This window comes from Ahaetulla prasina, chromosome 4 (assembly GCF_028640845.1).
Source record: "Ahaetulla prasina isolate Xishuangbanna chromosome 4, ASM2864084v1, whole genome shotgun sequence".
Taxonomy (NCBI): Eukaryota; Metazoa; Chordata; class Lepidosauria; order Squamata; family Colubridae; genus Ahaetulla; species Ahaetulla prasina.
Genome location: NC_080542.1, coordinates 1,554,697 through 1,830,000, shown reverse-complemented (window position 1 = coordinate 1,830,000; position 275,304 = coordinate 1,554,697). Strand labels below are relative to the sequence as shown.

The window sequence follows — 275,304 nt, the reverse complement described above, 5'->3', positions numbered from 1 at the left end:
GGACTCCCGCAGGATAGCAACCGTTCCGGAAATTAATCATAATTCTCCTCCTTCCATTGTTTTGGAGGGTTGGCATTCCTTCTGCCCTGTAAATCTTATTTTTTTGAGGAGGGTGGTAATGCAGGGTGTAGTTTAAAAGTGTGTGTGTGGGGGAGGAATACGATTGTAGCAGGAAGTAGATGATACTCGGACTCCTTCGGCTGCATCTGGCCTCCATCCAGATGTTTTTTTTTATCCGCAAGGAATTCTAAAACCTCGCAAAACGGGGAAGAGCTTGAAGGATTGGGAATTTAAAATACTCAGGGCATCCCCTGTGCCGTGAACGCCTGCCCTGTCTTGCACGAGGGAATGTTGCCGGAGGGGCTGTGCATGATGGGCCTGTGGCTGCATGTTTCCAAATCGGCTGGCCGAGCTGGTTTGCAAGAAGGCGGAGCAACTGGTAGGAGCAGGTACAAACCTGAGCTGTTTGTAAGATGGGTGGACTTCACCTCCCCCCCCCCGGGATGCCCCCCAGCCAGCCGTGATGCCTGGGGAATTGGGGGCGTTGAAGTCCACCCTGTGTTAATCAAGGGTGCCAAAATGCCGGTAAGCCATTTGATTCAGGTGCGGGCATAAGTTTTTCTCGGTGAACGCCGGCTGGGGAATTTGGGAAAATTCTGGGGAATTCAGAGAGTGATAGCCATTTTAAAATGGGTGGACTTCGACTCCCAGAATCCTTCAGCCAACTTTGCTGCCTGGGGTATTCTGGGAGTGGAAGTCCACCCATCTGCACCTTAACCATTGAAAGATCTGGACTTCAACTCCCAGAATCCCTCAGCCACCATTGGAGCCTGGGGTATTCTGGGAGTGGAAGTCCCTCCAGTCGCACCTCAACACATTGAAAGATGACTGACTGGACTTCGATTCCCAGAATCCCTCAGCCGCCATTGCTGCCTGGGGTATTCTGGGAGTTGAGGTCCACCCATCTGCACCTCAGCCTATTGAAAGATGACTGACTGGACTTCGACTCCCAGAATCCCTCAGCCGCCATTGCTGCCTGGGGTATTCTGGGAGTGGAAGTCCACCCATCTGCACCTTAACCATTGAAAGATCTGGACTTCAACTCCCAGAATCCCTCAGCCACCATTGGAGCCTGGGGTATTCTGGGAGTGAAGGCCCCCCCATCTGCACCTCAGCCTATTGAAAGATGACTGACTGGACTTCGATTCCCAGAATCCCTCAGCCGCCATTGCTGCCTGGGGTATTCTGGGAGTTGAGGTCCACCCATCTGCACCTCAGCCTATTGAAAGATGACTGACTGGACTTCGACTCCCAGAATCCCTCAGCCGCCATTGCTGCCTGGGGTATTCTGGGAGTTGAAGTCCACCCATCTGCACCTCAGCCTATTGAAAGATGACTGACTGGACTTCGACTCCCAGAATCCCTCAGCCGCCATTGCTGCCTGGGGTATTCTGGGAGTGGAAGTCCACCCATCTGCACCTCAGCCTATTGAAAGATGACTGACTGGACTTCGATTCCCAGAATCCCTCAGCCGCCATTGCTGCCTGGGGTATTCTGGGAGTGGAAGTCCACCCATCTGCACCTCAGCCTATTGAAAGATGACTGACTGGACTTCGATTCCCAGAATCCCTCAGCCGCCATTGCTGCCTGGGGTATTCTGGGCGTTGAGGTCCATCCATCTGTACCTTAACCACTGAAAGATGACTGGACTTCGACTCCCAGAATCCCTCAGCCGCCATTGCTGCCTTGGGGTATTCTGGGAGTTGGAGTCCCCATACCTTAAAGCGGGTAACATTGTAAACAAAGAAAAGCAAAGCACCAATCTTATCGAAGGGACGTGCTTGGCTTTTTAAACAATTCACCCCAAATGTGCTGGGGTCCCCCGTTTCTCCGTCCTGCGAACTTAACCAGGAATTCTGTTTTTTTTTCAGGGCACAGAGGCGGCTGGGAGTGAAATTACCCCCGTCTTAATCCTGTCTGTCCTCACGGCCGTCTTGGGATCCTTCCAATTCGGATACAACATCGGGGTGATCAATGCACCCCAAAAGGTAAGCCATCAAGGGTTTATGAGAATTCAGCATGTGGCTAGCCCAGGGGTCTCCAACCTTGGCCACTTTAAGCCTGGAGGACTTCAACTCCCAGAATTCCCCAGCCAGCTTTGCTGGCTGGGGTATTCTGGGAGTTGAAGTCCTCCAGGCTTAAAGTGGCCAAGGTTGGAGACCCCTGGGCTAAACTACCTTCATCACATTTGTTTTTTGATGGAGTAACTTTCTTCATAGACGGTGGGAATGCGGTAAATGTAATATACCTTGAGCAGCAAAGTGGAGAAAAATAAAATAACCCATGACAAGCTTAAATTAATAAATGAATTAAAAGTGGGCTAGATGGCGTGACAATTCAATGGGAAACAGATATGCTGGTTGGGGACTACTGGGAGTTGAAGTCCACCCATCTTAAAGTCTCCAAGGTTGAAGGACACTCAGCTATCGGACGTTCTTCATGAAGATCTCTCTCCAGTCTGGTCCCTTCGGGTCTTCTGATGGTGTTTCCCTCACCACTACACCTCAGTCCATCCACCTTCCTGCTCGTTGTCCTCTTCTACTCTTCTCTTCCACCTTTCCTACGCTTATGGACTTCTCCGGAGGTTGTATGGGTTGCCTTAATAGAAATCGATTGATTGAGGATGACCATCAATGTAGTGTCAACTCTTAACACCTCCTGGAAGATGTTCTTCATGAAGATCTGTCTCCACCCTGGTCCTTCGGCTCTTCCAATGGTTCCCCCATCGCCACGCTAACTTTCCCCCCCTTGCTGCTAGTCCTTCTCTTCTTCTCCTTCCTTCCAACTTTATGGACTTCTCAAGACAGCTGGGTCTTCCTGTTGAGTGAGGTTCTGCCATCCGATCAGTTCTAATTGACCACAGAGATGTTTTCCAGCAGGATCTGTCTCCACCCTGGTTCTTCAAGTCTTCTAATGGTGTCTCCCTTACCACTACACCTCAGCCCATCCATCTTCCTGGTGGCTGTCATCTTCTTCTCTTCCCTTCCACCTTTACTGCCATCATCGACTTCTCTGGAGGTCGGATGGGTTGGCTCAATAGAAATCGATTGATTGAGGATGACCATCAAGGCGATGCCAACCTTTAACAACCTCCTAGATGTTCTCCATGAAGGTCTGTTCCCAGTCTGATCCTGTAGCTCTTCCAATGGTGTCTCCATCACCACTATAATCCTCCTCACTTGCTGCTTGTCCTCCTATTTTTCTCCTTCCTTCCAACCACACAATGGACCACTCAAGACAGCGGGGTCTTCCCGTGAGTTGGTATTCTGCCATCTGAAAAGTTCTGACTGACCACAAAGATGTTCTCCAGCGAGATCTGTCACCAACGTGATCCTTCGGGTCTTCTGATGGTGTTTCCCTCACCACTACACCTCAGTCCATCCACCTTCCTGCTCATTGTCCTCTTCTACTCTTCTCTTCCACCTTTCCCACGCTTATGGACTTCTCCGGAGGTTGTATGGGTTGCCTTAACAGAAATTGATTGATTGAGGATGACCATCAAGGTAGCGTCAACTCTTAACAACCTCCTGGAAGATGTTCTTCATGAAGATCTGTCTCCACCCTGGTCCTTCGGCTCTTCCAATGGTTCCCCCATCGCCACGCTAACTTTCCCCCCCTTGCTGCTAGTCCTTCTCTTCTTCTCCTTCCTTCCAACTTTATGGACTTCTCAAGACAGCTGGGTCTTCCTGTTGAGTGAGGTTCTGCCATCCGATCAGTTCTAATTGACCACAGAGATGTTTTCCAGCAGGATCTGTCTCCAACCTGGTTCCTCAAGTCTTCTGATGGTGTCTCCCTTACCACTACACCTCAGCCCATCCATCTTCCTGATGGTTGTCATCTTCTTCTCTTCCCTTCCACCTTTACTGCCATCATGGACTTTTCTGGAGGTCGGATGGGTTGGCTCAATAGAATTTGATTGATGAAGACCATCAAGGCGATGCCAACCTTTAACAACCTCCTAGATGTTCTCCATGAAGGTCTGTTCCCAGTCTGATCCTGTAGCTCTTCCAACCTGGCCTCCATCACCACTATAATCCTCCTCACTTGCTGCTTGTCCTCCTATTTTTCTCCTTCCTTCCAACCTCTCAATGGACCACTCAAGACAGCGGGGTCTTCCCGTGAGTTGGTATTCTGCCATCTGAAAAGTTCTGACTGACCACAAAGATGTTCTCCAGCGAGATCTGTCTCCAACGTGATCCTTCGGGTCTTCCAATGGTGTCTCCATCACCTCAAGACCTCAGTCCATCCACCCTTCCATGGTTGTCCTCTTCTCTTCCCTTCCCTTCTATCTTCTCCCACCATTATGGACTTCTGTGAAGGTTGTGTGGCTTCCCTCAAAAGAAACTGATCCGCTATCAAGTCAAAAGTCCACTCTTGAGAACCTCATGGATGTTCCCAACCTGGTCCTTCTCAACCTGGTCCTTCAGGAGGCCCTTCTTCCAACGGTGCCCCCATCACCACCATCACTGAGTCCTTTCTTCCATACTGCTGGTCCTCGTAATCTTCTCCTTCCTTCCAACTTCATGGACTTCCCGAGAAAGCTGGGGCTTCCCATGGATCGACCTTCTGCCATGCGATCAGTTCCGACTGACCCCCAGCGATGTCCTCCATGAAGATCTGTCTCCAACCAGGTCCTTCAGCTCTTCCAGGGTCCTTCCTGGAGAACTAGGTCAAAAAAGTCAAAATGGCCACTGCAACCGCCTGACCAAAGCTTTGCCCTCCGTGTGTGGAAAAAATGGAATATTCAACTGAACATTTGCAATTATATCAGGATTTATTTATTTTTTCGGGCTTCTGGGTGGGACTTTTGCCCACGTAGTGTCAGAGCCCCAGCTAGAATATCTTACATGTGAGTTGCCGATCTAGTGTACAGGTAGTCCTCGACTTACAACAGTTCATTTAGTGACCGTTCAAAGTTACGACGGCACTGAAAAACAGGGACGTACGACCGTTTTTCATGCTGACGGCCGCTGCAGCATTCTCGTGATGAAAATTCAGACGCTCGGCCACGGACTCGGAGTTATGACGGTCGCAGCATTTTGCGACCTTTTGACAAAGTTCAAGTGCGACTGATTTAACGACTGCAGGGAGTCCCTTAACAGCCGCGGGGAGAAAGCTGGTAAAACTCACTTACCAATTGTCTCTCTTAGCGGCAGAAGTTTTGGGCGCCATTGCGGTCGTAAGTCGAGGACTGCTTTGATCTGGACCTATTTTAGTGAGCTCTTTGTCTGGAGAGTATTTCCCCGTTGCTCAAATCCACACAAAGAAAAAGGAAATATCAGACAATTGAGCTCTTGGGCTGTTCCTGGAAACGAGCGGAAAGCTGCAGGAAATTCTTTCTTGTTGTGGTTGTGTTCCTAAACACACAAGTGTCATAAATTTCTTACGTTTCCTAAAATACATAAATCAACAAACCCCCTAAAAGCCAAACAGAGTGGGAAAAATGCAGTAAGGGCTGAAAATTGGGCGTTTATTTGAATCATCGTCCACTATCCCACCTCCTCCCAGTTTCAGTACAGCTAGTCCTCGACTTACGCCGAGAGTTGGGGGCCTGAATTTTCAACACTAAGCAGGGCAGTTGTTAAGCTAGCCGCGCTCAATTTTAGAACTCTTCTTGGCACGGTTGCTAAGCGAGTCACCTCAGTCATTAAGTGAGTCACATGGTCGTTAAGTAAATCCGGCTTAAACCCCCCCCCCCCATTGACTTGTGGGGAGTGGTCTGGGAAGATCACCAAGAGCGATCCATGTGAGCAGGGGATGAATTAATGATTGGATGAATTTAATTAATTATCATTATATAATTAGTCATAGAATATTATTATATGATATAATGACATCTGGGCAGTCACAGAAACATTCTATCATGCTGCAACCATCCAAGGGAGGGATAGTCCTTGACTTACAACGGTTCATTTACTGACCGTTCGAAGTTAGAACGGCACTGGAAAACGTGACTTATGACCGTTTTTCACACTTACGACTGGGTCAAAATTCAGCTACTTGGCCACTGACTCCTCGTTATGACGGTCGAAGTGTCCTGGGGCCACGTCGTAAGTCAAAAGACTACCTGGATCTGTTGTCAAGGGCCCCAAATTTTGATCGCGTGGCCATGGAGGTCTCGAAGTCTAAGGATCGGTTGGAAGTCATTTTTTTTTTCCCAATCCGGTTGTTAACTTGAAACGGTCGCTAAGTGAATGGCGGTAAGTCAAGTACATTTTATAGGAAGAGGTAATCCGAAGAGGAGGCCCCTACAAGGCCTGGGGTTCTTTGTCAATGAGTTTTGGGGTAGCCCCCACCAGTCACTATGGTTGGCTTGGATAAGAGGCACGTCAGATTTCCAGAGTTGGGGTTCAAATGTCTCCACACCTCACCCTTAGGGAAGCGTGCAAACCGGCGTCGGCATTTCCGGTGTCGGATGAGGAGAGCGCATCTTTCTCCTTCCGTCCTGGCCACTTTTTTTACAGAACACACAATTGGGAGCATTTTAACAAACTGCATCCCTGTTTGGTTCTGTGGCTGCTCAGATAGAAAGTCCCTACAGAGAGTGGTGAGGGCAGCGGAGAAGATTATAGAAAGCTGGCTTCCCGTTATTCAGGAGGCGGTTTATAAGCGTTCTGTGCTCAGAGCTCAAAGTATTATGAGAGGGGGGGTATTTCTAGCAGGACTACCAGATTCTGTAACAGCTTTTGTTCCCTATGTGCCATCCATCCGTTAAGCTCGCAGGATGCGTTTCTCTCGCCATGTGCATGGATACATCCGAGCTAGACTGTGTCGTTTCTCTGGGTCATATAACATATGTGAATATATGCATCATTTCGTATTTATTTGTTTATTTATCTTGTCATGTTTATATGAGTCCTTCGGGAGATAGGGCGGTATATAAATATGATCAATAAATAAATAAAAATAAATATAGTGTATATTGGATGGGGTGACCCTTTGAGAGCTGCGTGCAACGAAATTTCGTTCTAATGTATGTTCATTACTGTACATTCAAAGTGACAAAAGTATTCTATTCTACTCTGCTCTATTCTGTTCTCTGTTCTATTTTATTCGATTCGATTCGATTCCGTTCCGTTCTGTTCTGTTCCGTTCCGTTCCATTCTATTCTCTTCTATTCTCTTCTATTCCATTTCTCTCTTCGCTTCTCTTCTCTTCTCTTCTTTCTTTTTCCTTCCTTCCTCCTTCCCTATCTTTCTTTTTCTTTCTTCCTCCCTCCCTTCCTCCCTCCTTTCTTTCTTTCTTTCCTTCCTTCCTTCCTTCCTTCTTTCCTTCCTTCCTTCTTCCTTCCTTCCTTCCTTCTCTTTCTTTCCTTCTTCCTTTCTCCTTCCTCCCTCCCTCCCCCTTTCCTCTTTCTTTCTTACCCGTCTTCTATTCTTCTTTCTTCGTCCCACTATTCCTTTCCATCCTATTCCATCCCCAGTTTCGTAAAGCCCTCACGCCCAGGGCTTTTACGGAGAGAAAATTCAGAGAAATTATACCCGAATTGATTTCGTTTTAACGATTTTGCCGATTCGCGTACATCCAAAGCGACCGTAAAGCCATTCTGCTTGCCCTCCTCCTTCCTCCCTCCCTCCCCCTTTCCTCTTTCTTTCTTACCCTCTTCTATTCTTCTTTCTTCGTTCCACTATTCCTTTCCATCCTATTCCATCCCCAGTTTCGTAAAGCCCTCACACCCAGGGCTTTTACGGAGAGAAAATTCAGAGAAATTATACCCGAATTGATTTCGTTTTAACGATTTTGCCGATTCGCGTACATCCAAAGCGACCGTAAAGCCATTCTGCTTGCCCCTCCCCTCCCCTCCCTCCTCTCCCCCCCCCCCACATCCCAGATCATCGAGCAGAGCTACAACGCGACCTGGAGGCACCGCCAAGGCGTGGAGAACGCCACGTCCATCGATCCGGCTACGCTCAACATCCTGTGGTCCCTCTCGGTCTCCACATTCTCCCTCGGCGGGATGCTGTCCTCCTTCATGGTGGGCGTGGTCTCCGAATGGCTGGGCAGGTGAGCCCTCCCTCCCTCCCTCCCTCCGTCCCAGGGTGGGCTCCTCCCTAGCAAGGAAGGGCTACGTCCTCTGAGCGTGGGCAGAGCGTGCTACAGAGCGGGCAAGACACCAGGGCCAAGCGGTCGAGAGCCGCTCGCGAATTACCAAAGTCGCCAACGTTACAAGCGGCCCTTGACGTACGTGAGGTTGCATTTGGTCCTAAATCCAGGTGGTCCTCGACTTAACCACCACCATGGAAGTCCAACATTTCTGTTAGTAAGGGAGACATTTGCGTGACCACTGCAACCGTCATAAACGGGAGCCCGTTGCCAAGGGTCCGAGCGTTTTGATCGTGTGTCCCTGGGGAAGCTGTCTCCCCGCCCACACCAAGCGAGCTTCCTTGTCCATGCCGTGTGGTCTCCTTTCCTTCCAGGAAAAGAGCCATGATCATCAACAACGGCCTAGCCTTTCTCGGTGGTGGCTTGATGGGGCTGGCCAAACTCGGCAAATCCTACGAGATGATGATCTTCGGGCGGTTTGTGATCGGGGCTTTTTCAGGTAAGGGGGTGGGCGGGTGGTGGTGGGGTCACCGTTTCATGGGGCTGGAGAATGAGGGGGGAGGTTGGATTTCCTCCTGTCGGGTCTTGGGTACCGGGGGGAGAAAGGGAGCCCAGAGGGGGATATATATGGGGAGACTAGAACTCCCAGTCTCCTGATGATTGGCGCAAAGTCACCCAGCTGGCTTTCATGCCTAAGGCGGGACTAGAACTCACCATCTCCTGGTTATTGGCACAAAGTCATCCAGCTGGCTTTCATGCCTAAGGTGGGATTAGAACTCACCATCTCCTGGTTATTGGCACAAAGTCACCCAACTGGCTTTCATGCCTAAAACGGCACTAGAACTCACTGTCGCCTGGTGATTGGCCCAAAGCCACCCAGCTGGCTTTCATGCCTAAAGCGGGATTAGAACTCACCGTCGCCTGGTGATTGGCCCAAAGCCACCCAGCTGGCTTTCATGCCTAAGGCGGGACTAGAACTCACCGTCACCTGGTGATTGGCCCAAAGTCAGCCAACTGGCTTTTATATGGGGCTAGAACTCACTATCTCAATGGCACTGAATCAGTCTTGATTCGAATGATATCTCAATGTAGCCAAGGCATGAATGAATGAATGAATGAATGAATGAATGAATGAATGAATGAAAATCGACCCAACCAACCAATCTTCCAACTTACGTATCTACAATATGAGAAGGCGGACAAAAATATCCTAGGAGCAGGGCTGTTGATTGGCGGGGGTTGATTGGCAGGGCTTGTTGAACTAACCCAGCATGAGCCTCAGTTTTGCAAATCCGGGGCCTCCTTCCTGTCAAGCCTCCATGTTCAGGAGCAGCATGCCTCCACACTAGCCCTGTGATGGTTTTTCGAAATCGTTTTTTTTTTCCCCAAGAAGGAAGCACTTTGATGGATTTCCCCCTCTAGGGGCAATTGAGGGCTCTCATTCACCCCCCCCACTTCTCCCCCCTCTCCCTCTGTGCCAGGATTTGCCTCCGGACTGGTCCCCATGTATGTGGGGGAGATCTCCCCCACCAAGCTTCGGGGGGCTTTGGGGACCCTGAACCAGCTGGCCATTGTCATTGGGATCCTATTTGCCCAGGTAAGCAGCCCCCTCCCCATGTTAGAGATTTGGAGGGAGGGGTGGATGGAAGGGGTTTGGTCAAAGAGGGATGGGGGGGGCTGGCCTTGACTTGCCCTGACTTGGAACGAAAATATGGGGTTCCCCCTCGTGTGATCAGGGGGTGAGCTTACGTCATGATGGGTTAGCATTTAAATGAGTTACTTGTAAGAAGCACCATTGAAGTCCAGGAAACCATCTGTCAATCTAAGTTCTTGACTTATGACCATAACTGAGACCTCGTTTTCATTGCTGAGTGAGACAATGAAGTGAATTCTGTCCCATTTTGCAACCTTCCTCGGCCAGAGCTGTTACAGGAATCGCTGCCGTCGCTAAGTTACTCCCACGGTCATAAAGTGAATTTGGCTTCCCCATTGACTCGGCGGGTCAGAGGGTCGCAAAAGGAATCACGTGAGCCTGAGACAGGCGACCGTCATAAATATGAGTCGGTTGCCAAGTGTCTGAATTTAGACCATGTGATGCTGCGACGGTGATAAGTGTGAAAAGAGGACGTAAATCGCTTGTTTCACTGCCGTTGTAACTTCGAATGGTCACTAAATGAAGCGCTGTAAGTCAAGGACTGCAACCATGAAGTATTGTGAATTCCAGTCCCAGATATGGAGACTGGGCTCCCTAAAAACAGCCTTAAGTGGAATAGAGAATAGAGCAATTTATTTATTTATTATTTATTTATTTATTATTTAAATTTTTATACCGCCCTTCTCCCGAAGGACTCAGGGCGGTTCACAGCCTGGTAAAAAATACAAAATAATACAATATACATACGATTAAAATATAATTAAAAAACTTATTAAATTGGCCACGGTTAAAATTTAGAATAAAAACCCATTAAAAAACCCATAAGTTTAAAAACTAACCCAGTCCAGCGCAGATGAATAGGTGAGTTTTAAGCTCGCGACGAAAGGTTCGGAGGTCCGGAAGTTGACGGAGTCCTGGGGGGAGTTCGTTCCAGAGGGCGGGAGCCCCCACAGAGAAGGCCCTTCCCCTGGGCGTCGCCAGACGACACTGTCGCGCCGACGGCACCCTGAGGAGTCCCTCTGTGAGAGCGCACGGTCGGTGAGAGGTATTCGGTAGCAGCAGGCGGTCCCAGATAACCCGCCCTATGCCATGGAGCGCTTTGAAGACGTTCACCAACACCTTGAAGCGCACCCGAAGGCCACAGGTAGCCAGTCCAGCTAGCCCAGGATAGGTGTCGCGGGAGAGCCAGGAGGGGCTCCCCCTATCCCCCGGCCAGCTGCATTCTGGACTAACAGAAGCCTCCGGATGCCCCACAAGGGGAGCCCCATGTAGAGAGCATTGCAGTAATCCAGACGAGACGCCACAAGGGCGTGAGTGACTGTGCATAAGGCATCCCGGTTCAGAAAGGGCGAGCTGGCGCACCAGGCGAACCTGGTGGAAAGCTCTCCTGAGACGGCCGCCAGGTGGTCTTCAAAAGACAGCCGCTCATCCAGGAGAACGCCCAAGTTGCGCACCCTTCCATCGGGCCCAATGCCTGCCCCCCAACAGTCAGCCGTGGACTCAGCTGACTGTACCGGGATGCCGGCATCCACAGCCACTCCGTCTTGGAGGGATTGAGCTTGAGCCTGTTTCTCCCCATCCAGACCCGTACGGCTTCCAGACACCGGGACAGCACTTCGATAGCTTCATTGGGGTGGCCCGGTGTGGAAAAGTACAGCTGGGTGTCATCAGCGTACAGCTGGTACCTCACACCGAAGCCACTGATGATCTCACCCAGCGGCTTCATGTAGATGTTGAACAGAAGGGGCGAGAGAATCGACCCCTGCGGCACCCCACAAGTGAGGCGCCGCGGGGTCGGCCTCTGCCCCCCCGCCAACACCGTCTGCGACGGTGTTGTAATTGATTACAAGCTGGTCCGGTTAAGGGAGCTTCCTATTCTGAAACACCGCAAGATGTCGTTTTCCCGAAGTCTTTTCCAGGAAGGCTTTGGGAAGCCTGTGGGGAATGTAAGCGATGCTCTTTCTACCAGTGGAAGAGATCGGTAGCTCCGGGTCGGACTGTGGGGTCCTTGGTGCTCCCTGAGCTGGGTAGTTTTCTTGCCAACATTTCATCACCCAGCTAGGTAACATCATCAGTGCTAGAAGGGAGGGGGGGTTTGCAGAGCGGAGGAGGAGGAGGAGGAGGAGGAAGACGACTGTGGGGTCTTTGATGCTTTCTGAGCTTGGTGGTTTTCTTGCAGACGTTTCATGACCTAGGGAACATCATCAGTGTTAGAAGGGAGTGGGGTTTGCACATTGTAGCACTGATGATGTTCCCTAGTTGGGTCATGAAACGTTTGCAAGAAAACCAACCAAGCTCCGAGACCACCAAGGACCCTCCAACCCTGAGCTACACCTTTTCTCCTTTTCACACCACCGATATTTAGCACGGCATCTTTCAATTGATTGCGCGTCGGTCTTGCATCAACCGCTTTTTCCCACCCCCCTCATGCCATAGGTGTGCGGTCTGGACACCCTGCTGGGCACGGAGACCTACTGGCCCCTCTTGATGGGCATCACCGTGGTGCCCTCGATCCTTCAGCTGCTGCTCTTCCCTTTCTGTCCGGAGAGCCCGCGCTACTTGTATATCGTCCGAAACAAGGAGTCTAAGGCCAAAGAAAGTGAGTACGGGGAATTCCCTCCAGCTTACGACCATAGCGGACGAGCCCTACCTGTCCGTTGCAAAGCAAGACTGTTGTGAAGTGCGTTTTGCCCCCATTTTACAAGCTTTCTGGCCGCCGTTATCAAGTGAATCACAGCCGTTGAGGGAGCAACAGGTTGTGACATTTTATCTGGCTTCCCCATTGACTCTGCTTGGCTGAAGCTGGCTTTGGCGGTCATGTCAGTCCGTGCCGGTGGCTGAGTGTCGGAATTGTGATCGCGCAACTGTAGAGACATTGTAAAAGCGAGGGCCGCTCACAAGTCTCTTTTTTCCCCTTATTTATTTATTTATTTATTTATTTATTCATATTTGTATACCGCCCTATCTCCCGAAGGACTCAGGGCGGTTCACAGGCAAATAAAACATTTATGTACAAATTAAGATAACCATTAAAAAACTTATTCTAATGCCAAATTATTAAAAATATAAATATAAATATTAAAACCAATTTAAAACCCCTATAAATTTAAAATCTAGTCCAGTCCTGCACAGATGAATAAATGTGTCTTGAGCTCGCGACGGAAGGTTCGGAGGTCCGGAAGTTGACGGAGTCCTGGGGGGAGTTCGTTCCAGAGGGTGGGAGCCCCCACAGAGAAGGCCCTTCCCCTGGGCGTCGCCAGACGACACTGCCTAGCTGACGGCACCCTGAGGAGTCCCTCTCTGTGAGAGCGCACGGGTCGGTGAGAGGTATTCGGTAGCAGCAGGCGGTCCCGTAGATAACCCGGCCCTATGCCATGAAGCGCTTTGAAGGTGGTTACCAAAACCTTGAAGCGCACCCGGAAGGCCACAGGTAGCCAGTGCAGTCTGCGCAGGATTGGTGTCATACGGGAGCCACGAGGGGCTCCCTCTATAACCCGCGCAGCCGCATTCTGAACTAACTGCAGCCTCCGGATGCCCTTCAAGGGGAGCCCCATGTAGAGAGCATTGCAGTAATCCAGGCGAGACGTCACGAGGGCGTGAGTGACCGTGCATAGGGCATCCCGGTCTAGGAAGGGGCGCAACTGGCGCACCAGGCGGACCTGGTGGAAAGCTCTCCTGGAGACGGCCGTCAAATGAACTTCAAAAGACAGCCGTTCATCCAGGAGGATGCCCAAGTTGCGCACCCCTTCCATCGGGGCCAATGACTCGCCCCCAACAGTCAGCCGAAGACTCAGCTGACTGAATCGGGGTGCCGGCATCCACAGCCACTCTGTCTTGGAAGGATTGAGCTTGAGCCTGTTTCTCCCCATCCAGACCCGTACGGCTTCCAAACACCGGGACAGCACTTCGACCGCTTCGTTGGGGTGGCCCGGTGTGGAAAAGTACAGCTGGGTGTCATCAGCGTACAGCTGGTACCTCACACCGAAGCCACTGATGTTTCCTTACAAAAGCCTTGCTGTTGTAACTTGGAATAGTCGCTAAACCAGTGGAAGTCAACCTGGTCCCTACCGCCCACTAGTGGGCGTTCCAGCTTTCATGACGGGCGGTAGAGGTTTTGTCCGATACTGAAGCACTTTCCTTTTTTAAAATTGAATTGACTTTTTAAAAACTTTTTATAGCATTATTTAAAAACATTTTCATTAGGCTTTCATAAAATTCCCCCGTGACAATTTAAATTTCTGAAAACATACGATTTATATCACCTGCGGATATGTTTAGTTCACGTTACGTAAGCGAAACTAAACGGCGCTATAGTGCGACCGCAAACAAAAGAGCCTCGTCCCAGAATAGCTCGCGCATCTCCTCCCACACCACCGAGCTGTAACAGACAAGCAGAGCTGGTGCCGACGCCCCCTCAAACCCAATCCACGATGCGCGAGAGGCATGTGCAGACGACGATATACAGCGCATTACTGTGGAACCGGTCGGCGGTTAGAAAATTTTACTACTAATAGAGATACAAAAGTGGGCGGTAGGTATAAAAAGGTTGACTACCGCTGCGCTAAACGAATCATCGTAAGTTGAAGACAACTTGAAATAGAACTTTCCCTAGGAAAGATCTGGGCAGGAGGTGTTGTGACACACACACCCCAACCTCTTTTGAAGCACTGTTTACCTTCTTCTGTTCAGCTAGATCAGGGGTCCCCCCACCTTGGCCACTTTAAGACTTGTGGACTTCAACTCCCAGAATTCCCCAGCTAGCTTTTTCTTCCCCACTTTGCTGAATTCAAGATATATTACGTCTACTTCATGCCCACTGTCTATTAAGAAAGTTACCCAATTCAAAAAAATAAAAAAAAAGTGAGAAAATAGTCTAGTAGTCACAGTTGTTCTTCTCCTACTCACGTTGAATTCTGGGAAACCTTTGCTGGTTGGGGAATTCTGGGAGTTGGAGTCCGCGAGCCTTAAAGGGGCCAGGTATGGAGACACTTCCCCCCCCTCCCCGGTGTAGAAGGTGACAATTTGGCTAGAAAATGAAGATTGTGGACCATATGAAGGAGGAAGGCTGCCAATGGAACCTCCCGAGGGAACAGCAAGGAACTCTGCACGTGCTCTGGGGCACTCTTGTGCGATGTGCACGCGGGACTTAGCATTACACCCAGCCAACCGAGGTACAAAGTGACAAAAAGGCTTAGGAAGAGTTAGTTAGTTGGCAGCCAGTTTGGAGAATCATAAGGCTGGAAGGGGCCTCAGAGGTCTTCTAGTCGTGCCCCTGCTCAAGAAAGAGAGACCTTATGCCCACCTCAGGAAACTGGTTGTCTGGTCTGTTTTTGAAATCCTCTAGGGATAGAGCACTCACAACCTCATGAAACAACCTCAAGTTAAAACATAGGCCTTCTGATCTATTCTTCCCTGCTCTCACCGGATCCACCAATTCATGGATCCACCAATGGAATCCTATTCCCACCCCCAACACACACACACACTCCATTACCATCCAGGTGCATCGAGCCCACAACTCCACAAATCCCGAGCTAACATCCCAAGGGACGCTGGGAATTGCAGTCCTCGTACCTGGAAATAGCCAGGATCGAGATGTTCCTTCAAGCCAACCCAACGGTTGGCCATCCCTCTTCTCCCTTTCCGTCTTTCCCCAAGTTCCTGGGATTCCCCGTTTCCCCTTCCTACCCTAACCCACCCCGTTGGGCGGGGCTCCCCTCTTGCTAACTTCCATGGGTCCTCCCGTCCCCTCCCGCTAGGTCTCAAGCGACTGACCGGCTGCCAGGACGTGAGCGCCGCGTTGACGGAGATGAAAGAGGAGAAACGGCGTATGGACATGGAACACAAGGTCTCCATCCTCCAGCTCTTCCGTTCCCGCATCTACCGCCAGCCGCTACTGATTGCCGTGGTCCTGCAGCTGTCCCAGCAACTGTCGGGCATCAATGCTGTGAGTGGGGCTGCCCGAGGGAGTGGGGCAGGGCAAGGGGTGCCCCCTAAGGACCAGGAAGAGCCTTCACTGTTCCTGTTTAGGTCTTCTATTATTCAACTGACATCTTGACCAAAGCCGGCCTGGAGCAGCCCATTTACGCAACCATCGGGACGGGCGTGGTCAACACCATCTTCACCATCATTTCGGTAAGAGATCCTGCCTCACCCCGATCCCGTGGGGTTCCCCAAGATCGGGGGAAAGGGGAGAGTGTTGTGTGTCTCCAAACCAGGGGTGAAATGCTCCCGGTTTGGACCGGATTGGACGATCCGGTAGCGATGGCGACGGGTGGTTTGGAGAAAAATCCCTGCCCCCCCCACTCCCCGCCCATGTTCACCCAATAGCCTGGTTGCCCACTTCCCCGCTTGCTGCTTCTTTTAAAAAATGCTTTTAAAAGGTAACAAAAGGCTCTGACGATCCCAGCTGAGCCGCGCCTATTTTTTACTTTTAAAAGCATTTTTTACTATTTTTACTATTTTTTACTTTTAAAAGCATTTTTTAAAATAATCTATTTGGCCGAATAGGTTGTAAAAAATGCTTTTAAAAGGTTAAAAAAAGGCTCTGACGATACCAGCTGAGCCGCACGATTAGCCTTTTTTTTACTTTTAAAAGCATTTTTTTAATAACCTATTCGGCCGAATAGGTTGTAAAAAATGCTTTTAAAAGGTAAAAAAAGGCTCTGACAATCCCAGCTGAGCCGCGCGATTAGCCTTTTTTTACTTTTAAAAGCATTTTTTTAATAACCTATTCGGCCGAATAGGTTGTAAAAAATGCTTTTAAAAGGTTAAAAAAAAGGCTCTGATGATACCAGCTCAGCCGCGCGATTAGCCTTTTTTTTACTTTTAAAAGCATTTTTTAAAATAATCTATTCGGCCAAATAGGTTGTAAAAAATGCTTTTAAAAGGTTAAAAAAAAGGCTCTGACGATACCAGCTCAGCCGCACGATTAGCCTTATTTTTACTTTTAAAAGCATTTTTTAAAATAATCTATTCGGCTGAATAGGTTGTAAAAAATGCTTTTAAAAGGTAAAAAAAGGCTCTGACAATCCCAGCTGAGCCGCACGATTAGCCTTTTTTTTTACTTTTAAAAGCATTTTTTATTAACCTATTCGGCTGAATAGGTTGTAAAAATGCTTTTAAAAGGTAAAAAAAGGCTCTGACAATCCCAGCTGAGCCGCACGATTAGCCTTTTTTTTTACTTTTAAAAGCATTTTTTTAAATAATCTATTCGGCTGAATAGGTTGTAAAAATGCTTTTAAAAGGTAAAAAAAGGCTCTGACAATCCCAGCTGAGCCGCACGATTAGCCTTTTTTTTTACTTTTAAAAGCATTTTTTTAATAACCTATTCGGCCGAATAGGTTGTAAAAAAATGGTTTTAAAAGTAAAAAAAAAAGATCGCGCCCCACAGCTGATTCCCTTTCCCGCGCGCGCTGTTCTACTTACCCCATGCCTCCTTTTGGTGTGTACTGTGCACATGTGCCCCTTGCATTTGGTGCGTGGTGTGCATGCCAGCAAACCGATACTAAACCGGTTCAGATTTCACCACTCCTCCAAACCAGTTAACTTGAAAGATTTGTTGACTTCAACTCCCAGAATTTCTTAGCAAGCATGGCTGGTGGACAAGAACAAATGGTGGTTAGACTCCTTGATTGCGTCTTTTGGATGGGATAGCTTTCTTAGTCGATGGCGGGTATGAAGTCAACTTAATGCAACTTGACTCCGACGAAGCGGGAGGGGGGGGGGAAAGAGATGGCAGGGGAATTCTGGGAGTTGAAGTCCACCACAACTTAAAACGGCTGAGAAATGCTGGTCAAGATCCATCCATCCCTTCCTTCCGTTGCCCGCAAAATTTTGCAGTTCCCAAGTACTGTGCAGAGGTTTGCTATCAATCATTTGCTGTAGACATTGAAATAGCAGAATCAAAGAGTTGGAAGGGACCTTGGAAGGTTTTCTAGCCCAACCCCCAGCTCAATTTGCTATAAAAGTAAAAATAAATTGCTGTCAATCATTTGCTATAAAAATCTAAAGTTGCCATCAACCACTTGCCGTAGTCAATTGATACGACAGAATAACAAGAGTTGGAAGAGAACTTGGAGGTCTTCTAGCCCAACCCCCTGCTCAATTTGCTATAAAAGTAAAAAAAAATTGTTATCCATCATTTGCTATAAATATTGAAATTTGCTATCAATCATTTGCTGTAGAAATTGACAGAATAAAAGAATAACAGAATTGGAAGGGACCTTGGAGGTCTTCTAGCCCAACCCCCCTGCTCAATTTGCTGTAAAAATTGAAATTTGCTACCAACCAATCGTTAGCCGTTGCACCTGTTCCTCACCTTGTTCCTCTCTTCCAGGTGTTCCTTGTGGAACGGGCAGGGAGGCGAACGTTACACATGCTGGGCCTGTTCGGGATGGGCATCTGTGCCCTTTTAATGATGACCTCGCTCCTCCTTCTGGTGAGTAGCCGGACACAGGACGCCTTGAGGGCTGCAAAGCCACTCTCCATCCCAATCAGCTGCAACTTGTGGCGGTCAGTTCCGCCGTCCCTTAATCTGAACCAACCAGGTATCCGATTTTCTTTTGCGAGGGAGGAAAATCCATGTGGTCCTCCCCACTCCAGTGGGTCACCAAAAGGGCCCGACTCACCTCAGGCACCCACAGGCAGGTAGTCCTCGACTTCCGACCGCAATTGAGCCTCACATTTCTGGTTGCTAAGCAAAACAGTTGTTCCGAGTTTGGCTCCATTTTGTGACCTTTCTTAACCAAAATCGCTGCAGTTGTTACGTTACTAACACGGTCGTTAAGCGAATCATTGTCCGTACAGGTAGTCCTTGAATTATGGCCGCAATGAAGCCCAAAATTTCTGTCCTTTGTTCAGTGAGTTTTGCTCCATTTTGCGACCTTTCTTGCCTCCGTCGTTAAGTGAATCACGGTGGCTGTTAAATCAGTAACCCAGTTGTTAAGTGAATCTGACTTACCCCGCTGACTTTGCTGGTCGGAAGATCACAAAAGTCACATGCCAAGCGTCTGAATTTTGATCACGGCGGACGTAAGCGTGAAAACAACGGTCGTACGTCCCTTCGTTCAGTGCCATGGTAACTCCGAACGGTCACTAAACGAAGCGTCGTCATTCGAGGACTATCCCCTACATATTTGCGTCGCGTGTCCGGGAATTTTGCCAGCCGGAAAATCCCCTGGAAACTTCTCTCTCTCCACAGAAAAGTGTGTCGTGGATGGGCTACCTGAGCATGGTGGCCATTTTCGCCTTCGTGGCCTTCTTCGAGATCGGGCCGGGCCCCATCCCGTGGTTCATCGTGGCGGAGCTCTTCAGCCAGGGGCCACGTCCGGCCGCTATGGCTGTGGCCGGCTTTGCCAACTGGACTTGCAACTTCATTATCGGCATGAGTTTCCCGGCCATCCAGGTGAGTTCGAGACCCGGATAAGGACGGATGTTTATCCCTGCGCTTCGATGCCGATCGCCGGCCCGTTAAAGAAGCTTTTAGCCATCGGCCGATGATCCGAATGGCACAGCACGAAAGGAGGGAGAGAGAGAGAGAGAGAGAGGAGGAAAACCAACATCCCAGAATTCAACCCATACATTTAGAATAGAATAGAATAGAATAGAATTTTTTATTGGCCAAGTGTGATTGGACACACAAGGAATTTGTCTTGGTGCAGATGCTCTCAGTGTACATAAAAGAAAAGATACCTTCATCAAGGTACAACATTTACAACACAATTGATGGTCAATATATCAATATAAATCATAAGGATTGCCAGCAACAAAGTTACAGTCATACAGTCCTAAGTGGAAAGAGATTGGCGATGGGAACCATGAGAAGATTAATAGTAGTGCAGATTCAGTAAATAGTCTGACAGTGTTGAGGGAATTATTGGTTTAGCAGAGTGATGGCCTTCGGGAAAAAACTGTTCTTGTGTCTAGTTGTTCTGGTGTGCAGGGCTCTATAGCGTCGTTTTGAGGGTAGGAGTTGAAACAGTTTATGTCCAGGATGCGAGGGATCTGCAAATATTTTCACGGCCCTCTTCTTGATTCGTGCAGTATACAGGTCCTCAATGGAAGGCAGGTTGGTAGCCATTATTTTTTCTGCAGTTCTAATGATCCTCTGAAGTCTGTGTTTTTCTTGTTGGGTTGCAGAACCGAACCAGACAGTTCTAGAGGTGCAAATGACAGACTCAATAATTCCTCTGTAGAATTGGAATTAATGTAGAATTAATGGTGGTTGTTACTGAATAGAGTTGGTCCTTGCAAGGATTGAATTGGGCATGGCTAGTTTAATGTGAAGAAGGACATATCTGGTCGTCTTCTGGTATTTGAGGGGCTGCCCCAAAGTGGCGGGTGGGTTTCACCCTATCCTCCAAAGCAGGGATCTCCAACCTTGGCCACTTTAAGACTTGTGGACTTCCGCTCCCAGAATTCAGCCAAAGCTGGCTGAGGGATTCTGGGAGCTGAAGTCCACAAGTCTTAAAGGGGCCAAGGTTGGAGACCCCTGCTCCGAAGCCCCTGAAGGAGGACAGGAAGCAACGGATGGAAACTAAGCAAGGAGAGAAGCGACCTGGAACGAAGGAAGAATTCCCTGAACAGTTGAGGACAATTAACCCGCGGAACTGCTTGCCACCAGAAATTGTGGGTGCTTCATCACTGGATGATCTTTAAGAAAAGATCGGACAGCCACTTGTTTCAAATTGTATAGGGTTTCCTGTTTCAGCAGGGGGCTGGACTAGAAGACCTCAAAGGTCCCTATTTTTCTATGATCTTGGCTGGGGGCTACTTGTTGGACTTAAATACCTCCAAGGTCCCTTCCAGCCCTCTGTTTCTATGATCTTGGGCAGGAGGGTTGGACTAGAAGACCTCCAAGGTCCCTTCCAGCCCTCTGTTTCTATGATCTTGGGCAAGGGGTTGGACTAGAAGACCTCCAAGGTCCCTTCCAGCCCTCTGTTTCTATGATCTTGGGCTGGGGGTTGGACTGGAAGACCTCCAAGGTCCCTTCCAGCCCTCTGTTTCTATGATCTTGGGCAAGGGGTTGGACTAGAAGACCTCCAAGGTCCCTTCCAGCCCTCTGTTTCTATGATCTTGGGCAAGGGGTTGGACTAGAAGACCTCCAAGGTCCCTTCCAGCCCTCTGTTTCTATGATCTTGGGCAAGGGGTTGGACTGGAAGACCTCCAAGGTCCCTTCCAGCCCTCTGTTTCTATGATCTTGGGCTGGGGGGTTGGACTGGAAGACCTCCAAGGTCCCTTCCAGCCCTCTTTTTCTATGAACTTGGGCAAGGGGTTGGACTAGAAGACCTCCAAGGTCCCTTCCAGCCCTCTGTTTCTATGATCTTGGGCAGGAGGGTTGGACTAGAAGACCTCCAAGGTCCCTTCCAGCCCTCTGTTTCTATGATCTTGGGCAGGAGGGTTGGACTAGAAGACCTCCAAGGTCCCTTCCAGCCCTCTGTTTCTATGATCTTGGGCAAGGGGTTGGACTAGAAGACCTCCAAGGTCCCTTCCAGCCCTCTGTTTCTATGATCTTGGGCAGGAGGGTTGGACTAGAAGACCTCCAAGGTCCCTTCCAGCCCTCTTGTTTCTATGATCTTGGGCAAGGGGTTGGACTAGAAGACCTCCAAGGTCCCTTCTAAACCTCTGTTATTCTGTTATCCCTTTGCAGGAGGCGATCGGTCCTTACGTCTTCCTCATCTTCGCCATCCTCCTCTTCATCTTCGCCGCCTTCACCTACCTCAAGGTGCCCGAGACTCGGGGGCGAACTTTTGACGATATTGCCGCCACATTCCGACGCACCCCGTCGTTGTTGGATCGCGAGATCAAGCCTTACACGGAGCTGGACGAGCTGAGTCCGGACGGCCACGAATGAAGAGCGGGGCGGGAGGGCAGGAAAAAGAAATGGCGGAGAGGGAAAGGAGACCACAAGGAGTGGAATCAGGGACGGCGGCATAAGTAGCAGGGTTTGTCTAGCACTTTAGGGCCACGAGGCCTGGCCGGAGCGTCTCGTGGTCTCGGCCAATGGTTTCTTTGGTCCGGTTGCATTTACTTTTCTTTTCTTTTTTTTTATTCATATTTTTAAGAGAAAAGCAATTAAAAGAAGATCGTTTTTATCAAATGGTTCGGGAGGGCAGGCATCACTCTCACTTTGCTGTAAATTAGGCTCTGGAGTAGAAAGATGCCCTTAGGGTAGCCCTATTTTGCCTAGAATCCCCCCCCCCACATTTCCCAGAGCACTTTCTGATGCACAAACCTATTTCTCCCACCCACCCACCCACCCAGGAGAGAGGCTGGCTGCCAAATATGTTGTTGTTTTTTTTCAAAGACTTTTCTGGATTTTGTACCTGGTTGGCTTGGGATAATGCTAGGTCCTGAGTTCATATTGCACAAGAGCATTTATTTATTTATTTATTTATTTATTAAATTTGTATACCGCCCTTCTCCCGAAGGACTCAGGGCGGTTCACAGCCAAGTAAAATAGACAATATATAAATACAGTTTAAAATACACTTAAAAAACTTATTAAAATTGGCCACAATTAAAATTTAAAACTAAAACCCATTTAAAAACCCATAAATTTAAAAACTAACCCAGGCCAGCGCAGATAAATAAGTAAGTTTTAAGCTCGCGGCGAAAGGTTCGGAGGTCCGGAAGTTGACGAAGTCCTGGGGAGGTCGCTCCAGAGGGCGGAGCCCCACAGAGAAGGTCCTCCCCGTGGGCGCCGCCAGACGACACTGTCGCGCCGACGGCACCCTGAGGAGTCCCTCTCTGTGAGAGCGCACGGGTCGGTGAGAGGTATTCGGTAGCAGCAGGCGGTCCCGTAAGTAGCCCGGCCCTATGCCATGGAGCGCTTTAAAGACGTTCACCAAAACCTTGAAGCGCACCCGGAAAGCCACAGGCAGCCAGTGCAGCCTGCGCAGGATAGGTGTCATTCGGGAGCCACGAGGGGCTCCCTCTATCACCCGCGCAGCTGCATTCTGGACTAACTGTAGCCTCCGGATGCCCCTCAAGGGGAGCCCCATGTAGAGAGCATTGCAGTAATCCAGACGAGACGTCACAAGGGCGTGAGTGACCGTGCATAGGGCATCCCGGTCTAGAAAGGGGCGCAACTGGCGCACCAGGCGAACCTGGTGGAAAGCTCTCCTGGAGACGGCCGTCAGGTGTTCATCAAAAGACAGCCGTTCATCCAGGAGAACGCCCAAATTGCGCCCCCCCTCCATCGGGGCCAATGACTCGCCCCCGACAGTCAGCCGTGGACCCAGCTGACTGTACCGGGATGCCGGCATCCACAGCCACTCTGTCTTGGAGGGATTGAGCTTGAGCCTGTTTCTCCCCATCCAGACCCGTACGGCTTCCAAACACCGGGACAGCACTTCGATAGCTTCATTGGGGTGGCCCGGTGGGGAAAAGTACAGCTGAGGGTCATCAGCGTACAGCTGGTACCTCACACCGAAACCACTGATGATCTCACCCAGCGGTTTCATATAGATGTTGAACAGAAGGGCGAGAGATCGACCCCTGCGGCACCCCACAAGTGAGGCGCCGCGGGGTCGACCTCTGCCCCCCCGTCAACACCGTCTGCGGCCGGTCGGAGAGATAGGAGGAGAACCACCGATAAACGGTGCCTCCCACTCCCAATCCCCCCAACCGGCGCAGCAGGATACCATGGTCGATGGTATCAAAAGCCGCTGAGAGGTCTAATAGGACCAGGGCAGAGGAACAACCCCTATCCCTGGCCCTCCAGAGATCATCCACCAACGCGACCAAAGCCGTCTCAGTGCTGTAACCGGGCCGGAAACCGGACTGGAACGGGTCTAGATAGACAGTTTCCTCCAGGTGCAGGGGAAACTGATATGCCACCATACTCTCTACAACCTTCGCCGCGAAGCGTGGCGTGGCATGGACAGAGTTCCTTGCTGCTCCCTCAGGAGGTTCCACAGGCAGCCTTCCTCTCTCACCTGGTTTCGGGATATGCGTTTTCCAGTAAACTTTGACAACTTCTAGACCAGGGGTCTCCAGCCTTGGTCCCTTTAAGACTTGTGGACTTCAACTCCCAGAGTTCCTCAGCCAGGGAACTCTGGGAGCTGAAGTCCACAAGTCTTAAAGGGACCAAGGTTGGAGACCCCTGGTCTAGACCAGGGCTGTTGAAATGTGGCCACTTTTAAGACCTGTGGATCCCCAACTCCCAGAATTCCCCAGCCAGCATTTGTGGGCTTCAACTAACTCCCAGAATTCCCCAGCCAGCATTTGTGGGTTCAAGTAATTCCCAGAATTCCCCAGCCAGCATTTGTGCGCTTCAAGTAACTCCCAGAATTCCCCAGCCAGCATTTGTGGGCTTCAAGTAACTCCCAGAGTTCCCCAGCCAGCATTTGTGGGTTCAAGTAATTCCCAGAATTCCCTAGGCAGCATTTGTGGGCTTCAAGTAATTCCCAGAATTCCCCAGCCAGCATTTGTGGGCTTCAAGTAACTCCCAGAATTCCCCAGCCAGCATTTGTGGGTTCAAGTAATTCCCAGAATTCTCCAGCCAGCATTTGTGGGTTCAACTAACTCCCAGAATTCCCCAGCCAGCATTTGTGGGCTTCAAGAAATTTCCAGAATTCCCCAGCCAGCATTTGTAGGTTCACCTAATTCCCAGAATTCCCCAGCCAGCATTTGTGGGTTCAAGTAATTCCCAGAATTCTCCAGCCAGCATTTGTGGTCTTCAAGAAATTCCCAGAATTCCCCACCCAGCATTTGTAAGTTCACCTAATTCCCAGAATTCCCCAGCCAGCATTTGTGGGCTTCAAATAATTCCCAGAATTCCCCAGCCAGCATTTGTGGGTTCAAGTAATTCCCAGAATTCTCCAGCCAGCATTTGTGGGCTTCAATTAACTCCCAGAATTCCCCAGCCAGCATTTGTGGGCTTCAAGTAATTCCCAGAATTCCCCAGCCAGCATTTGTGGGTTCAAGTAATTCCCAGAATTCCCCAGCCAGCATTTGTGGGCTTCAACTAACTCCCAGAATTCCCCAGCCAGCATTTGTGGGCTTCAAGAAATTCCCAGAATTCCCCAGCCAGCATTTGTGGGCTTCAAGTAATTCCCAGAATTCTCCAGCCAGCATTTGTGGGTTCAAGTAATTCCCAGAATTCCCTAGGCAGCATTTGTGGGCTTCAAGTAATTCCCAGAATTCCCCAGCCAGCATTTGTGGGCTTCAAGTAATTCCCAGAATTCCCCAGCCATCATTTGAGAGCTTCAACTAACTCCCAGAATTCCCCAGCCATCATTTATAGGTTCACCTAATTCCCAGAATTCCCCAGCCAGCATTTGTAGGTTCACCTAATTCCCAGAATTCCCCAGCCAGCATTTGTGGGCTTCAAGAATTTCCCAGAATTCCCCAGCCATCATGGATGTTTTTCAATTACCACTATTGAATTCTGGGATTTGAAGTCCACCCATTTTAAAAAGTCGCTGTGGCTGGGAAACACTGCAAGACGCAACATTCCCTCGGTTGCTTTTCTTGGGTAGGGGGATCCCCTTGTCGACCCCCTATTTCCTGGACCTCCTTCCGAGTCAGGGGTCCGAGTGCGAGAGACGCTGCTTCTGCAGAGAGCCGAATTGATCTCTTGCAAACAGTCAATTCCGGGGGGGGGGAAACTGGGCGGCTGATCAGATAGTTAACCCGCCCCCCCCCGCCTTCTGCCACTCCTGGGTCTCCATGATTACGAGACCACTGCCCCCCACCCCACCCCAAAACCACCACAGATGCCTTGAGATTAAAAATGAAAAACCTAACCGGAGCTGGGTTTTTTTTCAAGCTTGAAAAAGGTTAGCGATTAAAACAAAAGTCTTCCCGTTTTCAAATTGCAAAATTTTTTTTTGCAAAGAAAATATTTTGCTGAGTACGTTCGCCTACCAGTAAAGGAGAATATTGGTAGCTCGGGGTTGAAAGGAGGGGTCTTTGGGGGGGTTTCTGAGCCTGGTGGTTCCCTTGCAAACGTCTCATGACCCAACTAGGGAACATCATCAGTACTAGAAGGAAGTGGGGTCTGTAGAGAGGAGGAGGAAAAGGGCTCTGGGGTCCTCTCTGAGCTTGGTGGTTTTCTTGCAGACGTTTCATGACCCAGCTAACTAACATCATCAGTGCTAGTCAGGAACAGGGTTTGCTCAGGTTGCTGGTTTGAACCCGGTTTAATTCTCTCTCCATCCCCAGTTCAAAGACTCCCCGGCTTTTAAAAGCCAGGGCCGTTAATTCTTAGGAATTCCTTTTTTTTTACGCAGAGAGATCCTGGGTTGGGTCACCGTTTTCTAAAATTGCCTCTCGTGTGAACTCTTTATCTTTTAATTCCTCGGGACTTTTCAACGCCTGCAAGTTTTCAAACCTCTTTGGGTTTTTTTTGGGGGGGGGCATTCTACAAAGAGCGCTTAGAATTTGGTTATTATTTTTATCTTTATTATTTTTCCCTACCAAAAAAAAGCAAGGAACTTTTAAAACGGAAGCCGACAAGACTGGCCGGGAAATTCGACCACCTGTGCGGGAAAGCCGGAACGGAGAACGGGAAAAAAAATGCAAGACTGTAAAAAAAATTTTTTTTAAAAAAAGATTTTTCTCCTCCAACTTTGTCTATTAATGGCGTGGAAGGGTTGCGTTTGCGGCTTTGGGTCACGAGAGAAAATGTCTTAACAGAGGGGTGTTTTTTTTTGTGTGCGCGCGCGTGTATGCATGTTTCCTTTTGTATTTCTAGAAAAAAAGGGGAAAAAACCCAACCAAAACGGTATTTGTATATAAAGAATAGATGGCTAAACTCAGGGGTTTTCTTGCTTGGTTCGCTCAGGAATTTCCTAAAGAAGAGAGGAGTCGCGAAGATGCTACGCCTGAAACCTCGGTTAATCACAATTAAAAGACAAACCGGGAGAATGTTTCCTGGCTAATGGGTGGTTGGGCCGTGCAAAAAGTCATTCCTGAAGGTTTTGGAGGAATTCTGGACTTCCTTTGGCCGATATTTGCCCGGCTTCCTCCACCCCATGAGCAACATTTGATCCCTATAATTTTTATTTTATTTTATTTGGTATTTTTAGGCAAAGCAGCTGAATCAATTCCCCAGCCAGCCAGCATTTTTAAGGGGTTGCAAAAATTTGGCCCCCCGGAACAGGGGGCTCCCGCAACCTGGTCTTCCTCCTCCCGGGGTGGAGGGTTGAGATTTTCTTCCCCACCTCCAAGGGTTCCTAGGACATAGGGTTGGAAGGGACCTCGGAGGTCTTCTAGTCGAACCCCTTGCTCAAGCAGGAGACCCTCCTATACACCATGGTGCTGCAATCTCTTCTTGAAAACCTGCAGGGATGGATGGAGCACCTGCAACTTCTGGTGGCAAGCTGTTCCACAGGCTAATTGTCCTTACTCTTAGGAAGTTTCTCCTTAGTTCCAGGTTGCTAATCTCCTTTTGTTTGTTTGTTTGTTTAAAAAAGTTTTATTTTAACATTCCTATCCAATAACATATCCAATAACATATTTAATGTACCATCATATACAATTAATCGGATCTGCCCGGTCACCACCCCCTTCCTTTTACTCTCCTTCTCTACCTTCTTCTACTTTCCACAACCATCCTCCCCCTCTCTTATCTACATCCTCTCCTCCTTCCTCCCTACTCCTTTCTTCTCCCTCTTCTATCCCTCTTCCTTCCTTCCTTTCCTCTTCCTCCTCTTCTCTTTCCTACCTCCTTCTCTCTTCTACTTCCTTCTTTCCCATCATTCTGAAGTGGTAGCCGGGCAGCTCCGATCTTACATTAATTATACATCTTCAATCATCTTTGTACATTAACTATCAATCCATTTTCTACCCTCATCCCCCCTTCCCCTTCCTCCCCCCCACCCCCCGGGACTTCCGAGAACCGAATACAGGGTATAAAACTAACAACAAAAATTAAAATATAGCACAAATCATAATCCATAATCACTCCTTAAAACCTCCACTCCCCTTCCAGAGACAAAGAAGATACTTTTCTTCCAATCCATTATATATCAGACCATTCCACTCCTAGAGTTCTCAGAAATTTCCGATTGAGTTAGTGTTTGTTCTTGAATAAAGGACATATAATATCCAACCTTCATCAATCAATATCAAAACAACGTTCCATCTTCCAATATTCACCAAGGGTTCTTCTAAAATGTCTTTCTTCCTTAAGCAGTCTCTCAAGAATAGTTCATATTTCCAACTTAATTTCTTTAATTTTTCTGTCCAACCTTCAAGGGTAAACAATAGTCCATCTTTTCACATCTTTAACATTTATATACAGCAAATAATATTACAAATATCCAATATATCAATTGTAATGATTAAAATCTTCACTTTACCTTACTTATGTCAAATAACATTATTAAAATTACACCTATAACTTCTCCAAAATACATCTATTATAACAATTACATTCTAATTAGCCGTATAACAACATTACATCCATCTCTTAAATATAATATTTAATCCAAATTCCTAAATTTTACTATCTATCCTCCAAAGTTAAACAATATTCCATCTTCCTATTATATATGATTATGGTTATGCGCACTACCATTGGGCATGGGGGGAGGGGGGAGGCAGGGATTTTTGCTACCGGTTCTCTGAACCACCCGCCGCCATCGTTACCGGATCAGGCGATCCGGTCCGAACCGGGAGCATTTCACCCCCTGAATAGAATAACAGAGTTAGAAGGGACCTTGGAGGTCTTCTAGTCCAACCCCTTTGCTCAAGCAGGAGACGCTACCGTTTCAGTCTGTCTCTTCGTGAAAACCTCCAGGGATGGAGCGCCCACAACTTCTGGTGGCAAGCTGTTCCACGGGTTAATTTGTCCTCACTGTCAGGAAATTCCTCCTTTGTTCTAGGTTGCTTCTCTCCTTGGATCAGTTTCCACCCGTTGCTTCTTCTCCTGCCTTCGGGTGCTTTGGAGAATAGCTTGGCCCCCCTTCCTCCTCTCTCTGGCAGCCCCCCAAATATTGGAACACTGCTATCATGTCTCCCCTGGTCCTTCTCTTCACTAGACTAGCCATGCCCAGTTCCTGCAACCGTTCATCGTATGTTTTAGCCTCCAGTCCCCGAATCATCTTTGTTGCTCTTCTCTGCACTCTTTCTAGAGTCTCAGCATCTTTTGTGTATTGTGGTGCAGGAACTATGGATAGTAACTACCTGACTTTTGGGGAGAGAGTAACAATCTCACCCAGGTGCCCAGCGTCTCCTGGGGCAGACCTGCGCCTTGGAGAAGACCCAACCATTACTTGTGTCCACATGGCATTTCCTGGACCGTAAGGGGCTCCAACTCAATGGGGGCTGGAAAAAGGACCAAATTCAGAGACTTGAGAGGGGAGCAAAGCTCTAATCACTTAGGAGATTTGTGAGTTTTGAAAGCCAGTTGGGCGATTTGGGGCCAGCAATCCCAAAATCCCCCAAAGTGCTTGGCTCCCTTGTTCTCCCTTCCCAGGGCGGAGAGAAAAAGTGACTGGCCCAAGGTCTGATTCTGGGTGTAAGGCAGGACTCGAACACACATCCTCCCAAGTTTCTATCTAAGCCCAGTGCTGTAACCACTACACCCCCCCCGACTCTCCCTCCCCCCCCCCATAGTTTTAATTTGGAGCTGATGAAGTCCCCCAACACCATGTTGCTCCGACTAGGAAGTTTTTTGGCAGCTTTTTAAGAGCAAAGGATGGCGACGAAAAACCAAACTACCTTTTGAATTTGTCGACGGGGGGGAAAAAAGACACACACAAACTCTGCAAATTTTTTTCTTTTTTTTACTGACGCCCAAACTGCACACAATGGTTTACACACACGGGGTGGTTCTTCAAACAATTGGGGGGAGGGGAAGGAAAAAAAAATTAACTCAAGATTCAGAAACTGCCAGTTTTTTTTTTTCTTTTCCCTTTTAAACTGGCAAAGTTGTGGAAGGAGGCAGACAAAGGCCCCTCTGAAGTTTTCTCTTCTTCTTTTTTTTAAAGCAAAGTGACTTTTCCTTTCTTTGTGGTCAAAAGTGGTCCCGCCCCCCCGGCCTGGTCAGGTTTATTCTTCTTTTTTCTTCTTCTTTCCTTTTCTTTTTTTTAACATTTTAGAACTTCCAACAGCAGCAAAGAGGGTTATTTGGTGAAGTTTGGGGTCTCTTCAAGTGCAGGATGAGGTAACTTGGGTTGGAGGCACATTCTGGATACCTGCGAGGGAAAGGAAAGACGGTGCAATCAGATGCCGGTTTGAGGTTTGCGGGGGGCAGAAGAGACACCCCACCCACCTCCCGAGGGAACCCTGGAAACTGAGGCAGGGGTGAGGCATGCAAACTTCAATCTGGACACCGATAAAAGAGACTTGTTTGCTAAGAATTGAATTGAGGGGTCCTTCGGGCTCTGAGTTGGCCTCTTTTTTTTTTGCAGCATTGATGATGGAACCTAGTTTGGGTAACGAAACGTCTTGTGCGGAAACAGCCCAGCTTAGGGAGCACCAGAAATGGTCTAGGGCAGGAGGGTTGGACTAGATGACCTACAAGGTCCCTTCCAACTCCGTTAATCTGCAAGCACACCAAGGACCTCTTCAATCTGAATTTTCAGCTGGAGAAGCAAAGACCCTCTTGGCCAAAATAATAAAAATTGGCCCGAGCCGGACAGATTAGCAAATACAACTTATTTAGCAGCTTCCCAAGAGTTCCGATGGGTTTGCGCTTTGCAGGAAGTCAGGGTAGCTGAGAAAAAGCTCCCAATTTTCTCCCCCCAAATGTTGGTGCATTTGAGAGGTACCGAGCACAAGGAGGAGTGGGCGAAATCTCCAAATTTCGCTTTGCAAAATTTCCCGTTTGCGTTCAAGACATCCGGCAGCTTTCAACACCCCACCCCTCTTCCCCAAGTTATCAACATTTGAAAGCAAAAACTAAACGTGCAAAATTCATCCGTCTTCATTTTTCGCCCAGCGCCGCTGTTGAAAACAAACCGAGTTTGAATCCACCGCTTGACCCAAACAAGCCGTAAAAAGAAACCCCTTACCAGATCACAGCTCTTGGCATCCCCTCAGTGTGTGCAGGCTCTCTTCATGCCAGTAAAACAGGGGCCAGCTCTCCCCCAGGCTCAGGTGTTGAAATCTGGATTTTTATTTTTATTTTTTAAAAAAAAAAAGGCAAACAGGTTGCAAAATCTGCCCACCGGGGACTTGGAACTGCTGCTGCTGTGGCTCAAGAGAGACCCCCGGTGGCCCACAGAGGCATTGCGGGGCTCTTTCCAGCCCGTGCATCCTGGGGAGAAGGTGGGGGGTGGGTGGGTTTCACCTGGGGGTCCAAGGCCTTTCCCCTGCCCTTGCTTACATCCACAAGCTGTTGCTGGATTTCCGGCAGTGGCTGGGTGGGACTTTCCTGGGCTGGGGAAGCAGGCTTGCTGGCTTCGACCACAGGGTCTTGGGTCATCACAGGAGTGCTGGCGGCTGGGGTGTCTCCCCCGGCAGCTGCGGAGCTGGGGGCCGGCTGCTCCTTAGTATTGGTGGTTGCCTAGGGCAGAAAGAGGGGACAAGTTGCCAGATTGCGCGGGAAGGGGAGTTGTGGGGAGATCAGCACAGAACACGATCCGGTCAGTTTCTGCAACCTCTGCAGAGCCAGGAAGACTTCCCTACCCCCATCCCCTCTTAACGATTGAGCGAAGATAACCTGGGCCGTTAAAAACATTATCTCTGCAGCAATTGAAGCTTCAGAAAAGGAGAAGAAAAAGGAGAAGAAGAAAAAAGAATAAAAAGGCTTAGAATACGCAGATTAACTATAAATTAGTAGAAGGAAAATAGCATAAAAGTTTGCTGGAACTGCCAGCACTAAGTAGCAGAGTCCCTTTTCCCCCCCCTTCTCATTTTCAAAACTGTTTAACGGCAGTCGCCGGTCCCAACTGGCGTCGGTAAACAAGGACGAGACCTTGTACCGCTATGGGAAGCAAAAGAGAATTTCAAGCATATCCAAAGAAAAGCAGACTTTAAAAAAAAAAAAAACGCTTTTCTATCTGTCCTTCCTGCCAGGGATCCCCTTCGAGTCTTTCCAAGAAGGTAAATCGGGGATCCTTGAGATACCCCTAAAATTTGGAAGGGGGTTTTTTCCAAGAGCCATTCTGGAAAAATAAAGACAACGGCGAAGGTTGCGGCTTTAACTTTGCATTGTGTTCCTCGCTTGAATAATAAAAAAAAAAGGATTCAAAATCAAAAATTAGTTGGGCTGGTGAAGGGTTTTGATGCTATTCCTCTTCCTCCTGCACCCCACCCATCATCCACTGCTCCCCACTCCCCACAATTTCCCCGCCGCCCCTCACCTCAGTTGCCGTCTGGCGAGCCGAAGTCGTCTGCTGGCGTCGGCGCTGGAAGTATGGCCGGTTGCGCTGCCGTTGAGGCTCGGGACGGATCCCGTCCGCTGGCGCTTGGGCTGCCTTTGTCTCGCCGTCTCCCCCCTCCGTGGTAGGCTGCTGCGGAGGACGGGGGCGAAAAGGTCTGGGCAGGACACAGAGGGGTTGAATTAACTCTCAGCCTTCTTCCCCCAGGTGTGTGTGGGGGGCAAGAGATGGCTCCCCAAAGCAGAATCACAATCAGAACAGAGTTGAAAGGGACCTTGGAGGTCTTCTAGTCCACCCCCCCCAGCTCAAGCAGGAGACTCCCCTATACCATTTCAGACAGTCTCTTCTTAAAAACCTCCAGGGATGGGAGCACCCACAACTTCTGGTGGCAAGCCGTTCCACTGGTGAATTGTTCTCGCTGTTAGGAAGTTTCTCCCTAATTCCAGGTTGCTTCTGTCCTTGATTAGTTTCCATCCGTCGTTTCTTGTCCTGCCCTCTGAATAAGCTTTCCGCAGAGTATAATAAGCATATTCTACTATACTTCTACTATATTCTACTACAATATACTTATGATACTATCTTCTACTTATTATACTCTGCAGAAAGCTTATTCTATTGTACTAGGTCATAATAAGTAGATTATAGTATAATATACTATTATACCATGCGGAAATATAATATAAAATAGAATAGAATATACTTATCATAACCTAATATAATAGAACATGCTTTCCACATAGTATAGCCACTGCTGGTTTTGCCAGGCCCTTGCAGGAATTACCCAACGCAATTCAACAACCTCGCTAAATAGAATTAGAATTCTTTATTGGCCAAGAGTGACTGGCTACACAAGGCATTTGTCTCTGGTGCATAAGCTCTCAGTGTACATATAGGCAACATATATGCGATAAACCATGATCATGATCCTAAAATGCAATCATCAGTCATAAGATACAACTCCAAATATAAATGTAACATCATATAAAGACAGGGCAGCTGGAGGTAGGCTAGAAAATAGTGCGGTTTGTATAAAAATAAATAAATTAGGGTGCCAGATATAATCTAAACGTTTAACAGTGTTACTCATCCTGGACAAGATGAAAATGGATGGACGTCAACTCCCAGAATTCCCCAGCCATCAAAAAGTTTACCAAAATTCAGCATGGCTAAGACAAAAACAAATGTGATTCTACCTTTATCGCATGTTTTGATCCGGTAACTTTCTTAATAGACGGTGGGAATACAGTAGACGTAATATATCTTGATATATTATATCTCTACTATATTATATCTCAGCAAAGTGAACAAAACAACACATGGCGAGCTTAAAGGGCTAGATGGCATGACAATTAAATGGGGAATTGATACGCTGGGCAGGGGATTCTGGGAGCTGAAGTCCACCCATCGGGTCAGTCGCCCAGGTGGAGAAAGACTGATTCAGCAAATTACTTTCTTAGGGTAGAATTACTCTGCTGAAAGTCGCTTGATTATAAGGAGAAACCTTCTGAATTCTGTTTGTGCCATTCCTCGCACAAACCAACATTGGCAAAGCTTTCTCACAGCTGGGAATCCTGGCTTGTTCCAATCGGTTCACCTGCTCAGCAAGGCCAGCCACGTTTCCTCTCCCTCCCTAAATAAACCCTGAATGATGGTCTCCTGACTCTATTGCTTATATAATCCTGTCCCCCTATCCGGGTGGGCAAATGACTGTGCCAAGGCAGTCTCGTCTTAACCAGGGGAAGGCTAGCTTGGAACCTGGTTAGCTTTCTCTGCAGTGTGTGTGTGTGTGTAAAGAAAGACTTGCCTGCGGTATCTGGGACGAAATCGAGGTGCTGGGGCTCTCTCGCCCGCCTGGATCTGCTGAGGCTGGTCTCCTTCAGGCTGGGTAGCATCTTTGGGGTCTGTGCTGTCAGAGCCCTGGGAAGGAAGAGCAAGATGAGGAGAAGGAGTTAGAAGGGACCTCCTAGAGATCATCTAGTCCACCCCCGCTCAAGCAAGAGCCCCTCTACCATTCCACACGGAACAGAGTTGGAAGGGACCTCGGAGGTCTTCTAGCCCAACCCTATGGGGTCCAGCTGAGAGCAATGTCCAGCCTCTGGCACATCTGGAATTCTGGGAGGGCTGGAAAGGAAGGGGGGATCTTGTCAAAGCCCCCCCCCTCAAAAAAAACAAAAACATCCAGAAGACACATCAGCAAAGCAGGAAGAGAAAAGGCTAAGCCCTGAAACAGCAACAGGGGACAGGAGGGTCCTTTCTCAAGTGCCAGATCTCCCCCTTGTCCCAAAAAGGGGGTGCGTGGATGCAGAGGCCTCCTTTGAGGAGGGGTGTGTGTGTGACAACCTCAGACAATTCCAGGTTAATTCCCCAGAGCAGGACTTGGGGGAACGAGAGAAATAAGGAGGAGAAGAGAGTCTCTTTTTTGACCCCTGGGGTCATGGAGTCACATGGCGGCCGCCAGCTCTGCGGCCCCCAGACTCACTTCCACAGTCTGGGCCTGCTGGGGCTGCTGGGCCTGAGCCCGGGGTCCCCGCACGAATCTCCGGCGGAAGAAAAAGGGCGGGGGGCGCCTCCTGCGTGGGCGCTGCTGTACCGCCTCGTCCACTCTCTCCCCCTCGCTGACCGTCTCGGCGCCCCCTTCAGGCCGGGCAGCATCTGGGGGCAGCTGAGTCTGCCGGGGACGGGGGATAAACCGGCGGAAGCGACGGCGGTTGGGGGCATAGCGGCTGCCTTTCACGGGAACCCCGCCGGGGCCGGTGACGTTGGCTGCTTCGGCCCCCTGCGGAAGACAAAAAAAAAAAAGAAGAGGAGGAGACGGGTCAGTCGCATGGCGGGACCCCAACTCGGCTCCTGATGGACTGAGTGAAGCCACACCGCACGGCCGCACCTTCTCGCCTTCCACCACATCAAACTCCACCGTTTCTCCATCTCCAACACTTCGCAGGAATTTACGAGGATTGTTTCTCTTGATCGCCGTCTAAGGGGGGGAAAAAAACAACCGAGTGAGCTTTGGGGGCAGAAAGGCAGAAGGGGGCGCAGAGATGGCCTTTGGGGCATGGCCATCCGGCTGTCCAACTTCGGCAACTTGGAAGAACTCCCAGAATCCCCCTGCCATCTCTTTTTTCCCCCCTTTGCTGACGTCAAGTTATATTACGTTCACCTCATACCCACCGTCTATTAAGAAAGTTACCCGATCCAAAAAAAACCAACCCCGCAATAAAGGAGTTTAGCCACATTTGTTCTTGTCCACCAGCTGTGCTTGCTGGGGAATGCTGGGAGTTGAAGTCCACAGCTCTTAAAGTGGCCACGGTTGGACACCTGGAATTTACCCGGTGCTAAGTTTCCAAGCACACAAGTGTGCGCTTGTCTGTGTTTTGAAGCAAAAAACCCCCCCCAAAACTTGGCACCCGTGTTCCTAGTATTTATCTAACCAATTAAATAAACCCAAATAATTGTGGGCAAGTTACAATTCTAACACTGTAAAGCAATTAACACAAATTATAGTGACGAATAACATAATTGAGCATTTGCTAAAAAGAATAAAACAGTGTAAGGCATCCAGGAAATAAACAAAAAAAACAGCAGCCGAGATAATTAAACAGTTTAGAGTACAGCTAAATAACGGGGGTCTTTTAATACCTTCTGAGCCCCAGAGGGGGAGGGGAAGCAAGTTTTTAAGTCTTGTGAAAGGCCAAGCAGGGTTGGGACACTATCCGTGATTGTAGGCTTGTTGACAATCCTGGTGACTATTTTTAAGTTAGTCAACCCCACAAAGAAAATCCTTTTCAAAGCTTTTTTTTTTTTTGCAAAGCTGGCAATTAGGAATTGGCGCCAAGGACAGATGCCTAAAGCGTGCAATTAAAGGAGGGAGTTGGTTACTAGCCTGGGGGAGATAAGGCTAGTATCAGGGAAGGCGGCTAAATTGGGCCAAATTGGTGCCGCTATTGGGGCTGGTTTGCCGGGATCCCTCAGAAATTCCCCCCCAAAGTTTTAACACCAACAGTTTCTCACAATTTCCACGGAGGAACAAACCCAACGCTTCCCTTGCTGGCTCAAACTTACTACAGGGAGCAAAGGCAGCAACGGCCAAGGTGAAGGCTGAAGGGAGCAATAACGGAGGGGGGAAAAAAGGAAATTAAAAAGGAATTTAACTTACACACTGCTCAGTTCTTACCTGGTGCACAAACACATCCTCTTTGGTATCATTCCTGCAAGTAGGGAGCAAGATTAAGGAAAGGAAAAATATAAACCTTGAAATCTTTTAATCCCTCAGGCTAACCATGGTTTGCTCTGAATCAGGGCTAAAATTACGAGGGGAAATGGAGAGCGTTAAGGAGACCCATCTCCAAATTCTAGTTCAGTTGTGCTTGGTTAAACTCAATTTAAAAAAAAACAACCAAACTTGGTTTGGGTTGGAAACCAACATCCAAAAAATGTCAAGTTTGTTTGACCAGAAGGTTAGAAAGCCAACTAATTAAAGGAATGAAGGTCGCCCATAAACCTGGTTTCTCTCTCTTTTCAAAGGGAAGGGCATCCAATTAGCCTTTGTCCCTAAATCGATTATAAATTTGTGTGGGTTTTTTTTTTTTGTGTTTGTGTGTGTGTGCAACTTGATGCTTCTTGGACACAGAAGAGCCCAGCGTAAAGTTTTAAACCTTCAAAGCTGCCAAAGGAAAAAAAAACCCCTTTATTTCCAGTGGAGTTCTAACCAGGAAGGAGTGCCAAATAAAAAGAGGCCAGCCGACAGAGAGAGACGGAGAATATTTGTGGCTCAGGGTCAGACTTGAGGATCCTTTGTGCTCTCTGAGCGTGGCGGCTTTTCTTGCAGAGGTTTCATGACCCAACTAGGGAACATCATCCGTGCTAGAAAGGGACTGTATCTAAACAGCAGGCAACCCCCACTTGCTTCTAGCACGGATGATGTTCTCTAGCTGGGTCATGAAACCTCTGCAAGAAAAACGGCCAAGTTTGGAGAGCACCGAGGGCTCCAATCGAAAGAAACATCTTCTCGGTGACTTTGCTGGAAAAGCCAACACCCATCAGCCTCGTCCAAAATGCCACGGCCCCGATACCTGGACACCCATGGGGCACTTCGCCGGCATCGCACATCCCCTAAGCAGGCAGAGCACCCAAGCGGGCATCTGGGTACAAGGACAGACTTCCCAGATAAGGCACTCCGGCTATTCCAACTTGGCTCGGGCTGGGTGTTTGCTCAGGCCACTCCGACAAACACTGGTCTCAACAAACCAACCCAGATTTAAAAAAGAAAAATTAAAAAAAAAACAACCACACCAACAGAAAAGCCGCTGCCAGATTTGTCAGGTAATCTTTGGTCTTCTGGCTTGGTTGGTGTTTTTTCTCTCTCTCTCTCTCTCCAAGAGAAGGAAGTTGGTACAGAGCTTCCGAACTAGCTAAGGGCTGCTCCGGGCTTCCGTCAAGCCACCTTTGGGAGTTAATTTAGGCTTGACCACGAAGTGACCACAGTTTAGGGGTAGAAACGCCAATATCCCAGCGGGATGCAGCCCCATCTTGGATTAAACCTGGAAAGCCAGTCTGTTACAAAGCACAACTTCCCTAGAGAGAATCTTAGCTGAACAGCGAAACATGGCCAACCAACAATTGGCTTAATTAACAACGATTAAACCGAGTTGAGTGGTTTTTTTTTTTATTATTGTTTTTCACCTCCCCAATAGCAAAGGTTCTCCCCGGATTTCAACCCAGCACCTTTGGGGAAGGAAGCCCAAGAGGGAAGTGTGGGGGGGGAGGGCTCTCACCTGTTTATAAATCCATAACCATTGCGGACGTTGAACCACTTCACCGTGCCCTGCACCTGGGTGGCTGGAAGCCAGAGGGTGGGAGGTGGGGAAGAAAGAAAGAAAAGACTGGTGACACTGCTAGAGGGACATCTTTCTTGGCGCCCCCCCCTCCGACTCCCCCAGGAATAGCTGCTGCTTTCAGAGCCGGCGTCTCTCCCCCGCAAAGCCAGCTGGAGCTCATCATCCTGGTCAAGGGCACCAGGAGTGTTGGAGCCGGGAGGTTTGACGTCCTGGCCTCTTGGAAGGTGGGGGAGTTTTAGTGACCTCCGGAGTGACACCCACTCATTATGGACGCCCCCACCCCCCCCCGGCTGGGGAGACGGAGTTTTTCTCCCAAAGCAAGTTAAACGGGGCAATTCGGAAGAAAGACCGCCCCACCCCCGGGCTCCGCGGAGATTAGTTTCCAGCGGGGCTGGGGTCCGGCTGGCAGGGGCGGGGGGCTGCTGACACAAGCGGGACCCCCGGCCTCCCTCCTTCCCCCACCCCCCACAAGCAGAACCGCCCCCACCCCACCCCGGAGTCTTCCTCTCCGCCAGCAACGCGGGACCGTGGTAGGCAGAAAGGACGCCCCCTCCCCAAGTCAGTGAAAGCACTCGCGCTTGGCCCGGGACCCATCATGCTCAGCAGCGCAGTCCCGAAGTCAGCAGAGTTCTCGGCCTTGAGAAAGGCCACCTCCCGCGAGCTTGGGAATGGGAATTGTAGTCCCGCGTCGCCCCCCCCTCACTTTCCAGTCGGGAAAAGCCCCGGAGAAACGCATCCTGCTCGGCCGCCAGAAAGGCCACCTTCCGCGACTCTGGATGATGGGACCTGTAGTGCTGCGCCAACGGCAGCCTACGTGAGGGTCTCCCGCGCCGCCGCCGCCGCCCCCCACCCACCCTCCAGTCCGGAAAAGCCACCGCGACCCAACACGCCCAGCCACGGAGTCCCGAAGACAGCGGCGTTTCCTGGCTGCCATAAAAACCACCTCTCCAGCGAGCCTGGGGATGGGAATTGTAGTCCCGCGCCGCCCTCCCACTCCGAAAAAGCTCCGGAGAAACCCATCCCGCCCAGCCGCGGCATCTCCCGGCGGCCAGAAAGCCCACCTCCCGCGACTCTGGCTGATGGGAACTTTAGTCTCTTTCCCCACCCCCACCCACTCTACTCGGAGAAAAGTCCGGAGAAACCCATCCTGCCCAGCCGCCAGAAAGGTCACCTCCCGCGACTCTGGGTGATGGAACCTGTAGTCCCGCCGCCCCCCCTCTAGTCGGGAAAACTGGAGAAACCCATCTTGCCCACACGCAGAGTCCCCCGGCCGCCAGAAAAAGCCCACCTCCCGCGACTCTGGATGATGGAACCGGTAGTCCGCCTTCCCCCCCTCCCTCCACACACACACACACACACTCAAGTCGGGGGGGGAAAAAACCCTCGGAAAAACCCATCCTGCCCAGCCGCCCCCCCACGACTCTGCATGATGGAACCGGTAGTCCCCCTTCTCCCCACCCTCTTCTTCCTCACGCAAACGCTCAAGTCGGGGGGGGGGAGGAAAAACCCGGAGAAACCCATCCTTCCCAGCCACCCTCACGACTCTGGATGATGGAACCTATAGTCCCCCTTCTTCTCAGCCCCCCCACACAAACACTCAAGTCCGGGGGGAAAAAAAAACCCCTCCCCGGAGAACCCCATCTTGCCCAGCGGCCAGAGAAAGTCCACCTCCCGCGACTCCGGATGATGGGACTTGTAGTGCCAGGCCGGCGTCCGCCCACGCGAGGGTCTCTCTCTCTCTTTCTTCTTCCCCCTCGCCGGCGGCGGCAACGGCTCCTCCCGCGGCCCCGCCCCTCACCTAGGACGCGCTTGGCCGCCTGGCTCCGAGCCGCCAAGCCGCCCGCGGGCGCCGCCGGTTTGGCCCCTCCGGCCGCGGGTTCCCCCGCGGGAATCTCCCCGGTGGCGGGCAGGGCTCCGCCGCTCTCCGCTTCGCTCAGCATCCCCGCGCCGCTCCGGTGCTGCTGCTTCTGCTGCCCGTTGGTGCCGCCGCCGCCGCCTCCGCCTCCTCCGCTGCTTCTCCGGCCGCCGAACCTGCGCCTCGTGCCCCGCGACACACCCTCGCTCCTCGCGGCGCCCACGCCCAATCAGCAACCGCCGCTCCGCCCGGCCCCTCGCCCACGCGCGCTCTCGCCAATCAGCTCTCACCTCCGCCTACCGGCCGCTACCTTGACTTTTATGCCCCGCCCGGACACGCCCCCCCGCGCCCCCATTGGCCCAGGGCCACGCTCAGGTGTGGGTGTGTCACAGGGTGAGGGTGGGGGCTCCGCCCACGTGGGCTCGCGCGCTCCGCTGGAAACCTCTCGCAGGTGTAGCTGCGGCTGCAAGCGAAGATTTGCTGGGTGGGGGGTCGCCTCGTTGCTTCCTGGGCTTGGGGGAGGGGAGGGGGGCTGTTTTCTGGCAGACGTTTCGGGACCCGACTAGGGAACATCATCAGTGCTCGTAGGGAATGATTAGGAGGAGGACTGAGGAGTTCTTTGGTGGTCTCTGAGCTGGGTGGTTTTCTGGGAGACGTTTCGGGACCCGACTGGGGAACACCGTCAGTGCTGGAAAGGGGCGGGGGGGGGTTGATTGGAGGGAGGTGGAGGAGGAAGACTGGGGGGTCGCCTCACCGCTTGCTGGTCTCTGAGGGGGGTGGTTTTCTGGGAGACGTTCCAGGACCGGACTGGGAAACACCGTCAGTGCTGGAAAGGGGCGGGGGGGGGTTGATTGGAGGGAGGTGGAGGAGGAAGACTGTGGGGTCGCCTCACCGCTTGCTGGATTTGGGGAGGGGGCGGCTGTTTTCTGGGAGAGGTTTTAGGACCCGACTAGGGAACATCATCAGTGCTCGTAGGGAATGATTAGGAGGAGGACTGAGGAGTCCTTTGGTGGTCTCTGAGCTGGGTGGTTTTCTGGGAGACGTTTCAGGACCCGACTGGGGAACACCGTCAGTGCTGGAAAGGGGCGGGGGGGTTGATTGGAGGGAGGTGGAGGAGGAAGACTGTGGGGTCGCCTCACCGCTTGCTGGATTTAGGGAGGGGGCGGCTGTTTTCTGGGAGGGGTTTTAGGACCCGACTAGGGAACATCATCAGTGCTGGCAGGGAGTGGGGTTTGCAGAGAGAGAGGAAGGAGGAGGAGGAGGGGGACGGGGAGGGGAGGAGGAGGAGGAGGACTGTGGGGTCCTTGATGGTCTCTGAGCTTGGTAGTTTCTTTCATGACCCGACTAGGGATCATCATCAGTGGTAGAAGGGAGGGGGGGGTTGGAGGAGGAGGAATGGTGTGGGGTCTTCGGTGGTTTCTGAGCTGGGTGGTTTTCTTGCAGACGTTTCATGACCCAGCTAGGGAACATCATCAGTGCAGAAACCTCCTCATCAATCATCCTAGAGATTTTTCCCTCCGGGTGCAGGATCCGCCTGCAAGAACTCCCTCCCCCCACAAGCTCCGAGGGGGCCACCAAGTAGCCCCGCAGTTCAATCCCGAGCTATGAAATACTCTCTACGACGATTTGCATGCCTTTCCTTCCGTTCGCATGCAATTTACGCGCACTTTCCTCGCGGTTGCATCTATTCACGTGCATCTGCGGGGCCGCGTCCTCCCCGTGTGGGGCGGAGCTGGGCTCGATCGGATGGGATCGCGGGGCGCTTTTTTCTTGGTTTGTTCGTTTCCGAAGTTGGCGACGGTCGGTGGAGCTCGTGAGGGCTGGGAACGGGGCTTGGAGTAGACCCAGGTTGCAAGCTGCGTCCCCACGACTCGGTTGCGTGCAAGTACAAGCCGTTCGCGATCCTCGCCTCCCGGCGCTGCGCGGATCCCGTCCCCCGTTTGGGGATTTGGGGATCGGAGGAGGATGGCGCCGGCTCCGAAACATGGGCTGACAGACGGGGTGTCCCGTGGAAGCGTCTCACGTGGAACTCCCTGATTCTCGGCGGGGTTCTTTCTTTCTTCCTTCCTTCCTTCCTTCCTTCCTTCCTTCCTTCCTTCCTTCCTTCCTTCCTTCCTTCCTTCCCATCCTTTCCTCCTTCCTTCCTTCCTCTCTTTCCTTCCTTCCTTCCTTCCCCATTCATTCTTTCATTCATTCTTGCTCTGTAAGCTGAGGACTAGCGCCTTGCTGCCACTTTTGACGGGCTCACATTTGGGATCCTGATCATTGGGTGTTCATCAGGTTTCCCTGTTGTCTTCTGTTTGGTGGATCACTTGCCTCACAATCAGGAGGTCGTGAGTTCGATCCTAGGTAGAGGCAGAGATGTAGGGTCTCCTGCTTGGGCAAGGGGGTTGGACCAGATGACCTTGCAAGGTCCCTTCCAACTCTGTTAAATCTGTAATCTGGTAGTTTCTACTTGTTTGCTCCTCCCTACCTTAAACTGAGAGCAAACCCTGTGAAAGTCGCCAACACCCCTGGATGTTGCATGTGTGTGTGTGCGCGCACATGTGTGTTTGGTTACACAGGTAGTCCTCAACTTACGACCTCAACGGAGCCCAACATTTTTGTCACTAAGTGAGACGGGTGCTAAGTGAATTCTGGCCCATTTTATGACCTTTCTTGCCACAGGGGTTAATGGAATCACTGCAGTCATTAAGGTAGTCACATGGTCGTTAAACGAACCCGGCTACTCTGTGGACTTTGCTTAGCGGAAGGTCACAAAAGGGGATCCTGTCACCCCGGGGACACTGCGACCGTCGTAAATGTGAGTCACTTGCCAAGCGCCTGAGTTTTGATCGGGCGACCACGGGGATGGCTGCAGTGGTCGTAAGTGTGAAAAAAAAGTCCCTTTTTTTCCCCCAGTGCCGTTGTAACTTCAAACGGTCACTAAACAAACGGTTGTAAGTGGAGGACCGCTTGGATTGGAAAATAAACTCCAACCGTCTCTGAGCGAGACGCCTGCCTTAATTCTGAATTCTTCTTTTTAAGGCAGGGGGGTCTCCAACCTTGGCAACTTTAAGACTTGTGGACTTCGACTCCCAGAATTCCCCGGTGGCTGAGGGATTCTGGGAATTGAAGTCCCGCAAGCCTCCACACACACCCCCCTGCTGTAGAAGGCAATTTTGCACCCGGCAATGAGACACCTGCCCCGCGCCCCTCCTCCGAAATACAATCTGATTTCCTATCAATCAAAGGCCCTTCATGGTAGAAAGTTGGGGAGGAGATAAAAAGAAAGAAAGAGAGAAAAATAATAATAATAATAAAAGATTTAAAATATATTTCTTGTTTTCTGTGTTTTTTTTTCTTTTTCTTCCGTCCTTCCCCCCACGGTGTATTGTAATCTCCTTTGGGGTTATTTTGGTCAGGTAAAAGTCCGTGAAACTTGTTTGTCTGGATAACCATTAACCTAAGAGGGTGCGGTGTTCCCTGAGTAGGGAAAACATTTTTTTAAAAAAATCAGCCTGGGTTTGACCCGCTGGTCAGTTGGGGACACGATACTTCCTTAACTCTGGACGTCGGAGTCAAAAATGGCTTGTTTTTATCCCATTCAGACATTCGGCTTCATGGTGCACCATGGCTTCATAGTGGTGTAGTTTTGAAACCCTTACCTGGGCGTTTCAACTCCCTTTCATTTACAAAATGGGGCTTACTTCTGACCAACAGGTGGTCCTCGACTTACGGCCATGGTGGAGGCCAACATTTCCGTCGCTAAACGCGGCGGTCGTTCAGTGAACATGGCCCCATTTTACAAGCCTTTCCTGCCATCGTGGTTCAGTGAATCGCTGCCATTATTAAGGGGCGAAACGAGAGTTGCTAGGTGGATTTTGTGACATCTCTTGCCGTATTTTTGTGAAGTGAACCACTGCATTTATTAAGTGAGTCACACGGTTATTAAGTGAGTCACACGGTTTTTAAGTGAGCCAGGCTCTCCCTTGCTGGTCAACAACGGTTCACATGACTCCGGGGACGCTAAGCCGTCGTAAATATCACTGGAAGCTTTCAAAGAAAGACTGGACAGTCATTTGTCAAAAATGAGATAGGATCTGGCTGCTTGGGCAGGGGGGGTGGACTAGATGACCTACAATGTCCCTTCCAACTCTGTTAATCTGTTAATGAGCCAATTGCCGAGCGTCCCAATTTTGACCAGTTGGACATGTGGAGGCTGCCACGGTTGTTAAGTGTGAAAAAGGGCCGTTAAGTCACATTTTCTGTGCTGTTGTCACCTTGAACCGTCACTAAACAAACCATTGTCAGTCGAGGACTACCTGTAATTATGTTAAACAAGCCCCCCCCATCTAATGATGTGCCCTCCAGGTGTACTTTAGAACCATCATCCACAGCCAGCCAGATTTTATTAGCATCATCATCCAACAGCTGAGTTCTATTAAGCTCTATTAACCACTTTTAACCATGTTACTAGAATTCCCATCTTCTGGCTGGCTGTGGATGATGGTTCTAAAGTGCACCTGGAGGGCACGCCCTTAGCTAATGGTCGATGAGCAGAGTTGGAAGGGACCCTGGAGGTCTTCTAGTCCAACCCGCTGCTCAAGCAGGTGACCCCATGCCGTTTCGGGCCAACGGCTGTCCTCCGGGCTTAAAGTTGCTAAGGTTGGAGACCCCTGTCTTAAAACATTAATAACAATTTTTATTATATTTTATATTATAACTACACTACGAGGCATGCCTCTCCTCCACACACCACCACAACTATGAGTTTGTACGTGTTGGTTGGACCCTGGCTTCCATCCCCAGTGGTTGAAGGAGGAGGAGGAGGAGGAAGGGGAAGGGGCAGGAGGAGGAAGTAGTAGTAGGAAGCGCTACACAGAGGAAACGGTTGACGGTAGGGTTTGTGTAGCCGGGAGGAGAAGGCAGGCTCTTGGGTTGCAGATAAATGTGGAGAGGTGTTTTTTGTTTGGTTTTTTTTTACTCCTGGGTTGCTTTGCTGTTCTACTCTGGAGAGGCTGTGTGCAAGTGGTTTGATCAAGGGATTTGTTTCTGCTACGGTGTGGAGAATTCGCTCCGAACGAGGAACAACAGATGCGCCGGTGCGGTTTTGGTGATGCGAATTGTGTAGATCTGTTCTCGGGCGCATTAAAAGGGGGGTAGCCAAGACCCTGAGGAGGGGATGCAAAGTGCAAACCACCCAGTTCAGATGGCAACTCCATCTCTTCTTCCTCCTCTTCCTCTTCCTCTCCCCCTCTCCTTGCTCCTTCTCCTCCATCAATCCACAACACCCCCCCCCACACTCCCTTCTAGCACTCGTTAGCTCGTTGGGTCGTGAAACATCTGCAAGAAAACAAGCAAGCGGAAGGAGCCCACAATACTACTACTACTAACACTACTACTACTACTATTATTACTACTACTTCCTCCTCCTCCTCCTCCTCCTCCTCACTTCTAGCATTGATGATATTCCCTAGTTGGGTCATGAAACATCTGCAAGAAAACAAGCAAGCTGAAGGAGCTCACAATACTACTATTACTAACACTGCTACTACTACTACTACTACTACTACTTCCTCCTCCTCCTCCTCCTCCTTGCTTCTAGCATTGATGATATTCCCTAGTTGGGTCATGAAACGTCTGCAAGAAAACAACCAAAACAACCCCACCATCACCTCCTCCTCCTCCTCCTCCTCCTCCTCCTCCTCCTCCTCCTCCTCCTCCTCCTCCTCCTCCTCCTCCTCCTCTTCTTCTTCTTCTTCTTCTTCTTCTTCTTCTTCTTCTTCTTCTTCTTCCTCCTCCTCCTCCTCCTCCTCCCCCACTCCTCCTCCTCCTCCTCCTCCACCATAAACCCCATTCCTTTCTAACACTGAAGAAATTACCTATCTGGGTCATGAAATGTTTGCAAAAAAACTACCCAGCTCAGAGACCACACCATTCCTCCTCCCCCTCCCTCTTCTTCCTCCTTCTGCCCCTTCTCCTTCCTCCTCCTCCTCCTCCTTCAACCACTCAGTGAACTCCTTCTCTTTTCTAGCATTGATGGTGTAACCTAGCTAGTTCATGAAATGCCTGCAAGCAAACCATCAATCTTAGCACCAAGGACCTAGAGTATACACCTCCTCCTCCTCCTTTCTCCTGCACCTCGCAAACCTCCCTCCCTTCTAGCACTGATGAGGTCCCCTAGTTGGGTCATGAAACGTCTGCAAGGAAACCACCAAGCTCAGGGATCTCCAAGGACCGCACCCCGATCTACCAATATTCTCTTTAACCCACAAAGTCCCTTCCTGGCTGAGATTCGGGTAGAGAGGTTCAGCGGGCTTTAATGAGAATTGCAGACTGACATAAAACCTGGATGAATTAAATGTGGAGGTGAAAGGAAACAGGGAGGTGGGTTCCTAGCCAAGACCCCTCCCGCCAGATGTGTAGGAATGGACTCGGAGCAGTGTTACTCCCACTTTGGCCTCTGGGAGGTGGGTGGACTTCAATTCCCAGAAGTTGTGAATGCGCCAACACCGGAAGCTTTTTAAGAAGAGATTGGATAAACCGTTTGTCAGGAAGGGTATAATGAAGTCTCCAGCTTGAGCAAGGGGATGGATTAGAAGACCTCTTGAGGGCCCTTCCAGCTCTGAATCTATCATTCTATTACCATCAGCGCCGTGGCTTTCCTCCAGAAGTTCCAGCGACTCCAATCGATGGAAGTTTTCAGGAAAAAGACTAGACAACTATTTGTCCAGAATGGTATAGGGGCTCCTGCAGTGGTAAAATCCAATTTTTTTTACTACCGGTTCTGTGGGTGTGGCTTGGTGAGCGTGGCAGGGGAAGGATACTGCAAAATCCCCATTCCCTCCCCACTCCTGGGGCCAGCCAGAGGTGGTATCTGCCGGTTCTCCGCTACCGGTTCTCCAGAACCTGTCAGAACCTGCTGGATTTCACCCTTGGTCTCCTGCCTTGGCCTGGGGTGGACTAGAGGACCTCCAAAGTTCTTTCCAATCCCATCATTCTACATCCAATGCAACGTCTTTTAATAAAAATGCTTCATGCCAGCTGGCTGGGGAGTTCTGGGAATTGAAGTCGTGGCCAAAGTTGGCAAACCGTGGTTTACAGGATTACATCGCTGGTGAGCCACAGACATGGTGAGAAGGAGCAGGGCCTTCTCTGTGGGGGCACCGACGCTCTGGAACGAACTTCCCCCTGGCTTACGTCAAGTGCCTGATCTTCGGACCTTCCGTCGTGAGCTCAAAACACACCTATTTATTCAAGCGGGACTGGCATAATAGTGTTAAATTTTAATTCGGGGTTTTATTAATATTTCTAAAATTTTACAACTAAATTTTAATTACCAGCCTTTTTGTAATTTGCTAGGTTTTAAATGTTTTAATTTGTATATATTTCGTGTTTTATCTTGGCTGTACACCGCCCTGAGTCCTTCGGGAGAAGGGCGGTATAAAAATTTAATAAAATAAAATAAAATAAATAAATAAAATAATCCACAAATCCAATATTTCTCGTTACACCAAGCAGCTTTGTGAGTTTGTTTTAAAATCCTGGTTTACTAAACCAGGATGGGAGTAGAATCCAAGGCTGGGCGAAGCTGGTAGAGGAAAGCTGGTAGAGGTATACAGGAAGTCCTACACTTATGACCACAGGTGGGACTGGCATTTGTGTCGCTAAGCAAGGCGGGTGCGAAAGTTCCTTCGCTTGATTTTTGCTTGTCTGAATCCAGCCGGCAAGGTTGCAAACGACACTTAAATTTAGCCGGGATGCTTTAACCAGGATAGATATTTGCCGATTGCTGAAATATTGAGATCGCATGACCGGGAGGATGGTGGGATGATCAAGTTGTGAGGATCGGTTGCAAGTCCCGTTTTTGAAAAGTTTGAAAGTTTGAAAAGCCACTAAGCGAATGGTCGCACGTCAAGGACTCTACAACCTTGGCCCAAACCCTGAATGGTGGTCTAAACGTGGTTAATTCAGCAGCAGAGCTGGGATGGCGGGGCTGAGGGTCTCCTGGCGGCTTTTGATACCATCAACGATGGTATCCTTCTGAGCCGGTATCCTCAGTGGGTTGGGGATTATGGGTACCATGTTAGGGCGGTTCTCTTTTAGTGTGATGGTGCTTCTGGTCCTTTCTCTGCGACTGGTTCCACTGGGCGTTGGTTGGTGGGAGAGATTATCTCCCGGCCCCTCATTTGTGGGGGGGTCATTTTTCTTCCCGCAGTTTCAACAGGTGATCCTCAACTTACAACCGTTCATTTAATTCAAACTTACAGAGCATGAAAACAGTGACTTATGGCATTTATGATGGTTATAGCATCCCAGCTGCAAACTTGGCCACTTTAGGACTCGTGGACTTCAACTGCCAGAATTCCTCAGCCCTGCGATTTCCCCCCCTACCCCACACTCTGCTGTGAAAAAGATATATTACATCTACTGCATTCCCACCATCTATTAAGAAACTTACTTTTTCAAAAAAACGTGATAAGTCTATTTACATTCCTTCTTGCTGAATTTTGGTAAATATTTGCTGGCCGGGGGATTCCGGAAGTCCACAAGTCTTAAAGTTGCCAAGTTTGGATACCTCTGCTCTAGTGCAACATACTTTACACGAAAAGTCTCCGGAAGCTTCCGCTGGTGCAGAATGCAACTGCGTGAGCAATTTCGGGCATTTAAAGGGCGCCTGTAATCCCTCTGGTGCCTGGTCATTTTGGGGTTCCAATACAAGAGGAGGCCCATGGCCTTTAGCACCCTGCATTTATTTATTTATTTATTTATTTCGATTTTTATACCGCCCTTCTCCCGAAGGACTCAGGGCGGTGTACAGCCAAGTAAAAATACTACATAAACATTAAAAGAGATTAAAAAACATATTATAATGTGGCCAAAATATTAAAACAATTTAAAATCTTAAAATATAAATAACCCCAATAAAATTTCAATCCAGTCCCGCTTGAATAAATAGGTGCGTTTTCAGCTCACGGCGAAAAGTCTGAAGATCAGGCACTTAATGTAAACCCGGAGGAAGTTCGTTCCAGAGCGTAGGAGCTCCAACAGAGAAGGCCCTTCCCCTGGGGGCCGCCAGCCGACATTGTTTGGCGGACGCACCCTGAGAAGGCCCTCTCTGTGTGAGCGTACGGGTCGGTGGGAGGCAAAAGGTAACAGCAGGCGGTCCCGTAAGTACCCGGGCCCTAAGCCATGGAGCGCTTTGAAGGTGGTAACCAGAATCTTGAAGCGCACCCGAAAGACCACAGGTAGCCAGTGCAGACTGCGCAGGATTGGTGTTACATGGGAGCAACGAGTTGCTCCCACTATTACCCGCGCAGCTGCATTCTGAACTAGCTGCAGCCTCCGGGTGCACTTCAAGGGCAGCCCCATGTAGAGAGCATTGCAATAGTCCAAGCGGGAAGTGACAAGAGCATGAGTGACCGTGCATAAGGCATCCCGGTCAAGGAAGGGGCGCAACTGGCGCACCAAGTGTACTTGGTGGAAGGCCCTCCTGAAGACGGCCGCCAAATGATCGTCAAACGACAGTCGCCCATCCAAGAGGACACCCAAGTTGCGCACCCTTTCCATTGGGGCCACTAACTCGCCCCCAACAGTCAGCTGTGGCTGCAGCTGACTGTACCGGGGTGCCGGCATCCACAGCCACTCCATCTTGGAGGGATTGAGCTTGAGTCTGTTTCTCCCCATCCAGACCCGTACGGCTTCCAGACACCAGGACAACACTTCGACCGCTTCGTTGGGGTGGTCCGGGGTGGAAAAGTACAGCTGGGTATCATCCGCGTACAGATGATAACTCACCCCAAAACCACTGATGACCAGCGGCTTCATGTAGATGTTGAACAGGAGGGGCGAGAGAATCGACCCCTGAGGCACCCCACAAGTAAGGTGCCTCGCAGTCGACCTCTGCCCCCGTCAACACCGTCTGCGACCGGTCGGAGAGATAGGAGGAGAACCACCGATAAACAGTGCCTCCCACTCCCAACCCCCCCAACCGGCGCAGCAGGATACCATGGTCGATGGTATCAAACGCCGCTGAGAGATCTAATAGGACCAGGGCAGAGGAACAACCCCTATCCCTGGCCCTCCAGAGATCATCCACCAATGCGACCAAAGCTGTCTCCGTGCTGTGACCGGACCGGAAGCCGGACTGGAATGGGTCTAGATAGACAGCTTCATCCAGGTACCGGGGAAGCTGCCATGCAACCACACTCTCTACAACCTTTGCCACAAAGCGGCATGGCATGGAACGGAACGGCTGGGGCACCATGTAAATTTAATAAATGCTCTTATCTGTCACATCAAATCCTCGTTAACAGCTGTCCATGTACTCCCATCCAGTAATCATGGCTGGGCCATCTTGGTCCAAACAAATAGGCAAACCCAGGTTAAGCCCTCTCCGGTTTGGGAGTCATGCAAACCTGCTCTGCTGCCCAAAAATATCTCTGATTGGTGGTGAATAGAATAGAATAGAATTTTTTATTGGCCAAGTGTGATTGGACACACAAGGAATTTGTCTCCGGTGCATATGCTCTCAGTAGGTAAGGAGAATAAAATACATTCATCGAGAATCATAAAGTACAACACTTAACGGTAGTCATAGGGAACAAATAAGCAATCAGGAAACGATCAATATCAATATCAATCGTAAGGATATAAGCAACGAAGTTACAGTCATAAGTTGAAGAGGGTCTTTCATTTTCAGCATTGAAAAAAGGGACTTATGACCGTTTTTCACACTTACAACTGTCGCAGCATCCCCGCGGCCACTGATTAGAATTCAAATGCTGGGCAGCTGTCTCATATTTATGACGGTCGCAGCGTCTCGTGATCCCCTGTGGCGACCTTCTTGACAAGCAAAGCCTGTGGTGAAGCCCAATTCATTTAAGAACCATGTTACTAACTTAACTTATTATTTCTTTTATGTGGTGTTTTTATATTCTCGTAAGCCACCTTGAGTCGCCATGTGCAAGTAGGTGGCAATAGGGAGGTTGAATGCCACCACATGTTTACTGGACCCGTGCCCCTCCTGGTTGGTGCTGGCCACACAGGAGGTGACATGAGGCTGGCTCTGGGGGATTATAAATGCTTCTTTGTTGGAGGGGGTCGTCCCTGCCGCCTTGAAAGAGGCAGTAGTGAGACCCCTCCTCAAGAAGCCTTCCCTGGACCCGGCTGTTTTAGGTAATTATCGTCCGGTCTCCAACCTTCGCTTTGTGGCGAAGGTTGTAGAGAGTGTGGTGGCATGTCAACTTCCCCGGTACCTGGATGAAGCTGTCTATCTAGACCCGTTCCAGTCCGGCTTTCGACCCGGTTACAGCACGGAGATGGCTTTGGTCACGTTGGTTGATGATCTCTGGAGGGGCCAGGGACAGGGGTTATTCCTCGGCCCTGGTCCTATTAGACTTCTCAGCGGCTTTCGATACCATCGACCATGGTATCCTGCTGCACCGGTTGGAGGGATTGGGAGTGGGAGGCACCGTTTACCGGTGGTTCTATCTCTCAGATCGGTCGCAGACAGTGTTGACAGGGGGGCAGAGGTCGACCGCGAGGGACCTCACTTGTGGGGTGCCGCAGGGGTCGATTCTCTCGCCCCTCCTGTTCAACATCTATATGAAGCCGCTGGGTGAGGTCATCAGTGGTTTCGGTGTGAGGTACCAACTGTACACTGATGACACCAAGCTGTACTTTTCCACACCGGGCCACCCCAACGAAGCTATCAAAGTGCTGTCCCGGTGTTTGGAAGCCGTACGGGTCTGGATGGGGAGAAACAGGCTCAAACTCAATCCCTCCAAGACGGAGTGGCTGTGGATGCCGGCACCCCGGTACAGTCAGCTGCATCCGCGGCTGGCTGTTGGGGGCGAGTCATTGGCCCCAATGGAGAGGGTGCGCAACTTGGGTGTTCTCCTGGATGGACGGCTGTCTTTTGAAGATCATTTGACGGCCGTCTCCAGGAGAGCTTTTTAGCAGGTCCGCCTGGTCCGCCAGTTGCACCCCTTCCTAGACCGGGATGCCTTATGCATGGTCACTCATGCGCTCGTGACATCTCGCTTGGATTACTGCAACGCTCTCTACATGGGGCTCCCCTTGAAGGGCATCCGGAGGCTTCAGTTGGTTCAGAATGCAGCTGCGCGGGTGATAGAGGGAGCCCCTCGTGGCTCCCGTGTGACACCTCTCCTGCGCAGACTGCACTGGCTACCTGTGGCCTTTTGGGTGCGCTTCAAGGTTTTGGTGACTATCTTCAAAGCGCTCCATGGCTTAGGGCCAGGCTACTTGCGGGACTGTCTGCTGCCACCGATTGCCTCTCACTGACCCGTGCGCTCTCACAGGGAGGGACTCCTCAGGGTGCCGTCCGCCAGGCAGTGCCGACTGGCAACACCCAGGGGAAGGTCTTTCTCTTCGGGGGCCCCCACCCTCTGGAACGAGCTTCCCCCAGGACTCCGCCAACTTCCTGACCTCTGAACCTTCCGTCGCAAGCTTAAGACGCATCTATTTATTTGTGCAGGGCTGGCCTAGGGTTTTAGTTTTAAATTTAGTTTTTAATGGGGTTTTATATTATTTTAGTGATATTTTTAATTTGGCCTAATTAATAAGTTTTTTAACTGTTGTTTTTACTTGTATTATTCTCATGTTTTTATCTGGCTGTAAACCGCCCTGAGTCCTTCGGGAGATAGGGCGGTATAAAAATTTGAATGAATGAATAAATAAATAAATAAATAAATAAATAGGAATGTTTCTAAATAAATGAACACCTGCAGGAATTCACTTAACAACTATGGCCAGAGAGGTCGTAAAGTGGAGCAAACCTCACTTTTAACCATGGCCTCGCTTAGCCATGGAAATTTGGGGGTTAATTGTAAGTCGAGAACTATGATAAGAGAGACTCAGCTAGCTTAGTTTCCATGGCACGGTAATTTGACTGTGGCTTATTCCATTCGGCCAATTCTGCTGGCTACGCACAACATACAATGAATGGCACACAAAATGTTGTTGGCAGAGGGTGCCAATTCCAGGCTGGATTTTGACTGGTGCCCCTTTACCTGGCAGGCGGTGCTGGCTGCAGATTCTGCCCTCTGCTGCCCATGGACACAATCTGCACACTTTGGGCTGGTCCTGATTTTCCATCTGCACTTCTGACATGCTCCATTGTTCGGAGGGGGCAACCGGGTGGAAATGAAAACCGGCACGGACCGTTGAGCCACGGAGCGTCTTCGTATACAGGTAGTCCTCGGGTTGTGACCACAATTGAGCCCAAATTTTACGTTGCTAAGTGAAACATTTGTGAAGCGACTTTGCCCCATTTTGCGATTTTTTTCTTGCCAAGGTTATTAAGCGAATCACTGCCTTTGTGAAGTTAGCCACACGGTTGTTAAGCGGATCCGGCTTCCCCATTGATTTTGCTTGTTCGAAGGTCGCAAAAGAGGGATCGCGTGGTCCCTGGGATGCTGCAGCTGTCATAAATACGATTCATTTGCCGAACGTCTGAATTTTGATTACATGATCATCACACAGAGGCTTGCAACGGGCGTAAGTGTGAAAAACGGTCATAAGTCGCTTTTTTCAGCGCTGTTGTAACTTTGGTCATTAAATGAACAGTCGAGGACTGCCTGTAGAAGCAACGCGTTAAGGGTGCCAAAAGACAAATTTCATTTATTACATTTTTATCCCATCTTATAAAGTAACTAAGACCATATCTAATTTTTTATTCATTTAGATCAGGGGTCTCCAACCTTGGCAACTTTAAGACTTGTGGACTTCAACTCCCAGATTCTGGGAGTTGAAGTCCACAAATCTTAAAGTTGCCTTGGTTGGAGACCCCTGATTTAGATCTATTCTTATTTATTATAAGTAGTCCTCGACTTACAATACTCGTTTAGGGACTGTTCGAAGTTACGGTAGCACTGGAAAAAATTATTTATTATTATTATTATTATTATTTATTATATTTATATACCGCCCTTCTCCCGAAGGACTCAGGCCAATAAAAACAACAGAAAACATATAATATAAAACAGTTAAAACAGTATAGAAAACTTATTCAATTGATGGCCTAAAACTTTTAAATACAAATTTAAAACCCCGTTTAAAACCCCTGATTTAAAACCCCAATTTAAAACTATATTCACGCTAGTCCTGCTCGTCGAAACAACAGCGTCTTCAGCTCGCGGCGGAAGGTCCGGAGGTCGGGGAGTTGACAAAGCCCCAGAGGAAGCTCGTTCCAGAGGGTAGAATTTATGACCGTTTTTCACATTTATGGCAGTTGGAGCAACCCCACGGTCACATGATCAACATTTGGACGCTTGGCAAGTGACTCGTATTTATGACGGTTGTTACGTGATCCTCTTTTGCGACCTTCAGACAAGCAAAGCCAATGGAGAATCCAGATTCACTTAACCACCGTGTGATCAATTTAAGAACCGCAGTGATTCACTGAACAACTTTGGCAAGAAAGATTGTAGAAAGGGGAAAAAACGCACTTTAACAACTGTCTCACTTAGTAACAGCAATTTTGGGCTCGGTTGTGGTCCTAAGTGAAGAACTGCCTGCATTTGGCTGCGAGAAATAAAATAAAAAAATTAGATTTGCAACTTAGATACGACGCGTGTAACCTAACCCATTAAGATTTCAGATTTGACTTCCTGTGTTTTGCGTTTTTACCCCTCCATTCCTTTTTACTGAAATATGATGCCAATGTGCCATACGATAAATATTTATTTAGAGAATTTATAGGGAAGCCCACACCCTTTCAAGTGACTATGGGCAGTTTACATAAAAATAAAAAGCCCAATATACACAGTACACCCGCCCCCTCCCGTAAAATCAAGCAAACAATAGAGTAATCTTTCCATGTATTTTCCCCACAACAACCCTGCGAGGTGGGCAGGGAGAACAAGACCCAAACGTAGCAAGATTTTTGGGGGGTGGGGGAAGAGGAGGGGTGTGGGGAAGGGCGAGACCCCCGAGAAGGTAGACTTGTGAGAGCCAGAGAGGATGGACTTTGTAATACAAGAAAAACCTTGTTAATTACCCCGTGCAAAAGTACTACAAAAACTATGTTCCAAGTATCATTGAAGTCCATCCTCTTGAGAGCCACATGGACTTTGTAATAGTTCCAAGTTGTACAACCTCCAAGTAGCGTTTCAAGTATTACAAAGTCCACCCTCTGGAGAGCCACGGAGTTTGTAATACTGGAAACATGGTTTTTGTAATACTGTTGCACTAGCTCAGGGCTTCTCCAACCTTGGCAACTTTAAGACTTTGTGGACTTCAACTCCCAGAATCCCTCAGCCAGCAAAGCTGGCTGAGGGAATTCTGGGAGCTGAAGTCCACAAGTCTTAAAGCTGCCAAGGTTGGAGACCCCCACACTAGCTAGTTAACATGGGTTTTGTTGTGTTTGAAAGTCCATCCTCTGTGGCTCTCATGGGGGGGGGCAATAGTTGCACCCCAAAAGCCCCCAATTCCCCTCCCTGCCTTAGTTTGTGCTGGTGGGCTCCAACTCCCAGCACCCTAAGGCACCACTTCATGGCCTGGTTGCCGGCCGGGGAGGATGGGTTTTGTAGTCCCAATCCCTTTCACAGGCAGAGTTAGGCCTGAGAGGTTGGCATTGCCTTACGGGGTCTGGCCCCAACCTTCCTGCCTAAATAAACCTAAAAGTATTTTCATTCGATTTTAGAAAGATTTATGGCTTTACGGTGGGTCCGTCAGGGGCTCAATAAAGGACCCCTCGCCATGCCGTAGGCCTCTGCTGCCTCGGCTTTTAAGCATGGGACTTGAAGTCCAGGCCACCGGCAGATACATAGTCAGATAAGGAGGAAAACTTAATTCTTCATTTGGGAAAAGTCCCAATTTTTTCGCTTCGGGAGCGGCCTGGAATGGAGGCCGCCGCCGTTGCCGTGGCAACCATGGAGGCCGCGGCCCGGGCAAGATGGCCGCCGAGGCTCGCGTGGTAGGGAAAAGGCTTTGGCCGCGCCGCTCTGGGCCGCTCGCCACACGCGCACTCGGTGGTACGGGGTCGTTCGGCCTCGCCAGCCGAAGCACGCATGCGCCCTTCTCGACGTCCGCCCGCTGGGTTGGAGAGCGTTCGCCGAGGCCGCCAAACTCGAGGCGTGCGCGGCCTAGGAGCATGCGTGATCTCAAGCAAATGGCCGCGCGGGGGGGGGAGGGAGGGAGGGAGGAGGAAAACCGGTCCACGCGCTTGCGCGCTGCCTCAAACACCAACCCCCCCCCGAGTCGTGAAGCAGGACGTTTCCTAGTTAGGGGCTCCTTTTGGGAGAGAGAGAAAAAAAAAAAAAATCACACATGCGCATTGACCATCGGTGGTCGGCGTTTTTCCCCTTTTTGCCCCCACTCCGCATGCGCGCGCACGCTCAGAACCGGCCGGGCTCCCTCTCGGCGCAGGCGCGAGGGGAGCCGGAAGAGGCTCCTCCTTTCCCACCCCTCCGGGGCGCCGCCTCCAGTGCGCGTGCGGCGACGGGGCGCGAGCGCCAAAGAAGGTGTGTGTGGGGGGGGGGGGGAAGCAGGCGGGAGAGGCGGAGGAGTGCGCGTGCGCACTGCGGGCTGGGTTGCAGCAGGCAGCGGCGGCGGCGGCGCGGCGGCGGTTGAGCTCGCGGGCGGGTGAGTCGCTGAGGGGAGGAGGGTCGCGGGAGGGAGGGGAAGAAAGGCCGGTGTGGGGGCAGGGGCGGCCCCGAGCTCGGGCACGCGCGTCCCCGAGGCCTCACCGCGTGGCGGCCGCCTCGGACCAGCAGGCAGGCGGCGGAGGAGGAGGAGGAAGCCCGCTTGCCGCCTCAGCCTCCGCCTCGCCTGGTGCGGAGCCAGGCCGCCCCTCGGCTGAGTCATGGGGCGGGGCGCCCCTCAGGAGGAAGGGGGCTTCCGGGGAAGCAGGAAAGTTGGAGGAGGGGGGTCCCTCCACGTGTGGTGGCTGAGCGGGCCTCGCCGCGCCTGATGGGCCGTGTAGTCCTTAGGGCTCCCAGGGGAGGAGGGTAAAGGGAGGGGTTCTCGGAAGACACCCCCTCTCCTTGGGGAGGAGGGGGAAAGAGGAGGGCTGCCTCGGGGTCTTCTTGGAGGGGAGAGAGGGGAGGGTCGCCCAAAGTGTCCTGGGGTGAACCCTGAATTGGTGGTGGTGGGGGAGTCCTTGGAGGAGGGGGTGTCATTGGGAGGAGGGGTCTTCCTGGGAGGAGGGTCGCCTGTCCTGGGTTGAAGCCTTTTAGGGGTGCCTGAATTTGTGGAGGGGCGGGTGTCATTGGAAGGAGGGAGGAGGGGCGAGCTTTGGTTTTCTTGGGAGGGGGAGTTCGCCTTTAAAGGGAGAGCCTGGCCTGGGTTGAACTGCTGGAGGAGGAGGTGCCTGAATTTGGGGAGGGATCCTGGGGGAGGGGAGGGAGCCCTAATTGGAGGCATCCCCTCCCAAGATTTCAGAGTTTCGTTGGGGGGAAAAGCGAGGAAGGGAGCTGGGGATCAGTCAGAGCCAAGCCTGCCCCCGCCCCTCCTCCCCAGACCCAAATATTGGGCTGAAGATACACACTGGGGCGGTTTAAACCAGCTTCTCTTCCCCCCCCTCCCTCCCTCCTTCCTTTCCTTCGTGGTTTGGTTGTGGCTTGTGCAAACCCCAAAATAGGCGGAATTTTGTGATTCCGGTTGTGTGACCTCAGTCTCTTTTTGGGGGAGGGGGAAGCCCGTGGTTGCCCTTTAAAGGGAAGGCCTCCCAAGACCCTCCCCCTTAATTTTTTTTTTTTGGGGGGGGGCTAGGGGATCCCAGAGGGATTTGCATGTTTGGGAAGGCGGCTTTCCCCCCCCCACTTTTTTTTCTTTTGCAATTTGGGGGAGTCAAGACCCCCCCCCCGGGGAGGGGGGCGTTGGGGTGAGTCTTTTTTTGTGGGGTGGGGGAGAGGAATGCAGAGGGTGGATGGCAAGGAAAAGTCATTGCAATGGCTTTGCTGACTGGGAAAAAAGAAAGAAAAAGAATGAAAAAAGGGCAACAGCTGGATTTGAACTCCCCCCCCCCATGATGGAGAGCAACCCTTGCAGGGTTTTTTTATGAAGCTTTGCAAGTTTTAAGGCATGTGGACTTCAAATTCCCAGGATTCCCTAGCCAACATGGCCGGCTGGGGATTTCTGGGAGTTGAAGTCCCACAGGTCTTACTTACAAGGAGCCAAGCTTGGCCACCCCTGATTTTAAATCTTGAAAGTAGGCTTGTCTGCTCCCTCCCCCCCCCATGGGATTCCCCCTGGATGGGGGGCTTTGTTCAACATGCACCCTTGGCGGAAGTTCACCTTCCTAATGCCACTTAGCTACCTAGATAAGGGGAGGGGCCTGTTTTTGGCTTGGCTTTTGCTTGCATATGGTAGCCCAGTTTGGAGGTGGGGGGGGAGGTTGGGTACGGCAGCCATGTTAGTGGCTTTCCTTTCTCCCCAGATAGATGGCCTCAGGGGCCATTTGAGGAGGAGGAGGAGGGGGTGGGTGGGAGCAGAGACCTCAGGCTGGATTCAAACTCGGAGCAGACTTTGAGGCATGGGAGAATCTGTTCAGATACCCCCAACCCTGCCGGGACTCTTAGGAGGGGAGCTCCTGCACAGAAGCTTCTCCTGGGGAGACGTTTGTCACCCTCAAGAATTGGGGAGGTAACAGCTGGGGTCAAGATCAAAAGTGGCTGCTCCTCCTCCTCCTCTGCCCCCAGGCTGGTCACGTGGTGTGGAGCCTGTCTCTCCGCAGTGGCAGCTTAGCTGAATCATGCTTGGGGTTGGCAAGAGCCGAGGGGAGGCTCCCTCCCGACATGCGGACCCACCGGAGAGGCTGCCTTGCTCTCTTCTCTCTCTCTCTCTCTCTCTCTCTTTCTGCCTCTTTCCAGCAAAGTGGGTGCAAACTTCCTCCTCCTCCTCCTCCTCCTTTCCCCTTTTGCTCGGCGGCTGCAGCAGCAGCAGCACACACAATCGGAAGCACGTGGTAGCGGAGGTGGCAGCTGGGCCTCCCCGGTGCCACCAGCCTGGCTGCCACCACCGCTGACGGCCTTTCTCGGAGTCACTGTCAGCCCATGACGGTTACTCAATTTCCCCCGGACAGGTTTGCAGCGGGAGAGGAGACTCCGGTTGGCCTCTTGCAAGGGGTGGGTGGGTGGGCTGAAGAAGGAGCCAGCAGCTGTGTCTGCAGCCACCTCCTCATGCCTGGGTCTTGGGCTTTGTCTTTGGGAATTTCCAGCTCCGGTCTAAGGCAGAGGGAGGGCTGAGCTTCCCTGGGAGCCCCCCTGCTGCCCCTCTTTTGTCTGGTTCTCCTGAGAGCAGAGCTCTGCCTTGGAAGAGTGGGTCAGAGAATGGGCCTGGGGTTAAATGCCTTTCCAGAAGGGAAGGTCTGCTTTTATTTTCGCCCCAAACACACATGTGGGTTGGGGTGCTTGGGGGCTTATCTGTACTTAGACCTTTCATGCCTTAAGGGAAGATTGTTTGCTCCACAAAGCAATTATCTGATTTGCATGTTGGCAAGGTGGATTTTTTTTTTCCTTTTCTTTTTTGTGAGTGAGTAAAGCTGGCTCCTTGGGGCGTAAAAAGTCTTTGGGTCTTTGCTAAACCTAAGTTAGAAGTTTCTTTTTAAACAAAACACACACCAAAAATGAGCTTTTCCCCCCCTCTCTTGGCTTATTCCCCCTCCCCTTTCCCCAAGACAGATGGGGAAGGCCAGTCCCAAGTTTTAAAATTGCAAGTTTTGAGTGAAGTTGCTCCTTTGGATTCCACCGGCCCTTGAGAGGGAGAGAATCCGGTGCCTGAAAGCTGCAAACCTTCACACCGCTTTGACTCTGGAGGAGCAGGAGATCCCAAAATAGAGACAGCGGGGAGGGCTCCGTGGGGTTGAAGTAGTCGGGCTTGATCTTGGCTAAATTTTGGGCTCCTGTCGGGCATGGAAAGCTCACTTGCAGGCTTCTTGCTAAGTGAAGGTTACTAAATGTCAGGAGAGGTTCTCGTTTCACCCACGTCTTTTAGCTGGCTCAGAGGTGCTTTTTCAAAAGACAAGCCGGACTTCAGGTAGTCCTTGACTTACAACACTGTGTTTAGTGAACTCTTTAAAATGAAGAACAGACGCTTGGCGACTGATTCATATTTATGACGGTCGCAGTGTCCTGGAGTCGCATGTTAAGATTCGCTTAACAAATGTGTTGCTCGTTTAACAACTGTGGCAAGAAATGTGGTAAAATGGAGCAAAACCTAAGAATGTTTCCACTTTACAGAAATGTTGGGCTCGTAAGTCGAGGAAGGTCGTAAAACAGGGCAAAACTCGCTTAACTACAGAAATTTGGGGTTCCGTGTGGTCATAAGTCGAGGACTACCTGTATGGTTCTTTTAGTAGATTTTTTTTTTTTAAAAAAAAGTATGCAGTAGTAATGAGAAAACGTGGAGGGGGAACCACTGGGAGATCCTGAAAATTATCAGCAGTGCTGGGGGGGGGAAAAAAATGTTTTTAGGAGAAGTTTTTGGGTGCCGGTTCTACTCCACTTAAAAGATGTCCAATTAATTTAGCTGTGGTCTTGGCAGTTTGTCCTTTTTGATGGGTTAAAAATGACAGGCGGTGCTAAAATCTAGCTAGACTCGAATTTGGGTGTTTGCTTTGTCTCTGCCTCCAGAGTTCCCATTCTGAAGCACGCTGGGGCATCTGCTTAATAAGACAATGGACCCCCCCCTGTGCCCCTTAACCCCAAATAGCCCAGCCTCTGGTTCAACTTCAGCTGAGCGGGCAGGATCTCCCGAGACCCAGAGATATCCAACTTGGCCACTTCCTCTCCTGTGGACTTCAACTCCCAGATTTCCCCAGCCAGTAATTTTGAGGGGTGAAGCCCACAGGCCTTAAAAGGGGCCACGGTTGGGTACCCTTTGGATTCAAAGGCTTGTAACCCCAATGTATGGCTTGAACTAGGAAGTAGGTTGGCTGATACGTTACGGTCTAGTACAGGGGTCTCCAACCTGGGTCCCTTTTAAGACTTGTGGACTTCAACTCCCAGAGTTCCTCAGACAGCAAAGCTGGCTGAGGAACTCTGGGAGTTGAAGTCCACAAGTCTTAAAGGGACCAAGGTTGGAGACCCCTGGTCTATTAAAAGTTTTTTGTTGGGTTTTTTTTGGGCAGTGCCTAATTTTGGAGAATTCATGGAGATGTTTTGGTAGAATAGAATAGAATTTTATTGGCCAAGTGTGATTGGACACACAAGGAATTTGTCTTGGTGCAGATGCTCTCAGTGTACATAAAAGAAAAGATACCTTCATCAAGGTACAACATTTACAACACGATGGTCAATATATCAATATAAATCATAAGGATTGCCAGCAACAAAGCTACAGTCATACAGTCATAAGTGGAAGGAGATGGGTGATGGGAACTATGAGAAGATTAATAGTAGTGCAGATTCAGTAAATAGTCTGACAGTGTTGATGGAATTATTTGTTTAGCAGAGTGATGGCCTTCGGGAAAAAACTGTCCTTGTGTCTAGTTGTTCTGGTGTGCAGTGCTCTATAGCGTCGTTTTGAGGGTAGGAGTTGAAACAGTTTATGTCCAGGATATGAGGGGTCTGTAAATATTTTCACGGCCCTCTTCTTGATTCGTGCAGTATACAGGTCCTCAATGGAAGGCAGGTTGGTTGCAATTATTTTTTCTGCAGTTCTAATTATCCTCTGAAGTCTGTGTTTTTCTTGTTGGTGGCCCTTGGCATGGAGCATTTATAAAAGACGTTGCATGGATGTAGAGTAATAGGATTGGAAGGGACTTTGGAGGTCCTCTAGTCCACCCCAGGCCAAGGCAGGAGACCCTCTTAAGCTTCCCTTGCTTGGAGCCCCCACAGCTTCTGGAGAGACGCCACTGCAGTGATTGTAATAGAATCATAGTTGCAGAGCTGGAAGGGTCCTTAAGAGGTCTTCTAACCAACCCCCTGCTCAAGCAGGAGACTTTATACTATCCCAGACAAATCTTTTCTTGGAAACCTCCAGTGGCCGAGCATCTGCGATTTCCGGTGGCAAGCTGTTCCACTGGCTGATCACCCGTGACAACTGTCAGGACATTTCTCCTTCCCTTCCAGGTTGCTTCTCTTCTTGATTAGTTTCCATCCGTTGCTGCTGCTTCTGCCTTCGGGTGCTTTGGAGAACAGGGGGACCCCCCTTCCTCCCTGGAAACGGCCTCTCAATCAGAATAGAGCTGGAAAGGGACCTTGGAGGTCTTCTAGTCCAACCCCTGCTCAAGCAGGAGACCCTGCGCCATTTCAGACAAGTGCCTGTCCAGTCTTTTCTTAAAAGCCTCCAACTTCTGGTGGCAAGCAGTCCCACTGATGAATTGTCCTTCACTTTCAGGAAGTTTCTCCTTCCTTCCAGGTTACTTCTCTCCTTGATCCGGTCCTTCTCTTCTTAGTTAGACTAACCCTCAGCCATTCCTGATACAGTTTAGCCTGCCAGACCCTTGAATCCTGTCTCTTCCCCTTCCAGCTTTGGGAACAACAGGTGTGCTTGCCGTGCGCCAACCAGCAGGTGTGGAAACTTTAAAAGGAAGACAGTGCGCTCTCCTAGGTTGCCGCCTCCGTATCGGCAGGGTTTATTTCCTCCTTCCACCCTTGCCGGACTCGGCCCGTCCAGCAAACGCTCGCGCATTTGCCTTCTGCCCACTTCTGCCCTGACCTTTCTCTCTCCTCCTTCTCCTCCTCCTCCTCTTCCTCTTCCTCCTCCCCCAGCGGTTTCCACAACACCTGATCCACCATGGCTGATGACCTGGACTTCGAGACCGGCGATGCCGGCGCCTCCGCCACCTTCCCCATGCAGTGCTCCGCCCTCCGGAAGAACGGCTTTGTGGTGCTCAAGGGGCGGCCCTGCAAGATTGTGGAGATGTCCACTTCGAAGACGGGCAAGCACGGCCACGCCAAAGTAAGGGGCGGTCGCTCTGTGTGTGTGTGTGTGTGAGATTTGTGGCAGGCGAGTAGCGGTGCGTGGGTTTGCGTGTACCCAACAGGAGTCGAGTGGTGGTTTCCCCTTGTTGCTGTGTGTGTGTGATTCTGCAGCTGGCCAGATGGAGGAGGAGGAGGATGACCAGAATCCTGGGACCTAAGTCTGTTTTCCCTGACCTTAGTTTTTCCTTGGAGACGTTTCGAGGCCCGACTAGGTAACACCATCAGTGCTAGAAGGGAGGAGGAGGAGGAGGTGGTCCATGGGATCCTTGGTGCTCTCTGAGCTGGGTTGTTTTCTTGCAGATGTTTCATGACCCAGCCAGGTAACATCATCCGTCCTAGAAGGAAGGAGGGGAGAGGAAAAAGGACCGTGGGGGGTCCTTGGTGCTCTCTGAGTCTGGTGGTTTTCTTCCAAGCGTTTCATGACCCAACTAGGTAACATCATCAGTGCTAGAATGAAAGGTGGAACTCAACCAGCACTGGTGACGTTATCTAGTTGGGTCATGAAACGCTTGGAAGAAAACCACCAGGCTCCAAGACCACCAAGGAGCCCCAACAGTTCAGCCCTGAGCTACAAATACTCCATTGGTGCCATTTTCCTGCTTGGCATAGGAGACGCCCCCACTGTTTTTTCTACCCCACCACAATGTCAGGTGCCACTTAGGGAGGCCTGGATCTCCCCCCCCTCCTCCCCCCAAATACACACACAATCTTTGTTGGTGTTTTTGACTACAATTGTGGCGGCTCCTTTCCTGAGCTGGAGCTGGCTAGGTAGGCTCAGATCTTCATGCAGTTAGCAAAATAAATAAATAAAGATGCTGCATTCTGCAAGGGAAATTTAAAGAAAAAAATCTTCCCCAGTCCCCCCTCAAGCTCTGACGGTGGAATGTCACGGAAGTTGGGGTACAGGAGTTTGGTACCCCAGAATGGATTAGAATGGAGCCCTTAAAAGTTGCATTCATTATTTTATTTTATTTATTTATTTATTTTATTTTATTAGATTTTTATACCGCCCTTCTCCCGAAGGACTCAGGGCGGTGTACAGCCGAAATAAAATACAGAGTATATACAATTAAAAGAAATTAAAAGAAACTATTAATAAATGGCCGATAATTTAAAAAATTTACAAATATTTAAAATCCCTAAAACCCCAATTTAAAATCAACTATTTATGCCAGTCCTGCTTGAGTGAATAAGTATGTTTTTAGCTCACTTTATCTTCCCGGCCTCGGTGATCCGTGATAGACCTGGACTTAACAATTCATTCCGAGTGACTTACGACCGTTTTTCACACTTAACGACCCCATGGCAGGTTCTCCACGGTCACCTGATCGAAATTGGGATGCTTGGCAGCTGACTTGTAGTTGTGACGGTTGCAGCGTCCCGGGATGGGTGGGTGTTTCGTGATCCTCTCTTGCGACCTTCCGACAAGGAAAGCCGATAGGGGAAGCCGGATTCACTTAACAACCGCGTGATTCCTTTAACAACTGCAGTGACTTGCTTAACAACCGTGGCAAGGAAGGTCGTAAAACAAGGCCAAATTCGACTGTCCTGCATAGCAACAGAAATGTTGGCTTCAACTGTGGTTGTAGGTTTGAGGGCTGTGTGTAATCCAATTGACAACTAATTGGGTGGGGAGTTTCTTGTGACTACAGGGGTGCTACAACAGTCATTAAGTGTGAAAACCAGTTGTAAGTCACTTTTGTCAGCGCTGGGGGGTCATTTCAGACGGTCACTAAACAAAACGGTTGTAAGCCAAGGACTACCTGGAGACCAGAAGTCACATTTTAATTTCTTACCCCACAGCATCCAAGCGTGCCCGGCCCCCTTCAATCTAGAGAGATCCAGGTAGCCCTTGACTTACAACAGTTCATTTAGTGACCGTTCGAAGTTACGACGGCACTGAAAAAAGTCACTTAGGACCTTTTTTCACACTTGCGACCATTCATTGCAGCATCCCCACGGACATAAGATTTACATTCGGATGCTCGACCACTGGTTCGCATTTACGACGGTCACGTGATCCCCTTTTGCGGCCATCTGACGAGGAAAGTCAACGTGGAAAGCCAGATTTGCTTATCGATCGTGCTATTAAATTTAGCAACCGCAGTGATTCGCTTAACAAACGCGGCCAGGAAAGCCGCAAAGCGGGGCGCAAAACTCCCTGCACAAATTTCTCACTGAGCGGCATAAAATTCTGGGCTCGATTAGGGTCGTAAGTCAAGGACGACCTGTATTAAAAAAAAAAACACCCGAGAATTTCTAAGGCTATTTTAAGAGCTCCAGATGGGACCCATCGTAACAATACATAATGAATATTGCTTTTATTCCAACCGGTGCATTTTAAAAATTAAAACTTTTTTTAAAAAAACGAAATCCCATTTTTTAACATACGCCAGGAGCCTTCAGGGTTGCAGCTTCCATTAGAATCCAGTCATTAACGCATTAATTGCTTTAAACATGTTCATCGGAATCACCTTCCCTCTTGAAAACCTCTCCTTCCTCCCGGTGGCTTGTTAGGAGCCAAAAAGTCCTTCCCAGTTTATCCTGCCTGACATACGGACTAAATACACAAATACATCATTTGGGCCTCTGAGCCACACGCTGGAATTCCTTCCGCTGGTGATGCCTGCCTTCATTTTTGTGTGTGTGTGTGTGTGTGTGGAATTTGGACATTTTAAGGTTTGGATAGAACCGAAGCCTCCAATCATTTATTACTATTTTTTGGGGGAGTTGTGAGTGTACTTGGTGTGTGTTGCAAACGCCACCCCCAAAATCTTCCAGGAGATTGAGGATTTTTTTTTTAACAAAACTTTGAAAATGCCCAGAGGCAAAGTGTAAGCCTTCAAAGGCGATTTGAACTCGGTTCCCTCCGTTTTAAGCCTGGCTTTCTTCTCCCCAATGGACCACAGGCTGCAAGATGAGTCTGTCTGCCTGAGCTTCTGCACATATTCCTCCTTCCAAGCCTCTCAAGAACTACTGAGATGGGGAGGGGGCTGCTCTCGAGCCCCTCCATGAGAGAGTTGGGTGGTTAAGTTTAATTAATACATTTATTCCTTTATTCAGTTTCTGTGGCTGCCCCAGCTCAGCGACTCCGGGCCACTGACAATTCGACAAATAAATTACAATGAAAATGCCCGAAACTTCTTAAAACAATTTAGAAACTGTTTTGCCAGGCAGGGCGGCTTCCTCCTCCTCCTCCTCCCCCCTGCAAGCCCCCCCTCCCTCTAGCACTGATGATGTTCCCTTGTTGGGTCATGAAACGTCTGCAAAAAAGCCGCCAGGTTCAGTTCAGAGAGCATCAAGGATACCCATGTATTATTATTATTATTATTAATTATTATTGTTATTCCTCCTCCTCCCCCCTCCAACTCCCCCTACTACTCCTCCTCTCTGCAAACCCCACTCCCTTCTAGCACTGATGATGTTCCCTAGTTGGATCATGAAACATCTGCAAGAAAACCACCAAGCTCAGAGAGCACCAAGGATGCCACAGTCTTCCTCCTCTTCCTCCTCTTTCTTCCTCCTCCCTCCTCCTCCTCCTCCTCCTCCTCCTCTTCCTCTTCCTCCTTCCTCCTTCCTCCTTCCTCCTCCTCCTTCCTCCTTCCTCCTCCTTCCTCCTCCTTCCCCCTTCCTCCTCGTATCTTGCTTTAAAGCCGTTCTCTCCCTCTGCTGCCCTCTTAGGTGCATCTCGTCGGCATCGACATCTTCACTGGCAAAAAATATGAAGATATCTGCCCCTCCACTCACAACATGGACGTGCCCAACATCAAGAGAAATGACTTCCAGGTAAGCCCCGGGGCTTGCGGTCAGCGCACACGGTCTGTTGGTTTGGTGATCCAATTTATAAAGCCGCCCGTTTCACGAAGCACTGTCTCTGGGCAGTGTGGGTAGCGTAACGGCCAAATTGCCTCCATTATTGTATAATGGCTGCGGGTGTGAGGCCACACTGCCCTTCCGTGGGGATGTGCTTCTGCCCTGGTTGGAGGGCTGCTTCAGTATCGTCTCGTGGGGAGGGCGGCAATTGGTCAGAATAACAGAGTTAGAAGGGACCCTGGAGGTCCTCTAGTCCAACCCCCTGCTCAAGCAGGAGAGTCTCTACTTAAAAGCCTCCAGTGATGCAGCACCCACAACTTCTGGTGGCAAGCTGTTCCGCTGGTGAATTGTCCTCCCTGTTAGGAAATTCCTCCTTAATTCCGGGTTGCTTCTCTCCTTGGTTAGTTTCCATCCGTGGCTTCTTGTCCTGCCTTCAGGGGCTTTGGAGAATAGGTTGAGCCCCCTCCTCTTCTTTGGGGCAGCCCCTCCAATATTGGAAGACCACTAGATACGTCCTCCTTTTCATTCAACTAAACCCAATTCCCACAGCCTCCAGCCCCCTAATCAATCATCTGGGTCGCTCTTCTCTGCATTCATTCTAGAACAAGAGTGCAGAGAAGATTGGTCGGTCAAGCCAGACCCCCCATTGGGAGGCCGTCGGCCCTGCAGGGTAGGCCAGGCCAGGCTAAGAAACCAAACTCACCCGTGCCAATGCCACTTTCTTACAATGCTGCTGCAAAAGAACCTGGCGTGTTTGAAAGGCCCTCCCTCCCTTTACCTTCATGAGAACTGGTTACACCTTTCTCAGGTTACACTTCTAGCGCAGACTCCGGTTTTCCTGACCGCTTTTGAAGCTGGCCAGGGTGGGGGCAAGCTGGCTCTTGCAGGTGTTACAGCAGAGAGGGGCCACTCCTGGCCCTATCAGGTGGTCATGGGAGGCAGGTATGGAACCTGTTACATCATCAGCCTTGGCAAGTTGAAGACGGGCGGACATGAACTCACGGAATTCCACAGCCGGCAAAGGTTTAGCAATATTCAGCCTGATGGGACAAGAAATACGTCTAGACCGCATGAATAGAATAGAATATATTTTTTTATTGGCCAAGTGTGATTGGACACACAAGGAATTTGTCTTGGTGCATATATGCTCTCAGTGTACATAAAAGATACCTTCATCAAGGTACAACACTTACAACTTAATGATAGTCATAGGGTACAAATTTAACACTTGATACAACATTTAATGATAGTCATAGGCTACAATTAAGCAATCAGGAAACAATATCAATATAAATCGTAAGGATACAGGCAACAAAGTTGCAGTCATAAGTGGAAAGAGATGGGAATGATGAGAAGATTAATAGTGGTGCAGATTTAGTAAATAGTTTGACAGTGTGGAGGGAATTGTTTGTTTAGCAGAGTGATGGTGTTCGGGGGAAAAAACTGTTGTATTTGTTCTGGTGTGCAGTGCTCTATCACGTATTTTCCATCGGGTAACTTAGACGGTGGGAATGGGGTCGACATATCTTGACTTCAGCAACGCGAAAGAAAAAAATAACCCATGATGAATTAAAGAGGTTAAATCAAGAGGTTAAATATGGGCTAGATGGCGTAGCAATTAAATGGGAAACTCATATCGCTGGCTGGGGGGAATTCTGGGAGTTGAAATCCACCAGGCTTAAAGTCGCCAAGGTTGGAGACCCCTGGTTTAAACAACCATAGGATCTCTCCCTCCCACCCCCTGCCTGACAAGTGTGAGTGGTTCGAAAACTGCTGGGGGAAGTTCCTTCCGGAAAGCCCGGACGGCCACTCTGCTCACCCTCCTCTTCCTCTTCCTCTTGCAGCTTATTGGGATCCAGGATGGCTACCTTTCTCTGCTCCAGGACAGCGGGGATGTCCGGGAGGATCTGCGTCTCCCTGAGGGAGAACTGGGCAAGGAGATCGAACAGAAATACGACAGTGGAGAAGAAATACTGGTGAGGGGGGTGGGGTGGGGGTTGGTTTCATTTTTCTATCAGCGATAGACGGATTGGTTTAAAGAGTGCCTTGGAATGAAATTATGTCTGTCTGGGTGTGTATTTGCATGTGTGTGTTGTGGCTCCAGGCCCTCCCCCGCCCGCTCTGGGCATGGCCCCCTGCCAGAGAGTGACTCAGAGAGTGAGGGGGAAGGGCCGTCAGGGCTCCCTTCTGCAGGGCCGGCCTCTCTGGCTCACCTCCAGGAACCAGAGGCAGGCCAGGCGGAAGAAATAATGAGGCCTCTGTCTTCTGTATCTCCCCCGGCCCAGGCAGTGCTTCCAGACCCAGCTGAGGACAATCAGTCCTGGTTAGATCCTAGGTTTCACAGACAAGGAGATGCGGGAACAACAGAAGCAGGGGTGGGGCAGGCCTAGGAAGTGCTGAGTCACAGAGCCACACCCCACAGGGTATAAAAGCAGCAGGGGCTGCTATACTACTCCGTGGCGAACAAATCAACTGCTTAGAGAGAACTTGAGCTGAAGGACTGTTTGTTCCTGGTTGACTCGCCGGCATCAAGAAAAAGTAACAGAAAAACTTGGCAGACGCTTGCTAGTTTGCTGCCAGAGCTGATAGCTGCCATGGACTGAATTGCCGGCTAATTAAGTCATCGCTCGTGCCTCCCGGACTGAGGTGGGGGCGGGGGGGAGACAGAACAGCGTGTTATCTTTGTACAAATGTATATGTGTATACGTCTGTGTTTGTGGGCGTATACAAAATCCTCGACTTAACAACAGTTTGTTTAGTGACCAGAGTTACAGCCTCACTGAAAAAAATCTGAGTCACGACCATATTTCACACTTACGACTGTTGCAGCGTTCCCGCGGTCATGTGACCAAACTTTGGACGCTTGGCAGGTGGTTCATATTTATGACGGTCGCAGCGTCCTGGGGTGGGTGGGTGGGTGATGGGGTCACGTGATCCTCTTTTGCCGCCACCTGACAAGCAAGGTGAACAGGGAAGCCGGGTTTGCTGAACAACCGTGAGACTCATTGAAAAACTGCCGTGATTCCCTTAACTATGGCCGTAACTCACTCACTCAACAACGGAAAGTTTGTGCTCCGTGGTGGTTGTAAGTCGAGGATTACCTGTGCGGAGGGGCGTGGTTCTTGGCCCACTGCAATTCAGTAACTTACTCAAGATGCTGTTTTTCCCCAACCTCGGCTTGCCTGAAGGTGGGTGGACTTCGACTCCCAGAATTCCCCAGCCAGCCTCCACGGGGGGGGGGGGGGGGAAAGAAAGAGAGATGGCGGCAGGCAGGCAGGCGGATTCTGGGAGTTGTAGTCCTACCCACCACCTTCCAGCTGCCACGGTTGAGAAATGGAGCGGAAGAAATTCCAGCACTGGAAGGCTTCTAACCCTGCGGGTCTCAGTGCTGGCATTTAGGGAGGTCCTTGGGGGTGCAGCAATTTGGGGGGCGGAGGAGGAAAGCAGAGCAAAGATACCCCCCCCCCCCGAGTTTTTCCTCCTTCCGACCTCCTTTCTTCCTCCCCCCCAGATCACCGTTCTGTCCGCAATGACTGAAGAAGCTGCTGTCGCCATCAAAGCCATGGCTAAATAAAGGAACCACAGGTGAGTCCAGGTATGGTTGGGGGAGAGGGGTGGGCGGGCTTTGGAGTCCTATTTTTGTTCGTTTCTTCCTGGGGGGGGGGGCTTTCTTTCTTTTTTATTTATTTAATTTTGTCACACAGTATATCTAAGCATAAGCATGAAAGTAACTATATTATTATTATTATTATTATTATTATTATTATTATTATTATTATTATTATTAATTCAATAAGGACTCAGGGCGGTGTACAGCCAAGATAAAAACAAACAGTACAAAATATACAATTTAAAATACTAATTAAAAAACTGATTATAAAAATGGCCACATATAACTAAAAACCCCATTAAAATTAATAATAAATTTAAAACCAATAAAAAATAAAATTTAGATAAAATTTAGGCCAGCCCCGCGCGAATAAATAGATGAGCTTTCAATTCGCGGCGGAAGGTCCGAAGGTCAGGTATTTGGTGTAAACCCGGGGGAAGTTCGTTCCAGAGGAACATATATATATATATAAGCATATATATATATATAAGCGTAAGAATGCAATAACGATATTAATTGGATTTAATGAAAGAAAACATTAGGACAGGAACGGTAGGCAGGTTTGTGCTCTTACAGACCTCTTAGGAATGGGGTGAGGTCAGTAGTAGAAAGTTTTTGGTTAAAGCTTTGGGGATTATGGGAAGAGACCACAGAGTCAGGTAAAGTATTCCAAACACTGATGATTCTGTTACAGAAGTCATATTTTCTGCAATCTAGATTGGAGCGGTTGACATTAAGTTTAAATCTATTGGTTGCTCTTGTATTATTGCAATTGAAGCTGAAGTGCTCTTCGACAGGAAGGACATTACAATAGATGATTCTGTGAGTTAAACTTAGGTCTTGTCGAAGGCGACGGAGTTCTAAGTTTTCTAAATCCAGGATTTTTCTCTCTCTCCCCCCCCCCCTTTGCAGGCAACAACCGCAGCCGCAACAAACTTGTAATGAACCAGAGAGGAATCGCAACCCGCAGACTGTCAGATTGGGCTCCAAACCACCCAAAATCTTGGTTTCTCCCCCCCCCCTCCTGCTTTTTTTTTCTTCATCCGTCATCTTCTCTCTTTCCCTTCCTTTGAAACACAACAAACACACCAAACACACAACACACACACCCTCTCCCACCCACCCACCCCTCTTCGAATCCTCCCGTTGCTCCCCTTTTTGAATTAAAAGGAAAGGAAACCAAGCTTTTCATTTTGTGGTCTTTTTAAAAAAAAAAGAACGAGGCAAGAAAATAATAAAAATTAAAAAAAATCTCTCCCCTCCCTCCCTTCCTTCCCTAAGAGCTGGATGCTGATGTAATCATTATTATTATTTTCCTCCTCCTCCTCCTCCTCCTCTTCCTCCTCCTCCTCTCTCGGGTGCTAGTCACACTACAACCCTTATTGTCTTTTTTTTTTTTAATCCTGGCAAAGAGAAGTTGAGAAAATTTGCACTTAAAAACAAAAAAAGGAGAAATATTTAAAACTGCTGGAAGGGAGGAAGGTGGGAAGGGACGGAAAGAAAACCATCAAGGACAGATGGATTCACTCTTCTTCGGTTCTCCCCTTTCTCCCCCCCCCCCGCCATTTTCATCCTCCTTTCGCGAGGAGAGGGCAGAGAATTTGGGGAGGGGGTGTGTGAGGAGCTCTCCCCTTTTTTCCTCGCCCCCCCAGCCAAACAAGTTGCCCAGTGGGCTTTCTTCCCCCCCCCCCCATCCCATTTCTGAGCGTTTCTGTTGAGGGTTGTTGACCGGGGAGGGGTGGGCTGTTTGGTTTTTATTTTTGTGTCGTCCCCCCCCCCAAACCTGTCTGCTGGGTGGGTTGCAGAGGTCGTGGTCACTTCTTTCGTGCTTGGAGGTTACCCACGGATTTTTTTTTTTGGGAGGGGGGGTCTCCACTCTGGTTGCTGAGCTTGGCTTAAACCCTCTTCCTCCTCCTCCTCCTCGCTGGAGCCCCCTTTTGTCTGCAACAGTGGGGCAGGAAGACCCCTGCCGGGCCTGGAACGACGGGGACCTGCCCTCTGCGGAGTATAGGGGCAGGGTTACTCTGGTCCCTGTCAATCATGTTTGATTTCCTTTCCTCGCCCCCCCCCCGCCCCTCCTGTGCTTGTAGCTGCCTCCGAGCCCCTCCCTCGTTCTTGGGAGTTAGCATCCCACCCCACCCCACCCCAGGAGCCCCCTCATGCTGGGTATCTCGCCACCCAAGAAGCTGTTTTCAGGTTCGGGAATCTTTTGGGGGAGAAGGGGGGGGGAGGTTTAACCAACTAGCACCCCCCCCCAAAGTGTCTCCTTGGTTCATATTTACTCTCCTCTGCTGTTCACAGGTCAAGCTGTGCCCTCCCTCCCCCCCCGCCCTCCCCTCCCTCTCGCCCTGTTAATGCAACCCATTTGTTAATCAACCTCAATAAAAACAAGTTTAATATGAAAACCTGGCTGTGGTTATGTGTCATTGGCGGGGGCGGGTCGGGGGTCACGTGTGGGGAAAGCCTTGCCCTGGCCAGGGGAGGGGTCTTCTCAGAGACCCAAGGAGGGCGTGTGGGGAAAACAGAGGGAAGAAGGAGGTCGATGGGGAATGGTGGCGTCCGTCCATCGGCGCATTGGTGCGCCTCCAAAGGGTGGTGGTGGGAAAATTGCAGATTTCTTCGGCAAAAGAGGGTCAGCGGTCCTTGGCGCAAGAAGAGGTGAAGGTGTAGCAGGAACATGGTGGGGGAAACAGGGAGTCCTCGGTTTACGGCCACAATATACGTAGCTGTAAGCCACCCAGGGTTGCCCTATGGTGGTAAGATGGGGAGGGGGGGCAATATATTTTATAAACAAAACAGTGGAGCCCAAAATCTCCGTTGCCAAGCAAGACGGTTAAGCGAGCTTCGTCCCAGTTTACGGGCTATCTTGCCACGGTTGTGAATCGCTGCCGTTGTTTTTAAGTTAGTGACACGGTCGTTAAGCCGAATCTTGCTTCCTCCCCCCTCCCATTGCTAGTCAGAAGATTGCAAAAGGGGATCGCATGACGACCCCCCACCCCCCGCCCTGGGACAAATGCAACGATAGGAGTCGGTTGTCCCAGGCGGTTTGAATTTTCGGTCACTAAACGAATGGTCGTTAAGTGGGGAACTTGCCCTATGTGGAGCATGGCGGCTTTCTATCCAGAACTCAACTTCACTGACTTTGCAATGGGTCTGAAAGGATCCGTGTTGGAATCGCACACAAAACCCATCAGCCATGTGGAATATAGCGGCCTGGTTGCCTTTGGATGTCTGGGCACCTTCAGGAGAATCTACCTGTCCCCACAGGTGCATCCTGGCACAACTTCTGGATAATCCCAGACCTTTATGATCTCTGGACTTCAACTCCCAGAATGCCTGAGGCGGCCATGTTTCAATGACCTCTGGACTTCAACTCCCAGAATTCCTCAGGCGGCCATGTTTCAATGACCTCTGGACCTCAACTCCCAGAATTCCTCAGGCGGCCATGTTTCAATGACTTCTGGATTTATATTCCCAGAATTCCTGAGGCGGCCATGTTTCAATGACTTCTGGATTTATATTCCCAGAATTCCTGAGGCGGCCATGTTTCAATGACTTCTGGATTTATATTCCCAGAATTCCTGAGGCGGCCATGTTTCAATGACCTCTGGACTTCAACTCCCTGAGGCGGCCATGTTTCAATGACCTCTGCACTTCAACTCCCAGAATTCCTCAGGCGGCCATGTTTCAATGACCTCTGGATTTATATTCCCAGAATTCCTGAGGCGGCCATGTTTCAATGACCTCTGGACTTCAACTCCCTGAGGCGGCCATGTTTCAATGACCTCTGGACTTCAACTCCCAGAATTCCTGAGGTGGCCATGTTTCAATGACCTCTGGATTTATATTCCCAGAATTCCTGAGGCGGCCATGTTTCAATGACCTCTGGACTTCAACTCCCAGAATTCCTCAGGCGGCCATGTTTCAATGACCTCTGGACTTCAACTCCCAGAATTCCCTTGCTGGCTGGGGAATTCTGGGAGCTGAAGTCCACCTATATTTTATGTCGATGTATTACATTAAATAGACAGATGACAGTACTTGTTACAAATCGCTCCCCCGCCCCCAGCAGGGCAGTTTTATGATGTTCAACAGGTACAGTGTTCAAATCACACACACACAAAAAAAACCAAAAGCTACCGTAATATTCCACTTTATTCAGGCTTGGTTACACCACCTTGTGTTGAGTTCCAGGCACAACCTTTTAAAAACAACTTAAGACATAACGGAACAAGCTCACAGAGGAGCAGTGAAGATATTCTGAGGACTAGAACCTTAGGATAATATATTAAGTACGGAGAATGTTTAATCTGAAGAAGATCTAACCCAGTGGGCTTAGGATAGAATTCTTCAAGTACATGAAGAAAATGTCTTGTTTCTCAATCACGTCCCCTTGAAGATGGGTGGACTTCAGCTCCCAGAATTCCCCAGCCAGCAAAGATTTAACAACAAACGTGTCTAGACTACTTTGAATTTTTTTTTTTAAAAAAAATAAACTTTCTGAATAGATGGTGGGAATGCAGTAATAATATATCTGGACTTCAGCGAAGTGAAAAGAAAGAAAAACCCACGACAAGCTAAATTAATAAGCGGGTTAGAAGGTGGGATAGATGGCACGACAATTAAATGGGAAACTGATCTGCTGGCTGGGGGATTCTGGGAGTTGAAGTCCGCCCATTTTTAAAGAGTCCGAAGTCGAGAATTGCTGGGTGGTTCTGTGGAGGAATTGCCAGCAGAGCCAGAAATTCGACGAGAAAAGAGAAATTTGAACTCCTGAGTGGATCCCACGTAATCCCGCTCATCCCATCCATGGCAGGAAAAGTGTCCAATTCGGTTTTTCTTTTTAGCACCCAAGATGCCAAGATCTCGAAGGAAAATTTGATGCCATGCCATTATGCCCGATTGCACACCTGCTTTCGCTTCATTTGCTGCGGCATAATTTGCACGCACGACACCACCCTCCCCCTCCCCACCCCAAAAAAAACCCCCCACTCCCACCATCCTGGCTAAATGGGAGGTTGGCGCAAACCACGCCACGCTCACCCTCCTTGAAAACGAAAAGCCGCAGAATGGGTTTTTGAGACCGCCCTTTTTGCAAAAATTCACGACATGTCTGGAGGACGGCAGGAAGGAAACGAAAAGGACCTTCCGTCTTCATGCCGGGCACGGGGGATTGGGGAAGGACGCCGAAGCCGCCAATTTGGGGGCGGGGATCCGCCAGGCTCACTTGTGGTAGAAACGCTGACCTTGCGGGTGTTGTATGAACGGGTGTCGGGGTGCGGTCTGGGGAGAAGCCTGGAAGCCAGACTGCAAGAGAGAAGCCGTTGAGAAGGAAGAGGTTTAATTTTAACACACACACATCCATCACAAGCACATTCGGTGTTAACTTGTTAAGGTGCTGATCCAGAAACCAGGAGACGGTGAATTCCAGTCCTGCCTTAGGCATGAAAACTGGCGGGTGACTTTTAGGTCAATGACCAGGGGAGTTCTAGTCCTCATTTAAGGCATGAAAGCTATCTGGGCGACGTCGGCCAAAAACCGGGAGACATTGGGAGTTCTAGTCCCATCTTACGCATGAAAGCCAAGAGGGGTGATCTCGGGACAATCGTTAGGAGATGGTGAGTTCTAGTCCTCATTCAGGTAGGAAAGCCGGCTGGGTCGCTTTGGGCCAATCACCAGGAGACAGGGAGTTCTAGTCCTGCCTTAGGCATGAAAGCGGTGGGGTGACTTTGGAGACTGAGAGTTCCGGTCCCACATTAGGCGTGAAAAACAGCTTTGTGAATTTATTGGGCCAATCAACAGGAGACGGCGAGTTTTAGTCCCACCTTATGAAAGACAGCTGGGTGATTTTGGAGAAGTCACCAGGAGGTGGGGAGTTCTAGTTCTCATTTAGGCACAAAAGCCAGCTAGATGACTTTGGGCCAAACACCAGGAGACGGCGAGTTCTAGTCCCGTCTTAGGCATGAAAGCCAGCTGGATGACATTGGGAGAAGTCACCGGGCGACGTGGGTTCTAGTCTCACGGTGGCCTTTGCTTTAATTTCAACACCCACCCCCCAGAGGAAAACGTACCGTGTGAGGCTGCTGTGGGAAGCTCCCTGGAGAGGCAGGCCGGGCCGTGTGAGTGTAGGCCAAAGTCGGCTGCAGCGCATTTGAAAAGGAGACAGGAAAAAGAAAAAGCATATTTAAGAGATCACTTTTCGCAATAGTCATCTGCTTTTTCATCTTTGTCATTATTTCTACATTTCTGAGTGGTGCGGTGGCCTAGAGGTGGAGCTCTCGCCTCACAATCGGGAGGCTGCGAGTTCGATCCTAGGTCGAGGCAGATATTTCTCTCACTGGGCACCATGAGAATATATCTGCTGAGCAAAACTCCGTACTGGCAACAGGAAAGGCATCTGGCCAGTAAAACACTCAGTTCCATTCATGTCGTGTCCCACTCCTCCTCTGACGGCCGGGTCGGGGAAGTCCGTATCAAGCGTGGCCACAGAGCCTCTGCAGCTTTGCCAAAGTTCTGTCAGAGTCCTCAGGGCAGGCAGGAGACCAGGATGTGACTTCAGCAATCCAAGTTAGACTTTGCCTGACTCAGAGAATGCCAGAAAGCAGATCCTTTATATAGGCCATGGGGTGTGGCTCCATGACTCAGCACTTATCCAGGCCTGCCCCTCCCTTCCTTTTGCTGACGTCGCCTCTCTATTCTCCATTCTCTGGAAGCAGGATCTCCAGCCTCCAGCTGTTGGTAATCTTAGCTCATGACTGGCTTCACATTCTTCAGGCTCAGATGCTGTGAGGGAGGGGTCTAGTTGCTCCGTTTGTCTGGGCATGGTGCCAGGACTGGGGGCTGGAGGCACGTCAGGCCATTCGTCTTGCTCGGCCTGTCCGGGCATGGTGCCAGGGCTGGGGGCTGGAGGCATGCCAGGACATTCTCCTGTACTATCAGCGTCCGGCAGGAGATAAGAGGGGTCCGGCTGCGGCGGGGGGAGCGAGCGAGGCACAACAATTCAGCTGTGCAGACGCTACCCCACAAGGGATTATGGGCTCATTAAAAGAAGACGATGATTGTTTCTACATCTCTATTGCGTTTATATTGAGGGAGGGAGGGCAGATCCATTTGTTGTGGCCCGGCTCCCGAACATGTCCTCATGGAGGAGAGTGACTCGAAGAGTGAGGGAAAGGAGCCAGCAAGGCCTCCCTCGCCAGGACCCTCCTCGCTGGCACCGCCCCAAGTTCCAGCTGCAGGCCAGGAGGAGGAGCTGACAAGGCCTCCCTCTCCCGCACCCTCCTCCTCCTCCCTGGCAACACCTCAAATCCCAGCTGCTGACGATCAATCCTGGATTGATCCGAGGCAGCGACAAAAAATAAGTGTGCACAGCAGAGGAAAAGGTGTGGCAGGCTCAGAGATTGCTGAGTCACTGAGCCACACCCCACAGGGTATAAAAGTGGGTGGAACTGCCATGTGGCCCTTGTGATGGACAAAAATGCTACCAAGGGTGCACTGCAGCTCGGTTGTTGGAGGGTTAAGGGACTTTGTCAGTGAGTTTTGGCAACGAGATAACGGACTCAGAACGTGGCAGGCCTTTGCACGGCCACTGCCAAGTATTTCCTCAACTGAAGAAAATCAGGTCTGTAGCAAATAAAAAGACTGGGAGACACGCATCTTTGAGTTTGCTCTGTGAAGTGGGGACGGGGACAGAACACCATTTAATAAATAAGTAATAATAATAAACCACCATCAGCCAGCAGGACGAGAAAGGAAAGGACTCGCCCACAGAAGGGGCACACCGACGGGCGCCGGCTCTGCCAACTCCGGCCTTACCTTGGCGGTGGTCTGCATCTGGACGGGGAGCTGCGAGGCTTGTAGGAGTCCCGGGTTCGGATGAAGGGCCTGGGGGTGCATCGGACGAAGGGTCGACTGAAAGACACAAGGGTGGAGCCACAAAGGGTCAGCCCACCCACCCCTCTCTCTCTCTCAAAGGGATCCCCTCCACTTGAGAGCGGGGAGAAGGGGCCCACTCAGCCCATCTAGATACCTTTGGGTGGCCCCAAAAGATTTTTTTATCTGATAGACACCTTTCTACCTTCCAGATTTCAACAGGAAAAAAATGACTTTGGATCGTGTAGGATAACAATGAGGACTAGAACTCCTAGTGATTGGCCCAAAGTCACCTAGCTGGCTTTCATGGATAAAATGGGAACTAGAACTCACTGTCTCCTGATCATTGGCCCAAAGTCACCCAGCCAGCTTTCATTCCTAAAGCGGAACTAGAACTCCCAGTTTCCTAGTGATTAGCCCAAAGTCACCCAGCTGGCTTTCATGGATAAAATGGGAACTAGAATTCATTCTCTCCAGATGATTTCCCCAGTCACCCAGTCGACTTCCATGCTGAAGGTGGAACTAGAATTCACTGTCTCCTGGTTTCTAGCCTGATCTCTCAACCCTTAGCCCAAACTGGCCAGCTTCAACGGCCTCCTCCTCTTGAAATGCCTGCACCGGACCTGGCCGAGCCAAGAAATGCTCAGGATTCGAACTCACCGAATCGGAAAATCCGGACTGCTGATTGGCGTGTTCCAGCTGCTTCTGGAGAGGGATCGTGGTGCTCGGCGGGATGAAACCTTAAGCGGACATAAAAGGGCTCAGCCATCATCCGAAAAAGGGTGGAGAGAAGTAAGGAAGGAGGGAGGGAGAAGTGGGGAATGGAGGAGGAAGGATGGAAGGAAGGAAGGAGGGGGAAGGGATGGAGGGATGAAAGAAGAAAGGTGGGAGAGGAAGGAGAGGGAAGGAGGAAGGTGGAAAGAAGAAAGGAGGGAGGAGAGAGGGAGAAAGGGGAATGGAGGAGGGGATGGATGGAGGAAGAAAGGATGGAGGGAGGGAGGGATGAAAGAAGAAAGAAAGGTGAGAGAGGAAGGAGGTGGAAAGAAGAAAGGAGGGAGGAAGGGATGGAAGGAGAGAGGATGGGATGGATGGAGGAAGGGAGGGAGGGAGGGATAGAGGAGGAAGGGAGGGATAAGGGAGGGAAGAAAGAAAGGAAAGAAGGAAGGAAGGAAGGAGAAAGGGGAATGGAGGAAGGGAGGGAGGGAGGACTGAGGGAAAGATGGATGGAGGAGAAGGAACATCCTTGAGGCGTCTCGTATTTTGGAAAAAGGTGCAAAGGAGCAGGGGATGGAATGGATGGCCTCAGGAGGGACCCCTCCCCATCCTTGGTACCAGAACTTACCCGCCTGGGCAGCAGGGAAGTGACCGTGGATGGCATAACCAGGTTGTTGCTGGGGCAAATACTGCATCGTGGAGAAAGCCGACGGGCCTGGGGGGGCGGGGGGGGGGGGGGAAAGGAGGAAGAGAAGTGGGTGGGATGTTGGTTTAATCCTGGCTTGTTCTGCCCCACAAGTGTCTTCCGGAGGCTCCCCGGACTGACCCGCCCCTCTCAACCCTCTTGTCCGGCTCACCTCGGATGGACTGGCTGCTGGCGTAGCTGACGGGCACCGTGTGCTGGCCCTGCCCTACGGCGTAGGGGCTGTGCCCAGTTTGGCTGCCCTGGTATTGCCCGTGTTCTGGGGTGCCGGCCGGGAAAGCTGGCTGGGTAGCAAAATGTCGTGTCTGTCAGGGAGAAGACCCCCCCCAAAAAAGTGGGGATCAGAAGACGACTCTGGATTTTTTTCTGGATGTTCCAGTCCTGAAAGCCGCCCCCCCCCCCCCCCCCCGAGTTGTAAATCTCCATGCAGGTAATCCTTGATTTCCAACGGTCCGTTTAATGACCGAAGTTACAACGCCCCTGAAAAAAATAGGGCGGTTTTTCACCCGCTTAGCAACCGGCTCAGATTTATGACGGTCCCGGGATCACGGGATCCCCTTTGCCGACTTTCTCACAAGAGCCAATTCAACGGGGAAGCCGAGTTCACTTAACAACCCCTGTGATTCACTTAAAAACGCACCTATTTATTCAAGCGGGACTGGCTTAAAAGTTTTATTAAACTTTAATTGGGGTTATTTATATTTTAAGGTTTGTTAAATTGTTTTAAATTTCGGCCACCCTGTAATGTGTTTTGCTTTAATCTTGTTTTAATGTGTATATGGTGGATTTTTATTTGGCTGTACACCGCCCTGAGTCCTTCGGGAGAAGGGCGGTATAAAAATCGAATAAAATAAAATAAATAAATAAATAAATGGGAGGGATTCATTTACACCGGCAAGAAAAAAAGTCCTAAAATGGGAGCAAAACCCGCTGAACAATTTTTTTTTCCACTTAGCGACATAAAATTCTCGGTTCAGTTGTGGTCGTAAATCGAAGACACCGAGCCTGTCGGCAGTTTGAATCCCTAGTGAGCAGACAGGCCCAGGAGTCTCCAACCTTGGTCCCTTTAAGACTTGTGGACTTCAACTCCCAGGGCCCCTTTAAGACTTGTGGACTTCCAACAACAGCCAAGAACAACAACAGCCAAGCCTCCTACAACTGACCCCATTTCATTGGGTTCACAACCCCTAGTGATCACAGAAAAGGAAGTGCAGGACCTATTTCACAGACAAAAGCCAGGAAAAGCTCCAGGCCCAGACAAGATAACTCCTTCTTGCTTAAAAGTCTGTGCTGACCAATTGGCCCCCATCTTCACCCATATTTTCAATAAATCACTAGAGATGTGCTATGTTCCTTCTTGCTTCAAACGCTCTACCATCATCCCAGTGCCGAAGAAGCCCACCATCAAGGAACTGAATGACTACAGACCAGTTGCTCTAACATCTGTAGTCATGAAAACCTTTGAAAGGCTAGTGCTTTCCTACCTGAAATCCATCACGGATCCGCTGTTAGACCCCTTGCAATTTGCATACCGAGCAAATAGATCAACAGATGATGCTGTTAATATGGCTCTGCACTACATCCTACAACATCTTGAGTCTCCAAAGACCTATGCAAGGGTCCTTTTTGTAGACTTTAGTTCAGCATTCAATACCATCATTCCAGACATTCTTCTAACTAAGCTAAACCAGCTACAGGTACCGGAACAGACTTGTAAGTGGATCACAAGCTTCCTAACAAACAGGAAGCAGCAGGTGAAGCTAAGCAAGATCACATCAAATACCTGTACAATTAGCACAGGGGCCCCCAAGGCTGTGTGCTCTCCCCACTTCTCTTCTCTCTGTATACCAATGACTGCATCTCCAATGATCCATTTGTTAAGCTACTGAAGTTCGCAGATGACACAACAGTGATTGGTCTCATTCGAGACAATGACGAATCCGCATATAGACGAGAGGTCGAACGACTAGCCTTGTGGTGCAACCAAAACAATCTGGAACTGAACACACTCAAAACCGTAGAAATGGTGGTAGACTTTAGGAAAAACCCTTCCATACTTCCACCTCTCACAATACTTGACAACACAGTATCAACAGTAGAAACCTTTAAATTTCTAGGTTCTATCATATCGCAAGATCTCAAATGGACAGCTAACATCAAAAACACCATCAAAAAAGGACAACAAAGAATGTTCTTTCTGCGCCAACTCAGTAAGCTCAAACTGCCCAAGGAGCTGCTGATCCAATTCTACAGAGGAATTATTGAGTCTGTCATTTGCACCTCTATAACTGTCTGGTTCGGTTCTGCAACCCAACAAGAAAAACACAGACTTCAGAGGATAATTAGAACTGCAGAAAAAATAATGGCTACCAACCTGCCTTCCATTGAGGACCTGTATGCTGCACGAATCAAGAAGAGGCCGTGAAAATATTTACAGACCCCTCGCATCCTGGACATAAACTGTTTCAACTCCTACCCTCAAAACGACGCTATAGAGCACTGCACACCAGAACAACTAGACACAAGAACAGTTTTTCCCCGAAGGCCATCACTCTGCTAAACAAATAATTCCCTCAACACTGTCAGACTATTTACTGAATCTGCACTACTATTAATCGTTTCATAGTTCCCATCACCAATCTCTTTCCACTTATGACTGTATGACTATAACTTGTTGCTGGCAATCCTTATGATTTATATTGATATATTGATCATCAATTGTGTTGTAAATGTTGTACCTTGATGAACGTATCTTTTCTTTTATGTACACTGAGAGCATCTGCACCAAGACAAATTCCTTGTGTGTCCAATCACACTTGGCCAATTAAAAAAAAAAAAAAAATTCTATTCTATTCTATTCTATTCAACTCCCAGAGCCCCTTTAAGACTTGTGGACTTCAACTCCCAGGGCCCCTTTAAGACTTGTGGACTTCAACTCCCAGGGCCCCTTTAAGACTTGTGGACTTCAACTCCCAGGGCCCCTTTAAGACTTGTGGACTTCAACTCCCAGGGCCCCTTTAAGACTTGTGGACTTCAACTCCCAGGGCCCCTTTAAGACTTGTGGACTTCAACTCCCAGGGCCCCTTTAAGACTTGTGGACTTCAACTCCCAGGGTCCCTTTAAGACTTGTGGACTTCAACTCCCAGGGCCCCTTTAAGACTTGTGGACTTCAACTCCCAGGGCCCCTTTAAGACTTGTGGACTTCAACTCCCAGGGCCCCTTTAAGACTTGTGGACTGCAACTCCCAGGGCCCCTTTAAGACTTGTGGACTTCAACTCCCAGGGCCCCTTTAAGACTTGTGGACTTCAACTCCCAGGGCCCCTCAAGACTCTGGGAGTTGAAGTCCACAAGTCTTAAAGGGACCAAGGTTGGAGACCCCTGGACTAGATGACCTCCAAGGTCCCTTCCCATTATTCTGGATTCAAATGGGCTGTTATGACGTTCCCCCCCCCCACCTCCAGCTTTTGAGTGAACCCTCGAGGGTCTCCCCGTTGGGGGTCTTTACCGTGATCACCGGCGGCCCGAACATCTGCTTGGCCCGGTCAGCTGGGATAAGGGTGGCAGCCCTGTTGTGCCCGCCCGGACTCCCTGCGGAGAGAGACCATCAACTTACAGCGGTCCGTTTAGTGACCGATGGGGTCACTATCTATCAAATTGATGGGGAAGCCAGATTCACATAACGACCGGGTTACTGAGTGAACTGCGACGATGCGTTTTAGCAAATCGAGGCAAGAAACGGCTGTTAAAACGGGGCAAAATTCGCACAACAAATGCGTCTCACTTAACAACAGAAATGTGGGGGGAGGGGGCTCGGCTGTGGTCGTAAGTCGAGGACTATACCTGTAGAGGTAGTCTTCGACTTACAGCAGTTCTTTTTAGTGACCGTTGGAAGTTATGATGGCACTGAAAATAAGGGACTTATCCCTCCCCCCCTTTAACAAAATTCAGACGCTTCGCAACGGACTCGTATTTATGACGGTCGCAGCATTCTGGGGGGGCGTATCACGTGATCCTCTTCTGTGACCTTCTGCCGAGCGAAGTCCACGGGCTTCGCTTAACGACCGTGTGACTAACTGAACTCTCGCCGCGATTCACTTAAGAACCGTGGCAAGAAAGGTCGCACAAATGAGGCCAAATTCACTTAACCGCCGTCTCTCGTTTAGCAGCGGAAATTTGGGGGCTCAATTGCGGTCATAAGCCAAGGACTCCCCCGTTAAGAAAATTTTTCGGGAGAAAAAGGAATAGTTTGATCCTGGGGCTTCAACCCCCCCCCCTGATGCCCTGGGTCACCCGCCCCCCCCCCTGAAGCCTGGATCTCAGCCCCCTCGACCGAGTCCTGACCCACTGCCAAAGCCACCCACCTTGCATGTTGAGGATATGGGTCCCAGCGTGCACAGCCATCCCCTGCTGGTAGGCAGCCGCCGCCAAGGTGGTCATATCACTGGGGAGGAGGGAGGGGAGGAAGCAAGGAAAGATGTCAGTGCCCCCAAAGCGGCCTGGAGCCCCCGCTCAGTGGCTGCCAGCGAACCCCTCTTCCCTGCATTGGAAACACATTAGGAGTCCTTGACCCCTGACCCCCGCCCCCCCCCCAGAAAGCACCCTCTTAACCTCACCACCCTTCTAACATTGATGACGTTCCCTAGTTCGTCTGCAAGGAAACCCCCAAACTCAGAGACCAACCAGGACCCCCACAGTCCTTTTCTTCCTCCTCCTCCTCCTCCTCCTTTCTGCGAACCCCCAGTCCCTTCCACCACTGATGCTGTAACTTAGTTAGGTCATGAAACGCCTGCAAGAAAACCTCCGAACTCCCCACAGTCCTTTTCTTCTTCTTCCTCCTCCCCACTCCTCTTCCTCCCTGCCAAACTCCACTCCCTTCTAACACTGACGATGTAACCTAGTTGGGTCCTGAAACGTCTGTGAGGAAACCCCCACAAATATCGTTTTGTTAGTGACTGGATCTCACCCGTTTGGGGCCAAGAGGCGCGAGAACCCAGAAAGCCAAATGGTGTCTGTGTGGCCTGACATCCATCAATGCCCTGGAAGCTCCTGGCTTAGTCCCCAAGACAGCCTGGACTCTGCTGGACCCAATGCCAGGACCACCCTGCCCAAACCGGAAGGGGCTACCGAAGGCTGGGCAATGGCCTCTCCACCCCACCTGACCCATGGGGGGTGGAGGGTGGGGGAGGAGGGAGGGTGAAGGTGTGGGGAGAGGCCCCCCCCCACCCTCTCTGCCCACCTTTGTTCCTTGCGACGGCGTTTCTCCTCTTCGTGCAGGACTTTCTTGAGTTGGAGGAAGAGTTGATGCTTCTCCTCCTGCAACGCTTGGAGTTTCTCCTGCAGCTTCTGGATCTGAGGAGGGGTGGAGAGCAAGGGAGGGTCAGTCAAGGGGGTCCCCCAGGCAGGGAGGGTGTTTTTTTGTTTTTGTTTTTTTGAGGTTCCTCCCTCCTTCCCCCCCAGCCTGGAGACCCACCTGCTCCTTGGTCTCCTCCAGGGACATGCGCTCCTCCATCTCCTTCTTCCTCCTCCGCTCCTGCTCCTCCTTCATCTTCTGCTCCATCATCTTGTCTACCTCTTCTTCTTCTGCAGGACAGAGGGAGGGGCTGCTACCAAGTGGGGCAGCGCCTGCTCCCCTCCCTTCACAAAGGGGCAGGCGTTGACCCATCTGCCAGCTCCTTGAAGGTAAGGGTGGGCGCCCCCCTGTGCCTTTATTTTTTTTTTCTCTCTCTCTCTCCACGCCCTCTGGACTTCCAATCCCCAGGCAACAATGAGAGACGGTGCCCAGTCTCTCCGCGCCTCCCCTTCCCCTTCAGAGCTCTGGGACCCCTCCCAAGGTTGGGGGGACCGTCCAAGGCTGCTGAATGTGAGGATTAGCCTCCCCCCCCCATGGGCTTCCTCATTTTAGGACGTGAAAGCTGCAGAGGAAGACCGCAAAACAGGGTAAGAATCCCAATCAGGGCCGCTTTATGGCTTGTGGGACATCAATTCCCAGGATTCCCCAGCCTGGCAAGGCCAACCACCTTCCCTCCATGGCCACAGAGCCTGCCACGCCCTTGGCACGGCCAGCCGTGCCCCACCGGATGCCGTGAGATGGTCAAGGGAGGCTCCCAAAGCCCGTTATCCACGGGGGAGTGTCATTTTTTCGTGTCGGTGTCTCCCTTGCTTAGATCAGGGCTCTCCAACCTTGGCAACTTTTAAGACTTGTGGACTTCAACTCCCAGAATCCCTCAGCCAGTTTAGCTGGGAGTTGAAGTCCACAAGTCTTAAAAGTTGCCAAGGTTGGAGACCCCTGGTTTAGAGGACAAGGGTCCCCTTTGAAGGTTGTGGGGGGTGGGGGAAAGTTGACTGCTTGGGGTCAAGCCCTGCCTGGCATGGTTGGATCCATGAAGTTGGGGTGGCCAAGCTTGGTGACTTTGATGCCTCGGGGACTTCAACGCCCAGAATTCCCCATTCTGCCATGTCGGTTGGGGAATTCTGGGAGTCGGGAGTCCACAGGGCTTAAAAGGAGCCAAGGTCGCCATGGGCTCAGGGCACCATCCTCCTTCCAAGGAGCTGGCCGAGACCCTCCAAGGGAGGCTCCCCCAGCCAGGCTTGGCATCCAGGAGGCTCAGGGCTGGGAGGAGACCCCGGGAAAGCCCTCGGACCCTCCCCATCCACTGCGGGGCTGGGGGTGGGTGGGTCTGGAAGCGGAGGGGAATCTGGAAATAGGGGTGTCTGGAAGTGTGTGTGTGGGGGAACCTGAAGTGGGGGATCTGGGGATCGAAGTGGGGTATCTATAAGTTGTGAAATGTAGGGGCGGGGCTGGAAGTTGGGGTGTGTGTCAGGAAATACGGTAGGGGTCTGCAAGGGCTAGAATTGGGGAATCGAAAGTGGAAATGTGGGTGGGAGAGATTCAAATGGGGAGGGGCTGGAAGTGGGAGAATTTGGAAGTGTGTGTAAGTGTGGGGGCTCTGGAAATGTAGGGGAAGTAGGTGGGGGATTTGAAAGTGTAAGGGCTGTCTGCAAGTGTGTGTGTGGGGGCCCTGAAATGGGGGCTGTGTCCGTGAGTGGGAGGGGTGTGGAGGTGGGAGCCATCTGAAAATAAGGAGGATCTGTTCCATGGGGAGGATGCGGAGGTTGAGGGGCTGGAAATGCAGGGGTGCCTGAAATGGGAGGGTCTCAAATGCCCCAGGAAATATAAATGCTAGAAGTGGGGAGGAGGAGGCCTGTGAGTGCAGGCTGGAAATGTGGGGGCCTGGAAACGGGGGTGGTGCCTATCATGGGGGTGGGGGGGTCTCCAATGGGGGAGGGGGCTGTTAATATGGGTGCTGGAAGGAAGGAATGTGGAAGGGGGTCTGCAAGTGGGGGATTTGAAAGTGGGGGCTATAAGTGGCTGAAGTGGGGGTGTCTGGAAGTCTGGGTGTGTGTTTGGGGGCGTCTGAAGTGGGAGGGGCTGAAAATATGGGGATAGCTGCAAGTGGGGGGTGGAAATGCGGGAGGGGTTGAACTGGGGGTGCTTCCACGTGCGGGGGCTGGAAGTCGGTGTGTGTGTGGGGGGTCTGCAAGTGTGTGTGTGGGAGGGGCTGAAAATATGGGTGCTGGAAGGAAGGAATGGAAGTGTGGGGGCTGAAAATATGGGTGCTGGAAGGAAGGAATGTGAAGTGGGGGAGTCTGCAAGTGGGGGATTTGAAAGTGGGGGCTATGTAGCTGAAGTGGGGGTGTCTGGAAGTGTGTGTGGGGGCGTCTGAAGTGGGAGGCTGAAAATATGGGGATAGCTGCAAGTGTGTGGGGGTGGAAATGTGGGAGGGGTTGAACTGGGGGTTCTTCCACGTGCGGGGGCTGGAAGTCGGTGTGTGTGTGCCAGGAAATATTGGGGGTCTCCAATGGGGAGGCTGGAAGGAAGAAATGGGGGCACCTGCAAGGGGAGGGTCTGTCGCGGGTCTCACCCTGCCGCTTCCTCTCCCTCTCCACCATGACGTGCCGGTGGAGGGCGCGGGCCATGGCCGAGCTCAGCTTCGGGCGCTCCAGCAGGGCCGGCATGGCGGCGGTCGCAATCCTCGCGGCGCCCGGAGACCCCCCCGCCCCCCCCCCGGCAGCGGCGACAGCAACACGGCGGAAAGACCCCCTCTTCTCCCCAGGCCTCACTTCCGCTCCGGCGCTTCCGCTTCCGGGTCGCCTCGCCCCGCCCCTCGGCCCTGCGCGTAGAACCCGCCGGGCGTCGTCTTAGGAGTGGGCGGGGCCTGCATGCAAATAGAAGGAGCGGTGGGCGTGGCTTCCTCCTGCCTCTTTATTCTCTCCTCCTCTGCTGCAGGGAAGGGGGAGAAATTGGGGAAACCCCCCCCCTCCCCACCTGTGGGGAGCCCCAAACCCCCAGGCTGGGAAGAAGCTCCGCCCACCACATTCCACCCTGCTTGCCACTTTTTCCTGCCCCAACAACACTCTTGCGAGGTAGGACAGGGGGCAGAACAGCCAGTCTGCCTTATTGGGGGTGGGGCTTAGGAACAGGCAAGCTGGAGCCCCTTCCCATCAAAGCTGGAGATGCTTTGTGGGGGGTGGTCTAGATGCTTTCTTTTGGGGGGGGGAACCCTAATTTGGGTGGGTGTTAATTGTGTGTTAATTGTGCAACTTGGTTTGGCTTTGATGATTTAATAAATAAATAAATAAATAATTTTATTTATTTATTTTTACTAAATAAAATTTACTAAATAAATAAAGAAAAATGATTTAACACCATGCTAGTTTCCAGTCTTGAGCCCTTTAAGAGAGATGGACTTCAATTCCCAGAAGGCCCCAGCCAGCTTTGCTGTCTCAAGAGGGGAGGGGCTTTGCTGCCTGCAGCATTCTGGGAATTGAAGTCCGTCACTTAAAGGGGTCAAAGTTGGGAACCATTGTCCTAAAAAGGGATGAAACACCCCTCCCCCTCAAAAAAAAAATAAAAAAATCCAGACAGCTTTTAAAGGGAAGCAAAACCCCACATTGATGGATAAGAGGTGATCAGACGCATCTTGGAATTCGGAGGGGTTCCTTAGGTCATCTAGTCCAGCCCCCTTTTGCTTGCTGTAGGCACCCCAATAAAATGGGCCCACCCCTCTGCTTGCAGCTGGTCCATGAATAGGGGTCTCTCTTTCCTCTCCGAGTCACCCACCTTTTTGTACCTGGACTCTTCGCCTAAAAAAAATGTTGGCTGGCTGTTTAGCACTGGGATGGGGGACCACCAGGAGATCTCCGGACCGAGGAGAAATTATGGGCAAACGGAATGTTTTCCGATGTTTGGAAAACTTGGAATTTTTACTAGCCTTTTCTGTAGCCGGTTCACGCTCACCGACTTGCACGCAAGCTTGCAATCTCAAAGGTCTTTTTCACAGCAATAATGCAGGTAGCCCTTCACTTACGACAATCCGTTTAGTGACCGTTCCCAAAGTTATGACAGCACTGAAGAAAAGGGACCTGGGACCAGTATTTTTCGCGCGTACGACTGCGGCATCCCTGCGGCCGCGTGATCCAAACTCAAGACGCTTGGCAACTGACTCACATGTACGACGGTTGTGATGTTCCGGAGTCACGCGATCGATCCCCTTTTGTGACCTTCGGGAAAAGCCGGATTCGCTTAATGACCATGTTGCTGCAGGGAATCACTTAACAACGGTGGCAAGAAAAGTCGCAAGGCGGGGCAAAGCTCAAGAAATGTCGTGCTTAACGACGGGAAGGTCGGGCTCAATGGGGGTCCTAAGTCGAGGGCTACCTGCATTGGATTTCTGGGTTCTCTGCAGGACCTGTTCCTCCTCCTGGCCTACCTTGGAGGGCTGACGTGAAGAGCCCCTTTCCTGTGGAGCTGATGAGAAAGATGGAAGCCTCCATTCGTCAGCCAGCCAGCTTGTCGAAGCTCAATTATTTGGACAATTACCAATCACTTGCAGCCCAGGCGTCCAGGGGTTGTGATCTCACACACGTGTGCACACACGACGACAGGAGAAGTGTGATGCTCCTTACCCACCCTTGCAGATCTGACGATTGTGGCTTGTCTAGCAAGGTGTGCTGGTCCCTATCTCCGTAGCCTGGGTCTCTCTGGGTGGCCTCTTTTTCTTAGGAACCTCCCACCATTTATTATTTAATTTATTATTTAATTTATTATTTATTCAGATTTGAGGTCAATACCGGGAATCCTCCATTTGCAACCAGACCTTTAGCAACCGTTCCAAGTTACAATGCTGCTGGAAAAAGTGACTTATGACCCGATCCTCGCACTTACGACCATTACGATTACGGTCACAGGATCAAAATTTAGGTGCTGGGTGTGCATTTACAACGGGGGGGTTGTCATTTGCGATGGCACAGCCAGCTTTGTGCAAGCAAAGTCAACGAGAGAGGCCAGATTCACTTAAGGACTGCCATGATTCGCTTAACAACCCTGGCAAAGAAAGGGTTGTAAAACCGAGCACGGTTCACTTAAACTGCTTGGCTCTGGAATGAAAATTCTGAGGTCAATTGTGGCCGTAAGTCGAAGATGACCTCTAGTCCTCGACCTACGGCCACAACCGAGCCTAAGATTTCTTCTTGTTAAGTGAGACATTAAGCGGGTTTTGCCCCCTTTTAAACTTTCTTGCTGCCGTTTGTTCAGCGAGTAACACAGTCGTTAGGCGGATTGTCTGTTTGATCACGGGGATGCTGCAAAAACGGTTAAAAGTCCGTAGGGTAGGTGTGGCTCAGGCTGTAAGATAGCCTGTTATTAAAACACAGCTGCCTGCAATTACTGCAGGTTCGAGTCCCACCAGGCCCAAGGTTGACTCAGCCTTCCATCCTTTATAAGGTAGGTAAAATGAGGACCCAGATTGTTGGGGGGGCAATAAGTTGACTTTGTAAATATACAAATAGAACGAGACTATTGCCTTACACACTATAAGCTGCCCTGAGTCTTCGGAGAAGGGCGGGATATAAATGTAAATTTTAAAAAAAAAGTCACTTTTTTTTCAGCGCCGTCATCACTCCGGACGGACACTAAACAAACGGTTGTAAGTCCAGGACCGCGCAGTAAAAAAAAAATAATGCACAAACATCGCAGAAATCTCCTCCATCATTTTGCCTTTGCGCTCTGCTGTTTTCTGGACGCTCAGATACAAATTCTTTTTTTTCCTCTTTGTTTTATTTTCTCACTTTATTCGAAAGCCGCTCGGGGTGGGTGGGGTGGGGTGGAATTCTGAAACGTGTGTCATAAATAAGAGGAGAGGAAAATTGTATAGGGGGGGGCGACTCTTAAAACGACATTTGGGGTGGGGTGGGGATGTCGGGGAGTCACGAAGGACACAAACCCAAAACAGGTTGAACTGTGGTTTATAAACCCTCAGAAGGGGTGGGGGAGAAGGAAACAATTTTGTCCAAAAAAAAAAAAAGGGGGGCATACAAATAATACATCCAGAGAAACAACCCCCCTCCTCCCACAGCTTCCAACAGATGTAAAAAAAAAAAAAAGACAATTCTTGTCCCCCCCACCCAACAAATAAAGTGAAGAAGCAGCATAAATAGCATTTAAAATACAAATTGAAGGAGGGGGGGGGACGAAGACCACCGGTTCGCATCCTTTCCGCCCCCTTCAACCCTGAAAAAAAAATTCACATTTGTTTTTTTCTTTTTCTGACGATGTACACATCAATAAATAAGGGGAGGGGGGGAACAGGAGGAGGAGGAGGAGGGGTGTGTGTCTTTGCACACGTATCCCACGAGACCCCCCCACCCCACTGGGAAATTTGGGGTTGGGGGGTGGAGGGCGGAGGGGAGCACTCGTCAGACCGGGAGAATTAAGAGCGAACGAAAGAAATCGGAGTAAGGTGTGCTTAGTTTGCTTTTCTTTTTTTTATGGGGAGGGGGCAGCACGGTCGGCCTTGAGAGGCGTCGGAGGAAAATCCGCCGCAAAACGAGGAAATGGGCATTTTCTCGCCCTCTCCTCCCCCCTTAAGACCTGCAGGCCGCTTCTGTCAATCAATCTGGGCTGCTGACCTCCTGGCAGCCCCCCCACCCACCCTAAGAATGAACCAAGCAGGGTGGGGAGGGGGCGACCCGAGGGGGTCTCAACGCCGCATCGTGTAGAAAGAAGATGCCAAAAAAGTCTCGGAAATCCAGAACTCTGGATTAAGGGGAGGGGGTTGAGATGAGGCCGCCGCCCCCCCCCTCCCGATCCCTCAGGAGCTCCGTCCATGTGTCTTAAGTGCCTGCCTGGGGGAGTGGGTCTCCCTCGAGGAAGATGATCCCCCCCCCACCCCAAAAAGACCCTTCCCCAGGGAATGAGGCATCGGGGCAAGGAAACATCCAAACCGTGGTGGTCAGTTTGTAGAAATCCAGAGGGGGGGGGAGAAAGGGGGGGTTTCAGAAAGACCCTTCCCCAAGTCCTTTTGTGGCAACTAAAGACCCCCACTTTTCCCACCCACCCACCCCTTCATGCTCTTAACAGTCTCCCAGCCCCCTCCTGTTAGCTTGTCTCGTCTCTGTGCAAAAGAAAATAAAAGGAGGCGGACAGCCCCCTCCCCAAGAGGCAGCCCCCTCCCACAATAGAGTTCTCTCCCGAAGGGAGTCCTTCGTCTGGCCGTAAAAGTTGACCCCCCCCACACTCCTCGCTTGGATGTGCCGTTTCCAGCCGGTTCTGTGCCGCCGTCGGACCCCCGGGGAGATGGGGGGGTAGGTTTTGGCAAAAGCTGCGGCGTGCACCCCCCCCCACCGCAGAGGGCAAGGGGGGGGGTGCGTGTCCTCACTCCACGCGGATCAGCAGGCCGAAGAGGACCGTAGCACCTTTCTCCTTGGTGACCCACTCGATCTCGGCGCTGCTAAAACGGGGATCCACGGGCTCGGGGGCCGCCTGGGTGGGAGGGCAGAGCTTGTAGGAGCCGGGACGGACGCACACCTGCAAAGCCACCTGGGCCGAGTGCCGTCGGTGAGACTTTGGGTCTTTGAATCTGGGAAGAGAAAAAAACAAAACAAAAACAAAATGCGGCTGGGCTTACTTAACACGCCGAGATCGCCAGGCCGAAGTGCTGAAGGTGACCGCCGGTTGGTCAAATGGACACAAATTTTGAAGGAGCGAAGGAAGAAGGAAGGCCGGAGGGCAGGATGGATAAAAATTGAGGATTTAAAAATAATTTTTGGAAAAAAAAAATCTATTTTTTTTATTTAAATTGGATTTTTTTTATTTAAATTGGATGCTTTTTTTTGATTTAAATCGAATTATTTTAATAAAATGCTTTTGGAGTACAAACCTATCTAAAAGTAGTTTTCTATTTAAGATACATTAATGATTTAGTTTGTTCAGCGTGAAATGGAGCATGAAGGAGGCTGTATATTTTTTACATTTTTACTGTGGACGCACCACATGAATCTCATGCAGAGGTTCGGATTACGGGCGGTCCTCGAGTTACGACGGGAATCGAGCCTGGCCATTACGGCCGTAAAGCAGATCGCCGTGTAAGCCGGATCCAATGACCATTTTTTGGGTTAAACAAACCCACCGGCTCAGGGGGAAAAAACAACCGGCAAAATTGTTTAAATTGTGGTCACGTGATCGCAGGATGGTACGAACCGTCATAAATGTGGAGCGATTGCCGAGCGTTTAAAATACGGTCGCATGGTCAAGGGGGGGTGGGGGTGGGGTGACGTCGTAACTTTGAAATGGGGTCGTAAGTCGCTTTTTTTGGGGGACGGTAGTAACTTTAAGCGACCGTCGTACATCAAGGACTTACCCATATTTTGTACTGGTTGTATTATAGCAGCGTAATTACTAAGCTATAATATGAAGCACATTATTGCAACGCTTCTAAACCTTGGGAGACTTTTAAGGTGGGTGGGCTTCAACTCCCAGAATTCTCTGATCAGGGGTCTCCAACCTTGGCAACTTTAAGCCTGGAGGACTTCAACTCCCAGAATACCCCAGCCAGCAAAATTCTGGGAGTTGAAGTCCACCAGGCTTAAAGTTGCCAAGGTTGGAGACCCCTGATCTAACCCATCTTTTTTTTTTTTTAAATAATCATTTAGCTTGTCGGGTTATTGTTTTCTCATTTTGTTGAAATCAAGATATATTACATCTGCTGCATTCCCACTGTCTATTAAGAAAGTTACCCGATTAAAAAAAATAATACAAAATATTCTGGCCCCATTTATTCTTGCATGCTGAATCCTGGGAAATCGTTGCTGGCTAGGGGATGCTGGGAGTTGAAGTCCACACGCCTTAAAAGTCACCAACTTTTTAAGTACCTCAGATCGTATTTCCCCTCCCTTTGAATTTTTTTTTTTTAAAAAAAATCCTTTTTTTTTTTAGCTTGTCTTTCGCTTTCCTACTTTAAACGCCGTTTCCACCCAGCGGGCATGCGAAGAAAGCATAAAACAGACATTAAAAAATACATATTTACAAAAAATGCATATTATGTATGTAAAAAATACATATAAAAATACATTTTTTTTTTAGCCACGCTCGATTTTTTTTCTACGCCCCCAATGTTCTGTCTGTTATTAACAGCAGCTGCTTGCAATTACTGCAGGTTCAAGTCCCACCAGGCCCAAGGTTGACTCAGCCTTCCATCCTTTATAAGGGAGGTAAAATGAGGACCCAGATTGTTGGGGGGGTCAATAAGTTCACTTTGTATATAAATATACAAATAGGATGAAGACTATTGCTTAACACAGTGTAAGCCGCCCTGAGTCTTCGGAGAAGGGCGGGATATAAATGCAGATAAGAAAGAAGAAGAAAGAAGAAGTAGATAGATAGATATGTAGATAGATAGATAGATAGATAGATAGACAGACAGATATGTAAGATAGATAGATAGATAGATAGATAGATAAATAATAGATAGATAGAGAGATAATGGATGGATGGATTGATTAGATGTAAGGTAGATAGATAAATAGAGATAGATATGTAGATAGATAGATAGACAGATAGATAGACAGACAGATAGACAGGGCCTCTGGTGGCTCAGACTGCTAAGACTGTTATTAACACAGCTGCTTGCAATTACTGCAGGTTCAAGCCCCACCAGGCCCAAGGTTGACTCAGCCTTCCATCCTTTATAAGGTAGGTAAAATGAGGACCCAGATTGTTGGGGGGGGGCAATAGAAGTTGACTTTGTATATAAATATACAAATAGGATGAAGACTATTGCTTGACACAGTGTAAGCCGCCCTGAGTCTTCGGAGAAGGGCGGGATATAAATGTAAATTAAAAAAAAAAAAATCAACGTTCCGTTCATTTGTATAAGTGCATGAAAAATAAATAAATAAATTGGTTTGCACTTCGATCGTACCGCTTTTCGCTGTCGTTTTTACCCCACCCCTGCAGGTTTGCCCCTCCCCGGAACCCGATCGGACATCTTCCGCCAGCCCCCCCGTCCGTCCGTCCGTCTGTCCGAGCGCGACACCTACTGCACTTTGGTGGCAAAAGGCTCCAGTCCCGCGTAGCGCAGGGTGGGCGACAGGAGGATGTGGTGGGCTTCCTCGCGCCCCTGGACGCTGTTCTCCTCCGCCTCCAGGTAGACCCCGTTGGTGCTGCTGCCGCTGCCCCCACCCTGCGGGTCGGCCTTCAACGGGCGGCAGCTCAGAATCGACGTGCTCCCTGCGGGGGGCAAGGAAGGAGGGTGTTTTTGGGGAGGGGACCCACGTTAGGAGCAGGTACCCCGAATGGTTGAAGAGTGGGGAGTGGGGGGGGGCACAGCCAGGCACAAAAACAGAGCAAATGGGCAAGGGTGCCCCCTAGCACCCCATTAAGCCCCCCCTCAAGTCTTCTACCTCAACCCCCTTTTCGGGGGACCCCAAATATAATATGAGGCAATTTTTGGGGGGGTAGGGGTGGGGAAGGTCCGGGTTTTTTTGTGTGTGTGTTGGAGTCGGTCTTAACTCCTGGACTGTCCCTGCAGCTTTCGCCACAAGATTTTTGGAAGGCATTTGCCATTGCATCCTTTTGAGGGCTGAGAGAGACCGGCCGGCTCAAGATCACCTGGCTGGCTTCGTGCCGAAGGGCAATACTAGAACTCCCAGCCTCCCGGTTTTCAGAAGGGTTTTGCCATTACATCCTTTTGAGGGCTGAGAGAGACCGGCCGGCTCAAGATCACCCGGCTGGCTTCGTGCCGAAGGGCAATACTAGAACTCCCAGCCTCTCGGTTTTCAGAAGGGATTTGCCATTACATCCTTTTGAGGGCTGAGAGAGACCGGCCGGCTCAAGATCACCCGGCTGGCTTCGTGCCGAAGGGCAATACTAGAACTCCCAGCCTCTCGGTTTTCAGAAGGGATTTGCCATTACATCCTTTTGAGGGATGAGAGAGACCGGCGGCCCAAAACCACCTGGCTGGCAATACTAGAACTCCCAACCTCCCGGTTCCTAGGCTGGTCGCTTTGCTTACCAGGCACCAGTTCCCCTTGATCCAACATGCGGCGCACGGCTCCAATGCTCGTCCCGTGATAGGCCATGTGCCACTTTTTTGAGGTGCTGGCCACGTCCAGACGAGGGTTTATTCTACAAGAGATGGGTGGGAGGAAGCCCGCATGGTCCAGGAACTGGGGGGGTGGGTGGGAGGGAAGGAGACCCCTCCCTGAACGAGACCTGCAACAGCCTCATCTTCATACAGGCAGTCCTCGACTTATGACCACAACAGAGCCCAACGTTTCCGTCACTAAGCGAGACCGTTGTTAAGTTTTGTCCCATTTTACGACCTCCCTTGCCTTGGCCGTGAAGCGAATCACGGCAGGCGAGGGGCCTGTGGGACTCCTGGTAACTCCCCTCGCCCCACGTCACGGCTTCCCTTGCCACTGTGGTTAAGCGGATCACTGCGGTTTCTAAGCGGGTCGCACGGTCGTTAAAGCGAACCTGGCTTCCCCCGCTGCTTGTCAGAAGGTTGCCCAAAGGTACCTGAGGCTGAAGTGGCACCAGCCGAAAGGCAAGGCGTAGTCCCGGGGGGGCTCCCCCCTCTTGTAGTAGGCCTCGTCCCCTCGCAGCTTGTGGCAGGACTCGCAGTAGCAAAGGCTCAGCTTGGGGTCTTCAGCAAAGTAGGCATCTGGGGAGGGGGCAGATTTCGGGGGGAAGGGGGGGGAGAAAAGAACACGGTTAAGAAGGCGGCCCAGAGGCTCTGCACATGGAAACGAGGGTCCTGGAGGGTCTTAAGACCCAAATTAATTCGTATTTGTTTGTGTGGGATCCGTGTGTGTCTATCGTTTATTAAAGGACTTTTTTTCGTTTCATTTTATGATTGCATGTCATATTTTTAATGATTAGTTTAGACAGCCCACCAAATTCCTCTCAATGACTTCAGGCAAGTTACCAAGATAAAAGCCCAACACTAGAATAATCAAAAACACAATAACCTCACACCACCTTTTTATCTCTCTCTCTCTCTCTCTCCCCCCTTCCATCAACCATCCATTTATTGTCTGTCTATCTAGCCATCCATCCATCCATTTATCGTCTATCCATCCATCATCCATACATTTATTGTCTATTTATCTGTCTATCCATCCATCCATCCATCCATCGTCTATCTATCCATCCATTTATCTTCTGTCTATCCATCATCCATCCATCCATCCATCATCCATCCATCATCCACTGCACACCAGAACAACTAGACACAAGAACAGTTTTTCCCCGAAGGCCATCACTCTGCTAAACAAATAATTCCCTCAACACTGTCAAACTATTTACTGAATCTGCACTACTATTAATCGCCTCATAGTTCCCATCACCAATCTCTTTCCACTTATGACTGTATGACTATTATTATTATTATTATTATTATTATTATTATTATTATTATTATTATTATTATTATTATTATTATTATTATTATTATTATTATTATTATTATCAGCCAGAATAAAAACCCAAACAATACAATATACAATTAAAACAAAATTAAAAAACTTATTATACAATTGGCCGAAAACTTAAAACATTTAAAATTCTAAAAAACAAGACTATCAACTTGTTGCTGGAAATCCTTATGATTTATATTGATATATTGACCATCAATTGTGTTGTAAATGTTGTACCTCGATGAAGGTATCTTTTCTTTTATGTACACTGAGACCATATGCACCAAGACAAATTCCTTGTGTATCCAATCACACTTGGCCAATAAAAATTCTATTCTATTCTATTCTATTCTATCCATCCATTTATCATCTATCCATCCATCCATCCATCCATTATCCATTTATCGTCTTTCTATCTATCCATCCATCATCCATCCATTTATTGTCTATCTATCCATCTATCCATCTATCCATTTATCGTCGGTCTGTCTGTCTATCCATCTATCCATCCATTTATTGTCTGTCTGTCTGTCTGTCTGTCTGTCTGTCTGTCTGTCTGTCTATCTATCTATCTATCTATCATCTATCTATCCATCCATCCATCCATCATCCATCCATTTATTGTCTCTCTCTCTCTCAAAGATCCATCCATCCTCATCATGATATACATCTATTTAGAAAACTCCCTTGGGGTGACCTTGGTAGTTTACCGAAATAAAACTCAGATAAAACCCCCCAACGAACCACTCCCCCCACCAGCCCCTCTGGGTGACAGCGATCCAACCAACTCTTCCATGGGCTCCGTGCCCTGCTTGGGGTCCCCAGGCCTGTTGGCAAAATTGTGTCTTCGGGGGCTTTCAAGAGACGGTCAAAGTGGGGTGCAATTGGGAGCCACCACGGAGAAGGCCCTTCTTCTCCTGGGTCCCACCCGATGGATCTTAGGATCCCTAACATCCTCTGCCTCCCTGCTCTGGGGATGGGGGGGGAGGGGGTCGCACGGATATCACTAGGAAAAGATTAATTCATACTATTTAATTTGTACACAGGCAGTTCTCGATTTACAACCATTCGCTGAGTGACCGTTCGGAGTTACCGCTGCAGTGGGAAAAAGGGGCTTCCTCCCCCTTTTCACGCTTAGCCCCACTGCAGCGTCCCTGAGCTCAGTTATCAAAATTTGGGCACTTGGCAACTGGCCTGCACTTACGACGGCTGGAGTGCCCCGGGGTCACACGATCCCCTTTGGCGGCCCTCCCAACCAGCCAGATTTGCTGAACGACCGCACGACCGACTTAACAACGGCAAGTCATTTGCTTAAGAGCCGTGACAAGGGACGGGGCAAAACGAGGCAACCACCGTCTCGCTTAGCAACGGAAGCGTGGGGGAGGGGGGGAAAAAATCCAGGGTGGTCGTAAGTCGAGGACTGCCTGAAACGGCGCAGGACGGTCTCACCTGGCAAGAGCAGCAGGTCCTTGAAACGCGCGCAGAGGGAGTGATACTCGCAGATCTTGGTCAGGTTGAGGTCCACGGGAGGCGTCCAGCACACGCTCTCCTTGATGCCTGGCGTGGATGGAGGAAAGCAAGTGGCCGGTGGGCTTCGGGGAAGCTCAAGGACCCTGTTTACAGACCTGCCCCCACCCAAAAAACCCAGTGAAACCACCCCCACCCCCACAAATGACAGAACCGCAAGACGACTGTGGAAGTGGGAGCCACAAACCGAGTTTGTTCAAAGCCAAGAAATGAGAGCTGTCCAAGCCCTGGAACAGAAGCTACCTTCGGAAGTGCTGGCCCTAGAAGCTTTCAAGGGGAGACCGGACTGCCCATCGGTCAGAAATGGGGTAGGGTCTCCTGCTTGGGTGGCGGATGGGGGGGGGTTGGACTGGATGACATCCAGGATCCCTTCCTACTGTTCTTTCTTTCTTTTCCTTCCTTCCTTTCAGAAATGGGGTAGGGTCTCCTGCTTGGGGTGGGGGATTGGACTAGATGACCTCCAGATTCCCTTCAAATTGTTTTCTTTCTTTCTTTCTTTCTTTCTTTCTTTCTTTCTTTCTTTCTTTCTTTCTTTCTTTCTTTCTTTCCTTCCTTCCTTCCTTCCTTCCTTCCTTCCTTCCTTTCTTTCTTTTCCTTCCTTCCCTCCCTCCCATGGGGTAGGGTCTCCTGCTTGGGGTGTGGGTTGGACTAGATGACCTCCAGATTCCCTTCAAATTGTTTTCTTTCTTTCTTTCTTTCTTTCTTTCTTTCTTTCTTTCTTTCTTTCTTTCTTTCTTTCTTTCTTTCTTTCTTTCTTTCTTTCTTTCTTTCTTCCTTCCTTCCTTCCTTCCTTTCTCTTCCTTCCTTCCCTCCCTCCCTCCCATGGGGTAGGGTCTCCTGCTTGGGTGGGGGATTGGACTAGATGACCTCCAGATTCCCTTCAAATTGTTTTCTTTCTTTCTTTCTTTCTTTCTTTCTTTCTTTCTTTCTTTCTTTCTTTCTTTCTTTCTTTCTTTCTTTCTTTCTTTCCTTCCTTCCTTCCTTCCTTCCTTCCTTCCTTCCTTTCTCTTCCTTCCTTCCTTCCCTCCCTCCCATGGGGTAGGGTCTCCTGCTTGGGTGGGGGATTGGACTAGATGACCTCCAGGGTCCCTTCTGTGTCATTCTCTTCCTTCCTTCCTTCCTCCCTCCCTCCCTCGGGATAGGGCCTCCTGCTTGGGGGGGGGGAGATTGGACTAGATGATGGTCCCTTCTGTGTTATTTTGTTCTTCCTTCCTTCCTTCCTTCCTTCCCTCCCTCCCATGGGGTAGGGCCTCCTGCTTAGGTGGGTGGGGGTTGGACTAGATGACCTCCAGGGTCCCTTCTGTGTCATTCTATTCCTTCCTTCCTTCCCTCCCTCCCTCCCTTGGGATAGGGCCTCCTGCTTGGGTGGCTGGGTGGATGTTGGACTACGTGACCTTCAAGGTCCCTTCCAATCGTAAAAGGGGCAAACGGAAGAGCTCCCGGAAGCCCCACCCCACCCCCCATTGCCCTCCCCCGGCTCACCATCCACCATGTCGGCCTTCTCCATGTCCCCCTGTCCTTGGGGGTCCGTGCCCTCCGCTCCCACCGCGGGCGTTTCGTTGGTCATGATGGTGACCTAGCAAAAAACAGGGTTCGACTCACCGAACGACGCGTCGCTCTAACGACCGCGGCAAGCAAGGTGGTTAACAACCGGGGCCAAAACTCACTCAACGAACGACTCCCTTAGCCAATTTGCGGCGCCATTGGGAGGGGTGTGTGTGTGTGTCGTAAAGTCCCGGTTTACCTGCGCTCCGGGTGCTGCTGCGTGCCCGTCTCAAGCCCCCTCCTCTCTCCCCCTCCCTCCCTCCCTCCTGGCCGGAGCCTCACCTGCTCGCACTGGCCGTAGAGATCGAGCAGGACGTAACAAGGGCTGGGGATGTCTTGAGCCGCCACCCCCTGGTCGACGCCGTTGATGTAGAGGTGAAGGCAGCCGCCGGCGTCCACCAAGACCCCCAGCACCGTCCCCTCGGGGCAGGTGTCCAGGTTGGGCCCGTAGTTCTCGCAGATCTGCAGAGGGGAGGGAGAAACCCCGGGGAGGGGGGGGGGCCTCAGCTCCCCACCTTCAGGACGGTTTGCCCCCTCCCACCACTGAAACAGCCCCCCCCCCGGGCCACCCGGCCTCTCCCGGCGCACCTTGAGGGAGTTCTGGAAGACGGAGTCGCGCTGCAGGAGCCAGGTGGAGCGCTTGAGGGAGCAGGCCGTGGCCGGGAAGTTGAGCCGCTCCGGGGAGCTGCCGATGACCCCCACCGAGAGGGAGGAGGTCCACTGGGGGTTGAGGGAGTCGATCTGGAACTGGAAGGGGGGGGGCAGAGGGGGCAGGAGGTCAGAAGGGGGTCCCGGGGAGGGGAGGGAGGAGAAAGCCATGGAGAGCCCCCTCCGGCTTTGGTCGCTCTCCTGTGAGCAGAGCCCTGAGCACTGGACGGAGGGAGGAAGGAATAGAAGAGAGGGAGGGAGAAGGAAGGAAGGAAGGAAAGGGAGAGAAAAAGAAGGAAGGAAGGAAGCAAGAAAAGAAGGGAAAGAGGGAGGGAAAGAGGAGGAAGGAAGAAAAGAAAGGAAGGAAGGAAGAAGGAATGAAAGGATGAAATGAAGGAAGGAAGAAAAGAACGAAGGAAGAAAGGGAGAGAGAGGAAGGAAGGAAGAAGGAATGAATGAAATGAAGGAAGGAAAAAGAAGGAGGAATGAAGGAAGAAGGAAGGAGGAAGAAAAGAAGGAAGGAGAGGAGGAAAGAAGAAGAGAGAAAAGAAGGAATGGAAGAAGGAGGAAAGGATGAAATGAAGGAAGGAAGAAAAGAAGGAAGGGAGGAACAAGGAATGAAAGGATGAAATGAAGGAAGAAAAGAAGGAAGGAAGGAAGGAAGAAAAGAAGGAAGGGAGAGGGAGAGAGGAAGGAACGAAGAAAAGGAATGAAAGGATGAAATGAAGGAAGAAAAGAAAGAAGGAAGGAAGGAAGGAAGAAAAGGAAGGGAGAGAGGAAGGAATGAAGAAGGAATGAATGAAATGAAGGAAGGAAGAAAGAAAAGAAGGAAGGGAGAGAGGGAGAGAGAGGAAGGAACGAAGAAAAGGAATGATAGGATGAAATGGAGGAAGGAAGGAAGAAAAGAAAGAATGAAGGGAGGAAGAAAAGAAGGGAGAGAGAGAGAGGAAGGAAGCAAGAAAAGGAATGAAAGAAGAAGAAGGAGGAAGGAAGGGAGGGAGGAACCAGCCCAGGGCGAACAACTGATTCGCTTAACGACGAGGGTCTTCCCTTCCCGACTGCCTCAAAAAAGGCTCCTCAAATCCGATCGCTCACATGGGTTGACCCTGATTTAGGACCGTCTCGACTTACAACCGGGATGGGGGGGGTGTGGGAGAAGAAAGGCTCCGTCACGGTCGTTAAGTCGAGGACTACCCGTCAGGCTGGAAACTAAAACGCGAGGCAGGAGCCTCTGTGGCCTCCCTGGTGCAGGCCACTCCCGGTCAGGGCGCCCCGGAGGGCACTCTGCACATGCCCCGTCTGTCTCCTTGCGCCCCCCCCCCACCTGGAAGAGCTGCTGCGGGGGCAAAGGCTGGCCCACCACCACGATGCCCTGGTTGTAGCTGGAGACCCGCGTGGCCGTCAGGTTGCCGTTGGAGAGGAGGATGTTCTTCCCGTGGTTCTCCAGGAACTCCATGGGGGGCGTCACGGAGGGCAGCTCGTTCTCACACTGAAGGACAACAAGCACCAGAGTCGGAAAGGGACCTCGGAGGCCTTCTAGTCCACCCCTGCCTCTCCCCTGCCCCCCCCCACTCCCCCCCCCGAGGCAAGGGGAGACCCTAAAACCCTGCCAGACAAAAACGCCTGTCCGATCTCCTCTTAAAAAGCTTCCAGCGGTGGAGCACCCACAAACTTCTGGTGGCAAGGAGTTCCCCTGGTTAATGAGATCAACAGAATAACACAGAGTCGGAAGGGACCTCGGAGGTCTTCCGGTCCAGCCACCCCCCACCCCACCCCCCCGCTCGAGGAGGAGACCCTAAACCATGCCAGACAAATACGGCTGTCCGGTCCTCTCTTCTTTAAAAACTTCCAGTGATTTGAGCAGCCACAACATCTAGTGGCAAGCAGTTCCATTGGTTAATTGTCCTCACTATTAGGAAATTTCTCATTAATTCTAGAGAATAGGTGGACCCCCCCCCTCTTTCTTTGGGGCAGCCCCACAAATACTGGAAGACTGCCATCATGTCCCCCCTAATTCTTCTTTTCTCTAGACCGGCCAAACCCAAATCCAGGAGTCTTCAGGCCTTTGATCCTCTGAGTTGCTCTTCTCTGCACTTTCCCCAAAAGTCTCAACATCTTTTTTTGTAACGTGGGGACCAAAACTGGATGCAGAATATTCCAGGCGCGGCCTTACTATGGCTTTACAAACCTGGTACTAATCCTTCACGTGATGAACTAATCCTTCATGTGATTGGTGAGTTGGAAGGGAGCTCGGAGGCCATCTAGCCCAACCCCCGGCTCAAGCAGGGGGACCCTCGACCCGTGACGGTGAACCTATGGCACGTGTACCGCAGGTGGCACGCGCAGCCATATCGGTGGGCACGCGAGCTCAGCTGATTTTCTGGGCCCACCAGAAGTAGGGAAACCGGCTGTTTCCTGCCTCCGGAGGACCTCGCGGGTGGTGGTGGGAAAGGCCCGTTTTTTCCTCTCTCCCCAGACTCTAGAGCCTTTCTAGGAGTCTGGGGAGGGCGAAAACGGTCTTCCCCACCTCCCCGGAGGCCGGAAACGGCCCGTTTGCCAACTTCGGGTCCCACCGGAAGTTGGCTAACGGGCTGTTTCCAGCCTCCGGAGGGGTGGGGAAGGCGGTTTTCGCCCTCCCCAGACTCCTAGAAAGGCTCTAGAGGCTTAGGAGAGGAAAAAATGGGCCTACCATGCCATCGCGTGCCAGGAGTGGGTGTGTCTGTGTGCATGTGTGGCGGCAAGGTGCATGGAATTACGGGTGTGGGCACGTGCGCGTGACACCCCCCCCCCTTGCTCCTGGCACGCAATGGCAAAAAACCATCACTGCCCTAGTCCGTTTTAGACAAATGGCTGTCCAGTCTCTTCTTCAAAACCTCTAGGGATGGAGCTCCCGCAACTTCCGGTGGCCAGCTGTTCCCCTGGCTAATTGCCCTGACTGTTGAAGAAGGTTCTACCTCTCCTGGATGAGTTTCCATCCGTCGCTTCTTCTCCTGCCTTCAGGGGCTTTGGAGAATAAGTAGGACCCCCCCTCCTCTTCTTTGGGGCAGCCCCTCAAATCCTAGAATAATGCTATCATGTCCCCCCCCCCGCCCCGCTTCCTTCTTTCCTCTAGACTGGCCAAACCCAGTTCCTGCAACCGTTCTTCATATGTTTTTAATCCTCTTTTTTTTGCTCTTTTCTGCATGATGGTGAGCAGAAGCAGGAAGGGGGGGGGGTTTCCCCTAGCCATAGCTGGGCCCTTCCCTTTCCTAATCCTCCCCCCCCCCTATTTTCTGTCTCAGCAGATGTCCCCCCCACCACCCTGGCAGGGGTTTTCCTAAGCTTCTTAGCCTCTTGGTGGGTGGGTGGGTGGGTGGGGGGCATGTGAAGAGAACCTAGGATGCCGTCCGCCAGGCAATGCCGACTGGCGACACCCAGGGGGAAGGGCCTTCTCTGTGGGGGCTCCCACCCTCTGGAATGAATTTCCCCCAGGACTCCGTCAACTTCCTGACCTTCGAACCTTCCGCCGCGAGCTTAAAACACATCTAGTCATCTGTGCGGGACTGGACGAGAATTTTAATTTTAAATTTAACTTTAATGGGGTTTATATTATTTGAATTGTAATTTTAAATTTTGGCCTATCTCAGTAAGTTTTTTTTAATGTAGTGTTTTACTTGGTATTATATTTGTATTTTTTTACCGGCCTGTAAACTGCCCTGAGTCCTCTGGGGGATAGGGCGGTATAAAAATTTGAATGAATGAATGAATGAATGAATGAATAAATAAATAAATAAATAAATAAACCTGCTCAGAGGTTGCACGGACCGGGGTGGGCTCTTCCTCCTCTTCGCTGTAAGGCTCCGAGGCGACCGAGGGCGGGTGGGTGCCCTCCGCCTCTTCCAGCACGGTGGAGCTGACGATGGAGACCGAAGTGACCCGGCCGTAGAGATCCAGGACCACAAAGACATTCTGGGAGACGGGAGAGAAACCGTCAGGGTGGCTTTTGAGTTTGTCCTCTCCTATCCCTCCGGTTCCTTCCTCCCTTCCCTTCCCTTCCCTCTCTCTCCTCCTTTCTCTTCTTCCCCCCCTCTTTATTTCTTTCCATCCTTTATCCATTTTCTGGACACGGAGAGAAACAAACAGGCAGGGAATCCACTTTAAGCCTTGTTCATCCCCCTGTAACCATCGATTAACTTCCTTCCATCTTTCTTTTCCTTTTCTTTTCTTCCTTCCTTCTTTCCTTTCTCTTTCTTTCTAGCTTCATCTTCTTTCTTTTCCTTCCTTCCTTCCTTTCTATCTTCATTTGCTTTATTTCCTTCCTTCCATCTCTTTTCCTTCCTTCCTTTTCTTTCTATCTTCCTTTTCTTTCTTTCCTTCCTTCCATCTCTTTCGTTTTCGTTTCTTCCTTCTTTCCTTTCATTTTCTTTCCGTCTCTCTTTCTCTCTTTTCATTCCTTCCTTTTCTTTCTTTCTTTCCTTTCTCTTTCTTTCTAGCTTCATCTTCTTTCCTTCCATCTCTTTCTTTCCTTCCTTCCTTCCTTCTTCATTTTATTTCCTTCCTTCCATCTCTTTTCCTTCCTTCCTTTTCTTTCTATCTTCCTTTTCTTTCTTTCCTTCCTTCCATCTCTTTCGTTTCTTTTCTTCCTTCTTTCCTTTCATTTTCTTTCCGTCCTCTCTTTCTCTCTTTTCATTCCTTCCTTCTTTCCTTTCTCTTTCTTTCTAGCTTCATCTTTCTTTCCTTCCATCTCTTTCTTTTCCTTCCTTCCTTCATTTTATTTATTTCCTTCCTTCCGTCTCTTTTCCTTCCTTCCTTTTCTTTCTATCTTCCTTTTCTTTCTTTCTTTCCTTCCTTCCATCTCTTTCGTTTTCTTTTTCTTCCTGCCTTCCTTCCATTTTCTTTCCGTCCTCTCTTTCTCTCTTTTCCTTCCTTCCTTCTCTTTCCTTATATTTCTTCCCTTCCCTCCTTCCTCTTTCCCACCCTTCCTTCTTCTCATTCCCATCGCCTTGCTTTCTTGTTTATCTTCCTTCCTTCCTCGCTTTCCTTTTGTCAATTTCCTTCTTCTTTTCCTCCCTTCTCCTTCCCTGTTTTCTTTTTTTCCTTTCCTCTCCCTCCTTCTCTTCCATTTCCTCCCGCCCAGCCGTCTTTTCTTCCTTCTTAGGCAGCGGCTCCCTCCACTTGCAGATGGCACAGCCCGATGGGATTGGATGCCCCCAGTTTTGCAGCCCCTCCTCACCCACAGCCCCCTCCAGGGCCCTGAGAGGCAGCCCCGCCGGGGGCTCCTTTACCTTGGCCACGCCAGTGGCGGCCGGCCCCATGTCCTCCCCATCGATCAGCACATGCATGGTGTCGTCAGTGCAACGCTTCACCCCCACGCGGCTCCCCACCTGGAGGAAAAATACAGGCGGCCCTCGATTTAACAACCGTTCATTTAGTGACCGTTCGAAGTTACGACGTCACTGGGGAAAAAATGACTTAGAACTGCTTTTAACGCTTACGACTACTGCAGCATTCCCGTGATCATCGTCTTATTTTAACGCCCCCAGAATCCCTTGCAATGGGGTGGAGTCTGGGCAACGGAACGGAGCTAGCAGAGTGTTTGAATGGCCGGATGCCCTTCCCTGTCGCCAATGAGGAGTTTCGTTCGGCAGATATATTGTCAGTGTGGCCAGAGAGAGAAATATTTGCCTCTACCTAGGATCGAACTCACAGCCGCCTGGTTGTGAGGCGAGAGCTCCGCCTCTAGGCCACCGCACCACTCAGAATTTAGGCTTATATCATCATCTTCTTTTAAGGACCCCTTAATCCTTTGCAATGGGGTGGAGTCTGGGCAATGGAATGGAGCTGAGTGTTTACTGGCCGGATGCCCTTCCCTGTCGCCAATGAGGAGTTTCGTTCGGCAGATATATTGTCAGTGTGGCCAGAGAGAGAAATATTTGCCTCTACCTAGGATCAAACTCACAGCCGCCTGGTTGTGAGGCGAGAGCTCCGCCTCTAGGCCACCGCACCACTCAGAATTTAGGCTTATATCATCATCTTCTTTTAAGGACCCCTTAATCCTTTGCAATGGGGTGGAGTCTGGGCAACGGAATGGAGCTGAGTGTTTACTGGCCGGATGCCCTTCCCTGTCGCCAGTGCGGAGTTTTGTTCAGCAGAGATATTCTCATTGTGCTCATCGTGCCTCTACCTAGGATCGAACTCACAGCCTCCTGATTGTGAGGCGAGAGCTCCATCTCTAGGCCTCATGTGATCACCTGAGGTCACCTGATCAAAACTCAAGAGGCCTGGCAACTGACTCATCTTTACGACGGTCGCAGTGTCCCGGGTGTGTGTGTGTGTGTGTCACATAATCCCCTTGTGTGACCTTCTGACCAGCAAAGTTCAACGGGGAAGCCAGGTTCGCTTTTGCAACCCTGTTACTGACTTAGTAACTGCAGTGATTCACTTAATAACCGTGGCAGGAAAGGTCGCAAATGGACGTTGCTTCTCCCAAGTCACAAAGACCAATCAGTGGCAGTCATTCACGAGGATCCCGCTGTATCGCCCAGGGCGGGGGGGGCGGGGACGGGGGTGCGTGTCTCTAACCACGGCCACTTTTAAGACTTGTGGACTTCAACTCCCAGAATTCCCCAGCCAGCTGGAATTCACCAGAATTCAGATAGACAAAAGGACGAGAAGAAATATGGCTAAAATTACCTCGGTCGCATTTTCTGATAGTGCTGAATAACTTCCTTCATAGACGGTGGGAATGCAGCAAGGCGTACTATATCTTGACTTCAGCAAAGTAAAATTATAAAAACAAAAAACAAAAAACAGCTGGCTGGGGAATTCTGGGAGTTGAAGTCCACAGGTCTTAAAGTTGCCAAGTTTGGAGACCCCTGCCCAATCGGGCACCTTGATAGCTTGGGTTGAAGGGTGGTCATAGTTAAGAAGAGACTCAACACCCAGCATCCCTTGTCACTGACATTCTGGGAACTCGTAGCCGTCACCATCTGGTTTCAGATTGTTGATTTTGCTAGTCCGAAGCCATCTGGCTTTAACCCGGTGGAGGTTTTGTGTGCCTTAAAAGCAGGGTTGTGTGCAGTTAGCTCCCACGATTCAACAAACAGCTTTTGAGGTATGTGGACTTCAACTCCCAGAATTCCCCAGCCAGCAGCATAGCTGCTGGCTGGGGAATTCTGGGAATTAAAATCCATAAGGCTGGAGACTCTGAATATAGAAATATGGCTAATTACCTTGGTCACATTTTTTTTTTTATCATATAACTTTCTTAATGGACGGTGGGAATGCAGTAAGATGTAATATATCTTGATTTCAGCAAAATGATAGAGATAAAAAAAAAAACCAGCTGGCTGGGGAATTCTGGGAGTTGGTGTCCACAGATCTTCTAGTTCAGGGGTCTCCAACTTTGGCCACTTTAAGCCTGGAGGATTTCAACTCCCAGAATTCTGGGAGTTGAAGTCCTCCAGGCTTAAAGTGGCCAAGGTTGGAGACCCCTGTTCTAGTTACTAAGGCTGTAGACCTCCTGCTCTAACAAGACTGGTTGACCTTCACCCAACCTTGCCCTGCAGACCCCTCACCCCCTACTCACCCCGAGACGCTCCAGAGAGCAGCCGTAATTCTGCTTCTGCAGGATGCCGTTCCGTCGGACCTCCGAGCCCGTCACTAGCCAGGTCACTTTGGAACGCAGCTCTAGGAGAGAAGAGGGCAGCCCCGTGGCCATGCAGGAGGCATCCGAGGGCAGCAGCGTGGTCAAGCCCACGTGGACCGAGCCGGACCACTTCTTGTCCACCTCATCAATCTTCACCTGAGGAGACAAAAGGAGAAAGATGGGACTTAAAAACCGGGGCGCGTGCGACAGTCAAAACCCTCCCCCTTCCCCCGCTGCCATGTATTCAAATCCTTTTTTTAATGTGCTTTTGAGGTACGGTGGGTTCCGTCAAGACGGCGTTAGAAGTGGGCCTCAACTTACGACCAGGCACCGTTTGAAGTTTTGACGGACCAAGTTATGACCGGGTTCCAAAATTCCTCGAGAGAATCAGGCCTTGCCGGGCCCCCCCCTCCCTTTGAGTGGGTGCCAGGTAGGGAGAGGGCCCAAGAGAAGCAGGGCTTGCCAGGTCTTCTCCCTCACTTTCTGAATCATCCGAGTCCAGGAGTCCGGGTCCAGGAACCTGGGTCACAACACTTCCTCTCTCTGCTCCAGGTTGCAGAGGCAGGCCAGGTGGAGGGGGAGGAGCAGCTGACATGGCATCTTTCCCCCGACCCCTCCTTCTCCCTGGCAATGCCCCAAGAGCCAGCTGAGGAGGATCAATCTTGGCTAGATGCAAGGTAACGCCGAGGGAAACGTGCGCAGCAAAGGAAAGGGAGGGGGCCGGCCCAGGGAGTGCTGAATCACGGAGCCACACCCCACAGGGTATAAAAGTGGGTGGAGCTGCCATTGGGCTTTGTGACGGACAAAAAACTGACTTTTGGAAACTTTGGCAGCTTTATTGCGAGACTAAGGAATTGGCTTCTGGATTTCTGTTTATTTCTGAACTCTGGGTTGCTCCAGCAACGGACTGCAGTTTATTTATTTATTTATTTATTTTTCGTATTTTTATACCGCCCTATCTCCCTAGGGACTCAGGGCGGTTCACAGCCAGATAAAAATATACATATAAATACAAATAAAACATCCATTAAAAAACTTATTACAAATGGCCGAATAATTAAAATGATGATAATAAAATCCCCATTAAAACCAATTCGAATTTAAAATCTAGCCCAGTCCTGCGCAAATAAATAGATGTGTCTTAAGCTCGCGGCGAAAGGTTCGAAGGTCGGAAAGTTGGCGAAGTCCTGGGGGAAGCTCGTTCCAGAGGGTGGGGGCCTCCACAGAGAAGGCCCTTCCCCTGGGTGTCGCCAGCCGGCACTGTCTGGCCGACGGCACCCTGAGGAGTCCCTCTCTATGAGAGCGCACGGGTCGGTGAGAGGTATTCGGTAGCAGCAGACGGTCCCGTAAGTATCCCGGCCCTATGCCATGGAGCACTTTGAAGATAGTCACCAAAACCTTGAAGCGCACCCGGAAGGCCACAGGTAGCCAGTGCAGTCTGCGCAGGAGAGGTGTCACATAGGAGCCACGAGGGGTTCCCTCTATCACCCGCGCAGCCACATTCTGAACTAACTGGAGCCTCCGGGTGCTCCTCAAGGGGAGCCCCATGTAGAGAACATTGCAGTAATCCAGACGAGACGTCACGAGAGGATGAGTGACCGTGCATAGGGCATCCCGGTCTAGGAAGGGGCGCAACTGGTGAACCTGGTAAAAAGCTCTCCTGAAGACGGCCGCCAAATGATCTTCAAAGGACAGCCGTTCCATCCAGGAGGACGCCCAAGTTGCGCACCCTCTCCATCGGGGCCAATGACTCGCCCCCAACAGTCAGCCGCGGCTGCAGCTGACTGTACCGGGATGCCGGCACCCACAGCCACTGTTGCACTGAAGAGATAGGAGGACTTGGCAGGCAATCGCAGGTTCGTTGCCAGAACTGATATCTGTAGTAGGAATAAACTGCTGGCAAATATAGTCAGCTCGCGTGTCTTTTGGGTTGTGGTTGAGGGGGACAGAACATCGGTCACGTGACTGAGCCATTGTATCACCATTCACAACTTACAAATATACGAACGTAACAACAGGCTCTCTGACGGTCGTATGTCGAGAACCTTCTGACCGCCATCTTGATGGAAGTTGGGCTCCATCCCGTCACATGACTGAGGTTTGGCTTCTGGGCAACATGGTTGCATTTAGTGTCTCTTTTGTGTTTTACGACAATGTCGCTGAAAACTGGTTACTTACTTCTTGTTTTCAGCAAAACCATACCCCTACCGACCAAGTAGTTCACTTAATGACTGCACTGTTTGCTTAACGACCGTTGCAGAAAAAGCCATCAAACTATGTCAGCCATACGACCAATCAGTTTTACGACTGTCGCAACATTTTGACTAACAAGAAGTTCTCAGTTTAGGACCGCAATTCAGCCCAAAACAGTCCGTTGCTAAGCAAGACATTTGGTAAGTGAGTTTTGCTCCATTTTATGACTTGCCTTGCAAACGCTTGTTACGCGAATTGCTGCCGTTTGTTAGGCTAGTCACACTTTTGTTAAGTGAACCTGGTTTTTTTCCCCAGTTGACTTTGCATCTCAGAATGTTGCCAAAGAGATTAGGTGACCCCGGGACTCTGCGACCGTCATAAATACGAGAGCTTTGATCACGTCACCATGGGGATGCCGCGACAGTCGTAAGCGTGACAAACGGTCGTAAGTCACATTTTTCTGCGCTGTTGTAACTTGGAACGAACTGCTTAAGTGAAGGGCTACTTGCTACGATGGTCGTAAGCGTGCAACACGGTCCTATGTCTCTTTTTTCAGCCCCGATGTCGCTTCGAAGGGTCGCTAAATGAACTGTTGACCTGCAGCGCGCAGGTGATATTACGGTAATCGGTTGGGAACCACCGGCAATCCAGCGTAGCTTCCTGTTGTGACTCGTCCTCCCTCCTCTCCTCAGCCTAACCCCTCCCGTCTCCAACCGGGCCTCTTATCAGACTCCGAGTCTGATAATGAAGATGAACGGCCTGTCATTTCTCCAGCCCCCGGCCCTGGCCCCATGCCCGGGGAGGATTCAAGGAGTGAAAGGAGAAGCCCAATAAACCTCACTCATACAGCGTGTGTTCCTTTGGCTCAGCCTTCAGAGCAGGAAGCCAGCCAGGTGGTGGAATTACTCGGCCCTACTCCCTCTGACCCCTCCCTTTCCCAGACGCTGACAGCAGATCCAGCTGAAGACAATTCAAAGTGGGAGGACCCTCGCTTCCGGAGATCTGGGAGGCGACGCCAGCAGAAGGAAGGGTGGGGCAGGCCTGGATAAATGCTGACTCATGGAGCCACACCCCACAGCCTATATAAAGGACCTGCTTTTGGCATTCCAACCTTGAGTCAAGCAAAGTCTTATCGAGTTTGCTGATATCGGACTCTATTGCTGAAGTCACAACTTGGACTCCTGCCTGTCCTGATAAACTTCGAAGGGACTTGGCAAGCTGCAGTGGCTTCGTTGCCAAGTTGGTCATGGACTTCCTTGACTCGTTCGTCGGAGTGGGACACGACACTTCCTCTCTACTCCCCAGTGGTCCACGAAGCACCCCCCTCGGGAGGCATGTGGACGGCCACACCAGCAAGCCCTCACCTCAAAAATTTCGTCCGTCTTCAGTTCCTTCATGCTGAAAACGATGCCGTGGCAGAAACCGGACACCCGGACGGCCCGGCAGCCGTCGTCTTGAAAGGCCACGTTCTTGCCACAGGAGCTGTGGAAACGGTGGGCCACGCCGGGAACTGGAGGACAGGCGAGGGTGTCAACGGGGCATCGAGTCGCGAGGGGAGGGGGACCCCAAGGGCCCCAACCCAAAACCCCCGGGGAGGAAGCTCACCTGGCGAGTGGATGGGGAAGGATTTCTCCGTGATGTTGCTGGTGGAGAGACTGTTGTCCAGCGGCCCTGTGGAGCTGGTGATGGACACCTGGACACACTGGCCGTAGAGATCCACCACGGCGTAGACCTCTGAGTGATGGGAGAAAGAGAGGAAGGAGGCAAGAAATCAGATCAGGCGCCATTCAACCCAGCCAGTCAAGGGAAGGGAAGGGAAAGGAAGGGAAGAAAAGAAATAAGAGAGGAGGAGGAGAGGGAAGGGGAGGGGAGAAGAGAGGAGAAGAGAATAGATGAGGAGAGGAGAAGAAAAAAGAGAAGAGAAAAGAAGAAGAATAGAGGAGGGGAGGAGAGGAGAGGAGAAAAGAAGAGGGATAGTGATAGGGATAGAATGGAATAGAATAGAATGGAATTAATAGAGAATAGAATCGAAAATAGAATAAAATTAATAGAAAAGAACAGAACAGAACGAATAAGGGAAGAATAGAAAATAGAATGGAATTAACAGAAAATAGAATAGAATAAAATAGAACAGAATTAATGGACTGGGCTGGACTGGAATAGAATAGAACAGAATAAAACACAGAATAGAATGGAATAACAAAAATTGGAAGGGGTTCCTGGAGGTCTTCTAGTCCAACCCGCTGCCTAGGCAGGAAACCAGTGATGGGAACCTTTTCGGCACCGAGTGCTCATCCTCACCCACCATGCCCTCCTCCTCCTCCTCCTCCCCAGATGCCATCTCACCCACCCCTTTAAGAGAGCCCGCATCTTCCCTTTAAGCAGCCTTCTGGGTTTTTTGTAACCGTCTCTGTCTGGAACCAAGCCAGTACAGGTAGTCCCCGACTTACGACCACAATTCAACCCCAATGTTTCTGTTGTTGAGTGAGGCCTCCGTTAAACAAATTCTTTCTTGCCACTGTGAAGTGGATCCCTGCCGTTGTTCCGTTACCTAACAGGATTTATAGGTGAGGTTTGCCCCGTTTTGGGACCTTTCTTGCCACGGTTGTTAAGTGAATTAAGTCAAACGGTCGTTAAGTGAATCATGGCTTTCCCACTGGCGTTTTCTTGTTGGAAGATCATGTGAGCCCGGCACGTTTGCAACCGTCATGAATATGAGGGCCTGAATTTGGATCATGTCACCACCGCGGTGCCACCACGGTCGTGAGTGTGGAAAACGGTCGTAAGTCACATTTTTCTGTGCTCTTGTCACTTGGAACGGACTGTTGTAAGTCAAGGACTAGCTGTATTTGAACCTCAGCTAATTTAACATGGGTGGACTTCAACTCCCAGAATTCCCCAGCCAGCTTTCTTGTTTTTAAGTTTTACTTTGCTGAAGTAAATTCTAAATTTAAAATTTAAAATTTTTAATGGTAATTTTACTGGGTATTTTATATGGTCAATTGGACGGTTTTAATTTCGGCCTTTTATTGAATAAGCTTTTTAATTGTTATTTTAATATGTATAGTAACTGTTTTAAATGAAGGCTGTACACCGCCCTGAGTCCTTCGGGAGAAGGGCGGTATAAAAGTTTAATAAATAAATAAATAAATAAATAAATAAATAAAGTCAAGATATATTACGTCTGATGGCATTCCCACCATCTATTAAGAAAGTTAATACAGCACTATCAAAAAAAAATAATAAAGTTCTGGGAATTGAAATCCACTGATTTTGAGAAGGTCTGTCCAAGCCACAATTCCCCCACCGTTGACCGTCACTGGTGGGCTCACCCTTCCCTGGGGGCAGCCCGGAGCAGGCCACCCCCTGGTCCACGCTGTTGATGAAGTAATGCAGGTCCCCCTTGACCGTACGCATCATGCCGATGCGCGAGCCGGTGGTCAGGGAGTCCAAGTCGCAGCCGTAATTGTTACGCAGGGTGTTTCCGTCCTGCATAATGGCGGTGCCGCTGAGAGACAGAGAGAGAGAGAGAGAGAGAGAGATGGAGGAGAAAAAGCTATGCCAATGTTTGTTGCAACGCTGCGCATGGGGAAAGGAGGTTGGGATTTTAAGGGATGCGGCTGTCATCTTGACTTTTTTGCCCTCCTGGGAGTGAAGAAGAGGACGGGAGCGAAGGCATTCGGTTTCCCAGGGGCCAAGTGAGATGGGAAGATTTGATTCGGGTTCCCCAAAAGCTGAGATTGAAGAGTTCTAGGGTGAAAGTCACCCAGTTGGCTTTCATGCCTAAGGTGGAACTAGAACTCAACATCTCCTGGTGATTGGCCTAAAGTCACCCAGCTAGCTTTCATGCCTAGGGTGGAACTATAACTCATCATCTCCTGGTGATTGGCCCAAAGTGTTCCAGAGCCAAGTTGGATACCTAAAATGGGACTAGAACTCCCAGTCTCCTGGTGATTGGGCCCAAAGTCACCCAGCATGCTTTCCTGCCTAAGGCGGGACTAGAACTCCCAGTCTCCTGGTGATTGGCCCAAAGTCACCCAGCTGGCTTTCATGCCTAGGGTGGAACTAGAACTCCCAGTCTCCTGGTGATTGGCCTAAAGTCACCTAGCTGGCTTTCATGCCTAGGGTGGAATTATAACTCCCAGTCTCCTGGTGACTGGCCTAAAGTCACCCAGCTGGCTTTCATGCCTAAGGCGGGACTAGAACTCCCAGTCTCCTGGTGATTGGCCTAAAGTCACCTAGCTGGCTTTCATGCCTAAGGCGGGACTAGAACTCCCAGTCTCCTGGTGATTGGCCTAAAGTCACCTAGCTGGCTTTCATGCCTAAGGCGGGACTAGAACTCCCAGTCTCCTGGTGATTGGCCCAAAGTCACCTAGCTGGTTTTCATGCCTAAGGCGGGACTAGAACTCCCAGTCTCCTGGTGATTGGCCCAAAGTCACCCAGCTGGCTTTCATGCCTAGGGTGGAACTAGAACTCCCAGTCTCCTGGTGATTGACCTAAAGTCACCTAGCTGGCTTTCATGCCTAAGGCGGGACTACAACTCCCAGTCTCCTGGTGATTGGCCCAAAGTCACCCAGCTAGCTTTCATGCCTAAGGTAGAACTATAACTCATCATTTCCTGGTGATTGGCCTAAAGTCACCTAGCTGGCTTTCATGCCTAAGGCGGGACTAGAACTCCCAGTCTCCTGGTGATCGGCCTAAAGTCACCTTGCTGGTTTTCATGCCTAAGGCGGGACTAGAACTCCCAGTCTCCTGGTGATTGACCTAAAGTCACCTAGCTGGCTTTCATGCCTAAGGCGGGACTAGAACTCCCAGTCTCCTGGTGATTGGCCCAAAGTCACCCAGCTGCCTTTCATGGCTAAATCAGAACTTGAACTCCCAGTCTCCTGCTTTCTAGCCTGTTGCCTTTACCTCTAGACCAAACTGGGTCTCATTGTTAGATTGGTTCTCATTTTTTGCCCCCCCCCACCTCACCCCCCCTTACTTACCTGAGCATCCAGGTATCGTAGTCTATGTCTGTCATTGTGTTGGGGAATTCCAGGTCCTCTGGACGGATGGCGGTGACTCCTGCACGGAAGAAGAAGGCCAAAAGCACTAAGGGGAGGGGGGGGAGAAACGACACGACACGTCTCACTGCCCCCCTCCTTCCGCCCCCCATCTCTTCCGCCCCCTCACCTGCTTCAATGGAGCCGGACCAACGATCCACCATCTTCTGGATAATGATTTCGAACAGTTCGCCGTCCCTGAGAGGCCTGCAGGATCAAAGCTTGTGAGAACAGCCGTCACCAACGTTGAGCCTATTCATCCCTCCCGTTCAGACTCACGCCGGTGGTCCTCGACTTACAGCAGATCCATTTTAGTGACCCTCTGAAGTTGCAACAGCGCTCGAGATATGTGAAATAGGACCGTTTTTCACAATTACGACCGCTGCGGCATCCCCAGGGCCAGGTGTATCAAAATTCGGACGCCTGGCAACTGGCATGTACAACTCGCTGTGTCCCGGGGTCCTGTGACCCTCTTTTGGGACCTTCTGACAAGCCAAGGCAAGGGGGGGGGGGAGGGGGGAAAGCCGGATTCAATTAACAATTGTTTTGACTAACTTAACAAATGCAGTGACTCACTTAATAACCATGCCAAGAAAGGTCGGAAAACGGGGCGAAACTCAAATGTCTCGCTTGGAAACGTGAAATTTCGGCTCCATTGCGGTCGTAAGTTGAGGAGTACCTGTAGGAGGTATTTTTTCCCCTCCAAGCCACCCGGCGTCACAAGAGTCTGGGGTGGGTGACTTTGTAACTCGCTTTCACAAATAAGTACACGCGGTCCTCGACTTACAACAGTTCCTTTAGTGACTGTTGGAAGTTGCGATGGCACTAAAAAAAGAGACTTTTCACACTCATGACTGTTGCAGCATCCCCATGAACAAAAATCAGACGCTCGGCGACTGATTCCTATTTATGACGGTTGAGGTGTCCCGGGCCCCCTTTTGTGACCCTCCGACAAGCCAAGTCAATGGGAGGAAGCCCCAATTCACTTAACGACCGTGTGGCTCACTTAAAACGACGGCATTGATTCCCTTAACAACCATGGCCAGAAAGGTCGCAAAACGGGGCAAAACTTAACCCTCGTGTTCAATAACTTTACAGCCGCTGCGGCAGGCAAGAACCCAGAGCCGGGTGGCGGTCGTAAGGCGAGGACTAGCCGCAAACCCATCCAAGCTCCGAAACTCTCCCTTTCACTGACCGGTTGGAGATGACGATGGCGTCGTTGAATTCGCTGCGGCAGTTCTGGCGCAGGGCGGTACGCCCGCCGTTGGTGATGACGGCGTTGTTCCCGTGGAGGTGGTGGAAGCGCAGGTCGCTGCCCGAAGCCACGGAAGAGGGGCTGCTGGGGGAGAGCTGGTTGTTCCCCTCCGAGAGGTCGTCGGGAAGAGGAAGGAGATCTGGGAAGGAAGGAAGGAGGGAGGGAGGGAGAGAGGGTGTGACCCAGGCTCGAGGGGACCCCCTGGGAAAAGGCCGTCCCATCCACGCCCCACGAAGGTCACCCGGAACCGGAGGGGGGGAAGACACATAATTTATCTACCAGTTCGCCCAGCATCGAAATTGTGGGCCTTCCGCGCATGTGCCTGGCCTCAGAAATACGCCTAAATAGGACAGAATTGCAAAACCCACGATTTCCGCTACCGGTTCGTCTGAACCGGGTGGATACCTTCTCTGCCCTGAACCGGTCGTGAAATCTAAATGTCTTTCCTACCGGTTCTGTGGGCGTGGCTTGGTGGGGTGTGTGTGTCATGTGACTGGGTGGGCGTGGCTATGTGACGGGGGGGGGGGGATCAAAAGACAGAAACTCACTAACGATGTCCTGCTGGACCAGGGTTGGACTAGATGACCTTCAGGTCCCTTCCAGCCCTGGATTATCCTCTGAAGCTGCGTCTAGTGCCAGGTTTGTAGTCCTTCCCTCCTCTCCTTTTTCTTTCCTCCCTCCCTCCCTCCCTCTCTCTCTCTTTCTTTCTTTTTCTACTTCTTTCTTTCTTTCTCTCTCTCTTCTTTCCTTTCTCTCTCTCTCTCTTTCCTTCCTTCCTTTCTCTCTTTCTTTCTTAATTTATTTCTCTCTCTCTCCTTCCTCTCTCTTTCTTTCTTTCTGTCTCTCTCTCTCCCTTCCTTCCTTCCTCTTTCTTTCCCTTTCTCTTTCTTTTTCTTTCTTTCTTTCTTTCTCATTCTTTCTTTCTTAATTTCTTTCTTCTCTCTCTCTTCCTTCCTTTCTCTGTCTTTCTTTCTTTTCTTTCTTTCTCTCTCTCTCTTTCCTTCCTTCCTCTTTCTTTCTTAATTTTTTTCTCTCTCTCTCCTTCCTTCCTTTCTCTCTTTCTTTCTTAATTTCTTTCTGTCTCTCTCTTTCTTTCCTTCCTTCCTCTCTCTTTCTTAATTTTTCTTTCTCTCTCTCCTTCCTTTCTCTCTCGCTTTCTTTCTTAATTTATTTATTTCTCTCTCTCTCTCTTCCCTTCCCTTCCTTCCTTCCTTCCTTCCGTCCTTCCTTCCTTTCTCTCTCTCTCTCTCTCTCTCTCTCTCAAACGAACCCCCCCCATTTTCTGTCTAGCAGGTTTCAGCCTTTTTACCTTTTAAAAAATGCTTTTAAAAGTAAAAAAAAAAAAAAGAGGCTCTGACGATCGCGCGGCTCAGCTGGGCATGGTGGTGGGGGGGGGAGGAGGGATTTTTGCTACCGGTTCTCCGAACCACCCAGCGCCATCGCTACCGGATCGGACGATCCGGTGTGAACCGGGAGCATTTCACCCTTGCCCTGAACCTACCAGAGGCACAACCTGTGCAGGAATTTCACTGCAAATCTCAAAAGCTTGTGAGAAACAGACCAACCTGATCGAGCTGATCAATATACCAAGAAGAAATCTGAAGGAGGGGGGGGTGTTTGTGTGTCCCCATATAACCCTATTCCCTACCTATCTGGATAGGCCTCCCCACCCCCACCCGGCCCGTTTTTCTGAATGGGGATATCTTCCTGTCTTTTGAGCTTCAGAGTTGGAAGGGACCTTGGAGGCCTTCTAGTCCAACCTCCCTGCTCAAGGAGGAGACCCTAACCCATTCCAGACAAATGGCCGTCCAATCTCTTCCAGTGATGGAGCACCTACATCTTCTGGTGGCGAGCTGTTCCACTGGTTAATGGCTCTCTATGTTAGGAAGTTTTCCCTTAATTCCAGATGGCTTCTCTCCTTGTTTCTTGTCCTGCCTTTGGGTGCTTTGGAGACCAGCTTGACCCCGGCTTCTTTCTGGAAGCCCTTCAAATATGCTAACACTCTGATCATATCACTCTAAGTCCTCCTTTTCTCTAGATGAGCCATGCCCAATTCCTGCAACCGTTCTTCCTATGTTTTATCGGGGCCCTCATCCTCTTGGTCGCTCTTCTCTGCACTCTTTCCAGAGTCTCAACATCTTTTTTTATAACGTGGTGGCCAAAACTGGAGGCAGGATTCTCGGTGTGGTCTTACCAGGGCGTTATAAAGCAGTGGTAGCACTTCAAATGACATCAACAGAATAACAGAGCTGGAAGGGACCTTGGAGGTCATCTAGTCCAGCCCTCTTCTTAAACAGGAGACCTTATACCATTTCAGACAAACGGTTGTCTGTTTGCTCTTCTTAAAAACCTCCAGTGGCGATGGAGCACCCGTGACTTCTGGTGGCCAGCTGTTCCACTGGTGAATTGTTCTCACTGTCAGGAATTTTTTTCTTTCCTGACTTCTAAAGCAACCCCTCACTTTCCTCTCCTCAAAATAAGCCATGTTTCTTGTTTCTGTCTCAACCCCTTTCCGGTCCCGTGTACGTCCGTGTCCACTACCTGTGTCGTCCACGATCGTGGCTTGAGCAGCTTGACCGTAGAGATCGGCCACGGCGTAGATGTTTGGCGGGACGTTCCAGGCGGCTGGGCCTTGGGCCACGCCGTTGACGAAGAAATGCAGGGTCCCGTCTTCCTTCCGCACGACGCCCACTGTGTCACCAGCCTGGGGAGGGGAGGAGGAGGAGAAGGGAACAGCCTGAGAGAGGGCAGGGGAAGGCCCCAACAACCAGATCCACAGGTGAAGAATACAACAGAACAGAACAGAACAAGTAGGATGGGATGGGATAGAACAGAACAGAACAGAAAATAAAATATGGAGTGGAATAGAATGGAATGGAATAGAATGGAATAGAAAATATGGAATGGAATAGAATGGAATAGAATAGAATAGAATAAGTAGAATGGGATAGAATAGAACAGAATTCAGAATTAGAATAGAATATAGAATAAAAATAATAGAAAATAGAATAGAATAGAATAAATATTGGAGTGAAGAATAGGATAGGATAGGATAGAACAGAACAGAACAGAACAGAGTAAATAGAATGGGATGGGATGGAATAAAATTCAGAATTACAATAGAATATAGAATAAAAATAATAGAAAATAGAATAGAATAGAATAAATATTGAAGAATAGAATAGAATACAAAATATCGAATGGAATGGAATAGAATAGAATACAATAAGTAGGATAGGATGGGATAGAATAGAATAGAATAGAATTCAGAATTAGAATAAAGAATAAAAATAATAGAAAATAGAATAGAATATTGGAGAATAGAATAAAATAGAGTAGAGTAGAGTAAGTAGAATGGGATGGGATGGAATAGAATAGAATTCAGAATTAGAAAAGAATATAGAATGAAAATAATAGAAAACAGAATAGAATAGAATATTGGAGTGAAGAATAATAGAATAGAATAGAATAGAATAGAATAGAATAGAATAGAATAGAATAGAATAAATATTGAAGAATAGAATAGAATACAAAATATCGAATGGAATGGAATAGAATAGAATACAATAAGTAGGATAGGATGGGATAGAATAGAATAGAATAGAATTCAGAATTAGAATAAAGAATAAAGAATGGGATGGGATGGAATAGAATAGAATTCAGAATTAGAAAAGAATATAGAATAAAAATAATAGAAAATAGAATAGAATAGAATAGAATAGAATAGAATAGAATAAACAGAGTTGGAAGGGACCTTGGAGGTCTTCTAGTCCAACCCCCTGCTTAGGCAGGAAATCCTACACCACTTCAGACAAATGGTTATGCAATTTCAACTTTAAAACTTCCAGCGTTGAAGAGTTCGATTGGCGACTTCATTGCTTAATGCCTCTTGCGCAGGAGTCTTCCCAGGCGGGCGGTTTGCGCCTGAGCGGCTAATCCTCAACTTACGACCCCGACTGAGCCCAACGTTTATGTTACTCAACTGAGACAGTTGCTCAGTGGAGTTTCGCCCCATTTTACGACTCCTCTGGCCACCGTGGTTAAGCGAAGCAACGGCGGTTGTTCAAATTAGTCCCACGGTTGTTGAGTGACTCTGGCTTCCTCACTGATTTGGCTTCTCGGAAGGTCCCAAAAGAGGAAGGTTGCATGACTCCCCCCACTCCACCCCGGGACGCTGCGACCGTCATTAAGGGTGAAAAAAAACGGTCCAAAAAGTCCCCTTATTTCCACGCCGTGGTAACTTTGGTTGCTCAACGGAAGGACGAACCCTGTCTCCCCCCAAAATAAGACTCAACCGGAAAATAAGCCCTAGCGTGGATTTTTCAGGATGCTCGTAATATAAGCCCTACCCCAAAAATAAGCCCCAGTTCAGATTGTCAGCCAGATGGATGCATTTAGTACCGTATTTCCCCCAAAATAAGACATAGCTGGAAAATAAGCCCTAATGCATCTTTTGGAGCAAAAAATAATATAAGACCCGGTCTTATTTTCGGGGAAACACGGGTAAGTCGAGGACGACTTGTATTGCTCTATCTGGAAGACAGTTTTGTGATCCCGCATTCAATGCCACCTCCCCTTTTCCTCTGCCCCATAAACTCTGTTCGTCCCTCTCTCTTTCTCTGGCTTGCCTTCAAGCGATCCAGGTTGTGGCCGTATTCATCCAGGATGGTGGTCCCGTTGTGCATCACTCCGTTTCCGGTCATCATCCAGGTGCCTGCAAAAGAAAGGCCCAAAGACACACACACACACACCTCCATCAGCCAGGTGAGGCAGGACAGCAGCTTTTTTTTTTTTAAACAAGACTACCCAATTGCTCCTTCCTGTTGCGGCCCCTCCGGCAGCTGAATCGGATGAGGAGGCGTGAGAGTCAGGGTCAGGGCAACCTGGGAGCTCCCAGGGAATGGAGCTGTCAGAGACGGGGGTGGGACCCTGGAGAGTGAACAGCCCCCAGGTCTGGAGGTGGCTGATGAGGAAGAGGAGGAACAGCTGGGTCCAGTGCCTGACACACGGATGCACAGAAGGCAAAGGAGAGGAGAACACTGGAAATCTATGAGCCGGTCCTCGGGACGGAAGAGCTACTGCTGCTAGCGAAGCCCCACCCCTAACTCTGGGGGATAAAAGGCAGGGGGCGGAGATGAATATGTGTGGCAGACAACTCTTCATCTTCTCCCGGCCGGACAGACTTGTTAGCCTGCGTTGAGAGAGAAACCTTTTTTGCCGGAGCTCCTAATAAAGGAATCTTTGAATTCAAGGGTTTGTCATGTTTGGGGAGCTGGGTCAGAACACTTCCTCTCTCAAGCCAGTTGTTCTTGTTTACTGCCCCCCACCTCGAAACATGATAGCAGCCTCCCAGTATTTGAGGGGCTGCCCCAAAGAAGAGGGGGGATCAAATTACTCTCCAAAGCACCAGAAGGCAGGAGAAGAAGCAATGGATGGAAACTCATCGAGGAGAGAAACAACCTGGAATTGACAGGTGAATCTGTCAATGTCACTGATTAAAGCTGCCTTCTGAATTGACAGGTGGGGAATTTGTCAATGTCACCTGATTAAAGCTGCCTTGTGCAATTGACAGGTGGAATCTGTCAATGTCACTGATTAAAGCTGCCTGCAATTGACAGGTGGAATCTGTCAATGTCACTGATTAAAGCTGCCTTCTGAATTGACAGGTGTGGAATCTGTCAATGTCACCTGATTAAAGCTGCCTTGTGCAATTGACAGGTGGAATCTGTCAATGTCACCTGATTAAAGCTGCCTTCTGAATTGACAGGTGGAATCTGTCAATGCTACTCTGATTAAAGCTGCCTTCTGAATTGACAGGTGTGAATCTGTCAATGTCACTGATTAAAGCTGCCTGCAATTGACAGGTGGAATCTGTCAATGCCACTCTGATTAAAGCTGCCTCTGCAATTGACAGGTGGAATCTGTCAATGCTACTCTGATTAAAGCTGCCTTCTGGAATTGACAGGTGGAATCTGTCAATGCCACTCTGATTAAAGCTGCCTCTGCAATTGACAGGTGGAATCTGTCAATGTCACCTGATTAAAGCTGCCTCCTGCAATTGACAGGTGGGGAATCTGTCAATGTCACTGATTAAAGCTGCCTTGTGCAATTGACAGGTGGAATCTGTCAATGTCACTGATTAAAGCTGCCTGCAATTGACAGGTGGAATCTGTCAATGTCACTGATTAAAGCTGCCTTCTGCAATTGACAGGTGGGGAATCTGTCAATGTCACTCTGATTAAAGCTGCCTCCTGCAATTGACAGCTGGGGAATTTGTCAATGCTACTCTGATTAAAGCTGCCTTCTACAATTGACTGATGCCAATTCTATCAATGCTACTCTGATTAAAGGTGCCTTCTGCAATTGACAGGTGTGGAATCTGTCAATGCCACTCTGAGTCAAGCTGCCTTCTGCAATTGACAGGTGGGGAATCTGTCAATGTCACTCTGATTAAAGGTGCCTTCTGCAATTGACAGGTGTGGAATCTGTCAATGCTACTCTGATTAAAGCTGCCTTCTGCAATTGACAGGTGGGGAATCTGTCAATGTCACTCTGATTAAAGCTGCCTTCTGCAATTGACAGGTGGGGAATCTGTCAATGTCACTCTGATTAAAGCTGCCTTGTGCAATTGACAGGTGGGGAATCTGTCAATGTCACTCTGATTAAAGCTGCCTTCTGGAATTGACAGGTGGGGAATCTGTCAATGTCACTCTGATTAAAGCTGCCTTCTGCAATTGAAAGGTGGTGAATCTGTCAATGCTACTCTGATTAAAGCTGCCTTCTGCAATTGACAGGTGGGGAATCTGTCAATGTCACTCTGATTAAAGCTGCCTTCTGCAATTGAAAGGTGGTGAATCTGTCAATGCTACTCTGATTAAAGCTGCCTTCTGCAATTGACAGGTGTGGAATCTGTCAATGCCACTCTGATTAAAGCTGCCTTCTGCAATTGACAGGTGGGGAATCTGTCAATGTCACTCTGATTAAAGCTGCCTTGTGCAATTGACAGGTGGGGAATCTGTCAATGTCACTCTGATTAAAGCTGCCTTCTGCAATTGACAGGTGTGGAATCTGTCAATGCCACTCTGATTAAAGCTGCCTCCTGCAATTGACAGGTGTGGAATCTGTCAATGTCACTCTGATTAAAGCTGCCTTCTGCAATTGACAGGTGTGGAATCTGTCAATGCCACTCTGATTAAAGCTGCCTTCTGCAATTGACAGGTGGGGAATCTGTCAATGTCACTCTGATTAAAGCTGCCTTGTGCAATTGACAGGTGGGGAATCTGTCAATGTCACTCTGATTAAAGCTGCCTTCTGCAATTGACAGGTGTGGAATCTGTCAATGCTACTCTGATTAAAGCTGCCTTCTGCAATTGACAGGTGGGGAATCTGTCAATGTCACTCTGATTAAAGCTGCCTTCTGCAATTGACAGGTGTGGAATCTGTCAATGTCACTCTGATTAAAGCTGCCTTCTGCAATTGACAGGTGGGGAATCTGTCAATGTCACTCTGATTAAAGCTGCCTCCTGCAATTGACAGGTGTGGAATCTGTCAATGCCACTCTGATTAAAGCTGCCTTCTGCAATTGACAGGTGGGGAATCTGTCAATGTCACTCTGATTAAAGCTGCCTCCTGCAATTGACAGGTGTGGAATCTGTCAATGTCACTCTGATTAAAGCTGCCTCCTGCAATTGACAGGTGGGGAATTTGTCAATGTCACTCTGATTAAAGCTGCCTCCTGCAATTGACAGGTGGGGAATCTGTCAATGTCACTCTGATTAAAGCTGCCTCCTGCAATTGACAGGTGTGGAATCTGTCAATGCCACTCTGATTAAAGCTGCCTTCTGCAATTGACAGGTGGGGAATCTGTCAATGTCACTCTGATTAAAGCTGCCTCCTGCAATTGACAGGTGTGGAATCTGTCAATGCCACTCTGATTAAAGCTGCCTCCTGCAATTGACAGGTGGGGAATCTGTCAATGTCACTCTGATTAAAGCTGCCTTCTGGAATTGACAGGTGGGGAATCTGTCAATGCCACTCTGATTAAAGCTGCCTCCTGCAATTGACAGGTGTGGAATCTGTCAATGTCACTCTGATTAAAGCTGCCTTGTGCAATTGACAGGTGTGGAATCTGTCAATGCCACTCTGATTAAAGCTGCCTCCTGCAATTGACAGGTGGGGAATCTGTCAATGTCACTCTGATTAAAGCTGCCTTCTGGAATTGACAGGTGGGGAATCTGTCAATGTCACTCTGATTAAAGCTGCCTCCTGCAATTGACAGGTGTGGAATCTGTCAATGTCACTCTGATTAAAGCTGCCTTGTGCAATTGACAGGTGTGGAATCTGTCAATGTCACTCTGATTAAAGCTGCCTCCTGCAATTGACAGGTGTGGAATCTGTCAATGCCACTCTGATTAAAGCTGCCTTCTGCAATTGACAGGTGGGGAATCTGTCAATGTCACTCTGATTAAAGCTGCCTTGTGCAATTGACAGGTGGGGAATCTGTCAATGTCACTCTGATTAAAGCTGCCTTCTGCAATTGACAGGTGTGGAATCTGTCAATGCTACTCTGATTAAAGCTGCCTTCTGCAATTGACAGGTGTGGAATCTGTCAATGTCACTCTGATTAAAGCTGCCTTCTGCAATTGACAGGTGGGGAATCTGTCAATGTCACTCTGATTAAAGCTGCCTCCTGCAATTGACAGGTGTGGAATCTGTCAATGCCACTCTGATTAAAGCTGCCTTCTGCAATTGACAGGTGGGGAATCTGTCAATGTCACTCTGATTAAAGCTGCCTCCTGCAATTGACAGGTGTGGAATCTGTCAATGTCACTCTGATTAAAGCTGCCTCCTGCAATTGACAGGTGGGGAATTTGTCAATGTCACTCTGATTAAAGCTGCCTCCTGCAATTGACAGGTGGGGAATCTGTCAATGTCACTCTGATTAAAGCTGCCTTCTGGAATTGACAGGTGGGGAATCTGTCAATGTCACTCTGATTAAAGCTGCCTCCTGCAATTGACAGGTGTGGAATCTGTCAATGTCACTCTGATTAAAGCTGCCTCCTGCAATTGACAGGTGTGGAATCTGTCAATGCCACTCTGATTAAAGCTGCCTCCTGCAATTGACAGGTGGGGAATCTGTCAATGTCACTCTGATTAAAGCTGCCTCCTGCAATTGACAGGTGGGGAATCTGTCAATGTCACTCTGATTAAAGCTGCCTCCTGCAATTGACAGGTGGGGAATCTGTCAATGCCACTCTGATTAAAGCTGCCTCCTGCAATTGACAGGTGTGGAATCTGTCAATGCCACTCTGATTAAAGCTGCCTTCTGCAATTGACAGGTGTGGAATCTGTCAATGTCACTCTGATTAAAGCTGCCTCCTGCAATTGACAGGTGGGGAATCTGTCAATGCCACTCTGATTAAAGCTGCCTCCTGCAATTGACAGGTGTGGAATCTGTCAATGCCACTCTGATTAAAGCTGCCTTCTGCAATTGACAGGTGTGGAATCTGTCAATGTCACTCTGATTAAAGCTGCCTTCTGCAATTGACAGGTGTGGAATCTGTCAATGTCACTCTGATTAAAGCTGCCTTGTGCAATTGACAGGTGGGGAATCTGTCAATGTCACTCTGATTAAAGCTGCCTCCTGCAATTGACAGGTGTGGAATCTGTCAATGCCACTCTGATTAAAGCTGCCTTCTGCAATTGACAGGTGGGGAATCTGTCAATGTCACTCTGATTAAAGCTGCCTTGTGCAATTGACAGGTGTGGAATCTGTCAATGTCACTCTGATTAAAGCTGCCTCCTGCAATTGACAGGTGTGGAATCTGTCAATGCCACTCTGATTAAAGCTGCCTTCTGGAATTGACAGGTGGGGAATTTGTCAATGTCACTCTGATTAAAGCTGCCTTCTGGAATTGACAGGTGTGGAATCTGTCAATGCCACTCTGATTAACGCTGCCTTCTGCAATTGACAGGTGTGGAATCTGTCAATGCCACTCTGATTAAAGCTGCCTTCTGCAATTGACAGGTGTGGAATCTGTCAATGTCACTCTGATTAAAGCTGCCTTGTGCAATTGACAGGTGGGGAATCTGTCAATGTCACTCTGATTAAAGCTGCCTCCTGCAATTGACAGGTGGGGAATCTGTCAATGTCACTCTGATTAAAGCTGCCTCCTGCAATTGACAGGTGGGGAATCTGTCAATGTCACTCTGATTAAAGCTGCCTCCTGCAATTGACAGGTGGGGAATCTGTCAATGTCACTCTGATTAAAGCTGCCTTCTGGAATTGACAGGTGGGGAATCTGTCAATGTCACTCTGATTAAAGCTGCCTTCTGCAATTGAAAGGTGGTGAATCTGTCAATGCTACTCTGATTAAAGCTGCCTTCTGCAATTGACAGGTGGTGAATCTGTCAATGCTACTCTGATTAAAGCTGCCTTCTGCAATTGACAGGTGGGGAATCTGTCAATGTCACTCTGATTAAAGCTGCCTTGTGCAATTGACAGGTGGGGAATCTGTCAATGTCACTCTGATTAAAGCTGCCTTCTGCAATTGACAGGTGGGGAATCTGTCAATGTCACTCTGATTAAAGCTGCCTTGTGCAATTGACAGGTGGGGAATCTGTCAATGTCACTCTGATTAAAGCTGCCTTCTGGAATTGACAGGTGGGGAATCTGTCAATGTCACTCTGATTAAAGCTGCCTTCTGCAATTGACAGGTGGTGAATCTGTCAATGCTACTCTGATTAAAGCTGCCTTCTGCAATTGACAGGTGGGGAATCTGTCAATGTCACTCTGATTAAAGCTGCCTTCTGCAATTGACAGGTGGGGAATCTGTCAATGTCACTCTGATTAAAGCTGCCTCCTGCAATTGACAGGTGGGGAATCTGTCAATGTCACTCTGATTAAAGCTGCCTCCTGCAATTGACAGGTGGGGAATCTGTCAATGTCACTCTGATTAAAGCTGCCTCCTGCAATTGACAGGTGTGGAATCTGTCAATGCCACTCTGATTAAAGCTGCCTTCTGCAATTGACAGGTGGGGAATCTGTCAATGTCACTCTGATTAAAGCTGCCTCCTGCAATTGACAGGTGTGGAATCTGTCAATGCCACTCTGATTAAAGCTGCCTCCTGCAATTGACAGGTGGGGAATCTGTCAATGTCACTCTGATTAAAGCTGCCTTCTGGAATTGACAGGTGGGGAATCTGTCAATGCCACTCTGATTAAAGCTGCCTCCTGCAATTGACAGGTGTGGAATCTGTCAATGTCACTCTGATTAAAGCTGCCTTGTGCAATTGACAGGTGTGGAATCTGTCAATGCCACTCTGATTAAAGCTGCCTCCTGCAATTGACAGGTGGGGAATCTGTCAATGTCACTCTGATTAAAGCTGCCTTCTGGAATTGACAGGTGTGGAATCTGTCAATGTCACTCTGATTAAAGCTGCCTTGTGCAATTGACAGGTGTGGAATCTGTCAATGTCACTCTGATTAAAGCTGCCTCCTGCAATTGACAGGTGGGGAATCTGTCAATGTCACTCTGATTAAAGCTGCCTTCTGGAATTGACAGGTGTGGAATCTGTCAATGTCACTCTGATTAAAGCTGCCTTCTGGAATTGACAGGTGTGGAATCTGTCAATGTCACTCTGATTAAAGCTGCCTTCTGGAATTGACAGGTGTGGAATCTGTCAATGTCACTCTGATTAAAGCTGCCTCCTGCAATTGACAGGTGGGGAATCTGTCAATGTCACTCTGATTAAAGCTGCCTCCTGCAATTGACAGGTGGGGAATCTGTCAATGTCACTCTGATTAAAGCTGCCTCCTGCAATTGACAGGTGGGGAATCTGTCAATGCCACTCTGATTAAAGCTGCCTCCTGCAATTGACAGGTGTGGAATCTGTCAATGCCACTCTGATTAAAGCTGCCTTCTGCAATTGACAGGTGTGGAATCTGTCAATGTCACTCTGATTAAAGCTGCCTTCTGCAATTGACAGGTGTGGAATCTGTCAATGTCACTCTGATTAAAGCTGCCTTGTGCAATTGACAGGTGGGGAATCTGTCAATGTCACTCTGATTAAAGCTGCCTCCTGCAATTGACAGGTGTGGAATCTGTCAATGTCACTCTGATTAAAGCTGCCTCCTGCAATTGACAGGTGTGGAATCTGTCAATGTCACTCTGATTAAAGCTGCCTTGTGCAATTGACAGGTGTGGAATCTGTCAATGTCACTCTGATTAAAGCTGCCTCCTGCAATTGACAGGTGGGGAATCTGTCAATGTCACTCTGATTAAAGCTGCCTTCTGGAATTGACAGGTGGGGAATTTGTCAATGCTACTCTGATTAAAGCTGCCTTCTACAATTGACTGATGGCAATTCTGTTAATGCCACTGATTAAAGCTGCCTTCTGCAATTGACAGGTGTGGAATCTGTCAATGCTACTCTGATTAAAGCTGCCTTCTGCAATTGACAGGTGTGGAATCTGTCAATGTCACTCTGATTAAAGCTGCCTTGTGCAATTGACAGGTGGGGAATCTGTCAATGCTACTCTGATTAAAGCTGCCTTGTGCAATTGACAGGTGTGGGATCTGTCAATGCCACTCTGAGTCAAGCTGCCTTCTGCAATTGACAGGTGTGGAATCTGTCAATGCCACTCTGATTAAAGCTGCCTTCTGCAATTGACAGGTGGGGAATCTGTCAATGTCACTCTGATTAAAGCTGCCTTGTGCAATTGACAGGTGGGGAATCTGTCAATGTCACTCTGATTAAAGCTGCCTTCTGGAATTGACAGGTGGGGAATCTGTCAATGTCACTCTGATTAAAGCTGCCTCCTGCAATTGACAGGTGTGGAATCTGTCAATGTCACTCTGATTAAAGCTGCCTCCTGCAATTGACAGGTGTGGAATCTGTCAATGTCACTCTGATTAAAGCTGCCTTGTGCAATTGACAGGTGTGGAATCTGTCAATGTCACTCTGATTAAAGCTGCCTCCTGCAATTGACAGGTGGGGAATCTGTCAATGTCACTCTGATTAAAGCTGCCTTCTGGAATTGACAGGTGTGGAATCTGTCAATGTCACTCTGATTAAAGCTGCCTTCTGGAATTGACAGGTGTGGAATCTGTCAATGTCACTCTGATTAAAGCTGCCTCCTGCAATTGACAGGTGTGGAATCTGTCAATGTCACTCTGATTAAAGCTGCCTCCTGCAATTGACAGGTGTGGAATCTGTCAATGCCACTCTGATTAAAGCTGCCTCCTGCAATTGACAGGTGGGGAATCTGTCAATGTCACTCTGATTAAAGCTGCCTCCTGCAATTGACAGGTGGGGAATCTGTCAATGTCACTCTGATTAAAGCTGCCTCCTGCAATTGACAGGTGGGGAATCTGTCAATGCCACTCTGATTAAAGCTGCCTCCTGCAATTGACAGGTGTGGAATCTGTCAATGCCACTCTGATTAAAGCTGCCTTCTGCAATTGACAGGTGTGGAATCTGTCAATGTCACTCTGATTAAAGCTGCCTTCTGCAATTGACAGGTGTGGAATCTGTCAATGTCACTCTGATTAAAGCTGCCTCCTGCAATTGACAGGTGTGGAATCTGTCAATGCCACTCTGATTAAAGCTGCCTCCTGCAATTGACAGGTGGGGAATCTGTCAATGTCACTCTGATTAAAGCTGCCTTGTGCAATTGACAGGTGTGGAATCTGTCAATGTCACTCTGATTAAAGCTGCCTCCTGCAATTGACAGGTGGGGAATCTGTCAATGTCACTCTGATTAAAGCTGCCTTCTGGAATTGACAGGTGGGGAATTTGTCAATGTCACTCTGATTAAAGCTGCCTTCTGGAATTGACAGGTGTGGAATCTGTCAATGCCACTCTGATTAACGCTGCCTTCTGCAATTGACAGGTGTGGAATCTGTCAATGCCACTCTGATTAAAGCTGCCTTCTGCAATTGACAGGTGTGGAATCTGTCAATGTCACTCTGATTAAAGCTGCCTTGTGCAATTGACAGGTGGGGAATCTGTCAATGTCACTCTGATTAAAGCTGCCTCCTGCAATTGACAGGTGTGGAATTTGTCAATGCCACTCTGATTAAAGCTGCCTTCTGGAATTGATAGGTGTGGAATCTGTCAATGCCACTCTGATTAAAGCTGCCTTCTGCAATTGACAGGTGTGGAATCTGTCAATGTCACTCTGATTAAAGCTGCCTTGTGCAATTGACAGGTGGGGAATCTGTCAATGCCACTCTGATTAAAGCTGCCTTGTGCAATTGACAGGTGTGGAATCTGTCAATGTCACTCTGATTAAAGCTGCCTTGTGCAATTGACAGGTGGGGAATCTGTCAATGTCACTCTGATTAAAGCTGCCTCCTGCAATTGACAGGTGTGGAATCTGTCAATGCCACTCTGATTAAAGCTGCCTCCTGCAATTGACAGGTGTGGAATCTGTCAATGTCACTCTGATTAAAGCTGCCTTCTGGAATTGACAGGTGGGGAATCTGTCAATGTCACTCTGATTAAAGCTGCCTTCTGGAATTGACAGGTGGGGAATCTGTCAATGTCACTCTGATTAAAGCTGCCTTCTGCAATTGACAGGTGTGGAATCTGTCAATGTCACTCTGATTAAAGCTGCCTTCTGCAATTGACAGGTGTGGAATCTGTCAATGTCACTCTGATTAAAGCTGCCTTGTGCAATTGACAGGTGTGGAATCTGTCAATGTCACTCTGATTAAAGCTGCCTTCTGGAATTGACAGGTGGGGAATTTGTCAATGTCACTCTGATTAAAGCTGCCTCCTGCAATTGACAGGTGGGGAATCTGTCAATGTCACTCTGATTAAAGCTGCCTTCTGCAATTGACAGGTGTGGAATCTGTCAATGTCACTCTGATTAAAGCTGCCTTCTGCAATTGACAGGTGGGGAATCTGTCAATGCCACTCTGATTAAAGCTGCCTTCTGGAATTGACAGGTGGGGAATCTGTCAATGTCACTCTGATTAAAGCTGCCTTCTGGAATTGACAGGTGGGGAATCTGTCAATGTCACTCTGATTAAAGCTGCCTCCTGCAATTGACAGGTGTGGAATCTGTCAATGTCACTCTGATTAAAGCTGCCTTCTGGAATTCCTTCCTGTCAATGCCAATGGTATCTGAGTGGTGCTCCAGATGTTTTGGGTTTATTATGGCTGGTTGCACAGCTAGCCAGATGCTCAGACTGGATTCGACATTTTTATTCACCTATCGTGTCCATCACAAAGACCTGGGATATTATCATCATCATCATAATTGAACAGATTTATATACCTGCCCAATTCACCCAGAGTGACACCTGGGTGGTGGTGTACCATATTCAAAATCCACAAAAAAAAACCTAGCTTAATCTCCACTCCGCCCCCACAAAATGTCCCCACCCTGTGACAGCAACCACACAGTCAGCAAAGCCACTCGATCGGCTCCAGGTAAGGGGACCCCGCAGAATATCAAGTACGGATTCAGGCGACCCCGTTTTGTGAAGGGCCCTTTAGCATTGTATTACAAAACCCCCAAGGATGATGGGGTTTGAGCAACACCTCTGAAAGGAGCCGCAACTCATTTTTTCTTTAGTCTAGAAAAATCAGCAGCCAAAAGGGGATGTCCAAGGGACATCATGGCTGGCTAGGGAATTCTGGGAGTTGGAGTCCACAAGTTTGAAAGTGGTTGGCTGGGGAATTCTGGGAGTTGACGTCCACAGGTCTTAAAAAGTTGGATTCAATTCCCTCAAGGGGGAATCAGTCCCGGCTTTTCCTGCAGCAACGTAGAGATTCCAGACTAATTTCTTGCTTGACTCCTCCCCCTCTCTTGGCAAGTCAGGTGAAAAAAAGAAGAGAGGATGTAAACCACTTTTATTTCCATGCATTAAGCCCTGAATGTTGGTTTGGCCACATTTTTAGCCCCTTTTACATAAGCTAACCCTAAACTCTACTCTGTGGGGGGGGGGGGGAAGAGTTTTTTTGAAGATTAAGGTTAATTAAGATTAATCCACAGGTTTTAAAACTGCCAAGCTTGGGCCCGCCTGTCTAAGATATTGAGGTCGCAGTTCTCACCTGACCGCAGGTTGGTCATCGTGGAGGGCAGCTGCAGGTAGGTGGGGTTGTGGGTGGTGACGCCAATCTCGATGGAGCCGGCCCATTTGTCCACCATCTTGTCAATCCGCACCTGGAAGACTTCGCCGTTCCGCAGCGGTCGGTTGCTAAGGACCACGCCGTGGTTAAAGTCGTCGGTGGCACTGTACGGACAGAGAAGGGAGGGCAGAGTTCTCCTTTAAGAGCTCCTCGCGGGACAATGTCCCTGGTTAGCCATTACGAGGTGGACCAGATGGGAAACACAGGCCAGGTTAAGTCCCAAAGGTGCTTTTTTCAGGAGGCAACTGGACTGGACGTTTTTTTTCTTTCTTTGAAGACGTTTCACTTCTTCTCCAAGAAGCTTCTTCAGCTCTAACCGGATGGTGGGGAATGGAAGGGATTTATATTCCTTGCAGACCGCTGGTCATTTGCATCCCTTTTAGAGGGTCGTTGAGGCCACTTGGAAGTTTGGCTGTGTCCTCAGGGTCACCTGAGTGGTACAAATGGGTGGTAGCCTTCTTGGAACTGCTGAAAGGATCTGTGTTGTGGACCCCACACCCGTTTGCACCAGTCAGGTGACCCTGAAAACACACACACACCTCCAAGTGGCCTCAATGACCCTCTAAAACAGGGGTCTCCAACCTTGGCAACTTTAAGACTTGTGGACTTCAACTCCCAGAGTTCCTCAGCCAGCTTCTGGGAGTTGAAGTCCACAAGTCTTAAAGTTGCCAAGGTTGGAGACCTCTGCTCTAAAACAAAGGTCTTCTGAAAAAAAAGTAGAAAGTCCAGTTGCCTCTAGAAAAAGCGCCGTTGGGAGAAATAGAATAGAATAGAATTTTTATTAGCCAAGTGTGATGGGACACATAAGGAATTTGTCTTTGGTGCATATGCTCTCAGTGTACATAAAAGAAAAGATACCTTCATCAAGAATGCTAAGAAAGAAAGAGAGAGGGAGAGAGAGAGAGAGGGAGGAAGGACTTTGTAGATCATGTAGTCCACCCCCCCCCCAAGTAGAAGACCCTACACCACTTCTGAAAGGAAGGGAAGAAAAAGAAGATAGGAAGGAAGGAAGGAAGGAGGGAGGGAGGTAAGTTCATGCTGGCTGAGGGATTCTGGGAGTTGAAGTCCACAAGTCTTAAAAGTTAAAAGTTATAGACTCCTGCAATAGAGCAAGGGCTGAAGAGGGGCTGCCCCAAAGAAGAGGGGAGCCCATCTATCCTCCAAAGCACCAGAAGGCAGGAGAAACAGCAACGGATGGAAACTAACCAAGGAGAGAAGCAACCTAGAATTAGGGAGAAACTTCCTAACAGTGAGGACAATTCGCCAGTGGAACAGCTTGCCACCAGAAGCTGCGGGGGCTCCACCATCGCTGGAGGTTGTTAAGAAGAGACCGGACAGCCCCCTTGTCTGAAATGGAGGTTGGACTAGAAGACCTCCAAGGGTCCCTTCCCCCTCTATGCCGACTGAAGAGACGTACTGAGGCCGCAGGGCCGTCCGTCCTTCATTGATAATGGCAGCTTTCTGACCGCAGTTCGGGTGGAACAGGAGGCGTTCCGGTTCGGGCTCGTTGCCCCCGGCGTCGATGGCTCGCCGCCCCACATCGGGCGAGAGGGCCCTCATGATGGCGTTGTTGCGCCGAAGCCGGTCGCTGTGGTTGTGATTGTGCACGATGGTGACTTTGACGGCCATGCCGTAGAGATCCACCACCCCGTAGACCACCAAGGGAGTGAGGGTGGTCGCCACGCCTGGAAAGGGAAAGGAAGACATCAGGGTCACGCGGCTCCCCCAAAGCTTAAGTCCACTTCTCACTTTTGCGTCCTGACCGGCTTAGGAGGGAATTAATTGGTGGTGGTATTCTACAGGCAGTCCTTGACTTGTGACCTTCCTGCCATTTGCCCATTGTGGTCATAAAGTGAGTCACCCACACGACTGACCTGATTTCACCATCTTTTTTTCCCTTTATTATTATTATTATTTCTTTTATTCATTAAACATGAAAGTCAACTGTACGCTGATGATACTCAGCTGTACTTTTCCACCCCGGACCACCCCAACGAAGCTGTCCAAGTGCTGTCCCGGTGCCTGGAAGCCGTACGGGTCTGGATGGGGAGAAACAGACTCAAGCTCAATCCCTCCAAGACGGAGTGGCTGTGGATGCCGGCACCCCGGTACAGTTGGGGGCAAGTTAGTGGCCCCAAAGGAGGTGGTTTGCAACTTGGGCGTCCTCCTGGATGGACGGCTGTCCTTTGATGAACATCTGGCGGCCGTCTCCAGGAGGGCCTTTTACCAAGTTCGCTTGGTCCGCCAGTTGCGTCCCTTCCTTGACCGGGATGCCTTATGCACGGTCACTCACGCTCTGGTTACGTCTCGGTTGGATTATTGCAATGCTCTCTACATGGGGCTGCCCTTGAGGTGCACCCGGAGGCTACAGTTAGTCCAGAATGCGGCTGCGCGAATAGTAATGGGAGCCGCTCGTGGCTCCCATGTAACACCACTGCTCCGTAGTCTGCACTGGCTTCCTGTGGTCTTTCGGGTGCGCTTCAAGATTTTGGTTACCACCTTTAAAGCGCTCCATGGCTTGGGATCCGGGTACTTACGAGACCGCCTGCTGTTACCCTATGCCTCCCACCGACCCGTACACTCTCACAGAGAGGGTCTCCTCAGGGTGCCGTCCGCCAAACAGTGTCGGCTGGCGGCCCCCAGGGGCAGGGCCTTCTCTGTGGGAGCAGCGACGCTCTGGAATGAACTCCCCCCTGGCCTACGTCAAGTGCCTGATCTTCGGACCTTCCGTCGTGAGTTAAAAACATACTTATTTATTCAAGCGGGACTGGCATAATAGTTTGATTTTAAATTGGGGTTTTATTAATATTCTTAAATATTTTAAATTTAATTTTAATTATTAGCCGTTTTTGTAATTTTGATATGTTTTAATTTGTTTTAATTGTACATATTTTGTATTTTATCTCCGGCTGTACACCGCCCTGAGTCCTTTGGGAGAAGGGCGGTATAAAAATTCAATAAATAATAATAATAATAATAATAACTGAACATTCAAAAATGCATCACAAATACCACTGACTGGTACTAATGGTTGATATGGGTTGCTGCCAGTGTCCGAGGTATTAACACTATTATTATTGTTATTATTATACACTTTTATTCCTTAAACGTTAAATTTAATCAACTGAACATTCAAAAATGTATCACAAATATTATTGACTAGCACTGATGGTTGATATGTTATTATTACTATTATTATTATTATTATTTCTTTTATTCATTAAACATGAAAGTTAACTGAACATTTAAAAATGTAACAAATATTGACTGGTGCTGATGGTTGATACGGGTTATTATTATTATACACTTTTATTCATTAAAACATGAAATTCAGTCAACTGAACATTTAAAAATGTATCAGAAATATTGACGGGTGCTGGTGGTTGATACAAGTTGTTATTATTATTACTATTACTATTACTATTACTACTACTATTATTATTGTTGTTGTTGTTGCAATTTGCCATCCAATGACACCGGGCAGCTTACAGCATTAAAAACATTAAAGCATTAAGAAACATTAAAATCTACAATCGAAGTAACTCAGTGGATAAAATCATTAAGAAATAAAATTAACCCCAGATGGGAAAGGAAGAATCTTCTTCATTGCAGCCATTTGGCAGAACCCGGTCGTTAAGTCCAGGCAGTCCTCGACTTAAACGACCAAAATGGGAGCCCAAAATTTCAGTCGCCGAGCGAGACAGTTCAGTGAATTTTACGACCATTCTTGCCAGAGTTACTAAATAACAACCCGGTCGTTAAGCGAATTTGGCTCTGCCTGTGGGCCTGGCTCGCCGGAAGGTCACAAAAGGGATAATCACGTGACACCCCAATCTCCACGGGACACTGCGACCGTCATAAATCGGTTGCCAGGCGCCTGAATTTTGATCACTGAGACCGCTGGGACTCCCGCGACGGTTCTTAAGCGCGAAAAACGGTCCTAAGTTTGTTTTTTTCAGAGCCGTTCTAACTACGGTCACTAAATGAACCGTGTTAAATCGAGGTTCACCTGTAAATGCAGCCCTATTTAAGCCAATGTGTTCAACTCTGTTGAACAATTGTTCGCTCTGGGTGTTTTTTTTTAATTTTTTACCAAACACTGGAAGTAAACACAGATTCGGGGCCAAACCGTTGTGCGTTGTGGTCATAAGTCGAAGGACATCCCCCACTTTTCCCCCCTCTCTCCGCCCCGGTTTGGGGAAGGGAGGGGGTCTCCGGATCCCGAAAAGGCCTGCGTGGTTCCATCCACGAGACGATGGTGCCAGTGACCGGTTGCTACCGGTTCGGGCGAACTGGTGGCAGAGAATCAGCCCACCTTAAGTGAAACCCAGCCCTGGTTGGTGCCCACCTTGGTCGATGCCGTTGATGTAGAAGTGAAGAGCGTTGTTTGACTTCCGGGTCAGGCCGATGTGGTCGCCTTCCTGCAGGGGGGGGAAGACAGAAAGCAGGGTGGGAAGTTCCTGCGAGGGGAGGAGGGGGAGCCCCAGGTGGCGGGGTGGTGGAGGATGGAGGCGGGGACGCATTGCGGGCTCACCTGCAACTCATCCAAACTGAATTCGCAATATTCCCGCCGGGTGCCTTTCCCGTTGGTGAGAATCCCGCAGCCGCTCATCATGATGGTTCCTTCGTGAGTTGAGTGGAGCATGACAAGAAGAACTGAGTGGGGACAAGGGCCGGCTGATGTGACTCCCCTCCCCCGGGGTCCTCTCTCCCCCTCCACCCCGACGGAGACCCCCCCCTCCCGGCCCACCACCCACCGAAGGCGTCGGGGGGGAAATCCACCGTCCCACCCCCCTCGCCTCCCCCTCTCCCCCGCCCTGGATACGCACGAGTCGGGAAGTCACCTGAGCGCAGGTTCGTCATGGTGGCCGGGTACTCCAGGTTGTTGGGGTTGTGGGTGGTGACCCCGATTTCGATGGAGCCCGACCACTTATCCACCAGCTTGTCGATGCGGATCTGAGGGAGGAGACAAAGCGGCGCCTTGAACTCCCTGGCGCCTGCTTCGAAATCTCTTCTTGCCCTCGGTTTTTTTTTTTTCTTCTCAATCTGGGCGACGTTTAAGCGTCGGGGGCTACAACTCCCAGAACACCCTGTCCAGGCCTCGCTCAATTCGCTGATTCTATTCAGCGGAGTCCAGTTTGGTCTAGTGGTTAAGACAGCAGGCTGGAAAGCGGGAGATGGCGAGTTCTAGTCCTGCCTTAGGCATGAAAGCGGACTGGGTGACTTTGAGCCAATCGCCAGAAGACGGTGAGTTCTAGTTTCAGCTTAGAAAAGCCAGCTAGGTGACTTTGGGCAATCACCAGGAGACGGGGAATTCTAGTCCTGCCTCAGGCAGGAAAGCTGCTTGGGTGACTGTGAGCATCAGGAGATGACGAGTTCAGGCCAGCCTCCCTCTCTCAGCCCACCCCACCCCACCCCACAGGGTCGTTGTTGTGGGGAAAGGAGGAGGAGGAGGAAGATGTGTTGGACACGTTCGCAGCTTGGATTCGTTTGTAAAAGTAATAAAGGAATTGCTGGGGAGACCAAGAGGAAGCAGCGATCAAGAGAACGACCGATTCAGCAGCGCCTGTCCTCCACAGCGACGGGAGAAGATGGATAGGAAGGTCAGAGGGAACGGACTACAAATCCCAGATGCATCTTCCTTGCTGAGCCACCCCCCACATGTGCCCACTGAGAGCATTACGTCGTACTTGAGATGCCCCAAGCAGCACCTAAAATTTTCTATACAACCTACCGCAACGTTTCTCAACCTTTGTGGCTTTTTAAGACCTGTGGACTTCAACTCCCAGAATCCCCCAGCCAGCAGATCAGTTTCCCATTTAATGATCATGCCATCTAACCCACCTTTAAAAAAAAATAATAATTTGGCTTGTCTGGGGTTATTTTTTCCCCCCCTCGTTTTGTTGAAACCAAGATACATTACGTCTCCCGCATTCCCACTATCTATTAAGAAAATTACCCAATCAAAAAATACAAAATAGTTTGGCCACATTTATTTTTGCTCTGGGAGGTGAAGTCCACAAGTCTTAAGAGTCGCAAAGGTTGAGAAAAATGGCTCCCCAGGGGCTCCTGTTCTGGGCCGCTGGAGATTTGGGACCCCCAAACCCCCCCCCTTACCTCAAACATCTCGTTGTCGCGTAGCGGGCGGTTGGTCATGACCACGCCGTTGTTGAACTCGTCCAGCGGCCGGCGCCTCTCGGCCGTCTTGTTGTTGTTGCTAAGCTTGATGAGGGTACCGCACTTCTCGTGGAAGAGTAAGGCGTCGTTGGAGGTCATGGGGGGCGCTCCGCTGGGGGGAGAGTCCGAGGGGGGGCTGCCCAGGTTGACGTTTAACAGGCTCCCGTTGTAGGCCGACAGGATGGCGTTGCTCACTACCTCCGACAGCTCCATGCTGGAGAAGCCTAGGAGGGACGGGGTGATGGTATGAGTGTCAACGGGCCAATTATCAGGAGACGGTGAGTTCTAGTCCCGCCTTAGGCACGAAAGCCTGCTGGGTGACTTTGGGCCAATCACCAGGAGACGGTGAGTTCTAGTCCCACTTTAGGCATGAAAGCCAGCTGGGTGACTTTGGGCCAATCACTAGGAGACGGTGAGTTCTAGTCTCACCTTAGGCATGAAAGCCAGTTGGGTGACTTTGGGCCAATCACCAGGAGACGGTGAGTCCTAGTCCCGCCTTAGGCATGAAAGCCAGCTGAGTGACTTTGGGCCAATCACTAGGAGACGGTGAGTTCTAGTCTCACCTTAGGCATGAAAGCCAGTTGGGTGACTTTGGGCCAATCACCAGGAGACTGGGAGTTCTAGTCCTGCCTTAGGCATGAAAGCCAGCTGGATGACTTTGGGCCAATCACCAGGAGACGGTGAGTCCTAGTCCCGCCTTAGGCATGAAAGCCAGTTGGGTGACTTTGGGCCAATCACCAGGAGACGGTGAGTCCTAGTCCCGCCTTAGGCATGAAAGCCAGTTGGGTGACTTTGGGCCAATCACCAGGAGACTGGGAGTTCTAGTCCTGCCTTAGGCATGAAAGCCAGCTGGATGACTTTGGGCCAATCACCAGGAGACGGTGAGTTCTAGTCCCACTTTAGGCATGAAAGCCAGCTGGGTGACTTTGGGCCAATCACCAGGAGATGGTGAGTTTTAGTCCCGCCTTAGGCGTGAAAACCAGCTGGGTGACTTTGGGCCAATCACCAGGAGACGGTGAGTTTTAGTCCCGCCTTAGGCAGGAAAACCAGCTGGGTGACTTTGGGCCAATCACCAGGAGACGGTGAGTTCTAGTCCCGCCTTAGGCACGAAAACCATCTGGGTGACTTTGGGCCAATCACCAGGAGACGGTGAGTTCTAGTCCCGCCTTAGGCATGAAAGCCAGCTGGGTGACTTTGGGCCAATGGGTGACAGATATCTAGGTAATGTTGGGCTCTCAGTCCAACCGACCTCACAGGGTTGTTGTTAAGGCGGGGAAGGAACAGGGAGGAGCACTAGATAGATTCGCTATTTTGAGTTAGAATAGAAGAACAGCGTTGGAAGGGACCTTGGAGGTCTTCTAGTCCAACCCTCTGCTCAATCAGGAGATCCTATACTATTTCAGACAAGTGACTGGCTAGTCTCTTTTAAAGAACCTCCAGTGTTGGAGCATTCACGACTTCTGGAGGCAAGTTGTTCCACCGATTAATTGTTCTAACTGTCAGGAAATTTCTCCTTAGTTCTTGATTTCAGTTATTTATATGAATAAAGGCAGGAGAGAGAAAAATGTAAACATGATGACAAAAATCAGTCTTTAAGATCATAAGGGAAGCGGGCTGGTGAAACCTTCAAATTATTATTATATTTTTCCCCCCTTATTTCAAGTGACTCACCGTTCTCTGATTCCAGGCTGCTGGGAAATTTATCCGGCCGCGTCTGGTTGCAAGGTGCTTCCAGGGCTAGAAAGAAGAGGAAGAGGAGGAAGAGAAGAAGAAGAGGAAGGAAAGGCTGTCAGCGGAGTTTCTGAGAGCAGCCACAGGCCGTGTTGGCTGGGAACAAGCCAAGAATCATGGCTTACGGTCCTGAAGGGGCAGCTAAGAACAGAGGTTGGGTGCCAGGAGAGCAAGCTTGTGGTCCAGCATGGCTTGTGCCCGCTGGCCATGGTCAGTTCCTACCCTTAAAATGTAAACTATGCCCTTCAGACTCTTCTCCACTCTCGTTTCCCAACACCTGATACAGGCAGTCCTCGACTTCCGACCGCAACTGAGCCCAACATCCCTGTTTCTAAGTGAGACAGCTGTTAAGTGAGCTTTTGCCGCATCTTACAAAACCTTTCTTGTTAAGCGAATCCGGCTTCCCCATTTGAGTTTGTTGCCCAGAAGGATCACGTGACTCCCCGGGACACTGCGGCCGTCGTAAATACGAGTCATATAACTGTGGGGAACGCTACAAGGGTCGTTAAGTGTGAAAAACAGACATAAGTCTGTTAAATTTTAAAAAAAAAAAGGTAATTTTTTCCAGTACTGTTGTAACTTCGGTCGCTAAACGGTTGTAAGTCGACGGCTGCCTGTGTTTAGAGAGGCAACAAAGCGGCGGAGAGTCATATTCACTCCACAAAGAAACACAATTACCTCACAGCTTAATCAGCGCCATTTTTTCTCCACGTCGGCAGAGAGAAAAAAAAAACAAACCAGCTTGAACTTCAAAACAAAGTCCTTTTTTTGTTTTCTGTAATATAAACAAGCTATTAATTTCCTCTCAAAAGAAAAATAATGAAAAAATTATCCACCTAATAAAATCTTCTTCAGCCAATCAGCCAGTCAGTCCAGCACAAAAGATCGATCTCTTCAATTAAAATTCTTCTCATTAACAAATTCAGTCTTTGATATTCCTTAGCCTCAGCATTTAACACAGAACACGATAATTATAATAAGGAAAGCAAAAGACAGCAGTTTATTCCAAACTCCTTGTGTCTGCCAGTTCGGTCATCCCACGCAGTAAAAACTCCTTAATTCAAGCAGTTTCAGATGACCTACCAGTTTTAAATTCAGTCTGCTGGGCTATTAACACTTCCACTTCATCTTAATATTGAAATACCAGAATCAGATTGGAATGTGAATTGGAAGAGTAGAATTATGAGAACTTTATCTATAAGGATTAAAGAGCACAATTATAAAGTTGTTTGGAAATGGTATTTGACTCCAGTTAGATTGTCACAAATGGATAAAAACTAGTAAAAATGTTGGAGATGTGAGTTGGAATTGGGGACTTATGAACATATGTGGTATAATTGTGATAAGGTTAAAAAGTTTTGGCAACAATTGGAGAAAATGATATTTGAAATGATGGGGAAAGTAATAACATTGAGAGTGGAAACTATATTATTGTTGGTAATTAAGGAAATAGAATTAACAAAATATGAAAAGAATTGATTAGAATTATGAGAACTTTATCTATAAGGATTAAAGAGCACAATTATAAAGTTGTTTGGAAATGGTATTTGACTCCAGTAAGATTGTCACAAATGGATAAAAACTAGTAAAAATGTTGGAGATGTGAGATGGAATTGGGGACTTATGAACATATGTGGTATAATTGTGATAAGGTTAAAAGTTTTGGCAACAATTGGAGAAAATGATATTTGAAATGATGGGGAAAGTAATAACATTGAGAGTGGAAACTATATTATTGTTGGTAATTAAGGAAATAGAATTAACAAAATATGAAAAGAATTGATTAGAATTATGATTATAATAGGTAGAATTATAATAGCTAGATATTGGAAACTAGATGTGATTTTTAGAATAGAATAACAGCGTTGGAAGGACCTTGGAGGTCTTCTAGTCCAACCTCTGCTCAATCAGGAGATCCTATACTATTTCAGACAAGTGACTGGCTAGTCTCTTTTAAAGAACCTCCAGTGTTGGAGCATTCACGACTTCTGGAGGCAAGTTGTTCCACCGATTAATTGTTCTAACTGTCAGGAAATTTCTCCTTAGTTCTTGATTTCAGTTATTTATATGAATAAAGGCAGGAGAGAAAAAAACAAACCAGCTTGAACTTCAAAACAAAGTCCTTTTTTTGTTTTCTGTAATATAAACAAGCTATTAATTTCCTCTCAAAAGAAAAATAATGAAAAAATTATCCACCTAATAAAATCTTCTTCAGCCAATCAGCCAGTCAGTCCAGCACAAAAGATCGATCTCTTCAATTAAAATTCTTCTCATTAACAAATTCAGTCTTTGATATTCCTTAGCCTCAGCATTTAACACAGAACACGATAATTATGATAAGGAAAGCAAAAGACAGCAGTTTATTCCAAACTCCTTGTGTCTGCCAGTTCGGTCATCCCACGCAGTAAAAACTCCTTAATTCAAGCAGTTTCAGATGACCTACCAGTTTTAAATTCAGTCTGCTGGGCTATTAACACTTCCACTTCATCTTAATATTGAAATACCAGAATCAGATTGGAATGTGAATTGGAAGAGTAGAATTATGAGAACTTTATCTATAAGGATTAAAGAGCACAATTATAAAGTTGTTTGGAAATGGTATTTGACTCCAGTAAGATTGTCACAAATGGATAAAATGGATAAAAAAACTAGTAAAAAATGTTGGAGATGTGAGTTGGAATTGGGGACTTATGAACATATGTGGTATAATTGTGATAAGGTTAAAAAGTTTTGGCAACAATTGGAGAAAATGATATTTGAAATGATGGGGAAAGTAATAACATTGAGAGTGGAAACTATATTATTGTTGGTAATTAAGGAAATAGAATTAACAAAATATGAAAAAGAATTGATTAGAATTATGATTATAATAGGTAGAATTATAATAGCTAGATATTGGAAACTAGATGTGATTTTTAGAATAGAAGAGTGGAATTCTGAAATGTGGAAATTAGCTTTAAATGATAAAATGACATGTGATATTAAAATTAGAAGTGGTGTGTATAAAGAAGATATTTTCTGGAAGACTTGGAAACCATTTGTGGACTTTGCGCTTGGAACATTGGACGCTTCAGTACCTGTACCTCGAGAACGTGGATTTTGGCAATCATGAGGATATATCCGAAGACCCAAATCTTCCTTTTATGTATAGCACAAGGGTGTAATAATGTATTTTCTTTTTATTTGTTTGTTGCAAAAAAAAATAATAATAAAAAATTAAAAAAAAAAAAACAAAAAAAAACAAAGCGGCGGAGAGGCGGGTAGCCGTAGTGCATGAATCGCCCCGCACATCTGTCCAGTGACAGCTGCCCGAAGTGGTCTCCTTGCCAAACCAGGGCAGCAAAATCCACACCTTCACTTCAGAGGTGGAATTTTGCCGGTTCGCGCCGGTTCAGGCGAACCGGCAGCGGCAATCGTGGGTGGGCCTGTCCACCCGCCTTGGCTGCAAGTCATGCTATTTAGGCATGTCTTCGAAGCCGGCCGTACGCGTGGACAGCGCGCGCAAACCACCGTTATAGAAATTGGCGCAAACCACTGGCATAGAAATTTTTTAAATAAATTTTTAGCAGTTTTAATATTTTGATTTAATTTGGGGTTTTTATGTTCTTAATAGTTTTAATCTGGCCTGTTGTTTAATAAGATTTTTATAATTGTTTTTACTATGTACATTGTATTATTTTTTATTATGGCTGTGAAACCGCCCTGAGTCCTTCGGGAGAAGGACGGAATAAAAATCTAAACTAAACTAAACTAAACTGGTAAAGATAAGTGAAACCCACTCCTGATTCATGGAGTGAATCAATTAAAATAGAGCTGGATGGGACCTTTGAGGACTTCTAGTCCAGCCCCCGGCTCAAGGAGACCCTATAGCGTTTCCTGCCTCCAACCTTGGCAACTTTAAGCCTGGCGGACTTCAACTCCCAGAATCCTGGCTGGGGAATTCTGGGAGTTGAAGTCCTCCAGGCTTAAAGTTGCCAAGGTTGGAGACCCCAGAACTAGAGGACCTCCAGGATCCGTTCCAACTCTGTTATTCTATTCTCTTCTTCAACGCTCTGCCCCAGCATTTATCCGCTTTTTTGGGGGGTACCTTCATCGTGGGAAGCTCCCTCTTCCGCTTCCTCGGCGTTTCTGGGCACCACGGTGATCTGGGTACACTTGCCGTAGAGGTCGACCACAGCCCAGACGCGGGGCGGGATGCCAGTGGCCGCCACGCCGCAGTCCTGGCCGTTGACCCAGAGGCGCAGCTCCCCGTTGGCCGTCCGCTGGATGCCGACCCGGTCGCCTTCGCCCAGCTGATCCAGGTCCTGCCCGTACTCTTCCAGAATGGAGCGCCCATCGCGCAGGACGGAGCAGCCGGATATGATCCAGGAGCCCCCCTTGAGGCCGGTGGCGCTGCTGGGGAAGTCCAGGTGGTTGGGGTCTAGGGCGGTCACCCCGATCTCCAAGGAGCCGCTCCAGGAGTTGACCTGCGGGTGGACAAGAAGGAAAAGACAATTTAAGAGTGGGGGGTGATAGGTGTTTGGGGGGGTTGTCAACATTTCTGAAAGTCTAATTCTGAGTGTGGGGGGGAGGTCTCAGAAAGCCAGGCTGGGTCCTGGAAGTGTTTTCTGAGTGGGAGGGGGCATCCCTGGTGGTCTCTTTCTTTGGGGTCTATCGCCCCCATTTTGCACCCACCCCCCCGGAGAGAGGCAGTGGGGGAAGTGGTTGAGAGAAAGGGAGGGAGGGGTCCGCTCTGCACCTCCAGCTCTCTCCCCTGCCCACCCTGAGGCTCTGCCGAGGGGTAGAGGGAGGGCAGCTGCCCGGCTCCATCCCCCAAGACCGCCCTGTTGCCTCCTCTCAAGCCCCCTCCCACATGACCCACCAGGCTCTGCCCCCTACCGAGGGGAGGGGGCAGCTGCCCACTTCCATCCCCAACAACCTGTTGGCTGGTCCTTCATTTGGGGAGCCCCTGCCCTCCTCCTGCAGCCCCCTCCCCTGCGCCCCCCACCACTCGTTTGGGACTCCCCCGCCCCTGATCTGATCCTCTGGCCCCTCCCCATGACCCTTGAGGGTCTTCCCCCACATAGCATCTTCCTCCCCAAGACCACCTCCCATTGCCTTGGCCTTCTTTGGGGGACCCCTTCCTTCCTGGCTCTCTTCCTGCAGCCCCCTCCCCTGAAACCGAGGCTCTGCCCCCTGAGAAAGGGGAGGAAGAGGAGGACAGCTGCCCAGCTCCATCCGCAAGACAACTCCCCCTTCTTCTTCTTCTGGAGACCCCTCCCCTGCCCCTCCTCAGCACCATTGCCTCAGCCTTCCTGTGGCCGCTGTTCCTCTGGCCCCTTCCTCTGAGACCCCCCCCCCAGGGTCTCTCCTCCCGCCACACAGAGGAAGGGGCAGCCACCTACCTCCATTGCCTGCAGCCCCCTCTCCTGTGACTCCCCCTCAAGGCTCTATCCCCCCTCCCACAGCACATCTCCCCATCCCCAAGACCCCTGCAATTCCTTCTCCCTTGACCCCTCCTCCCTGGGACCCCGAGGCTTCCACCCTCCCACAGCTGCCTCTGTGTCACCAAGATCCCTCCCAAATTGCTCCCAGCCTTCCTTTGTGGACCCTCACCTGTCCTGCCCCTCCTGGGACCCCAAGTTTTCCCCTCCCACAGCGCATGTCCATCCCCAACACCCCTCCCTCAACTGCCTGGGTCTTACTTCATCAGGGACCCTCCTCCCTGAGACCCCGAGGCTTCCCCCACAGTGCATCTCTATCCCCAAGACCCTTCCCCAAATCGCTTCAAGCCTTCATTTCTGGACCCTCCTGTCCTCTCCCTCCCTGGGACCCCAAGCTTTCCCCTCCCACAGCGCATGTCCATCCCCAACACCCCTACTTCATCAGGGACCCTTCCTCCCGTCCCCTCCCTCTTGCAGCCCCGCTCCTCCTGCACCCCTTCCCTGGGACCCCGAGGCTTCCTCCCCCACAATGCGTCTCTTCATCCCCAAGACCCTCCCAAATTGCTCCCAGACTTCATTTGTGGACCCTCCCTGTCCCGTCCCCTCCTGCAGCCCCTCCCTGGGACCCCAAAGCTCTCCTCCCACAGCGCATGCCCACCCCCAACATCCCTCCCTCAATTGCCTGGGCCTTACTTCATCAGGGACCCTCCTCCTGCAGCCCCTCCCCGGGACCCTGAGGCTTTTCCCCCAGCCTCCCACAGCGCATCTCTTCATCCCCAAGACCCCTCCCAAATTGTTCCTACCCTTCATTTGTAGACCCTCACCTGTCCCCTCCTGCAGCCCCCTTCCCTGGGACCCCCCTCCCACAGCGCATCTCCATCCCCAACACCTCAACTGCCTGGGTCTTACTTCATCAGAGGACCCTCCTCCTGCAGCCCCTCCCTGGGACCCTGAGGCTTCCCCGCCTCCCACAGCGTCTCTTCATCCCCAAGACCCCTCCCAAATTGTTCCCAGCCTTCATTTGTGGACCCTCCCTGTCCTGCCCTCCCTGGGAGCCTTCCTCCCTCAACTGCCTGGGCTTTACTTCATCAGGGACCCTCCCTCCCTGGGACCCCCAGGTCCTCCCCTCCCACAGCGCTCGCCCATCCCCAGGAGACCCCTCCCTCCTCTGTCCCCTCCCTCCTGCAGCCCCTCCCTGGGACCCTGAGGCTTTTCCTCCCACAGGGCGCCTCTCCATCCCCAAGACCCCTCCCAAATTGTTCCCAGCCTTCATTTGTGGACCCTCCCTGTCCTGCCCCCCTCCCTGGGAGCCTTCCCTCCCTCAACTGCCTGGGCTTTACTTCATCAGGGACCCTCCTCCCTGGGACCCCCAGGTCCTCCCCTCCCACAGCGCTCGCCCATCCCCAGGAGACCCCTCCTCTCCCCCACCCAATTGCCGGGGCCTGCCCTGCGCTGACCTTGCGGTCGATGCGGACGGTGAAGAGGGCTCCGGGGGCGAGGGGCTCCCTGCTCAGCACCAGCCCGTGGTTGAACTCCTGGCCGGGCTGCGAGCGAGCCGCGCTCCGCCCGCCCCGCGACACCGTCACCAGCCGGCCCGTCCGCGGGTGCAGCAGCGGCAGCGGAGAGCCGCCCCCGCCGCCCGCCGCCGCCCCCCCGCCGCCGCCGCCGCCGCCCAGCATCCCGCCCCGACCAGGCCCCCGCAGCAGCAGGGCGCCCGGCCGCGCTTTACGGCAGAGGGGCATGGCGCCGCCGCCCCGCTTGGCGGCAGGAGGGCGCCCGGCCGCGCTCGACGGCCGCGCTTGACGACCCGCCGGCTCTGCCCTAGCAACGGCGCCGCGCTCGACGGCCGCGCTTGACGACCCGCCGGCTCTGCCCTAGCAACGGCGCCGCGCTCGACGGCCGCGCTTGACGACCCGCCGGCTCTGCCCTAGCAACGGCGCCGCGCTTGACGGCCGCGCTTGGCGACCAGCCCTCCCTGCCTGACAACGGGGTTTCTGTTGAGGCCCGTCTTTCACGATCGGACCGCGCTTGACGGCCGCGCTTGACGACCCGCCGACTCTGCCCTAGCAACGGCGCCGCGCTCGACGGCCGCGCTTGGCGACTGGCCCTCCCTGCCTGACAACGGGGTTTCTGTTGATGCCCGTGTTTCACGACCGGACCGCGCTTGACGGACGCGCTTGACGACCGGCCCTCCCTGCCTAGCAACGGAGCTTCTTTCGACGGCCGTTTCACGACCGGCCCGCGCTTGACGGCCGCGCTTGACGACCGGCTTCCCTTGCTTAGCAACGTAGCCGCGCTTGACGACCGGCCTTCTCTGCCTAGCGATATCTTCGCGCTCGGCGGCCGCCTTGTTAGTTACGGCGCCGCGCTCGACGGCCGTCCTTGACAACAGGCCCGGCTGAGCTTAGCAACGGCGTCGCGCTTGACGGCCGAGGGGGTTTGCGACCCTTTTGTCGCCGTTTGGGCTTCCCTCAGAGGAGTCTTACGGGGTTTATGGCCGCCCCGTGGGGTGCAACAGGGAGAGCCGTTCCCGCCTGGCGCTTCTCCCACCCCCCCACCCACCCGCGCGTGAACCATGGGCTTTGTAGTGGCTTCTCTGGGTCCAAGCGGACCCGATCTGAAGTGGCTTTGAGTCGTGTTTAACCGGGCAAATATGGCGCTGAAACCTCTTTTCTCCCCTCCCCCAACTCTTTTTAAACAAGAAAGTCCAAAAAGCTCAAAGGGAGACCCGGGGAAGGGGTGGGGGGGGGCTTCTTCCTTTTTCCCCCCCCCCTTCCAATCAGGCGCTCCGTTAGCCACCTATGGCCTCAGAGGCGATGGCGGCGCCCACCGGCAGGGGGCGCTGAGGAGGCGCTGCGGCCTTTTTCGCCTGTAGTTTTTTTTTGCCCCCCTCAGGCGCGCTCTGACGTCATCAGGGCGCGCGGGCGACGCCAGAGGAGGCGGAAGAGCGGCGAAAGAGATGCTGGAGACGCTGCTGTCCGGGGCCGCCGAGGGGCTGATCCTCATCCAGGGTGAGGGGCTGGGAAGGGCCCTGCTGGGCCTCCCCGGCTGCTGCGGAGGGCTGCCCCCTTTACGGAGTGGAGGGAGGCTTGCCTTGGCCGAAATACGAGCGGGGATTGCTACTGGTGTCTAGCTTGGAGCTTGTGGGATCTCCTGGTGGCCTCCCATCCCCTTCGGGGGATCTCCTGGCGGCCTATCAATGCGGGGGAATCTCCTGGTGGCCTCCCATCCCCTTCTGGGAATCTCCTGGCGGCCTATCAATGCGGGGGAATCTCCTGGTGGCCTCCCATCCCTCCTGTGAAAGACCTGGTGGTCTTATCGCGTGCAGAGGCTCCCCTGATGGGCTTCCATCCCTTTCAGGGGATCTCCTGGTGTTCTATTTATTTATTTATTTATTTTATTAGATTTTTATACCGCCCTTCTCCCGAAGGACTCAGGGCGGTGTACAGCCAGATAATAAAAAACCCACAATATACACATTAAAACAGAAACTTAAAACCAAGCATATTACAAAGATGGCCGAAATTTAAAAATTTAAAACCCTAAAATAATAACCCCAATTAAAATTTAATAAAACTTTTAAGCCAGTCCCGCTTGAATAAATAAATGCGTTTTCAGCTCAGGGCGAAAAGTCCGAAGATCAGGCAATTGGCGTAAACCGGGGGGGGGGGGGAAGTTCGTTCCAAAGCGTAGGAGCCCCCACAGAGAAGGACCTTCCCCTGGGGGCCGCCAGCCGACATTGTTTGGCGGACGGCACCCTGAGAAGGCCCTCTCTGTGTGAGCGTACGGGTCGGTGGGAGGCATAAGGTAACAGCAGGCGGTCCCGTAAGTACCCAGGCCCTAAGCCATGGAGCGCTTTAAAGGTGGTAACCAAGATCTTAAAGTGCACTCGAAAGGCCACAGGTAGCCAGTGCAGTCTGCGCAGTAATGGTATTACATGGGAGCAACGAGTGGCTCCCTCTATCACCCGCGCAGCTGCATTCTGGACTAACTGAAGCCTCCGGGTGCACTTCAAGGGCAGCCCCATGTAGAGAGCATTGCAATAATCCAAACGAGAAGTGACAAGAGCGTGAGTGACCGTGCATAAGGCATCCCGGTCAAGGAAGGGGCGCAACTGGCGAACCAAGCGTACTTGGTGAAAGACCCTCCTGGAGATGGCCGCCACATGATCGTCAAACGACAGCCGCCCATCCAGGAGGACACCCAAGTTGCGTACCCCTTCCATTGGGGCCACTAACTCGCCCCCAACAGTCAGCCGCGGTTGCAGCTGACTACTGGGGTACCGGCATCCACAGCCACTCCGTCTTGGAGGGATTGAGCATGCAGGGGATCACCTGGTGGCCACTCGTCCCTTCAGAGATCTGGCCGATCGCCTGAAGAGAATCTCCTGATGGCCTCCCATCCCATACAGGGGATCTCTTGATGGTCTATTGCATGTGGGGGATCACCCGGTGGCCTCCCATCCCCCCCCCACATTGTATCCTATAGTGGCCTATCACATGCAGGGCTTCTACTGGTGGCCTCCCATCCCCCCTGCAGGGGATCTCCTAGTGGCCTTGCATCCTCTGCAGAGTTTCTTTCCCCTCCCCCCCCCCACACCCCCAGGAATGCCAGCTGAGGAAGGCAGAGAGTGTCCAGGAGGAAGCAGCTGCTCGTGAGGGGTCAAGAGAGAAGCTATGGCTGACCAGTCAGTTTCCCTGGTCGGTCGGTCGGTCTGTCGCAAAGTTTTATGCCACCCATCTCCCTCACTCTGAGCAGCTGGCAGGTTGTAAAACAAGTAAAAGAAAATAGTTAAAAGGTGAAAAGGACACAGAATTAAAATATTATTAAGAACGATAGTCAAACCGAACTAAGGGACTGAATCCAAACGACTCCCCTTCGCTTTTTCCCTCTGGCAGATGCAGTTGCTTGCGAAGGCCGCTCCCTGCTGAAGAGCTTCATCACAGCTGCCGCCCAGCGGTGAGTGGGAGACTCCCGGAGGCTTTGAATTTATCGCGGTATCAAATTTATAGGCCCCCCTGTGGCTGGGCAAAACCGACCTCGAATGCTTGATGCCAGCCCACAGATGGGCTGCTCCCCTAGCTGAGAGTCCCCCTGTCCAAGGAAGGCGCAGGCGCCTTCTCCAGCACCCCAGCTCAAACGAGTGGATGTTCTTCCTGTCTTGCTTCTTAAGGTCCAATGTTCACAACCTACATCTGGGGGACATAGGAAGTTTTGTCCCCCATTGGCTGCACCTTATTGTACAGATATACGAATTAAAATGCACAGAAGCCTATCCTACCATAATGGCTTTCTCTGGTGAATTCCCCCCCACCCTATCCCGCATGACTTGGTCAAACTAAGTGAGACACAAGCTTTGTGATTTTGCTTGTGAAGGGACATGTTGTCATGCCCTCCTTGGAGCCTGAATCTTCGGAGGAAGAGGAGATCAAGGGGGCAGCTTCCTTGGCTTGGGAGGAAAATGGGGAGGAGCAGGCCGAGTCAGGATTGGGACAGCTTGTAGGCAGGGAGGAAGTGGGGCGGGATTACCAAGAGAGGTTAAACAAGTGAACATGAGAGACAGAGCAGAATGCAGTATTGCAGGCTAACTCACTGCTCACTGCCAGGAATTTGATCCTGACCAGCTCAAAGTTGACTCAGCCTTCTATCCTTCCTTCCGAGGTCGGTAAAATGAGGACCCAGATTGTTGGGGGAAAGAGGCTGACCCTGTAAACCAGTTAGAGGGCTGTAAACTACTGTGAAGCGTTATATAAGTTATATAAGGGCTATCTTGCTTTTCTTCTCTAGGGCAGAGTATATCCATGTTCTCAGCTTTGATCTCCCAGAATTGGAATTCAAGGCTGGGCTGAGCACTGAAGTGACCGCCCGGTAAATCCTAAATTTCTATTTTGTGTGTGTATGTTTGTGTGTATGTGCGTGCGTGAAATTTGAAGGCAGGGAACTGCCCTGTGACCAATCCAAAATTTAGGCCAACACTGTACACATTTGGCTGCAGCTGTTGGGAAAAGACTTCTGGCTCTCATGGATGTGAGCTGTGCTTCCCTCCACTCAGCTTTCTGGATTTGTGTGAGTCGCTTACTTTGTAGTTCAGTGTGTGGCGCACAACCAGCAGGCTATACAATAGTCCTCAACTTCCACTCATTTAACATTGATGATGTTCTCTAGCTGGGTCATGAAACGTCTGCAAGAAAACAACCCAGCTCAGAGAGCACCAAGGACCCCCCCAGTTCAACCCCGAGCGACAAATATTCTCCTTTATTGGTTGCAACCATTTCTTTAGCGACAGTTCAAAGTTAAAACAGCACTTATGACCAGTTTTTCACACTTGCGACCGTTTTAGCATCCTAATCAGAAATGGGCCAGCCACTGGCTTGTTTTTATGACGGTCACAGCGTCCCTAGGCTCAAGTGATCCTCTTTTGCAACTTTCTGACGAGAATCGAAGTGGATGGGGAGTCCCGATCCACTTAACAACTGCATTCCCAACTTAAAAAGCGCCATGATTCACTTAACGTGGCCAGAAAGCGTGTAAAATGGGGCAAAACCTCACTTCACGAATGTCTCAGTTGGCAGCAGAAATTTTGGGCTCAATTGAGGACTTATCTGTAACTCGCTTCCTTCCAGGATATCGTTTCATGATGCTTTTCCAGATCCCCTGTGCTGGTGCGGGAGGGGCAACGGCCTGATCCTGGGAGAATTCTCCGCTTCGGAATTAGCATCCCGCCTGGCCACAACCTCACAGGGATCTACCACGATCGTGCTGGATTCCCTCAGCTGGCTGCTACTCCGCCTTCCCTTTCCCTCCGTCTGCCAAGTGCTGGCACAGCTGCCCAGGACAGCGAATGCTGCTGGTGAGCAGAGAGGAGGGGGGGGGCATTGGGAGGGGGAGAGGGGTGCAGATTGAGCTGCGGTGGTGCAGTGGTTAGAGTGGAGTACTGCAGGCTACTCCTGCTGACTGCAAATTTGGCAAGTTCGAATCTCACCAGGCTCCAGGTTGACTCAGCCTTCCGTCCTTCCGAGGTCAGTAAAATGAGGACCCAAAATTGTTAGGGGCAATATGCCGACCCTGTAAACCGCTAAGAGAGGGCTGTAAGCACTATAAAACGGGATATAAGTGCTATTGCTAGGTAGGTAGGTAACTAAGTAAGTAGATAGATATAGATACATATGTGATAGATACATAGGTAGAAAAAAGAGATAAAAATATACATAGATACATAGATCTATGATAGATAGATAGATAGATAGATAGATAGTAGCAGGTAGGTAGAAAGAAAAAGAAAAGGAAGGAAGGAAGGAAAGAAGGAAGGAAGGAAAGAAAAAAGGAAAAGAAAGAAAGAAAAAGAAAGGTAGGTAGGTAAATACATAGAGAGAAGTAGATATAGATTTATATAGATACATAGATCTAAGATAGATAGATAGATAGATAGATAGATAGATAGATAGATAGATACTGATAGATCGATCAGTCAATTGATTGATTGATAGCTAGAGTTTACTCCACAAGGAAACTCAGTTTTTGGACTTCACCCGCATCAGGATTCAATCGCTACCCAGTTCTGTTCCTCTCTTCTCAGGGAATCTCATCAAGGTCTGAGGGAATCCTGATGTTGGTTGAAGGGATGAGCAGCGTTGGGGTTCCCTCAAAATCTCCTTTTCTCCGCAGGGCTGAAAATTGTCCGGACCGTGGTGCTCATCCACGGGGATTTGCACCTGCCTGCCCAGCTGAACGTGCTGAAGATGTTGGCCCGCCTGGTGGTGACCCTGCAGCCGGGACCGGGGAGCGGTCGAGGTGGGGATGGGACCCCTCAAACCGCTATCGTCGTCCGTAGAGAGAGGGGGAAGAGGCTTCTGCAGAAGGTGAGGAAGGCCAGAGAGGGCTTCCTTTGACTCACGGCTACAAAAGCTCAGCTCTGGGGGTCCCTCTGCAGGGAACTGTCTTTTCATCCGGCGTTAAATGAGGATGTATGTGGAAGAAATGGAATTTCACCTAGCACCCTGTTTTTTACTTCCTGGCTGATAGATGTTAGGTAGGTAGGTAGGTAGCTAGGGAGGAAGGAAGGAAGGGAGGGAGGAAGGAAGGGAGGGAGGAGAGGTAGATATACATAGATACATAGATTTATCATCGACGATAGATCCTGAGATTAATTGCTTAAGGCCATTAATTGCTTGAGATGCCATATCATAAAAAAATAAAAATAAAATGCAATCTGGGCATTTGGGAAGGCGCTCGAGGCAAGCCCTCCTTGAACGGAGGCTGAATGGCGGTTCGTTCACAATTTAATTGTTAAATTTATTTGCCCCCCCCCTTTGCTTGGAAACACCTCAGTTGTAACCATGAGGACTAGCATTCCAGTTTGCCACCCCGCCCCCTGACAAGATGGCTGCCATGCTGGCTGAGGAATTCTGGGAGTTGAAGTCCACAGGTCTCAAAAGCTCCCAGGGTTGGATACCCCCACCTCCCCCACCCCCGCCTAAAAGAGTTCTTTAAACGGAAATACAGGTAGTCCTCAAGTTACAACAGTTCATTTAGTGACCGTTCAAACTTACAACGGCACTGAAAAAAGTGAATTACGGCCATTTTTTCCACACTCGGTCATGTGGTCGACACTCGGACGCTTGGCAACCGGTTCACGTTTATGACGGTCGCAAGTGTTCACGCGCTCCTGAAGAACTGCAGGGATTCACTTAGCGACTGCCAAATGGATCCCAATTCACTTAAGAACTGTCTCACTTAACTGACGGAAATGTTGGGCTCCGCTGTGGTCGTACGTCGAGGACTACCTGCGAGTCGAAAGAGCTGTGCTTGCCAAGGAAAGCCGAGGCAGGTTCTTCGTATCCCCTCTAACCCCCCCCTCCCTCATTCTGCCCTACCCTCCCCAGACAGAACTCTTCAGCATCCTCCCGGGCTTTGGGTTCAAATTCCTCCACGAGCTGCCCCCGAAAGGCGTTTCCAGAGAGGAGGAGGCAGAGGAAGGCCGGGACAACGCAGCGGTACGTACCTCGGGCTTGTGACAGATGAATTGGGAGGAGGGTTTGGGTTTGGGGAGGGGGGGTTCAGGTGGGCTCTTTGTCTGGAAGAAAGAAATCCAGGAAAGGTGGGGGGGGGCAGGTTGCTTGAGAACCCGAGCTGATATTTTAGAAATCATGCAATATAAGCAGATTAAAATTTTAGAAGCAATGCAATATGGTCGACTTAACAGCCACAGTATGGGACCAGAATTTGGCCCCGATTCTGCCGGGCCCCCAAAGTTTGTCCTCATGGCTGTGAGGAATGCTTTGACGGTCGTAAGTGCAAGGAGTGGTCACAAGTCCCCTTTTTAAGGTGCCCTTGTAACCTGTAAGGAATCATTGTAAGATGAGGATTGCTTATAAATGAACACTTTAATGAGTTCCTGTCTCTGTTTGGACAGGACCGGCGAGTAATCCATCTCTTGACATATCCAAGGGACCCTGGAGGTCTTCTAGTTCAATCCCTAGGCCCCAAGTCAGGAGATTTTACACCGTCTCTGACAAATGGCTGTCCAAACTTTGCTTGAAATCTTCCATTTATGGAGCACCCACAACTCCCGGAGGGAAGTTCTTCCAGTGCTTCCATGCTCTCACAGCCAGGAAATTTCTCCTCATTTCACATTTGGACCCCAAAATCTATCCACCTGTTGGTTGTTGTCCTACCCTTGAGACCTTTGGAGAATGACTCCATCTGGTCTTCCCTGGGATCGCCCTTCAATCGTCCCTCTTCCTTCTCTTCTTTAGAGTAAATCAGGGTTTTCCAGAGTTAGCTACTTTAAAATGGGTGGACTTCAACTCCCAGAATTCCCTGGCACTAACGTGCTCCTTTTGATATGTACACCCCTTGTGGCCTGCTTACTCTCTTATAATCCCTTCCTCTGCAATCTCCCGGCTTTAAAGGGACAGGAGAAAAAAGAAAAGGAAAAAAAACCAGGCATGGCTGACTGGGGAATTCTGGGAGTTGAAGCCCATCCATCTTAAAAGTTGCCAGGTTTGAAAAAAAAAACTGGGCTAAACTAAACCTACCAAGTTGGCTGCTTCAGCACTGGGAGATCTTTTTCCCCCCCTTTTCCTTTGATCCGTGAACGCCGTTGATCTCGGAGATCTTTCCAGGTTGATCCAGCGGCCCATCTGACCTTCAACCTGCGTCTCACGGAGGCCGAGCGCCAAGCCAGGGAGTCGGTGCCTCTCCCGTACCACTTCAGCGAAGAAAAGTAAGGACTTTGGTCTCTTTGGGGTTTCCTCTCACCTATTTCATTTATCCACCGATTAAATTTATATGCTGCCCAACTCGCTCCACAAAACGGCTCCGGGTAGCTTAGGGTCTTTGGCAAGGAGAGAAGCTCCTGTTGAGAGACAGAAGAAATCCAGAAACGTGAAGTCTTAAGAGGGGAAAACTCAGTTAAATGGAGGCCATTTAGCAAGCTTGAGGGTGGAATGAATGTTTTTAAGGAACGTTATATTAAAAAAACCGTACTATAATTCAGTTGACACATTGCATAAGGGCCTAGTGGGGAAGGCAGTAGGTTAGAAATCAGGAGAAGGTGAGTTCTAGTTCCACCTTAGGCTTGAAGGCTGGGTGCCTTTGGGCCAATCACCAGGAGACTGGGAGTTCTAGTCCTGCCTTTAGCATAAAAGCCGGCTGGGTGACTTTGATCCCATCACCAGGGGGCAGTGAGTCTCAGTCCCACTTTAGAATAGAATAGAATAGAATAGAATAGAATTTTTTATTGGCCAAGTGTGATTGGACACACAAGGAATTTGTCTTGGTGCAGATGCTCTCAGTGAACATAAAAGAAAAGATACATTCATCAAAGTACAACATTTACAACACAATTGATGATCAATATATCAATATAAATCATAAGGATTGCCAGCAACAAGTTATAGTCATACTATATATACATACATACTTTAGGCATGAAAGCCAGCTGAGTGACTTTGGGCTAGTCCCTCTCTCAGCCCAACCTGTGGGAAAAAGAGGAGGAAGGTATATTGGATACGTTTCCACCTGAAGCTATTTGTAAAACGAATGAAGGCGGGATGTAAATAAAAAATAAAGGAACTTCGTATACCTCTGTGGGGTTCTGTTGAACGCATCTTGGTTCCTTGCTCGGATAATGAGATAAGACAGCCCATCAATTTCATAAATAAGTAGAATAGCAGACCTGGAAGAAACCTTGAAGGTCATCTAGTCCAACCCCCTGCTCAAGCAGGAGGCACCGAGTGCTGAAAAGGGAGCGCTTTGTGTGTGCGCATCAGGGCCACGGCCAGGAACAGGAGCTGCCCAGGGGGCATGTGCTTAGTGGATATGGTGCTTCCGGTTTCCGGCACGTGCATGGGAGCCAGCCAGCGAGTCTTGCGGTTACTGCCGCGCATGCCAATCAGCTGGCCGGAGCGCATGCTTGTGTGGGAAAACAGAAGACCAGCTCTTCCTGTTTCGGGCACTTACCGCACGTACAAAGGCCAGCCGATCGCGGCAGAAACCCGGGAGAGGAGCGGGTGACGCCACATGTGCCAGGAGACATGGTTCCACATGCCACTTCGGGCACGCGTGACATAGGTTCACCATCACGGCCCTATAACATCTCAGACAAATGGCTGCTTCTTAAGAACCTCAAGATTAGATAGATAGATAGATAGATAGATAGATAGATAGATAGATAGATGACAGATGATAAAAATAAATAGAGATTGAGATGATAGCTAGCTAGCTAGCTAGATAAGATAAAGATAGATAGATGACAGATGATAAAAATAAATAGAGATTGAGATGATAGCTAGCTAGCTAGATAAGATAGATGATAAAGATAGGTAGGTAGGTAGGTAGATAGATAGATAGATAGATAGATAGATAGATAGATAAAGATAGAGATGATAGATAGGTAAGATAGATGATATAGATAGATAAGATAGATAGGATAAATGAGAGAGAGAGAGAGAGAGATGATAGCTAGCTAGCTAGATAAGATAGATGATATAAGATAGATAGATCGATAAAGATAGATAGATGATAGATCGATAAGATAGATGAGATTGATAATATAGATAAACATAATAGAGATAGAAATAGATGATAGAGATAGATGATATAGATGATATATATACATACATACTTTAGGCATGAAAGCCAGCTGAGTGACTTTGGGCTAGTCCCTCTCTCAGCCCAACCTGTGGGAAAAAGAGGAGGAAGGTATATTGGATACGTTTCCACCTGAAGCTATTTGTAAAACGAATGAAGGCGGGATGTAAATAAAAAATAAAGGAACTTCGTACCTCTGTGTGGTTCTGTCGAACGCATCTTGGTTCCTCGCTCGGATAATGAGATAAGACAGCACATCAATTTCATAAATAAGTAGAATAGCAGAGCTGGAAGAAACCTTGAAGGTCATCTACTCCAACCCCCTACTCAAGCAGGAGGCACCGAGTGCTGAAAAGGGAGCGCTTTGTGTGTGCGCATCAGGGCCACGGCCAGGAACAGGAGCTGCCCAGGGGGCATGTGCTTAGTGGATATGGTGCTTCCGGTTTCCGGCATGTGCATGGGAGCCAGCCAGCGAGTCTTGCGGTTACTGCCGCGCATGCCAATCAGCTGGCCGGAGCGCATGCTTGTGTGGGAAAACAGAAGACCAGCTCTTCCTGTTTCGGGCACTTACCGCACGTACAAAGGCCAGCCGATCGCGGCAGAAACCCGGAAGAGGAGCGGGTGACACCACATGTGCCAGGAGACATGGTTCCACATGCCACTTCGGGCACGCGTGACATAGGTTCACCATCACAGCCCTATAATATCTCAGACAAATGGCTGCTTCTTAAGAACCTCAAGATTAGATAGATAGATAGATAGATAGATAGATAGATAGATAGATAGATAGATAGATAGATAGATAGATAGATAGATGACAGATGATAAAAGATAAATAGAGATTGAGATGATAGCTAGCTAGCTAGCTAGATAAGATAAAGATAGATAGATGACAGATGATATAGATAGAGATTGAGATGATAGCTAGCTAGCTAGATAAGATAGATGATAAAGATAGGTAGGTAGATAGATAGATAGATAGATAGATAGATAGATAGATAGATAAAGATAGAGATAGATAGGTAAGATAGATGATATAGATAGATAAGATAGATAGGATAAATGAGAGAGAGAGAGAGATGATAGCTAGCTAGCTAGATAAGATAGATGATATAAGATAGATAGATAAAGATAGATGATAGATCGATAAGATAGATGAGACTGATAATAGAGATAAACATAATAGAGATAGAAATAGATGATAGAGATAGATGATAGATATAGATAGATAAATAAGATAGATGATAAAGGTAGATAGATAGAGATGATAGATAATAAAGATAGATAAGATAGGTAAGATAGATGATAAAGATAGATATAGATAAATAGGATAGATGATAAAGATAGATAGAGATTGTAGAGATTATAGATAGATAAGATAGATAGATAGATAGATATAGACAGACAGACATAGATTATAGATACCATAGATATGACAGAGAATGTATATAGATAAGAGAGACAGACGTACCTAGATGATAGATAGAAAGAGACAGACAGACACATAGATGATAGAGGGAGGGAGGGAGGGGTTAGCTAGACAGACCATAGAATCAAAGGATTGGAAGGGACCCTGGAGGTCGTCTAGTCCCAACTCCCTGCTCAAGCAGGAGACCTTATACCGGAAGCATTTCAGACAAATGGCTGTCCAAGCTCTTCATGAAAACCTCCAGTGATGGAACACCCACAACTTCTAGAGGATGGATGGATGGATAGAGATGTGTGAAAGAGAGAGATGATAGACAGACAGACAAATATTTTTTCCTCTCTGCTTTTTTCCTCCCTCCCTCCCTCCCTCCCTCCCTCCCTCCCTCCCAGGAAGTCCTCTCTGCTACAGACATCAACCGAGGAAGGGAAAATCTACTATGAACCGGACGCTGCCGATGACTTTGACGAGGAAGATCCCGATGACGACTTGGACGTGTGAAGGAGAATCGGGGGAGCCGGCTGTTTTTTTTTTTTCAGATCTGGATCTTTTTCCAGATCCTTTCACGTCTTCCTGGAGACCTGCTTTTCTTGGCAACTTGGGAACCAGTCAGCCTTTGGGAATGGTCTGGCGGGGCAAATCGGAACCCGGGGCCATCCGAAGAAGGGAAACAGTCCAGATTTGCTGCTTCATTCGTCCGGGAAAGGACAGGAGTGAAAAAAAAAAAAGTGACTTTCAGGAAATCGATTTGGATCCCAGATGCTGACGGTGGAGGAGTGATTTGGTAACTCCCATCCTTTTGAGGAAGGAGAGGTTCACAGGCAGGCAGACAATAAACTATCTGAATGCTGACTGGACTGGCTCCATGCGACTCTTTATGCAATGGAATAGAATCACAGAGCTGGAAGGGACCTTGGAGGTCTTCTAGTCCAGCCCCCTGCTCAAGCAGGAGAACCTATACTGTTTTAGACAAACGGCTGGCCAGTCTCTTCTTAAAAACCTCAAGATTAGATAGACAGATAGACAGACATAGATTTACAGGTAGCTAGATGGCGAGAGAGAGGGAGAGAGAGAGAGAAAGAAAGAAAAAAGAAAAAAAGAAAGAAAGGGGGGGAGAGAGTGAAAGGGGGGGGGAGAAGAGAGAGAATCCGGGCTGGAAGGGAATTCTAAAGATCTTCTAGTCCAGCCCCCTGCTCAAGCAGGAGACCCTATACTATTTCAGACCAATGGTTGACCAATCTCATCTGAAAACCTGCAGGGATGGTGGCAAGCTGTTCCACGGGTTAATTCCCTTCCTCACTGTTAAGAAGTTTCTCCTTCGTTCCAGTTTGCTTCTCTCTTTGATTGGTTTTCATCCATTGTTTCTTATCCTGCCCTTCAAGGGGGGCTTTGGAGAACAGCTTGACCCGCTCTTTCTTTGGGGCAGCCCCTCAAATACTGGAAGGCTGCTATCATGTCCCCCCCTAATTCTTCTTTTCTCTCGACTGGCCAAACCCAACTCCTGCAGTCTTTCAGGCCTTTGATCATCTCTGAACATAAACACAACGAACCATCACCTTGCTGGTATCTTTTCGTGCATTTAAAATGTTGATTTTGTATTTTTACAAAGTTACGGGTGTGGGGTGACTTAAATGACTGCATCTTTGGGGCTGGGGGAATACAAACACCTTCGAAGAGTCTTTTCTCAGGCTTTGACAACTCTTTAAGATGGGTGGACTTCAACTCCCAGAATTCCCCGGCCACCTGGCCGGGGAATTCTGGGAGTTGATGTCCACCCATCTTAAAAGTGAGACGGTTGAGAAACACGGTCGTAAGAGCCTGCGTGCTTCACTTTAAGGCAAATCTAAGCCTCTTTTTTCTTTTTAATACACAAAGGAAAACAATTCTTTTTTTTTTAAACGGACAACAGCCCTGCAGTGTTGCCCACTGCCTCCCTTTTCCAATAGCTGGTTCTTTGCGAGGCTCCTCTGCGAAAGAAGCAGGAAAACACAAATTGGCGCTAATGCTTTTGACATAATTTTTCGTGGGTTTTTGTTTTGTTTTGTTTTATTTTGTTTTTTTGCACTTCAACTTTTGAGCGGGAGAAAAAGCGGGAACTCTCCGCGCATGCGCCTCCGCTGGTGTGTGGTGGGGGTCATGACGGCGCATGCGCGTCTGAGCCGCGCCGCTGACTGGCCGGCTCCCATGTCCTCTCGCTTTCAAATTCCTCGACGGGCTCCCCCACTTTTTTTTTTTTAATAAAAGAGGAGGCGCGCATGCGCGGCGCTCTCCCGGCCCCGCCTCCTCCTCCTCTTCCCTCGCCTTCTAATTGGACGCGCTTCGCCCTTCCTCCCACCCTCCCTCTCCGGCGCCCCGGAAGCAGTCGCTGGGCGCTCGGTCGGTTGCCCCGGAAGTGGTCCCTCTGGAAGCGGAGGCGAGCGTCGGCGGGGGAGGGGGGGCAGCGCTTCCCCCTCAGGCGGGAGAGCGGAGCGAGCGAGCGAGGGAAGGAAGGAGGCGGCGGGGGGGGGAGCCGGGATGGCGGGGCCCGCGGGCACGGGCTGACCGGAGGGCCCTGCCGTCCTCCCTCCTCTTCCTCCTCTTCCGTCCCCCGCTGGAAACTGGCGGAGCTGGGCCGGGCCGGGGGCGCGGCGGGCCCCGCCGGCGGGATGATGCGCTCGCAGTGCCTGCTCGGCCTCCGGGCCTTCCTGGCCTTCGCCGCCAAGCTCTGGAGTTTCCTGCTCTACCTCCTGCGACGGCAAGCCCGCACCGTGAGTAGAAGAGAGAGGCCGGCAAGGGCGCCTCTGAGGACGTGCAGAGTGCGGGAGGGAGGGACGTTTCCCTGTGGGCTTTTCTAGGCAGCAAGTCCTCCACCTCCCCCCACTTCATTTGAGGGGCTCTGCGTGGTTTTCTTGGGAGACGTCTCAGGACCCCACTAGGGAACCTCCTCAGGGCTGGGAGGGAGGGGGAGGAGGGGGGAAGGGGAGTTGGAGGATTAGGAGGAGGAACTGTGGGGGTCCTTGGTGGTCTCTGGGCTGGTTTTCCTGGCAGACGTCTCACGACCCGACTAGGGAACATCATCAGTTCTAGAAGGGAAGGGGGGTTGTAGAGAGGAGGAGGAGAAAGAAGAAGGAGGAAGACTGTGGGGGTCCTTGGTGGTCTCTGAGCTTGGCTATTTTTCTTGCAGACATTCCATAACCCAACTAGGGAACGTCATCAGTGCTCGAAGGGAGGAGGATTTGTGAGAAGGACAGGGGTGGGGGAGGACTGTGGGGTCCTTGGTGGTCTCTGGGCTGGGTGGTTTTCCTGGCAGACGTCTCACGACCCAACTAGGGAACATCATCAGTTCTAGAAGGGAGGGGGGTTTGTAGAGAGGAGGAGGAGGAGAAAGGGGTAGAGGAGGAAAAAGAAGAAGGAGGAAGACTATGGGGGTCCTTGGTGGTCTCTGAGCTTGGTGGTTTTCCTGGCAGACATGACTCGACTTGATAACATTATCAGTGGGGGGGGGGTTTGTGGAGAGGAAGAAGAGGAGGACTGCGAGGTCCTCCGTGCTCTCGGAGCTGAGTGGGGTGTTTTTTATTTTGAGACGTCTCATGACCTGATTAGGGAACATCATCAGGGGCTGAATTGGAGTAGGGTTTGTGGCAAGGAAGAGGAAGAGGAAGAAAAGGGCTGGAGGGTTCTGGGTGCTTGGTTGTTTTCCTGGCAGACGTCTCATGACCCGACTAAGGAACATCATCAGAGCTGGAAGGGAGGGAGACTGGGAGGAGGGTTGTGGGGATATTCTCTGAGCTGGGTTGTTTTCTTACAGACCTTTCACGACCCAACTAGGGAACATCATCAGCGCTATGAACGGTTTCCCCTTTGTTTATATCAAAGTTGGTTTGCCCTGTCGGTGTTAGAAGCGGGTTTTGGTGCTTCCTTAATTAAGCTGTTTTTACTATTTGACTTGTTTCCTCAAGTCAGTAGCTCCGTGATCAGCATCTTGTTTATTTATTTATTTATTTATTTATTTATTTATTTATTTAATCAAATTTGTATACCGCCCTATCTCCTGAGGGACTCAGGGCGGTTCACAGGCCAATAAAAACATATAAATACAAATTAAATACAAGTTTACTGCTTGGTAGTTGCCCTTGGTAGTTGTCCGAGGAGCTGAGGGGGATGAAACGCCGGAGAAGACGCCTAGAGAGTTCCTGGAGGTCCAGCCGTTCAGAGGCTGATCGGACACTAGTTAGATCCTATACCAGGACCTACCTAGTGGCACTGAGGGAAGCGAGGCGTTCCTACGCCTCCTCCCTCATTGCGTCGGCAGATAACCGCCCAGCTGCCCTGTTCCGGGTGACCCGCTCCCTCCTTCACCAGGGGGAGCGGGATGACCCGTTGCGGGGACGTGCTGAGGAGTTTAACGGTTATCTATACGATAAAATCGTTCAGCTTAGGGACGGTCTGGACCAAAATTGTGGTGATTCAGACGGGGTATCTGAGGGCGGTCTTGGTGATGTTGTTTGGGATGAGTTTGACCCTGTGACTCCCGAGGACATGGACAGGTTGCTGGGTAGATTGAATGCCACCACGTGTTTACTGGACCCGTGCCTCCTGGCTGGTGCTGGCCACTCAGGAGGTGACACGAGGCTGGCTCCAGGGGCTTACGAGTGCTTCCTTGTTGGAGGGAGTCTTTCCGGCCGCCTTGAAAGAGGCGGTGGTGAGGCCCCTCCTCAAGAAGCCTTCCCTGGACCCGGCTGTTTTAGGTAACTATCGTCCGGTCTCCAACCTTCGCTTCGCGGCGAAGGTTGTAGAGAGTATGGTGGCATATCAGTTTCCCCTGCACCTGGAGGAAACTGTCTATCTGGACCCGTTCCAGTCCGGCTTCCGACCCGGTTACAGCACTGAGACGGCTTTGGTCGCGTTGGTGGATGATCTCTGGAGGGCCAGGGATAGGGGTTATTCCTCTGCCCTGGTCCTATTAGACCTCTCAGCGGCTTTCGATACCATCGACCATGGTATCCTGCTGCGCCGGTTGGAGGGATTGGGAGTGGGAGGCACCGTTTATCGGTGGTTCTCCTCCTATCTCTCCGCCCGGCCGCAGACGGTGTTGACGGGGGGGCAGAGGTCGACCCCGCGGCACCTCACTTGTGGGGTGCCGCAGGGGTCGATTCTCTCGCCCCTTCTGTTCAACATCTATATGAAGCCGCTGGGTGAGATCATCAGTGGCTTCGGTGTGAGGTACCAGCTGTACGCTGATGACACCCAGCTGTACTTTTCCACACCGGGCCACCCCAATGAAGCTATCAAGTGCTGTCCCGGTGTTAGAAGCCGACGGGTCTGGATGGGGAGAAACAGGCTCAAGCTCAATCCTCCAAGACGGAGTGGCTGTGGATGCCGGCATCCCGCACAGTCAGCTGAGTCCGCGGCTGACTGTCGGGAGCGAGTCATTGGCCCCGATGGAGAGGGTGCGCAATTTGGGCGTTCTCCTGGATGCACGGCTGTCTTTGAAGATCATTTGACGGCCGCTCCAGGAGAGCTTTCCACCAGGTTCGCCTGGTGCGCCAGTTGCGCCTTTCTAGACCGGGATGCCTTGTGCACAGTCACTCACGCCCTTGTGACGCCTCGCCTGACTACTGCAATGCTCTCTACATGGGGCTCCCTTGAAGGGCATCCGAGGCTGCAGTTGGTCCAGAATGCAGCTGCGCTGGTGATAGAGGGAGCCCTCGTGGCTCCCGAGTGACACCTATCCTGCGAGGCTGCACTGGCTACCTGTGGCCTTCCGGTGCGCTTCAAGGTATTGGTGAACGCCTTTAAAGCGCCCATGGCATAGGGCCGGGTTACTTACGGGACCGCCTGCTGCTACCGAATACCTCTCACCGACCCGTGCGCTCTCACAGAGAGGGACTCCTCGGGTGCCGTCGGTAGCGACAGTGTCGCCTGGCGACACCCAGGGAAGGGCCTTCTGTGGGGCTCCCGCCCTCTGGAACGAACTCCCCCCAGGACTTCGTCAACTTCCGGACCTCCGAACCTTTCGCCGCGAGCTCAAAACTCACTTATTTATTTGCGCTGGACTGGGTTAGCTTTTTATGGGTTTTTAATTGGGTTTTATCGATGGGTTTTTAATGGGTTTTTAATGGGTTTTATTATTTGCTAAATTTTAATTGCGGCCAAATTGAATAAGTTTTTTAGTGGTATTTTAATAGTATTTATTTTGTAATAGGAATGTTTATTTTATCTGGCTGTAAACCGCCCTGAGTCCTTCGGGAGAAGGGCGGTATAAAAATTTAAATAATAAATAAATAAATAAATAAATAACTAATTCCGGGTTTTAATCTCTGCTTATCGGGGTGCTGATTACTGCTGCTCAGCACCTCCTAATTGAGGGGTAGGGTAGTCCCACCTCCTAATTGAGGGGTAGGGTAGTTGGTGGAGTTCAGGAATTCCCACCAACACTTGATGGGGGGGGAGAGCCACTACAGTAGCGTATAAACAGAGAGCACACCTCCTTCCTTTGTGAGTACTGACGACGTTCCCTAGATGGGTCATGAAATGTCTTCAAGAAAACAACCCAGCTCAGAGAGCACCAAGGACCCCACAGTCGTCCTCCTCCTCCTCCTCTTCCTCCTCCTCTCCCCACATGTTTGCAAGAAGGCCATCCAGCTCAGAGAGTACCAAGGAGCCCACAACCTTCCTCCTTCTCCTCCTCCCTTCTTCTCTGCAAACCTTCCCTTCCAGCACTGATGATGTTCCCTAGTTGGGTCATGAAACGTCTGCAAGAAAAACGACCCAGCTCCCCACAGTTCAACCCCGAGGTACAATCATTCTCTTCTTATCGCAACCCCACATATCTTTTCTTTTATGTACACTGAGCGTCTATGCACCAAGACAAATTCCTTATATGTCCAATAACACTTGGCCAATAAAACATTCTATTCTATTCCATTCCATTCCATATTTTCTATTCTATTCCATTCCATTCCATTCTATTCCATTCCATATTTTCTATTCTATTCTATTCTATTCCATTCCATTCTATTCCATTCCATATTTTCTATTCTATTCTATTCCATTCCATTCCATATTTTCTATTCTATTCTATTCTATTCCATTCCATTCTATTCCATTCCATATTTTCCATTCTATTCTATTCCATTCCATTCCATATTTTCTATTCTATTCTATTCCATTCCATTCCATTCCATATTTTCCATTCTATTCCATTCCATTCCATTCCATATTTTCTATTCCATTCTATTCCATTCCATATTTTCTATTCTATTCTATTCTATTCTATTCCATTCCATTCCATTCCATATTTTCCATTCTATTCTATTCCATTCCATTCCATATTTTCTATTCCATTCCATTCCATTCCATATTTTCTATTCTATTCTATTCTATTTTATTCTATTCCATTCCATTCCATTCCATTCCATATTTTCCATTCTATTCTATTCCATTCCATTCCATATTTTCTATTCTATTCCATTCCATTCCATTCTATTCCATTCCATATTTTCTATTCTATTCTATTCTATTCCATTCCATTCTATTCCATTCCATTCCATTCCATATTTTCCATTCTATTCTATTCCATTCCATTCCATATTTTCTATTCTATTCTATTCCATTCCACTCCATTCCATATTTTCCATTCTATTCTATTCCATTCCATTCCATATTTTCTATTCCATTCCATTCCATATTTTCTATTCTATTCTATTCTATTCTATTTTATTCTATTCCATTCCATTCCATTCCATATTTTCCATTCTATTCTATTCTATTCTATTCTATTCTATTCTATTCTATTCTATTCTATTCTATTCTATTCTATTCCATTCCATTCCATTCCATTCCATATTTTCTATTCTATTCTATTCCATTCCATTCCATTCTTTCTGTTCTGTTCCAATTCTTCTATTCTATTCTATTCTATTCCATTCCATTCCATATTTTCTATTCTATTCTATTCTATTCTATTCTATTCTATTCTATTCTATTCTATTCTATTCTATTCCATTCCATTCCATCCCATTCCATTCCATATTTTCCATTCTATTCTATTCCATTCCATTCCATTCCATTCCATTCTTTCTGTTCTGTTCCAATTCTTCTATTCTATTCTATTCCATTCCATTCCATATTTTCTATTCTATTCTATTCTATTCTATTCTATATTATGTAAAGAGGATGCTTAGAATAGAATAGAATAACAGAGTTGGAAGGGACCTTGGAGGCCTTCTAGTCCAACCCCCTGCCCAGGCAGGAAACCCTACACCATTTCAGACAAATGGCTATCCAACATTGTCTTAAAAATTTCCAGTGTTGGAGCGTTCACAACTTCTGCGGGCAAGTCGTTCCACTGCTTAATTGTTCTAAACTGTCAGGAAATTTCTCCTTAGTTCTAAGTTGCTTCTCTCCTTGATGAGTTTCCACCCACTGCTTCTTACGTCCTTCCGAGATCAGATGAGCTCGCAAGAGCTCAGTTTGGATTCATGCAGCAGATACAGGACTGTAATAACAGGCAGAGCATTGAGTAGATTCAAGGCAGAGGGAAATAAGGGATCCCATCCCCGAACCTCAGCCGTCCGATATACTAAACCTGTCTTCCGGACGACGTGCGTTCACGATACGTTCCCACAAAGGATGGGTGTTGTGAGTTACCTAGGAGTGAAACCACCTTGTGATGGGCTGGCGGATCTGATAAACTATTGTCTATGATCCCTTAAAGGAATTCAGTGGCGGGAAACATAACTTGATTTGTGAAGCGCCGTCCCCAAAAAACAGACGTGGCCATTAAAAAAAGGCTTGTTTTGATTTCAGTAAATGCTGCAGCCTTAGTTTTAAGATACTATATAGGCCAGGGGTCTCCAACCTGGGTCCCTTTAAGACTTGTGGACTTCAACTCCCAGAGTCCCTCAGCCAGCAAAGGTTGGAGACCCCTGCTATAGGCAGCATCTTCCAAGATTATTGGCTGCTTTCTCCCAGCATGGCTGAGGCTATGGAGAAGGGATAGCAAATCGTCTGGATGTCATTAAAATTCATCCCCCTCCTCTCCCTCCGTGGAGAATTCAGCAGAGGACAAGAGCGTCTCTAGCAGGCCAGATTAGTGGCCCCCTCAATTTGCAAGTACAGGTAGTCCTCGACTTACGACCACAATGGCTAAAGCGAGCCAGTTCGGTGAATTTTGACCCATTTTGCAACCTTTCCCGCCACGGAAAGTTGAATCCCAGCAATTTTTAAGTTCGCCACGTACGGCCGTTACGTGAATCCGGCTTCCCCTTTTGCGGCGTTTCTCGCGGCCAGCGGGCTCGCCACGAGAGGGTCCGGGCAGCTGACCGGAAGCTCGCAAAAGGGGATCACGTCACACACCCCCAACCCCCGGGATGCTGCGACCGTCATAAATACCGACTGACTAGGCGGCTCGGTGGCTAAGACACTGAGCTTGTCGATCAGAACGGTCGGCTGTTCGGCGGTTCGAATCCCCAGTACAGGTCTCCTGCGTGAGGAGGGAGTTGGACTAGATGACCTCCAAGGTCCCTTCCAACTCTGTTACTGTTACTGGACCAGCATCTGAATTTTAATCAGGTGACCACAGTGGTTCTAAGTGTGAAAAACGGTCCTAACTTAGTGACTTTAATGGTTATAAGTCGAGGACTGACTGTGTGCAACACTTCTCCGTTCTTTCTCTGAGAGTTGAAAGTAGCTAGGCTCAAGTTTGATGTCTCTTGATTGCAACCGGAGAGTAAAAAAAAAGGGAATTTTAGGGGACTTTTAAAGCGACAAAGAGAAAGAAGGAAGAGTACGGAGCTGTGTTAAGACAAGGCAGGTAGTCCTCGACTTACGACCTCAGCTGAACCCGGCATTTCTGTGTGGCTGAGCAAGGCACTTAAGGGAGTTCTGCCCCGTTTTACGACTTTTTGTGTCACAATTCCGAAGTGATTCGCGACAGGTGTTAAGTGGGTCACCCGGTTCTTAAGTGAACCTGGCTTCCCCATTGTCATCGCTTGTCAGAAGGTCACAAAAGGGGGTCACGTCACACACACACACACACACACCCCGGGACACTGCACTACGACCCTCGTGGATAGGAATCCATTGCCAAGCCCCCCCGGATTTTGATCACCTGACCGCAGGGGGTGCTGCACATGGTCGTAAGTGTGAAAAACGGTCAAAAGTCGTTTTTTCCGGGGCGGTTGTAACTTTGAACAGTCACTAAAGGAACTGTCGTAGGTCGAGGACTACCTGTACATGAATCTTGCCTGTTCAGCTTGATATTTGTTGTGAACTGCGTGCCATCAGTCCATGTCTGTTTGTTCTCTATTATGTGATATTCCTTGAGTCACAAGTTTGTCGGATTTTCTCTCTCTCTCTCTCTCTCGGTATATATAATCTCGCTCTGTCTCTGCCTCTCTCATTCTCATCTCTCTCTCTCTCAGTATATATAATCTCTCTCTCTCTCATTCTCCTATCTATATCTATCTATCTATCTATCTATCTGTCTATCTATCTGTATATATGATATCTATCAGTATATATAATCTCTCTCTCTCTCTCATTCTGTCTATATCTATTCGTATATAAGGTTTCTCTCATTCTCATCTATGTATCTTATATATCAGTATATATAATATCTATTGGTATATAGAATCTCTCTCTCTCCTATCTATATCTATTGGTATATATAATATCTATCTGTCTCTATCATCTATCTATATGAGTATATGATATATATCAGTATATATAATCTCTCTCTCATTCATTCTATCTATATTTATTGGTATATAAAATCTCTCTCGTTCTCATCTATCTATGTATCAGTATATATAATATCTATTGGTATATAAAATCTCTCTCTTCTATCTATATCTATCTATTGGTATATGTAATATCTGTTTCTCTCTCTCATTCTCATCTATCTACCTACCTACCTACCTACCTACCTACCTATCTATCTATCTATCTATCTATCTATCTATCTATCTATCTATCTATCTATCTATCTATCATCTCTGTCTCTCATTCTCTTTTATCTCTATCAGTATATATAATCTCTCTGTGTCTCTCTCTCTCATTCTTATCTATCAATTATCTATCTGTATATATCCCTCTGTCTCTCTCCTTCTCCTTATAAAGCAATCAACCATTAATCAATTATGTTGGATAATTAATGTGCTCTTTCTGCCTTCTGTCATCCCAAGCTTTGGAGATGGGTTTTCCCATTTTCCGGCTTACAGGAAATTAGAGGAGACAAATTGGAACCCAAATTTGAAGGGGGGGGGAATAAATAAATAAACCTCAGAGGTCTTGAAGAAGAGACCGCTGTGTGTCTGAAATGGCATAGGACTTCCTGCTTGAGCAGACGGGGGGGAGGTTGGGGGGGTTGGACTAGAAGACCTCCAAGGTCCCTTCTTCCAACTCTTTTTTTTAAATTTGCATTTATATCCCGCCCTTCTCCAAAGACTCAGGGCGGCTTACACTGTGTCAAGCAATAGTCTTCATCCATTTGTATATTATATACAAAGTCAACTTATTGCCCCCGAACAATCTGGGTCCTCATTTTACCTACCTTATAAAGGATGGAAGGCTGAGTCAACCTTGGGCCTGGTGGGACTAGAACCTGCAGTAATTGCAAGCAGCTGTGTTAATAACAGACTGTCTTAGCAGTCTGAGCCACAGAGGCCCTGTCTGTCTGTCTATCTGTCTGTCTGTCTATCAATCTATCTATCTATCTACATATCTATCTCTATTTATCTATCTACCTTATATCTAATCAATCCATCCATCCATCCATTATCTATCTATCTATCTATCTATCTATCTATCTATCTATCTATCTATCTATCTATCTATCTGTCTATCTTATATCTAATCCATCCATCCATTATCTATCTATCTATCTATCTATCTAACTACATATCTATCTATCTTCTTCCTTCTTCTTTCTTACCTGCATTTATATCCCGCCCTTCTCCGAAGACTCAGGGCGGCTTACACTGTGTCAAGCAATAGTCTTCCTCCATTTGTATATTATATACAAAGTCAACTTATTGCCCCCAAAAATCTGGGTCCTCATTTTACCTACCTTAAAAAGGATGGAAGGCTGAGTCAACCTTGGGCCTGGTGGGACTTGAACCTGCAGTAACTGCAGGCAGCTGCTGTTAATAACAGACTGTCTTACCAGTCTGAGCCACAGAAGCCCTGTGTTAACTCTGTTATTCTGCTAACTTAAAACACATCTATTCATTTGCGCAGGACTGGACTAGATTTTAAATTTAGGTTTTAATGGGGTTTTATTATATATACTGCTCTTTTTAATTTATTTGGCTATGTGGAATAAGTTTTTTAATTGTTATTTTATTCTGTATTTATATGTACCTTTTTATTTGCCTGTGAACCGCCCTGAGTCCCTAGGGAGATCGGGCGGTATACAAATACGAAAAATAAATAAATAAAATAAATAAATAAAGCCAACAACAGCAGCTGGGACTCAGCCCCTAATGCCATGCTTCTCTTTTCTCCCCGGCCCCATTCAGAGGGGCCAAGAGGCTTGTTATACCGCGGTGGCTGAACTTAGTAGGATAATGCCTTTGTTTGGGCCAGCCCTGTCTTTTCGGGACTTCCCTATTTTGATGTCACTTTAGAAGTGATGGGTGGGTGAGGGCTGAAGGATTTGAAAGTGAAAGGCAGGGTGCCTGCTGACCGCAGCGATGAACAAGGGCGCTCTGTGTGTGGTTGTGTGTTGAGCTACTGAGGACTTCAGTGTCACACCCCAAGCTCGCTCGCTCTTGTTCTCCCCCCTCCCCTATTAAAAACGCTTTTGTGGGCTCCATTCTAGACAGTTGCTGCTATTGGAGGGGGGGTAGATTGGAGAGGGGGGGGGTTTATGGGACGGATGAAGGCCTGCCATTGAGTTGCGGGGGTGGGGAAGGGTGGCCCCTTTATGACTTGGGGACATCAACTCCCAGAATTCCTCAGTGGGCATCTAGAATAGAATAGAATAGAATAGAATAGAATAGAATAGAATAGAATAGAATAGAATAGAATAGAATAGAATAGAATAGAATAGAATAGAATAGAATAGAATTTTTATTGGCCAAGTGTGATTGGACACACAAGGAATTTGTCTTGGTGCAGATGCTCTCAGTGTACATAAAAGAAAAGATACGTTCATCAAGAATTCTAAGAACAGAATAGAATAGAATAGAATAGAATAGAATAGAATAGAATAGAATAGAATAGAATAGAATATAAAATAGAATTTTTTATTGGCCAAGTGTGATTGGACACACAAGGAATTTGTCTTGGTGCATATGCTCTCAGTGTACATAAAAGAAAAGATACGTTCATCAAGGTACAACATTTACAACACAATTGATGGTCAATATATCAATATAAATCATAAGGATTGCCAGCAACAAAGTTATAGTCATACAGTCATAAGTGGAAAGAGATTGTTGATGGGAACGATGAGAAGATTAATAGTAGTGCAGATTCAGTAAATAGTCTGTAAATCTATGCGGCCATCGTTTCCCTTCACCCTTGCTCTCTCGTGCCACGTGGAATCCTTCCCTTCCCTTCCCTTTTTCTGTCACCCTGTTTGGGTAGCAAGGCGTAGGTATTGTGTTCAGCTGTGATATTGGGCTGGAAGGGACCTTGGGGGGTCATCTAGCCCAACCCCTTGCCCGAGCAGGAGACCCTATATATACCATTCCAGACAAATGGGTGTGCAATCTCTTCTTAAAAACCTCCACCGTTGGAAGACCCGCAACTTCTGGTGGCCAGTCGTTCCGCTGATGAATTGCGGAAATTAGGAAATTTCTCCTTAGTTCTAGCTTGCTTCTCTCCTTGGTTAAAATTTCCACCCGTTGCTTCTTGTCCTGCCCTCAGGTGCTTTGGAGAATAGGGGGACACCCCCCCCTCTTCTCTGTGGCAGCCCCTCAAATATTAGGACACTGTCCTGTCGCCCCTAGTCCTTCTCTTTGTTAGACTAACAGAACAGCAGAGTTGAAAGAGACCTTGGAGGTCTTCTAGACCAACCCCTTGCTCCAGCAGGAGACCCTATACCAGAGGGTCTGCAAACTTGGCTCTTTTAAGACTTGTGGACTTCAACTCCCAGAGTTCCTCAACTCCTCTGGGAGTTGAAGTCCAGAAGTCTTGAAAGGAGAAATTTCATAGCTGTGAGGACAATTCGCCAGTGGAACTACTTGCCACCAGAAGACGTGGGTGCTTCATCACTGGAGAGATTGGACAGTCATTTGTCTGGAATGCTATAGAATAGAATAGAATAGAATAGAATAGAATTTTATTGGCCAAGTGTGATTGGACACACAAGGAATTTGTCTTGGTGCATATGCTCTCAGTGTACATAAAAGAAAAGATACGTTCATCAAGGTACGACATTTACAACACAATTGATGGTCAATATATCAATATAAATCATAAGGATTGCCAGCAACAAGTTATAGTCATACAGTCATAAGTGGAAAGAGATTGGTGATGGGAACTATGAGAAGATTAATAGTAGTGCAGATTCAGTAAATAGTCTGACAGTGTTGAGGGAATTATTTGTTTAGCAGAGTGATGGCCTTCGGGAAAAAACTCTTCTTGTGTCTAGTTGTTCTGGTGTGCAGTGCTCTATAGCGTCGTTTTGAGGGTAGGAGTTGAAACAGTTTATGTCCAGGATGCGAGGGATCTGCAAATATTTTCACGGCCCTCTTCTTGATTCGTGCAGTATACAGGTCCTCAAATGGAAGGCAGGTTGGGTCTCATGAATAAAGGCAAATATACCTATTCCAGGATAATGTTGCAGGGTCCAATCCGAGTCGGTCTCCAAGACCAGAAGTTTTGTCTTCCGAGCTTTCGGATTCGTGCTGGGACCCATCTTCAAGGAATGTCTCTCTAGCAGAGTCTGTGTGCTTCTTCTGCGTGTGGTATTTATATGGTGCCTCTTGTGTGGCAGCGTAGGGTATAGGTGCTCTGCTCAAACGTGTGTGTGTGTGTATAGGGTCTCCTGCTCGAATTAGAGATTGGACTAAATGACCTCCAAGGCCCCTCCCAGCTCTGTTGTTCTGTTATTCCGTGATAATCCAGCTGAGCAGCCTCATCGGAAGTTTTAGTCTCACTCTGGGTTCAGCGGGGATTGTTGAAGCAATCCTAAGAACAATGAATTGTATAAACTAAACTAAACTAAACTAAACCTAAAACAAACTAAACTCAATTAAACTCAAGAAGCAACTGGTGGAAACTGATCAAGGAAAGAAGCAACTTAGAACTAAGGAGAAATTTCCTGACAGTTAGAACAATCAATAAGTGGAACGACTTGCCTGCAGAAGTTGTGAATGCTCCAACACTGGAAATTTTAAAGAAAATATTGGATAACCATCTGACTGAGATGGTGTAGGGTTTCCTGCCTGGGCAGGGGGTTGGACTAAAAGGCCTCCAAGGTCCCTTCCAACTCTTGTTGTTGTTGTTGTTATTAAATTAAATTAAAACTAAAACTACAACTAAAAGTAAAACTAAAACTAAAACTAAAGCTAAAACTAACCAGTGGAACAGCTTGCCACCAGAAGTTGTGACTGCTTCACCACTGGAGGCTTTTTAAATGTTTTAAAGTTTTTCGGCCAATTGTATAATAAGTTTTTTAATTTTGTTTTAATTGTATATTGTATTGTTTGGGTTTTTATTCTGGCTGTACACCGCCCTGAGTCCTTCGGGAGAAGGGCTGTATAGAAATCTAAATAATAATAATAATAATAATAATAATAATAATAATAATAATAATAATAATAATAATAATAATAACAACAACAACAACAACAACAACAACAACAACAACAACAATAATAATAATAATAATAATAATAGATTGGACAGCCTCTTGTCTAAAATGGTATAGGACTGGACTAGAAGACCTCCAAGGTCCCTTCCAGGTCTGCTCTATTCTACATTTAACCTGTGTAATGGAACATTTGTCCCTTTGCGCATGTACGTGAGTGTTTGTGTGTGTGTTACCACAACACTTGTGGGGGTGGGGGGTGTTCGGGAGCAAGTAAGACGCCTAAACCGTGGTTCCATTTTCACTGGAATCCCAGTTCCTCCTTTCTCAAAGCCTCAAAGTGGCCAAAGCTGCTATTTATGGGCCCTCACGGAAAGGGGCCGCCACACCACACCACACCACACCACACCACACCCAGGCCTGTCGCTTGGACGGGAGCTTGACTGCCACGCTCCGCCTGGCATCGCCGGAGCATCGCGTTCCTCCCTTGCGCCCGGTGCACCTAGGTCTTTCTCTGAAGCGGATCCGGGGGGGGGGGGGCGAGGCTTCAGTCTCTCAGGGTCGGCTGTGGAATTGTGAATTGTTCTCCAGTTGCGGCCACTTTTGAGACTTGTGGGCTTTGATTCCCAGAAATTCCCCCAACCACGCAGAGGTTTGCCGGAAATTCAGCAGCGATAGGACCACAGATGTGGCCGGACTACCTGTATTTGATAGGATTCATTTTTTTTTTGTTAATAGATGGTGGGAATGTGGCGGATGTAATATTCCCGGACTTTGGTGAAGTGGGGGAGAAGAAAAAACTGGGAAGGTGATCAAAAGGGGGAGAACTCCGCCTTGCTTAGTGGACGTTTTGGCTGAGTTGTGGTCGTAGGCCGGGAACGACCTCTCCCTGGTCCTGCTTGCTTAATGCTCCCGGCATTAACCGTGTATAACAACCCAAATTTAAAAAAAACAAAACCAAACCAGCATTTGAGAGCCAAAACAAGGAAATGCAGCGGGTGGGGGGGGGGATAGTTTTTCTCCTGTGGGGGGGGGTGCAGTTGTTGTATTCTCCCCCCCCCCCCAAGGATTACAGAACAGAATAACAGTTGGACGGTACCTCAGAGGTCACCTAGTCCAACCCCCGGCTCAAGGAGGAGACTGTAGATCCTTCCAGACAAGGTGGCTGTCCGGTCTCTTCTTAAAAGCCTCCAGTGATGAAGCACCCACGGTTTCTGGAGACAGAGTCGGAAGGGACCCTAGAGGGCATCTAGTCCAATCCCCAGCTCAACCCATCAGGCAAACAAACAGCCGGCCAACCGCTTCTTAAAAACCTCCAGTTTTATTTTCTTTTGCTTTGACTTCTATTTATTTTCTCCTCCAATTTGAGTTCAAGTATGGGGAGTGGGGGGGGGGATGTAAATAGGATAGGAAGTCCCCCCCCCTCCTCCTCCTCCACTCATTGGCATCCTTTACTCCTACGTGGGTTATTCCCCAGGGCAGGGTCTCCATGGTGGTATCCCCACATCCTGCCACCCTCGGGAAGGGGCCGGTTGGGGGGGCATCACCCTCCTTGGATAAGGGTTGAGAGCAGGAGTCTCCTTCCTCCACTCCCCAAAACCCCTGTTCCTTCTTTCTCCCCTCCCTCCCTCCCTCTTTCTTTCTTTCTTTCTTTCTTTCTTTCTTTCTTTCTTTCTTTCTTTCTCTCTGTCTGTCTCTCTACCTTTCCTTCCTTTCTCTTCCTTCCTTCCTTCCTTCCTTCCTTTCTTTCTTTCTTTCTCTTTCTTTCTCTCTCTCTCTCCCCTTTCTTTCTTTCTTTCTCTCTCTCTGTCTGTCTGTCTCTCTACCTTTACTTCCTTTCTCTTCCTTCCTTCCTTCCTTCCTTCCTTCCTTCCTTCCTTTCTTTCTTTCTTTCTCTTTCTCTCTCTCTCTCTCTCCCCTTTCTTTCTTTCTTTCTCTCTCTCTGTCTGTCTGTCTCTCCACCTTTCCTTCCTTTCTCTTCCTTCCTTCCTTCCTTCCTTCCTTTCTTTCTTTCTTTCTTTCTCTTTCTCTCTCTCTCTCTCCCCTTTCTTTCTTTCTCTCTCTCTGTCTGTCTGTCTCTCTACCTTTCCTTCCTTTCTCTTCCTTCCTTCCTTTCTTCCTTCCTTCCTTCCTTTCTTTCTTTCTTTCTCTTTCTTTCTCTCTCTCTCTCCCCTTTCTTTCTTTCTTTCTCTCTGTCTGTCTGTCTGTCTCTCTACCTTTCCTTCCTTTCTCTTCCTTCCTTCCTTCCTTTCTTTCTTTCTTTCTTTCTTTCTTTCTTTCTTTCTTTCTCTTTCTTTCTCTCTCTCTCTCCCCTTTCTTTCTTTCTCTCTCTCTGTCTGTCTGTCTCTCTACCTTTCCTTCCTTCCTTCCTTCCTTCCTTCCTTCCTTTCTTTCTTTCTCTTTCTTTTTCTTTCTCTTTCTTTTTCTTTCTTTCTTTCTTTCTTTCTTTCTCTCTCTCTCTCTCTCCCCTTCCTTCCTTTCTCTTCTTTCTTTCTTTCTTTCTTTCTTTCTTTCTTTCTTTCTTTCTTTCTTTCTTCCTTCCTTCCTTCCTTCCTTCCTTCCTTCCTTCCTTCCTTCCTTCCTTCCTTCCTTTCTTTCCCAAATACAGGCACCATTCCTCGGTGTAATAGCTTGTGCCCACTCCCCCTTTTTGCCAAGTCAGGGAGCCTCTTGCCACCGCCTCCCCCCCCCCCAAGAAGGTCTTGAAGTGGTCTTGCTGTCCAGCTCCCCCCCCCTTACAATCCTCTCTTCCCCTTGGCCTTCTCCACTCTTCCCCTTCTGCTGGGCTGGGAGAACTGGAGACCCTGGCCGGCTTCCTAACTGCAGGAAGCTAATTTTGGAAGAAGAGCTGGTGGGTGGAAGGGGGCCAGCCGGAGGCACCAGGGGCTGGAGGACCCTGAAGCAAGGGGAGTTGGGGGGGGGCCTGTTGGCAAGACAGAAGTGGAGAGGCGAGGGCTGGGTCGGTGCCCGTCCTGGTGCCCTTGCGAAGGAGGACCTGAGTCTTTGGCCAACAAGCAGCTGGTACGGAGAGGCAAAAATAGACTTGGCAGAGCTACTAAATGTTAAGGTGCCCTGTTGGCCTTCCGGCCGTGTTGCCACCTGTGATTGATGGCCTGCCTAGGTGGTAGGAGGTCCTTTGGGTGGTTCCTCCCTCCCTTCCTCTACTTTCTTCCTTCTCTTTCTCATATTTCTCCTTCCCACTTTTCTCCCCTTCCTTCCTTCCTTCCCCTTCTCTCCCTCCTTCCTTCCCCTTCTTTCCTCCCTCCTTCCCTTCCTTCCTTTCCTCCCTCTCTTCTCATTTCCCTTCTCTCTTTTCTTTCTTCCTTCCTTCCCCTTCTTTCCTCCCTCCCTTCTTTTCCTCCCTCCCTTCTCATTTCCCTTCTCTCCTTCCTTCCTTTCTTTCTTTCCCTTCTCTCCCTTCCTTCCTTTCTCTTTCCTTCCTTCCTTCCCCTTCTCTCCTTCCTCTTTTTTCCTTCCCTTCTCTTTCCTTCCTTCCTTCCTTCCTTCCCACCCTTCTCTCCTTCCTTTCCTCCCTCCCTTCTCTTTTTCCTTCCTTCCCCCCTTTCCTTCCCTTTCTTCCGTCCCCTTCTCTCTCTCTTTCCCCTCTTCCTTCCCCCGTGTGACCCAACAGTGGCCCTTCCCTTTGCCCCTTACAGGTAACTCCACCTGTCCTTTCCTCTCTTGCGCCTGTCCGTAAAGCCAGGAAGCCTCCGTGGCCACTTACTTAGCAAGCCTCCGTCTAGGAGTCCCAGCCTCGCGGCCCTTTAACCGCCATCTTTGCGTCGGGCTTTACGGCGCCTGCATTCCCCCGTGGAGCCGCCGCCCGCCCTGCGCCTGGGTGCTCCCTGGGCCTGTCAGGCGCTGGGATGTCTAGCTTGCTTTCACCCTCCCGACCCTGATGTTGTGGCCGTTGTGTGTGTGTTCTGCCGGCAGGTGATCCAGTATCAGACGGTGCGGTACGATATTCTCCCTCTTTCCCGGGTTTCGCGAGAACGGCTGAGTAAGTATGTCCTTCCCCCCCCACGTTTATACAGCTGCCCAACTCCTTCCAAACTTTTTTTTTTTTAAAAAAAACCCCACCCTATGCGGACGATTCATTTAGTGGCCGTTCTCGGTTGCAACGACCGTTTTTCACGTGATCAAAACGGAGACGCCTGCCAACCGGCTCGTATTTACGACGGCCGCAGCAGCCACGTAGTCACGGGGTCAAAGTTCGGACGCTTGGCAATGGTCTCCTGTTTATGACGGTCGCAGTGTTCTGGGTGGGTGGGGGGTTTTCCACGTGATTCCCTTTTGCGACCTTCCGACCAGCAAAGTCGATGGGGGAAGCCGGATTCGACTATGTAACTCGCTCGACAACGGCAGGGATTTCCTTCTCGACCGAAAGGGCGTTAAACGGGGCAAAACTCCCGTCACGCTTAGCGGCGGAAATTTTGAGCTCAATTGCGGCCGTATGTCGAGGACTACCTGTAGTCTTGGCGGGAGAGGTGTCCTTTCTCCCTGTAAGGGCCTCTTCCCCCAAACAGAGGAGAAGGGAAGATGCTACAGGCAGTGCTTGACTTCCGACAGTTCATTTAGTGACAGTTCAAAGTTACAACAGTGCTGCAAAATGTGACTTAGGACCACTTTTCACACTTAATGACCATGGCAGCCCTCCCCGTGGTCGAGTGAGTTACATTTGAATACATGGCAACCGGCTCCTATTTTATGATGGTCACACGATCCCCTTTTGCGACCGTCTGACCAGCGCAGTCCACTTGGGGGGTGGGGGGAAGCTGGGTTCACTTAACGACCGTGTGACTAACTTCACAGCTGCGGCGATTCCCTTCACGGCCCTGGCGAGAACGGTCGTAAAACAGGACAAAGCTCGCTTAACAAATGTCCTGCTTAGCCACCGAAACTGCGGTCGTAAGTTGAGGAGCCCCTGCCATAAAAAAGCCATTAAGAAAAAGACCCCCGCCCCCCTTTTTTTCCCCCCCTCTCTCCGGCAGATCAGGTGAAAAGGAAGATTCTTGTCCTGGACCTGGATGAGACCCTCATCCACTCCCATCACGACGGGGTCCTGAGGCCCACCGTGAGGCCCGGAACCCCCCCGGACTTCATCCTGAAGGTGAGCCTCTTCTGGAAGGGTGGGGCAGAGATGATGGGGGCACGAGAGCTGGGTCGCTCTGGGTGATAAACATGGAGGGGGCCCCGAAGTGCTCTTGACCTGGAGACCTGCCCCATCACCTGGGCCGGCCAAAGGCCTCCCTCGGATGCTGATGGGGTCCAGCTGCTCCATCAACTTTTGAGGAGTGGTTTGGGATGCGGGGAGGGGGCTGGGGTGGGGCAGGCACTTAATCTCGCCTTGTCCGGGAGGGCCCAGGAATTTGCCCTGACGTGAAAAAAATGTCTCCAGGAGTCTAATTATCTAATCTATATATCATCAATCAGTTGTCTGATCATCTAGGTCTATTTCTATATTGGTCTATCTATCATCTATATCTACTTATCCAATATCTATCTATTTGTCTGTCTGTCATCTCTCTCTATCTGTTATCTCTCTTGTCTATCTCTCATCGATTAGATCTATCTAATCTATGGATCTATCAATCATCTAGCTATCTAGCTATATGTCTGTCATCTATCTATCTATCTATCTATCTATCTATCTATCTATCTATCTATCTATCATCTAACATCTATCATCTAGCTATCTAGCTCTGTGTCTAGCTGTCATCTATCATCTATGTATCTATCTATCTATGTATCTATCTATCTATCTATCAGCTATCTATCATCTATCTCTCCTATCATCCATCTATCATCTATGTATCTATATCTTATCTATCTATCTATCTATCTATCTATCTATCTATCTATCTATCTATCTAACATCTATGTATCTATCAATCAATCAATCATCTAGCTATCTAGCTATATGTCTGTCTAGCTGTCATCTATAATCTATGTATCTATCCTATATCTATCTATCTATCTATCTATCTATCTATCTATCTATCTATCTATCTATCTCTATCTCTATGTCTTTTCTGCCTATTATTTATCTTTCTATATGTGTTATCATCTATCTCTATTCATCATCATCTCTCTCTCTCCATCTATTGTACGATAAAATATTAAAAGCATCCAAACCATCTTATCAAATTTAAAAGAGGGAAGGAATGTTAAAAAACGGATGGAAAGGCAGAAGGCTTTCCGAGCGTTGACCATCCCCAGGGCTGCGCGCAGGGCCGTGTTTTTAACGCCTTTTTACGGAAGGCCAGGAGAGGGGGAGGGGGAGCGGCTGTCTGCCACACATCTGGGAAAAGTCTTCCACAGGGTGGGGCCAATGGCAGGGAAGGCTCTCTTCCTGCACCCCACCCCACTCCCCAAGCGGGAATTCTTTGGTTGACGGGGCCAGAAGAGCCCTGGTGGCCCAGCCCTGAGGAGGCTCAAGGTTGACTCAGCCTTCCGTCCTTCCAAGGTCGGTCAAACGAGAACCCAGCCAGAGGCTGACTCCAAACCAGGGGTCTCCAACCTTGGCCACTTTAAGACTTGTGGACTTCAACTCCCAGAGTTCCTCAGCCAGCTTTGCTGGCTGAGGAACTCTGGGAGTTGAAGGCCACAAGTCTTAAAGTGGCCAAGGTTGGAGACCCCTCCTCAAAACCCCTTAGAGAGGGCTGTAAGGCACCGTGAAGCTGTATACAAGTCTAAGGACTATTGCTATACCTTCCCTGCCTACCCAGTGGGATGGGCAGAAGTCATGGCGTTGGGTGACTCCAGTTCTATAGGTCACTTGGGACCCTCAGTCGTTTGGTTCTGGGAAATGGGCATCATCGGTTGCACGATTTCCTGATTATTATCATTTTTTTGGTCAGTGTTGATTGTCGGTGCCCTTCATGGCTCTTCGACCTTTTTCCTTTTTCTAATGACTGTTCCTTTCCCCAGGTCGTCATAGATAAGCATCCGGTCCGTTTTTTTGTACATAAGAGGCCGCACGTGGATTTTTTTCTAGAAGTGGTAAGCATGCAGTATGTGTGTGTGTGTGTGTGTGGTTGCATGTGTGTTTCTGACGATGGTGCCTTGGCTAGCTTCCCCTCGAACACACAAGTGAACTCAAAGATTGCTTTATTAGGAGCGCCGGCAGCCCCTGCAAAAAGTTTTTCTCACACTGCAGGCTAACAAGTCCGTCTGTCCGGAAGAGGAATAGTTGTCTGCCACACCTATTCATCTCCACCCCCTTTTTCATCTTCACCTTTTATCCAGAGGTGGGGCTTCACTAGCATCCGTGGCTCTTCTGTCCCGAGGACCGGCCCGTAGATTTCCACTGTTCTCCTCTCCTCTGCCTTCTGCGCATCAGGCACTGGACCCAGCTGTTCCTCCTCTTCCTCATCAGCCACCTCCAGACCTGTTGGCTGTTGACTCTCCATCTGAGGGCTGATGGACAGCCCAGGGTCCATCCCCCCCCCCCCCCGTGCCAGCTCCATTCCCTCTTCCCCCTCAGAGCTCTCAGTTTGCCTTGATGCTGATCCTGACTCCCACGCCGCCGCCTCCTCCTCCTCCGATTCGGCTGCTGGAGGGGCCGGCAGCCGACCAGCCAGACCGTGAAGGTGCCCCCCCCATCCAGGGTCCAGTACCCGAACAGTCAGGAAGGAGTCATTCCTGGGAAGACTCCCCTGTTGATCCCTGAAGATCCTTCATGAGTGTCTGCTATACTATTAAATCCATGTATTTGCCAGACGCTAAAGAAATAAATAAATAATCAGGGCCTGCTTTTCATGCCTTAACAGTACACATGGTCCTCATTTAGTGACCATCCGACACCGAAAAAAAGAGACTTTAGGACCTTTTTCCACGCTTACCACCATTGCAGATTCTCCGGGGGTGACGGGATTTACCGTCAGATGCCTGACAACCAACTCACATTTATGACGGTCGCAGTGTTTGGATAAGTAAAGTGAAGAGGGAAGCTAGAGTAACACTTAACGGCCGGGTTACAGGTAGTCCTCGATTTACGACAGTTCATGTAGTGACTGTTGTGACCCAGGCCCAAGTAGGTATTAATAAACTTAGTCCGTGGAAAAACAAACTTTATTCGAACAGCTGGGAATTACTTCATTCCCAGCGTCTTCGTTCAGCTCAAAGTAAAACAAAAGCCTCCCAACACAAATTCCTCAGTTATCTCACAAACCTTAGTCCAATTAGGCAAACTGCCAAAGGCCCTTCCTGGCAAACGTCCAGAAGCCACAAAATCAAAGATGTAGACGAAGCAGAAGACGCAACTACAACATTGTTTTCCGGCAAAGCTGAAATGCCGTTGCTGGTCTTTTAAGCCTTATGGGAAGGGCCAATCATCTCCTGGCCTTACTCCTGAGTCGTCCTCTCTGCTTGAGCTGCTCTTGCCTTCTGGCAGCTCTTCTCCTGCGTGCATTAGGAACAGGCTCCTCCATTTCCTCTGCCTCACTACTATCAGGCTCTGGAGGCTCTGGAGTCCTCACCTCGCTTCCCGATGGCCCTGGCCTCACCTCAGCCTCATCGCTGTCCGACTCCGTTGCCAGCTCGGCAGGCTGCTGACGGACCACAACAGTGACCGAAGCGACTGAGAAAAGTGACTTGGGATCATTTTTCACACTTAACGACCATTGTGGCATCCCGGTGGCCACACGATCAAAGTTCGGACGCTTGGCGACCGACGGTATTTATGACGGTCGCAGGCTCCCTCTTGCGAACCTTCCGGCGAGCAAAGTCGAGGGGAGAAGCCGGATTCAATTCCCAGCCGCCTTACCAGTTTCACAACCGCTGCGATTCGCTTAACAACCGTTGTAAAACGGGACGGGACTCCTTTCCCCAAACTTCTCACTTAGCCACATAAAATTCTGGGCCTCAGTTGGGGTCGTAAGTCGAGGACTACCTGCGTTGTGAGAGTCCAGCATGCTGGCTGGGGAATTCTGGGAGTTGACGTCCACAAGTCTTAAAAAGTTTCCGAGATGGAGAAACTCTGTTGTGGAGCCTGTGTGTGTGTGTGGCCCCTTTAAGACTTGAGGACTTCAGCAAGAGGAATTCTGGGAGTTGAAGTCCAGCCCCCCCATTTTAAAGTTGCCCCCTCCTCCTCTTTCTCCCCCCCCCCCCCCGGCCTTGGGAGCCTCTGGGAATGAATCTCTGGAAGAAAAGCTCTCTCAACTTTTTTCCTCTTCCTCCTCCCCACTCTTCCTCCTCTTTTCCCCTCGTCCTCTTCCTCCTCCTCCTCCTCTTCCTCCCCCCTTCTTCCCTCGTTCCTCCTCCTCTTCCTCCCCCTCCTCCTCTTCTTCCTCCTCCCTTCCTCTTCTTCTTCCCCCACCTCTTCTTCCTCCTCCTCCTCCCCTCCTTTTCTTCCCACTCCTTACTCCTCTTCCTCCCCTCCTCCTTCCCCCTCCCCTCCTCCTCTTCCTCCCCCCTCCTCCCTCCCACAGGTGAGCCAGTGGTACGAGCTCGTGGTCTTCACAGCCAGCATGGAAATCTATGGCTCGGCTGTAGCCGACAAGCTAGATAATAACAGGAGCATCCTCAGGCGGAGATACTACAGGCAGGTGAGTGGCCACGTGGGGCACACCTTCACCTCACCTGGATCCCACTCCCCTCCACCACCCCACCACCCCCATTCCAGGCTCCTGAGCTGCCCTCCTTCCCGCTCGGCGTGTGCCCCATGCCTGGCCTTTGGAGGGGGCTGACGCGTTCCTCCCTCTCTCTCTCTTTTTGTTCCCCAGCACTGCACTTTGGAGCTGGGCAGTTACATCAAAGACCTTTCGGTGGTCCACGGTGACCTGTCAAGCATTGTCATCTTGGACAACTCCCCAGGAGCTTACAGGAGCCATCCAGGCAAGACCCTCGGAGGGGTGTTATCATCTTTTTAAATTCAGGGTTTTTTTGTGGGGAGGTGGGTCTCCGATGTTCTCTGAGCTGGGTGGTTTCCTCGCAGGACCTTTCTAGGGAACGTCAGCAGGGTTTGAACGGAGAGGACTTTGCAGAGTGGAGGAGGATTGTGGGGTCCGTGGCGCCCTCAGAGCTGGGTGGTTTCTTTGCAGACGTTTCCCGACCCGACTAGGGAACATCGTCAGGGTGAGGAGGAGGACGGAGGGAGACCTTGGCGCTCTCTGAGCCGGCTGGTTTCCTTGCAAACCTTTGGAGAGAAGAGGAGCATGAGGGGAGGACGACTATGGGGTCCTTGGCGCCCTCAAAGCTGGGCTTCATGGCTGACGTTTCATGGCCCAACTAGGGAACATCTTCAGTGTTAAAAGGGAGTGGAGTTTGTGGAGGGGAAGAAGGAGGAGGAGGAGGAGGAGGAGGAAAAGAACAGGACTGTGGGGCCGGGGGTGGGCCGGGGGTGTCCTTGGCTGTTTTTGTTTTTTTTTAATTACATTTATATCCCGCCCTTCTCCGAAGACTCAGGGCGGCTTACAGTGTGTAAGGCAATAGTCTCATTCTATTTGTATATTTTTACAAAGTCAGCTTATTGCCCCCCCAACAATCTGGGTCCTCATTTTACCTACCTTATAAAGGATGGAAGGCTGAGTCAACCTTGGGCCTGGTGGGACTAGAACCTGCAGTAATTGCAGGCAGCTGTGTTTTAATAACAGGCTTTCTTGCAGGCGTTTCACGACCCAACTAGGGAACATCACCCGTTCTAGAAGGGAGTGGGGATTGCAGAGAGAAGGAAGAGGAGGCGGATTTTGCAAGGGAAACCCAACCTGCAAGTCATTTCCTCTTGCGCCCGTTATGAGAAGCATCTTAAGTTCGACATGGTCCTCTTGGCCTTTGTGGAAATGGGCAGCATGAATTTGCAAGATTGGGCAAAAACGAGAAGCTGGAGACCCAGCAGCCTTCCGGCTTCCCAGGCAGAGGCGGAGCCAAAGGAAGCCCTCCTCCTCCTCCTCCTCCTCCTCCTCCTCCTCCTCCTCCTGGATCGAAATGACAGCAGTAGTGGCCAAAATTGTGGAAACCTTTTGGGAAAAGTTGTATTTTCTTAAAACTAGCTCGTGACACCACCACCCCCTTTTTTTTTTTTCTCCAAGTAGTACCCTAAAATTATATATCAATGGAAAGATAATTTAATCGAGAATGTAATGCAATAACTTTAATGAAGGATTTGCCATTAGAATAGCCGTTACAGTAGAAAGAAGAAAAATGAAACGGGTAGAAAAAAACGAGATGTACAAAAATTATCACCATGTCAGTTAATCCTTTGTTGGGCAACCTTGCGCATGAATTACGGCCTTACAATGGAGTGAACCAAGTCTTTGAGTTCTGCAGCTGTTCTCATGTGAAACCAAGATTGAATGATGGCTTCGATTAACTGGGTTTTATTGCTGGGTCGCTTCTGACTAACCAGTTTCTTGAGTGGGCTCCCTAGATTTTCCATTGGGTGAAGGTCTGGGCTATTCCCAGGCCATTCCAGCAGTGGAATAGGAATATCCTGAAACTCCCCCCAAAAAAGTGGTGTTATTAGCCATCAAACCTCAAAAAGACACTTTTCCCCCCAAAAGGTTTCCACAATTTTGTCCACTGCTGTAGGTTAGACCTAGGGAAGAGATCCGAGAAATGGAGAAGATCTCCAGAAGGCCAAATAAATTATTATGATTATTCTCGAGTAGACCCTGAGGGCTTTTGAGTTTGGAGGGAAGACTGAGAGGGGAGATGACTGAGGTTTTAAGAAGTGTGGAGCAGTTTGGTATAGTAGTGGTTTTTTTTAATTTGCATTTATATCCCGCCCTTCTCCGAAGACTCAGGGCGGCTTACACTATGTCAAGCAATAGTCTTCATCCATTTGTATATTATATACAAAGTCAACTTATTGCCCCCAACAATCTGGGTCCTCATTTTACCTACCTTATAAAGGATGGAAGGCTGAGTCAACCTTGGGCCTGGTGGGACTTGAACCTGCAGTAATTGCAAGCAGCTGCTGTTAATAACAGACTGTCTTAGCAGTCTGAGCCACCAGAGGCCCTTAACCAGAGTTAAGACATCGGGTTAGAAATCAGGAGACGGTGAATTCTAGTCCCATTTTAGACATCAAAGCCGGCTGGGTGACTATTTTGGGCCAATCACTAGGAGACGGAGAGTTCTAGTTCTCCTTATCCTTGAAAACTGGGTGACTTTGGACCAGTCACTTTCTCAATCCAAGGCGATCTCACTGGGTGGTGGTTATGTGTGGGGAGGGCAAGCTGGCTGGGTGGGCAAAATCACTAGGCGATGGGGAATTCTAGTCCCGCTTTAGCCATCAAAACTGACTGGGTGACTTTGGACCAGTCACTTTCTCAATCCAAGGCGACCTCACTGAGTGGTGGTTATGTGTGGGGAGGGGAAGCTGGCCGGGTAATCACTAGGCGATGGGGAGTTCTAGTTCTGCTTCATGAAAACTGGGTGACTTCGGACCACTCACTTTCTCAGCCCAGACTACCTCACTGGGTTGTTGCTAGGTGGAAGCTGGCTATGTGACTTTGTGCCGGCTGGGTGGCTTTGGGCCAATCACTAGGAGACGGAGAGTTCTAGTTCACCTTACCCATGAAAACTGACTGGGTGACTTTGGACCGGTCATTTTCTCAACCCCTTCCTGGGTGGTGGTTCTGTGTGGGGAGGAGCTGGCTGGTTGAAATTTGGGGCAGCCCGCCCCCCCCCGGAGACGGTGAGTTCTAGTCTCGCCTTAGGGATGGAAAGCCAGCTGGGTGCCTTTGGGCCAGTCTCTTTCAGTCTCAGCCGAACCCAATTATTGGTAATTATTTTGGGGGGGGAAATAAGAGGAAGGAGGAGTGTTAGATAGGTTTCCCGCTTTCTGAGTTGGTCATAAAACTAATAATAAAAGCAGGAGATAAATAAAAATAACAAAGCAGGCGTGGTCGGGAAAATGGGGATGGCGTTTTGATCGTCTTGTCTTTGGCACAACACTGAGCCTGGTACCTTCGGATGGAGAAAGTTTACAGCGCTTCAGAGGTGGGATTTGGGGTGGGGAAGGGTGTCCATAAACAATTGTTTTCGTGGGTGGGTGGGCATGTGGTCTCCTTGGTCCCAGGGAGGGGACCTTAAACATTGCTCCTAGAGCAGAGGGTCTGCAAACTTGGCTCTTTTAAGCTTTGCTGGCTGAGGAACTCTGGGAGTTGAAGTCCACAAGTCTTAAAAGAGCCAAGTTTGCAGACCCCTGTCTTAGAGCAAGGGTGGGGGGTGGGATCTGCAAACCTGGCCACTTTGAAGACCTGTGGACTTCAACTCCCAGAATTCCCTCAGCCATTTCCGCTTCCCACTTTGCTGAAGTCAAGATATATGACGTCTCCTCCATTCCCACCGTCTATTAAGAAAGTTACTGGGAGTTGAAAGTCCGCAAATCTTAAAAGTGGCCATGCTTGCAGACCCCTTCTGCTGGAGCTTTGGTGGGAGACGGCTGATGCCCACCCACCCCTTTTTCCCACGCGCGGGACCCATCAACATGGCCTCTGGAGAGCCCAGAACGTGGGTCTGTCTGGTGGGGTTTTCTGCTCTGGCGGGTTTTCCTGCCTCCAACGCCCCTCCTTAGTGGGGTGAACTAAGTGCCTGCTTTTCTCTCCGGCAGATAACGCCATCCCCATCAAGTCGTGGTTCAGCGACCCCAGTGACACGGCTCTCCTCAACCTCCTCCCCATGCTGGATGCCTTGAGGTAAAAGCCCTGGCGAGGGAGGGGGTCTCCGCCTTCGAGGTGGGGTGGGGCTTCGTACAGAAAAAGAGGGGGTGGTCTTCGCCCCAAGTCCGTACCTTGGCAGCATGTCTCCTGGGCTGGGCTTGCAGGTTAGGGTTAGGGTTGGGAGTTCTAGTTCCACCTTATCATGAAAGCCAGCTGGGTGACTTGGACAGTCACCAGGAGACGGTGAGTTCTAGTCCCACCTTATCCATGAAAGCCAGCTGGGTGACTTTGGCCCACTCACCAGGGGATTGGGAGTTCTAGTCCCACCTTATCCATGAAAGCCAGCTGGGTGACTTTGGCCCGCTCACTAGGGGACTGGGAGTTCTAGTCCCACCTTATCCATGAAAGCCGGCTGGGTGACTTTGGCCCGCTCACTAGGGGACTGGGAGTTCTAGTCCCACCTTATCCATAAAAGCTGGATGGGTGACTTTGGCCCACTCACCAGGGGACTGGGAGTTCTAGTCCCACCTTATCCATGAAAGCCAGCTGGGTGACATTTGGACAGTCACCAGGAGACGGTGAGTTCTAGTCCCACCTTATCCATGAAAGCTGGATGGGTGACTTTGGCCCACTCACCAGGGGCTGGGAGTTCTAGTCCCCCCTCATCCATGCTACATGGAGGAAGGTGTCTTGGAGATGTCCACCACCTTGAATTTATTTGTAAAATAACGAAGATGGGAAATTTGAAAAAGAAAGATTTTGGAGGGCTGGCCGGCCGGCCGGCCGAAGCGACCCTGATTTGCTCTCCTTCCGTCCAGGTTCACAGCGGACGTCCGGTCGGTGCTCAGCCGCAACCTGCATCAACATCGCCTTTGGTGACGGCGGCTCCTCCTTTCTTCAGGGTTTGGCCACAACCTCTGCCTTATCCCGCCATCGTGACCCGCCCCTCTCGCCAGGCGCCGCGGCCGACAAAGCGCCTTCAGACTCAGCCGGCAGGGGACGTGGCCCCTCGAGGGAGGGGGACGGCTCCCATTTTGGCCTCGCCCTATGGCCGTCGGCCGCCCTCTCGCTCCCCCCCCCTCCCCCGTGGACTGGCAGTGACTCAGCCGGGCAGAGGCGGGGCGAGGGCCGCGTTGCGGTGGCACGACACCCCGGCGGTCCCGGGATGCACAAGAAAGGGGGTGAAAAACCGGGCCAGCCGCCGAGAGCAACGCTTGGACAGACTTTTCCCGGGAAAGGAGGCTGTGTTTCCTCAGCGGGAAGAGCAGCTCGTCTCCCTCCCCAGCTTTCCTGTGGTTTTCGTTTCTTCCCCCCCACCTTGCAATCCTCGGATAAAATGTGGGGAGGGGGCCGCTTCATCGGAGAAGGAGCTTTCGAATATACTGGCAAAGTCTGGCTTTCTTTCCGAGGCTCCTTCCTCTCCTCCAGGCCCCTTCCGCTCGGATCGGTGTGGCGGACAGGCCCCCCCTTCCCTCCCCTCCGTCGTCCCCCCCTCATGCCAGGATGGCTTGGTTTTTATTTTATTTCTCGGACTTCTGGGACGGGCGGGGGTCTCGAAGGAGGAGATACGATACAGGCTTGAACTGAGGTGGGAAAAGGAAAAAAAAGAAAGAAAAACATTGAAACCGTCTCGTAGCCGTTCTTCTTGCCCGGGGAGGGAGTTGACGGCATGTGGGCAGGGCGGCGGCGGTTTCCCTATACAGGCGGTCCTCGACTGAACGGCCGTTTCGTTTAGGGACCAAAGGTCACTGGAAGAAGAAAAGAAAAAGAAAAAAAAAAGATCCCCTTTTGCGACCGGCTTCGCTTTTAACAACCACGCCACCGACTTGATAACGTTCGTTTCACAACGTTGGCGAGGGCGGTCGTAAAACGGGGCGGCAAAGCGGCAACTGTCTCGCTTTAGCGACAGAAATGTCGGGCTCTGTTGGGGTTGTAAGTCAAGGACGAGCCATGTTCCTCTCCCTTAGGGGTGTGTGTGTGTGTGTGTGTGTTTTGCACCAGGAGCCGGTGTGTTAGTTCCCCCAAATCCTTGATGTTTCTAAACCACAATCTGTGGTTTGTTGTGACCCCAGATTGTGGTCTACACACATTGCAAAAGGGGGGGGGGAGCTGCTCATGCCTGGGGACACCCCCCCTCCCCCTTTATTATCCCCAATAGCGGCCCTTCCCTTTGCCCCAGCAGCCCCTGGGGACTACAATGCCCATCCCCAAAGCGAGCATGGGCGTTGTAGTCCGCCTGGGGTGCTCAGCCGCACCACGTGACCCGCGCCCGGGCCGGGCGAGACAGCCCAGAGCCACGTGACCATTCCTCTCCGGTGACGTCAGTCACATGATGGGACGCTGCACCGCCCCTCTCCCTTTCGCCGTGTCCTTCCGCGCCTCAGCGGAAGCCGCCTTCGAAAAGAGAAGAGGTCCTTTTTTTACGTGGGAGGGGGCCGCTCCCTTCATACCCCCCGCCTCTTTTGCCTTCGGCCCCCCCCCCGTTTTCCGTCCCGTTCGAGGCCTCGTTTCCCCCGCGGCGGGGTCGGCGCACTACTTTGTTTTGGTATCACGCAAGCCACGCACGGCGGGTGACGTCACGCGTCCAAGAGGAGGCGGGGCCTCGTCAAAGTGGAAGGCAAAACGGCTTTCCTCCCGAGGAGAACCCCGGCCGGCGTCGACGCCAACAGCCCCTCCAAGCAAGGATCCCTCGCGGCCATCCGAACCACCAAACGGCGCCGGCGCCGCCCGCGGGGAACCGGGAGAAGCCTTCGGTGGGCGTGGCCGCGGCCGCGGCCGGGACTCCTTTTTTCTCCGCCCTCGGATCGCTGCGCCGAGTCGGCCCCCGCGCATGCGCGCTTCCTGGGTGCAGCGGCCCTTCCTCGGTCCGCCGCGTCGCCTCCTCCGCCCGTCGCCGCCGCCGCCATGAAGTTCGTCTACAAGGAGGAGCACCCGTTCGAGAAGCGCCGCTCCGAGGGGGAGAAGATCCGCAAGAAGTACCCGGACAGGGTCCCGGTGAGTCTCTAGAGCCGCCGCTCCCCCCCCCCCCGCGGCGCCTCATTTGGGGGCGTCCGGACTTTCCCGGACGGGGCTTTCCTGCCCCCCCCCCCCCAGCGTCCTTCTCTCTTTCTCTCTCTCCCCGGCAGGTCATCGTGGAAAAAGCCCCCAAGGCCCGAATAGGGGACCTGGATAAGAAGAAATACCTGGTGCCTCCGACCTCACAGGTGAGACCCCAGAGGGGAGGAGGAGGAGGAGGGGAGGGGCTCATGGATGATGGGGGAGGGGAGCTTATTCATGGGGATTCCCCCACCAGGCCATGGGAGACCCCCTTTAAGGGTCTCTTCCCCATTTTGGCGCTTCCTTTTTTTGTGACTGGATCTCCTCTTGGTGCCCTTTCCCCAGTGGGCCAGTTTTACTTCCTCATCCGGAAAAGGATCCACCTGCGGGCCGAGGACGCCCTTTTCTTCTTCGTCAACAACGTCATCCCCCCCACCAGTGCCACCATGGGGCAGCTCTACCAGGTGGGTCTTTCCCTTCCCTTTCTCCTAAAAAAAAAAACCCCATCATATATATATATATGTAATATATATATATATTCAGCCTCAAATAGATTCGTCAACCTCAGTAAACAACAAATTGGCACAAGGTTTCAAAGGCCAAACACACAAAAAGAAAAAAGAAAAATTGGAGACAAACGAAAAGCCTTCGGAAAGGAGCCTTTTGACCTCCTTACCTGAGCTGGAATCCTGTCCTCCCGTCAAATCTTCCTGCTAAAATTTATTCCGATTTATACTTTTATTTGTCTGGCCGAGGATGTTTAGTAGATACCGCAAGGGCCTCTGGTGGCTCAACGGACTAAGTCTGTTATTAACAGCAGCTGCTTGCAATTACTGCAAGTTCAAGTCCCACCAGGCCCGAGGTTGACTCAGCCTTCCATCCTTTATAAGGGAGGTAAAATGAGGACCCAGATTGTTGGAGGGGGCAATAAAAGTATATAATATACAAATGGATGAAGACTATTGCTAACATAGTGTAATCCGCCCTGAGTCTTCGGAGAAGGGCGGGATATAAATGCAAATTTAAAAAAAAAAGGAATTTGTCGCCGGTATGCAAGCAACTCTATACTTTCAAAACAGCACAATAATCATAGAAAAAAATAAGGAAAACTGAGTGTATTTCCAAAACTACTACTAATTATATTATTCATTATTCATGAAACAAAACTCAAGTCAACCGAACATTTAAAAATGCATCAGAAATACCATTGACTGTTCCTAAGGGTTGGTACAGGTTGCACCAGTCAGTGGTACTTATGATACATTTTTAAATGTTCAAGTTGACCGAGTTTCATGTTTAATGATGATGATGATGAACACTAAAGAGTGCGGCCAGTAAAAGAAGGTGATAGTAAATTGTGATATTTTACTGTTTTGTTCTGCTGTTTTTGACTTGCTGGGTCGCTTTTGCAGAGACTCATAAATTTCCCCAGTAAAATAAAATCTAACGCTGGCTGGGAGAAGGGCTGATGGGACTTGTAGTCTTTGGGACTGAGAGAGTAGGGTGGCAGGTATGTTTGTAGAGGGGGGGGCCTTCACACCACCCCTCAGCCCTGCTATTCACGCAGGTTGTTTGGTGGGTGGGGCCGCCTTTGACTGCCTAAAGATTAAGACTGTGTAGATTTTACAACTCTGTGCCTTGAACTATGGTAGTTGGGTGGCTTGAGCTGAGATCTGCCCCCACCCCTTAAAGTGCTTTGATCTAACAGCATCTCCCCCCCCTCCCCTATTACAGGAACACCATGAGGAAGATTTTTTCCTTTATATTGCCTACAGCGACGAGAGCGTCTATGGCGGCATGTAAGACCCCCGAGTCCGCTGGCTGCCGCCGAGGGGCACCTGCCCCTGAAGGGACCTGCACTTTCTGTTGTTACTTGTTGTTGATTTTATGTTAAAAAGGTTTTTTGTTTTTGTTTTTTTTGCTCCAGGAAAATGGAGGGTTCTCTTTCTCCCCCCCAACCCCCACCCCAACCCCTTTAATTTCTGGCTGTGAATCTTTAAACTCTTCTTCCTCTTTTAGTTCCTCCCTCCCTCCTTTGGCTTCGCTCTGGGTTTTCTTTTGTGGTGGTTGTGGCTAAAATTAAATACCTCTCCCTTGCATTTTCTCCCTCCCTGCTTTCTTTCCATTTTTTTTTTCTGTTGAAAAGGTAGATCTGGAATTTCTCTCCCAAAGCAACAAACAAACCCTCCCCTTTTCAGTTTTTCTGATTATTTTTCCCTCCCTTTGCCGCGCACCCTGAGTTTGCTTTCATCAGGGAGGTGCGTCGTCTGGCAGACTTCTTGTAACCGGAGTTTCGGGGATGGGATGGGAAACGAATGCTAATTAAAAAAAAAAAGGTATATAAGGAAACCATGTCAGACTCTGGAGAATTTTTATTGTCGTGGTTTTTAATTCATGCGTCGGGGACATTGCAAAAAATCTGGGGCCTGAATCTGGGACAGCAGAGTTGAATAACGGGTGTGTGGAGGGGGGGGGGGGGCAGAAGAATCTCTGGTCCAGCGTTTCTCAACCATTGTGACTCTCGGAATTTCCCCCACATTCTCTTCCACCCTAGAGGGGATGTGGTGGTGGGCTCAATCCTTAACTCCCCCCAAGGAATAACAACCTTCCAGAAATCAGAAGGTGCCCACTCACACCTTTTGCGAGTGGCGGCTTTTAATAAAAGTGTGAGTTAGCGCAATCAGGTTCCCTCCTGAGCTACCCTGGATAAGTGTTGCGCTCTCTTCTGCTCCCTGTAGTAGCAGATGGAACAAAGAGGGTGAAAACCAGCCAGCCATTTTAGCGGGTGGGGTGGGGGGCTTTCAGTGCAGAAGGAAACACCCCCCCAAGGCACGCAAGGTTTGATTGGCAGCTAAAGGACCCTCAGGACTTGCATTGCTGTGGGGGGGGGCTATCCAAACTTGGTAACATTGTGGACTTGCAAACTCTTTGCTTACTCTCTTGTGATCCCTTCCTCTGTAATCTCGCCACACTAGGAGCTAGGAGGGGAAAAAACAAACCAGGCATGTTTTGAATGGGGGATTCCTGAAGTCCACAAGTCTTGGAAGTTGTCAAGTTTAGAGACCCCCCCCTAATCTGGGTCAAGGAGCCGTAATGGCCCCTTAGCAAGTTTGATCCCCGTTTGTGGCCCTTCGTGCCATCCTTGTTTGGCCGGAGACCTACGTGGGTCTCTTGTGCCCATTCTCTCCATCAGAAACCTCAACCTAGCCAGTTTGGCCAAGGCTGGCAATCTCCCAGCCAGGCGTAAAACGGTCCTTTTGTCTTAACGAAGCGAATCCTAATTGTTTCCTGCATTCACACGACACGCGTGTCCTGGATTTTTTAATCCCCACTCGCCATCAAGTCTCCGCCCCCCTCGCCAGACCTCCCATCAGAGGCAGCTCCTGAGCACGTCAAGAGAGCCGCTCGCCGCCAAAACCGGGGGAGCGCCGGAGTTTTGTTTTGTTTCCCTTCGCCAAAGAAAAGCCCAGCCCAGCCCGGCCATCGCGTGGCTCCTCCTCTCCTCGGGACTACAGCCCCCAAGATCCTCTCTTCCCGCGCCTCCCTCAAGGGGCCCCCAAGACCACATTCCCCGGCGTGCCTCGCGACAGTGGCGCGAGCCGAGTGGGGCGGGCGGCGGGGTTTGGCGGCCCCGCGCAGGCGCGGCCGCGCGGCCCGCCGGGAGCCGTAGTGCCGAGCCGCCCTGCCGGCGGGACAGCGTTGCGGCTGGCGAGACTCCACCTCCCGAGATGCACCGCGGCGGGGCATGAGCGAGGGGAGGGGCGGCCGCTCCGAGCTTGCGGGAGGGAGGGAGGGAGGGGAGGAGGAGGAGGGCGGCGGCGGCACCGGGCGAGGCGGCGAGAGCAGCGGCGGCTTTGCGAGTCCCCGGGGCGGGCAGGGCAGGGGCCGGCCATGGCGGAGCCGAGCCCCGAAGGTAGGCGAGAGGCCAGCCAGGCGGGGGGGGCGGGAAACGAAAGGGGGTCTGGGGGCGGGAAGACCCCCTCTCCGGTATAGGGCACCGGAGGGAGGGGCCCCGTTGGAGCCAGGAAGGGCAAAGTTGGGAGTGGGGGGTCGGAAAACCCGCTTCTCACCCGGGGTGTGTGTGTGTGGGGGTTTCTAAAGGGCGGGAGGGGGCTCTGAAGGCCTGGAAGCCCCTCCCTCTTTAACCGGGGAAAGGGGAGGGTTAGGGTCTCCAGCCAGCCAGCCAGCCTCCCTTCCCTCCCCCCCCTCCAGAGCCCGCGGGGATCAGCGCCCTCCCGCAATGCTGGGGGCGGCTGAGTGGGTGGGTGGTCCCGGATGGCTGTAGGGGGAGGGAGGAGGAGGAGGAGGAGGAAGGAGCCGGGGGTCTCTTCTTCTCCTCCGCTTTGTGCGGCGCTTCCTCCTCGCGGTGGGGTGGAGGAGGAGGAGGAGGGGCGTCGAGAGGCCTCTCCTTTCAAACGGCCCCCTCCTCCCGCCTAACAAGCCCCTCCTCTCTCTCTCTCTCTCTTTTTTGTTCCCTCTCTTCCCTCCCCCCCCCCATCATCCCCTTTTCCAGATCCCCCTCCGAGCCTCAAAGCCGAGACGCAGGTAAGGGAAGAAGAAGAAGAAGAAACGGGGGGAAGTTTCTGGGAGGGGAGGCTCTCTTCCGCGGGAGGGGCGTCTTCTACTCTCGGCCTGTGGGGGGGGGGGGCTTCCTCCTCCTCTCCAGCCCCCACCAACAGGCGATGCTTTTGCAACATCGGCCCATGTGCTCCGGATGGGAAGCTCCCCCCCCCCCACCCGCCTTGAGAAACCCTATTTGGGGGGGTGGGGGTGGAGGAGGGGGGGAAACTTGGATGGAAGGAGCAAAATGGGGAGGGGGAGGTCTCTGTCTCTCTCTCTCCAGGGTGTGCATGCCGAGACCTCCCCCCCCCCAAAGGAAGCGAGGGGAGAGGAGGAGGAGGGGGGGGCGGACGCCTTTCCCTGCACGCAAGTCTCCGTTTAACGTCCGTTTCTCCCTCCCCCGCCCCCCCCCCCAATAAAATCCTTACCAGCCTCCGGAGAAGCGACAACGCACCATCGAGGACTTCAACAAATTCTGCAGCTTCGTCCTGGCTTATGCCGGCTACATCCCTTCCTCCAAAGAGGTGAGCGATGGGAAGGTGGGTGGGTGGGTGGGGGCTTTTGGGGAGGGAAGGAAAGAAAGAAAGATCGCCCCTTCCCCCTAAATCACCTCCCTCCCCCCCCCCCAAGTCTGCACGCATGGAAGCAATGCAATGCCTCCCCACCACCCCCCCAATTCCCGCATGGCAAGTTTCTATGGGGAGGGGAGGGGAGGGAGGGAGGGATAAAATGGGGGGGAGGTCTTCTTAGCGGGGGGATCTTGAGCCCCTCCTTTTGCATTGGCAGCCCCCCTCTTGCCCTTCCCGGCTCCTCTTCCATGCTGTTTTTCCCCAGCTTTGCCCTTCCCAGCTCCTCTTCCATGCTCCTTTTCCCCAGCCTTTGAAAGCTCCGGCGAGGAACTGCAACTCCCAGCCTCCTCGGAGGCCATTTCGGGCCGACGCGGCGAGGCGGTGCACGCTGGGAAATGTAGGCAGCTTCCCCCCCCCTCCCTTGCCAAAGCCAGCCCGGACACGCGCCTCTCTCTCTCTCTCTCTCTGCTGCTTGGTTCGGGTGGGCAGGGCTTGGAAGCGCGGTGCATCTTGGGAAGGGTAGTTCTTGGGCTCCCTGGGAGCTTGGGCTAAACATTACAGCTGGTTTGGAAGCTGACCCTGGATTGGGATTAGCGGCTTGTTTCCTGACCCCTTCCACTCAACCTTAGATGTGGCTAAGCCGGGCTGTTTCCCGGAACGTGGCTTAACCTTCTGCGTCTCCCGGGGAGCAGATGGCGAGCAACCCGGCTTGCAACACCTTGGTTACTTCTACTACGGGTTGTTTTAATCCCAGTTACATATTGGAGAGTTTACGTACCCACCGGAGCTGCCCATATAAACCATAATTTTTTTAAGCCGTGGTTTGTGGGCTACTGGTTTTGAAAGCGTCGTGGTCCGGATGTGATCATCAAATTTTATTTTGGTTTATCGAACGTGGCCCCTTTAAGACGGGTGGACTTCAGCAATTTGGGGGAATTCTGGGAGCTGATGTCCACCCGTCTTAAAGGGGCCACCACGTTTGGAAAGCCCTGCTGTGTTATAACTCACAACTGGGCCCAGCAGCTGTTTTTGTTTTGCGTTGTTGTTGTATAAACCGTATAAAGATTTTGAAAGGGTTGCGAACGTGAATGCCAACGAGTTACGGGACACGGGGGGGGGGGAATAATGTGGGATCGCCTTCACAAAGCCCACCGCTTTTGCATCCTTATCGCAGTTCGCCTCGCTGAAGTGAAATCACTTGTGGCATTGCAGAGCGACAACAGTTGTGATGCAAGAGAAACTAAAGGGAAGCCCGCACATCTGGGCTGGGGGTCCCCAGAAATATTGCACTAGAAGGGGCCACGGGAGAAACTGGAAGAGAGATGGAGAGAGGGCCAAACTGACATACACACGCATAGAATATAAATTGGAAAAAAAAAAAGAAAGCCAGACAGGGACAGCCAAAAGGGGCTCTATATCAGGGGTCTCCAAGCTTGGTCCCTTTAAGACTTGTGGACTTCAACTCCCAGCTTTGCTGGCTGAGGGGCTCTGGGAGTTGAAGTCCACAAGTCTTAAAGGGACCAAGCTTGGAGACCCCTGCTCTATATAGCCTGAGGGAGGAGGCGGCGGCATAAAATCCGGATTCAGGAGCGTCAGAGAAGGAACGAACTCAAAACTTTCTCCCAAGTTGGTGATTAGAGCTTTAATTATATAACTATAAAGAATATGGCACTAAGGCACATGCCTAAAATAATAATAATAATAGGGCATGCGGAGGATGGAAGGATGCGATCGGTTGTCCAAGGAGGGAGGAACTGAGTGAGTTGCAGGTTGCGTTTTGAAATAACGTTGCTTCTTGAGATTGAAATCGGGGTTCTATGTATTAATATCGTCTTTTAACAACCCCATAATCCCTTGCAATGGGGGGCAACTGAATGGAGCTAGCAGCTTACTGGCCGGATGCCCTTCCCTGTCGCCAATGCGGAGTTTTGTTCAGCAGATATAATTTCATTGTGCCCAGAGAGAGAGAAATATTGGCCTCTACCTAGGATCGAACTCACAGCCTCCTGATTGTGAGGCGAGAGCTCCATCTCTAAGCCACTGCACCACTCCGGTCCTATGTATTAATAGCTAGGCCATTTATCCAATTAAGTGCAGCGTTCGTTAGTTGGAGAAAAATCTGCTTTTTCTCCCAGTTGTCCTCAATTTCCAAACTGAGCCCAAAATTTCTGCTGCTGAGGGAGACGCTTGTGCAGGAAGCGTTGTTCCCATTTTACGACCTAGTTGTTAAGCGAATCACGGCAATTGTTAAGTTAGTAGCAGGGCTGCAAAGAGAATCCATCTTCTCCATTGACTTTGTTCATCAGAAGGTCAAAAATGGGGATCATGTGACACACACACACACCCCTGACGTTGTGACCGTCATAAGGATGAGTCATCGGCCAAGCATCTGAATTTCGATCCGGGGACGCTGCGACCATCATAAATAGGAGTTGGTTGCCAAATACTTGAATTGAACTGAAGTGGTCATAAGTGTGAAAAATGGTCCTCTTTTTTTCCCCCAGCGTGTTGTAACTTTGAACAGTCACTAAACGAACTTTTGTAAGTCAAGGCCTGCCTGTCCTGGCATTGAAACCTGGTAATATTTGTGTCAGGTCACATCTTTTCTTTCCAGGAATCTGGATGTCCGTTAATCGGGGTGGATTAGGGTTAATCTGTCTTGTCTTCCCGGCAGGAGAATGACTGGACGCCGTCCGGCTCCAACTCCCCGCTCCGTCCGGAGAGCGTGGTGGACAGCGACGGCTGGGAATCCACGCAGTCGGACCTACACACCATCGAGACCTTCGTCAAGAAGGCCAAATCGTCGAAGAAGAAAGCGGCTTTCCGCCGCCTGAAATCCGACAGCTCCTTGCTGGAGAAGATGAAGCTCAAGGACTCCCTTTTCGACTTAGACCCGGTGGGGAAGCAGCCGCCCCCGTTAGCCGGGCCCAAAGTCGCCACCGACAAGAAGAAGGACAAGCGGAACCGGAAAGCCGCCTTGGAAGCCGGGGCCGCCAAGCGGAACCGGAGCGACTCGGTGGGCGAGAAACGCTCGCGCATCAAAAAGAGCAAGAAGCGGAAGTTGAAACGGTCGGAGCGGGGCGAGAAGCAGAAGCACAAAGCCTCCGTGAGCGAGACGGACTCGGAAGAGGAGGAGGAGGAGGAGGAGGAAGAGGAAGAGGAGGACGGGGCGGGCCCGCTGCGGCCGGGCGGGGAGGACGGGGCGGGGGCGGCCACGGCACGGGTCTCGGTCCAGGCGCCGCCGGAGCTGCTGGCCACCACTTTCCCTATTAAGTTGGAGGACACAGAAGGGAAGGAGGGCATCAGTACAGAGACCAGCCAGGACGGGGAAGGGAGCTCCAGCGAAGGCGAGATGAGGGTCATGGACGAGGACATCATGGTAGAATCAGGTGAGACGAGAGACACCCACCCCCCCCACCCGCCTCTCTCGAGGGTTAGGATTCGCCTGTCGGGGGGCCGTCTCCTGATCTCTCTTACATTGGCCGAACGATCATTTTTGGGACCAAGTTAGAAACTGGGAGACCGGGAGTCCTAGTCCTGCCGTAGCGATGAAAGCCGGCTGGGTGACTTTGGGCCAATGACCAGGAGATGGTGAGTTCTAGTCCCAGTTTAGGCATGAAAACCAGGTGAGCGACTTTGGGCCAATCGCATGGAAACTGGGAGTTCTAGTCCTGATTTGGTCATGAAAGCCAATCCCTCCCTCTCTCTCAGCCCAACCCACCTTACAAGGGTGGTTGTGGAGAGAATAGAAGGAGGAAGAAGGATTAGGTTTATTTGCCATCTTAAATTATTTATAAAGTAATGAAGGCAAGACAAAATTCTAATTCAATAAATAGTTACGGGCGCAATTACCAACCTCTGGAGCCAGGCTGAACTCTAGCCTAGGCCGTGTGAGTTTCAGTGTGGGTTTAGATTCATACGTGCCGAATGACAGATGAAAGATTCTAAGCTGGTTGAATCCAAACTTTGTGGAAACTGGGTTAGTTCCCAGCCTCACACGGACACGAGACAGGACCCTGGGTTGAACAATCCCCCGATGATGTAGCAGCCAAGTCTGTTTCCCGCCTGGAGGCCCATTCATTCAAGATCCAGTTGCTTAAATCCTGCGATATTTGAGATTTTTGTTTAATTCGGTTCCTTTACCCCAAGGGTCGTGGGGAATTGCAACCTCTTTATTTCTTTGTGGACTTCAACTCCCAGGCTGGTTCAAGAATTCTGGGAATTGAAGTCCACAAGTCACGAAGGGGTCATCTTTCCCCACCTTTTACCTGACCCCTTCCAAGATCGGTACGACTTTGATTTAGTTATTCGTTAAATTTATATACTGCTTCAGGATATCAAGCAACTCTGGGCAGTTTACAGCAGTTTTCCTTACTATTTCTTGTCAGATTTGTGGGAGATTTTGAATCAATTATGGGCCAATTCCGAGTCTGTTCCTTAGAACCTGCAAATCTCTCAACGTCATCATTCCAAATTATGCTGGTAGATTTAAGTTGCGTACAACAGAGCCCCAAATTACTGTTGGTCAGCAAGACTGCTGTTAAGTTAATTTTGGCCCATTTTACGACCTTTCCTGCCGCCGCCGTTAATTGAATCACTACAGTTGTTAAATTACCCACGTGGTTGTTAAGTGAATCCGGCTCCCCGGTGTCAGAAGTTCGCAAAATGGGATCAATCGACCCTGCGACAGTCATAAGTACACGCCAGTTGCCAAGCCTCTGAATTTTAAATTACCTGACCACAGGGGATGGTATAAGAGTAAGTCCCTTTTTCCAGTGAAATGTCGTAAGTCAAGGACTGTACTTGTTCAAGAGTGATAGGATAGGAGGGGGGCTATTCTGTTTTACTGTTTCTATATTGGGTTTCTTTCCTGTAAGCCGCCCATAAGGGACCTTGGAGGTCTTCTAGTCCAATCCTCCGGCTCAAGCAGGAAACTCTATATAGCAGGGGTCTCCAACCTTGGCAACTTTAAGCCTGGAGGACTTCAACTCCCAGAATACCCCAACTGGGGAATTCTGGGAGTTGAAGTCCACCAGGCTTAAAGTTGCCAAGGTTGGAGACCCCTGCTATATTTATTTATTTATTTATTTATTTATTTTATTTTATTCGATTTTTATACCGCCCTTCTCCCGAAGGGCTCAGGGCGGTGTACAGCCAAATAAAAACCCACAATATACACCTTTAAAACAAGACTAAAACAAAACATATTACAAGATGGCCAAAATTTAAAACCCTAAAATATAAATAGCCCCAATTAAAATTTAATAAAACTTCTAAGCCAGTCCCGCTTGAATAAATAGGTGCGTTTTCAGCTCACGGCGAAATATATACCATTTCACACAAACGGTTGTGAACTGAGAGCGAGTTGGCCGGGCAAATATACATTTTCTTGAATGTGTCTCTGTGCTCCTTTCTCAACGTCCGCCTTTGCTTTTCCAGGTGACGACTCGTGGGACCTCATCACCTGCTACTGCCAGAAGCCGTTCGCGGGGCGGCCCATGATCGAATGCAACCAGTGCGGCACCTGGATCCACCTCTCCTGCGCCAAGATCAAGAAGACCAACGTCCCCGACATTTTCTTTTGCCAGAAGTGCAAAGAAAGCTCGCGGAAGCAGGCGCTGCTGGCCCCACAGCCGCCCACGGCTCTCGGCGCAACGGTCCCTCCGGCGTCGCGGGCAGGCGGAGGGGACCCCTAGCACAGGAGGTGGGGGGGCCGTGGCTCTCGGTCGGGCTTTCGTCCCGCAGAGGAAACAAAGCAACAACAACCACCAACCACCCAAGACTGTGGACGGAGCAGAGAGAGGGGAGGGGGGGCTCGCTTTGGATTGGGGTCCCCTTTGAACGTCGGGGCCCGAAGACGAGGCGCCGGGCCAGCAGAAGTGGCGATGACGATGACTCCAGCATTTATTCAAAATTGGCCGATCCCGGCCAGGCTGCAGCGGGCCCTTCTGGCCTCAGACCCCACTTTCTCTCCCGCTCGTGGGCTCGATCAGGCGTTCAGGCGATCGGGAAGGTCCCTTTGTCCACTCTTGGGCCGCCGGCCGTAAGGACAGCCGGGGGACGACGGCGACGACGGATGGTTTCCTTTTGGACTCTTCTCCTCTTCCTCTCCTCTTTTGTCCTGCTCCATCTTTTTCTTCTTCTTCTCTGTAAATAGAAGACAAAAAGGGTTTGTTGTTTTTTTTGTTCTCCCCCCCCGCCCCCGCCCCCTCCCCATCTTTCCTTCCTTTTCCTGGTTTCATTTCCCCCCGGCTCAGTTGGTGTTTCTCGGTTGGGAAGGTTTTTAAGGAACCCCAGTTTGTGCTCCTGATGTTTTGGGACACGTCCGAACTTCGGTTGATTTGGGCCCAGGGGTCTGAGAGGCAAAAAGGACATTGCACCCCGATTTCTTTGGTTGTGCTTCGAAGAGGGGTGCAGTTTGACTTTGTCCCCATTCATACGGAGGCTTCTGGAGTGGGAGCCTCCAAATGGGGCCCCTTTGGAGACTTGTGGACTCCGACTCCCAGAATTCCCCAGCTGGGAGTCCTCAAGTCTTCCAAGGCAGGGGTCTCCAAGCTTGGTCCCTTTAAGACTTGTGGACTACAACTCCCAGAGTCCCTCAGCCAGCAAAGCTCTGGGAGTTGAAGTCCACAAGTCTTAAAGGGACCATGGTTGGAGACCCCTGTTCCAAGGGGCCCCATTTGGAGACCCTCCTGGTTTAAACCAATGAAGAACAGGAGGAGGGGGGGGTTTCTTTTGTCCCCTCAACCAACCATGTTGACCCCCTTTGGACCTTCTGAGGCCGGGCAGGGATGAGAGGCGCCTGACCAGTTGTGTGTGGGGGGGGGGAGAGGCTGGGACAGGCCCCTCTCTTCCCTCCACTTTTGTTTTAATATTTGCAGAGGTGTACATGGCAGAGTTTTCGACTGTAAATAAAGAGACGTAGACCCTTTGGCAGTTTCTACAGAGGCCTCGGCTTTTCATTGATAGTTTTGTTTTGGGTTTTTTTGGGTGGGGGGGCAGAAGCAGGTAGACTGCCCCCGCGAGGGAGGCTTACTTCCGCTCGCGCAAGCGCCCGGGGAGTGCATGACGCGCGTACCTTCCGCCCACGTGACGCCGAACCCGGCGACCACTTCCGGCAGTGGCACCCGCCCACCACTGTCTCGGCCACGTGACGCTCCTCGAGCGAGAGGGCGGTTGGACGTCCATGGTGGGCGTGGTCCTGCGTGATGACGCAGAAGGGGTGCAGCGGGTGGGATGGCGCTTGCGCGCTAGAGGGGAAAGGGAGGCTCTCGAGGGCGGAGTCGATGTGACTCATCCGCGCCGAAGGGAGGGCGAAGAGATTCTTGTGGAGGGGGCGGAGTCGTGTATTTCACGCATGCGCGCCGAGAGATGGATGTAGGGCGACTCTCCGGGGCGGAGCGTTGCTCGTGACGCATGCGCGCGGGAAGGGCGGAAGACGAAAGCGACGCCTTTGACGCATGCGCGCTATAGGTGGGGCGTCAGAGGGCGGGCGCCGGGAGGATCCTCGGGGGGCGGAGTTCCGAATGGGACGCGTGCGCGCTAGAAGGAGGGAAAAGCCGTCCTCGCGGCGGCGCGGCGCGGCGCATGCGCTCCGCTCGTTGGGCGGAGTCTCGCGCGATGAGGGAGCGGAAGGCCAGCCGTGCGCCGTTCGGCGGGGGGGCGGGGCCGTGCGTGATGACGTCGTGACGCACGGGAGGGAGGCGCGTTACCGCCGCCGTCGTTTCGCCGCCGCCGCCGCCGCCGCGCGACCCGAGAGTCTCCCCCCCCCCCCCCTCCCCCCCCACAGGGTCCCCATGGCGACGGCGGGCGGCCCCCCCGCGGCGGCGGCGGCCGAGACGAAGGTGATCTACCACCTGGACGAGGAGGAGACGCCCTACCTGGTCAAGATCGCCGTGCCGGCCGAGCGCCTCACCCTCGGCCACGTCAAGGCCGCCCTGGCCCGGCCCGGCGCCAAGTATTTCTTCAAGAGCATGGACCAGGACTTCGGGTAGGCCCGTCCCCCCCCCCCCGTCCCCACGCCTGGACCCGTCTGCTGGACCTCCAGGGGTCCCTCGGGGGGGGGGAAGGAGGATCCCTTTCTCTCTCGAGGAGGGAGGGGCCCGTGCTCCCTCCTCTCTCTTCGGGGGGGGGAGGCCAGAGAGCCGTGGGCCCGTCTGCTGGACCTCCAGGGGTCCCCTTGTGGCGGGGGGGGGAGGAGGAGGAGGAGGCCCTGCTTTCCTAAGTGGGGAGGGGAGGGGTCGGGTCGTGGGCGCCGTTCCCCCACCACCCCCACGCGTGGGCCTGAAAGACCGCTTGGGCCCGTCTTTTAGACCTCGAGGGGGTCCCTCTGGGGGAGGAAAGGAGACTCCCTTCTCTCTCCCTCTCCCTCCCTCTCTCTCTCTCTCTCTCTCTCTCTCTCCCCCCAAGAACACAGGGGGGAGGCCCGAGAGCCATGGGCCCGTCTACTGCACCTCGAGGGGTCCCTTACGGGGAAGGAGCCTCCCTTTTCTGCTGGACCCCAAAGGGGGAAGAAGGATGGTTCTGCTTTCTCCCACTTTCTCTCTCTCTCTCTCTCTCATTTCCTGGGTGCATCTGAGTTGCTGTGGGGGGGTCTGTGCATCCCCCCCCCAAGGAGGGAAGTGGGGGGCATGAGACCTCAGGGCCCCCCTTTCTCTGGAGAGGAGGGGCTTGGCGGGGGGTCGTGGGCTCCTGAGGGGTTAGGGGGGGGGCATGGACCCCTCCCCCAAGGAGAGCATGGAGTGGTTAAGAGGCCCCTCCTGGGCCCGTCTCCTGGACCTCGAGAGGACCCTCATGGCAGGATGAGGCCCTCTTTACGAAGTGAGGGGGGGGCCATAGGCGCTCCAAAGCAGCTGTGGGTCCTATTTACATTTGAGGGGGAAAGCCCACCCCACACCCATGGGCCCGTCTCCTGGACCTCAAGGGGACCCCATGGGGGGAGGAGGGGGTCATGGGCTCCTGAGAGGTTGGGGCCCATGGACCCCTCCCCAAGGAGAGCATGGAGAGATTAAAGCCCCCCCCATGGGCACCGTCACCTGGACCTCGAAGGGATCCCCAGGGGGGGCGGAGGTGAGACCCTCTTTTCTGCCTCTCAAACGATGGGGGATTTATGAGAAGCAATGAGGACCCATGGACCCTCCCCCGCCCCCAAAGAGAGCATTGTGTGGGCCCATTTTCTGGACCTCCAGGTGCCCCAACATCCTTTTCCTTGTCCGGACAGCGAGGGAGGGGCTTCTCCACCCCCCACCACCACTCTCACTGATCCCCTCTCTCTGCAGGGTGGTGAAGGAGGAGATCACGGACGACAGCGCCCCCCTGCCCTGCTTCAACGGAAGAGTCGTCTCCTGGGTACGCAAGCCCCCTGCCCTTCCCTTCGGCCGGGGACGATGGCCCCAGGGACTCCGCAGCAGGGAGCCTTCTGGGGGTCTGGGATTGCAGTCCTGGGGGGGTGGTATTGGGGGCGGGGGTGGGGGGTTCTTGTTTGTTCTGGGAAGAAGAATAGATGGGGAGGGGCTCAGCCTGACCCAGCAAGGCCCCACTCAGCTCCGAGGGAGGGAGGGGAAGGGGAAGGGCCAGATTGAAGCCTTCACTCCCCTCTTTCTCTTCCCCCCCCCTCGCCACCCAGCTGGTGTCTTCCGAGGTCCCCCCACCTGAGCCGCCGCCGCCCCCTCCTCCCGCTCCCGTAGAGGTCCACCCGGAGCCCTCCCCCCCTCCTCCTCCCCTCCCTCCGTTGCCCGTGGAGAGGACCAGCGGCATTGGCGACTCTCGCCCTCCTTCCTTCCAGTGAGTAGACATGGCTCTTTGTGTGTGTGTGTCTTTCTTCCTTCTTACCTTGTGGGGTTAAAAAGGGGGCTTAAGACTGGGATGAAGTTCAGTAGTAATTTCGCGGGGGTGGGGGTGGGGGGCTCTTTAAGGTAATGGAAGGAAAGCTCGAGCTAACTTTTTTTCGGAAGCAGCTTTGATTGTATTTATTTACTAATTAGATTTTTATCCTGCATATATTACTTTATAAAGAACTCCAGGTACGGCAATCATATTGAATGCTCCTCCTTCCTTCTATTTTCTCCCCCCAAAAAAAGCCCAAGGCAGGACTAGTGATTGGCCCAAAGACACCCAGCTGCCTTTCATGTCTAAGGCGGGACTAGAACTCACCATCTCCTGGTCATTGGCCCAAAGCCACCCAGCTGCCTTTCATGCCTAAAGTGGGATTAGAACTCACCATCTCCTGGTCATTGTCCCAAAGCCACCCAGCTGCCTTTCATGTCTAAGGCGGGATTAGAACTCACCATCTCCTGGTCATTGGCCCAAAGACACCCAGCTGCCTTTCATGTCTAAGGCGGGATTAGAACTCACCATCTCCTGGTCATTGGCCCAAAGACACCCAGCTGCCTTTCATGTCTAAGGCGGGATTAGAACTCACCATCTCCTGGTCATTGGCCCAAAGACACCCAGCTGCCTTTCATGTCTAAGGCGGGATTAGAACTCACCATCTCCTGGTCATTGGCCCAAAGACACCCAGCTGCCTTTCATGTCTAAGGCGGGATTAGAACTCACCATCTCCTGGTCATTGGCCCAAAGACACCCAGCTGCCTTTCATGTCTAAGGCGGGATTAGAACTCACCATCTCCTGGTCATTGGCCCAAAGACACCTAGCTGCCTTTCATGTCTAAGGCGGGATTAGAACTCACCATCTCCTGGTCATTGGCCCAAAGACACCCAGCTGCCTTTCATGTCTAAGGCGGGACTAGAACTCACCATCTCCTGGTCATTGGCCCAAAGACACCCAGCTGCCTTTCATGCCTAAGATGGGACTAGAACTCACCATCTCCTGGTGATTGGCCCAAAGACACCAAAATGGCTTTCATGCCTCATTTCGGACTAGAACTCGCCGTCTCCTGGTGATTGGTTCAAAGTCACCTAGTCGGCTTTCATGCCTAAGGAGGGACTAGAACTCCCTGGCATCTGCCCCAAAGTCACCCAGCTGCCTTTCCTCCCTAAAGCAGGACTAGAACTCATGGCCTCCTGGTTTCCGCACCAGCACCTTCACCCCTATAACCCACCTGCTTTTCTTCGCAGCCCAAACCTCTCAGGCAGCTGCGAGAACCTGGACCACGAAACCGAGACGGAGTCCGTCGTGTCGCTGCGGAGAGACCGGCCACGTCGCAGGGAGAGCACGGAGCACGGAGGTAACCGTGGGCCTTTCCCGGCGGGGAAGGGACGGGAAGGCCGGCGACCCCAATCCTGGCGGGTGAATCCCTTCTGACACCCTCTCCCCTTTCCGACTCAGGCGGGCACCGGATAAACGGACAATCCCGGCTGGAGCGCCACTTGGCCGGCTACGAGAGCTCCTCCACGCTGCTGACGAGCGAGCTGGACACTACCAGCCTCTGCGACTCGGACGACGACGACGCGATGAGCCGGTGAGAGGCGGGAAGCAGGCGGGACGGGAGGAAAGCCTGCCAGCCCTCCTTGCTCTGGGGTGGAGTGGAGGGATGCACGGAGGTGGGACTCGCATGGAGGGTCCAGAGCTGTTTCCTTCCTGCCTTGGCTCTCTTGTCTTCCCATTCGGATTGGTCCACCCAACCCAAGGGCCATAGCCCGGGCCCCATCGGGCAGGATATTCCAGCTGTTGCTCCTGCCCTCCCCCACCCCCATGCGAGGTGGGCCCCAACCCTGCCAACCTTGCGTGAGAACCTAAAACCTTGGCTTGTGCCTTCAAGCGGAGGGATTTCGCATGAAGGGATGGTTAGACTATAGCAGGGGTCTCCAACCGTGGCAGCTTTAAGCCTGGAGGGCTTCAACTCCCAGAATTCCCCAGCCAACTTTAAGCCTGGAGGGCTTCAACTCCCAGAATTCCCCAGCCAACTTTAAGCCTGGAGGGCTTCAACTCCCAGAATTCCCCAGCCAACTTTAAGCCTGGAGGGCTTCAACTCCCAGAATTCCCCAGCCAACTTTAAGCCTGGAGGGCTTCAACTCCCAAATTCCCCAGCCAACTTTAAGCCTGGAGGACTTCAACTCCCAGAATTCCCAGCCAACTTTAAGCCTGGAGGGCTTCAACTCCCAGAATTCCCCAGCCAACTTTAAGCCTGGAGGGCTTCAACTCCCAGAATTCCCCAGCCAACTTTAAGCCTGGAGGGCTTCAACTCCCAGAATTCCCCAGCCAACTTTAAGCCTGGAGGGCTTCAACTCCCAGAATTCCCCAGCCAACTTTAAGCCTGGAGGACTTCAACTCCCAGAATTCCCCAGCCAACTTTAAGCCTGGAGGGCTTCAACTCCCAGAATTCCCCAGCCAACTTTAAGCCTGGAGGGCTTCAACTCCCAGAATTCCCCAGCCAACTTTAAGCCTGGAGGGCTTCAACTCCCAGAATTCCCCAGCCAACTTTAAGCCTGGAGGGCTTCAACTCCCAGAATTCCCCAGCCAACTTTAAGCCTGGAGGGCTTCAACTCCCAGAATTCCCCAGCCAGCTTTGCTGGCTGGGGGATTCTGGGAGTTGAAGTCCTCCAGTCTTAAAGTTGCCACGGTTGGAGACCCCTGCACTATAGAACAGTGGAGGTCTTCGACCCCTCCTCAAGCAGGAGAACTCTCTATATCATCCCAGGCAAACGGTCGTCAAATCTCTCCGCTGTTGAAGAAGCGCCCACAATTTCTGGTGGCCGGCAGTTCCGCTGGTTGACAGTTCTTCCACTGTCAGGAACTTTTTCCTGAATTCCAGGTTGCTTCTCTCCTTCCTTAGTTTCCATCCGTTGCTTCTCGTCCTGCCTTCGGGGGGGGCTTTGGAGAATAATTGGACCTCCCTCTTCTCTGGGGCAGCAGCCCCTCAAATACTGGGAGGCTGCTATCGTGTCTCCCACAGGTTGATAGATTAATAACAAAGCCCACCTCCCCACTCCCCACCCCCCGCTCATCCTACTCCCTCCCTCCCCAACTTTTACTTAGAGCCGTTCATATCTTTACAGTACTTTGTTTATAGCTTTTGTTTACAAGCAGCCCTTAATTTAGGACCATTTCTTTAGCGACAGTTTGAATTTACGATGGCCCTGAAAACAGGATCTTAGGACTTACACACTTAGAATGGTCGCAGCATCGCATAAGCAAAATTCAGACAGTTCGCAACTGACTCTTCTTGATGACCTTGGCAGTGTCCCGTGTGTGTGTGTGACACAATCCCCTTTTGCAACCTTCTGCCAAAACATCGTGACATATAGCGTAAGCCGCCCGGGATATAAATGCAAATAAATAAAAACAAATCCAAGGGGAAGCCAAATTCACTTAACCCCTGTGGCCAGAAAGGTCCTTCAAACAGGGCAGATAAAAACCAGTGTCTCGCTCAGCGACGGAAATGTGAGGCTCATTTGCGGTCGTCAGTGCCGAGGGCCGCCTGCAGTGGCGTCGGGTGGGTTGCGGGAAGCGTCGCCGGGCGGTGCCCTTTCCAGACGGTGCTTCCGTCGTGCCTTCGCTCCTGTTAACAGCCGCTCGCCCGTTTCCTCGGCAGGTTTAGCAGTTCCACGGAGCAGAGCAGCGCCTCCCGCCTTCTCAAGCGGCACCGTCGGAGGAGGAAGCAGCGCCCGCCGCGCCTCGAACGGGTAGGTCCCACGGTGGGGTGGGGTGGGGTGGGGCCAAGGGCCAGGTCTCAGCATCTGGGGCCCAGGCGGTCTCCTCTCACCGGGCAGCCAAAGGACCAGGATTGTAGCTGGGGTGGGGGGGACGCAGATGGCCTCATCCTGCATCTGCCCCTCCCTTCTCCTGTCTTCCAGACGTCGTCCTTCAGCAGCGTCACCGACTCCACCATGTCGCTCAATATCATCACCGTCACCCTAAACATGGGTAAAGACCCCCGAGAGGGCTGAAAACTGATCCTCACGTTGCAAAAGTTGCAAAATAAAAGACTGTTCGGACCCAGCTCCCCAAACACGACAAACCCTCTGGGGTGAATTCAAAGATTCCTTTATTAGGAGCTCCGGCGAAAAAGTTTCTCAACGCAGGCTAAGAAGTCTGTCCGGCAGAGAGATGAATAATTGTCTGCCACATCTATTCATCTCCGCCCCCTGCCTTTGATTCCCCCAGAGTTAGGGGTGGGGCTTCGCTAGCATCCGTGGCTCTTCTGTCCCGAGGACCGGCCCATAGATTTCCAGTGTTCTCCTCTCCTCTGCCTTCTGCGCATCAGGCACTGGACCCAGCTGTTCCTCCTCTTCCTCATCAGCCACCTCCAGACCTGTTGGCTGTTGACTCTCCATCTGAGGACTGATCCAGGGTCCTCCCCCCCCCCCCCCCCGGCCGCCAGCTCCATTCCCTCTTCCCCCTCGGAGCTTTAAGGTTGCCTTGATGCTGATCCTGACTCCCACGCCCCCTCCTCCTCCTCCTCCTCTGATTTGGCTGCGACCAACAGGCCACAACAAAGACCCCCCCCCCAAGGGTGAAGGGATCGTCATCGAGCTTGAGCGGGTACCCTCCATGGCCTCTCTTCTGCCTCCCACACCACTCCCATAGTGGGCAGAAGACCCGTTTTTAACATGGCAGAGATTTAAGGCATCTGGTTTGCGTCTTGACTTCCTCGGAAAACCCATCAAGATCATTTTTTAAAATATATATATATATATATATATATATATATATCCCCTTTTGGGAATGAGGATAGACTGCCCCTCTCCACTCTGCTCACTCATTTCAGAAGAAATTCGGAGACATTTAGATCCGGTCTTATTTTGTTCCTGGTCTTGTTTTGATAGAAAAATACAACTTCCTGGGCATCTCCATCGTGGGGCAAAGCAACGAGCGGGGAGACGGGGGGATCTACATCGGCTCCATCATGAAAGGCGGGGCCGTGGCCGCCGACGGCCGGATTGAGCCCGGAGACATGTTGCTTCAGGTGAGATGCGCCCTCCCCCCGTTTCCTTTGCACAACGCAGCATGAAGCCGATAGTATATCTTGTGGCTCAGGGTTCAACTCTGGGCTCCTTGGTGCTCTGTGAGCTGGGCAGTTTCCTTGCAGATGTTTCCTGACTCAAATCCAATGCACTGATGATGTTACTTAGTTTGGTCATGAAACGTCTGCAAGAAAACCACCCAGCTCAGAGAGCACCAAAAATCCCACAGTCCACTTCCTCTTCCTCTCCTCCTCCTCGTCAGCAAACCCCACTTCCTTCTAGCACTGATGATGTTCCCTACTTGGGTCATGAAATGCCTGCAAGAAAACAACTCAGCTGAGTGACCTCCCAGGACCCCACAGTCCTTCTCCCCTCTAGCCCTGATAATGTTCCCTAGTTGGCTCATGAAACGTCTACAAGAAAACAACCAAGTTCAGGGAACACACCAACATAAACGTTTTCAGCTCCTTTCTCGGGAGTCTCTCAATTCCTGCCAGGGCTGAATTTCAGACTCCTTCCCCATCCATTGGAGGAAAGTGAGGGAGAACTCCAGGTGGCTCAAAGCAGCCCCCCGCCCTCCCTTTTTAATCTCAGGTGAACGACATCAACTTCGAGAACATGAGCAACGACGACGCCGTGCGAGTTCTGCGGGAGATCGTCCACAAGCCGGGGTGAGTCCCGCCAAAAATCCCCCTCTCTCCCCTGATGGGGTGGGGGAGGCCTCCCGTCGTTGTCAAAAAAAACGATCCCTCCCTTTCCTTCCTTTGCAGCCCCATTGTGCTGACGGTGGCCAAGTGCTGGGACCCTTCCCCACAAGGGTATTTCACTCTGCCCAGAAGTAAGTCGTCCGGGCCAATCCTTCGCCGCAAAGGGGAGCTCGGTGCTTGTGGGACAAATCCGTTGGGGTTTTCCCACCACGAAGCAATCGGTGGGGAACGGGAGGAGGCGATGGGGTGGGGTGGGGGGCTGTCTCCCAGCGAACTCACCGTATCCTCCTCCTGGTCCCGTCCAGACGAGCCCATCCAACCCATCGATCCGGCAGCTTGGGTGTCCCACTCGGCCGCTCTGACGGGGGCCTTCGTCCCCTACCCGGGCAGCAGCTCCATGAGCACCATCACCTCGGGGACGTCCGTCACTGAGACCGAACGTGAGTCGGACACACGCCCCCTCCCTCCCTCCCTCCTCCATCAGCCACCTCCCGGAAGGGGAAGAGGGGGGATTGTACACCCGGAAGGAGAGAAGGACTTCCGGTTGGAAACCGCTAGCGACCCACTCGGGGACTCCCGGGGACGGTCACCGATTCCGTTCTGTTTCTCGTTAGGCTTTGACGACTTCAACCTCTCGATCCACACGGACATGGCTTCGGTCACCAAGGCCATGGCGTCCCCCGAGTCCGGCCTGGAAGTCCGCGACCGCATGTGGCTGAAGATCACCATCCCGGATGCTTTTCTAGGTATCGGGGGAGCGCTCAGAAGTGGAGAGCTGATCCCCCAAACTGAGCAGCCAGCAGGGAGTGAACCAGCGTCCCCAAAAATAGGCCCCCTAATGTAGCGCCCTGCCAGGCTCCAAAACTAAGAACGACACAGGGAGAATCTTCCGAGCTGAGCAATCTGTGCTTTCACGCCTATGTAGGTTATTCTTGCCTTGCGACCGCAGTCGGCACCGTTGCCAAGCCAAGGCACTCATTCATATTGTTGTTAGTTGCGAAGTCGTGTCCGACCCATCGCGACCCCATGGACAACGTTCCTCCAGGCCTTCCTGTCCTCTACCATCCTCTGGAGTCCATTTAAACTCATGCCTACTGCTTCAGTGACTCCATCCAGCCACCTCGTTCTCTGTCGTCCCCTTCTTCTTTTGCCCTCCATCGTTCCCAGCATTCGGCTCTTCTCCAGGGAGTCCTTCCTTCTCATTAGGTGGCCAAAGGATTTGAGTTTCATCTTCAGGATCTGTCCTTCTAAAGAGCAGTCAGGGTTGATCTCCTCTAGGACTGACCGGTTGGATGGCCTTGCAAATCCAAGGGACTCGCAGGAGTCTTCTCCAGCACCAGAGTTCAAAGGCCTCCATTCTTTGGCGCTCAGCCTTTCTTATGGTCCAGCCTTCACGGCCATACATTGCAACTGGGAAAACCAGAGCCTTGACTATACACACTTTTGTTGGCAGGGTGATGTCTCTGCTTTTTAGTAAGCTGTCTAGATTTGCCATGGCTTTCCTCCCCAGGAGCAAGCGTCTTTTAATTTCTTGGCTGCAGTCCCCATCCTGGAGCCCAGGAAAATAAAATCTGTCACTACCTCCATTTCTTCCCCGTTTATCGGCCAGGAATCGAGAGGGACAGATACCATGATCTTAGTTTTCTTAATGTTGAGTTTCAAGCCAATTTTTGCACTCTCCTCCTTCACCCTCATCAAGAGGCTCTTTAGTTCCTCTTCACTTTCTGCCATTAGAGTGGTCTCATCTGCATATCTGAGGTCACAAATATGAGTCCATTGCCAAGCGTCTGAATTTTGGTCACGTAACCGCGGGGAAGGTTGTAACAGTCATTAAGTGTGAAAAACGGTCCAAAGTCACTTTTTTCAGTGCCGTTTTAAGTTCGGTCACTAAACAAACTGTTGTAAGTTGAGGACTACCTCTATATCAGGGGTCTCCAACCTTGGCAACTTTAAGCCTGGAGGACTTCAACTTCCAGAACCCCCTCATCACCCGATCGTCTTCTCGTTATCCCGCCAGGTTCGGATGTGGTGGATTGGCTCTATCACCACGTGGAAGGCTTCCAGGACCGTCGCGAAGCCCGCAAGTACGCCAGCAACCTCCTGAAGGCCGGCTTCATCCGCCACACCGTGAACAAGATCACCTTCTCCGAGCAGTGCTACTACATCTTCGGCGACTTCAGCAGCTGCGAGAACTGTAAGTGTCTCGTCTCGTCTGGATAGGACGAGAAAAAAATGTGACCCTTCCCCCCCCCCTTCCCGCTACTTTATTTTCTTGATTGCTCTAACGTCCTTAATAGAAGGCGGGAATGAAGGAGACGTAATATATCTTGACTTTTTGAACAAAGTGGGATTCTGGGAGTTGAAGTCCACCGGTCTTAAAGTTGCCAAGTTTGGAGACCTCCTGTTTTACAGCATTATTTTGTGTACCACAGGAATAGAATAGGAATAGGAATAGATTAGAATAAAATGGAAATAGATTAAAATAGGAATAGAAATAATATTTATTTATTATTTATTTATTTATTTATTCGAATTTTTATACCGCCCTATCTGCCGAAGGACTCAGGGCGGTTCACAGCCAGATAAAAACATGCAAATAATACAGGTAAAAACAACAATTAAAAAATAGGCCGAATTAAAAATATCACTAGAATAAAATAATATAAAACCCCATTAAAAAACTAAATTTAAAAACTAAAACCCTAGGCTTTAATAGAAGTAGAAATGAGCTGGAAGGGACCTTGGAGATCTTCTAGTCCACCCCCCTGCTCGAGCAGGAGAACCTATAACCAATCTCAGACAAACGGCTGTCCAGCCTCTTCTTAAAAACCTGCAGTGATGGCGTGGCTACGACTTCTCTGGTGGCAAGCCGTTCCACTGGTTCATTGTCCTCACTATCAGGAAGTTTCTCCTTAATTCCAGGGGACGGAGGTCGTTCTGTAGGACCTATGGACATTCGTATAAAATCAATCCCTGTCAACGTTCGTTGATTTTCTGCCAGTTAATCCATTGTCTCCCAATTTATTTATTTGTTTGTTTCTTACGAAGTCAATAAATATTTCCAGTTTTCCAATATTAAAACGTTTGCGGAAGGGCTCCTCCCCGTCCTCCGTTTTCTCTGCACTCGGGCGGGGGCCCAATCTCACGCCCGGGAATTTTGGGAAAGCCTTGTTTGTGATCGGCCTTACAAGCAAGACAGAGTTAAATGAAGGAAAGAACAGACAGAGATAAAACGACTATTACGAAACGCGTCACCCATTCAAACAATCCCAGGTGATGACCGAACTGGGATTGTTTGAATGGGTGACGCATTTCGTAATAGTTGCAAAATGGCGACCACCGAGGCTCCTGGCTTTGCCTGTGATCCGAGCCCAACTTAAGCTAGTCTTGGTTTATTTTGGATTCTCTGCCGGTCCGAGTGGGTGAAAGAAATGAAAAGTTCTGCATTTTTAAAATAAAAATGCTCATTTGGGTTTTTCTCTAATACTTTAATTATATTTAGTTACCTGGACCTGGATTGTTCCGGTGTCTTTCCAGCCCCTCCTGCATTTTCCCAACCCTTTATTTTTCCCACCGTTTCTTCTGAGGGTCTCCCCTTTGCTCCAAAAGCTGGCAGGTAGTCCTCGTTGAGTGACTGCCTCATTTAGCGGCCATCCGCCATTGTTGCGGGGATAAAAACGTGACTTTGGAACCAAATCTTGCTTTCGTCCCCATTGTAAATCGAAGGAAAAATTGGAAGTTAGATTATAAGCACGGTTACGGTTTTGCTGAGTGGCCGCTTAATACAGCTAATCCTCAACTTATGACAGTCCATTTAGTGACTGTTCAAAGTTAACAACAGCACTGGAAACAGTGATTTAGGACTGTGTTTCCCACTTAATGACCGTCGTAGCATCCCCGCAGTCACGTGATCAAAATTTGGATGCTTTGGCAACTGACTCACATTTACGACGGTCATAGTGTCCCGGGGTCATGTGATCCCCTTTTGACAAGCAGTGGGCAAGCCAGCTTCACTTGTGACTAACTTAACAATTTCCACGATTCACTTAAGAACTCGGCAGCATAAATTTGGGGCTCCGTTGCGGTCGTAACTCAAGGACTGCCTGTAACTGCTTTGTGGTCGCTCAGTGAGGACTACCTGAAATTGTGGAGGAAAATCCCTATGATTGACAGCTGACAGGTGTGCTCCCCATTCTCTAGATATGGCCAATCTCTCGCTGAACGACAACGACGGATCCAGCGGGGCCTCTGACCAGGACACCCTGGCACCTCTGCCTCTGCCAGGGGCCACTCCTTGGCCGCTAATGCCAACTTTTCCCTACCAGTATACGGCCCCCCACCCGTACAGCCCCCAGCCTCCGCCCTACCACGAGCTCTCCTCGTACAGCTACGGGGTGGGAAGTGCTGGCAGCCAGCAGAGTGAAGGTAGGTGGGGCACTCTGGGGGAGGGAATTCAAGCCGGCTGGGGAGAATGGGCTCTGGGATCCAGTGGACAAGAGAGGCTGGGAGGTGGGGGTCAGCTCAGGACCCGGTCCTTGCCTGTTCGGAATTGGGGAGGGGTTTCCAGGAATGCCTTCTTTCCCTAGCGCTAATTTTTATATCCTTTTTAAAATGTTTGTGTTGTGTTATTTGTGTTTTTCCTCTTTGTGAGCCTTGGGGAGATGGGCGGCCTATGATTGTCAACATAAATTTTGGACTCAGTTGCGGCCGTCCCTGTATAAATCTTAATTCACTGAATTGTTCAATGTGGTTTCCTTGTTTTGCAGGCAGCCGCAGCAGCGGCTCGAACCGCAGCGACGGGGGAGGCCGGGGGGCCGGGCGACCCAAAGAGGAGAAGCCGGGGGCGGATTCGAAATCCGGCAGCGGCAGCGAGTCGGAATATTCCATCCGCAGCGGCAGCCAGCGCGGGGGGCCGGCGTTGGTGCCAGGCGGAGAGAGCTCTTCGCAGCGCAGCCAGCACAGCCTGGGGGGCGTCAGCGTGCGCTCCCACCCATCCCTCCACGGCGCCTACGCGGCCCCCGGGGGGGTGCCCTTGGCCTACAAACCGATGATGGTGATGATGGTGCCGCCTCCTCCTCCGCCTCTTCCTCCTCCCGCCATACAGCCTCCGGGCGCCCCTCCGGTGCGTGACCTGGGCTCGGTGCCCCCCGAGCTGACCGCCAGCCGCCAGTCCTTCCACATGGCCATGGGGAACCCAAGCGAGTTCTTTGTAGACGTGATGTGATGGGGGGGAACACGACGCGGCCTCCGCTTTCCCCCCCACACCCCCGTACCAGCCATTCCCACCCAAAACCAGCCATCTTGAGGGGGGGTCCCTCGCCCCAAAGGATGGGGCCAAACCCTCTCCATCCCGGATTCACCAGCTGACAATTTGCCCCAAACGAGCCGCTCACGGCCACGAGTCGATCCCTCCGGAGCCGCGACATCCTTTTTCTACCCATCGCTCTTGCCTTTCGCTCCGAGGCTCGCTGGCCAAGCTGCTTTTCAGGACTGGCCCTGACTCAGGTCTTCCTCCGATGTTCGTGCCTTGCTGTGCTGAGACAGGGAGGCTCAGCGTTCTCCGACCAGCCTTGGAAAAAAAATTCACCTCGTCTTCCCGGGTACCGAATCTGCTGCCTCTGTCCTTCATCCGAGTTATCTTTTTTTTCCTCTCTCTCTCTCTCCCCCCGATATTTGGCCACTGGGGTGGGAGGCTGCTTCCTTTTTCCTTCCCTTCCTTTGGGTGGTTTGCAGGGGGAGGGGGGGGGCTTCCTGCTTCTCTGTGGGGCGTGGTCAAAAAAGTCAAAATGGACGAAGCAAAGGTACGCTCCCAATTCCAACCTCAGCCCTGCAGTGGCGGCCGCAGCCGCCTCATCTCAACGGTACTTTCCAGGCCTTCTTTCTCGAGAGGGTCTCCGAGCCGGTAACAATGAAGGGGTCTTTTATTTTTATTTTTTGTTCTGTGTTTGTTTTGTTTGTTTTTTTATTAAGAAAATGTTTTTTATAGGTCGTTTTTAATTCACATTTTTGGGGGGAGTTAATTCCTCTTCTTTTAAACTTGTATAGGGTATCTTGTCCCCAGTTGTATTTTAACACTACAGCCCGGCCTGTTTTTGAAGAGTGGGGGGGGCCCTTTATTTCTTTCCTAACTTCATTTTGATCCCCTCTTTGTATCTTTGTGGTGGGGGTGTTGAACCCCAAATACCACCTCCGGGGGCCTGCTTTTCTAGGGTGCCTTGCCATTGATGTCCCTCCTCGCCTTCTCTCCTGGGGGGGCGGGGTTGTGGTGAAGGAAGAACCCCAGAAGTTACAGATAAGTGAACTGGGGGTATACTATGGGGGGGGGGCTTTAAGCAGCACCCCCTATTTTACCAGCATAATTCCCCCTTGTTGCGAAAAAGCTGCAAATTTTCAAGTTACTTTGTCCCCAAATTGTCTCCATGGAGAGGGGGGGGATATTAGGGTACCTGCCCCACTTCCTTCTTCAAAATTTTGAATTGGGGTCCCTCGCCCCAAAGAACGGACCGAACTCTCCCGGTCCCGGTTTATGGCTTGATAGGACATAATTGGGGGCAATGCAAATAAGAGGAGGTGGGGTTGATTTTGTGCCTGTCCCTTCCCCTCCTCCTCCCCCCACCAAAAAAACCTGCCTCAATTCCTTTCTCTCTCCCCCTCCCCAAACAGGGTACAGACCCTGTCTACCATGGTGCTACTTTGCCACGAACCCACCAGGATGTTTTGTCTCCAGCTTGGAAGACGGGTGGACTTCAACTCCCAGAATTCCCCAGCCAGCGAAGGTCTCCCAGCATTCCCCATGGAAAGACTAAGATGTAGCTAGAAAGTCTTAATAGACGGTGGGAATGCGGTAGATGCAACATATCTTGACTTCGGCAAAGTGGGGAAAAATACGCTAAATGAATAAGACGGCTGAATGTGGGCTCGATGGCAGAACAATTCAACGGAAGATTGCTATGCAATATATTGATATACTGATATTAGGGCAAAGGGTCTCCACTTTAAGCCTTAAAAGGTTTGGAGACCCCTTGCTCTAACCCAACATTTCTCAACCTTGTCTCCTGGAAGATGGGTGGGCTTCAACTCCCAGAATTCTCCCGCCAGTATATCAATCTTCCGTTGAATTGCCCTGTCATCAAGCCCACGTTTAATTGGTTATTCATTTAGCTCGTCGTGGGTTTATTTTTTTTTCACTTTGCCGAAATCAAGATATATTACGTCTACCGCATTCCCACCGTCTATTAAGAAACTTACCTATTAAGAAAGTTACAAAAGGAGTTGAAATCCACCCACCTTCAAGTGCCAAAACTGAGAGACACGGTTTTTAGAAGCATCCTATTGAGGCGGGCCACCAATCTGGGACCCACCGGATATGGAGGACTACAAGCTCCATCGTCCCCTCGCTTGTGGAGGGGGTGGTGGTGTCACAGTCCTGATGGGTCTGGGAAGTCTCAGGTTGAGGACGGCCATCCTCCGCACCGGACCCCGACTATTTAGCCTTCCTGTATCACGCGGGGGTCTGTGCGCACACGTGTGGCAGGGCGTGTTTTGTGTGATTTTTAGCAGAACACTTTTTTTTGTAATGACATATTTATTTTTTAGCTCTTTTGTGTACAAAAAGCCTTCAATTAAAAAAAAATAAAAACTTAAAAAAGAAAGCCAAAGTCTGCGCAGCTGTGTGTTTTGTTAAAAGTCGGGGTGGGGGTGTGTGAGTGTAAGATGGTGTAAAATATGTGTGGGGAGATAGTTTCGGGTTCATGCGAATGTGCTAACCCTGCCAGTTTTGTGACTCTTTAATATTTATTTAAATTTAAAATGTAGATTTAAATTGTTTAAAAATTTGGATTTTTTTAAAAAAAAGGTTTTATATAGAGGTGGTCCTTGACTTACGGCCGCCGTTGCCCCTCCCCCCCCCAACATTTCAATTGCTAAAACAAGACAGTTCATTTTTGCCCCGTTTTATGACCTTTCTGGCCACGGTTGTTAAGTGAATCGCTGCAGTTGTTCGGTTAGTGACACGGTCGTTAAGGGAATCCGGCTTCCTCATTGACTTTGCTCGCCAGAAGGGGATCACGTGACCCCGGGGACACCGCAACTGACGTAAGTACCTGCCAGTGGCCAAGCATCTGAATTCTGATCGCGGCGATGACAATGGTCATAGTGTGAAGAATGGTCGTAAGTCACTTTTTCAGTGCCCTTAGTACTTTGGACACTAAACGGAATGGTTGTACGTTGAGAATGACCTATAAATTAAGATACTAAGAGGAGGTCTTGTGTAAGTGAGGATTTTTTTTTTTCAATCTTGGGTCACCTGAAGATGGGTGGACTTCAATTCCCAGAATTCCAGAGAATAGAATAGAATAGAATAGAATAGAATAGAATAGAATAGAATAGAATAGAATAGAATAGAATAGAATTCTTTATTGGCCAAGTGTGATTGGACACACAAGGAATTTGTCTTTGGTGCATATGCTCTCAGTGTACGTAAAAGAAAAGATACGTTCATCAAGGTACAAGGTACAACATTTACAACACAAATGATGATCAATATATCAATATAAATCATAAGGATTGCCAGCAACAAGTTATAGTCATACGGTCATAAGTGGAAAGAGATTGGTGATGGGAACGATGAGAAGAATAATAGTAGTGCAGATTCAGTAAATAGTTTGACAGTGTTGAGGGAATTATTTGTTTAGCAGAGTGATGGCCTTCGGGAAAAAACTGTTCTTGTGTCTAGTTGTTCTGGTGTGCAGTGCTCTATAGCGTCGTTTTGAGGGTAGGAGTTGAAACAGTTTATGTCCAGGATGCGAGGGGTCTGTAAATATTTTCACAGCCCTCTTCTTGATTCGTGCAGTATACAGGTCCCCAATGGAAGGCAGGTTGGTAGCAATTATTTTTTCTGCAGTTCTAATTATCCTCTGAAGTCTGTGTTTTTCTTGTTGGGTTGCAGAACCGAACCAGACAGTTATAGAGGTGCAAATGACAGACTCAATAATTCCTGGCTGGGGGGAATTCTGGGAGTTGAAGTCCACCCATCTTCAAGTGGGAAAAAAAACACACCCCGCATGCAATCAACAATGGCAGAATTAACCGGACATTTAAATAGGCAGAGATTGTGTAGTTTGTGTTGTCCAGTCCTCAAAAGTTTTCATGTTTTAACTTTTAAAATCCAAACAATGGGAGTTTTGGGGAGGGGAGCTCCCAGTTTTGCTAGGGAGGTTCAAAAGAGGTTGCAAAGTCAAGGACAAAAGGATCACTGGGGGGGGGAGGGTTGCGCCCCCCCCTCCCCCCAGGAATCCGAGTTGGGAGGAAAACAAAGTTTAAAAATAGCGTCCCAAGAATCCGGTTGAAGTGATTCTGTGCCTGTCCCCTTCCTCCTCTATCTCACTGGGGTGGGGGGGGGAGAGGAAGGGGCGCTCTGTGCATGCTTAGGAGCACAAGCTTTGCAAGCCCCAAGAAAGGGATCGTTCTTCGGAAAGTGGGGGCGCTCTGTAGATGCTCAGGAGCACCGCCTTCCTCTTTGCAAGCCACCCCTCTTTGCAACCTTTAATAAGAAGGGGATCGCTGCCCAGAACGGGAGCACTCTGTACATGCTCAAGGGCAGAAGCCCTAATGGGGGGGAAAAAGGATCGTTCTCTGGAAGGTGGTGCGCTCTGTACATGCTCAGGGGCCACCGCCTTTCTCTTTGCAACCCGCCCCTCTCTTGCAAGTTCTAATAGGAAAAGGATCGCTGGCCGGAAAGGGGTGGGTTGGGGGAGGGTGCTCTGTACATGCTCAGGGTTACCGCCACCATGCAAGCCCCACAGGGAAACGGCATCGTTCTCCTGAAGGGGAGTGCTCTGTACATGCTCAAGGGCACGAACGTTGCAAGCCCCGAAGAGAAGAAACGCATCGTTCTCCGGAAGTGGGGGGGGCACTCTGTACATGCTCAGGGGCACCGCCTTGCAAGCGGCAATTCCGTAGGAAGGGGATCGCTGCCCGGAAGGTGTGGGACGGGGGCGCTCTGTACACGCTCAAGGGTACCACCACCTTGTCAAGCCCCAAGGGGAAAGGCATCGTTCTCAAGGGGAGCGCTCTGTAGATGCTCAGGAGCCATCGCTTACCTCTTTGCAACCCGCCCCTCTCTTGCAAGTTCTAATAGGAATAGGATCGTTGGCCGGAAAGGCGGGGAGGCGGATGCTCTGTACTGCGGTGGCCTCTCATGATAGTAAGAAAGTCATTTCTCGGGATGAGAGCCCAGAACAAATTCCGGAATCCTCTTTTATTACGTTTAGGATAAGGTGGGTGGTTACAGAAGACAAGCAGGGGCGGTTACACTCTTGCAAGGTATCTGAAGTTGTGGCAAGCAGAATATGGGAGGATACATATCATATGCTGCATGCTACTTTTTAAATGGTATTTTAATCTGTATATTGTGTTGTTTTTACTTTTGCCTGTACACCGCCCTGAGTCCTTCGGGAGAAGGGCGGTATAAAAATTAAATAAAATAAATAAATAAATAAATAAATGTGGCAGATGCAGCTGCTGTTCTATGTGACTACGTGCGAAAACAAGCTAGCTAGATAAAGAAGCGGTTTGTGGTCACTCATATTTTGCACAATACGTATCGAGGACTGCACAAAACATTCAGAGCACGGGATGATATCTCTCGTTCCGTGTGCATGTTTCAGCAGGGCGAGCCTGCCTGCACGCGCACACAGTATGGTCAATAATTCCTACATCATCTCTGTTTTTGTTTAATCAAAATAGTCCTGCTCGGTATAGCAGAATTCGCGAGCTGTGTCTGCACTCAGGTGACTGATGTTATCCCTCGCCGGTTCCAGGCTTTCCGGCGGGAGGGAGATGAGATCTTCGCTGTTGTTGTCCGACTCTTTTGCTTGTTTTGTAGCTTCGCCCCTTTGAGGGGTAGCCATGATAAAACCTGAGTAGGTATCAATAGAAACATGGAGGTATTTCCACGGGGCAAAGGATGGATACTGAGTGACATCCATTTGCCAAATTTGACAGCATTCAGTGCCTCTGAGGTTCACTCCCATGGGCAGGGAGTGAGCTTGTACACTACAAGAGGGGTGTGGCGTTTCTCGCGGCCAGCGGGCTCGCCACGAGAGGGTCCGGGCAGTCCCCGCGCCGGACGGAGTGAGAATGAAGACACGGAGTCCAATTCTCTTCGGGGTGAGCGAGCCCCGAGCTAGCTCGAGACAAACTCTTTTATTGAGGTTTGTTAGGGGTGGGTTACAGAGATTCAGAAGGCAAGCATGTGATCCTGATCAACCACACATAAATTGACACATTGGGTTGGATATGCATATTGTGGCAATATGGTTATAAGCACAGCTGAGCAAGATGAATATTTTATGTGTGCAAAGCAGTTTTCTTATCATGTCCGGTGTTACCCGGACAGGCTCTGTAGTTAGCGTTTCTGAGCAGTTTGCAACAGCAGGTGTGGATACATTTCTACAGAATTCTCAAATGTAGCGAGACATGGAAACATCACAGTTATGGTTAGGTGGTTGGAACAGGGTATGCAGAAATACACATACAATGGAGACTTTGTCTGCTTGCTACTTTTGCTTGTACATGATCCAATTCTGAGAAGAATCTACATCTACAAGTTTATATTGCTTATCTAAGAGATTATATGGCTAATGCAAAGCAGAATTATCTGACCATTGCCATAATGATTCCCAACAGAGGGGCATTGCTGAATGATGGCAGTGGCTTCTGAAGCTGAGATGCCAAATTGTTTAATGAGCGCTTTTTTGTTTTTATGAAAATAGGAGTGACAATCCTAGGGAGAGACAGGTGAAAGAGGAGGAGGCAGAGGCCGCAGCGTCTGCGGCATTTTTCCCTTCCTGGAGAAAGCCGGGGAAAAGTTTGTGGCTTCTTATGTGTGTAACAAAATAGGGATGTGTCCGTTGGTGAATGAGAGATTGCAAGGTGGTGAAGAGAGAAACGAGATCAGGATCAAGAGAGGGGGACAAATAAGATTGAAAAATAGTTTTCACAACTTGCGTGACATATAGACTGTCAAGAATGAGGTTAAAAGGTTCAGCAGAGAATTGTTGGAAGGCGAGGATGGCCGCGGCCAGTTCAAAGCGTTGAGCAGAGGTTTGAGGTGGGGTGTTCTTTGTGTTCCATTGATTGTTGAGGTACCATGCACAGGCACCTAAGGTTTTGCTACCCTTTGCGAAGACAGTGATAGCCTGGGGAATGGGTCCTGGTTTTTGCTGTGTATCCCACTGCACCGGGATTTGTCGTAGGAGTTGAAAGCGGGGGTCTGGTGGAGGGTGGCAGGAAATGACCCCAGGCCATCCAGTGAGCGCAAATTCAAGAAGCTCAGAGTTGGTATACATGACCTCCCACGTGGACAAGGCACAGGGAATGTAGAGTGTGGAAGGCTCAGTTCCAGCCAAGGTTTTGGATCTGAGTCTCCCTTTGGTAATGAGAGATGCAAATAGAGAGGGTGTTTGATTAATGGTGTTTCTAGGGGTATGTGGTAGATGTAGCCATTCCAGGATGCGCACAGAGCCTGGATTTTGGGCAATGACTGCTGTTGGAAGGTGCGGAGTATTAATGATTATGATCGAAAGAGGCTCATTGGGGACACAGCGGTCCACCCATTGAGCGTGCATGGCTTGTTCTATTTGTGAAACGGTTTCAATCTGTGCTGATGTAAGAACAATAGGATCAGAAGGAGATTTGCCCTGCGCCAGGGCAGAAAATAGAGGTGTCAATTGGGCTGTGGTTATGCCAAAATATGGACGAACCCGATTGATAGTTCCCAGATATTGCTGAAGTTTTACTAAGGTAGTTTTGTGAGGAAGATGTAATGATGGGAATGTCGGTGCTGCATGGGAAGAAAGCAACTTGTAGCCAAGGTATGAGAATGGCTCTTCGTGTTGTATTTTTTCAGGAGCTACTTCAAGTCCTCCTTGTGAGAGCAGGGAGGTGAGTGCGGGTAAGGTAGAACTAACAGTGCCCGCAGGCCCTGGTGCAGCGATGAGAATGTCATCCATGTAATGATAGACAAGAAAATGAGGAAACATGGTGCGATAGGGTTTCAGAATTGCATTGACATAGAACTGACACATGGTGGGGCTATTTAGCATGCCCAGAGGAAGGACACGCCATTGATAGCGAGTAGGCTTTTGCATATTTATCGCAGGAACAGAAAAGGCGAACAGAGGCATATCATCGGGGTGCAGTGGTATGGAAAAGAAACAATCTTTGAGGTTTATAATCATGAGGTCATAGTCCTTTGGAATGAGATTAAGATTTGGAAGGCCGCATTGTAGCGCCCCCATGGGTTGAATAACGGCATTGACGGCACGAAGATCTTGTAGGAGGCGCCATTTGCCAGATTTCTTTTTTGTCACAAAGACTGGAGTGTTGTAAGGACTCAAAGAAGGTTCAATATGTTGTAAAGCAAGTTGTTCAGACACAAGAGAGTGTAGAGTGGAAAGTTTTTCAGAGGTTAGAGGCCATTGGTCAATCCAGACCGGAATATCAGACTTAAGAGAAAGGCGGAGAGGAGTGGGAAGAGACATTATTCCAAACTAAGCTTAGCACCAAATTGGTGCGTGAGATCACGTCCCCACAAGTTGATACGGAGGGGGAGGACGACTGGTTTGATATGCGCAATCGTCGACGTCTGCGGGGAAGTCACAGATAGCCAATAGTTACTGATTTGTGCAGCTTGGGTTCCGCCCACCCTTCGGACTGCTGAAGCCGATTCAAGCGGTCACTGCGCGGGCCGGATTACGGACACATCAGCTCCGGTATCTAGAATGCCAGAAAAACAGAGGCCTTTAATAATGGAACTCCATGGCTGGGCGGCTATGTTGCATTGTTTTTGTTATAGTTAATAATTCAGTGGGAGGTGGTAATGGATTTGTAGGGGGAAGAAGTAGTACTTTACCAAGTACTTCCCCTTTTTGATTGACATCAATAGCACTTGTGATAGTATCAGAGCATGTTAAGAGCGCCGGGGGGAAGGAACCAGGGGTGAAATGCTACCGGATCGGAGGGGATCGCGCGATCAGGTAGCGATGGCGGCTGCTGGTTCGGAGGACCGGTAGCAAAAATCCCTGGCCCCGCCCTCCCTGCCTCTGCTGAGCCGCACCATCTGCAGAGGTTTGTTTTTTTTACTTTTAAAAGCCGGTTTTGCTTCAGCAGAAACAGGCCTTTAAAAGTAAAAAACAGCAGAACCTTACTTGTACTCTTACTTGTAGAAAACATGTTTTCTACAAGTAAAAGTAGAGATTTTAAGGCACTTACCTGATTACTGATGAACGCATGGCTCTCTTTCCAGCCCGAAAGCAGTTTCAGTTTCAGCCAGACAGAATCAATCGCTCAGCTAATCTATTTCCTCAGTGATCAACTGGCTGGCTTTGCTAGCTGAGGAACTCTGGGATTTGAAGTCCACAATAAAATAAAATAAAATAAAATATTTGTGCAGCTTTCTGAGATTTGGTGTGTTTCTGTAGTGTTTCACTCTAACTACACAAACACACAAAATCTCAAAAAGCTTTATGTGGCATATTGTGTGTGTTGTGTGTGTGTAAAATGCGAAAGTTGGTTTTTGAGCTTTTGGGGGCTATGTGAAGTGTGAAGTTGGGTTTTGGTACCTCTTACTGTTTTTTATACTTATTATTATTATTTATTATTATTATTATTATTTATTGAATTTCTAGACCGCCCTTCTCCCGAAGGACTCAGGGCGGTGTACAGCCAGGCTAAAAAAACATACACAATATACAATTTAAAAACTAGATTAAGAAACTTATTACACAATTGGCCGAGAAATTAAAATATTTAAAATCTAAAAACCCCAATTTAAAACATAGATAGAATTTAAAATTTAAAAACTAAACAATTTAAAACTAAACAATTTAAAAGCTTGTTGGCTGAATAAACAAATATGTTTTCAATTCGCGGCGAAAGGTCCGAAGGTCAGGTATTTGGCGTAAACCAGGGGGAAGTTCATTCCAAAGAGTAGGAGCCCCCACAGAGAAGGACCTTCCCCTGGGGGGCCGCCAGCCATACTTTGTTTATTATTTTTATTATTTATTGTTATTGGCCACGCCCACCCAGTCATCTGACCACCAAGCCACGGCCACCAATTAAGCCACGGCCACCAATTAAGCCACGGCCACCAATTAAGCCACGCCCACAGAACCAGTAGAAGGAACCACCCCCGGAGGGTGAACGACTCATGAGTCATAACCAGAGCGGATGTGGGAGAGGAGAGTGGTTGCGGCAGGTAGACAGAGATGGAGTAAGGCGTCATAGGAAACTCTGCGTCGAGGGACGCGTCAGCGACGAGAAAGACTGAAGCCGGAAACGAAGCAGGAAACGGCGGCGATTGTCGCGCAGCCTTTGAGGCAGGGCTGGCTGTGGGCCCCTCAACTAGTTTTCCGGCTGGGCAGGGGGGTTGGCAGCGGATCGGCATTGGTTGGCCCAATGAAAACCCTCCCTGCATTTTGGGCAGACCGTTTTGGGTTTCACGCCAGAACCGTTATTTTGGCGCGACGCGCCCCCCACCCGGGGCGCGGCATTGAGCTTTGAAATGGCCAGGTTTTCCACAGTTAAAGCAATTTCCGCCCTGTTGTATAGCTATGGCAAGGGCATCCATCGAGAAAGCACTAGTTCCTACTATGCGACAAGCTTTCAAAAAGTCAGCGAGGGTAGCATCTGCTTTAGCAGCAAGAGGTTGTAGGATGCGCTGGCGATCAGCATTGGCGTTTTTTTTTAATTTATTTATTTACATTTATATCCCGCCCTTCTCCGAAGACTCAGGGCGGCTTACAGTGTATAAGGCAATAGTCTCATTCTGTTTGTATATTTTTACAAAGTCAACTTATTATATATTTACAAAGTCAACTTATCAAAGCGTTCTTATAAGCAAGCTTCAAAAGTAACTCTGCGCGAGCAGTGGCGTTAGTAATTTGTCTATTTTATAGCTTTTTGCAAGTCATCGATAAAATCAGGAAAAGGTTGGTTGGGACCTTGGTGAATTTTTGAAAATGAGGCAGAGGGAAAGCCTCATTTGAATCACCTGCCTTGTCAAGGGCTCTGAGAGCAGCCAGACTAACAAGCGGAAAGACCGCTTGTGGAAATTGCATCTGCGCCATGACCCGTGTCAAAAGCGCCAGAGCCTGAAATGTGATCTGGTGTGATGCCAGCACCAGCCGCGAGTTGGGCTTCACGACGACATACTGAGGGCCCGTTAGGAGCATCCTCAAAATGTCTTTCCAATCCTGCGGGAGTCGTGACAAAGGACCCTGCGAGGGCACTAAAAAAGTCCTTTTACATATGGGGCTTGAACGCCGTACATGGAAACAGCGGTTTTCAAATCTCTAATGGTCTTTAAAATCATATTGCGGAGTAGGGGCGTTTTGGGTCGGCCTTGGTGTTGTAGCAGCAATCAAGGCTTCTTGGGGTACTGGCGGAGCCAATTTGGGCGAGTTATCATTTTAGTAAGGAGGTGGTTCTGTTAAGGGTTTGAGCGGTGCCTGTTCTTGGGCAGCAATGCACTCGGTAACAACCTTCCAGGTGGTCAAAACTCCTGTTGGGGCTCGGAGAGTCGCATGAAGATACTGACCAATTTTCTGCCAGGTGGCAAATTTTAGGGATCCCGCTGTAGGAAGGGAACTTCACCTAGGCAGTTTTGGGCAAAGGGAGACCAAGCCAAGGAGCATCATAATAACAAAAGGCTCAGAATTAAATCCGGCCAGGGAAAACCCCACAAAATACAGAAACATCAAGACTACTTAAGAGCAATTTACTGAAGACGATACCAAGGCATACAGGAAAGGAAATAATCAGGTCACACAGACATAGCAGATCGAAAAGAGCTCAAGTAAAAGACAAGATTCAATCACAAAACTAACAAACAGATTAACTCAGTGGTGGGATTACAGCCAGTTCGCACCACTTCGGGAGAACCGGTTGTTAACTTTCTGAGCAGTTTGGTGAACTGGTTGTTGGAAGAAACCATTAGGGCAGAGAACCGGTTGTTTAAATTATTTGAATCCCACCACTGGATTAACTCCAGGTAAAGCATATGAAAAATAACCGGAGGGAAAACACTTGAGGAAATCAAATCGTTAGAATGGACAGATTAAACCGGAACACACACCCGAACACGAAACCCACCCACATTGAAATAATCAGCAAGACAAAACGCAGAAAACTTTAGCAAGCACATACACAAAAGGGAAACCCATCAAGTGCTCCCGAAACAAAGAAATGTAAAGGGAAAAAGGGAATAAAAAGTGTACACTTACTGTATTTGGTTGTCAGCTCACCCAGGAATGCTGGTCCATGCCACTTGTTGGATTCGTCTTTCTGAAAAATAAAGAAACTTCGCTTTCACGCAGCTCGCTTCGATCTCAATTCTTCTAACACATCGGCAACGCTCCAATCTGCCGGAGAGGCTCTCCCAGCCGGGAAATTCGAACCCATTCAGGGAAAGATCTATCACCGTTTTTTGGATAAGACGGGCAATGATGCCAAATATAAATTAGTAACGTTTTGAGGTTGGCTTTTTTGACGGCGGGATGTAAAGAGCCGTCTTTCTTAAAAAATATGACAATTTGACCTGGTCAATTCTCGTCGTTCCTGCAAAATGATTTGCCTGGGGTTCCGAGAATCCTCCTCCCATACTTACGAGAGATCCGCGTCGCCAGCGATCGTCCGGATGAGGTGCACCGAGCCTATTCCAGGCGATAAAAGTATAGGAGGTCCAGGACACGTATCGTTTGCGCGATCACCAGTTGCGGTGGTTTCTCATGATAGTAAGACACACAAAGTTTCTCGGGATGTGTGGGAGTGATGTCTTTGTAGCCCCGGGTAGGCTGGCATGCAGTTGTACCACGCGGGCAAAGGCAAAGAACAAAGAAGAAATTTGAGTAGCCACCTTGTGGCAAAACTCCTCCCCAAAATTACAGGCTTCCTCCCAAAATCATAGGCTTGCAGATGTGCTTGCAGTCATATGTTGATTATATGCTAATATGTCACCTCCCCTACTTACCTTTTGTAACCACCCACTTTTACCTAAACACAATAAAAGGGGGCTTTGGAATTTGCTCTGGACTTTTTTCTCATCCCAGACATGCTCGAGGCTCTCACCCTGAGAAGTCCTTGCGTTTGTCCTTCATGAGCGGCCTTCATGACTACCTGCGAAAACAAGCCAGCTAGATAAGGAAGCGGTTTGTGGTCACTCATATTGTGCACAATACGTATCGAGGACTACACAAAACTTTCAGAGCGCGGGATGATATCTCTTGTTCCGTGCGCATGTTTCAGCAGGGCGAGCCTGCCCGCGCGCGCACACAGTATGGTCAATAATTCCTACACTGTACATGCTCAGGGGTCCCACTTTGCAAGCGCCAAAGGGGAAAAAAAGGCATCGTTCTCCTGGAAGGGGAGCGCTCTGCACATGCTCAAAGGCACGAGCCTTGCAAAGCCCCGAAGAGAAACGCATCGTTCTCCGGAAAGTGAGGGGGGGGGTCGCTCTGTACATGCTCAGGGGCCATCGCCTACCTCTTTGCAACCCGCCCCTCTCTTGCAAGTTCTAATAGGAATAGGATCGTTGGCCGGAAAGAGGGGGAGGTGGGCGCTCTGTACATGCTCAGGGGGTCCCACTTTGCAAGCCGCCAAAGCCGGTAAAAAAAAAGGCATCGTTCTCCTGGAAGGGGAGCGCTCTGCACATGCTCAAAGGCACGAGCCTTGCAAGCCCCGAAGAGAAACCCATCGTTCTCCGGAAAATGGGGGGCACTCTGTACATGCTCAGGGGTCCCACTTTGCAAGCCATCAAAGCCGGTAAAAAAAAACGCATCGTTCTCCTGGAAGGGGAGCGCTCTGCACATGCTCAAAGGCACGAGCCTTGCATGCCCCGAAGAGAAAGATATCGTTCTCCAGAAAGGGGGGGCACTCTGCACATGCTCAGGGGCCATCGGCTACCTCTTTGCAACCTCTTGCAAGTTCTAATAGGAATAGGATCACTGGCCAGAAAGGGGGAGGTGGGCGCTCTGTACATGCTCAGGGGGTCCCACTTTGCAAGCCGCCAAAGCCGATAAAAAAAAAGGCATCGTTCTCCTGGAAGGGGAGCGCTCTGCACATGCTCAAAGGCACGAGCCTTGCAAGCCCCGAAGAGAAACGTATCGTTCTCCTGGAAAGTGGGGGTGAGTTGTCGCTCTGTACATGCTCAGGGGCCACCGCCTACCTCTTTGCAACCCGCCCCTCTCTTGCAAGTTCTAATAGGAATAGGATCACTGGCCAGAAAGGGGGAGGTGTGTTGCGATATTATGCCATATGAACCCCTTTATGAAATTGTTTATAAAAATACTTACGTGCAAATATAAGCATGAGCAAGTTTTGAGAAATTGCTTATGTGCAAAAATATCAGCATAGGTAAGTCTGGCTAATTGTTATCATGTAAGCAGAAATCTGTTTGATGCCAAGGTTGCCAAGATGTTTGGCCTGTAAATGTATCAATGTACCTTTGAGATAGCCACAGAACATTCTTTCTCCGATAAGGCTCACTTCACAGAACTTCAAAAGAAATTGCTCCTACACACAATTATATGAGATTTATTAGTATGTAGGGTTGGGATGGCAGGAGATGAAATTATGTTTGTTACTGTAATTTTGCTATACAATTTTCTTGGTGTTTTAGAATGTGCCTCTGTTACTATGTGATCTAAGCATGCAAGCCTGCCTTTGATGTAGATGCCTTCTGATAAGATTCCTAATAAAAAGAGAGGCTAGGATGTTGTTCGATGTTCTCTCATCTTGAGAAAAATCTTGCGTGTTTGTCTCATTTCCCTCATGAGAGGCCCACCAAATGCCTGATGCGTCGGCAGAGGTGGGCGCTCTGTACATGCTCAGGGGGTCCCACTTTGCAAGCCGCCAAAGCCGGTAAAAAAAAAGGCATCGTTCTCCTGGAAGGGGAGCGCTCTGCACATGCTCAAAGGCAGAGAGCCTTGTAAGCCCCGAAAAGAAACGCATCGTTCTCTGGAAAATGGGGAGGTGGGCGCTCTGTACATGCTCAGGGGTCCCACTTTGCAAGCCGCCAAAGCCAGTAAAAAAAAGGCATCCTTATCCTGGAAGGGGAGCGCTCTGCACATGCTCAAAGGCACGAGCCTTGCATGCCCCGAAGAGAAAGATATCGTTCTCCGGAAAGGGGGGGCACTCTGCACATGCTCAGGGGCCATCGCCTACCTCTTTGCAATCCGCCCCTCTCTTGCAAGTTCTAATAGGAATAGGATCACTGGCCAGAAAGGGGGAGGTGGGCGCTCTGTACATGCTCAGGGGTCCCACTTTGCAAGCCGCCAAAGCCGGTAAAAAAAAGGCATCGTTCTCCTGGAAGGGGAGTGCTCTGCACATGCTCAAAGGCACGAGCCTTGCAAGCCCCGAAGAGAAGCCCATCGTTCTCCGGAAAATGGGGGGCGCTCTGTACATGCTCAGAGGCCATCGCCTATCTCTTTGCAACCCGCCCCTCTCTTGCAAGTTCTAATAGGAATAGGCTCGCTGCCCGGAAAGAGGGGGAGGTGGGCGCTCTGTACATGCTCAGGGGGTCCCACTTTGCAAGCCGCCAAAGCCGGTTTTAAAAAAAAAAGGCATCGTTCTCCAGGAAAGGGAGCGCTCTGCACATGCTCAAAGGCACGAGCCTTGCAGGCCCCGAAGAGAAACGCATCGTTCTCCGGAAAATGGGGGGGGCGCTCTGCACATGCTCAGGGGCCATCGCCTACCTCTTTGCAACCCGCCCCTCTCTTGCAAGTTCTAATAGGAATAAGATCGCTGCCCGGAAAGAGGGGGAGGTGGGCGCTCTGTACATGCTCAGGGGTCCCACTTTGCAAGCCGTCAAAGCCGGTAAAAAAAAAGGCATCGTTCTCCTGGAAGGGGAGTGCTCTGCACATGCTCAAAGGCACGAGCCTTGCAAGCCCCGAAGAGAAACCCATCGTTCTCCGGAAAATGGGGGGCGCTCTGTACATGCTCAGAGGCCATCGCCTATCTCTTTGCAACCCGCTCCTCTCTTGCAAGTTCTAATAGGAATAGGCTCGCTGCCCGGAAAGAGGGGGAGGTGGGCGCTCTGTACATGCTCAGGGGGTCCCACTTTGCAAGCTGCCAAAGCCGGTTTAAAAAAAAGGCATCGTTCTCCTGGAAGGGGAGCGCTCTGCACATGCTCAAAGGCACGAGCCTTGCAAGCCCCGAAGAGAAACCCATCGTTCTCCTGGAAAGTGTGTGTGTGGGGGGGGTGTCGCTCTGTACATGCTCAGGGGCCATCGCCTACCTCTTTGCAACCCGCCCCTCTCTTGCAAGTTCTAATAGGAATAGGTCACTGGCCAGAAAGGGGGAGGTGGGCGCTCTGTACATGCTCAGGGGGTCCCACTTTGCAAGCCGCCAAAGCCGGTTTAAAAAAAAAAGGCATCGTTCTCCTGGAAGGGGAGCGCTCTGCACATGCTCAAAGGCACGAGCCTTGCAAGCCCCGAAGAGAAACGCATCGTTCTCCTGGAAAGTGTGTGTGTGGGGGTGTCGCTCTGTACATGCTCAGAGGCCATCACCTATCCCTTTGCAACCCGCCCCTCTCTTGCAAGTTCTAATAGGAATAGGCTCGCTGCCCGGAAAGAGGGGGAGGTGGGCGCTCTGTACATGCTCAGGGGTCCCACTTTGCAAGCCGTCAAAGCCGGTAAAAAAAAAAGGCATCGTTCTCCTGGAAGGGGAGTGCTCTGCACATGCTCAAAGGCACGAGCCTTGCAAGCCCCGAAGAGAAGCCCATCGTTCTCCGGAAAATGGGGAGCGCTCTGTACATGCTCAGAGGCCATCGCCTATCTCTTTGCAACCCGCCCCTCTCTTGCAAGTTCTAATAGGAATAGGCTCGCTGCCCGGAAAGAGGGGAAGGTGGGCGCTCTGTACATGCTCAGGGGGTCCCACTTTGCAAGCCGCCAAAGCCGGTTTAAAAAAAAAGGCATCGTTCTCCTGGAAGGGGAGCGCTCTGCACATGCTCAAAGGCACGAGCCTTGCAAGCCCCGAAGAGAAACCCATCGTTCTCCTGGAAAGTGTGTGTGTGGGGGGGTGTCGCTCTGTACATGCTCAGGGGCCACCGCCTACCTCTTTGCAACCCGCCCCTCTCTTGCAAGTTCTAATAGGAATAGGCTCGCTGCCCGGAAAGAGGGGGAGGTGGGCGCTCTGTACATGCTCAAAGGCACGAGCCTTGCATGCCCCGAAGAGAAAGATATCGTTCTCCGGAAAGGGGGGGCACTCTGTACATGCTCAGGGGCCACCGCCTACCTCTTTGCAACCTGCCCCTCTCTTGCAAGTTCTAATAGGAATAGGCTCGGTGCCCGGAAAGAGGGGGAGGTGGGCGCTCTGCACATGCTCAAAGGCACGAGCCTTGCATGCCCCGAAGAGAAAGATATCGTTCTCCGGAAAGGGGGGGCACTCTGCACATGCTCAGGGGCCATCGCCACCTCTTGCAACCCGCCCCTCTCTTGCAAGTTCTAATAGGAATAGGATCACTGGCCAGAAAGGGGAGGTGGGCGCTCTGTACATGCTCAGGGGTCCCACTTTGCAAGCCGCCAGCCGGTTTAAAAAAAGGCATCGTTCTCCTGGAAGGGAGCGCTCTGCACATGCTCAAAGGCACGAGCCTTGCAAGCCCCGAAGAGAAGCCCATCGTTCTCCGGAAAATGGGGAGCGCTCTGTACATGCTCAGAGGCCATCGCCTATCTCTTTGCAACCCGCCCCTCTCTTGCAAGTTCTAATAGGAATAGGCTCGCTGCCCGGAAAGAGGGGGAGGTGGGCGCTCTGTACATGCTCAGGGGGTCCCACTTTGCAAGCCGCCAAAGCCGGTTTTAAAAAAAAAAGGCACCGTTCTCCTGGAAGGGGAGCGCTCTGCACATGCTCAAAGGCACGAGCCTTGCAAGCCCCGAAGAGAAACGCATCGTTCTCCTGGAAAGTGGGGGGGGGTTGTCGCTCTGTACATGCTCAGAGGCCACCGCCTACCTCTTTGCAACCCGCCCCTCTCTTGCAAGTTCTAATAGGAATAGGCTCGCTGCCCGGAAAGAGGGGGAGGTGGGCGCTCTGTACATGCTCAAAGGCACGAGCCTTGCATGCCCCGAAGAGAAAGATATCGTTCTCCGGAAAGGGGGGGCACTCTGTACATGCTCAGGGGCCACCGCCTACCTCTTTGCAACCTGCCCCTCTCTTGCAAGTTCTAATAGGAATAGGCTCGGTGCCCGGAAAGAGGGGGAGGTGGGCGCTCTGCACATGCTCAAAGGCACGAGCCTTGCATGCCCCGAAGAGAAAGATATCGTTCTCCGGAAAGGGGGGGCACTCTGCACATGCTCAGGGGCCATCGCCTACCTCTTTGCAACCCGCCCCTCTCTTGCAAGTTCTAATAGGAATAGGATCACTGGCCAGAAAGGGGGAGGTGGGCGCTCTGTACATGCTCAGGGGGTCCCACTTTGCAAGCCGCCAAAGCCGGTTTAAAAAAAAAGGCATCGTTCTCCTGGAAGGGGAGCGCTCTGCACATGCTCAAAGGCACGAGCCTTGCAAGCCCCGAAGAGAAGCCCATCGTTCTCCGGAAAATGGGGAGCGCTCTGTACATGCTCAGAGGCCATCGCCTATCTCTTTGCAACCCGCCCCTCTCTTGCAAGTTCTAATAGGAATAGGCTCGCTGCCCGGAAAGAGGGGGAGGTGGGCGCTCTGTACATGCTCAGGGGGTCCCACTTTGCAAGCCGCCAAAGCCGGTTTTAAAAAAAAAAGGCATCGTTCTCCTGGAAGGGGAGCGCTCTGCACATGCTCAAAGGCACGAGCCTTGCAAGCCCCGAAGAGAAACGCATCGTTCTCCTGGAAAGTGGGGGGGGGTTGTCGCTCTGTACATGCTCAGAGGCCACCGCCTACCTCTTTGCAACCCGCCCCTCTCTTGCAAGTTCTAATAGGAATAGGCTCGCTGCCCGGAAAGAGGGGGAGGTGGGCGCTCTGTACATGCTCTGGGGTCCCACTTTGCAAGCCGCCAAAGCCGGTTTAAAAAAAAAAAGGCATCGTTCTCCTGGAAGGGGAGCGCTCTGCACACGCTCTTCCTCTTTTGCAAGCCCCGCTGGCAAAGAAGCAACCCCCCAACCCACCCAACCCACCCCCCATGAGCAGCAGCCACGTCCCCAACCCGAGCAAACTCCAACTCCCAGCATGCTCCGCCTTTCCTCCTCCTCCTCCTCCTCCTCCCCCTTTTTGAGTTGGGAGGGGACAGAGCGAGCCAGGAGCGGAACCAAGGCAGGAGCTGCAGCAGCAGAAGCGGCGCCTCCAGCTTGCAAAAGGCAGATCGCGAAGCCCCTCTGGGCCCCCTCCCCATTTGGAGCCCCCTCCCCAGGCATGGCAGCCCTCCGCCTGCCCCCCCGCCTCTTCCTGGGGCTGGGCGCCCTGCGGGGGTGAGTAGAGGCTGGGAGGGGGTCTGGAAGGGAGGGGAGGGAGGGGGCATCTTTCCCGAGACCCCCGCCCCCAATTCATTGCAACCCCCCTCCCCACTTTGGCAGGCCCGGCTGCCCCCCGGTCGTGGCGCCCCCCGGCCGCCCTGGGAGACTCTACGCCGCTCAAGCCGCCGCCCAGGTAAAAGTGGGGAAGGGGCTTTTCCTCCTTCCTGGGGTTGGAAGAGGGAATGTGGGTGAGGGGAGCTTGGAAGGGGGGGGCCTCGGTGAGGACTAGAAGCTTGAAAACCGGCCCCCTCCCCGGCCGCCCTGGGAGACTCTACGCCGCTCAAGCCGCCGCCCAGGTAAAAGTGGGAAGGGCTTTTCCTCCTGGGGTTGGAAGAGGGAATGTGGGTGAGGGGAGCTTGGAAGGGGGGGGCCTCGGTGAGGACTAGAAGCTTGAAAACCGGCCCCCTCCCCGGCCGCCCTGGGAGACTCTACGCCGCTCAAGCCGCCGCCCAGGTAAAAGTGGGGAAGGGGCTTTTCCTCCTTCCTGGGGTTGGAAGAGTAAATGTGGGTGAGGGGAGCTTGGAAGGGGGGGGCCTCGGTGAGGACTAGAAGCTTGAAAACCGGCCCCCTTCTCCCCCGCCCCCGCCCTCCTCGAGCCAACGGGAACGTCTTGCTTTTGCACCCCCGAAGATTCCCCCTCCCCAAAGCCGGGCTTTGCAATCTGGGTCTGGGGTCCTCCTTGCAACGCCCGAGAGAAAGAGAGACCCGGCTTGACCCAGCCCGTCCGAACGGAGCCCGGGGAAGGGCAGCCCGCGTCATCCCGGGAATATTTAGGCGCTGGAACTGGGGGAAAGGGCAGCTGGAGGAGGCTGGAGCTGGGTGGGTGGGTGGGTGGGCGAGGCGGTGCCAGCCCTGCCCTCCCCTCCCCTTCGGCCGGGATGCCACGGAAGAGAGAGAGCCCCCCAAGCACCCCCCCCCCACCAAAAAAAAAAAATTGGAAGGAAGGAAGAAAAGGACCCCCGGACTGCCCCTTCTTCCCTCCTTTCTTTTTACCTTCCTTCCTTTTTTCCCCCCTCTTTCATTTTCCTTCCTTCGTTTTCTCTCTCGCCTGCCCGCCTTTCTTGTCTTCCTTGCCTTCTTCCCTCCTTTTCTTGTCCGACCTACCTTCCTACCCTCTTTCTCTCTCTCCCCTCCCTTCTTTTTTCCTTCGTGCCTTTTCCTCTTCCTTTCCTCCCTCCCACCCTCTTTTCCTTCCTTCCTTCCTTCCTCTGGCTTCCTTTTTGATTCCTCTCTCCCTCTTTTCCTTCCGCCTTCCCTCTCTTTTCGTTCCTTCCTTTTTCCTTCTTGCCTTTTTCTGTCTTCCTCCCTCCCACCCTCTTTTTCTTCCTTCCTCTCTCCCTCTTTTCCTTCCTTCCTCCCTCCCTCTCTTTTCCTTCCTTCTTTCCTTCCTTCCTCTGGCTTCCTCTGGCTTCCTTCGATTCCTCTCACCCTCTTTTCCTTCCTCCCTCCCTCTCTTTTCCTTCCTTCTTTCCTTCCTTTCTCTGTCTTCCTTCGATTCCTCTCTCCCTCTTTTCCTTCGCCTTCCCTCTCTTTTCGCTCCTTCCTTTCCTTCTTGCCTTTTCTGTCTTCCTCCCTCCCACCCTCTTTTTCTTACTTCCTCTCTCCCTCTTTTCCTTCCTCCCTCCCTCCCTCTCTTTTCCTTCCTTCTTTCCTTCCTTTCTCTGTCTTCCTTTGATTCCTCTCTCCCTCTTTTCCTTCCTCCCTCCCTCTCTTTTCCTTCCTTCCTTCCTTCCTTCCTTCCTTCCTTCCTTCCTTCCTTCCTTCCTTCCTTCCTTTGAATAGAATAGAATAGAATAGAATTTTATTGGCCAAGTGTGATTGGACACACAAGGAATTTGTCTTGGTGCATATGCTCTCAGTGTACATAAAAGATACGTTCATCAAGGTACAACATTTACAACACAATTGTAAATTTGCTACCTCTTTTCCTCCCTCCCTCTCTTTTCCTTCCTTCCTTCCTTCCTTCCTTCCTTCCTTCCTTCCTTCCTTCCTTCCTTCCCTCCCTCCCTCCCTCCCTCCCTCCCTCCTTCCTTCATCTCCTTCCCTGTTTTTTCTCCCTTCTCCTCCCTTCCCCCTTCCCTTCCTCTCTTCTTATTTCTATCTTCCTTCCTTCCTTCCTTCCCCAACCAATCCTGGGTGGCTCCCAGACTCAGGAGACCAGTTGGTTGGCAAAGTGGGAGCCTTGCAAATTGCCAGCCTGTTTACTGCTTTGCTCCTTTGGGAAGTGTTCCTGCCCCTCCCTCCTCCCACAAGTGGCTCTGGGTGGTTTACAAACAAAGCGTGTAACACAACCCCACAAACAAACAGCTGGCCCAACGCCCAGAGTGGAAAACAAGAGTTCAAAACAAGGTAGTTGCCCGAAGAACTTCAGAAGGCTAAACAGGTGGAGGAGAGACCCCCAAGGAGCCGCTTAACGACGGAGAGTTTGTTTAACAACCACCAGAAAAAGGGGTGTAAGAGCTACACATTTTATGACAGTGAAGACATATGACTGTAGGCTTCATTGATGGCCGTAAGTCGAGGACTGCCTCTGAAGGTGAAATAATTGAAATAAGCAGAAGGTTTTACAGCCTATTTATGGGGCCCTGGAATCTGTCAACCTGAGTGTGGCTGGACCGTATTTCACCCGGATTAAAAGCTGATCATGCCGGACCACATGCTAGAGCTACCCAAGCATTTACCCCCTGTCCCGGCTGTGACCTGCCTCCATCCCTACCTTCTCCAGCTCCTTAAACAAAACAAAAAAACCCCCAGAAACTAAATCCTACTTTCCTGCAGCGTTGGATTTAAATTCCACTTTTATGCGGTGTTGCATTTAAATTCCACTTTTATGCAGGATTGCATTTAAATTCCACTTTTATGCAGCATTGCATTTAAATTCCACTTCTGCAGCGTTGCATTTAAATCCCACTTTTATTAAACGTTGCATTTAAATCCCACTTTTATTAAATGTTGCATTTAAATTCCATTTCTGCAGCGTTGCATTTAAATTCCACTTTCATTCAACGTTGCATTTAAATTCCACTTTTATTAAACGTTGCATTTAAAAATGTTGCATTTAAATCCCGCTTTTCTGCAGCGTGGGCGTTTAAACCCCGCTTCTGTAGTATTGCATTTCAATCCCACTTCGCTGCAGCGTTGCATTTAAACCCCGCTTTTATTAAGTGTTGCATTTCAATCCCACTTTTCTGCAGTGTGGCATTTAAATTCCTCTCTTCGGTAGCTTTGCATCCAAATTCCACTTTCCTTAAACGGTCGCACCCAGTTTCCACTCCTGTGCATCCTTGCAGCCAAACCCCTGGGACGCAGGAGCACCCCATGAATTCCAATGAAGGTCACGCTCCGTGCCCCCCTCTTTTGCAGGCCGCCCCGGAAAAGCAGAGGTTAAAGGCAGAGTCATTGTCCCAAGAAGAAGTGGGGAAAAAGCATCTACCTACGGTATGTGGCCATTTTTCCCCCTCTCCCTTCTTGAGGGGGGGGTCTCTGGAGTAATATTTGGGGGATCAAGAGCAAGTAAATTTCCTTCTTGCTATTTCAGCTGCTCTTTTCCTACTGGCTGCCTGTATGTGATGTCATAGAAGTGTTTGTGGCCAATTGAGGAAGAGGGGAGGGACTAGAGCAGGGGGTCTCCAACCTTGGCCACTTTAAGCCTGGAGGACTTCAACTCCCAGAATTCCCCAGCCAGCTTTGCTGGGAGTTGAAATCCTCCAGGCTTAAAGTGGCCAAAGTTGGAGACCCCTGGACTAGAGGTCCCATGTTTCTCAACCTTGGCAACTTGAAGATGGGGTGGATTCCAACTCCCAGAATTCCCTAGCCAGCATATCGCTTTCCCCTTTAACGGCCATGCCTTCTAACTCATTTTTAAGTTGTTTTATTGATTTAGCTTCTGTTATTTTTTTTTTACCCCACTTTGCTAAATTCGAGACATATTACGTCTTCCGCATTCCCACCGTCTATTAAGAAAGTTACCCGATTCAAAAAAGGGGGAAAAAACACAGCAATTTTTGGAAAAGTCTATTTCTAATTCTGCTGGGGGATTCTGGGAGTCGAAGTCCACAAGTCTTAATCGTTGGGAAACACTCGGAATAGACGAACCACAACTCCCATCAACCGTTTAATGAGCCCTCGCCTCCCATCTTCCACCCTCAATCTTATTATTATTAATTTCACACCTCCTCCCTTTTGGGTGTCGTCCCTTTCTGAGGTCAAGGAAATAGTCACCCCGAAACTCCTTTCAGGCTTGGCAAGTTGTTGTAGTCCTCAACGATTACAACAATTCACTTAGTGACCTTTCAAAGTTATGGCACTAAAAAAAAAGTGACTTACAACTGTTTTTCACACTTAACGACAGACCATAGAAAGTAGATACAGGTAGTTATTGACTTGACGCCTGGTTACCGACTCGTATTTATGACGGCCGCGAGGTCCCGGGTTTCACGTGATCCCTTTTGCGACCTTCCAAGTCAACGGGGAAGCTGGATTCACTTAAGGACCGTGTGACTTGCTTTACAGCTGCGGAGATTCGCTTAATAGCCGTGAGCGGAAAGACTGTACAAATGAGTCAAAACTCACTTAACTGTCTCACTTAGCCGCAGAAATGTGCTCCCTTGTAGTCGTAAGTCAAAAACAGGGATTTGTCACAGGACTCGAACCCAGGACCCAGGAGCAGGAAGTGACTGACTGAGTTTACTTTCATCAACTTTTTTTTCCTCCCCCCCGCCAGGAAACCAAATCTTTCGCAGTGGGGATTTTCAAAGGCCAGATCATCACGGACCAAGTCTTCCCTTATCCTTCAGGTAAAATGAAGGGGAGGGGGGCAGGATGGGAGGGAGGGGCAGGTGTGTTTGTGGGTCTCTGGGTTTTGTTTGTGTGTGGGGGGGATTGGCTGGTTCAGCGCGTGGACATATGTGTGAAACGGCCCCTTGTTTGCTTGCTGGCAGCTGAGGCCTGTTTGCAGAAGACTTGGGGGCTCCGAGGGGCACAGGCGCCCCTCCCCATGGGGTGGGGGTTTCCCAGGGCGATGCTGGCGCGATGGTAGTCCTCGACCTACGACCGCAATTGCTAGCAGCAATTTCCATCGCTCAGCAAGGTTTGAGCGAACCACGCTCGATTTTACAACCTATTTTCCCGTGGGCATTCATTGAATGGCTAAGGTTGTTGAGGGAGTCATATGGCCGTTAAGTGAATCTGGCTTTTCCCCCATTGACTTTGCTGGGTGGAAGCCAGTGGGACGGGTTGCAAATGGGGGATCCCTTGACCCCCAAAATACTGCAACTGACATAAAAAACATGCCCAATTTTTCATCATGTGACCATGGGAAATGCTGCAACGGTCGTAACTCTGAGGACTGGGCGTAAGTCGCTTTTCTCAGTTCCTTGAAACTTCGAATGGTCATTAAGCGAATTGTTGCAAGTCAAGAACCACCTGTTTTTGTTGTTGTTTTTTTGAAACGGATTCCTCATCTCTGGGTTTTTGCAATGCTGCAACGGTCGTATGTTGAGGACTGGACATAAATCTCTTTTTTTCAGTGCTGTTGTAGCTTCGCATGATCGCTAAACGAATGGACGTAAGTGGAGGGACTGGTCCTAAATCCCTTTTTTTAAGTTGGAATGGTCACTAAACAAATGGACATAAGTCGAGGACTTGTCCTAAGTCCTTTTTTTAAAAGTTGCAATGGTCACTAAATGAATGGACGTAAGTCGAGGACTGGTCCTAAATCCCCTTTTTAAGTTGGAATGGTCACTAAACAAATGGACATAAGTCGAGGACTTGTCCTAAGTCCCTTTTTTAAGTTGGAATGGTCACTAAATGAATGGACGTAAGTCGAGGACTGGTCCTAAGTCCCTTTTTTAAGTTGGAATGGTCACTAAACAAATGGACATAAGTCGAGGACTTGTCCTAAGTCCCTTTTTTAAGTTGGAATGGTCACTAAACGAATGGACGTAAGTTGAGGACTGGTCCTAAGTCCTTTTTTTTAAAGTTTGAGTGGCCACTAAACGAATGGATGTAAGTCGAGAACTCGTCCTAAGTTACTTTTTACGATGTCATCGTGACGTCGTCGAACGGTTGCGGACACAAACTGACGTAAGTCAAGGACTGGAAAGCCACTTTTTAAAACTTTGTCGCTAAAGGAACGGGCGTAAGTCCGAGGACTGCCCCGCCCCGAATAATGCCCCATTCTGGTTTTTGTCCCAGTCCTCAACGAAGAACAGACGCAAACTTTGCAGGAGCTGGTGGGTCCCGTTGCCCGCTTCTTTGAGGTGAGGGGGTGAAGAGTGGCGGGTGGGGGGCGTTGGGTTGGGTTGGGGGGGGCAGGTGGCCCCCCCCTTTCAGCAACGCCCTCTGTCGGTGTCCCCTCCCCACTGTTTCCGCAGGAGGTCAATAACCCGTCACGGAATGACGAGCTGGCGCAGGTGCAGGAGAAGTCGATGAAGGGGCTGAAGGAGATGGGGGCCTTCGGGCTGCAGATCCCCACCACATTTGGGGGTCTGGGGCTCACCAACACCCAGGTCAGTCCTGCCTCCCACCCACCCCCCCAAAGGAGGGGGCACCCTCTTTCCTCCCCTGCAGGTGGGGCTCCGATCTTCGGAGGCTGAACTCTGCGCGTGCTTTGAAGCGTCCGGTTACCGGTCCTTGCACACAGCTTCTCTCTCTCTCCTCCCGTCCCCGTCCCCCCGCAGTATGCCCGCATGGTGGAAATCGTGGGGATGCACGACCTGGGGGTGGGCATCACCCTGGGCGCCCACCAGTCCATCGGATTCAAGGGTATCCTGCTATTCGGCACCCAGGACCAGAAGAAAAAGTACCTGCCCAAGCTGGCCACCGGTAAGGGGGGGGAGGGGAGGGGAGGGGGTGGCACTGCCAGGGCGTGGGGAGGGGAACGGGTCAACTCCCCCCACCCCAGAATGGGAATCCCACCCACCCCAAATGGAATCTTTGTCCCTGGCTGCGTTTGCAAGGAAGGAAGTTCATCTGGTGCCACGACAGACCAGATTTTATTTCTTTTTCATTCATTTTATTTAGGGTTTATTAATTTTTTTTTAAATTTTATTTAACTTTCGTTTTATTGATGCTATGTTTATTTTATGTTTATTTTATGAATTTTATGTTTTGTTTATGTTTTTGTTTTGTGTTTTATTATTATTATTATTATTATTATTATTATTATTATTATTATTATTATTATTATTATTATTATTATTTATTTGATTTTTATACCGCCCTTCTCCCGAAGGACTCAGGGCGGTGTACCAGCCAAGATAAAAACAAACAGTACAAAATATACAATTTAAAATACGAATTAAAAAACTTATTATAAAAATGGCCATATATAACTAAAAACCCCATTAAAATTAATAATAAATTTAAAAGCAATAAAAAAATTTAGATAAAATTTAGGCCAGCCCCGCGTGAATAAATAGATGAAACAATAAAATACAAACACCACAGTATACAATTTAAAATGCAAGTTAAAAAACTTATTATAATTGGCCTAGAACTTTAAAATTTATAAAACCAAACCCCGTTTAAAATTGGTAGAAAATTTAAAATCGATAAAATTTATGTAATTTAAAATTTAAAATTTAAAATTTTACTTTTTTATTTTATATATTTGTATTATATATTGTTTTGATTGATTTGGTTGATTGATTATATTTGTGCTTATTTATTTTTTTTATTTTTTTTAAGTTTATTTTTATATGTTTATTTTATTTACCAGTATATTTATTTTAATAATAATAATAATAATAATAATAATAATAATAATAATAATAATAATAATAATAATAATATTTTAATTTATAGACCGCCCTTCTCCCGAGGGACCCCAGGGCGGTGAACAGCCAGTTAAAATACAGGAAAACAGACAATATTAAAAACAACCCTTAAAAAACTCATTCAGTTGGCCAAAACTAAAACACAATTACACCCTATAAATTACTAAAAATTTAAAACCCCAATTAATCAAACTAAAAAAATTTTTTTTTAAAAAAAAATCAAGCCAGTCCATGTTATGTTTGTTTTATTTAGTTTATTTGTTTATTTTATTTTATTTTTGTTTGTTTATTTTATTTTTATTTATGTTTATTTTATTTTTCTTTATTTTTGTTTGGTTTGTTTCATTTTTCTTTATGTTTGTTTATGTTATGTTTTATTTGTGTTTTTTTTTGTATTATTTCTTATATTTTTATTGACTTTTTAATTTATTATTTATATCTATTTATGCTTATTTTATTATTTGATTTTTGTCCCAGCTTTGGTTGCGCAACGTATCTCCAATTCTCCCGCAACAGCCCTGCGAGGTGGGTTGGGCTGAGAGAGAGCGAGGGGAACTGGCCCAAAGTCACCCAGCTGGCTTTTCTAAGGTGGAACTAGAACTCACCATCGCCTGGTGATTGTCCCAAAGTTATGCAGCCAGCTTTATGGCTAAGGCGGGACTAGAACTCACCATCTCCTGGTGATTGACACAGCCAGCCAGCTATTCCAAGGTGAAACTAGAACTCACCGTCTCCTGGTGACTGGTCCAAAGTCACCCAGCTGGCTTTCACGGCTCAGCCGGGACTAGAATTCCCAGTCTCTTGCTGATTGGCCGAAGTCACCCAGCCTGCTTTCATTTCTAAGGCAGAACTAGAACTCACGCCCCCTGGTGATTGTCCCAAAGTCACCCCGCTCGCTGCCTTTCCTACATAAGGCAGGACTAGTAACTCATGTTTCCTTGCGATTGGGACTAGAACTCCCGGTCTCCCGCTTTCTCGCCCAGCACTTTCAACTCAACACCAAACGTTCTCTTCTGATCCGGCTCCCCAAACACAACAAACCCTCTGAGGTGAACTCAAAAGATTCCTTGATTAGGAGCGCCGGCAAAAAAGTTTCTCTCACCACAGTGTGTCCGGCAGGAAGACGAATAATTGTCTACCATACCTATTCATCTCCATCCCCTGCCTTTTATCCCCCAGGGTTAGGGGTGGGGCTTCTGTGGCAGCGGTGGCTCTTCTGTCCCGAGGACCGGCTCATAGATTTCCGCTGTTCTCCTCTCCTCTCCTCTGCCTTCTGTTCCTTCTCTTCTACATCAGCCACCTCCAGACCTGGGGGCTGTGGACTCTCTACCTGAGGGCTGACGGACGGCCCAGGGTCCCGCCCCCCCGCCAGCTCCATTCCCTCTTCCCCCTTGGGTTGCCCTGACGTTGACCTTGACTCCCACGCCGCCTCCTCCTCCTCCCCTGATTCGGCTGGTGGCTCATTTCCTTTGTCGCTTGGGCTTTGGGGTGTGCTGGAGGCGGGGTGGGGGTGGCCATAGAGGAACACCTTTTGTGTCACTTTCCCCCCCCTCCCCCGCCCAGGTGAGCACATCGCCGCCTTCTGCCTGACCGAGACCACCAGCGGCTCCGACGCGGCCTCGATCCGGAGCAGAGCCGAACTCAGCCCTTGCGGTACCTACTACACTCTCAACGGGAGCAAACTGTGGATCAGGTGAGGCGGCCTCTGGAGGGACGGGGTGGGGGACAACGATGACAACACACAGGTGAGGTGCCCCCCCCTCCCATTATCCAGAGAATGTCTTTACGAGGCCTTGAAATACAGGCCGTCCTCGACTTACGACCGTTCGTTCAGTGACTGCTCGAAGTTACTTAAGACCGTGTTTCAGACTTATGACCATTGCCGCATCCTCACGGTCAATGTGGTCATAATCCAGACTCTGGACAAGTGTCTTTAAATTGTATTTATGACGATTGTAGTGTCCTGCAGTGGGGGAGGAATGTCACATTTTTGCAACCTTCTGCCAAGCAGAGATTTTCTGCTCCATGCGAGGTGAACATCTTTGTTCACCTGCAGTTTCCCCCAGATCAATTCCTGCTGCTCCGATGCTGCGTTCAATTCCGATTTGATTGATTAATTCAGAATTGATTAGTTCTGATTCCGATTGATCGGGACTGAGTCCAAGTTCTGCAGACAAGATTGAAATTTTAAACTTTTTGCATACCAATATTGCCGATGAAGGAGGTCGTTCCGGATTTACGACCAGAATGGGGAGCAGAATTTCCATCGCTTAGCTAGACAATTGTCCTAGGAATCGTGCCTGCTTTCTCTGACCTTCTTTCCCACGGTTATTAAATGAATCACAGCGGTCGTTAAGTGAATCCAGTGGTACATAAGCAAATCGGGCTTCCCTGCTAACTTTGCTCCCCCAAAAGTGCGGTCACCTGACCGCTCATTCTGCGGCCGTCGTAAATATTTGCCAGTTGCCAAGGGTTTGGGTTTTGCGATACCGAGGATGCCACGACGGTCGTAAGTGCGAGGATAGCGCCCAAAACTCTTGTTTTTCCTTGCCGTGGTAACTTCGAACGGTCGCTAAACGAAAAAAGACAAACAAGCCAGAAGGCAAAAGAGGGAAATAAATAAGAAGAATTCAATTCGGGGAGGGTCTTTTGTGCAGGGAGGCGGGGGGGGGGCAGGAACAAGGGTCTTAAAACTGCGTTTTTTTCCTCACCCAGCAATGGCGGCATCGCCGAAATATTCACCGTTTTTGCCAAAACGCCACAGCAAGACGAGACGGGGAAGATGAAGGACAAAGTCACGGCCTTCATTGTGGAGCGCGGTTTTGGGGGGGTCACCAGGTAAGCCGTCGAGGGACACACACACCCCCATCCCCACTATCCAGGCATTGGAGTTTTTCAGTTCCTTTTGGAGCAGGGGTCTCCAACCTTGGTCCCTTTAAGACTTGTGGACTTCAACTCCCAGAGTTCCTCCGCCAGCTTTGCTGGACTTCAGCTCTGTGCCTGCTTACTCTCTTATAATCCCTTCCGCTGCAATCTATAGGGAGTAGGAGGGAACACACACCCCTCCCGGCATCATTGAATGGGGAATTCGGTGAGTTCCAAGGCCACAAGTCTTAAAAGTTGCCAAGGTTGGAGGCTCCTGTTCTGGGGTGTCTAATTTCCCCTCTTGCTTCCCTCCCCAGCGGCCCCCCCGAGAAGAAGATGGGCATCAAGGCATCCAATACGGCCGAAGTCCACTTTGATAACGTCCGAGTGCCGGTGGAGAATGTTCTAGGCGTGCCAGGCGCCGGGTTCAAGGTGGCCATGAACATCCTGAACAACGGGCGCTTCGGCATGGCGGCCGCGATGGCGGGCACCATGCGGGCGCTCATTCAGAAGGCGGTGAGTGACTTTCGGGCCCCCACTTCCTACTCAGGCACCCCCATTGAAGTTATCATCCAGAGCCTATTCCCTTCCATCCCCTTATGCAGACAGTCCTCGAATTACGACAGCAAATTTCCTGTGGTTACGTGAGACATTTGTTCAGTGAGCTTTGCCCTGTTTTACGACCTTTTGGGCCAAGGTTGTTAAGCGGTTGTGTGGTAACTCTAATGCAGGCAGTCGTTAACTTACGACCGCGGTTGAGCCTAACTTTTCTGTTGCTAAGCGAGACAGTAGTTTTGCCCCGTTTTACGACCTTGCTTGCCAAAGTTGTTCAGTGAATCACCGCGGTCGTTCAGTGAGTCCCACGGTCATTAAGCAAATCCAGCTTCCCTGTTGACTTTGCTTCACGTGGGAAGGTCGCCAAATCATATGACACACCCACCCACCCCGAGGACGCTGACACCGTCATAAATATGAGTCAGTTGCCAAGCATCTGGGTTTTGATCACGTGACTGCAGTGGTCGTAAGTATGAAAAATGGTCCTCTAGTCACTTATTTCAGTGCCCTTGTACCTTTGAACGGTCGCTGAATGGACGGTTGCAAGTCGAGGACTAGCTGTTTCCCCTTCTAAGCCCTACTCTCTTTTTTTCCCTTTCTCTCCCAAAGGTGGACTTTGCCGCCAACCGCACTCAGTTTGGGGAAAAAATCCATACTTTTGGAGCCATCCAGGAAAAACTCGCCCGCATGGCGTTGCTCCACTATGTGACGGAGGTACGGGCGTTCAAAACGGGTTTTTCACTTGCGTGTACATTCAACAAGTGTCATTTCTCAGGTCTGTGGGTGGTTCCTGGCTAACTGGGTTGCCTTGAGGACTAGAAACTTAGTCCTTCTGAAAGCAAATCTCTGACAAAATTAAAAAAATTAGCATAGGATAACATTAAAAACCCATTCTGTGATACTTGTAGTCCTCGCCATAACGACTGGAATTGAGCCCTGGATTCAAGTCGTAATTCGTGCCGGGCGTTAAGTGGCTCACTACGGAATGGCATCCATTTTTACGACCTCTTTTGCCGCGGTCTTTAAGTGAATTCATTGTCTCAATGAGTTTTGTTTTGTTTTTTTGCCAAAAACAGGAATTAGACACGTTTGTGGGAAAATCTTTTGAGGATTTATATTTTTATTATATTTTATTTGATTGTCTACAAGTTTCGCATTGTATTCTTTTATTATAGTAATATTTCATATTTAATCATTCATATAATTAGTATTAATTAATATTGAATCGTTGTGTCCTTTTAATATACAGTAAGACGTCCAGATTTGTCCTGTGGCGAGATGGACAACCAATAAATTGAATAATTGAATAATAAATATAGTTTAAAAACCCATAAATTGTGGTCACCTGACTGCAGGATGCTACATTTACGGCCGTAAATTCAACCCAATTTTCTAGACACTGTGATATAAGAATATAATAAAAAGCTTAAAAATGCTAAAAGAAATTATTGTCATTAAACAATATTTTAAAATTTTAGTCAATGGCATACATGATTAGCGCCAACATGGACCGGGGAGCTTCTGACTTCCAGATTGAGGCGGCCATCAGCAAAGTTTTTGGCTCGGTCAGTGGCAATCCGATTATGGTTTCTGCCCCCGCCCCTGTGGCTCTGTGGCCTGGATTTGGGGGTGGGGGTCTCTACAGGCCCGGAAGGGGGACGAGGCTGACCCACAGGATGTAGTTTGCATCAGTCACGAACCTTGTCCCCTCACCAGTTGTGGGTGGTGAAAGGGATGGAGGGAAGGAAGGAAGTTGAAAGAAAAAAGGAAAAGAAAGAAAATAAAAGAGAAAAACGAAGAAGGAAGGAAGGAAGGAGAGAGAAAAGGAAGGAAGGAAAACGAAAGAGAAAAAATGGAGGAAAGAGGAAGGAAGGAAAATGAAAGAAAAAAGGAAGGAAGGAGAGAAAGGAAGGAAGGAAAATGAAAGAAACATGAGAAAGGAAGGTAGGAGAGAGAAAAAGAAGGAAGGAAAATGAAAAAAGCGGAGGAGGGAGGAAAAGAAGGCAGGAAAATGAAAGAAAAGAAAGGAGAAAGAAGGGAAGAAAATGGAAGAAAAAAGGGAAGGAAGGAAAATGAAAGAAAAAAGAGAAGGCAGGAAAATGAAAGAAAAATGAGGAAGGAAGGAAGGAGAGAGAAAAGGAAGGACGGAAAATGAAATTAAAAATGGAGGGAGGAAAAGGAAGGAAGGAAGGAAGGAAAATGAAAGAAAAAAGGAAGGAAGGAAGAAAGGAAGGAAAATGAAAGAAAAATGAGAAAGGAAGATAGGAGAGAGAAAAAGAAGGAAGGAAAATGAAAAAAAATGGAGGGTGGGAGGAAAAGGAGGAAGGAAGGAAGGAAAACGAAGAAGGAAGGAGAAAAGAAGGAAGAAAGCGGAAGGAAGGAAAATGAAAGAAAAAGGAAGGAAGGAGATAAAAAGAAGGAAAATGAAAGAAAATGAGGAAGGTAGAGAGAAAAGATGGAAGGAAGATGAAAGAGAAAAATGAGGGAGGAGAAAAGAAGAAAAGAGAGAAAAGAAGGAAGAAAAAGGGAAGAAAAAAGGAAGGAAGGAAAATGAAAGAAAAAAGGAAGGAAGGAGATAAAAAGAAGGAAAACGAAGAGAAAAATGGAGGAAGGAAGGAAAATGAAAGAAAAAAGGAAGGAAGGAGAGAAAGGAAGGAAGGAAAATGAAAGAAACATGAGAAAGGAAGGTAGGAGAGAGAAAAAGAAGGAAGGAAAATGAAAAAAAACGGAGGGAGGGAGGAAAAAGAAGGCAGGAAAATGAAAGAAAAGAAGAAAGGAGAAAGAAGGGAAGAAAATGGAAGAAAAAGGGGAGGGAAGGAAAATGAAAGAAAAAAGAGAAGGCAGGAAAATGAAAGAAAAATGAGGAAGGAAGGAAGGAGAGAGAAAAGGAAGGACGGAAAATGAAATTAAAAATGGAGGGAGGAAAAGGAAGGAAGGAAGGAAGGAAAATGAAAGAAAAAAGGAAGGAAGGAAGAAAGGAAGGAAAATGAAAGAAAAATGAGAAAGGAAGATAGGAGAGAGAAAAAGAAGGAAGGGAAATGAAAAAAAATGGAGGGTGGGAGGAAAAAGGAGGAAGGAAAATGAAACAAAAGAAGGAAGGAAGGAGAAAGAAGGGAAGAAAACGGAAGGAAGGAAAATGAAAGAAAAAAGGAAGGAAGGAGATAAAAAAGAAGGAAAATGAAAGAAAAATGAGGAAGGTAGAGAGAAAAAGATGGAAGGAAGATGAAAGAGAAAAAATGAGGGAGGAGAGAAAAAGAAGAAAAGAGAGAAAGAAGGAAAGAAAAGGGAAGAAAAAAGGGAAGGAAGGAAAATGAAAGAAAAAGGGAAGGAAGGAGAAAAAAAAGAAGGAAAAGGAAAGAAAGGAAAGAAGGAAGGAGGGAGGGAGAAAAAAAGGGAAGGAAGGAAGGAGAAAGAAGGGAAGAAAATGGAAGAAAAAAAGGAAGGAAGGAAAATGAAAGAAAAAAGGAAGGAGATAAAAAGAAGGAAAATGAAAGAAAATGAGGAAGGTAGAGAGAAAAGATGGAAGGAAGATGAAAGAGAAAAATGAGGAAGGAAGGAGAAAGAAGGAAGGAGATAAAAAGAAGGAAGAAAGAAAGGAAGAAAAAGGAAGGAAGGAAAATGAAAGAAAAAGGAAGGAAGGAGATAAAAAGAAGGAAAACGAAAGAAAGGAAAGAAGGAAGGAGGAGGGAGAAAAAGGGAAGGAAGGAAGGAGAAAGAAGGAAGAAAATGGAAGAAAAAAGGAAGGAAGGAAAATGAAAGAAAAAGGAAGGAGATAAAAAGAAGGAAAATGAAAGAAAATGAGGAAGGTAGAGAGAAAAGATGGAAGGAAGATGAAAGAGAAAAATGAGGAGGAGAGAAAAGAAGAAAGGAAAGAAGGAAAGAAAAGGGAAGAAAAAGGAAGGAAAATGAAAGAAAAAGGAAGGAAGGAGATAAAAAGAAGGAAAACGAAAGAAAGAAGGAAGGAAGGAAGGAAGGAGAAAGAAGGAAAACGAAGAAAGAAGGAAGGAAGGAAGAAAACGGAAGAAAAAAGGAAGGAAGGAAAATGAAAGAAAAAAGGAAGGAAGGAGATAAAAAAGAAGGAAAATGAAAGAAAGAAGGAAGGAGGGAGGGACGGAGAAAAAGGAAGTAAGGAAGGAGAAAGAAGAGAAGAAAACGGAAGAAAAAAGGAAGAAAGGAAAATGAAAGAAAAAAGGAAGGAAGGAGATAAAAAAGAAGGAAAATGAAAGAAAAATGAGGAAGGTAGAGAGAAAAAGATGGAAGGAAGATGAAAGAGAAAAAATGAGGGAGGCGAGAAAAAGAAGAAAGGCGAGAAAGAAGGAAAGAAAAGGGAAGAAAAAAGGGAAGGAAGGAAAATGAAAGAAAAAAGGAAGGAAGGAGATAAAAAAAGAAGGAAAACGAAAGAAAGGAAAGAAGGAAGGAGGGAGGGAGGGAGAAAAAAAGGGAAGGAAGGAAAATGAAAGAGAAAAAATGTGGAAGGAAGGAAAGGAGGAGGGAAGCAGACCGGTCTGTCGTGCAGACAAGAACCCTCCATTCAGCATTGGTTTTATCTTGTCTTTTTCCCGCACCTGCAGGAAGCTGCCTGGAACGTGTCAGACGAGTGCATCCAGACCATGGGAGGGATGGGCTTCATGAAGGTCAGTTTTTCGGGCGGGGGGGGGGCAGGGGTGGGGTGGGGGGGCTAATATCCAGGGTTCAAGTTAGCTTCGTTTATTTAGGGGGACTGTGGAAAACGACCGCTTCAACAAGCCTGGTCCTTACCTGTTCAGCAACTTCTCCAAGAAGTTATTTTTTTTAAACAGGGCGATGAAAAATTCCAGCGCTCGAACCTTGAGAACCAGAGCTGGTATTCAGCCGGTTCGAGAAAACCGGTAGCGGAGATCATGGGTGGAACCGCCCAAGCTCTGTGCTGTTCCTATTTAGGCACGTTTTTGAGGCCAGGCGCGTGCATGTAAGGTGTGTGTGTGCAAGCAAAGCACACGTGTGGAAGGCGTGCACAGTGAACCGCAAAGCGCATGCGCAGAAGGCACGCACGCAAAGCAAGTGTGCGTGTGTGCGGTGAACCGGCGGTACCAAAATGTGAAACCCACTACTGTTTAGCACCTATTAAATCTGGTTTTTTTTTAAAAGCCAGGCTTGAATTTTCGTTCTTTCTAAATCAGGGGTCTCCAACCTTGGCAACTTTAAGCCTGGCGGACCTCAACTCACAGCACGGCTGGCTGGGGCATTCTGGGAGTTGAAGTCCGCCAGGCTTAAAGTTACCAAGGTTGGAGACTCCTGTTCTAAATGGTTTCCCGTTGAACGGTGAGGAGGCTGGTCTTCTTCACCGATAACGAGGAAATTATCATTCGTTAATGTCTGTTTATATCGGCGTTTCTCAACCTTGGTGGGCTTTAAGCTGGGTGGACTTCAACTCCCAGAATTCCCCAGCCAGCCATGCCTGTTTTTATTCTCCTACCTCCTAGAACGGAGAGATTGCAGAGGAAGGGATTATAAGAGAGTAAGCAGGGCCACAAAGGGTGTGTACCTCTTTGAATGGAGAGATTGCAGAGGAAGGGATAAGAGAGTAAGCAGGGCCACAATGGGTGTGTACCTCTTTAATGGAGAGATTGCAGAGGAAGGGATTATAAGAGAGTAAGCAGGGCCACAATGGGTGTGTACCTCTTTGAACGGAGAGATTGCAGAGGAAGGGATTATAAGAGAGTAAGCAGGGCCATAAAGGGTGTGTAAACCTCAGAAGGAATGCATTAGTGCCAGGCTAGGGAATTCTGGGAGTTGAAGTCCACCCAGTTGAAAGCTGCCGAAGTTGGGAACCACTGGTTGGTTTCCTGAAGCTTTATCAGTCCGAGAACCAAAGACTGTATTAGCTTGTTCGTTTCTCTTCTTTCTTTCTCTCTTTTTCTTTCCCTTTCTCCTTTTTTCTGTTTATCCTTTTCTTTCTCCTTTCTTTCTCCTCTTTCTCCTTCCCATTCTCCTTCTCTTCTTCTTTCTCTTTCTCACTCTCCTTCCCTTTTCTCTTTCTCCTTCTCTTTCTCCTCCTCCTCCTCCTTCCTGCCATCCGATTTCCCCGCCTGCAGGAGAGCGGCGCGGAACGAGTCATGCGGGATTTGCGCATCTTCCGGATCTTTGAAGGCACCAACGATATCTTGCGGCTTTTCATTGCCCTTTACGGGTTCCAGGTGGGTGGCTTTTAGGGACGGGCGAGATTTGGGGGACCCGCACTAAGCCTCCGGGTGGGGGGTGGGGGAGAGAATGGGGACGGACAGTCCTGACCCGTTAGCCGCTGGAGCAGCGGAACCAGAAGGGTTACGGAGTAAGGAAATCCAGCTTTGATCTTCTCCGCTGTCTGTCCGCTTTTCCTTCCGGTCCAGAATGCCGGGAACCAGCTTCGTGGTTTGCAACAAGCCGTCAAGAACCCCTTTGGCAATGCTGGGTTGTTGGTCAGCGAGGCGGGGAAACGGGTCCGCAGGTAGGCGTCTTTCCTCCGCGACCAGGTGTGGGCGGATTCCGCTTCCCAAACCCGGGAAAATATGGTGGAGGAGACATGAGAGGGCGTGGGGAGAATCCTGCCGGCTGTGGCGTGACCGGAGGGCAGTTATTCGTGGCTACTGCTAAGCCAGGATGTTCAACAAGCCAACATGGCTTCCCGATTGCCCTAAAAAGATCGCAGGACGTGGGGATCTTAGCAAATCTGGCCTCTCGCTATGTTAGACGAACTTATTCTCCAGAAATTTCTCTCTTAACCACCTAGAGGTAGCAAATGCCTTCCATTCTCAGAGTTGAACTGCTCCTGACATTGGAGGCTCTCTATCTACGGGTTTGTCCTCCTCTTAACGACCACGATTGAGCCCCGAATTTACGTTGCTAAGCGAGACATAGGTTAAGTGAACTGTGAGCTTCCTTGCCACGCTTGTGAAGGGAATCCCTGCCGTCGCTAAGTGGGTCACACGGTTGTTAAGCCAATCTGGCTCTTTTCCCCCATTGAATTTTTCCTCATCAGAAGGTTGCAAAAGTGGATCTGGGTCGTAAATACGACTCCGTTGCCAAGTGTCTGAATTCCGATCACGTGACCAACGGTCAGGAGTGTGAGAAACAACCTTAAGTCACTTTTTCCAGTGCCTAAACAAACGGTTGTTAAGTGAGGACTACCTGCCATTTGTGCCTTAACAAATCCAGCCTTTTTCCAGCGAGACTGTCTCCTTTTTTTATTATTATTATTGTTATTTTTAAAGCTACCAGGAAGATCAGCTTCCGTTTTGCAGCAGTGAGTTCCTCTCCGTTATTTTTTTTATTTTTTGGGGGGGTTCTCCATCTGTCCGTCATTTTTTTTCCCATCGAACCCTGAACTCCCATCGACGTCCCCCACCCCCACCCCCCAAAAAAACCCCCACCATCGTTTCCGCTTCGTTTTGTGAGCCGAGGGCTGTGTGAATGGATCCGTCTCTCGCTCCCGGAGGGTCATCCGTGGCTCTGCACGTTTTAAACCTCACTTTGTGACCGTTCGTGGCCGCTCTGGTGTTTTTAGGGTGGGCTTGGTGGGAAGGGGGGGAGGGTTGAGAAGAGTAGAGAAGCTGCTCCTCGCCCCCTTTAACTCTCCTCCCCCCCCACCCCACATCTCTGCAGGAGGGCAGGCTTGGGGACAGGAATCACCTTAAAAGGTGTGATACATCCAAATTTGGAGTCCAGCAGCGAGCAGGTAAGTCTTGTGTATCTTTGTGTCTTTTGCTCATTGTTGCTTGTTGGTACCAACAACCCTGGGATAGGTATTACCTCCGACAGCCAGCCATATAGTTAGTCCTCGACTGAACGGCCGCGCAACGGAGCCCAAAATCCCTGTTGCTAAGCCAGGCAGTCGTTAAGTGAGTTTTGCCCCATTTTACGACCGTCCTTGCCGAGGTGGGTTAAGGGAATCGCGACTGAACCTCACATTGCCGCCGCGAAACGAGACAGTCGTGAGGGCGAGGTTTGCCCCGTTTTGGCGACCTTTGGTGCCGTAGTTGCCACGTGCATCGTCGCAGTTGGAGTCACACGGTCCTTAAGTGAATCCGGCTCCCCCCCATTGATTCTGCTTGTCAGAAGGTTGCAAGAGGGCATCACGCGACCCCGGGATGCTACAACTGTCGTAAATTTGAGTTAGTTGCCAAATGCCTGAATTTTGACCATGCGACCATGAGGTTGCTGCGACGAGTGAAAAATGGTCATAAGTCACTTTTTTTCAGTGTTGTTATAACTTTGAGCGGTCACTAAATGAACTGTTTGTAAGTCGAGGACTACTTCTATAAGGCTTGAGCCTGTTTTAACCATGAAAACCAGCTGGGTTTTGGGACAATCACCAGGCAGCTATGAGTTCTAGTCCCGCCTTAGCCGTGAAAGAAATCTGGGTAACTTTGGGCCAATCACCAGGAGACGGGGAGTTCTAGTCCCGCCTTAGGCATGAAAGCCAACTGGGTGACTTTGATCCAGTCCCTCCCTCTCAACCCAGCCCACCTCACAGGGTTGTTGTTGTTGTGGAGAAAATAAGAGAGGAAAAGTTGCGTTGGATATGTTCACCGTCTTGAATTACTTCTAAAAATAACAATAAAAGCAGGGTATAAAAAGAAGCAAATATATTATTTACGGTCGTGACCTGGGCTATTTTGAAGCAAAAGTCAGTTGGGGATGGAATTGGGGGTCTCGGGGATCTCCCCCCCCCACGCCGGGTGGGTTTCAGACGGGGTTCGACTACAACCCCCAGGCTGCTTAAGCACCATGGGAAGTGTAGTTCTCCCATCTCGAAGGATGGAGGTGCAGAAAGGCTGGCTCAGGGCAGCTTCATCCCCCAGAGCAGGGGTCTCCAACCTTCATAAGGACTTCAACTTTATGCCCGCTTACTCTCTTGCAATCCCTTCCTCTTCAATCTCTCCGCTCTAGGGAGTAGGAAGAGAAAAAACCAGGCATGGTTGAATGGGGAATTCTGAGAGTTGAAGTCCACAAGTCTTAAAGTTGCCAAGGTTGGAGACCCCTGCCCTAGAGTAAAGGATTGTACACCCCTGGGGGGGGTCTTCCTTCCCCTGCCCCCCCCCCTTGCATTTTTTGCATCACCCCCCCTCTCTCCCCCTTTTCCAGGCGGTCCAAGCCATTGATCTCTTTGCGGGCGTGATAGAGAACCAACTTCTCAAACATGGAAAGAAAGTTGTCGGTGAGTTTTTGGTGGGGGGGGGGCTGAGGTGGGGGGGACCCCCATGGATTACTTCCCAGGAGGGCCTGGCTGGAGGGACAAACCCCTGCTTGCCCCCCAATACAGGTAGTCCTCGAGTTAACGACCGCAGTGGAGCCCCCAGCATTTCTGTTGCTAAACAAAACATTTTGTTATGCGAGTTTTACCTCATCGTACCACCTTTCTTGCCACCGTTGTTAAGCAAGTCACTGCGGTTGTTAAGTTAGTCACTCCGGTTGTTAAGTGAGCCCGGCTCTCCCCATTGATTCTGCTTGTCAGAAGGTTGCAAGAGGGCATCACGCGACCCCGGGATGCTACAACTGTCGTAAATTTGAGTTAGTTGCCAAATGCCTGAATTTTGACCACGCGACCATGAGGTTGCTGCGACGTGTGAAAAATGGTCATAAGTCACTTTTTTTCAGTGTTGTTATAACTTTGAGCGGTCACTAAATGAACTGTTTGTAAGTCGAGGACTACTTCTATAAGGCTTGAGCCTGTTTTAACCATGAAAACCAGCTGGGTTTTGGGACAATCACCAGGCAGCTATGAGTTCTAGTCCCGCCTTAGCCGTGAAAGAAATCTGGGTAACTTTGGGCCAATCACCAGGAGACGGGGAGTTCTAGTTCCACCTTAGGTATGAAAGCCGGCTGGGTGACTTTGATCCAGTCCCTCCCTCTCAACCCAGCCCACCTCACAGGGTTGTTGTTGTTGTGGAGAAAATAAGAGAGGAAAAGTTGCGTTGGATATGTTCACCGTCTTGAATTACTTCTAAAAATAACAATAAAAGCAGGGTATAAAAAGAAGCAAATATATTTTTTACGGTCGTGACCTGGGCTATTTTGAAGCAAAAAGTCAGTTGGGGATGGAATTGGGGGTCTCGGGGATCTTCCCCCCCCCCCCTGCCCCACGCCGGGTGGGTTTCAGACGGGGTTCGACTACAACCCCCAGGATGCTTAAGCACCATGGGAAGGGTAGTTCTCCCATCTCGAAGGATGGAGGTGCAGAAAGGCTGGCTCAGGGCAGCTTCATCCCCCAGAGCAGGGGTCTCCAACCTTCATAGAGACTTCAACTTTATGCCCGCTTACTCTCTTGTAATCCCTTCCTCTCCGCTCTAGGGAGTAGGAAGGGGAAAAAACAGGCATGGTTGAATGGGGAATTCTGGGAGTCGAAGTCCACAAGTCTTAAAGTTGCCAAGGTTGGAGACCCCTGCCCTAGAGTAAAGGATTGTACACCCCTGGGGGGGGGTCTTCCTTCCCCTGCCCCCCCCCTTGCATTTTTTGCATCACCCCCCCCTCTCTCCCCCTTTTCCAGGCGGTCCAAGCCATTGACCTCTTTGCGGGCGTGATAGAGAACCAACTTCTCAAACATGGAAAGAAAGTTGTCGGTGAGTTTTTGGTGGGGGGGGGGCTGAGGTGGGGGGGACCCCCATGGATTACTTCCCAGGAGGGCCTGGCTGGAGGGACAAACCCCTGCTTGCCCCCCAATACAGGTAGTCCTCGAGTTAACGACCGCAGTGGAGCCCCCAGCATTTCTGTTGCTAAACAAAACATTTTGTTATGCGAGTTTTACCTCATCGTACCACCTTTCTTGCCACCGTTGTTAAGCAAGTCACTGCGGTTGTTAAGTTAGTCACTCCGGTTGTTAAGTGAGCCCGGCTCTCCCCCGTGGACTCTGCTCGTCACAAAAGGGGATCACCCGACCTTCCTAAAATGTGGGTCAGCTGCCGAGCGTCCGGATTTCGGTTCAGTTGACCACAGGGGATCCTGCAACGGTCGTAAGTGTGAAACACGGTGCTGAGTCGCCTTTTTTTTTCCCCCAGGGCCGTTGAAATTTGCGCGGTCACTAAATGAACGGTTGTAACTCGAGGACTGTATGCAGAAAGGTAGCTGGTGGTGTGAACAACTCACACAGTTGCGCTGTTGTGTTATCTAAAGTAAACCACCTCCTTCATTCGCAGCCCAAAACATTGCGAAAGGGGTTCCAGGAGACCATAGTTAGAAACCCAGGTGGTCCTCGACGTAACAACCATTCGCTTAGTGACTGTTTGAAGTGGCAACGGCCATGAAGAAAGTGAGTTAGAACCACTCCTCGCAGTTACAACTGTCTCAGGGTCACGGGATCAAAATTCCAACGCTCGGCAGCTGACTTGTACTTATGACGGCCGCAGGGTCACGTGATGATGCTCTTTGGCGAGCTTCCCAGCCGGCTTCAGGCAAGCAACAGTCAACGGGAGAAGCCAGATTTGCTTAATGACCACCCGACTCGCTTAAGAACTGCGGCAATCGGCTACACAGCGGTGACAAAAAAGGTTTCACAGCTGTGACCAAAAAAAAAGTTGCGTGAGTCCAGAACTGCCTGGCTTAGCAACGGGCAGTTTGATTGCCGCTGCGGTCATAAGTCGAGGACTGCTTGTATCGATCCGGCGTCTCTCTGCCTTTCGCGAGACTTCAGCCTCGGTTCCCGTGACTCTTCTTTTTTCCCTTTCTCTCCAAAATTCCAGAAGAGCAATTTATGCTGAAACAGATTGCAGAGAGTGCAATTGATATCTATGCCATGGTGGTCGTTCTCTCCAGGTGAGCTTTCGCTGCCCCCCCCCCAAGAGCCCCTCCCCACAGGTCCCATGCCCAGGGAAATGTCGTATTTCGTATTGAGGGCAAGGAACAGCCAACACCCCAGAAGATCGGCTTGAGATACAGAAGGATCTCGGCGGACTTGAACCCTGGGCCCTATCTCACAAAATGAAATTCAGCGTAGAGAAAACTACAAATTCAGTGTAGAGAAGATTTTGGCAAGAAAAAACAGAGGCGCAGGTACAGGATAGGTGGTACCTGGCTCAATAAGTAGTAACTGTGAGCGGGATCTTGGAGTCCTAGTGAGCAGTCACTTAAATATGAGCCAGCAGTGTGCCAGTGCAATCCTTGGCTGCATTAACAGAGGGGTAGAATCACGTGAAGTATTAGTACCGCTTTATAAACCTTATAGTAAGTCCCCGGAATTCCCCACGCCTGCTCCTTTTTTCTCCTACCTCCTAGAGTGGAGAGATCGCAGAGGAAGGGATTAGACGAGAGTAAGCAAACCCCCAAGGGGGGGATACATATCACGTGACGTGTTCATATCACTCTATAATGCCTTGTTAAGACCGCCCTTGGAATCCTGCGTCCAGTTTTGGTCACCGAGATGTAAAAAAAGTATGTGGAGGCTCTAGAAAGAGTGCAGAGAAGAGCAGCAAAGAGGATTAGGGGACCGGAAGCTAAAATATAATGAAGAATAGTTGCAGGAATTGGGTAGGTCTAGTTTAATGGAAAGAAGGACCAGGGGTGACATGATAGCATCTCCCAATATTTGAGGGGCTGCCCCAAAGAAGAGGGAGTCAAGCTATTCTCCAAAGTAGGGGTCTCCAATCTTGGCAACTTTAAGCCTGGAGGACTTCAACGGATTCTGGGAATTGAAGTCCTCCAGGCTTAAAGTTGCCAAGGTTGGAGACCCCTGCTCTAAAGCCCCCGAAGGCAGGACAAGAAGCAACGGATGGAAACCAAGCAAGGAGAGAAGCCACTTGGAATTAAGGAGAAACTTCCTAACAGTGAGGACAATTAACCAGTGGAACAGCTCGCCACCAGACGTTGTGGGTGCTCCGATAACTGGAGGTTTTTAAGAAGAGATTGGACAGAAATTTTCTGGAATGGTCAAGGGTCTCCTGCTTTGGCAGGGGGCTGGACTAGAAGACCTTCAAGGTCCCTTTCCATATTCTGTTAGTAATTCATGTACGAATCTTGCCTTCTCTTTGATTTGACTCTCCTCCTTGGTCTGTGTCAATAGAGCATCGAGGGCGCTGGAGCAAGGACAGGCCACGGCTCAGCATGAGAAGGTGCTGTGCGAGACCTGGTGCATGGAGGTAGGCCTTTTTTGGGGGGGGTCAGTATCTGTGGAGGGCTGCCCCTGGCCCCAGGACTCAGCCTGATGGGAGGTGGAGGGAGGAAGAGATGGGGAGGGGGCCGGGCTGGTTCAGGAAAGTAGCCGAGTCACAGATTCACCCCAGCTGTTCAGCAGTCTTACGGTAAAGGAGGGAGGCAGGGAGGAGAAAAAGAGAGAGATGGGAAAAAGGAGAGAGAGAGAGAGAGAGAGAGAAGTAGAAAAAATAAAGAGGAAGGAAGGGAGAGAAAGAGAAAAAAAAGAAAGGGAGAGATAGAAAGAGAGAAAAAAAGACAGAAGGAAAGAGAAAAAGAGAAAGAACGAAGTAAAGAAAAAAAGGAAGGGAAAGGAATGGCGAGAGGAGAAAGAAAAAGAAAGACAAAGGGAGGAAGACAGAAAGAAAAAAGGGAAGGAAAGGAAAGGAAAGGAATGAAGGGAGGGAAGCGGGGAAGGAGAGAAAGAAGGAAGAGAGGGAGGAAAAGGAAGAAGAAAAAGAAATTTAAGGATGGGCGAAAGTCAGAAAAAGGAAAGAGAGAAGGGGAGGAAAAGGAAGGAGAAATAAAAGATGGAGGTATTGATAAACCGACAAGAGAGCTGAAGGAAGGAAGGAAAGGAAGAAAAAAGAGGACGGAAAGAAAAAGGAGGAGGAGGAAAGAAATGAAACAAGGAAGGGAGTTAAGCAGATGTTTTTTTAAATTTATTATTAAGAAAAGCAGAGTTGGCTTCCAGTGGAAGCCCCCCCCCAATAAAAAAGAAACGGTGAGAACCCCCTTGGGTCACATTATTATTATTATTATTATTATTATTATTATTATTATTATTATTATTATTATTATTATTATTATTATTATTATTATTATTATTATTAATTGATTTTATACGCCCTTCTCCCGAAGGACTCAGGGCCAAAATAAAACAAACAGTGCAATATACAATTAAAAACAAATTTAAAAACTTATTACATAATTGGCCTAAAAATTTTAAAATATATTAAACTAAAACCCATTAAAATTCATAATAAAAATTTAAAATTTAAAAACCAATAAAATTTAAGCCAGCCCCGCACGAATAAATAAGTGTGTTTTCAGTTAGCGGCGGAAGGTCCGAAGGTCAGGTATTTGGCGTAAACCCGGGGGAAGTTCGTTCCAGAGTGTGGGAGCCCCCACAGAGAAGGACCTTCCCCTGGGGGCCGCCAGCCGGCATTGTCTGGCGGACGGCACCCTGAGGAGACCCTCTCTATGAGAGCGTACGGGTCGGTGGGAGGCATGAGGTAACAGCAGGCGGTCCCGTAAGTACCCAGGCCCTAAGCCATGGAGCGCTTTAAAGGTAGTAACCAAAACCTTAAAGTGCACCCGAAAGACCACAGGTAGCCAGTGCAGTCTGCGCAGGAGTGGTGTTACGTGGGAGCTACATGAAGCTCCCTCTATCACCCGCGCAGCCGCATTCTGGACTAACTGAAGCCTCCGGGTGCACCTCAAGGGGAGCCCCATGTAGAGAGCATTACAATAATCCAAGCGGGACCGGTTTGCCCGAACCGGCTGAATCCCACCACTGATTACGAGCGAAAGGTTAGCAGCGGTGCCCACGGAAGTTGTGCGAGTTTCACACGCCACAGGGCTCTCCTAAATTGGCAAACTTTTAAAACTTTGTGGACTTCCAACTCCCAGAATTCCCCCCCCCCCCATTCAACCATGCCTGTGGTTTTTTCCTTACTCCCTAGAGATATTTTCAGAAGAATGTGCTCACACACACATATGTGTGTGTTTTAAAGAGTTTATTAATGTTCCCCAACATTAATACACGTGTTTCCCGTGTATCATGGCAGGCAATGTCTCCCTCTGCCTGCCATGATAAATAACTTCCAGTGCAACCCATGAAGACAGGCGGGGCTTTCTTCCAAGTAATCTGGCAAATCTCTTTTGCTCTTGTCTTTTCTCTGTCCTATGTGCTCTCGGATCCAACACGGAAAGCAGCTCTTCCTCTTCACTGACCTGGAAACTGTCCCCAGCCGAAGCCCCCTCCCGCCCCCAATAAATCTCGTTCGGCTGGCAGTTCAGAGTCATTAATTAACCCAGTTCATGATATACCAGGAATGAGCTCACCATCCTTCCCTCCAGCCAGCCTAAAAATCAGAGGAACAGTCTGAGAGAGACATCACAAGGAAGGGATTACAAGAGAGTAAGCAGACCAGAGGTGGGTTTCAGCAGGTTCTGACCAGTTCTGGAGAACCGGTAATGAAAATTTTGATCTATTCTCTGCCTCCCAAGTCCCAGCTGGTCAGGAGGAAATGAGGATTTTGCAATAACCTTCCCCTGGATTGGGGAGGGAATGGAGTTTTTACAGTATCCTTCCCCTGCCACGCCCACCAAGCCACACCCACAGAACCGGTAATAAAAAAAAAATTGAAACCCACCACTGAAGCAGACATAAGAGTTGAAGTCCACAAATCTTAAGAATGAGCTCATCCTTCCCTTGAGCCGGCTTCCAAGGAAGAGTCAGAGTCGTAATCCAAGGGAGACATTACAAGGAAGGGATTAAAAGAGAGTAAGCTGACATAGAGTTTGAAGTCTACAAGTCTTAAGATTTGGACATGCACTAGACCATGGTGTTTGTCAACTCTACGACTTTGGAACCCTCTTCTTCTCGTTCTCTTTTTTCCTAACCTCAAAGTTCTTGGGCCGTGTGCGTGTGCGTGTGTGTGTTTGTTTGTGTTTTGACTTGAGGGGGCAGCTTCTCATCTGCCCTTTCTCTCTTTTCTCAGGCCTACAAGCGTATCACTCAGAACCTTACCTCCCTTCAGTCCAGCACCACCCAACAAATCTTCAAGAATTTTCGGGTCATCTCCAAAGCCATGGTGGAGAAGGGAGGGGTGGTCTCCCCTTACACCCTGGGGTTCTGAGACCCTCCCCCCTCAGCTCTCAGCTTCGTTCCTTCCTTGGGTGCAACGGGGGCTGCAGCTTTTTAGGGTGGGGCATTCAAATCACATCCCCTCCCCACTGGGAGACCAGATGTCATTTTTTGGAAACAGCACTCCGAACGTCTGCAGGTAGTCCTCGACGTACGACCACAATTGCAACCAGAGTTTCCATAGCTAAGCAAGGCAGTTTTTAAGTGAGTCGCCTCCAGTTTTACAACCTTTTTTGGCATGGTGGTAAGCCACTGCAGTGAACCATGCCGTCATTAAGCAAATCCACCTCCCCCCCCCCCCCCGGGGAATTGGCTTGTCGGAATCCGGCTGGGAAGGTTGCCACTGGGGATCCTTGCAACCGTCGTAAATACGAGCGCGACAACAAAGGCCCGAATTTTTGATCATGTGACTTGAGGAGGTTGCTACTTAACGCCATAAGTATAAGAGCTGTTTTAAGTCGTTATTTTTTTTTCAGTGATGTTGTAACTTCGAACGGTCACTAAACAAGCTGTTGTAAGTCGAGAACTGCATGTACTTGAATATTCAGCCGTCCTCATCGTTTTACCCGCTCCTGTAGTTGCGCCATCCCTTCTTGGGAATTTGCTATATTAAATGTTTTTATCCAATAAACTGGAGTGAACACAGAGTGTTATTGATGGGCGTGCGCAGGGGGATGAATGTGCCAGGAATGGATGCCGCGTAACGCCGGGAATTTTCACATTATTTCCAGATGATCCGGCAGATTGGAAAGGTAGAAGCTGCACCTGGTGAAGGCAGCTGTCTTGAGTTGCAAAATATTTTTAAAAGGGTGGAGGGTGGAGAAAGGAGAACGGAATTCTCAGCCCGTAGACAGTGGCAAAAAACAGGTGGAACGCTCTGGAAAGTTGCGGTGAAGTTATTAATTTGGGTCGGTCGGTCGCACAACCTGCCCAAGATTGGATTTTGCGTTTTTGTCCATCTGGGGGATACCTTCCAAGGACCTGGATTGTGTAATAATAATAAAAGTATCGTGCATACAGGATTTAAGCAGTTCCAAATAAAACAATTTGCAATTGACTGACAGATTTTTGTCAATGTCCTTTCCAAGTCGAACTGCCTATGCAATTGACGGATGGTGATTTTTGTCAATGTTTTTCCAATAAAATGGCCTTTTGCAATTGACTGACAGGAGTTTTTGTCAGTGTTTTTCCAAGTCAAACTGTCTTTGCAATTGACCGACAGGATGTGTGTCAATGTTTTTCCAAGTAAAATTGACTTTTGCAATTGGCTGATGGGGATTTTTGTCAACGCTTCTTTCGAAGTCAAGCTGCCTTTTTCAATTGTCTGATGATAACATTTGTTAATATTACTGTAATATTATTTGATTAATAACATTTGATTATGTTCAAATAGTTCTCCAAATATCTTGAAAATCCACCCTATTCCTATCGTTAAGTCATTATTACTTTAAGTCATTATTACATTATTACTTCTCTTCTCTCTGTATACCAATGACTGCATCTCCAATGATCCATTTGTTAAGCTACTGAAGTTCGCAGATGACACAACAGTGATTGGTCTCATTCGAGACAATGACGAATCCGCATATAGACGAGAGGTCGAACGACTAGCCTTGTGGTGCAACCAAAACAATCTGGAACTGAACACACTCAAAACCATAGAAATGGTGGTAGACTTTAGGAAAAACCCTTCCATACTTCCACCTCTCACAATACTTGACAACACAGTATCAACAGTAGAAACCTTCAAATTTCTGGGTTCTATCATATCGCAAGATCTCAAATGGACAGCTAACATCAAAAACATCATTAAAAAAGGACAACAAAGAATGTTCTTTCTGCGCCAACTCAGTAAGCTCAAACTGCCCAAGGAGCTGCTGATCCAGTTCTACAGAGGAATTATTGAGTCTGTCATTTGCACCTCTATAACTGTCTGGTTCGGTTCTGCAACCCAACAAGAAAAACACAGACTTCAGAGGATAATTAGAACTGCAGAAAAAATAATTGCTACCAACCTGCCTTCCATTGAGGACCTGTATACTGCACGAATCAAGAAGAGGGCTGTGAAAATATTTGCAGATCCCTCGCATCCTGGACATAAACTGTTTCAACTCCTACCCTCAAAACGACGCTATAGAGCACTGCACACCAGAACAACTAGACACAAGAACAGTTTTTTCCCGAAGGCCATCACTCTGCTAAACAAATAATTCCCTCAACACTGTCAGACTATTTACTGAATCTGCACTACTATTAATCGTCTCATAGTTCCCATCACCAATCTCTTTCCACTTATGACTGTATGACTATAACTTGTTGCTGGCAATCCTTATGATTTATATTGATATATTGATCATCAATTGTGTTGTAAATGTTGTACCTTGATGAACGTATCTTTTCTTTTATGTACACTGAGAGCATATGCACCAAGACAAATTCCTTGTGTGTCCAATCACACTTGGCCAATAAAATTCTATTCTATTCTTCCAATCCTTTCGGTCAGCTAGAAATAAGGTTTACTTCAGGAACTGAATTTAAAAAGGTGATCGAGAACAATTACCAGTTCTTACCTTTTTTTAATAAAAAAAAAAAACCACGGATACCGACTTAGGTCATTACTTTTCATTTTCCTTTTTAAAAGTTCATTTTCAATAGCCAGTGCAAAAAAATACAAAGCCATCAGGGGGGAAAAAAGACAAAATAGTTGAAAGGAGGAAAAAACCCTAGATATAATTCTTTTGAATGAGATAAACTAAATACGAATAAAAGGAAATATTGCTCATTTAAAATAATAAATACATTTCATAAAAATTGGAAATAAATCTATATACAGATAGATTTATCGACCTATATACAGGTATATAGATTTATCGATCTATATACAGATCGACTTAACGACCATAATTGAGCCTGACCTTTCTGTTGCTAAATGAGACGAGTGAGTTTTGCCCCGTTTTATGACCTTTTTTTGCCACAGTTGTTAAGTGAATCACTGCAGTTGCTAAGTTAGTAACATGGTTTTTAAGTGAATCTGGCTTCCCCATTGACTTTGCTTGTGAGAAGATCGCAAAAGAGGATCCCGGGACACTGTGACCGTCATAAATATGAATCAGTTGCGAAACGTCCAAATTTTGATCACACAACCGTGGGGGATGCCGCAGCGGTCGTAAGTGTTAAAAAATGGTCCTAAATTGCTTTTTTTCAGAACGGTCACTAAACAAATGTCAGTTGAGGACTGCCTACCGTGTAATATTCCTAGGTATTGGTTATAAAAAATTAATTCAGTTTGTAACTTTTATCAAATCTAGACCAGGCCAAAACCTTCTTGCAACACACGCATTACAAAATTTGGAAGTCCCCAAATAAAAAACTCAGTTTAACAAGACGATAAAACGAAATTGTAAAATCATAGGGAGGAAGCGAGATTTCCAGAACCAAACAACTGTTTTGATCGGCTTCCTGAATATTATTATTATTTATTTTATTCGTTAAACATGAAACTCAGTCAACTGAACATTCAAAAATACATCCCAAATAGCACTGACTGGTGCTAATGGTTGATATGGGTTGCTGCCAGTGTCCGAGGTATCAACCAAGGACCTTCTTAAGATGGACCATGTTCCGAGTAGCGCGGTTTTTTTTGCAGTTCTGCTGGTGTTATTGCAGGAAACTGCAATTTGTTGATGCATCTTATAAAATTCTTGGACATGCTACCAAGTGCCCCGATGACGATGGGTATCACTGTGACATGTTTCATCCATAGCCGTGTAGTTTCGATGGCCAGGTCGCGATATTTCATGATTTTTTCCAGTTCTTTTTCTTCGCCTCTGGCATCTCCTGGTACCACAATGTCAATAAATTGTATGTTTTGGTTTTCGACAACTGTGATATCTGGTGTGTTGTGTTACAAGTGACGATCCGTCTGTATTCGAAAGTCCCGCAAGATCTTCACCTTCTCATTTTCTATAACTTTTTCCACTTTATGTTCCCATGACTTTTTGGATGCAGGCAAGTTGTATTTTTTACATAATGACCAGTGGATTAATTTAGCAACTCGGTCGTGTCTACCTTTGTAATCAGTTTGTGCGATTTTGCTGCATTCACATATTAAATAATTATTGTTTATAATTATAAATAATTATAAATAATAATAACTATAAATTATTATTATTATTATTTACACAAAATGACAATATTCACAGCAAATGAGATAACAATGCTGGATTTCGTATCACAGATCACTAGTCGAACACTTCCCAAGCGTTTAGGACTGCGAGATGTATCGGCGGATTATGCGAGCAGATCCCAGTAAGGTGGCCTTCTGCAGCTGACCAATGGTGATCTTGTCAGCGCCAATTGCTTTTAAGTGCTTGCCTAGGTCTTTGGGCACAGCTCCCAGTGTGCCCAGTACCACTGGAACCATCTGCACTGGTTTGTGCCAGAGTCTCTGCAATTCGATTCTCAAATCTTGATACCTGGTGACTTTTTCAAGTTGTTTCTCATCAATTCTGCTGTCACCAGGTAGGGCAATGTTGACTATCCACACATTTTTCTTTTCCACAATCGTGATATCCGGGGTATTGTGTTCCAAAACTTTATCAGTCTGTATTCGGAAATCCCACAGTAGTTTTGCATGCTCATTTTCAATCACGTGTGTACTATTATTATCATTATTATTATGATTATGATTATGATTATGACAACGTTCCTAATTCAGCCTCCTCTAAGGAGAACATTATTAAAAGCCTTTAAAAATAAATAAAGAAAACTTCCAAAACTTGGGTGAAACTTTATCCTTGGCCCTTGGAAATGGGGGTGCTCTGGGGGTGGGTGGGAGGGAGCTTCCCTTCCTACAAGCCCCAGAATGCTTTTGGGGTGCAGCGAGAGAGAGTCGTAAACCGCCTCTGCCCTACAAATCTCTTAATCTGTTTGGACGGGGGTGGGGGTGGGGGGTGAGATTAAGAGCTTAACATGCTCGCTGTAGTACGAACCGTCTTTGCAAGATGCCCGTAAAAAGAGAAGGTATGTCGATTTGACGTTTCCTCCTAGACTAGATGCGGTTTATAAACACCACTCAGAAGGATCTCCGGTCAGCCCACTGGAACAATTAACAGTAGCGAGAGTTGGAAGGGACCTTGGAGGTCATCTAGTCCAACCCCCATCTGCTCACGCAGGAGAGCTGTGCTAGGGATTCGCCCCGCCCGACCTTTCTGAGCATCTTAGCCACCGAGCCACCGAGCCAGGCGTGCGTGAAAGGCATCTGTTGTGTTTGTGTGTTTGTTTGTGTCAAAATAGATAGCCGGCAGGTGCAATTGCCACAAATGTTGCGGGTTTTTTGACCATGAATGAAGGTAAATACAAAATAAAAATTGAAGGTAATTTTTTTATTATTTATTATTTTTTATTATTATTATGATTATGACAATGTTCCTAATTCAGCCTCCTCTAAGGAGAACATTATTAAAAGCCTTTAAAATAAATAATTATTTTTATTATTTTTATTATTTTTATTATTATTATGATTATGATTATGATTATGATTATGATTATGATTATGACAATGTTCCTAATTCAGCCTCCTCTAAGGAGAACATTATTAAAAGCCTTTAAAATAAATAAATAAATAAATAATTATTTTTATTATTTTTATTATTATTATTATGATTATGACAATGTTCCTAATTCAGCCTCCTCTAAGGAGAACATTATTAAAAGCCTTTAAAATAAATAAATAAATAAATAAATAATTATTTTTATTATTTTTATTTATTCAATTTTATACCGCCTTCTCCGAAGGACTCAGGGCAGTGTACAGCCAAGATAAAAACAAACAGTACAAAATATACAATTTAAAAATAAATAAAGAAAACTTCCAAAACTTTATCAGTCTGTATTCGGAAATCCCACAGTAGTTTTGCATGCTCATTTTCAATCACGTGTGTACTATTATTATCATCATTATTATGATTATGACAATGTTCCTAATTCAGCCTCCTCTAAGGAGAACATTATTAAAAGCCTTTAAAATAAATAAAGAAAACTTCCAAAACTTTATCAGTCTGTATTCGGAAATCCCACAGTAGTTTTGCATGCTCATTTTCAATCACGTGTGTACTATTATTATCATCATTATTATGATTATGACAATGTTCCTAATTCAGCCTCCTCTAAGGAGAACATTATTAAAAGCCTTTAAAATAAATAAAGAAAACTTCCAAAACTTTATCAGTCTGTATTCGGAAATCCCACAGTAGTTTTGCATGCTCATTTTCAATCACGTGTGTACTATTATTATCATCATTATTATGATTATGATTATGACAATGTTCCTAATTCAGCCTCCTCTAAGGAGAACATTATTAAAAGCCTTTAAAATAAATAAAGAAAACTTCCAAAACTTTATCAGTCTGTATTCGGAAATCCCACAGTAGTTTTGCATGCTCATTTTCAATCACGTGTGTACTATTATTATTATTATTATGATGATTATGATTATGATTATGATTATGATTATGATTATGATTATGATTATGATTATGATTATGATTATGATTATGGTTATGATGATGATTATGATTATGATTATGATTATGACAATGTTCCTAATTCAGCCTCCTCTAAGGAGAACATTATTAAAAGCCTTTAAAATAAATAAATAAAGAAAACTTCCAAAACTTTATCAGTCTGTATTCGGAAATCCCACAGTAGTTTTGCATGCTCATTTTCAATCACGTGTGTACTATTATTATCATCATTATTATGATTATGATTATGATTATGATTATGATTATGATTATGATTATGATTATGATTATGATTATGACAATGTTCCTAATTCAGCCTCCTCTAAGGAGAACATTATTAAAAGCCTTTAAAATAAATAAATAAATAAATAAATTATTTTTATTTTTTTTATTTATTCAATTTTTATACCGCCCTTCTCCCGAAGGACTCAGGGCGGTGTACAGCCAAGATAAAAACAAACAGTACAAAATATACAATTTAAAATACGAATTAAAAAACTTATTATAAAAATGGCCATATATAACTAAAAAACCCATTAAAATTAATAATAAATTTAAAACCAATAAAAATAAAATTTTTAGATAAAATTTAGGCCAGCCCCGCGTGAATAAATAGATGAGTTTTCAATTCGCGGCGGAAGGTCCGAAGGTCAGGTATTTGGAGTAAACCCGGGGGAAGTTCGTTCCAGAGGGTGGGAGTAATAACTTTTTGGACCCCCTCCGGTGGGCACCGTTGCATCATATGCTTTGAGGAAGACCCCCGACCCTTCCCCTCCCCCTCTTACTTCCCAGCAGGCAAGGTAAGGCAAGGTGGCGCAACAGGCTAATGCAGCCTATTATTAACAGCAACTGCTTGCAATATTGCAGGTTCAAGTCCCACCAGGCCCAAGGTTGACTCAGCCTTCCATCCTTTATAAGGTAGGTAAAATGAGGACCCAGATTGTTGGGGGGGCAATAAGTTGACTTTGTATATAGTATACAAATGGATGAAGACTATTGCTTGACATAGTGTAAGCCGCCCTGAGTCTTCGGAGAAGGGCGGGATATAAATGCAAAAAAAAACCAAAAAACAAACAAACAAACAAACAAACAAGGTTGGCCTGACCCACTGCCTGGGACTTGGGGGTGTGTGTTTGTGTTGTGTGTGTGTGAGGCAGTACCCCCTCCCATATTCATAGCTGTGGGGAACCAGACTTTGTGACCCCCCTGTGATCCCCCGGGACTTAGTGGTCTCCAGCCCTGGCAATTTTAAGACTTGTGGACTTCAACTCCCAGAATTCTGGCTGAGGGAATTCTGGGAGTTGAAGTCCCACAAGTCTTAAAGTTGCCAAGGTTGGAGACCCCTTGTGTCGGGTTTCCTGCCTAAGAAGGGAGGGAGGTTGGACTAGAAGACCTCCAAGGTCCCTTCCAAGTCGTTCTTTTTTTTTTTTTTTAATTTGCATTTATATCCCGCCCTTCTCCGAAGACTCAGGGCGGCTTACAGTGTGTAAGGCAATAGTCTCATTCTATTTGTATATTTATATACAAAGTCAACTTATTGCCCCCCCCAACAATCTGGGTCCTCATTTTACCTACCTTATAAAGGATGGAAGGCTGAGTCAACCTTGGACCTGGTGGGACTTGAACCTGCAGTAATTGCAGGTAGCTGTGTTTTAATAACAGGCTATCTTACAGCCTGAGCCACCACGGCCCTATTCTATTCTATTCTAGATGAAACACCCCTCTTTGAGCAGCGCTGTGCGGGAAAAAAATTCCGATTCTGATTTTCATTTTCATTTTTCTTTTGGATTGGTTTCATTTTATTTATTTATTTTTGGAATTTGAATGAGGTTTTGGTTTTTGGATTTTTATTTATTCTCAGATTTGTACAATGATTTGTTGAGGTTTTCAGGTTGAGATTTTGATATTATTTTGACGAGATTTTGATCTTATTTTGATTTACTGAATTTACTATTTACTGAATCTGCACTACTATTAATCGTTTCATAGTTCCCATCACCCATCTCTTTCCACTTATGACTGTATGACTATAACTTGTTGCTGGCAATCCTTATGATTTATATTGATATATTGATCATCAATTGTGTTGTAAATGTTGTACCTTGATGAACGTATCTTTTCTTTTATGTGCACTGAGAGCATATGCACCAAGACAAATTCCTTGTGTGTCCAATCACGCTTGGCCAATAAAAATTCTATTCTATTCTATTCTATTTGTGCCTTCCAGCATCACCAGAAAAAAAACTCGCCCCAAAGCAGAAATATAAAATTTTCTCAGTTTTGCTGGGTTCTTTATAGGGGTTTTTCAACTCCCTTTCCAAGGGACCAGCGATGTGGTGCAAATCCAGTTAGGGGGCGGGAGAAAAACAGAGGGCAGGGGGCTGTAAATGTCAGTGTATAAGAGGGGGGGTCCCCAGTATTTGTTCCCAGAAGGCCCCTAATGGACAAGTCAATCCCAAGAAGGTATTGAAAGAGTTAAACCCTCCCTTGATTTGACCCAGAAGCCGATTTGGAGCTGCTGGGCTCTTGTTTTGTTTCCTTGTTTTCAAAAACAAGAGCCTAGAAATGAGAAAAATAAGAATAAAAATAAGAACAAAAAAACTTATCCTCCAAAGCACCTGAAGGCAGGACAAGAAACAATGAATGGAAACTAACCAAGGAGAGAAGCAACCTGGAATTTAGGAGAAACTTCCTGACAGTGAGGAGAATTCACCAGTGGAACAGCTTGCCACCAGAAGTTTTGGGTGCTTCATCACTGGAAGGTTTTTAAGAAGAGATTGGACCGAAATTAGTCTGGAATGGTTGATTTTTGGGCTTTCTGGGCCCACTGGAAATAGGGAAACAGGCTGTTTCCTGCCTCCGGAGGGCTTCGGGGTGGGGAGGATTGTTGGGAAGGCCCATTTTTTGCTCTCCCCAGCCTCCAGAGCCTTTCTGGGAGCTTGGGGAGGGCGAAAACGGCCACCCCCCCCCACTCCGGAGACCCTCTGGGACTGGAAGTCTGCAAACGGGCTCTTTCCGGCCTCCTGAGGACCTCCGGCCGTTTTCACCCTCCCCAAGCTCCTAGAAAGGCTCTGGAGCCTGGAGAGAAAGAAAAATGGGCCTACCGGGCCCACCATGCCATTACGTGCCAGGAACTGGAGGGAAAGGGCGGGGGTTGTATGCATGGGGGTGGGGTGCATAGAATTATGGGTGCGGGCATATGTGCGCGTGACCCTCTCTCCCCCCATTGCTCCTGGCACACGTTGGCAAAAAGGTTAGCCATCACCGGTTTAGGGTTTCCTGCTTGAGTAGGGGGTCAGACTAGATCTTGGAGGTCCCTTTCACCCCTATGGCTCTATTATAACCAGTGGAACGGCTTGCCACCAGATGTTATGCGTGCTCCAACACTGGAGATTTTGAAGAGGAGACCGGACAGCCGCTTGTCTCAAATTGTGAAGGCAGAATATCCTGCTTCTAGTCCGGTGGGTTGGGCTAGAAGACCTCCAAGGTCCCTTTCAGCTGTATTCTGATTGATTGATTGATCGATCAGTGGTAGCCTCATGGTCAACCATGCTCCAGCCGAGCATGGAGAAAAACAGACCTTGTTAAGGACTCTTAACAAGTCCTTGGGCCTCTGTGGCTCAGGCTGCTAATGCAGTCTGTTATTAACAACAGCTGCTTGCAATTACTGCAGGTTCAAGTCCCACCAGGCCCAAGGTTGACTCAGCCTTCCATCCTTTATAAGGTAGGTAAAATGAGGACCCAGATTGTTGGGGGGGCAATAAAAGTTGACTTTGTATATAATATACAAATAGGATGACGACTATTGCTAACATAGTGTAAGCCGCCCTGAGTCTTCGGAGAAGGGCGGGATATAAATGCAAATAAAAAATAAAATAAAATAAAATAAAATAAAAAGGACAACCGGAACCCTATTTTAAGAAGGTTTAGTCACAGGACCAGGAAAGCTGATTTTTCTCCATCCGCTCATACTGAGGAGAATCAAGGGGAAGCCATCTTGCGTTTCTTCCTCAACTTATGGCCACAATAGACACTGGAAGACTGACGGGTCAGCCGGGCGGTCATTAAGTGAGGCATCTCATAACCACACCCAATGTTAAGAGCGATTTGGC

At 49.5% G+C, this 275,304-nt stretch overlaps 11 protein-coding genes across 23 annotated transcripts in view; 8 read left to right on the top strand and 3 right to left on the bottom strand.

Moving 5' to 3' along the window:
* SLC2A4 (solute carrier family 2 member 4) overlaps positions 1-22,404 on the top strand; it is a 41,399-nt gene extending 18,995 nt beyond the window's left edge. For 2 of the 3 annotated variants that reach the window (XM_058183130.1, XM_058183131.1), the window contains exons 2-11: positions 1,932-2,048; positions 7,892-8,064; positions 8,478-8,602; positions 9,585-9,700; positions 12,194-12,356; positions 15,517-15,704; positions 15,788-15,892; positions 18,096-18,197; positions 18,960-19,163; positions 21,408-22,404. In XM_058183130.1, coding sequence (XP_058039113.1) covers positions 1,932-2,048; positions 7,892-8,064; positions 8,478-8,602; positions 9,585-9,700; positions 12,194-12,356; positions 15,517-15,704; positions 15,788-15,892; positions 18,096-18,197; positions 18,960-19,163; positions 21,408-21,611 — 1,497 coding nt within the window. In that variant the 3' untranslated portion in view covers positions 21,612-22,404. Of the gene's footprint in view, positions 1-564; positions 586-1,931; positions 2,049-7,891; positions 8,065-8,477; positions 8,603-9,584; positions 9,701-12,193; positions 12,357-15,516; positions 15,705-15,787; positions 15,893-18,095; positions 18,198-18,959; positions 19,164-21,407 lie in introns of those variants that run through there. The other variant, XM_058183132.1, reaches the window with a different exon arrangement.
* A 7,074-nt stretch (positions 22,405-29,478) lies between these two features.
* YBX2 (Y-box binding protein 2) lies at positions 29,479-39,937 on the bottom strand. The gene is made up of 10 exons (XM_058183066.1): positions 39,670-39,937; positions 37,809-37,872; positions 36,209-36,242; positions 34,922-35,011; positions 34,517-34,813; positions 33,842-33,954; positions 32,020-32,194; positions 31,041-31,220; positions 30,727-30,821; positions 29,479-29,907 (listed from the first exon to the last, which is right to left on the bottom strand). The coding sequence occupies exons 1-9, from the start codon at positions 39,809-39,811 to the stop codon at positions 30,771-30,773; spliced, it is 1,146 nt and encodes a 381-aa protein (XP_058039049.1). The 5' UTR covers positions 39,812-39,937; the 3' UTR covers positions 29,479-29,907; positions 30,727-30,770.
* A 16,233-nt stretch (positions 39,938-56,170) lies between these two features.
* EIF5A (eukaryotic translation initiation factor 5A) lies at positions 56,171-72,428 on the top strand. 2 transcript variants are annotated; one of them, XM_058182246.1, is made up of 6 exons: positions 56,171-56,316; positions 62,388-62,577; positions 66,282-66,386; positions 68,258-68,389; positions 69,925-69,998; positions 70,936-72,428. In XM_058182246.1, the coding sequence occupies exons 2-5, from the start codon at positions 62,413-62,415 to the stop codon at positions 69,985-69,987; spliced, it is 465 nt and encodes a 154-aa protein (XP_058038229.1). In that variant the 5' UTR covers positions 56,171-56,316; positions 62,388-62,412; the 3' UTR covers positions 69,988-69,998; positions 70,936-72,428. The 2 variants fall into 2 exon arrangements, with proteins under 2 accessions (XP_058038229.1, XP_058038227.1); XM_058182244.1 differs by lacking the exon at positions 56,171-56,316 and adding an exon at positions 58,610-58,756.
* A 1,732-nt stretch (positions 72,429-74,160) lies between these two features.
* Positions 74,161-87,433, bottom strand: GPS2 (G protein pathway suppressor 2). 2 transcript variants are annotated; one of them, XM_058183198.1, is made up of 11 exons: positions 87,235-87,433; positions 84,783-84,946; positions 84,549-84,661; positions 83,674-83,753; positions 82,818-82,900; positions 79,467-79,617; positions 79,238-79,324; positions 78,556-78,635; positions 77,839-77,934; positions 76,095-76,163; positions 74,161-75,330 (listed from the first exon to the last, which is right to left on the bottom strand). In XM_058183198.1, exons 1-11 carry the CDS (start codon positions 87,326-87,328, stop codon positions 75,247-75,249), a joined length of 1,101 nt encoding a protein of 366 aa, XP_058039181.1. In that variant the 5' UTR covers positions 87,329-87,433; the 3' UTR covers positions 74,161-75,246. The 2 variants fall into 2 exon arrangements, with proteins under 2 accessions (XP_058039181.1, XP_058039182.1); XM_058183199.1 differs by having other exon boundaries at positions 84,783-84,892; positions 87,235-87,432.
* A 4,317-nt stretch (positions 87,434-91,750) lies between these two features.
* NEURL4 (neuralized E3 ubiquitin protein ligase 4) lies at positions 91,751-148,141 on the bottom strand. 5 transcript variants are annotated; one of them, XM_058181773.1, is made up of 29 exons: positions 147,838-148,141; positions 145,045-145,423; positions 140,898-140,963; positions 139,167-139,450; positions 137,879-138,005; positions 137,584-137,705; positions 137,398-137,470; positions 134,467-134,734; positions 132,972-133,153; positions 121,535-121,620; positions 119,448-119,610; positions 116,847-117,045; positions 115,782-115,858; positions 115,595-115,673; positions 113,939-114,114; positions 112,212-112,340; positions 111,971-112,116; positions 108,354-108,569; positions 106,051-106,149; positions 104,570-104,734; positions 102,111-102,275; positions 100,727-100,885; positions 100,421-100,600; positions 100,076-100,169; positions 98,516-98,623; positions 96,168-96,312; positions 95,662-95,774; positions 94,688-94,877; positions 91,751-92,229 (listed from the first exon to the last, which is right to left on the bottom strand). In XM_058181773.1, the coding sequence occupies exons 1-29, from the start codon at positions 148,120-148,122 to the stop codon at positions 92,025-92,027; spliced, it is 4,680 nt and encodes a 1,559-aa protein (XP_058037756.1). In that variant the 5' UTR covers positions 148,123-148,141; the 3' UTR covers positions 91,751-92,024. The 5 variants fall into 5 exon arrangements, with proteins under 5 accessions (XP_058037756.1, XP_058037759.1, XP_058037760.1 ...); XM_058181776.1 differs by having other exon boundaries at positions 104,591-104,734; XM_058181777.1 differs by having other exon boundaries at positions 137,584-137,672.
* A 956-nt stretch (positions 148,142-149,097) lies between these two features.
* On the top strand, positions 149,098-160,751 carry ELP5 (elongator acetyltransferase complex subunit 5). The gene is made up of 8 exons (XM_058181779.1): positions 149,098-149,391; positions 151,279-151,339; positions 152,168-152,248; positions 153,004-153,230; positions 154,046-154,239; positions 155,263-155,373; positions 156,505-156,605; positions 160,292-160,751. The coding sequence occupies exons 1-8, from the start codon at positions 149,340-149,342 to the stop codon at positions 160,398-160,400; spliced, it is 936 nt and encodes a 311-aa protein (XP_058037762.1). The 5' UTR covers positions 149,098-149,339; the 3' UTR covers positions 160,401-160,751.
* A 1,556-nt stretch (positions 160,752-162,307) lies between these two features.
* On the top strand, positions 162,308-190,867 carry CTDNEP1 (CTD nuclear envelope phosphatase 1). The gene is made up of 8 exons (XM_058180839.1): positions 162,308-162,646; positions 179,578-179,644; positions 180,636-180,754; positions 182,575-182,646; positions 185,076-185,192; positions 185,370-185,481; positions 189,203-189,287; positions 190,070-190,867. Exons 1-8 carry the CDS (start codon positions 162,545-162,547, stop codon positions 190,128-190,130), a joined length of 735 nt encoding a protein of 244 aa, XP_058036822.1. The 5' UTR covers positions 162,308-162,544; the 3' UTR covers positions 190,131-190,867.
* A 1,133-nt stretch (positions 190,868-192,000) lies between these two features.
* GABARAP (GABA type A receptor-associated protein) lies at positions 192,001-194,639 on the top strand. The gene is given in 5 exon segments (XM_058180840.1): positions 192,001-192,245; positions 192,377-192,440; positions 192,443-192,454; positions 192,633-192,751; positions 194,022-194,639. Coding segments are annotated over 5 exon segments (354 nt in total). The 5' UTR covers positions 192,001-192,155; the 3' UTR covers positions 194,091-194,639.
* Positions 194,640-196,079: 1,440 nt separating this feature from the next.
* PHF23 (PHD finger protein 23) lies at positions 196,080-204,661 on the top strand. Its single transcript, XM_058180838.1, has 5 exons — positions 196,080-196,200; positions 196,801-196,832; positions 197,279-197,371; positions 200,091-200,805; positions 202,856-204,661. Exons 1-5 carry the CDS (start codon positions 196,179-196,181, stop codon positions 203,110-203,112), a joined length of 1,119 nt encoding a protein of 372 aa, XP_058036821.1. The 5' UTR covers positions 196,080-196,178; the 3' UTR covers positions 203,113-204,661.
* A 481-nt stretch (positions 204,662-205,142) lies between these two features.
* On the top strand, positions 205,143-218,349 carry DVL2 (dishevelled segment polarity protein 2). Its single transcript, XM_058180837.1, has 15 exons — positions 205,143-205,406; positions 206,695-206,764; positions 207,042-207,199; positions 208,493-208,602; positions 208,704-208,836; positions 210,910-211,000; positions 211,172-211,241; positions 212,144-212,283; positions 212,876-212,952; positions 213,052-213,119; positions 213,294-213,428; positions 213,603-213,734; positions 215,006-215,182; positions 217,189-217,413; positions 217,755-218,349. The coding sequence occupies exons 1-15, from the start codon at positions 205,213-205,215 to the stop codon at positions 218,210-218,212; spliced, it is 2,238 nt and encodes a 745-aa protein (XP_058036820.1). The 5' UTR covers positions 205,143-205,212; the 3' UTR covers positions 218,213-218,349.
* Positions 218,350-237,159: 18,810 nt separating this feature from the next.
* Positions 237,160-265,299, top strand: ACADVL (acyl-CoA dehydrogenase very long chain). 5 transcript variants are annotated; one of them, XR_009154842.1, is made up of 21 exons: positions 237,160-237,416; positions 237,522-237,594; positions 240,825-240,899; positions 242,185-242,257; positions 243,657-243,721; positions 243,836-243,970; positions 244,142-244,286; positions 246,803-246,932; positions 247,955-248,077; positions 248,422-248,620; positions 249,269-249,373; positions 250,138-250,224; positions 253,231-253,293; positions 254,734-254,835; positions 255,028-255,125; positions 256,280-256,352; positions 259,164-259,236; positions 260,353-260,425; positions 261,669-261,744; positions 264,523-264,872; positions 265,145-265,299. XR_009154842.1 is itself a non-coding variant. In XM_058180289.1 (21 exons), the coding sequence occupies exons 1-20, from the start codon at positions 237,178-237,180 to the stop codon at positions 264,658-264,660; spliced, it is 2,145 nt and encodes a 714-aa protein (XP_058036272.1). In that variant the 5' UTR covers positions 237,160-237,177; the 3' UTR covers positions 264,661-264,709; positions 264,976-265,299. The 5 variants fall into 5 exon arrangements, 4 of the variants coding, with proteins under 4 accessions (XP_058036272.1, XP_058036271.1, XP_058036270.1 ...); XM_058180289.1 differs by having other exon boundaries at positions 264,523-264,709; positions 264,976-265,299; XM_058180288.1 differs by having other exon boundaries at positions 264,523-265,299.
* The last annotated feature ends 10,005 nt before the right edge of the window (positions 265,300-275,304 follow it).

Bases quoted from the DNA above. Each gene is read 5' to 3' on its own strand.
- YBX2 (XM_058183066.1), bottom strand. From the start codon at position 39,811: ATGCTGAGCGAAGCGGAGAGCGGCGGAGCCCTGCCCGCCACCGGGGAG. The intron at 36,243-37,808 runs GTGAGAGCCCTC...CCCTACTTGCAG, and splicing joins GGTTATGGATTTATAAACAG to GAATGATACCAAAGAGGATG. The intron at 32,195-33,841 runs GCAAGTCTTTCT...TGTCCTGCCCAG, and splicing joins TTTCGTCCCAGATACCGCAG to ACCTTTTCGCCCCCGTCCTC.
- EIF5A (XM_058182246.1), top strand. From the start codon at position 62,413: ATGGCTGATGACCTGGACTTCGAGACCGGCGATGCCGGCGCCTCCGCC. The intron at 62,578-66,281 runs GTAAGGGGCGGT...CTGCCCTCTTAG, and splicing joins GCAAGCACGGCCACGCCAAA to GTGCATCTCGTCGGCATCGA. The intron at 66,387-68,257 runs GTAAGCCCCGGG...TTCCTCTTGCAG, and splicing joins TCAAGAGAAATGACTTCCAG to CTTATTGGGATCCAGGATGG.
- GPS2 (XM_058183198.1), bottom strand. From the start codon at position 87,328: ATGCCGGCCCTGCTGGAGCGCCCGAAGCTGAGCTCGGCCATGGCCCGC. The intron at 82,901-83,673 runs GTGGGTGGCTTT...CTCTCTCCGCAG, and splicing joins CCATATCCTCAACATGCAAG to GGAGTCCGGGCGGGCACAAC. The intron at 79,618-82,817 runs GTAAAGACCCCC...TCTCCCTGACAG, and splicing joins TCGGGCCGCCGGTGATCACG to ACACGACATTTTGCTACCCA.
- NEURL4 (XM_058181773.1), bottom strand. From the start codon at position 148,122: ATGCCCCTCTGCCGTAAAGCGCGGCCGGGCGCCCTGCTGCTGCGGGGG. The intron at 138,006-139,166 runs GTAAGGGGGGGG...CTCCTCCCTCAG, and splicing joins GCGACAACGAGATGTTTGAG to ATCCGCATCGACAAGCTGGT. The intron at 133,154-134,466 runs GTACGTCTCTTC...CTGTCCGTACAG, and splicing joins CGGACGGCCCTGCGGCCTCA to TGCCACCGACGACTTTAACC.
- ELP5 (XM_058181779.1), top strand. From the start codon at position 149,340: ATGCTGGAGACGCTGCTGTCCGGGGCCGCCGAGGGGCTGATCCTCATC. The intron at 154,240-155,262 runs GTGAGGAAGGCC...TACCCTCCCCAG, and splicing joins GGAAGAGGCTTCTGCAGAAG to ACAGAACTCTTCAGCATCCT. The intron at 156,606-160,291 runs GTAAGGACTTTG...CCTCCCTCCCAG, and splicing joins TACCACTTCAGCGAAGAAAA to GAAGTCCTCTCTGCTACAGA.
- CTDNEP1 (XM_058180839.1), top strand. From the start codon at position 162,545: ATGATGCGCTCGCAGTGCCTGCTCGGCCTCCGGGCCTTCCTGGCCTTC. The intron at 162,647-179,577 runs GTGAGTAGAAGA...TTCTGCCGGCAG, and splicing joins TGCGACGGCAAGCCCGCACC to GTGATCCAGTATCAGACGGT. The intron at 182,647-185,075 runs GTAAGCATGCAG...TCCCTCCCACAG, and splicing joins TGGATTTTTTTCTAGAAGTG to GTGAGCCAGTGGTACGAGCT.
- PHF23 (XM_058180838.1), top strand. From the start codon at position 196,179: ATGGCGGAGCCGAGCCCCGAAG. The intron at 197,372-200,090 runs GTGAGCGATGGG...TCTTCCCGGCAG, and splicing joins ACATCCCTTCCTCCAAAGAG to GAGAATGACTGGACGCCGTC. The intron at 200,806-202,855 runs GTGAGACGAGAG...TTGCTTTTCCAG, and splicing joins GGACATCATGGTAGAATCAG to GTGACGACTCGTGGGACCTC.
- DVL2 (XM_058180837.1), top strand. From the start codon at position 205,213: ATGGCGACGGCGGGCGGCCCCCCCGCGGCGGCGGCGGCCGAGACGAAG. The intron at 205,407-206,694 runs GTAGGCCCGTCC...CTCTCTCTGCAG, and splicing joins AGCATGGACCAGGACTTCGG to GGTGGTGAAGGAGGAGATCA. The intron at 212,284-212,875 runs GTGAGATGCGCC...TTTTAATCTCAG, and splicing joins CCGGAGACATGTTGCTTCAG to GTGAACGACATCAACTTCGA.
- ACADVL (XM_058180289.1), top strand. From the start codon at position 237,178: ATGCTCCGCCTTTCCTCCTCCTCCTCCTCCTCCTCCCCCTTTTTGAGT. The intron at 243,722-243,835 runs GTGAGGGGGTGA...CTGTTTCCGCAG, and splicing joins CCGTTGCCCGCTTCTTTGAG to GAGGTCAATAACCCGTCACG. The intron at 261,745-264,522 runs GTAGGCCTTTTT...CTCTTTTCTCAG, and splicing joins GCGAGACCTGGTGCATGGAG to GCCTACAAGCGTATCACTCA.